The following is a 286,813-nucleotide window of genomic DNA, read 5'->3' as shown; positions in this document are numbered from 1 at the left end:
CCTTGGACTGCAAGGAGATCCAACCAGTCCATCCTAAAGGAAATCAGTCCTGAATATTCACTGGAAGGACTGATGCTGAAGCTGAAGCTCCAACACTTTGGCCACCTGATGCAAAGAACTAACTCATTGGAAAAGACCCTGATGTTGGGAAAGACTGAAGGCAAGAGGAGAAGGGGACGACAGAGGATGAGATGGTTGGATGGCATCACCAACTCGATGGACACGAGTTTGAGCAGGCTCTGGGAGTTGGTGATGGACAGGAAGGCCTGGCGTGCAGCAGTCCATAGGATCGCAAAGAGTTGGACATGACTGAGCAACTGAACTGAACTGAACAATGTACTATCAGAAAGAGAAATCAAGAAAATAATCCTATTTACAGTTTCATAAAAAGAATAAAATATCTAGGAAGAAATTTAACCAAGGAGGTGAAAGACCTGTACATTGAAATTTGTCTGATATTGATGAAAGAAATTGAAGATGACACAAATAAATGGAGCAGTATCCTATGTTCACGGATTGGAGATATTAATATTATTAAACTGTCTATACTGCCCAAAGCCATCTATAGATTCAGTGCAATCCCTATCAAAATTCTAATGGCATTTTTCACGAAAGTAGAAAAAACAATTCTAAAATTTGTAGGAAACCACAAAAGATCCCAAATAGCTAAAACAATACTGAAAATGAATGAAGAGGCATCACATTTCCTGATTTCAAGCTGTACGACAAAACTGTGGTTATCAGAACAGTACGATACCGGCATAAAAATAGACACGTAGACCCACAGAAGATAATACACAGCCTAGAAATAAAGTCCTGTGTATATGGTCAAGGAATATTTGACAAGAGCACTAAGAATATTCAGTGGTCAAAGGATAGTCTCTTCAATACATAGATTTGGAAAACCTGGCCAGCCACATGTGAAAGAAATTACTATCTTACTCCACTCACAAAAATCAACTCAAAATGGGTTAAAGACTTGACTGTAAGATCCAAAACCATAAAACTCCTAGAAGTAAAAATGAGGCAAACTCCCTGATGTGGGTCTTGGCAATGATTTTTTGGATTTGACTCCAAAATCAAAGGCAACAGAAGCAAAAATAAACAAGTGGGTTTACATCAAACTAAAAATCTGTGCAGCAAAGGAAACCATCAACAAAATTAAAAAGCAAATTACTGAATAAGAAAAAAATTTGCAAATCATATATCTGATAAGGAGTTGATATCCAAAATATATAAAGAACACATACCACTCAATATCAAATAATAATATGATTAAAAAATGGACAGAGGAGCTGAATAGACATTTGTCCAAAGAAGACACACAGGTGGCCAACAAGTACACGAAAAGATGCTCAACACCACTAATCACCAGGGAAACGCAGATCAGAACCACAGTGAGAGACGAACTCATGTCTGTTAGGATGGTTGTCGTCAAAAAGACAAGAGACCACAAGAGTTGGAGAGGACGTGGAGAAAAGGGAGCCCTGGTACACTGTTGGGGAGAATGGAAATTGGTACAGCCACTATAGAAAACAGTGTGGAGGTTCCTCAAAAAAAAAAAATAGAACTGCCATTTGATCAAGCAATTCTATTTCTGGGTATTTATCGGAGGAAAAATCAGCATCGTAAAAAGATATCTGAATCCCCATGTTTGTTGAAGCATTATTTATAGTAGCAGAGACATGGAAAGAACCCAGGTGTCCGCTGACAGAGGAGTGGATAAAGAAAAACGGCCTATATCCACGCATGATAGTTTCACATTACACTCAGCAGTGGTAGGTTATTCAGCCATAAAAAGAAGGAAATCCCGCCATTTGCAACAACACAGATGGAGCTTGAGGGCATTTTGCTAAGGTAAATAAGTCAGACAGAGCAAGACCAACCCTGTACAATCTGACATGCCTTCTCTAAACACACACACTCCAAACTCATAAAGGCAGAGAACAGACTGGTGGCGACCAGAGGCAGGGACGGGGAAGGGGGACGAAACAGGTGAAGGTGAGCAAAAGGTGCAAACTCGCAGCCACAGAATAAACGAGCCCTGGGCACGTCATCTACAACGCGATGGGGGCAGCTGACAACACGATTCTGCATATCTGGGGCAGGGGGAGATGAAAGAAGGGATAAACAAACATGCCCTTTTCATACAAGGACATATATTTCTACTATTAGAAAAAGGCGTGACGCACGGACACAGGCTACAACACGGATGAACCTTGGAAACGTCACGCTGTGCGGAAAAGCCAGTCACGGAAGGCCACGCGTCCTGTCGCCCTGAACGTCCAGCACAGGGACCGTGATAGAGCAGAGAGCAGGTCGGCCTTGGGCCGGGCTGAGGGGACGGGCAGTGAAGAGGCAGGAGAGCTGTAACTAAAGGCTGCCTTTGAAGGTCGTGAAAATGTTCTAAACTGGGGTGATGGCTGCACATATCTTTGATTATTCTAGAAACCACTGAATCACACTTTAAACAGATGAGTTGTAGGGTCTGTGAATTCCATCTCTACAAAGTCAAAGTTAGTCACTTAGTCGTGTCCGACTCTTTGTGACCCCACGGACTGTAGCCCGCCAGTCTCCTCTGTCCATGAAATTCTCCAGGCAAAAATACTGGAGCAGGTTGCCATTTCCCCAGGGGATCTTCCCAACCCAGGGATTGAACCCAGGTCTCTGGCATTGCAGGCAGATTCTTTACCATTTGAGCCACCAGGGAAGCTTGACAAAGCAGTTTAAAAACCAGCCTCCTAGAGTGAGAAAAGCTCCAGTCAGTTCCTGCCGTGGGCTTGAGGACGGCCCCGCCACCACCGCCACCAGTCCTAGGGAACAGACACACTGTCCCCACCCCCAACAGCAAAGCTCCTGCCCGGCTCAGGCTGCCACCATCTCCAGAGTGGAGGTCAATCTCCAACCTGTCCCCACTGGCCCGAGGGCAGCCAAGTTCCCAAGGGTGGGGGGGGTCACCACTCAGCTGAGACGCAAGTGCCCACCCTCCCAGGGGGCAGCCTTCCAGGAATCCAGGGCTAACTGTCATCCCAGTTAGCCTGCTCTTCACATTGGACTAGAATGTCTCTGGAGAAATGTTGCACCATCTCTCCACTTTATTAAACTTCAAACCGAACAAAATCCACCTGCTCCATGAGCTTGAGTTACTGCCTTCTGCAGAAGTTGAACCCTGCCCAGTGCTTCCGGCTGCCAGCTCCCCCAGGCACCCGGCCACTGGCTCCTGGAGCCCCTGAGCCTGGCCCAGGGTAGTTCATTTTCCTGTCTCTTCCCTCATTTCATCTGGGCTCTAGTGATGCCAACCTGTAGGAAGCTCTCTTCTGTCTTGGATGTTTTATTTCTAAAAATGCCGGATGCTCATAACCAGAAAACCAAGTTATAAATTTCTCAAGAGCATGAAGACTGCAGGTGAGGGTCTGGACGGGATGGGTATGGACCTAGTACATCTATCTGGGCATCCAGAGTCCTTTTTAGTGGTAAAGAGCTCACCTGCCAATGCAGGAGACCCGAGAGATGCAGGTTCGATCCCTGGGTCAGGAAGATCCCCTGGTGGAGGGCATGGCAACCCACTCCAGTATTCTCGCCTGGAGAATCCCATATACAGAGGAGCCTGGTGGGCTACAGTCTTGGGGTCATTAAGAGTTGGACACAGCTGAGTGATGGAGCACACACAGGGGCCTTTTCACTCTTCTTCTGGTTACTGGGTGTGTTCTGAATAAGTGAAGCTGCCATGTAAGATGGGTTCCGTCTAGGTGTCTGTTTGCAGGAGTCCTCCCTACAGTTAGTGCATTTGTGAAAGGCCTTGCTGGGTTGTTCCCTGGTGTCCCTGGCCGTGGGTTATGAGAGCTACAAGGGAGGGGCCTGGAGGCCTTCTAATTCCTTGGAGGAATAGTGAAGAGCGCTTTGACAACTGTCCTGTCTTCCTGACAGTGGGCGTCTGTGAGGTTTCAGGCTGCGGGGTGGGGCCCTGTGAGGTCTCTTGGAGGCTCAGGGGTTGCAAGGCTAGGGACCATGCCAGCGTGCAGAGCGACACCCGCTCCACGCCTGGAAGGACACCCCCGCCACAGACAAACACCTCCCGACCCGGTGTGCCGTCCTAGAGGGCTGAGTTTGCTCCTCTGTAACATGGGACTGTTGGTGTGTGTGCGTTCGTCGCTCAGTCGTGTCCAACTCTCTGCAACCCCGTGGATGCTGCCTGCCGGGCTCCTCTGTCCATGGGATTCTCCAGGCAAGAACACGGAAGTGGGTTGCCAATCCCTTCTCCAAGGGGTCTTCCCAACTCAGGGATTGAACCCAGGTCTCCTGCATTGCAGGCGGATTCTTTACAGTCTGAGCCCCAAGGGAAGCCCCCAGGACTGTCAGTGCCTCCCCTATAGATTGCTGGGAAGGTTCCATCAAAGAGAGGAGGAGCTCTGAGAAGCTGGGGGCCCGTGTCCTCTAGAGCACGGATGCCCTCGCCCCTGCACACCGGGCACTTGCTATCTGGGTGCTGCTTCCGCAGTGACTCAGGGCAGTCTCCAGGGAAGGCCTGGGGGCCTGGGCCAAGCCTCCTCTCCTCCCCCGCCCCTTCCTGCCTGGAACCCAAAAGGCACTTGAAAAAGAAGACGTTAAATCCAGCCCTGTTTAGACACCGTCCTCCCCGCGGCTCCTGGCTCCCGGGGAGCCCCTGACCCCGTTTCCTGTGCACGTGCACCCACAGGAGCTCCCCTCCCCCCAGGGTCCCAGAGTAGCGGAGCCCCCTGCCCCGGGGTCATGCAGCTCAGAGGCCCCCTCTCTCGAGCCCCCTGCTTTTTCAGGCCCTCCCCTCGGCCTCACTGCAGAGCTGCGTCTCACTCGTGGAATCCCCGGCCTTACGTGATGAACACGGGCCCCCTCAGTTCCCCCACCGCCCAACCTGGTCTAGAAGCGCATTCACAGCGGCACAGGGGGAGCCTGCGGAGAACGCTGAACGACAGAACCATGGACAGCGACCCTGGCCCCGCACGCAGGACTGGGCGGGACCCTCATCCGCAGCCGGACGACCTCCCTCCCTCCGGCCGGCGGTGCCCTCCCCTCCCCTCCGCACGCCCGGCCGGAGGGGCGGGGCGGGCCAGGCTGAGCCGGGCCCTCTCCTGGGGGGCGTTTCTCCCCGTCACGCTGTCATCGGTCCTTCCCAGTGATGAGCGCCCAGGAGGGAGGCCAGAGGCTACCGCGGACCGGCACCGGGGCTCCCCGACTGCCGATGCCCTTCGGGGGTCGTGGCCCGGCCCCCTCTCGCACCTCTCCGCCCTGCTCCGGCCCTGCCCGGGCCACTGCCTCAAAGGAAGGCAGCAGACGGACGGGGACCCAGGCTGGACCCCTTCGCATCCTGGAGGAGACGAGGCATCCGGCAGCCGAGGTGAGCACTTTCCAGGCACCCGCCACACGCCCCACAAGCCGGAGGTCACCAGGTGACACCCTCCCCGGGAGTCCAGACAGCCTCGACCGAGAAGACCAAACGGAAGAGGCGCCGTCGCCACCCACATCACCGAGGCCCCTCCAGCTGTGAGGGCCGTCCTCAGCCTCACGCCCACCGGGCGAGGCTGTCAATCAAAGGGCTCCCCGCCCCCCACCCGCCACGAGCGGCCCGCGCAGCCTGCGGATCCAGACAGCCTGCACCTGCACACAGCCAGCGCCCGGCGCGGGGGAGGGGCGGGCGGCGAGCCAGGAAAGCAGGGGCTGCTAGGAGCTGCCGCCGCTCGCAGAGCTGCCTGGCGAGGAAGTGGGCAGGGTCTTGCCAGCACCTCGGACTGAGCCAGGCTGGGGCCTCAGGACCTGCGACAAGCACACCGCGCACGTGCTGAGCAACATCCCCGTTGGAAGGTGCTGAAACATACCTGGAAAGAGGAATTTTCCAGCAGCTACAGAGCAAACGCTAAGATCCTTACTCTTAGAAACCGACGTTGCCACAGCCCTAGGGGGGCAGTCAGACCTGCTGTGGACCCTGGGAGCTGGCTTTAGTGGCCCCTGTGATAGACAGGAGAGCCACGCGCAAGGGCCTCTCCTGCAGGGAAGAAACTGGGAGGCAGCTGCGGAAACCCTACCCCTCAATTTGGAGAAGTAAAGAAACTCTAGCCAGGATTTGGTGTCAGGAACTGAACCCCACCCCCACCGCCCCAAGGGAAAAGGGAGACACCCCCCCCAGCCCAGCCATAGATGGACGGATGTGGTCTCCAAACTGACACTACCAGGAGGCCCCTGCCTGAGAAATTAATGCCAACCCCAGGGGCAGAAGCAGGTGTGAAACCCCAGGGCTTCATTTCCAGGGGTAGCAGCCCTTGCCCTTGACTCTGGGACGAGCCTTAGCAGTTTCCACGATCACATCTCTTCCGCAGACTGAACGTGATGTCAGCAGATGGTTCCTGAGTTTGTAGGAAAGGACTTCTGAGCCCGTGTTAGCACCTCCTAGGAGTCAAGTGCATGTCAGTGAAATGAATGACTAAGCAGAAGTGTGGATACACGGTAGGAGATGAACCGGTGAACAAGCTTTTTCCAGTGTCTCCTACACCTGAAGAATAAGATGTGTGGTTCTTGGGCTCCAAGGGCTGGTTCACAGGCTGGACTCTGAATCTCTGGGATGAGACGGACATGAAAGCGGGGCCTGATCTAAGGGTGGGAAGGGCCTGCTCTAGCCCTGGCTTTGTAAACTCTCCACCCTTTGACAGGAGCAAGGGACTTGAGTTCGATGAACCTCAGTTTCCCCATCTATAATGTCAGGGGTTGAATCAGATTTCCCATTTTCCTGCTAGAGTCCTTAAACTTCAGTGATGCTCTCCAAAGATGACATCACACAAGCTTTTTTTTTTTTTTTGATGAGTCAGAAACTCAAAGATTTCCTGGGATGTCTGTGCACCGTGCATGGATCAGAAACGAGGGTAATTTTCTAGACCGCATTCCGAGCCTTCTTTTATGGCAGCCGTCTGAGCACTCTGTGTGTGTTTTGATTTTTCATCTTCACTCTCTGAATGATGATTTATCTGGCTTTCAGAATAGAAGGTTGAAAGGCTTAATTGTGTGTGTGGCTTCTGGGGTTGTTTAGATTTATAAATATTTTAATAGGGTTTTTATTTCTTTATAACATATATTTTGGAAAACTTTGCACTAGGAGCAAATTCCGTGTTTCTCTCCTACAAAACCTACACTAGAGAGAGAGAAAAAAAAACTCAAGAAAATGGTCACAGTTTTTAAAGTCCCTGAGGAGTAGGTGGCAGTTACAGCTGGTTTAAGCCCACTCTGCTCATCTGCAAGCTCCACCCCCACCAACACCCCAAGAGGGCAGTCAGGACCAGGTACGCCCCCTTTTAACTCAACTTCGCAAGGACTATATTATTGAGTAAATAAGACATACTGGATATTTAAACCTCCAGTTGGGGAAATTATAAAGCCAAGTTGTGAAAGTGACTGAGTCGTGTCCGACTCTTTGCAACCCCGTGGACTGTACAGTCCATGGAATTCTCCAGGCCAGAATACTTGAGTGGGTAGCCGTTCCCTTCTCCAGGGGAATCTTCCCAACCCAGGTCTCCCACATTTCAGGCAGATTCTTTACCAGCTGAGCCACAAGGGAAGCCCAAAAGTACTGAAGTAGGTAGCCTATCCCCTCTCCAGGGGATCTTCCTGATCCAGGGATCAAACCAGGGTTTCCTGCATTGCAGGCAGATACTTTACCAACTGAGCTATCAGGGAAGCCCAAGTTAGACCACAGAAAATCCCATAACTGAGTCATCTAACAGCCCAAACTTATTAGTAAGACTCACCTAGACCGGGGAAGGGAGGGGGCCCAGCTCTGGGAGGATGTGGAAACAGAAGTTCTGGGGATGGGTCACAGAGGCGGGGACCGAGGTCCTCAAGTTGCTGCCCATGGCCAAACCTGCCAGCACTGGCTTCTACCCTTCCAGCATGACTCAGCCACAGGGATATGGGTCGGGGTTTGAAAACTGTTTGCATGAGATTCTTGGTTCACCTCTGACTTAACGCCGTTCCCTCCTCCTGTGCTGAATCTAAGACCTTATAAAAGCTTCCCCAGAAAATCCACTTCAATAATCCCGGGTTGTGCTCACCTGGCACCAAATCTTTCTCCAAAAACTAAGAAAAGATGACCTCTCCCAGAGACTCAGATGTTTGACATTCTGAAGACACAGACTCCTACGCACATCTCTGCCCGGTGGAAGTGGAGAATAAAGTGTGGACACAGGCACTGCATACCAACCTAATAGTTACGCACAGGAATAAATGCTGTCTGGCCTTGAACACCGTCATCGTGAAATGTGTTCTTGCCCTTAGAGTTACTCGGATGATGCTGTGATGCCATGAGCCAAAAGATGACAGCAGAATTGAACTACTGCCCAAAAGCAATTACTGATTAGAATTGATTATTTCTACAGAGAAAGGTGACCGATAGATTAGTTGTCCTGTTATAGCAGATTTGGGCAAAACTGTGTAATTGTTAAAGGGGTGGAGCTACCTGACATTCAGTGGGAAGAGAGACCGTTAAGACTCAGGGATTCCTCTGGACGCAGGTCTGTGGACTTAAAGCTAACAGAATTCCAGGCTTGTCCTTGAAAGATCCCACCCTCCTCACCCGGAAGAAACCACGCTGTGCCTGTCTGAACACTCTGAGTTAGAGATTTAAAAATGAATCGTGCTTCTGCCGTGGCTTTTAACAGGAAATTATAAAAAGACGGACCTCGTTGAAACACAGTGAATTACAGAGGTGATATGCGGCTGGATGGCTGAAAGCTGCCGCCACGCCTTACTGGATTTGCCTAATGACACGTTTTACTGCCTCCTTTGAACAACTGTTGCCTGAGGTGTCCATGGCCTTTTTACCTACTTCTTCCTTAATAGCGGAATCAGGATGCCACGTGATCACACTGGCGTGAGGTGCTACGTCGCTCCGAGCGCATCGAGAGCTGCGTCCTGCGGAACACTGGCTCGCCCAGCGTCTTGGCGGTGGCCTTTCAAGAACCCAAGGGACACACATTCTTGGCCAATCTGATACAAAAGATTCCCCTGGCCACTCCACAGCCTCCCACCCCACCCATCCTCCCCCAAACAAAGCACGAGAAAATTAGGGCATAAATACATCAGGGCAAGAAAGAACACACGTGCACAACAGCCAGTGCCATCCGCTGACGGGGAAGAAGCAAGGGAATCCAGGGCAGTCGGGCACATACTTGGCCGGTTCCCAGGGCCAGGGAGTCAGCGGTTACCATGGCGGACGGGGCCGGCCCGAGGGAGGGCTCGGAGGGCAGGCTTTGTCTGGGCGCTGCTCAAACAGGGAGAGCTGGGATGCAGTCTGTCGGTTTGTGTACTCTGGGGTGAGCCGTCCTCACACTGAAAAGGCCCGGAGGAGCGGTGTCGGGTTTGACTTGATCCCGTGCCCTCAGGTTTCTCTTGGCATCCCACCCTCTCCGCACCACCCCCCGCCCCTGGCCCACCTCCCCCAGGCTGTCCCCACCTTCCCCTCCATGGAAAGAAGCATAGAGCGCTCAAGGGGACACGCCAATCGGGAGTCTCCCTTCCCTGTGGATAAGACGCTGGTAGGGACATCCCAGATCCTGCGGGAGGGAGTCAGCGCAGAAAACGAGGGAAAGCTCCCTACATGGAAAAGGAAGTCGTTCAGAGCTCAGCAGGCCCCAGGCACACCAGCCACTCAAGCTTCACGGTGGAAAAGGTAGCATCCAGGGCCACCAAGTGCAAGCTCATTCCACGCCTGAGCAGAAGAGCCGGGGCCAAGCCAGAGGCTGAGCGAGTCACTCTGGGGTCCTGTCTGGTGTTCACCCTGATCTCAGAGCTTCACTGTGGGGCTCACACATCCTCGCCTGGGACGGCCCTCTGAGGCCCCTTTGGGCCCCTGCCAGACACCCTTCATGGATGCAACCGGGGCCCAGGTGGTGTTGAGACAGGGGAACCTGCAGGGTGAGGAAAAGGAGCCACGAAGGCAAGAATATGATCTAAATTCTCAGTTGGGTCCAGTGTCCTTTTCATCGGACTGAAGAAGCCACCTGGCGTAGACCCACTCTGGTGAGAAAAGGTGGCATTGCTTGACGCCCAGTTCCCCGCAACGAGAATCGAGTGGCCGTGTCCACCAGTCTACGCAAAACCACGTTTGTTCAGCTCATCGCCCACGCGGGGCCAGGCACTGCCAGGCACCGGTCACCTGCCCAGTGAGCCCTGCCACCCGGGCATTCATCTCGTTTCACAGACGGGGATCCCGCCCCGGCTCAAGTCCTGCGGGCCGCAGAGACCGGGCCTGACTCGGGCTGCACTCTGAGGCCCTGCGGCTGCTGTGGTCAGCGCCCGGGGTGCTATGTGTGGGAACAGGAGGAGACCCGCCGCCCCGCAGCCCCTCTGCGATCACAGCGAAGCAAGACCGAGGCCTTGGAAGTACCCAGACTCTGACCTGACGTGGAGATTTCCGTTGTTGCTCTTTGCTCGCTTTGCCTTCTTGGGTTACTTTTTAAGCAGCGTCCACCAGAGTGCATCTCACAGCACGTCACCAGTCGAACTGGCTAATTAATAAGAAACATCTGTCAATTGACAAATATTTATTGAGCATCTTCTGAGCAGGAGCTGCTCGACTTAAACAGAGATGAATAAGACTCACACCCTGAAGGCTCTTCTGGAAATTAGCAAACGTGTTGAGGATACAAATAGCTCCCCAGTGACTCAAGGCAAACCACCACCCCTGAAGCCAAAGCTGCTGTGAGCAGCAACACAGGGGCCATCAGCTCAACGCTGAGGGTGGAATGTGGCGAGCTCTGGGGTCCACAAGTCGCGGTGGGGATACTGGGAGATAGACAGACTCCATGGAGGGCGAGAGGCCACAGCTGGCCCCAAAGATGGACGTGAGGCACAGAGGGCAAGTGATGGAGGCATTCCTGGGCCCGGTCACGGGCTGACTGCGGGTCTTGCAAGGATGCCATGCAAGACCCAAGGGCGGCGGACGGAAATGCGGGAGAGCAAGAAACTTGGAATCAGCCCATCTAAGTTAATCGAAAGAGATGTTTGTGACTAAAGACCCTGGTACCATGGGCTGCAGCTTTTCTTTGGGGGGGCTGGAATGGCCAGATCAGGTGCCAGCTCTCCGGACGGATTCTGACCTGTGACAGCAGCTGCCGGGGCTCCAGCGAGATCTGCAAACACGTGCATACACATGAGGAGCTGGGGGATACTGCAGACACAGGCAGAGCGCCGTCTGTGACGCGGCCTCCGCCCCACAAACGGAGGCAGCAACGAGCTGCGGTGGCCCAACTTGCAGTTCCAGGGTCCTGACTGCCTCCGCTCACCCCAGCAGGAAACAGGGTCCCAGGCGGTCCTGACCAGGAGTTCACCTGCGGGGCGGAGAGAATCTGGCCTCTCACTGAAGAGCCAACACTTAATCCATCTTTGGTGGGCTCAGCGGGGGCCAAAAGTCATGTCCAAGAGGAGAAGGGACGACAGAGGATGAGATGGATGGCGTCACCGACTCCATGGACATGAGTTTGAGTAAACTCCAGGAGATGGTGATGGACAGGGAGGCCTGGTGTGCTGCAGTCCATGGGGTGGCAAAGAGTTGGACACGACTGAGTGGCTGAACAACAAGACCAGCCCAGTACCTGCGAATGGGGCCTTAGTGGGAGTTAGGTTCTCTGCAGGTGGAATTAGGGAAGATGAGGCCACACTGGCATGGGGTGAGCCCTAAGCCAGAGACTGGCGTGGTTCTAAGAGGAGAGACGCACAGACGCGTGGGGAGGAGCTGGCCAGGTGTGAAGCGTCAACAACCCATAAGATACAACGCCGGAGGCTGAGAGGATGCTGGGAGACTGCCCTCCCTGGCATCTCGCGGGACATGGCCCTGCAAACATCTGACCTCCAGACTATGAAATAACGTACTCCGTTGTCTTAAGCCTTTCGTGGCGCTTGGTCACTGCAGCCCGGGGGAGCTAGCCCACAACAAGACAACCAAGACGGAGAGCAGAATGGTGTGAAAATGAACACACTCAGGGACCAAGAGGCAAGAGGCAGTCAGTGAGACTTCCAGACGGTCTATCCTGCCCAACCCTGTGGAGACAGGGACACGAGAGGACCCAGCTCACTCAGCTGCAGGGAATCTCGTCGTCTGCCTGGATCTGAGTATCCCATAAGCCGCTTTAAACCAATCATCTGTTGGAAAAATAAAATTGGAATGAGCAAACGCTGAGATCTGGCAAGGAGGAAAGAAAGGCTCAGCATCCCAGCGGGGGATGGTGGGCGTGCATCCGATCACCTCCGCTCTCCATCCTGCAGATGGATAACACACAACGTGGGTGCTGCCCCCTCTCTGACTGGCCCGGTCAAAGGCCCTGGAGACCCACACGTTGTCACATGGTAAGCAGAACGCTGAGTAACAATAACAGAGGACCCGTAGGTAAGGGAAGTCCTACATCTGAAAATCTCTGTCATTCCCAACTAGCAGCTGTCCCCTCCAAGTGAAGGTCCCAGGTTCTAAAACAGAGACATCTCTTGGAGAGGCTGGCCAGGGAAGACTGCTCTTATTTTTAAAGGTTTCTTTCATGCTGTTCTGTGTTCTTTTCCACAGTCACCTGAGCGGTCAATAATTCAAGGATTCATAGAAGCAGCGTCCTTGAGCACACCTAACCTGGAACCCCCGCTTCTGTCCACACCTCAGGGGCCAGTCTCATGGTCACCCAGGAAATGCAGCCTTGCTGGCTGTCTCTCCTGGGCCTCAGGAGTGCAGAACCCAGAGCTTGGAGATGGAGGTCAGTCTGGTCCACGCTGACCTCTCACTGCCAAGTGGCCTTGGGCAGAGCTGCCTGCAGCTCATGCATGCGGCCCCAGCCCAGCAGAGGCTGCGAGCATGCCTCCAGGGCAGGGCCACCCTCTGCCACCCTTCTGCCTCATCTTCCGCAGGTGCCTGGGCAAGAGGTCTCCCCTCTCTGCGTCTCATTTTACTCAGCTGCAAGTGGTGCCTGCTTGATAGGGTCCTGCGCCTTGATTAACTGAATATCATCCAAGCACAATGAAAATGTATCATAAACAATGAATGAGCAAATATGAATACCCAAAGCTACAGGTGAGATTTAACTTCTTGCCACGCGGCACTCTCTGGGTGAGATGCTGGGCAAACACACAGGAGGGCACCACTGTGAGCAAGGGCCCTGTGCCATATTCCCCACCAGGCGAGGGGCCACGGGCCCCCAGGGAAAGTGCCTCCTGCATCCACCGCGTGCCTCCCCTCTGGACCTCCCCCCACAGGGCCTCCCCCTGGAGTGCAGCTTCAGTCTCCCCAGGAAACTCCTCACCCCCCTGCCAGAGGCACCGACAACCCTCCCAGGCAGTCTTGTCAACACTGCCTCCCAAGTGCTGGGGTAGATGAGCTGCTGAGGTTCCAGGGACTTGTTCTAATGGTGCGAAGCCCAAGAGTGTGCGTTCACTCCTCAGTTTCCCCTTCTGTTCCGTCTCCCACCTCCTGCCACTCCGGCTGCCACCTCTCAGCCCCCTCCTCCCGATTCCTCTGTGTTTCTGGGTCTTGCCTGGGCACCTTAAGAGGGATGAGGCAGGACGTCCCCAGCAGTCCAAGGGTTAAGACTTCCCCTTCCAATGCAGGTGGTACAAGTTCAATCCCCAGTCAGGGAGCTAAGATCCACATACCTCGGGGCCAAAAAAAAACAAAACAGAAGACAGAAACGGTACTGCAAGAGATTCAATAAAGACTTTAAAAGTGGTCCATGTCAAAAAGCATCTTTAGAAAAGGAGGAAGCGCATGACCCCCTTTCAAGGCAGCAAAGGAAGGGGATACTCTGTTGGGGGGTGGAGTTGAGGGTCCAGGAGGAGCGGCTGGCCAAGCAGGACCCCGAGGGCCCCCACCCCAGCTCCACACAGGACTGGTGCCTGGCAGAGCCAGAAGGCTCCTGGGAGGCCAGCCCAAACCACCAGTGCCTCCCTGCAGGAGGGCAGGATTGGGCCAAGGTGTCAAATCTGCACACCTAGGGGGCCAGCGGGGGTAGGGGGCTCAGAGTAGCAGAAGGGGCTGGCTCCCAGGCTCCACCCTAGACCAACTGCTGGCCAAGGTCAACACGGAATCACAGGCTCGAAGACCACCATTCACTGGGGGTCACAAGCGGTCAGGTGACCGGTCAAGAGGGAGAGGGTGGAGGAGGGCAGACCTGGAGCAGCAGAGCTGCCAGCAAACGCCATGCCCCCCACCCCAGCCCACCCCGAGGTCTCCGCGCTCCCTCCTCTCTGGGAGGGGGTGACAGCCTCAGTGTTCCTGCATGTCAGCACTGCATCATTTTCCATCTAAAATAAAACCTTTGGGCAGAAGTTGCCCAGATGACGCAAGCGCCCTGCTAGCTGCCAAGAAGGGTCGCAGCCATCCTCCTCCAACGCAGCAGTGCCAGCGGCGGTGGCCAGAGTCCCCCACCCCCAGCCAGGAGATGGCAGGCGCAGCCGGATGTGGCCCCGAGTCTCCACTCCCCAGACAGGTGCCCTTGTCCAGGGTGCCCACTCCCAGAGGCAGGGCTGAGTCTGACCCGGGCCGCTCCAAACCCTGCTCCAGGACCCGTGGCCAGTCGGCTCTGGTTCTGGGCTCATCCTGTCCCTGGGAGAGACGCACGGCCCTCCAGGAGCAGATCACAGGTCCTCCGGGGCGGGGGGAAGGGGAGCTCACTGTCCCCTCCGCTCCTACTTCAGAGACCGACTGAGGCCTGGAAAACCCTGGGTCTGCCCCCCAGGCCCGTGCCCATCCCTGGGCAGGGCCCTCTCTTGGCTCTGAACGCTGAGAGACATGGCCATGCAGGCGCCAGCCCGTGCAGACAGCATTGCCCTGCTGGCCCTTCATGCCAGCGTGCCAGGGCTGGGGGCCTCCTCCTCAGTTCCTCCCAGCCCTGCCCGCCTCTCAGCCACAGCGTGATGGGGATACGGATGAAGGGCGGCCGGCAGCTGCCGTTGACCCGCGGAGGGGCGGGGGGGCTCCCGCTGGGGCCAGCAGGGCCCTGCCTGGACACCCCAGGAGGCCGGGGACCCTTGGCCCAGGGCCAAGTCCGTCGGGCAGGGAACATGGGGCGAGGCCTGCAGTGGAGAAGGGTGCATCCCTCCAGCATCCCAAGCGGGGCCTGGCTGGCAATCCCTAGGAGAACTGGAACAGCAGAGAGTCAATTTGCCAAAGCTGGAACAAAAATGTGAAAGCAATTGAAACTGGATGATTGGATAGCAAGAGACTGAGTACAGTGTGATCGGGGAAAAGAAGTCAGAGCTGGGGACACATGGAGGAGGGAGGTAGGATCCGCGGTCCAGGCAACCCTGCAGCGGTGTGGCCATGCCGCTCTGATGGGGAGGCCAGCGCTCCCGCGGCAGGGCCCAGCCAAACCGGAAAAGGGAAGGGGCGATCGTGTAAACTAAAGACGGGGCCGCGGACGAGGAGCACGCCGTCTAGCCCCGCTTGCGGGGCCTCCCGACCCGGGCGGCACGCGGCTCCCACACGGGCAGAGCGGAGCCTGTAGGCAGACTGACGGGGCCATCTAGCGGCGGGGGCCGGCGGGGCGGCGGGGGCCGGCCTGGAGGCGCCTCCTGGGAGCGGGGGCAGGAACCGGGCAGCCACCTGTCCTCAGCAAGGATGCTGGCGAGGGATGGGAGGATGGGAGCCTGCGGGGAGTGGGGCGGGGTGGAGGGAGGAAGGAGATGACCGCGGGAAAGGCCGGCAGGGCCCAGACGGGTCAGCAAGGGACCCTCGGGGTTACATGGGAGGCCGGGTCAGCGCGGGCAGAGGCTGGGGCTTGGAACCTCGGACCCGCAAGGGGAGGGGCCCGGACCGTCTGGAGGGTAAAGGCAAAGAGAGGGAGCCATCTGGCGTCTGGAGGTGGAAGACAACCGTGTCTGGTGTCTGGGAGGTGGGAGGGGTGGGCTGAAAGGAAGGGGACGTGGGGGGAGGGCGAGACCTCAGCTTCTCAGGGGCGCGGCAGATGCCCTCATTTCTAGGGCAAGAGATGCAAACTGCAGTTGACTTGTCTTGATTCCCCAACCCCTGCCCCAACGACAGGGAGCAGGTCCTTGGAATTCAGGCATCAGTGGTGGGTGGACGGCCTATTGCTTTTTCATTACTGAGGATCCGCCAGTCTCTGAGCAGGCGGCCCTGGCAGGCTCTCAGGGTGTCCTGGGCTGGGGGGCACGGAGGGCCTCAGCCCATCCCCCGCCCCCCACCGCTGGGGCAGAAGAAGGGACCTCCCACCTCCTGGGAGTGACGGGCCAAGTGCCCGCTCCCCGAGGCCCCAGGTCTCCAAGCCCTCTGCAGCTGAGGAACTCAGGCTTTGGTTCCCCAAGTGCCAGCCTCGCTCTGGTGCCTGGCCGGTCTGGGGTCCTGGCGGGATTCTGGGGGAGCATTCCTGCTCGCATGGTGGCTACATGGGTCCTGGGTTTCCGGCTGCGGGTCCGAGACCCAGTGCTGCAGGCCTTTTGCCTTTCTAAGAGAGGAAAAGGCGAGGGGAGGGAAGGGGCTGGAGGGAGGGAGACGCCACTCAGTGTCCGGGGGAGGGCGGTCAAGAGGCTGGGTGTCCCCAGGGCCCAGGGGCTTGAGGACAAGCCCCCACCTCCATCTGTGTCACGACCACACTGAGCTGCACGAGGCCACCGCCCCAAGCAGACTGACCTCCGGGGTCCAGGCCTGTGTGACCCTTCGCTTCTGTCCCACTGGGAGGCCTTGAGGAAGTTGGGTTGATGCCCCACGAATCATAGACCAGCATGGAGAGGGGAGGGGCTCCTGGACGGCAGAGCCTCGGTGATGCTGGGTGTCTGTGAGGGCCGCATTGCAGACTCTGACGACTCCCCCCTTCCATGCCACCCCCAGCAAAGCGTGTCTGCGTGGAGCTCGCCCGGACTGTGGCTGGGGCCCAGCGACAGCTCTTAACTGCAGAGTGAGTCCCAGGCCTCGCTCAGTCCTCTCCACGTGGAGAGCCCCGCCCCCTACCCCACTCCCAGCAGTTACTGTGTCTGAGCAATAGGGCAGGGCCCAGAAGGAGGGCATATTCTACAAAAGGGTGGGGGGGTGGATCTTTGCTTTTCTTTTTCTGGTTGAAATAAGACTTTGAGTTTGTTCCTTAAAGGCAGGACCTGAGAGCTCCAGCTTTGCCGGCCCTGAGCGCTGAGCTCGCTCCTGGACGCCCCTCTCTGACCAGGACGGTGTGCCCCCAGCGCCCTGCCCCACCCCAGGCTGCAGCCCCCAGGGCACGATGACTGGCTTGCCCAGCTCCAGGGAAAGCCAGCTCGGCGTGATGTGCAAGGAGCCTGAATTCCACATTCACCTCATCCCTGGCCTGCACTTTGCTCCGATCGATGCAATCGTGGGGGCGGTGTGTGCACAGCCTTGTCCACTCACCGCTGCCCCCCTCCGTCCCCAGCACAGTGGGCCTCCGCCCACCACACGCACCAGCACTGTCCTCTGCTCTGAGCTGGGGTGCAGCCCCCCAGACTCACTCGGGCCCAGCCGGCCGGCCCATCCCCTCGGCTCACTCTGCACCAGCCCCTGAGTTCATCTCCATTCTACTTTCAGGGCATTAAAAATAATGCATTAAGCGAAGCACAATAAAGAGCAGCAGGTTCGCGTTGTTTTAAGGTGTCAGAAGCTCCTCAAACAGCACCACATGGTGTGTGATGTGCGTCCTGACCAGTTGTAGCGACTGGAACCTTCAGGAGCAGAGGACGCCCCCCCACCCCTGTCTTTCAACTGCAGGGAGACCTGGCCTGCATGATAAAGTCCCTGGGAAAACATTTAAATAAGACCTGGGCAGCTCTGCCCAACAATTTGTGAGACTATTTGTTTGGTGATGGAAGCTTGAGGGTGGGGGACACTGAGTCTAGATTGTCCTTTAAAAACTTAAGTTGGTTTTAACTGAAGCATCTACCATTCTGGAGGAAGGGAAGGGGGAATGGGAGGTGTGTGCAGGGCAGGGGTAACTGAGGTTATCCTCATCCGCCTGTCTCCTCCCTCCCTCTCACCTTTGTTTCGGTGAAGATGTTTTCCTCTCTTAACTAGAAGCCTTCAGGTAAAAATAAAGCCACAGCAGCAACAGAGGGGGAAAAAAATGAGTCTTTTTTAGGGTTAAACATCAGAAGACAAGCTTGTGCGGCTTCGGCCAATCAGATCCGCCCTGCCAGCTATAATATAGTACTGAAGACAGCCTCTCGCACAAGCTCTCAGGCTTGCTACCATTTAAAATCAGACTCTTTTTGTCTTCTGCCGGCTGTCTTGAGCCCCAACTCCGATGCGTTCCGTTATCAGCGGCCAGCAGCCTGCCGTCCCAGCCCCCGTCTGGGTGCGGATCGGTGGCGAGTCCCCCGCAGCGGCGGCGGCGGGCAAGGTTATATAGGAAAAGAAAGAGCGAGGCAGGGCGCGCGGGCGCCAGCAGCCAGCCGGAGCGAGGGAGGCAGAGCGCGCACACTCGCACACCCGCACCCTCGCGCACTCGGACCTGCGCCGGCCGGCCGCCAGGTCCCCGGGCTCCATGGACGAGATGCTGCTGCTGGCGAGATGTCTGCTGGTGCTGCTTGTCTCCTCGCTGTTGATGTGCTCGGGGCTGGCGTGCGGACCCGGCAGGGGATTTGGCAAGAGGCGGAACCCCAAAAAGCTGACCCCTTTAGCCTACAAGCAGTTTATCCCCAACGTGGCGGAGAAGACCCTAGGGGCCAGTGGAAGATATGAGGGGAAGATCACCAGAAACTCAGAGCGATTTAAGGAACTCACCCCCAATTACAACCCCGACATCATATTTAAGGATGAAGAAAACACTGGAGCGGACCGGCTGATGACTCAGGTAGAAACCCAGCGCGGGGCGTGGAGTGTGTTGCTTTCAAGGGGTTATGTGTAACCATGCAGTTCGGTCTGTTTGCTCTTCAGGCAGGTAGAAAGGCGATTTTGCCCGCTCCTTCCCCACCCACCTGCGGGCCTCCGGGTGCCTTCCTCTTCCTGGAGGGGAATGGAGGTGAAGGGTCCAGATGGACAAGTTGTGGGTGGGGGTGGGGGGTAAGGACGCCAGGACATGCGGTCCACGGGAGCCCCTGACCGCATGCATCCTGCTGGGATGGCCTTTCCATCCTGCCTGGCTCTGGCTGGAAACTTGGGGAGACCTTCCTTTTGGGGTCATCTGTCCTTTCCAAGTTGGGAGGAGGCAAGGAGGCAGCGTCAAGGGGTGTCGGGGTCACCGGGCAGGTGTAGCCTCTGCGCTTACCCTCTCCTTTCTCCTCGGTGCTTTGCTTTTCCCACCGCTACCCCCGCTCTGTCGCCCCCACCCCACCGAAGCCCCTCCACAGGCAGTGCTGACAAAGGGTCGGGGTTCCAGAAGCAGCCGGGCTGGCCCCTGCCCGGATCACAGAGCTTCCACCGCCACTCGGTCGCGGGCGGTTGTGCCCATCCGAGTGTGAATGTATCGATATTTCTTTAAGGATGCCCTCTGATTCTCCCGAGCCCGCGGTACTTGAGGGGAGGGACTTAGAACTTACTGGCATTGCATCACGCTAGTTTTCAACCTGCTTGCCTAGGAATTAGGAGAGACTCGGTATCAGCGGGAGGGGGCTGGAGAGACGAACCAAAGCGAAACACACATTCCTCTCGCCCTCCCTACCTCCGCTGAAGACTCCTGACTGCCCATCTCCCCGCCAGTGGGAGACTTTCCGCCAACTCCACGCACGTAGAACTGAAGCTAGAAATGGATTTCCTGAGGAATATAGGTCAACATCCTTTTTATTGCCCTATTAAAATATTCGAGTCCTACCTTTAGGGCCAGGAGCGCACCGCCGCTGACGGAGCGGCGCTGGCGGGGCGCTGGTGCGGGGGAGGCTGGGGGCGGGAGCGACCCGGGAGCCACCTCCGGGGCCGCGGCGCTCCCCGGCCCGCTGCCCGGCCTTGCGGCGGAGCCGAGAAGGGCGAGGGCCCGGCGGGGCAGCGGGCTTCCGCGGACGGGCAGAGGGCGGCGAGGGAGCGGGGGAGGAGAAGGTCCTTCTCCCCGGCTCGCTGGCATCTGCTCCCGACCACCTTAAATCTGGCCCGCGAGTGCGGACGCGCGCGCCGGTGCCGGGAGCGGCGAGAGCCGCAGTTAACTCTGCGCAGGCCGCGGGGGGCCCGGCGCGTGCGGGGTTCCTACCCCCGGCTCACGCTCGACCCCCGCGGGACGGAAGGGGCCTTCCCAGGACCCCTCGGAGCCAGGCGAGAGGGGCGCGATCCCGGAGAAAGCGGCGGGGGCGGGGGCGCCGGTGGTCCCCGAGCCAGAGGGCTCGGCGTGCGCCGCGCTCCTCTCGGGGCCGGCGCGGGAGGGCGCGGGGTCCCCGGCCCGCACCCTGCCGGGGCCGCGGGCCTCGCAGCCCCGCCACCCGGGCCGAGCGCGCGGAGCCGCGCACCCGGGCGGACGCATCCCGGCTCCACTTACTCCCGGGTTATCGATCCCGCGGCTCGGGTTTCAGTGCGCGCGGGGCTGGACCGCGGCCTCCCGCCGGCCCCTCCACGCGCCCGAGCGCGGGCTCGGCCAAGGGCTCCCGGCGGCGCTCCGACGGCCAGGCTGGCAGGGGCGGCACCGGGCGGCACCGGGCGGGAGGGGGCAGGCCGGTTCCCGGGCGGGGGCGCCTCCCGGGCCAGGGCGCCCGGCCGAGCCCCCCGCCGGGCCCCTAGTCGCCCCCGCCGGGACCCACGGCCGCGCGGCCCGACGCCGGGCCGCTCCGGCCGCCGTGTGCGCTGGCAGCATTTGAACTTCTGACCTTCTGTCAACTTCCCTCAGACGAACGAAACGAAAACAAATACTTTTTTTCCTTGGGCAGTGGCTATTCCCGTTCCCAACACAAAAGGAGGGGGGAGGGGCAGCCGGCGAGGGGGCGGGGTGGGGCAGGGCGGGCCAGGATCGAAGCCGGGACCCCCCCCAACGCCCCCTGAAAATGGGGAGGCTGGCCGGGGGGCGGCCTGAGAGGTGCCCCCTTGCTCTCCGCCACCGCGTCCTTCCCGCGCCCCCGACCTAAGAGTTAAAGCGCGGAAGGCGGGAGACCTGGGCGGGGAGGGCAGGGCCGGCGAAGGGGGGGGAGCGGGCACCTGCGCCCCGCGGGCCCCCCACTTAAGATAACCGCCCAGACTGTTCTCAGGTGCGTGTCCCTCCTCCCCTGTCTCTGTGCGTCCCTGTCTCTCTAATGGGACTGCCGCCCAAGTCCCTCAACCATGGCGAGATCGTCCCCAGTGGAACTTTGAGAGCAGTTCAGGAACGCAGGCGCTCCTGTTAATATTAACTCGGGGCGGGGAAGGGGGAGCGCAGACCGACGCGCTCTCCCCGCAGGCCGGCCATGGGTGCCTGGGGGCTCCGAGGGGGCAGGGGGCCGCCGGGGGCCGGTCGGGGGAGGCGGTGGGGACCGCCAGATTTCCGGGGGGTGGGTGGCGGTTCCCGGGGAGCGGCGCTCCGCGATGGGTTCCACGGGAGGGGCCTGGTTTTCTGCAGTGGGGGCGGAGGCGTGGAGAGAGGCGCGTGCGGGACGGGGGGGGGGGACCCTTGTGAAGTTGGGGCACCCCTCCCCCGCGCCGGGGAAGCCCGTCGGCGGCGACAGCCCCCGCTTGGCTGCCCGGGGCGCGGAGCGGCTGCGCAGACGGGGGAGGCGGCGGGAGCCCAGGCGTGGGGAACAGCTCGGCCTTCCGCCGACACAAAGCCGGGCCCGCCGGCCCCGCCGGGCTTCACGGTGGCTGCACAGAGGCGGGCTTGATTCGCGGCACACGACCCAGTGAATTGATCACCGGCTCAGCCTTCCCGGCTCTGCCTGCGACGACCCCGCCCGGCCGGGGCGCGGAGCGTCCTGCAGCCGCGGGGCCGAGGCCCCCCCGCCCCCGGCGCCCGGCCGAGCGGGGGGAGCACGCGTGGGGCGCGGGGCGCCGACTCGGGCCTGCCTTGGCGCGGCCCGGGGGCTCCTCGCCCGGCTTCTCCATCGCCTGCGCGGGTGGCGCAGCTCAGAAGGCGGGGGGCCGGTACAGGTGCTCCTCAGCCCGCCCTCCCCCTCGCCAGCGGCCCCCGAGGAAGCCATCAAAAAGCTCCGCCTGCCCCCCGAAAGCAGGGAGCAGGGGTGCCATGGGGGCTCGGGAGGCGAGTGTCTGCGTGTGCGCGTCGTGGTGTGCGCCTGCGCAGCGCCTTCCACATCCCGGCTCGAAACTGCCCCTGGTTTACTGATTGATTTTCATGTAAAACGCATTCAGTCCTCGAGATGACCTCACTCAAACTCTGTCCTTCCGACTTTTTTTTTTTTTAAGAAAACTGTTGGCGGGCCCAGAAACCTGCAAGCGCTGACCTGTTACCAGAGCCGCCCCCTAGTCCTCTGCCCGCATCCCCCCCCCCAACACACACATTTGTTGTATGTTTAACCCTACAACCATAGACTGGTATTTATTGCTGCCAAATACACAAGACTATTCCTGTTGCGCAATCGGTCACGTCCCCTTAAAATGCGGCAGCAGCCCTTGTCAGAGCCCTCGGCACCCCCCACCCCCACTCCGTAGGACGGGCCCCACCCCCAGCCATAATCAGGGTCCCGGCGGGGGGCGTCGTGTCATCTCGGGATCCGGGGTCCCCGCTGGAGGTCAGCCCCACCCTCTGCACAAGTCAGCTTGGAGTTGTCACCTACCTCCCCCTCGAGTCTGCCTCTTTGGGGGATGCCCCCGTCCTGACTTGGTCACCACTCCCGCATTTTGCAATCCCGCACCCACCACCCGCGGTGCAACAGTCCAGTGAGCTGCTGTCCACAGCAACGCACACGTGATCCAAGGCTCTCTCGCATCCTTATCTGAATGGGACCCAAGAATCCTGCAGGAACTCCCACATCTTTGCCTTGGCTCGAGTCCCGCCTATCCACTGCTTCTTTACCCCACAGGGAAGGCAGCTTCCTTGTGGGGAGGAGGGGGAACCCCAAGGACAGTTTCCAGAAGGAGGCTCCCCAAGACAAGGGCTCAGAGGGCCCCCCCACCTCCAGCCTCCAGTTCACCCTCCCCCCTCCCCATCCCCCATCCCCCCCTACCCCACCCCACTGCACCCCACCCCTCCCCTCCCCACCCCTCCCCACCCCTCCTCCAGCTCTTAAGTTTGCTCTTCAAACTTGCAGGACACCATTCTGAGCCGGCCAAGAAAACAAGAGGGGGGAAGGGAACAGGTTAAGGAAAACAAGAGTCACAATCAGACCGCAGAAAAGCTGGGGAAAAAAAGAGTTCCACGGGGAAAAGGAATGCGGCTGTCCAGATAAAGAATGTTTGCCATCCGGCCCTGGCCTTATAGAAAATTATAACTCACCTGGTTGCCTTTCACTCCCGGCTCCCCCGCCCCTCGAGTCGCTATCAGCGTCCCACCTGCCTCTCTACCTTTGGCTTAAGTCTTGCCCCAGATAGGCACAGGGCAGGCGGGAGGGCACAGAGATAAGGCAAGGCTTTTAATTCTTTGAGAAGCAGTGTATTTTTCTTTTTGCGGCAACGTTGCGCCCCGGCGTCTCTGCGGCCTCCAGACGAGGGGTTTGTCCAGGGAGAGGGGTGGAGCCTCGCACAGGTGCTGGGCGATGGGGCCAAGCAGGAGAGGGCAGGGCTGGAGGGCACCCTGGCCGAGGGTGCAGGCCTGCCGCCATCATCCAGAAACGCACAGTTGACTTGTTGCAGAGAAATTTCATCTGCTTCTCGGGCCACGATCCAGCCTCTGCTGTTTCAGATGCAGAGAAAGTCCCCAGGTCGTCTCCGAGGGAACTGACTCATCCCCCAGATGCCAGGACCCCTCCTACCCAAGTGCCCGGTCCAGGCCTTGTCTCCTTCCTTCTCTGGACAGTCTGCATCTTGGGGGGCTGGGCTGAACAGCCCACAGGGACGGGGGTGGCATAGGGTGGGGAGGCATAGGGTGGCCCGTGGTAGGGGTGGCTGGCAGGCCTGGATGCTAACATCTCTGGGGTGTCCTCTTCTCCTCACAGAGGTGCAAGGACAAGCTGAACGCCTTAGCCATCTCCGTGATGAACCAGTGGCCGGGCGTGAAGCTGCGGGTGACCGAGGGCTGGGACGAGGACGGCCACCACTCGGAAGAGTCGCTGCACTACGAGGGCCGCGCAGTGGACATCACCACCTCGGACCGCGACCGCAGCAAGTACGGCATGCTGGCGCGCCTGGCCGTGGAGGCCGGCTTCGACTGGGTCTACTACGAGTCCAAGGCGCACATCCACTGCTCCGTGAAAGCAGGTGAGGGGCCGGGCCCGCCCCTGCCGGCAGCACGCCCCCCTCCCGCCCCCCTCCAGCTCTGCACCCCACAGGCTGACGCCAGGCCCGGAGGAAGATAGGTGGGGGACGGGCAGGGAGGGCCCTGGAGGCCGACTGCTGTTTGCGGGGGGGGCGGGGAGGGGGGACAGCCGTGCTCTCTGAGGCCCTTCGCCATGCCCCACCTTGGAGGCTGCAGAGGCCCACGTCCTCGGAGTCCAGATGCAGAGCGTATCTGGCTTCCCGAGCCTTCCTCCAGCCCGGTTTCCGGAGCTCCCAGTGCAGGTGGCAGGAGACTGGGAGATTGGGGGTGGCGGGGCGGGGTTGGGGGTACTTTCCGGGTGAAAGAGGGCAGCCCAGCCCAGACAGCCAGCTCTGGCCCGGAGCCTTTGTCTCCGGAGGGCTTAAGAAGGAACCACTCCCCACTCCGCCCCCGCCCCCCTGCGCGGGAGGAGCCGCCCCGGGTGGAAACCCCGGCCCCTCCCCGCCCCGCCGGAGCCTAGGCTAACCCGGCTCACCCGGCCCGGGGGACGAAGCCCGGCGGCCGGCCACAAAGCCAGTAGTTACGGCTTCCAACATCTGGAGGGCGCCAGCCCGGAGCGCCCGTCCTCCCCGGGAACCAGCCTAGCCGCCCTGCGCCGCTAGGCCGCTTCCCTGGGCCTGCAACGCCACTCGCTGTTGCGGGCGAGGAACAGCTCCGGGAGTCAGGCGCGCGCGCGAGCGCAGGCCCCGACTCGGCCGGGCGGTCCCGCCACCCCGCTGCAGAAGCTGCGCCTTCAGCAGAGCAGTCCACAGGGGATGTCGGAGGAGCTGCGTCTCCCTCACCCCTGGGTTTGCCTGTTTGTCTCCTAACCTGTGTTTTACTAGCACATGTTAGGAGGAAAAACACTTGCGAAGTGTCGTCACACTTTGGAGGAAAGGAAAATAATGGCTTCTTGGCACACAAGGTGTGGACGGTGGGCAGAAGGTCTGGGTTTATAGCCCGAAAAAGGGTCTCAGCCGCTGGAGGGCGCGGAGGCGCGCCCCCCACCCCCGCCCCTGCGCGGGGCTCCCAAACGGAGGCGCGCCCCTCACCCCCGGCCCTGCGCAGGGCTCCCAAACGGAGGCGCGGCGCGCGGCCCCCTCCCGGCCGCCCCGGTCCGCGGGGTCCCCCCCTGGCGGGGCTGGCGTGGGTGGGGGTGGTCCCAGGAGGTCTCCGCGCAAATGAGCAACGGTCGTCCGGCCCGGGACCCCGGCGGGGGCGCGGGGCCGGGCGTGCAGCAGAGCCGCTCATTGGCATTCCGCTCACGCGGGCCGGGCGCGGGGCGGTGCGTGTCAGGCAGGGTCGTGCGACTCGACGACTCGGGCTCGCCTGAGTCCCGGGCGCATTGCGGGCGGCTGCGGCGGGCCTCCAAAGGCCGGCCCCTGCACTTCATGCCCGAGAAAACGATGAGAAGATTAAATACCCTCAGTAATTCCAGCAGGAAGATTCTTTCTGGCGATCTCTATTTGCCAAAAGCCTGATCCCGGAGATTGGAATGCAAAGAAGACGGGGGGCCGTCCCGCCCCTCCTCCCCGGCCCCCCGCGCGCCGCCCGACTCCTCGGGATTATTGTCCCGGGGACAGTGAGCCTCAGAGAGCGACGGAGGCCGGAGAAAGCCGGTAGTCAAGGGGCCTTGAGAACCCGGGGCTTCCCGAGCGCGGAGCAGGCCCCGCCATTTAAAATTCAAATACACCTCTTGAGTGCTTGCAAGAGAGGCCTGGCTGTGCAAATAGTGCTTGTGAGGCCCGGGCCTCTGGAGGGCCCGCGTGTGAATCGCTGCGGGGCGGGGGGAGGGGCGTTGCACCTGAGCAAACAGGGAGGGGGGCGGCCGCGCGGAGAAAGTAGGGGGGCGGGGGGGAAGGGTCCCCTCTTCCAAGAGCGCCTCCTGTTTGGTGCAGAAATCACAATGACAATGGCGAGCCCTTTATTGGATTTTAATTAGAAAATCCACACAGCCCCGGGTTTTCACACCTCAGGAAAAGCTCTGGAATGTTTGTCCAGTTGCTACAACTACTACAGCTATTTTTCACCGCACTCCCCCCGACACACACACACACACACCAGCCGGCCGACCCCCAAGCCCCCCCACTCCAACCCCGCTGGGCGCTGGGGGTGGGCGGCCCAGGGTGCCAGCCGCGCGGCCTGGGTGCGGAGAGCACGAAGGCAGGGGCGTCGCGCCCCCCGCCGAGGCGGGAGGGAAGGAGGGTGCGCCCCGGCGCGCGGGTAAGCTCGAGGAGGCTTCCTGAGGACTCCAAGTGGAGAGCAAATACCCTGTGAATTCGCGGCGAGGTTGGGTGTGTGCGAAGCCGGCGGTGGGGGTGAGGGAGGCGGAAGGGAAGGAGGGGAACCGGCCTCCCGCCGGAGACGCCAGCCGACCTTTGGCACCGCCGGTCCAGCCCTAAGAGAGTCGTTAAGGAATGCGTCTGCATCTGAAATCGGCCTCCGGGGCGGGGATGAGGGAGGGAGGTCTGCGCGCGCCCAGGCCGGACTGTCTCCCCCGCGCCCCGGAGCCGCAGGTATCCCCAGCCTGGGCGCGCGGGACGCAAGCGTGCGCCCCCGCCCTTTCCACCGGCGCCTCCTTCTCGGACTCACCGCCACCCCCTCCCCCCCCCCCCGTCTCCCCTTGTCTCGCCTCTCCCTCCCCGCAGAGAACTCGGTGGCGGCCAAGTCGGGCGGCTGCTTCCCGGGCTCGGCCACGGTGCACTTGGAGCAGGGCGGAACCAAGCTGGTGAAGGACCTGCGGCCCGGGGACCGCGTGCTGGCGGCCGACGACGAGGGCCGGCTGCTCTACAGCGACTTCCTCACCTTCCTGGACCGCGACCGCGGCGCCAAGAAGGTCTTCTACGCCATCGAGACGCGGGAGCCTCGCGAGCGCCTGCTGCTCACCGCCGCGCACCTGCTCTTCGTGGCGCCGCACAACGGCTCGGCCGCGGGGGCGCCCGAGGGGGCGGCGGCGGCGGCCGCGGCGGCGGCGGCGGGCGGGGGCGCGCCCGGGCGCCGGGCGCTCTTCGCCAGCCGCGTGCGGCCGGGCCAGCACGTGTACGTGGTGGCCGAGCGCGGCGGGGCCCGGCGGCTGCTGCCCGCCGCGGTGCACAGCGTGACGCTGCGCGAGGAGACGGCGGGCGCCTACGCGCCGCTGACGGCGCACGGGACCATCCTCATCAACCGGGTGCTGGCCTCGTGCTACGCGGTCATCGAGGAGCACAGCTGGGCGCACGGGGCCTTCGCGCCCTACCGCCTGGCGCACGCGCTCCTGGCCGCGCTGGCGCCCGGGCGCACGGACCGCGGCGGAGCCGGCGACGGCGGGGGCGGCGGCCGCGTCCCCCCGCCCGCGCCGGGGGCGCCGGGGTCGGCCGACGCGCCGGGCGCCGCGGGCATCCACTGGTACTCGGAGCTGCTCTACCAAATAGGCACCTGGCTGTTGGACAGCGAGGCTTTGCATCCGCTGGGCATGGCGGTCAAGTCCAGCTGAAGGCCACGGGGGCCGGGGAGGGCACCGGAGGGGGGCGGGGCGGGCGGGGTGGGGGGGCCGGACGCCGCAAAGGACACACGGCAACAGCGCACGCAATGAGACTTTAATTATAATAAGAGTAAGAATAAGAATAAAGTAGGACAGTCCAAAGTAGACTATAAGGAATCAAAGACCCCGAGAAATTCTGTCGTCGTCTTTAGTTTATATATATATATATATTTTTGACTTTTTGATTCTTGTTTTAATTTTGGTTATTTTTTTTTTCACCTCTCCTGGCTATTTATTTGTTTGGTATGAATAGATGTTTTAAAATAATATGAACCGGACCTTCAAGAGCCTTAAATAGTTTGTTTCTTGGATAATTTATTATTATCATGTGAACTGTACTCACAGGGGAAAAGATTATTTTGTGAGGCCAAGCCACCCGCTCAGAGTCTATTTTTCTACATGCCCCTCGACCTGACTTTCAGAAAGCAGAATTCTGTCCTCTCCACTCCTCCTTTGCAACGCTCCTGCTTTTCGGCAAGTGTAAACTAAAACAAGCTTCATGGGGGTCCACAAATTATATTTTTATACACAGAATTGTAAATTAGATTTTTGAGAGATCAATACTTAACTGAATTACATTTCATTTTTGAAATAGTGTAAAATATGAAAATATATTATTTTAATTTAACTACCTTCCAATGTCACAGCCATCGCCTGTATTGTCTTCTGGGTTTAATATTTGCTTTGTCATCACCATTTTGGCCACATTCTTGGAAGTCAAGACTGTTACACACTCACTCACTCACTCACACATAACTTTTTTTTTTCTTGGACAAACTGGAAGAACTCTTATTTTTAACGTCAAAGAATTTATTAGAAAATAATATTTTTTAAAAGCGCACATAGTGATGAGCCCACAAGGATGGAGCCTGTAGTTTGTACAGAGAAAAACAAAGGATGTTTTTGCATTAATAAGTTGAGAAATAACTGCTGTAAATTTACTAAAATGTATTTTTGAATATTTTGTAATAGTTTTATAGAAATAAAATGTGCCGCGCACAGACTGGTTAGTGTATAATCACTAAGAATTCCTGTTGCTTCGCTTTTTTGGCTTCTTTGTTTGGGAAACCTAGTGCTAACAGGAGTTCCCAGTATTGTGTTTAGATGTTTTGCTCAAACTGTGAGTTCAGATCAGCTTGCTTAGGGAACCAAAGCAGGTAACCAAACTGACTTGTTTGTTTTGGTCACTGGAGAAACCTCAGCTCTGTATTTATTGTGTGAAAGTTGCTCTACTCCAAGGATGGCGGTGCCGAGCTGGGTACCCGCCAACCCTTGCCTCCTCATAGGTTAACCCGTCCGGAGGGGCTCGGTCACCCAGAACTTCCTCCCCAGGCTCCGTGTCGTCGTGGCTGACTCTGCTCCCCCAGCTTGGTGGCCCCAGGTGGGGGTGCACCGCCCCGGCCTTGCAGGGAGACAGTCCTTCACTGCTTTCTGAAGTCCTGGGGTGCCCTTTTCAGAAGGGTCCCCAAGGAGAGGGCCACGCACTGCCCACATGCTCCCCGCCTGCTCAGTGTGGCCGTTGGCCTTCGCGCCTTGCCCACAGACGCCTAGAGCCTGGGGGTGCTGGGGTCCTCGGGCCACGCCGGGTCTCCAAGCTGTCTTGAGTGGCGCCAGGCAAGGACCTTTGTCCCCAGGTCACACCCCTCCTTCCATGAGCTGCTGGTGCCCCACGCCTGCTGCTTGGCCGCCTCAGCGGGTCGCTCTGGGGGCTTCCGTCCAGTGAAGACCATGCTCACACTGGGCACTTCGAGCCCCGGTGTGAGCCTGTGCTTTGGGCAGGTGGGCCGTGTAGGTCCCAGGGCTTCTCAGCGGATGAAGCCTGTCTGGAGGCCGGCCTGGGGCGAGGGCACAGGACTGAAGCCGATGGCCTGGGCCCCCCTCCTTCCCACCGGGGCAGGGTCTGGGGAAGCCACTCCTGAGGCCCCTGGGGGCCTCTGTGCTCCAGGTCTGGTGAGACGTGGCTTTTCCACGAGGCCAGGGCCCTGATGGACAGGGCTGGGGGCCGGAGCTTGCCGTCCAGGCAGGAGTGGTCCCTGATTCTCCTTGGTCTCCTAGGGGGTCAGCCAGGTTACAAGCCCTGCTGAGTCTGGGGGTTTCTGCTCTGGTGACTGTTCAAGTCTCAAGTCTGAGTGTTCAGTTAACCGGGCACACCGTGGGCTCAGGCCTGGGTGACCCCCTGACTCATTAGCGGTCAGAGAGAGGCCAGGCCCCCTCCTGGCCGGGCGAGGTGGTCCCGCCCCTCGGGGATCCCACCTTTCAAGGCCCTTCCCAGCTTCCTGGTGAGAATTCTCTTTTCCACCTCCACCATGTAGACAGACCAAGCACCTGGCAAGGATCAGTGCAGGCTGACGCCGGCCCAGGGCCCACTTCTCCGTGGTCGGAGGTGTCAGGACCAACCGACCGTTGGTGCCAGGCGTGCGTGTGGTCTTGCTGCCGCCTCCCTCGTGGCTAAATGCACGTCTGTTTGTCAAACACGCATATCCGAATGTACTTGAACCTGTTGTCTTTGTGCTCTATTGTTTGAAAAATTAAAGAAGTCACAGAGACGCTGTGCTGTGTCTGTTCTGTGGGAGGACCGCTGTCCCCTCCCGTCATCCGCGGCTCACGCGTTCTTCCACCACGGTGTCCCCAAAACGTGAAAGAAAACACTTCATGCAGAGCGTGCACGCTGCAGACCCATCGGGGAGGGGAGGGCCGGGCCCTGGGGCCCAGCCGGAGCCCATCCATCTGAGCAAGCTGCCAGCGGGGGCCTGGGAGAGACAGACCCCTCCTCCCCTGGTGGAGACCCCTGGCTGTCAGCATCACCTCCGCATGGAGTGGGCTGACATGCAAAGAATGCTGGCCGGCCGCAAGATGTGGCAAGAAATCAACACAGTGCCTGCCCGTGAGCCAGCTCCAGGCCCGGGGCGGGGGTGGCGGGAAGGAGCTGGGTTCCCCAGTGACGCAGAGAAGTGGCCAGTCCATCCTTGTGAAAGAACAGTCCACTCGAGGGGTGGAGAGGCCCAGGGAAGTGACCTTCACAGGATTTCTTATCGGCCATCCTCGGCCCAGGGACAGATCTGGCCAGCGGCCTGTGTTCGTGCAGCCCGGGAGCTGAGATGGGGTTTTCCACGTTAAGTAGTTGAAAACAAAACAGCTAAAGAAGAAGGATATTTTATGTGTGAAAATTCTATCAAATTCATAACTCAGTTTCCAACCAGTAAGTTCCCCTTGGACCCTCAGGCCCCTGCATCTGCCCCGCGTGGCTCATTCCTCTGCCCACTACTGCCTTCTCCCACCCAGGGCTCTCATGGCTGAGAAGCTGCACTGGAGGCCACATGGCCCGCAGAGCCTGAAATGTGTACTCTCTGGGTCTTTGCAAATCTCACATGGAAACCCTGGTGGCTCAGACACTAAAGAATCTGCCTGCAAATGCAGGAGACCCGGGTTCAATCCCTGGGCTGGGAAGATCCCCTGGAGGAGGGCACGGCAACCCACTCCAGTACTCTTGCCTACAGAATCCCATGGACAGAGGAGCCTGGTGGGCTACAGTCCATGGGGTCACAAAGAGTCAGACACGACTGAGTGACTGTCACTTACGCGATGGAGGTGGGGGGGCTGCAGTGGGGTACCCTGGGACGTTCTGGGGTGTGGCCAGCACACTGCATCTTCTACTGGGGTTCAAAGGCTGCCATGCTCCTCACTGTGTAACAAATCCAGGAAGACCTGCTGCTGTAACAGGCGAACTTGATGCCAGTCTGGAGACAAACTGGAGACAGACCCACAGGCAGACGCTGGAAGCCACGCGGGCTTCACCTCACCCGGTGAAAACCGCCCCCGCTGAGAAACTAGGGAGCCTGCATTTGGAGGTAGCCCTCCTGGCTTTTCCTGGCTGAGCTTTGATTTTCTAAGATGAACGAGAATCTGACAGTGATCCGCGACTCTGTACACAGGCTCCGGGCCCCAGGGAGGAGACAGGGGAACAGTGTGAAGGTTTGGGTTTCCAGTGGGATCTTTGGTTTCCAGGATGAGGGCGGCTATGTTCCCAGAAGGGGGAGACTGGTTTAGATAAGAGGACCCAGAAATCCCAAAAGATAAATTCGAAGAAATATGATGCCAAAAATCCAAGGGCTCCCCCATCCGACCGAGCTGCTTGGTGGACAGAACCTTCTGCTCTGGGTCCCGGGGCCTGTGTGTCTGCCTCCAGGGGAGGGGGACACCTTTTCTGCTGGATGCCCCTTTTCCATACCCCAGGAGGGCTCAAGGCTTCCCTCTCTGAGCCAGGCAACCAGAAGGCAGGGAAACCAGCCCTCCTTTGAAAGGAGCTTTGGGCTCTGGGTCCCTGTGTCTGTCACCCAGCTGGTCCATGTCATCAGCATCCCAGCTGAAACCCTCGAGCCAGACCCAACAGACAAGAACCCAGAAAACAGGATCTACAGCAGAGGCGGGCTGAGGGGCTGGGGTGGGGGGTGCCGTGTCAGAGCCCTGAAGTGCAGGCCTCAGCTTGGGGTGACCGAGTGGAGACTGGCCTGGCCGCTCCCTTGCAACTTGTGGCTGCGGGTGCTGTTATTCCGTGGCCTCTGTAGGAGAAGACAGCATCCTTCTGAGGGTCAGCGCCCGTCGCTTCCAGCGCTGGGCGGCCACTGCCCTTCCCGTGGACGCCTCCCGAGGGTGCTGGCCCCTCCACTTAGCGCCAGGACTCCCGGGCGGCCTCTCGTCTCCCCGGCCACTGCCCCGGGCAGCGGAGCAGCGGCCGTGCTGGGTCAGGCGGCACCCTCCGTCGTCGGGAGCAGCCTCCTCTCCGCCCAAGCTTCCCCGGGGTCCAGCATCCGCAGGGCCGGGCGGGCGGGACTGAGGCCCTGCGTGGAGTCCGAGCGCCCTCTGCTGGTCACGGCGCGGAACTCGGGCCGGTGGCCAGGAGGGGCCAGCAGGGCTGTGCCGACCGGCTGGGGCGTGAGCATCCCGAACGTCGGAACCCACCTTCAGGGAGAGGGCGGCGGCGGCCAGGCAGGCCCGGGGAGACCTGCCGTATCGGGGTGAAGCCGGAAGCACCCGTGCCCCACCCCACACTCTCAGTGGCCCCAGCTGAAGCCCAACCGTTCACGCCGCCCCAGAGCCCCGGGCCAGGGCAAGGTGCTCTGAAGGATATCAGGGGTCACAAAAGGGAAGAAAGTGACCGTGTTGGAAAAAGCAGAGGCTGGAAACGCGGGCGGCGGGGCAGGGTGGGGCCCTTGGGGCCGTGCCAGGCTCAGACCCTTCGTCTCCCTTCACTGGGGCCTAGGGTTCCCAGGCTGGAGGGCCCCCCGTCCAGCCAGGCTGCAGCACCTTCAGAGCAAGGCACGGGCCGGGGGTGTGGCCCACCGGGCCCTGCCCCTGAGGGTCCGGGTTCCTGGGCATGTGGACCCTTGCAGGGGTTCCAGGGCCTGGAAAGGAGTCCCCATGACCATGGGCTGAGCAGATGGCCTGTGCGAAGCTGGTAGGAAGCAAGAGCCACAGACTCTGCTCCCACCAGGATGGGGGTTGCTGGGCTCTGCCCTGCCGTGGCCCTTTGGCCAGGGGCATTAAGCCCCCTCTCTGGTCCATCCCCAGGGAGACGGGGTGGGGGACACTGGGGCCCTTCCAACTCAGAAACGTCTGCTCTGAGGCTGGACCGCGCCTCCCAGGCACAGGCCTCACCTGGACTCGGCCACACTGTCTTCACACAAGAAAAAGGATGACCTTGTGATCTTGGAAAATTACAGATGAAGGCATCTGAATCTCTGTGAACCAGCCTTCGGGGTCGGCTCCGTGGAGATCCTGAGCTATCACCAGCTGTCTCCTGAGTGACAGACACCCCCAGAACCCTTCCCTTGGGTGGTCTCCCCAGGGACCATCCCTCCATGGATGACATTCTCAGTGGAAAGGGACTGAGCCATCTGCCCTGCACCAGTGTCCCCTGTGGCTACATGTAGGGGCCAGAGGCACTAAGAGAACCCCTCTCCCACTGAACCCAGGGCTGGCTGGTGCACAACCAGGGTGGGAGGAGCCCGCTGGTCTTCATCCACGGCCGGTCCCTCCCGCAAAGAGCCCAGCGCGGACACTGCTGTCGGGAACACATCTTTTCAGCCCTTTCTCTTCTCCAAGGAAGATGTTCAAGAAGAAAGAAAAAGCCTGGCAGACTGACACTGACCACGCGCCCAGAACTCCTTCCCTGCTGGTGCATGCTGAGCATCACGACTGACTAGCCCGTGGTGCGTCCACACAAGAAGCCCACTCCCCCCCACACCCGCCACATGGTCACCATCGCCACCGCCACCCACCCCACCCCACCCGCCCCCCCACCGCCAGCCTGCAGTACACACCGCCTTCGCCCTCCTGTTTATCCGCGCCCAGGGAGCCACTTTAAGGATTTTCCAGAGTGTGTTATGATCCATACAGTTGAAGGCTTTGGCATAGTCAATAAAGCAGATGTAGCTGTTTTTCTGGAACTCTCTCCCTTTTTCTATGATCCAACAGATGTTGGCAATTTGATCTCTGGTTCCTCTGTCTTTTCTAAATCCAGCTTAAACGTCTGGAAGTTCATGATTCACGTACTGTTGAAGCCTAGCTTGGAGAATTTTGAGCATTACTTTGCTAGCATGTGAGATGAGCAATTGTGCAATAGTTTGAACATTCTTTGGCATTGCCTTTCTTTGGGATTGGAATGAAAACTGACCTTTTCCAGTCCTGTGGCCACTGCTGAGTTTCCCAAATTTGCTGGCATATTGAGTGCAGCACTTTCACAGCATCATCTTTTAGGATTTGAAATAGCTCAACTGAAATGCCATCACCTCCACTAGCTTTGTTCGTAGTGATGCTTCCCACTTGACTTCACATTCCAGGATGTCTGGCTCTAGGTGAGTGATCACACCATCATGGTTATCTGGGTCATAGATATCTTTTTTGTACAGTTCTTCTGTGTATTTTTGCACCTCTTCTTAATATCTTCTGCTTCTGTTAGGTCCATACTATTTCTGTCCTTTATTGAGCCCAACTTTGCATGAAATGTTCCCTTGGTGTCTCTAATTTTCTTGAAGTGATCTCTAGTCTTTCCTATTCTATTGTTTTCCTCTGTTTTGCCTTGATCACTGAGAAAGGCTTTCTTATCTCTTCTTTCTTTTCTTTAGAACTCTGAATTCAAATAGGTATATCTTTCCTCTTCTCCTTTGCCTTTAGTTTCTCTTTTCTCAGCTATTTGTAAGACCCCCTCAGACAACTGTTTTGCCTTTTTGCATTTCTTTTTCTTGGGGTTGGTCTTGATCATTGCCTCCTGTGCAATGTCATGAACCTCCATCCATAGTTCTTCAGGCACTCTGCCTATCAGATCTAATCCCTTGAATCTATTTGTCACTTCCACTGTATAATCATAAGGATCCCAAATTGGGAAAGGAGCACATCAAGGCTGTATGTTGTTGTCACCCTGCTTATTTAACATAGATACAGATTAGATCATGCAAAATGCCAGGCTGGATAAAGCACAGGCTGGAATCAAGATTGCCGGGAGAAATATCAATAACCTCAGATACGCAGATGACACCACCATAATGGCAGAGAGCGAAGAGCTAAAGAGCCTCTTGATGAAAGTGAAAGAGGAGAGTGAAAAAGTTGGCTTAAAATTCAACATCCAAAAAACGAAGATCATGGCATCCGGTCCCATCACTTCATGGCGAATAGATGGGGAAACAGTGGAAACAGTGACAGACTTTCTCTTGGGCTCCAAAATCACTGCAGACGATGATTGCGGCCATGAAATTAAAAGACTCTTGCTCCTTGGAAGAAAATCTATGACCAACCTAGACAGCATATTAAAATGCAGAGACATTACTTTGCCAGCAAAGGTCCATGTAATCAAAGCTATGGTTTTTCCAGTAGTCATGGATATGAGAATTAGACCATAAAGAAAGCTGAGCGCCGAAGAATTGATTCCTTTGAAGTGTGGTGTTGGAGAAGACTCTTGAGAGTCCCTTGGACTGCAAGGAGATCCAACCAGTCCATCCTAAAGGAAGTCAGTCCTAAATATTCATTGGAAGGACAGATGCTGAAGCTGAAACTCCAATACTTTGGCCACCTGATGCGAAGAACTGACACTTTGGAAAAGACCCTGATGCTGGGAAAGATTGAAGGTGGGAGGAGAAGGGGATGACAGAGGATGAGATGGTTGGATGGCATCACCAACTTGATGGTCATGAGTTTGAGTAAGCTCTGGGAGTTGGTGAAGGACAGGAAACCCTGGCATGCTGCAGACCATGGAGTCGCAAAGGGTCAGACACAACTGACCAGTTGAACTGAACTGAGGGAGCCACTGACCTCAGGACAGCCTGTGGGCTGCAGGAGAAGCTTTCAAGTGACTGCCCTGCACCCTAGGAGCAAAGGGTGCCTCCTCCAGGCAGCCCCAAGCTCGATCCAACCCCTCACGGGCCAGCTCTCACTGCAGCCCCATATCCTCACGTCCCCTCCTGGCCACCACCCCGTGCACAAGGAAGCAGGAAAGATGGGAGTCAGGAAGGTGAGCACTGAGCGTGAGAAGGGAAACTGAGGCAGCCAGTGTGAGCTCAGATGCATCTGAGGAATAACACGGCCCACCCTCAGCCAAGAAGCCCAGATGCCCCAAAGTGGGCAGGTGGCCAAGATGGGCAGGGGAAGCCCCGGGGTGGGGGGTTTAGGGCGCCACTGGCACAGGGACTCCGGAACACAGCCGGCACAGGCCAGGGCGTAAGGAGCTCTGTGGATATATGTAGATGTGTTCCTTTCTCCTAGTTCAGTGTAAGGAGCACACTTCCATCGCGTGTTTGTAAATTCCAGGAACTCAGGTCCCACCAGTGCGGCCAGGCCGCCCTCTGCCCTACAGCCCTTCGTCCCACCCTGGGATGCCCTCGCGGGCCTGGCTGGCCCCGTTTCGTCTCTTCCAGCCTGTGCGATTCAAAACAGCCTGTGGATTTCATTAGCGGTCCAACGCCGGGGACGCAGGTTCGGTCCGCGGTCCGGGAGGATCGCTCAAGCCGCGGAGCCGCCCACTGGTCACCATGCGCATGCGCTTGGAGCCCGCGCTCCACAACGGGAAGGCTGTGTGCCGCTCCTGGAGAGAGCGCACGTGTGAGCCGCAAGGAAGGCCCAGCACAGCCAGAGACAAGGGAATAAATGAAGTGCAACAGTGGAAAAATAAAGGAAATCTACCCGGGCACCCCCGTGGGGTACCCCACACCGGGCCTCCTGGACGCCATCACCGCCTCCCTGGGTGTTTCAAGCTATTCATAGGCGGTGTCGGGGTCTGTCCCAAAGACTAGGTGTTCAGTCCAAAAAGAGCCTTTTTAGGTCATGGAAATGAGTTTAAAAATACCTTGTCTGCAAGTGTGCCAGGCAGGGCACAGCCTCCCCGGCCTCAGCCTCTTCCAGATGGACCCCCTGACCCCAGGCCGGGGGCCAGCCTCCCCACTGAACCCAGGGAGGTGGGGGGACACGCCTGGGCCCTTGCTCCTCAAGGGTACAGGCCAAGGGGCCTCCTGGCCCTCCTACCAGCTGTGACTTCAGTCCCCAGGTTCGCAGAAGATCCCCCCAGGGCAGACAGACTTGCCCCAGGGCAGGCACACATCCCAGGGTGGACAGACACCCCCAGGGCAGACAGACACTCTTCAGGGCAGACAGACACCCCTCAGGGCAGACAGACACGCCTCAGGGCAGACAGACACGCCCAGGGCAGACACAACCCCCCAGGGCAGACAGACACCCCCAGGGCAAGGCCCTGCTGTTTGCCCTGACCCTAGTAAGATGCAGATACACAGCTCAACACACTGGCATCATGATAGTGTTTGAGGGTGTGGCTGCACACAGGAGCATATGTGTGTACTCATGAGTGTGCATATGTGTGAGAGTCTGAGCATGTGAGTGTACTTGCGAGTGTGCACATGTGTGAGCATGTGGGTCTGAGCATGTAAGTGTACTCATGAGTGTGCGAGCATGTGGGTCTGAATACACATTCAGAGTGTACTCATGAGTGTGCTTATGTGTGAGTATGTGGGTCTGAGCGTATGTGTGTGTACTCGTGAGTGTGCATATATGGGAGTGTGTGGGTCCTCAGACCACACACACACAAGTGTGTGTGTCTTCGTGTGTGTTCCTGTGAGCGTGAATGTACATACTTATGAGCATGTGGGTCTGAGCATGTGAGTGTACTCGTGTGTGTACGTGTGAGTGTGTGGGTTTGAGCGTGTGCCCTGTGTGACTGGAGTGTGGGCATGTCTGCAAGTATGCTGCCTGAGTTGTGTGTGTACACACGTGTGTCTGCGCGAGCGGCGGGGTGGGGGAGGAGCCTGCTGGCGCTGTCTGGGGGCGCAGAGCGAGGCCCATCCTCCTTCCGCAGAGGGGAGGGAACAGCGCTCCAGACTCGGGGCAGGTGGGGGGAGCAGCCAGATTCCAGATTCTGCCCGCAGTGCGGAAGTCAGCCGTCCCCCTGCAGAGAAACGCCGCGCCTCGGGGGAGTGCAGGCTGTCCTGTCCTCACTTCTTCAGGATCAGCTCTTCTGAGGACCGGTCTGGAGAGGAACGGAGCAGGGAGGGGACTGATGCCGGGACACGTCGGGGCCCCGGCCCGGCAGAGCGGAGGGGAGGAGCCTCAGGGGGGCCGGGAGACCCCGCCCAGCCCTGCACTTCCATCCGCTCCTGGGCCCCCGCTTAGAAAGATTCTGTATCTTCAACCCCAAAGCGGGATTTCCAAAGCTCCGAATTCCCCATGAGCTTCTTGTGTGTCTTAAGACTCTTCACGGCATTAACCTGACAACTGAGCCACACTGCGTGGCTTCCACTCGGACGCAGCAGTCGCTGACACAAGTTCACAACGCACCTTGGACACTGTGTGTGCGTGTGCTATAGATTATAAGTAACACGGCACACGTTGCAGGTGCCCAGCACTTACAAGTATCCGGTAGACAGCAGCTGTTACACGTGCTATCCGTTCGAAGCTGCCTAACTTATCTGTGAGGGCGCAGGCCGGAGTTTCCACCCACCTTGGAAGGAAAGCTATGAACAACCTAGAAAGCATATTGAAAAGCAGAGACTTCACTTTGCTGACAAAGGTCTGCGTAGTCAAAGCTGTGGTTTTTCCAGTAGTCATGTGTGGGTGTGAGAGCTGGATATTAAGAAGGCTGTTTAGGGAAGAATTGATGCTTTCAAATTGTGGTGTTGGAGAAGACCCTTGACAGTCCCTCGAACTGCAAGGAGATGAAATCAGACAATTCTAAAGGAAATCAACACCAAATATTCATTGGAAGGACTGATGCTGAAGCTGAAGCTCCAGTATTCTAGCCACCTGAAGCAAAGGGCCAGCTCATTGGAAAAGACTCTGATGCTGAGAAAGATTGAGGAGAAGGGGACGACAGAGGATGAGATGGGTGGATGGCATCACTGACTCAATGGACATGAGTTTGAGCAAACTTTGGGAGATGGTGAGAGACAGGGAAGGCTGGCGTGCTGCAGTCCATGGGGCGCAAAAAGTCAGACACGACTTAGCAGTTGAACAACACGGTCCTTCCTCGGTGGTTGCTTTCTGAAATGTCAAGGCCGCCGCTGTCTGATGACGCCTTCGAGATTAACAATGTGTGCAACTGTGCCCTGAGTGCTTCCATGGCAAGTGTCAGACACACCCATCTCAGAGACGTCGAGGGTGAGAGAAGTATCTTACGATCAGTGTACTCGATACGCTGTAGACGTTGTCTCCTTTTCTTTTCTTGTAGGTTGTGCTGGGTTTTCGCTGCTATGTGAGGGGCAGGGACTGCTCTTCGTTGCAAGACACAGGACTCTCGTTGCAGTGGCTTCTCTTATTGCAGAGTAGTTGGGGCTCCCAGACTCTAGAGCACAGGCTCAGTAGTTGCGGCACGGCTTAATTGACCAGCAGCACGTGGGATCCTCCTGGACCAGGGATTGAACCCATGTCCCCTGCTTTGGCAGGCAGAGTCTTAAGCACTGGGCCACCAAGGAAGCCCATAGATGTCTTCTCTAGAGAACTCGAAATTTGTTTTACGAAGGACAAGAAACATAAGGCCATGTTTTATAAAAATCAGTATGGAAATTTACATACATATATTAAAAATGCTTTTTTAACCTGGAACCTGGGGCTTACAAGTCACCATGAAATCCAGGAGGAGGAGTGTGGAAGGTGAGGCCCAGAAGTCACTGATGTCCAGTGTGACCTGAGGGCCCTTCATACGTCAAGATTCCCCACCGGGCATCTCAGAAAGCACCTGCTCTCTACTGAAGGGCTGACAGCTTTGCTTGGTCCCTGGGCCTCAGGCCACGTCGGTTTCTGGGCCCCGAACACAGGAAGACATGGCTGTGGGTGGTGGGGCCCCAGCTCAGGCTCCACCACTCCTGCCCAGGTCGGGACCCCTGAATTCCAAGGTGCCGCTGGGGCACCACCTGGGGATAAGTCCTGCCTGCTCACTCCCTCCAGATACATCAGGAAAAACCCAGAAAACACGTCCTTCCTTTCTAGAACGTGCTTAAAGAGTGAAGATGGGCATGTGATCAACAAAATAAACAGAAGGTAACGTGTTACTGTGTGTGTGTTAGTCGCTCACTCACGTGTGACTCTGCGACCCCGTGGACCGTAGCCCGCCAGGCTCCTCTCTGTCCATGGGATTCTCCAGGCAGGAATACTGGAGTGGGTTGCCATGCCCTTTTTCAGGGGATCTTCCTGACCTGGGGATTGAGCCTGGGTCTCCTGGTAATAAAGTCTACAGAGATAAGCCAACAGGATAGGAGCTCTGCTTCTAACCCCAAGCAGACAACCACAGACCGCCTGGCTGTGCCCCTTGACAGGTGTGAGGTAGGGGAAAATGTACGTGGCGTCTCTTCCAGGCCCTGGACACGGGTACCCGGGCTGTCACCATACAGGGTCGGCTCCAGGACCCCCAGGGCAGACTGGGATTTGTGGGACAGGATTCTGGGGAGGACAAAGCTACCCAGAGGAGGAACTCCAGACCTGTGCAGAGGGTCCCCATGAGCTTTCAGAGGGTTCAGAGCCGACCCAGCGGAAATGTCGCAGAACGTCCTGGTGGCCCGTGCGAGACCCCGGCCACAGGCACCCTGAACAAGGGCCATCCGAGATGGGCCAAACCAAGCTGGAAACCAGGTCTCAAGAGGCTCATGGCAGCCCTCCCTAAGGCTGGCTGCCTCCAGAATAAAAATGAACATTCTTTACATGTCAGGACAACAAAATTCAGGCTCCCAAAAATGTGTGCAAAGTGCCCCACATACAATACAAAATTGCTGGACATTGTAAGAAAGAAGAAAGCGGGGCAAAAGCCCCCAGGAGAATAACATATAAGGAGACAGAAAATGACGGAAGCGAGGGAAGGGGAGATCATTTAGAGACAGCGATCGGAAGGGGGCCGCCTCCACAGAGGCCTGAGCGTGGAGAGGCCAGGACAACGTCCGTGGGCAGAAGGCAGAACGTCGCAGGGCCAGGACGAGGGAGCGCAGTCCCGCGGGGAACCTGCGGACCGAGGCCTGGAGGCCATGGTCGGGGTCGGGGGTTCAGCCTGGGTGAGATGAGAATGCCTGGTGCGCCCCCACAGAGGAGTGGGGTCATCTGACCTGCACCTTGAAGACATTTCCAGCTGACGTCTGCTCACGGCCGGTGGGTGGAAGGGAAGAGTGAGTGCAGGGAAACTGTTGGAGCCCAGGCTGTGGGAGGTTGCGGGCGTCACTGGGGTGGCGGCTGCGGGCCAGAAGAGGTGTGATTCCAGGGGCGTTGGAGGGTGCGGTCGCTGGATGCGCCGTGGTCCGAGAGGAGGGGGAGGCAGAGAGGGCGCCGGAGTTTGGGGTCTGGGCACCCCCAAGAAATGAGCTGCCATGTCCCGAGATGGGGCTGAAGGTCAGAGTTCAGCTGGACCAAGTGTGAGCTGGATATCTGGGTGTCTCAGCAGGGACACAGGTTCGAGTCTGGAGTTCAGGATAGAGTCCATGGGAGGATGGGGGTGCTCAGGGGCCTCCGGCTGACCTTTCAGGCCACTGAATGGCCTGAGGTCATGGGGAGTGCTCGGAGACTGAGGCAGGAGAGACCCAAGGGCTCCGGCCTTTAGCTGGAGGTGAGGCCCCACCGGGAGCCCAAGCAGCAGCTCCGGGGACGACCTAGAGGGGGCAGTGAGTGAAGTGAGAGTCGCTCAGTTGTGTCCGACTCTTTGTGACCCCTTGGACTGTACAGTCCATGGAATTCTCCAGGCCAGATACTGACATGGGCAGCCTTTCCCTTCTCCCGGGGATCTCTCCGACCCAGGGATCGAACCCAGGTCTCCTGAATTGCAGGCGGTTTCTTTACCCGCTGAACCACCAGGCAAGCCCAGAGTGGTGGGATGGGGTAGGAGAAAGATGGAAGAGAAGGCGGCACCCTGGACACCAGGGACATCAACCACTTTACATGCTCCGATGGCCTGAGATGAGTCCTGAGGCTCTATCCTTGAACTTGGTGACACGGGTACCAGAAACATTTTTAGCAAGAGAAGTCTTGGGGAAATGCAGGGGTCGAAAGCCACATTATTGTGGATTCAAGAGAATTTTCAAAAGAGAAAATGAAGGCGGCAAAAAGAGACAACTCTCAGTGACAGCGTCACGCTTCCCCACAGACCTGAGGCCCCCAGGCACCTCTGTCCTGGGGACTGTCCAGGCAAGAGGACCACAGTGGGCTGCCATTCCCTCCTCCAGGGGATCGTCCCGACCCAGGGATCGAACCCAGGTCTCCTGTACTAGAGACAGATTCTTTACTGCCTGAGCCACCAGAGCTTTACAAAAACGGGGAAAGAATTGTGCATCGGCTGCTGAAAGTGGTTACGAGGTCAAGGAAGACATTTTCTTTTTTCCACTGGAGGCTGTTTCCTGCATGTCTGCTGCTGAAAGGAAAGGTCCAGGGCAGAAGGGAAAGTCCCGGAGGGGAAGAGACCCACCCAGGCCCCGGGTCTTTGTGTGGCGGCCACGCCGACAGGGCGCTGGCCTTGGACAGGAGCACCGCGGGGCAGGCTGAGAGGCTGGGTGGTGAGGGAGCAGGTGAATTTATGCTGAAAGGGGAGGCCAAGAGGCCATGGACACCGAGGGGAGGAGGCGGGAGGGATCCCCCTGAGAGTGACCCTGGCTTGACCGGGAGATGCAGCTGGGCCTCCCAGGGCACCTGGGCTCCTCCCTGAGGTCCGCGGCTGCCAATTCAAAGCAGGCTCGCCAGCCTGGCTGCCCACCGTCGGGATGCCAGGCAAGTGTCCTGAGGAGCGGGGTGTGGCTCCGTGAGCACGAGGGCAGGGAGTGGACTGGGAGGGTGCCCAAAGAGCCGGCTCCCCAGCGGGAGGCAGCCAGGGGAGGCGGGGCTGAGGACTGGGGGTCCCGGTCCCCTAACAACCTGCTAGTCGAGCTCAGCAGGTCAGGGTCCAGGAGGGGTCCACACAGGCCGTGGCCCAGGCCTGCGTAAGGGGCGGCCGAGGAAGAGAGGGAGTCACGGGACTGAGTCTCCATCTCAGATCATGTTGTTCAGTTCAGTTCAGTTGCTCAGTCGTGTCCAACTCCCATGGACTGCAGCACGCCAAGTCTCCCTGTCCATCACCAACTCCCAGAGTTCACTCAAATTCATGTCCATCGAGTCGGTGATGCCATCCAGCCATCTCATCCTCTGTCGCCCCCTTCTCCTGCCTTCAATCTTTCCCAGCATCAGAGTCTTTTCCAATGAGTCAGCTCTTCGCATCAGGTGGCCAAAGTATTGGAGTTTCAGCTTCAGTGTCAGTCCTTCCAGAGAACACCCAGGACTGATGTCCTTTAGGATTGACTGGCTGGATCTCCTTGCCGATCATGTTGGGGAAAGACATTTCCTAATGTCCAGAGTGATGGTGGAGAGACAGGAGTCAGGTCAGCCAACTGGGAGGGTGTGACCCGGGGGTGTGACCCTAGGGGACGTTGTGACTCAGGGCTGTGGCCATCGGGGAAGCCTTGACCTTGGGAGAAGGATGGGATTCTGGGGGTCTGACCCTAGAGAAGGGGGCAGCCCTGGGGGAGGGTGTGACCCCAAGGGGTGTGACCCTGTGGCAGGAGGGACTGGGTTGGGGGTGGCTGGTGGCCCTGGGAGGGATGACCCTTGGGGGTGTGGCCCTAAGGGAGGGCGTGACCCTGGGTGGGAGCTGACCATGGGATGGGCGGTGCCCTAGAGGTGTGATCCCGGTAGCTCCTCCAAGGGTTCGGGCCTCAGGCAAGTAGCCCTGAGAAAGGAGGGGGTCCTGGTCTCGCAGACCAAGAACCAGGGCTGCGGCGCTGAAACGCAGTCCCCTTTCCAGGTCTGCCTGATGGAGGGCTGGGAACTGGACGTCCTGGGGGACTCAGGTGGGCAGGTGCCGGGCAGGTCCCATGGTTTCGCCCTCCCAGCTGCCCAGTGACCAAGGCCGGAGCAGCCCAGGAGGCCTGCACCCTCAGGCAGGGCTCGAAGCTGGAAGCCGCAGGGGCAGGGCCTCGCCCTGGTCAGGTAGGCCCCCACGTGACCCCGAGGGCCCTGCCCCACCAGGCCACCAGCACGGGACCTAAGCCGGGCATCAGGCCCAGGTGGGCTGTTCTCCGTCCAAACCGCTGCCCTCCTCGCCCACCTGCACCCTCGCCCACCTGCGCCCCCACCGGGATCTTGGACTTTGTTCAGGTGGACTCTTTCCTCTTCATCTGTGTTCCCGCAAACCAGCCTCTTCTCCCACCTTTCTTCCTTACCTGAAACCTGGGCGCGTTCTCACCCGTACCTTGGGGAGAACGGCGCTGAGATTCAGGCTACCTTTAGGGACAGGTCTCCCTTCTGTCCTTAGTGAGGCAGGTAGGTGCGGCTGCAGCCCAGTCCCAGCCTGTACAGCGCGGGGGGAGCGACGGTGTTGGGCGGGGGGACCTCTGGGTTTTTTTCCTCAAGCTTTTCCTTTAGCGATGTTTTTTGAGGGGCGCTTTATTTTTAAAGTATTTAAAGACCATGGGTTATGAGCAGTTTGCAGCAACTTGGGAAGGGCCATGGGCGCCTGAACTGGAGGGCGGGCACGCAGCGCAGGCACATGGGCGCGTGCCGCTTCTCGTGAAAGAAGCAGGGAGTCAGCGGGCGACGGCCACGCAGCGCAGGCACATGGGCGCATGCCGCTTCTCGTGACAGAAGCAGGGAGTCAGCGGGCGACGGCAAGTGACCTTCCCCACTCTCGGTGTCACGATCACCGACTTCCTCTGAAAAACGCTACAGATTAGCTCTGATGCTCCACAACATTTAAAAGGAGGATGGACGTCTCCCACTTCCGGCTGACGAAACGCAGTGACCTGCCTGCTTGGTCACTGTCGCCTCATGAGACCTGGACTGGGAGCAAGTCGGTCGCCTGACCTTCCGTTGGCCACTGGCTGGACACCTGTTCAGGGCAAGAGCTGACCACAGCGGGTGGGCCTGGGGGGCCTCAGGACAACCCCCGTCCACTGAGGGATGGTCCCGGTGGGGAAGACGTGGGACGGACCGAACCCGAGTGGGAGAGGGAATAAAAGCTACGGACAAAAGCAGAAAGTGCAAGGTATTTATTAACACATCTCTCGAATTACAATACAGTTCAAAACACATTTCTTGGCATGGAATCACATAGATGACACACACAGAATACATTTTTTCCAACTATGTCACAACGGTTCTTCACACATATTCCTGATAAAGCTGTCACAGCGATTAGCGCAAAGTGGAAAACGGGGTAAAACAAGGCACCATCCCCGCCCGCAAACGTGCGAGTGGTGCGCTGGGTGGAGACACGGAGCAGATCACCCAGAAGAAAGCAACTCGCTTAGCTCTTGATTCCTCAATCCCAGTGTGCGCCCCACAAACACAGCTGCAGACGCCGTGCCGAGCCGGCCCAGGCCAGCTCGCAGCACTTAGCAATACGCTTAGGAAGGGTCACAGCCAGCCAGAGCGCGACAGAGCCCGACGGGCCGTCGCCTCCCAGCGGAAGAAGAGCGCGCTACCACTAACACTGACCCACGCAAGAGAGGTCCTGCAAAAGGAGAGGGAGGAACAGAGGGCTGGTGAGTGCCCGGGCGCGGGCCGGCCTCCGCGCAGCGCCTGCAAACAACAGAACCCAGAGGTTACTCTGCCAGCCGGAGACCTGCGGGAACAAATGGGGAGTCAGACCTGTCAAAGCAAAGGGTGAGACGACGCAGCACAGGGGACTCGCGACAGCTGAGTGGAATTCTCAACGCCAACACGGGACACAGCGGCCAGGACAGAGTCACCGGAGGCGGCAGCAGGAGGAGAGAACGGTCAGCCAGCAACGCAAGTGAGAGAAGGGCATGCTTGTGGGGACGGTGGGGGTGGGCTTAGCAGGGAACCCCGAGGGGAGGAAGGGGTGTGCAGGAGGCCTGGCTGATGGGGCCCAGACTCTCAGCAGCAGGAGTGAGACCAGACAGGAAGTCCAGCAAAGAGAACCAGCTCAGAAATGAAAAGGAAAAAAAACAAATCAGATTTCAGGCTGTGTTGCTGGTGAACCTGAAAATTAAACAGCAGAATTAAAGCCTTAGAGTTAAAATCCTCACAGAGGAAAAAACAATTCTGGATCCCACGCCTGTGAAAAGCAAAGCTGAGTTATCAAAACAAGTGGTTATTTGCTCTTCCGTCAATAGCTATAAATGTGTGTCATATAAATGTTGCTTTAAAAACATAAATTATATATCCTGAGACAATACTGCAGAGAGCACAGAACTTAAACAGTCCTTTAAAAATCAGGTTCCATTACGTGCCCTTAAAATGAAAAACAGTTTAAAAGAAAATCATGCTAGAAGAATGTCAAGAGGTCTACTTTCTAGAGTATATTAAATTACTAAATACAGAATATATTAAAACAGTACATCTGTTTGTCCATTCTGTGGAAAGTATTAAAATTCAAAGACTACAATCATGTTTCTTTTCAAAGGCCTGTATTCTTCTACATACCTTTCAAAATCAGTAAACTAAAGCGCCGACATGAAGGCCTTTTTACATTTTAGTTGGTGAGAAGTGAGAGCAAGAAGCAAGTTCTCACTAGAAACGCCTGTACTGCCTCCTCATCTTAATGAAAGACTTCCTACCAAAATACAGCACAGAAAAGAGACGTAAGATTTTTTGCACATTTTCTAAAAAGAGCAGGTTTTTCACACGTGTAAAACCAAAGACCCTTCCCCACCAAACGCTACCAGCAGGTATACCCGGGATCCAATATGAATCAGAGGGTTGCTTGGTTCCAGGACACAGAACCATGGGCCCTTTAAATGAGGAAAATTAAACAGGTTGCAAAAAAACCTTACACAAAATCCTTAGGATTTAATAATAAGTCAAGGCTCACTGCCTTTGCAGAGTTCATATTTACTGATGTCCAAAACAACACATCATTCACATGATTTAAAAAGAGGTGAAAAGGCTAATTTAAATGCTCATTAAGTACAGGAGAACATCTACATTCTCCCTGTAACGGATGTAATTCCTATGGCTTCCTCCAAGAGGACAGGGGTGTCTCCTGGTCCCATTTTGTATCATCCACCCCTTCAGTTAGTTAATCCCCTTTCAGAATACCGTCACTTAGAAAAACCTGTAAAAAAGTCAACCATGCCTTTCAAGCACCCCACCCACTCAGAGACAAAGGAGCTGGGCTGCGGTGGGGGGCTGGGATGGGGTCCAGGCTGGGGCATGGTCTGCAGAAGGCGGCAGTGTGGTCTGCAGAAGCAGGGCTCCCGGTGGGGTGCGGCCGGGGGGCACGCTGCCACTCCAGGGACTGGGGGCCAGAAGCTAGGGGGCTCGGGGGCTCCACACCCCATGCGTGGCTCTAGGCGCTCTGCACACAGACCTCAACCAAAACCTGACTGTCCTCATCAGGGTCCCTGGCAGTCAATGGTCCATAAGCACACTGAGCTTACCTTCAATTAAACAACAGAGAAATTAAAAAATAAAAAGCAGAAAACAAACAACAAAAACTACAAAAGAGTCAAAAAAAAAAAAAAGGAAAGAAGTGACAGGCTCTCAGAACAACCTGGCCCTAAGTCTCGTCTACCATCAGATCCGCCAGCCGGGCCTCCTCTCGTCCACCAGCTCGGCGGTCCGCTGCACGCAAAGCGCGCGGCCCTGGCGGGGCGTCGCTGTGACCACCACCCGCCCGCCCACCCCAGCTGCCTCCTCCTCAGCGCCGGGCGTCAGGACCAGGCTCCTGGCCAGCCCTGCATGCTCTACCTCCCTGCACTCCGTCCTGTCCTTCTTCACCCTGGTCACCTCTCCCAGCCTCCCTCCAGCAACAAAGTCTGCTTGCATCATTTAGCAAAACGCCCTTAAAAAAAAAAAAGATCCCCGAGTGCAGGATCTAAAGCTCTGTCACAATTCAGAAACTCTACAGAACTAAGCACAAACAATTGTTCATCTAGGACCTTTTACAAATCATGAGAAGACCCCAGTCAGAAATAGTTACGATGAAGTCCCCCCGCCCCCCTCCCCGCCCCACCCCCCACCCCCGGTGCAGAGAGGGCACAGGCCCTGCTGAGGGTGCTGCCCGGCCAGAAAGGGCGGAACCCTCAACATTGCTTTCGGAAAAAAGAGCTGGTATTTCTCCCTTAGAAGGATATCACGTAAGACTTAACAGATATGGACAGACCAACGGAAATGCAAGGTTAGCTCAGTAAGTAGCTAAGTGAACTTATATTACAGCATTAAAATCAAAACAAGATAATACGAAAAGAAAGGGTACCTGAGCTCCACATAATCGCTAAAGTCTTTACCTTATGAGATATAATGATATTTACTGGCTTCTTGAATTTGTGAACAAATAATACACAGATCAGGATAAATGTATTGACTTACTACCATCTTTATAAAAATCGAATATACACACAAACACATCAACATTATGGAACTGTATCCATTAAACTTTGATAAGACAACACAAAAGAACTAACAAATAGCTACGATGTTGCTGAACTGAAAGCATTTCCCATAACGATTTAATTTTAAAACGTCCATATTTACATAGTGTGTTAACTGCTTCTGCATCTCACTTTAAATGCATGATAAATAAAGAACAAAGATAATGGTTGCAACAGATCTTCCCAGGGGGTTCATCGTGCGGTGGTCTGGTTGCACTGCACTGCGCGAGGCGGGAATAGTGCTCCTTTCTAATTCTGCTTCCTTCCTTTCCCAGTTTCCTCAAGGAAACCGAGGCTGCGTCCCCAGGCCTGGCCGGCACTGACAGCCCGTGCCCACGGGCCCAGCGTGTCAGGAGGCGACCACGGGGAGCCTCTCTAACCAGGCCTTGACGGAAGGCCTGGCGGACTTGGCCGATGGCCGTTCAAGAATGTTCTATCCAGAGAAAGCATGTTCCGGGTGTGTGCAGACAGTTACAGACGCACACGTGTCCCGGGGCACCATATTGGGCTCAGACAACACAAAAGCAGCCCTTAGGGTAGCCGTGAACAAGGTGCCCAAATAGGATTCGTTTATTATCACTAACTAGAAAAAAGGGTGCCTAGCTACGTTATGGAGACAACGGGCAGATTTTTAGCTTCAAAGTCATAGCACACTTAGACTATTTCAAAAAGCGGTAAAATCGGCAGGCTCATTTCACTGCGTCATCAAGCCCTGAACAAGTCCCTTAACTGTGAGCCTCCTGCCGCCTGAGGGGGAGGTGGCCTGGACCCCGCTGCATGGCGCCTGCAGTACCCCACTTGCCCCTTCAACCCAGCTCGCTGTGGTTGAGCCACACGAGCCATGCTCGTGTGAACACACCTGCATCTACTCGTGAAGACGGGCGGGGAGGGGGGGTGGGGGCACGCGCCAGGCGCCCCCAGCGACAGGTGATCGAGGGTGTTCTACCAGTGCCTACCGCTTCCTGGAATTGCAGCCTCTGAGCAGCGGCCATGAGCACCCACCTTCACGTTGCAGGCTCCCTCCTAGCACGTGGCGCACTGTGGAGTCAGCGCTACAGAGGCTCGCGGGTCTCAACACTCCCCTGCAGTTCTGGTGACTTAATTTGAAAAAGATAAAATTTCAACTGTGAAAACAAGAAGATACAAGATCACATGACCTGTGTCTCAGCTCCCCACGAGAAAGCTGAGAAAGGGGTGCCCTGCTGAGGGTCCTCGCTGCGCTAACCAGCACAGGCGTCTGTTTCCCTTAATTCTACTAATAAACGTGACAGGAAATCTTACGTATAAAATTCAGCTAAAAAGTCTGAGTACGCCCCAGTTATCACCTGCCCCAGTAGTTCAGGCCCATGTTAGAAAATCCCAACAGTGAGACTCCTTCACGAGCACAAATACAGTAAGGACTTCTGCCATCGTCTGCCCACAACGGATTTCACTGAAGATGACTTTACGGGGTGCAAGCGTCTCACCTGCATGAAGCTACCCCAAGTTCTGCAGCCGCCCGCCCACACGCCCGAGCAAGCAGCCCCCTGCTCCGGGCTCCGCTCAAGGACAGTGCAGCCCCTGCTCAAAGGCCCCTGCTCAAAGGGCCTTCAGAAAAGAAAACGCTCGTCACAGCAATGATAACCAGGCTTCCCAACAGTCACATATGTATCACAGAGCTGGTGACATGACTATGCCTCTTGGGGCTGTGTCTAAAAAGAGGAAAAAACCAAACAGGTCCTTTCAAGCTTCCAGCTGGCCTACCCTCACCTAGCGGGGCCCCAAAACCTGCGCTTAGTCCGGGGGCTCACGCCAGTGCCCACCAGCTTCTCCATGGTGTTTGGGCAGAGTGTAGAAAGGGGCATTCCCTCTGGAACTGGGCTGGCGCTCTGGGAATATTTACAAGAAGCAGAATCTGCTGCACAATTGGCACCACTCCCAGCCACCCGCACACCCTGCTTCCCAGGATATCGCCACCCGAATTTGCCTCTACGTTTTCACAAATGCCCTGGAGGGCCTTCTGAGAAAGGAACGCAAGTGAAGCTGGGTGAGAAACACACTCGTCTAGCCTGCACTGAAGATAAGTGCAACCATTATCAAATATTCTTTGCTGTGAAAAATACTGAGCATCTGTGACGGTGATGGTCTCTCCTGACTAAGTCACTGGGATCGGTCATACAGTGAGATCACAAACAACAACGTCTACATGCATTGTAAGCACTTGGAAAACGAAAGAAAACGGAACTGCAGTTCTCTGTGGTGGCAACAGAGCCTGAGCGCTCTAACGGCGACGCGAGTCTGCCACGTCCCTCAAGTCCAGCTCTTCTGGAATCGACCCCGGGCCGTAGGGCGTCTCGGACAACGGCCTGGCAGGGCTGTGGATGGAGAGACTCGGCTCGTGGGGCCTCTGCGCGCAGCTCCGGAGGAGTTCCACAGTGTGTGTGCGGCGTCCCGGTCAGCCCGTCCGCGGAGGTCACTCGACAATCAGGGCCACGTTGATGTGGGACAGGTCTATCATGTGCCTGCGGGAGGGCACACGGCACACACGTGAAGCCCCCTGCCCCGTGGGACCGCCCACGGCACGCTCCGCACCGCGTCCTGCAGCCGACCCACCCTCGTCTGGCCCCAGGGACTCCACGCTACCTGTGGAACTTCTGCTGGAACGCCAACGCATGGGCTGGCTCCTTGAACTTGGCTATGGCTTTCCGCTGCTGGGGGAGCATCTGCAAGCTCTGCAGGAAGAGGACAGAAGCGTGTCAGAGCGGGGCTGTGCATCACGCGACACCGCGGCATAGGGTGTGACGCGCACGCTGGTCCGTCGGGGTTAACACGAGGTTCCAGTCCAGGCGGACCGCAGGTCCCTGACACAAACTAGTACTTCAAGCTCCCCGTCGAAACAGCCCCACGCCCCGGCCCTAAGCAGCACTCAGCACCCTCCAGGCCAGGTGTAAAGACCCTCCTTCATTTGCTCGCCAGCTGCCCTCCTTCCCTCCACTTGCTCACGCAGGCCTAAGGCAGGCGCCCACCCTCGGAGACTTCCTTCCCCTTAGGCGACGTTCCCCGGGCCCCACTCACACAGGAGGGACGAGGTGGGCCAGGGGCTCAGGGCGGAGGGGCGGCGCTCCCCCGAGGACCGCTGGGGCAGACCCAGGTCCTCACGCAGAGCGGGGCTGCCAGGGGGCGCGGCTGGGACCGGGGCAGCCCTCAGCTCTGTCTGCTCACACTCTGCACTTTAAAATGTCGGGGAGCATGAAGCGGCACCTTAAATTAAATCCTAGGATGTGAAACACCATTTCCGAGGCTACTCTCCCAAGTGAAGACCAGAGGCGTGCGTGGAGTGGACAGATCTGTCTAGCGAGACCACCAGTGCCAGGACCGTGAACGGACAGATGGTCCTCACACCTGCCCCAAGGATGAGAGGAGCTCTGTGCTCCAACAGAGCACTCTAGGATTTGGGAGGGACACGCCGAAGGAGGACTCGGATTTCTCAGCCAGCCCACTCTCCAGAGTCTGACCCTTCTCAAGCATTTTCGTGACTGGCCACATGTCTCTGGGGCAGTGAGCAAAGTGCCCAGTGGGGTGGGGGGTGGCAGAGACCTTGCTCCCTGGAGGACCCGACCCGAGGAAGCAGCAAGGACTCAGCAACTGAGAGCCATCTGCTGTGTCTGGGCTTCTGCCCAGTGAAGTGCAGCAGCCAGAAACATAACCAGCAGCAAGACACCACCCTTGACAAGAGTTTACACATGTGGCGGTTTCGTTTTAGAGCACTTGTTCAAAGACCTCCAACAGAAGTACCTAGCCAAAACATCAATTCTCTGAAACACATTGAGAAAGCCACGTTGTGTAACAGAACAGGCGCCCCCAACTCTCATAAACACAGCACCCCACGAGTAAGCACGGTGAGCAGAGTACTAAGGAAACGCTTTCCCAAAAGCTGCTCTCCGGCACTTACACAGAAACAGTCTCCAGTGCCCAGCTGGCGTGGCGCTGAGCTTCATACCGGCCGCGCGGAGGGCAGTCAGGTCGCCCGGCACGCCGCCAGGCAACCCTGACTGGCAGCAGGCCCAGGACGCCGGGTGCAGGGCAGCCACCGGCAGGCCCTCTTGACGCCAGCTCAGCAAACAGCAGATTCACCTCTTCTGTCAGATACAAAACCCAGAAGCACAAGAATTTTCTTGATAATTTCACTGATCACTAAGTTCACTGGACAAAGTGAAGTCGCTCAGTCGTGTCCGACTCTTTGCGACCCCATGGACTGTAGCCCGCCAGGCTCCTTTGTCCATGGGATTCTCCAGACAAGAGTACTGGAGCGGGTTGCCATTTCCTTCTCCAAGTAAAGCTGGACAAGAAAAGCTCAATATTAGTTTCTCTGGGACACACCGGCAGCACACAGCTTTCCTGGCCTCTGAAATCCCACTTGCATTACTTGACAGACACCTGCCGGCCCCAGCTTTCAGCACACACCCGCTCTCTGTCTTTTCCTCCAACCATCTCCAACTGCTGACACTCTAGAGCTGCCCCCGAAGGGAAGAGGCAAGAGGAAACGCCGGGCTGTCCCGTGACCCGCGGAGCCCTGAGGGGAGCGTGGTAGGAGCTATCCTCCGGTCATGAGAACAGCCCCGCATTGCAGCAGACACCCCGCCAGGCCCGCCTCCTGACCCAGGTCCCCACTCCCGCCATGCGGCTGCAGCACTCAAGGATGCCGAGCACAGCTTCGTGCCAACTGCTGCCAACATCACGGCAGTTCTCAACACAAGAACCACAGCTTACTAGACTTATTCTGTCGAAAGCTACAAAAATCACTCAACTAGGAACAGACAAGGAAGACTAATTTGTTACGATGGCACAGATAATTATCCGCACTCTACGACTCACAGATGCAATCTAGATTTTGAAAACACCATGCTCTTCTTCTGAGAAAAAGAATGTTGAGGCTGTATTTCCTCTGGGTGACTTCACAATGTGGAGTGAAACATGACGCTTCCTGTTTACCACTTATCATATAAAATGGCATCTGAGGTAAGATTTGTTTATCTGTATCTACCTGGTTTAAAGCTCAATTTAATTGAAAAAGTATCAATCAAAAGAGCGTAAACTTTCAATGAAATTCTTAAATCACCGGCGTGAGCTGCTTCTCAACAGTCAACATAAGCAGTAAGAACACCGTCTTAAAATCTGTTTTTCCTCCCCTTATTGACATTTCTGCACCTTTTCTTTTTTTTTCAAAATACAGAGGCTATTTTCAGATAAAACATTAATACACTGCCAAAACTGAATATTTAACCATTTCTGACCTACCAAAGTGACAAATACTAGCGATCCCTCTATTGGGAAGATACAAGAAGATCCCGTAGACTATAAACTAAAGGGCATGCATGATAATCACCAGCTTCCACTCTGAAAATACATCCTGCAAATCAGCAGCCCATTTCCAAATAAGTAAGCACTTTAGTTTACCCAGAACAAACTGAGAGGTAAACTCTGTCTCCTCTCTACACTCTCTGACTGGCCCATGGGGACAGGCTCACTTGCCCACCTCACCCAGATATACTTGTCATTTCTCAGAGACAAGACACCTGCAGACGATTCCCGAGAACACCTGCGCTACTGTGAACAGCAGAACACAAGCCACGACGCCCTCCCGGGGCGGCTTCCTGCACGTGGGCTCAGTGGCCCCGCTCAGGCCCCTGGACGAGCTGCCATAAGCACTGCAGGGGCAGCGGGCAGTTAAAGTCCAGAAAACTGTCCTCACCGTTCTGGGTCTCTTTTCCCTGTTCAGGGAAAGCTCCCCCTCTTTCTAGGAAGAGCCTGCGTTGGTGTCTGTGTGCTTGAATAAACGACCACGCTGGGGGGACTCTGCAGTGAACCCGCAGTCCTGAAAATCACCTACACTACTCTCCCTACTCTGGCCAACGGTTCCCAGTGCCTTCGGGAACCGACTGAAGCCAAAACTGACGCTGATATTCGGTGTTTTAGACACACACAAAAATGCTCAAACAGAGCCCCAGGTATAAGCCATCAGATTTATAGTGACAGCGGCCCCTGGGCGGCCAGGCCCCAGGGGCACCTGGGGAACCCCCTTCTCACACGGCAGGCCTGGGGCGTGCCAGGCGGCGGGCCTGCCCCGACTCCAGCTCTCTTCCCCAGGGCCCGCGGCTGGGCTGGAGTGCAGGGGCACCGCCCTCTTCATTCTGGACGCAGGTCACCCGACCCTCTTGCTGGTGATGGGGTGTTTGCAACAGCGACTCTGGCGTCTCAGACCACTCCATCACACGCTGCTTCCTCTTCACGTTTACACGAGATGTGGTCTTTTTTGACGCCGAGTCTGTGTCTTTTCCTCAATTCCAATGTCTGGGCTTCCTCTCACCCACAGCGTAAGTGCTGTCCCTTCTGCTCTGACACAGTTAAGAGACACTCTGAGGCTCCCCTTCCACTCTCATCTTGTACAAACTTACCCTACAGATAACAGCCCTTGGGTTACCATGCACTCTGCCTGGAATCCTCTTTTTCGGGAGAATTATTTACAACAGTGTTTTCAGAACTGTGCGTGTCAGCCTCCGGTTAACAATCTTCAGATCATGTGGCCACGCCTGTCTTCTTTAAAGCTCAAAACATCAGTTTTGGGAATATCTACATTTCTCTTAAATAGTCACTGGAAGGACTGATGCTGAGGCTGAAGCGCCAATACTCTGGCCACCTGATGTGAAGAACTGACTCACTAGAAAAGACCCTGATGCTGAGAAAGACTGAAGGCAGGAGGAGAAGGGGACGACAGAGGATGAGATGTTTGGATGGCATCACTGACTCAATGGACATGAGTCTGAGCAAGCTCCGGGAGTCGGTGAGGGACAGCGAGGCCTGGCGTGCTGCAGTCCATGTGTCACAAAGAGTCGGACACGACTGGGCGACTGAACAGCAACATTTAACTACACCTAGCGTTTTCTTCCCCAAACGTCCTCAACTCCAAAATAACTGAACTGCTTCCACTGAGATCCCGACTTCCTCCAGGTCACCCCAGACGCTCCTGATCCGTCAAAACCAGACAAGGCAGGCAGGAGGGCTCCTCACAGGAGGTGAGATGCTTCAGCACAATCCTACCTCACACGATGGCTCTAAGGGGCTCCTCCTCACCAGGTAACCCAAGATACCCCCAGAACAAGGGCTTCCCCTGTGCCTGTGCCCCGTAACAGCCGCACTGGCGGCCTGAAGTGACCCCAGAGACCTCACGCAGGGAAGACAGGCCTCCTTCTGAGGGCACACGCTTTCCCTCTGCAGCGCCCGGGGACCCGTGTCTCTTTCACCCCACCTCCGCGGTAACTCCAGAGCAGAGGCAGAGGCGGAGACGAAATGTGCACTACTGTGCGGTGCCTGGGGGAAGTCCTCGGCTGGGAAGCTGCACTCCAGGAAATAGCAAACTCGGGACCGAGACGGAAGCCTTCTCGACGCCCGACGCCCGCGGCCCCACCACATCCTAGAAGGCCCGGCAGCTGACGAGGCTCACCTGTCCACGGAGCCCCCAACCACGACCCCCAACGTTAAGCCAGCCACCGCAGTCTCACTCCACCCCAGACTGCCTGTCCCTTCCCTACGAGCAGGACCCCTGGCGTGGTGGACAGGCAGACAGGCCCTTCTTTCCGGTTCCTCCCACAGCCCTGCTGGTGGGCACCGGGCAGGGCCTTCTGGGTGCAGACACCGCCTGCTCTCAGGGCACGCGGGCGCCAGGTGGCGCCACAGCCCAGCCCACCAGAGGCCTCACGTCTGCCTCTCCCGCAGCCAGGAGGCCTGGACCTCCTCACCACCCGCCTTGAAGGGTATTTACAGTTAAACCACATGCAAGTCTTGTTATAAGCATCTTCTCACAATTTAAACTTACCAACATTGGTCTTCAGCTATCTAATGCTGGCAACCTTTGTTACGTCAGCACTGTGTGATCTCAGTGCTTACAGACCTGTGGACGCCCCTCAACACCATCCCTCGGGACTAAGACTGGCAAGGACAGAGGGGTGCTGGCTCCTTGGGACCCTGGGGATGGCCCACAGGCCCTCCTGGGCAGCTGCTGAATTCCTCACCCTTGGGGACTCCTTCCAGCAGCATTCTAAGGGCACCTGATGTAACCACTCTTATCTTCCCGTCTTCTTCTCTAATAAAAAGAAGCCTTTAAATACCCAGTATTAGTTTTGCTCTGCTTTAACAAAGTGGCCTCCATTAAACTTTAACACAATGATCTCTAATCCTTCTTTCCAGAACAGGAGAAAGAAAAAAAGGCAAATGGGAAAATGGCCCCCAGAACGCAGCACTCAAACTCCGACTTCTGCAGGTTAGTCGCGCAGCGCTGAGCAGCAACGGCTCTGCCATCACGCGCTGACCCTGAGCGCAGGCTCACTCTCAAGGACGCACAGGAGAATCATCGGGACCGCGGGGCAGGAGCACAGCCCAGACCGACTGGGGTCACACGTGGAGAGCAAGAGCACCACCACCTCCCGCCCCGACCCGGGCTGGGAGCCAGCCAGGAGCAGGGCCCAGGGCAAGCCTGGACTCGCCACCCACCCCACTCCACCCCAGCCCAGCCTGGGGTCCCAGGCTCACTCCTCAACTGTGATCTGATCCCAGGTTTTCAACTACCATAGGTTGGAGAATCTCCAACTCAGGAGACCTGTATTTTTAAAAGCATCGTAAGCTCTCTGACGCCAGCTGTGTTCCTGCAGGTTAACCCGTTCTATGACAGGCTGTCCAAGAAGAGCTCTCTGTGGATACAAGCTTAACGTGTCTGATAACAGACAAGCCACTCCTCAAGAATTCAAGGATAATTTCAGGATTTCAAAGGATAATTTGTTCAGCTGGAATAAACAGTTCATGAAGTTTCTGAGCACCTGAAAAACTCCAAACACTCTAACCCTCAGGCAAAAAGTTCTGGTACCAAGCGTGCACAATGGTAAAACATTCAGCTTTCTTCTCAGGGGCTTTAAAGAACTGAGTCTTGGGAGGGCAAGACAGAGGGCACAGACCGAAGGCACAGGGTGGCCCACCTGGATGGGCCCCACCGACGTCAGCAGGCTCTTCAGCTGGGCGTCGGTGGTGGACGAGGAGAGCCCCTCCACAGACACAACGCAGGGCTGAGGCTTGCATTCCACCACCCGCAGGTTCTGCTTGTTGGGCATCAGGCGGCCCCGGCCCATGGCTCCCGCCAGGCCCCGGCCTCTCCCATGCACGAGCACCTGGTAACGAGAGAAGAACCATTCAGGGTCAGGCTGCATGTCTGACATAGCGTGAGTGCGTCCGCCAGAGTCCACCAAAATACACCACGGGCTGCAGGGTCCTCTGCAGCTGCTCCCCACTGTCAGAAAGGGCCAGCACACTCGCATGAGGAGGAGAGGAAGCGGTGCAGTCTCGGTCAGCCTGGGCAGCACGCACGGTGCCAGGGGGCACTGTGTGCCACAGTCGACCTGCTCACACGGTCGTCCTGTGCATGCAGCAGCAGGACCACAGGCTCCAGAAAGGCGCTCGGCTGACACCAAGACACGGGTCCTCACGGGCCCCAGAGCCCCAAGTTCCCCACTGTGGCTCAGGCCCGCGCGGGGGGTGGGAGGCAGTGCCAGTGAAGTTGCGCGGCACTGCCCCCAGCCACTCCCCATCACTGCGGGCCACGGCAGTATCCGTCCTGAAAGGCAGATTCTGCAGCAGGGGTCCCCCACCCCCACCACACAACACTCCTTGGCACCCCAACTACAGCGACTAGAGAACCCTGAGGGCAGTATCTGTGCTCACAGCTATGGTGGGGCCCTTCCTAAGGCCCTTCTCATCACTCATCCAGGGACAACACCCGACTCAAGGGAACTCAGACTGGAACATTCTTTAAAGCTCTGACCCGAAGGTACGATGAATGTGACTGTGGGGGTGCCTCTCGCAGCACAAACGGACAGTCTGTTTGCTCCTGCGTCAGAAGGTATTTATGAGATAACACACACGAAGTGATTTAAACATTTCAAAGACCTAGGTTGGTCTTCACACTAACACTACTCCTCAGTATCAGCAGCAAGACCAGCAGAGGAGGGACTGGCAGGGTCCAAGCGCTTCCAGGAGAACTCAGAGCAGGCGTCTGCCATCCTCCTCACACGTGTGCAGCTGTCGGGCAGAGAGCAGGGGCCTTGGGAGGGCCATGAAGATGCCCCTCACTAGAAGCTGTGGGGAGGGGTGCCCCCACGGGACATGATGGGACATGGCGCACACTCCTCTCCTGGAAAGGTGGCCACGGCTCTCATCTCACACACGGAGCTCAGACAAGGCATCCCTCGGTGCAGAAAGAACCAGGGCCAGAAGCACTTCCTCGGACAGGGGACTTCACCCAAAGGCTTCCCATCTGTGAACGAGGCGCTGAGGAGGAGACTTTAGAGGAGCCTCTGAGCAGCAGCTGGGAGGGCAGGGGCCGCACAGAGCCGCGCCCGTAGTGCACTCTGAGCTGCAGGAGACAACCGCTCCCTGGGCCCCGGTGAGTTTCCAGAGTCACACCGTGAAGCCGAGGGAGGGAAGCACGCCTGTGAGCACATCAGCTTTCAACCCAGGGGCGGAGGTGCTCTAGCTCCTTTCCCAGCACTCCCGAGGACGGGGCTGGGCCGCACCTTCTTGGCTGGGTGGATCCCCTGGATGCTCTTGATGCCTGGCGGGCCGGCCGCGTGCATGTGGGCCCCCAATGCAGGGTGCTGGGGCTGCTGGAGGGCCCCCTTGGTCAGTGTCACCTTGCGGGCGGGCTGCTGCCTCACCTCTGGGGGCTGAGGGATCCGCTGAGGCTGGCCCTCTGGGTGAAAAAAGCCGTCGCTCTCTCCTCCCTGCTGAAACAGACAAGGCAGCGCGCTGGTCAGTGTCTGCACTAGCAAGCCTCCCTCCCCAGCACCGGGGTCCACCTCGATCACTGCTCAACCAAGGGCGGGCCCACCCACCGGCCATCTCATGAGGGCCACTACGGAAAGGACATGCTCACCTGACAGGCGTTAAGGTTAAAGAGCCTTTATCAAATTTAAATCTAAGACCTTTAATTACTGGATCCACTCAAGAGATCTGTAATTATTAAAGTAGGTCCTCTTTAGTTCAATGAAATACTGCTTAACTTTAAAAATAGTTCACGCTTGACATGCCTTTTCCATTGTTAGGAGCATCCTTTTGAAAATCTGATAGTATGCATCAGCAGTTGCTTTGAACTTTTAACTCCCTTTCAAACCTCATGAAAGTGGGTCATCTTCCCGACAGCCCCTGGGCACATCCTAGCACGTCCTCCCTACAGATACAACCCTCAACAGTGGGGCTCCCCGCAGCACCCACAGGCTGACAGCACCCAGTCACCCCTCCCCTCTTGAGTCACAAGTCCCCACATGCACGCTGGCTGTTTGGGACAAAAACAGACGAGCTGGGAATCCACAAAATGGTGTGAAGAAACTCTAGAAATCAGTTACTGGAGGCCTAGACAAGCCCCCCAGGGCAGACAGGGAACCGCGGGGGACAGCAGGGAGAAGAGCTGAGTGGAGCGGGGACCGCAGGGCCGAGGCCAGGCACTGGGCGGCGCTGCCTCCTGAGCACCGGCCGGCCCCTGAGCGCGGGGGCACCACGGCCGCCAGCCAGGAGACCGGGCTTGGAGGTGGAAAGAGGACAGACACCGAGCAGAAGGCATTCTGAATGAAAATAAAAATACAACACATCAGAATCGAGGGGCTGCAACTAAAGCAGTGACATCAGGAAGGAAAACAGATCTAAAATCAAGAACCTGACCTGTTATCACAAGAAACTAGGAAACAAATAGGAAACCAAATCCAAAACTGAAGGAAATAAGAGCACAGAGAAAAGCCAGGGCATGGTAAACAGAGAAACAACAGGGAAAAGTCAAGCACTGACTTTCCTGAGACCAGTAAAGCTTCACTAAACTAAGGAAAAGAGAAGAAGGACACAAATTACCGAAATCAGAAATAAAAGTGGCACTGCTGAGTCGCTTCAGTCGTGTCCGACTCTGTGCGACCCCACAGACGGCAGCCCACCAGGCTTCCCGTCCCTGGCATTCTCCAGGCAAGAGCACTGGAGTGGGTTGCCATTGCCTTCTCCAATGCATGAAAAGTGGCATTACCGAAATGTAAAAGAATATTTTGAACAACTTTATACCAACAGAATCAGGGAACTTAAGACGAAATGGACAAATTCCATAAAAGATGTGCTGTGTGCTCCGTCACTCAGTCGCGTCCAACTCTTTGAGACCCCATGAACTGCAGTCCGCCAGGCTCCTCTGTCCATGGGATTTTCCAGGCAAGATGCAAGATACCAAAACTGATTCAAGAAGAAAGAGAAAATCTGGAAATCTAAGAAGACACCGAATCGATCATTAAAAACCTTCCACAAAGAAAAACCCGGGCCCAAATGGATTCTCTGCTGAATTCCATCAAATATTTAAGACAGAGAGACCACCAGTTCTGCAGAGTCTTGTTCAGAAGGCGGAAGGGGAGGAACAACTTCCCGACTCGTATTTGAAGCCTGTTTTTCTGGGATACAAAAATCAAAGACAAAAAAGAAACAAAAGCCACAGCAGACTATCCCTCATAAATAAATAAATATGTGTGTATATATATATGAAAAAAATTCTCATTAAAATGTCAGCAAGCTAAATTCAGAGGATCATACACCATACCCATGTAAGATTTATCCCAGGAATGCAAGGTTGGTTTAACATTCAAAAATCAATTTACAGACCACATTAGTGGAGGAAAAGACCACATGACCATCTGCACTGATACAAGAAAGGCATTCATAATGAAAATCCTTGATGAACTAGGAACAGAAGGGTCTTTTGTCAACCTGATAAAGGACATCTGCCAAAGCCGAGAGCTCACGTCACACTTGGCCTGAGACAAGCCAAGGGTCTCAACCTACACGTCGGTCACCTGGGCAGCTTTCAGATGTTACTGTTCCTGGGCTTTAGTCGAGAGCCACTCAGTCACACTGTCCTGAGTGGGAGCCCAGACGCGAGCGTATCTTAAGGCTCTTCCAGTGACGTCCAGCCAGGGCTGAGGACAGCTGAAGCGGAGGGTACCCCTACATTCTGTCATCAGGAACTGCCTAAAATGTGATCCTGCGGCGAGTTACTCCAGCCTGATGGAGAAGCACCCCCAAAGGAAAATGGAAGCCCTACGGAAAGGCAGGCCAGGCCGTTCTGTGGGACCACAATTCACATAAAGTTAATGAGAAGTCTGGAAAAGCTATGTGAACTCTCTCCAGTTCTGTATATGCTTGAAATTTTTCTATAGTAAAAAGCTGAACATTTTTAGGATATACACACATATTCCTAATTGTTAAGAGCCAGTAATCTATTATTGATTAATCTACCTAAAATCACATTGAAATTATGTTAGTATATGGTTCATAAATTCACTCTGCAAGGGTTAAGTTTTGCTGTTCTTTAAAACATCTTTTTTTTTTTTCTACAGGGGCAGACACATCACACTAGACCCCAGGTCCCACCAGAGGCTGTGTCTTACACGCAGGAAGCACTGGGTCACTAAATTCTCCACACAGCTCAGCTCCCCAACAGTCTATTGACTGATTCTCCTCCAACGTCTGCCTTTCTCACAAATGTGGATAAATGAACCCGCTGTGTATGGTTACCTCTATGGGAAAGTCCTCCATTTATGGACTCACTGGAAGCTCCCGAGAGGAGGATGAAGTCTGAGGACAACTAAAGCATGTGCCATTTTTAAGTGTCTAGAGAAACCAGTGATTTGCACTTTGGTGAATCTGTTTTTATTCACCAAGCCAAAATTTCTGGTGCATGCAGATGGCACTGAGATATTTACTGAATAAAACAATAAACAGTAGACCAGGCATCTAAAAACTAAGTCGTCTGAAAGTGCTATGAAGGAAGCCTGTGCTATCAGGATCCTGGGGCAGTGCCCGTCAGTGCGATGATGTGGGCCTCAGCAAACATTCCACCACGCTGCAGGAATCAGCAGTTAGCTACTACAAGTGCCCTAAAAGGAATGATGTCTATATATACGACGGACAATGAGCAGTACTGTCATAAAATTTTTCTTTAGCAACCCAAAACTAAAAACGTAGACAATCCAGACAGTCACTTTTATTTAAAATGAAGAGCTTGTACCAAAAGTAGGGTGTGCCTGTTTTAAGGTATACACTATATGTATTTGGACGATATATATACTATACTGTGGTGATCTGATGATTTTTAAACTAGGAATTGAGAACATAAACATTTAGTCAATAAACACTGGCAAGTAATAAAAATTCTCTTTACTGCCATTTTGAGTAAGAGACTGATAATTCACACCTGACAATGTTAGGTCACGTAAAAACCCTGAAAACCCAAGTTCTAAACTTTTATTGTCCTTTCAAGAAAGAGTTTAAAGTAGGCTTTTTTTCCATCTACAGCTCAGAAACACAGGTAACAAGTGTCACAGGCGCCTCTCTGTCTAGGACTCTCTGAGACCACCTGAGATGACACAGGAGCCGTGTCTGGGCCGCACCATGCTCCTTCCTCCACACGGGCCTCCTCGCCCGGCCTGCATCTCCCCAGCGCAGTGAGCACCCCGACTCCGCCCTCGTGGGGAGCCACAGCAGCGCCTCCAGTCCTCAGGCTGCCCAGGCCGTGGAGCTGCACTCTTTTTCTTCAATGCTCACGAGAAGGGGAGCCCACAGGGACACCGGTCACCACGCAGCCTCAGGACCGAAGAGGAACAGAAGACGATCGGCACAGAGCAGGCAGACGACGAGCACTTAACGAGTCAGCGAGGAGCAAGATACAGGGATGTTTCAGGCAGGGGTTATGACAAAAGCCCAACTTTTAGGAAAAACAGCTATCATCTGCTCACACGAGTGGGGGGAGGCCTGAGCAAGCTCTAGAGTTACTCACATTCACAACAGGACAGTGCTTTACATCCCCTGTAGCTACAGATGACGGAAGAAACTTCAAAACAGCAATGCCCACGGCCCCCTAGGCTCTTAGTCACCAGAGTCTTGGTATCATTCCCCATGCTCTGCCCAGGGAGGATGCACAGAGCTGCTTTCTGAATGTCTCCCAGTTGACAAGAAGTACATTTGGGTCTGTTTCCCTCGATCTCCTTCAAAGTAAACACCACTGTTCTCACTGGTCACACACTGAGTGCTACCGGGACTTCCTGTCCTGGTGGGTCCAAAGCATGGACTTCAGACGACCTCGTAGGCAGGAGCTTATTCTTAACATCCAACATAACGATTTTTAGCAGGGCTGGAAACAAAGGGACTGACCATCACTCAGTCACATCATTTTAAGGAAATGAAGGCTTACTGTAATACGCTGCTTTGACTTTTTTCTGAAAATCATGCTGAGGACTCAAGCCTTAAATATAAGTAACAAGTTTTTTTATTTTGTAAGAAAGACAGTGCTGCTTTTCTTCCAACTGAGAGAACAATTATTTTCTTTCAAAACAGCACTACGAAAAGCTAGTTCTCAGGGGAATTTCTAAATCCCAGAGTCACTCCCGTTAACACTAGCAAACAGTCAACCTGCGAATTTCTAGGCTGCGGCCAGAAACATGTTTTCACACCTATTCTCACACAGAGACACAGAAGAAAAACGGTGACTGTTTAGAACCAACCCAAACGGAACCCACCCATTGACTTACAAGTCTTCTACAACTCACACATAATAGTTAACAGCACTGAAAAGACATCCCAAAATTGTTAGTGTTCAGTTATGTAAATTTAAAGATACTGTCAATTCAAACGAGGACTTTTAGAAACATACTGTCTTAATGTAAGGAAATTACTAGTCGTCTGTGCATGGCAGATTCCAGCCACTCAAAGAAAGGAAATTCACCTTGCAAGTGAATTTCTCTAGGGCAGCACGGTTCCACTTTAAATTCCTTACACACTAGTGTGTTTAGACATGACCTTAAACTTCTTTTACTTCCTCCAGAACAGATGAAGAGAAAAGAAGTGGCCCGTCTTAGACCAAACTGGAAATATTTTGCTGGCTTTTTTCCACAAATGATTTATCTTTTAATGAATACTGTAAAAAGTGCCTTTTGAGAGTAGTTTTTCTTAAATATAAGAGGCACTTCCTGAATTAAGTAAGCTTAAGGAATACTTTTTATCAGCTTCATCGTTACCCAAAAATGAGGTTTGCAGCCACCAACATTAGCAGGACAAATTTACTTATAACAAATGGCTTAAATGTATAGATAAAAATGCCGACTGATACTGTCAGGGCGTCCTGCAGTTTGACAGATCAAATCTTATTTTCATTCTTAAATCCCATGAAGAAGTGATATCACTGACTTGCATTCACTGGTGAGCAAATTGATTAATCCCTCTCTATAGAAATCTCAACTCTTGATTACACCTATCAGACGTTAAGCAGCATTATTCGAGAGTGACAACACTTGACAAATTCCCCAACCATTTTTCTCAGCTTTTGTGGCCCTGCTAGCTTGTATTAACCCTGATGAAAAATTAATTTTCCTTATCTTCTTCTAAACCCTAAAATCCAAATCCGCCAAACTGGCAACTCTTTCTGTAAAGGTATTATGAAAACCTCTAAAAGATTAATTGCATGTCTTCAGGTGACATTAAATTAATTTCTGTACTCATGACAGACACGTGATACTCCGCGCTGAGAGGACAGATAACATTGTCGGGACACACGGCAGGACAGTGGCTGGGGTCCCAGGGCAGCCTCTTATGAATTCTCCTGCCGATAAGGCCTGCTTCACTGTCAGCGCAGCGCTGCTCATCTGCAGCCCACAGACCTCACGAGCGGCTCCTATTAGCTGCAACAATACTGGGTCTAGCCTGTGCTCTTTAGAGAGCTCACTCGGAATCTGGACAATAAATGATCTACATGCTACGCAAAGTTTCTCAACACCAATGCATTTAAGGCTCTATTTTGTCTTTGAGACTGCTGTTTAAAGGAGAAGTGAATAGAAATAACGTTGTTCTCCAGGCTCCTGGGTCAATCCCCTACTTAAACTGCTACAGTATGATTCAAGGTGAGAACAATTCGCACGTGCAGTGTTCACCTAGTCTCTACAATAAATTATCCTTATATATGGCAAGCATGCAAAACGTGTAACCAACAACTTAAACCTAAAACGCTTCCTAATCAGTAATAGGTCTACATTGGCTGAACTGAAACAAAATCCGCTGAGACTAAAGGCACCGCCCCAGGGCTTGGCTTCCTGGAGAAAGGAAAAGGACCCACCAGCAGGCACACCGACCTCTCTGCAGGGCTCTACCACTGCGCAGTGACGCAAGTGCTCTCACTCTCAACATTCTACTTTCTGAGACTAGGCAGGTTTGGGGAAATCGTTTAAAAGCAAAATTGACTGGCCTTTGGAGAAACAAAGCAAGGTGCCGGGCCAACGAGGCGTCTCCAGTTTCCCAGGACGGGCAGTGGAGAAGGACCTCCTTCAGAGCACGAGGCGACATCCCTGTGCAGAAGACCCGTCTCCCGCTCTTGCCAGCTGCTAGGTGTGAGGACAGGGAAGGCACCCAGGTCACTGGAGGAAGCAGATTTCTTTCTGCTGAAGAAGGTGGGTGAGCAAATCCTGATTTCTAATTACAGATGAACTCTTTCTGATTTAACCACTCATCTCACTCGGAAACAGCATATGCATAAAAACACCCATAAATGAACGTGCAGACATTCTGATTCATTAAGACTGACTTCTGTCCTCTAATGAACTACAGTCCACTTTGCCCAAATGAAGAGGTCACGTGTTTAAGAATGATTAAAAGGTCATGTCTCTAGAAGTTATCAGTTCTTCCCACTAAAGTATTTTAAAGTTCTTAAAAATAAGTATTACCATACAGCGGCTTCTCCTCCAAGAAAAGTCTAGAATACACATCTTACCGAACAAGTGACTGTTCAAGACACATGACCCATTCTTCCTCGGGCCTGTGTTTCTGCTTTCCCACCATCTGAACTCACCAGCACCTCTAACAGGGAAATGATCAGGAGACAGAAGAGACCACTCTGCCTACCGGAGAGGGATGGACAGCAGGGAAAGGGGAACTGCAGTCAGCAAGCCGGGAGTCGGGCCGTTCCCCCGGCCCCGTCTGCCCAGGCAGGGCATCTCCTGGCTCTCTTCCCTGTGTCAGCACGGTTTCCCCAACTCGGCCTCCCAGAAGGGCTTCCTCCCAGAAGGGCTTCCCTGTCACAGGCCCGCTGCAGGCCTGTCCTTGACTGTCTCGTTTCTGACTCACTTCCACCAGACCTGCTTTACCCTGGTCCTCTAGAATGTTCTCGGCTCCCAGGTGCTGTGCAAAACCATGGCATCAAGTCGGCTTCTGCCAGAAACCAGTGAGGTGGTCAGCTGAGCCCTCCTCCTGGTCGGGCAGCTGGCTGCGTGATGCAGTGACACCCGTAAGCTCAGCCTTGCCCTGCCTTGGCCTGGGGCTCCCTGAGAACGTGTCAGCACCGCCAACTCACCAAACAGATGCGTGACACGATCCCATCTTGTAAACGGAGTAGAGGAATATGGGAGCAGACTGTAAATTTCAGCATGAAAAGGCAGCCAGAAGAACTAACAGGGATTCATGGTACTTCTGGCGTTACTTTTGCTTACTAGAGAGGGCTTCCTTGGTGGCTCCACCTGTCAAGCAGACTGCATTTGATCCCTGGGTGGGAAGATCCCCTGGAGGAGGAAATGGCAAGCTACTCTGGCATTCTTGCCTGAGAATCCCATGGACAGAGGAAGGAGCCTGCTACAGTCCATGGGTCACAGAGAGCCGGGACTCCACTGAGCGCGCCCACACGCTCGCACACACACGCACGCACGCACACACACACACACAGAGCAACCTTACTTACTAGTGTCATCAACAGCTGCTTCTTAAATGAACCAAGGAGGAAACCCAGCCTCAGTTAGGAGCACTGACTGGGACACAGCTCTGAGAGAGGGCAGAGGCTGCACCGGGAGCCCAGGCATGTGCATGTGGGCGGGGCCGAGAGAGAGACGGCACTGCGGGAGCAGCGGCTGGACCGCGGGACCACAGGGACGACGGGGCAGCGAGCGGGGCCGCTTCCACCTCTGCCGGTGACTCCTCCTCAGACCAGAGTCCCCAAGCGTGGACCAATGCTGCTCTCTCTAGTAAATCCGGCAGATGTTTTACTAATCTTGCAACGCCTCTTAAATTGAGATTGTATTTTATCAAAAAATGCCTCTACTCCACAAAAGAGGACCAGGACTGTACACATTTTACCTCCTCTACCACCTCTAAAGAAAACCTGACAATAACTTTCGAGGAAGAAGAAATCTACAAATGCAGGGCAACCCCCTGAAGCAAGAGCCCCACACAAGCTGGGACCGTAGGCATGGAGCTCTGAGTCTCCCGCCCGGACGGCGGGCTCCCCTGCTCAGGCGCTCGGTGCCCCTCTCCTCCTGAGTGGTCGGCACAACTAAGGGCTCCTCCCTTAATCTGCTGGCAAATTCTTAACATTTCATTACCTCAATCAGAATAAAGCAGCTGAATTCCACTTTCACTTTCTTAAAGAACAGCCATGTCTTGATTCTTTGCGACCCCATGGACTGTAGCCCACCGGGCTCCTCTGTCCGTGGGATTTTCCAGGCAAGAAGATGCAGCGGGTCGCCATTTCTTCCTCCAGTAAAGCACAGTGGAAGAAGGCATTCTTCCTGCCCTTAACTAAAGGAACGGTAGTAATACTGAGCATCCCTGAGTAACACAGGTAAGTAGCTCAGCACCGGTGCCACCGAGACCCCGGGTCACAGAAGGAACGCAGGTACTGAGCTGGCACCCTGGGCTGGGCACGGGCACTCGCCTCCCGGTGACACCGAGACCCCGGGTCATAGAAGGAACACAGGCACTGACCAGCACCCTGGGCTGGGCACGGGCACTCGCCTCCCAGTGACACCGAGACCCCGGGTCACAGAAGGAACGCAGGTACTGAGCTGGCACCCTGGGCTGGGCACAGGCACTCGCCTCCCCATGACACTGAGACCCCGGGTCACACTGGTGCTCACGCAGGCCAGGTGGCCCGATACACACACCTCACAGGTTCCCTGTTTCCCCTAAACTGAAAGACAGAGCTGCAGGCCCAATTAAACTCCTGAATTTCTCCTGGCACATGCTCTTCTTTTTTCTGGTGTTTAATCACAAATCATGGCCGGGGAAGACTACAGTAAGTCACACTGATCAGTTTGTATTTTTACGTATGCTCAGTTAGAACCTGAAGAGCTTTTCTGGACTATGCGCTGGTCATGAACAGTTGTGACGCTCGGAGGAGGGGCATGCCACGGGGCTTACAGGATCAGCTCCCCGCCCAGGGACTGAAGCCAGTCCCTGGGCAGCAAGGGTGCAGTCCTCACCACTGGTCCACCAGGGGACGTCAGCAGCTATGATTTAACAAGATTGCTCTCTCTTGCTTTCTGAGAATTAAATACTTAAAAGTAGCTTTCTGAGAAGTGAGCAAATGGAGAATATTCCTATGTTTTAAGTAATAAAAATAGAACCATTCCATCACATGAAATTCTTTAAGGTGATTACAATATTCGGGGAGGCACACTAAATTTTACAAGCAATAGTTGATGATATGTAATACTCTTTAAAAGCAGTGTTAATGTGTTCCTTTTTAAGTCTCACCTAATAAATCCAGACAATAAAATACAAGTGGGGGAAAACGAAAATTCACAGAGAGATTTCGTGTGCCTCATAACAAAAGGTCTCTCTAAATTTCAAGTTCCCATTATGATTTCAACCCAAAGTTTTAAATAAAAATCTGACCCACTCTGATTTATACAGAAACGTTCTAAGACACATTTATAGCACAGAGCACGTCCCAGCGCCCTCCACCGGGCACCGTCACCCACTTCAATTCACCGTACCAGGCTAGTGGCCAGGTGATCACCCAAATGTACCAGGCCACTCCACACTCACCACTCAGGGTACTCTGCTGTACCTCCAAACACTTCCCAAAATTCTCAGGGCTGGTCGCCACCAACCAGGGTTGGCAAGCGACATGAAACATGATCCCTCCCTTACTCTAGAAAGCCCCCTGAAGATGTTCTGAATCAACCCTGATTACCATACACTCACTGGAAACAGCAGACTATTCTCCCTAACTTAGAACTAAGGAACACAAGGGGAAGAGGAGCAGCAAAACAACTACTATAAATAACAGTAGAAAGCACAAGACTCAGAGGCCTCACTCTACCAGTTAGTGGCTGAGTGGCCCTGGGCAACTAATACAACCTCTCCGACACGCGATTTACTTAACTGTAAAAGGGAAATAATAGAGCTAACCTGTAAGGCTGCTGTGAATACATGCTAAGCAGCGACTGTACTTGGTAAGCAGTATGCTTGATAATACTTGATAAGCAGTAGCCACCACTTTTTATACGGCATAAAATCATGAAATGTGTTTCTAGACAGGGCCTTAGGAGCATTCTGAAAAGAAAATGGACATTTATAAAGTACCTTCTCTGTGTTGGAAAGGTCCCAAAGAAATACATAAGAGACCAGCATCCAGCCACGGGCCTCTCTCATCCACAGCTCTGTCATTCTCACCTCGCCCCGCCCTCAGGTACACATGTGTGCACTCTGCCCTGGTGACAAGGGCCTCAATCCCCACGCTCCACACACATAACCTCAGGACGGCCAACAACACACACAATGCCCAAGACCGCCCTCGAAGAACGTGAGGGCCGGCTCGGTGAGCTTTCAACCCAGACCACGACCCTGCTCACCTGACTGCAAGAGCCAACATCAAAAAAGACTCTCTGTTACGTCCTTCCTGAAAACGCTTCCCATGTCCATAATGCATTAACTAACAAAGAGGAACAATACAAAAAGACCAGAGAGTCTCCCTGGGTGATCAGTATGAATTAAAATCACTTTAAAGACAATATGATTAATGAAAGGGCAGACTGAAAATCCTAGTCTTAAGACTCAGGCTCTTTCACCTTTTAAAAAACCCAATTTAATAAAATCCAAAGAAAAATTATTTAATTAGAGATAATAAAATATGGAAAATGACAAAAAGAGAAGTTCTCGTTGATTCACCATTGCCTCACAGGTAAAAGCTCACCTAGAGAAACCTAATTTAAGTTGTAATATATTTTCAATTTGTATATCAGAATAAGACTGCCAAGAAAATTCTGTCTTCTTTAAAAATTCTGTAGATGCATATTTTGACTCTGATCACCACCAACGCATAATTTCTAAACAGCTTTACGTACCATGATAATTCAGTGTCCTGTACAGAGACCAATGAATGCAAAGAATAATTTAATTAATACATTAGATGCCAGTTTAGGTTAAAAAAAAAAGTGAAGGAAATAAAACTCTCTGAAGAGTAAATTTCTGTAGGAAATCTTATAAACAAAACATACACTCTGGTACTAACAGAAGGTGAAGAAGGCCTGGAATCATAGCAAAATACAAGAACATGGACTGGCTGACAATGAGATGCTTTTATTAAACGAGTAATTATAAACCTGAAATGCATAAATAACATTCTCCACAGATGCAGCACACAAGTCAATCCTCCCAGAGAGGAAGCCCCTGCCAGACCCTCACCGGGGTGGCCAGTTCAGCTCCAGGTGTGCGACACAACACAGTCCTGGGCATCAACACCTCAGTCCCTGCGAAGGGACAAAGACCAGCAGGGGCAGGAGGAAGAGGGAAAATGAGAGGGTACTTAGTTTAGCACTTAAACAGTCTCCTTTTTGCACAACGGGTATGTTCTCTTACAAACAGTTCCTACCCACGAAAACACAAACACACACACACACACACACACACACACCACAACAACAACAACCACCCAGGACATGAGGGAAACACTATTCTACTCCAGAGATACAAACAAGAGACCACTATCCTCTGAAAAGGCGGAAGCTGCCAATATGGAGGCATTACTGGAATAGAAGCACAAGCTGGAATCAAGATTGCCGGGAGAAATATCAATAACCTCAGATATGAAGATGACACCACCCATATGAAAGAAGTGAAGAGGAACTAAAAAGCCTCTTGATGAAAGTGAAAGTGGAGAGTGAAAAAGTTGGCTTAAAGCTCAACATTCAGAAAACGAGGACCATGGCATCTGGTCCCATCATGGGAAATAGATGGGGAAACAGTGGAAAACAGTGTCAGACTTTATTTTTTTGGGCGCCAAAATCACTGCAGATGGGGACTGCAGCCATGAAATTAAAAGATGCTTACTCCTTGGAAGGAAAGTTATGTCCAACCTAGACAGCATATTCAAAAGCAGAGACATTACTTTGCCAACAAAGATCCGTCTAGTCAAGGCTACGGTTTTTCCTGTGGTCATGTATGGATATGAGAGTTGGACTGTGAAAAAGGCTGAGCGCCAAAGAATTGATGCTTTTGAACTGTGGTGTTGGAGAAGACTCTTGAGAGTCCCTTGGACTGCAAGGAAATCCAACCAGTCCGTTCTGAAGGAGATCAGCCCTGGGATTTCTTTGGAAGGAATGATGCTAAAGCTGAAACTCCAGTACTTTGGCCACCTCCTGTGAAGAGTTGACTCACTGGAAAAGACTCTGATGCTGGGAGGGATTGGGGGCAGGAGGAGAAGGGGACGACAGAGGATGAGATGGCTGGATGGCATCACTGACTCGATGGATGTGAGTCTGAGTGAACTCTGGGACTTGGTGATGGACAGGGAGGCCTGGCGTGCTGCGATTCATGGGGTCGCAAAGAGTCAGACACGACTGAGCGACTGAAATGAACTGGAATAAAAAAAAATCTTAATTCACAGAACACGTTGGGTAGTTAACTTAAAACTTAAGGATTAAGAAGAGCTAAAAAACCACTTCAACGTTTGGCAGATAACTACTTACACGTAAAATTCCTCTGTTGTTTTCCTGTGTATTGTAAAATCATACAGCATGATTTCAGAATATGATCTGATATAAAAAACATATTGTCTTCCATTAGCACAAGAGAGCAAAAATTGAAGCAAATAAATTCTTCTGAAGACCAGGCGTTCATCAGTTGAAGACTGCCCGTAACAGCAGAGCCGCGCCCTGCACCTCCTAGTCCCCCAGAGCCCAGAGTGCACTGGCCCACAGGGCACCACCTGACTGCCTGGGCAAAAGGCCTACTCCCAACCTCGGCCCCAGGGCCCATGCTCTGAGTTTATAACTCCAGTAAAAACATGACAAAGACTATGACTAAAACAAGGTCAAAAGCAAGGAGCCACAAGGGCGCTAGAAACTGATGAACACTTGGGTTTTCACCTAGAGATCAAACCATCTGATACAACACAGGCCAGTTACTTATCAACATTCTGAATCACAATGAATGGAGGTGAGAAAAAATAGATTTGGTTTATCAAAAATTTTCTTACGGCATTTGAAATACTTCACATCTTTAGCATACAAACTGAGAAACAAAAGCAATGGAAACTCATCTAATTAAAGGGCTAAGGACGAGTTGCCCTTGATTCAGCACAGCAAATGGCTCCACACTCCTTCCACTTGTAGTGGTTCTGCCGTCCCCGGAGGGACTGAGAATTTGAGGTCCTTTACTTTTCCTCCAGGATTCCCAGGTGGCACTGGAGGTAAAGAACTCGCCTGCCAACGCAGGAGACGTAAGAGACATGGGTTTGATCCCTGGGTTGGAAAGATCCTCTAGAGGAGGGCATAGCAACCCACTCCGGTATTCTTGTTTGGAGAGTATCATAGACAGAGGAGCCTGGCGGGCTACAGTCCATGGGGTCACAGAGTTGGACATGACTGAAGCGACTAAGCACGCATTTTCCCTACTGTAAATATTTTGTGGTTAACTGATGACAAAGCAAGAGATGGGCGTACCTTCTACAGTAAGTAGAGACTGCACGGCAGGGTTAGGAAAGCACTAGGTGGCTCAGTGGTAAAGAACCTGCCTGCAATGAAGAAGACGCAGGTTCGATCCCTGGGTCAGGAAGATCCACTGGAGAAGGAAATGACAACCCACTCCAGTACTCTTGCCTGGGAAATTTCATGGACAAAAGAGCCTGGCCAGCTATACAGTCCATGGGTTCGCAGAGTCAGACACGACTGAGCGACTGAAAAACAACAGCATTCCACGCGGGTTGACAGGAGGGTCTCCTACAGCAGGGTCTGTCTGCAGCCAGTCTGCTCGGTTTAAGCGCTGGGTTTACCCAGACTGCAGAGGCAGGCTGCTTCACTACAGACGCTCTAAGACGGGTTCCGAGCTAAGGTGAGGCGAGGAGCAACGTGCGCCCCACTTCCGAAGGACACTGCGGGAAGACCCCCGTGATTACATGCCAGGATCTGGTCGATCCCCTTTCTCCTCAAATGGGGATGGAGGGGTGGGGCAACCAGCCTGAACTGGAAGACAGGAAATGGTGTCTGGGACAAAGCTGCTTAAAAGCAACACACACTGTCCCCTCCCCACCCGTAGGCACCGCTAAATCTAAAGCTACACGCAATAGATTACCTCTTTTGTGGTAAAGGAAATCTAATTTTTAAAACAAAACTGAAGAGTCTATTATAAATTATCTACAAAAAGAAGTTAAAAATTCTACAAAACTCCTAAAACGGGACTTTAGGAATTGTCACACTGGTTTTCCACTAACACTCAAAGAGACCTGAAGCAGGGGTCCCAGCACTTCGGGGGACAGGGGCTGCCCACGGGACTGCAGAGGGTGACCTGACCCCACCTTCACAGACTCTCTGGGAGCTGGGACACACTCGGAGAAACACAGAGTCCAAGAGGCCCTGGTGACCTCGTCAACTTACCCCGCCTGACAACTTAATCACCCTGACCTTGGAGCTGACGTGCGGCCCGTCTCCACCGCCGCTGCTGGCCCGGTGCATGACAGTCCTCTTGGCGCCGGGCTTGGCCTCCGGGGGCCGGCCTTGGAGGGATGCGGCTCGAGCGGCCTGCGAGGGCGGCGGCGGCCCCTCCGCATCGGCGGGCTTTGCCTGCAGGGCTTTGTGCTGAGCTGGACTCTGAGGTATGGTTCTGGCCTGTCTCAAGTGTCTCAGTGGTTTCATCTGCTGCCCTGGATACTGTGTGTGAGCACCAGACGGCACAAAACCCGATGTTTTTGGTGGAACGTTTGCAACGGCCGCATCCTGGTTTTTGACGAGGAGTCTGTTTTTCACATTGGGTCTGACCGGAGGCCCCGGGAAGGGGAGCAGCGGGTTACCGTTGGCGGGCGGCGGGGTGGGCGTCGGCTCGCCGGGCGCGGCGGGGGCAGGCGGGGCGCAGAGCTGCTGCTGCTGCTGCTGCTGCTGCTGGGCCAGCCTCTCGAGCAGCTCCTTCTTCCGGGCGCCCGCCTGCTGCTGCCGCCGCAGCTCCTTCTGCTTCAGGATCTCTTCTCGCAGGCGCTTCTGCTCCTCTATCTTCAGGCGGTACAACCTCGTTTCTTCGTCTTCATCAGGAAACTGAAACCAGAAACACAAGTGCTTTACTCTGGAGTACGAGGCGAGCTACGGTTCTAGTCTGTCTCAACAAACTTAAGAAAAGGCACTTTCTAAAAACCCTTTAATTCAGGATCTGAAAGAAACCATTCAAATCTGCCTATACACTTTAAGTGGAACTCCTTCCCCGGGGGAGGGAAAAAAATTTACACAGCTAAAGCTAATTTGGAAAATCTTATCAGAATATTAAAAATTAAATAATGTAAATTTCCACTCATTTACAACTTTAAATCAATTAAACTATTCATTTACGATATCAAAATATGTTTGAAATGGAAACTGCAGCAGCAGGGAGGCCCTGCTGTCACAGGTTTTATCTGGCTCTTCTCTGACGAACCAACAAAAGGTGGGTGTAAATGACCTGAAAGGGCCTGATTAGAACTATTGATTTTTCGTACAGAATTTTCAGTCTGATCTCAAACTCATTTGTCACAGAATAATTGCTTATAATGAACAGCCAAGTCAATCTCTCTGACCTTGAACTCATGCACTCTCCTCAGAATCAAAATGCTGCCAATTGCAGTATTGGAATATTAATGGTATATAAGGGATGCCTTTAATATGCCAGCCTCAAACCACTCTAAGTCTATCAAAATAATCTTTATAAAGTCCAATAATTTTCAAAAAAAAAAGCATTCAGAGAGGAAACTTTATTAGAAGTTAAGCATGTTTAAAATTGTAATAATTTTATTTCTAAAAAATCATAGATGTCATCACACACAGACCCTTTACAAGAGAATATAACAGGGTTGAATCTGCCCAGAACCCACTGCTAACAGATAAACCTTACAAGTTTGGGATTAAAGACCAAATTTGTCTGCAGCGCAGGAGACCCGAGTTCGATCCCTGGGCTGGGAAGATCCCCTGGAAAAGGCAATAGCAACCCACTCTAGCATTCTTGCTTGGAGAATCCGAGGGACAGAGGAGCCTGGCGGGCTACAGTTCCATGGGGCTGCAAGAATCAGACACGACTGAGCGACTAAACCACCAGCATAAGGCTAAAATACCGCTGAAGAGTTGCTGGTGCCCCCAGGGCCCGTGCACTGGACCTACAAGGCACAGAGCCAAAGCCTCATTACCTGCATCTCAGAAGCAATTCTGACCAACTCAGCCATCTAACTTCAAACAGCAAATCTGAAGCTAGATGAGGGCTACACAGAGCTGGAAGGGACATTAGGGGAAGACAGGAAAACAGATGTTCAAAAAGCCCAAGAGCCAGGTCATCCTGGGGCAGCAGTAACAGGTCCGGAAGGTGCACTGTTTGAAAGGCAGGACAGTTACCACCTACTCGGATTTTTCCCCAAGGAATCAAAAAACAGTTACAGTATGTTCAAAAATATAGGTAGAAATATTTCAAAACAGACTTGTCCTTTATTATATCTTTATCAACTGGGTGAATACAAGAGAAATCACATTTCACGTTTACCTAAGCAAAACAAATAGAAGACTTTAAAAAGCAAAAGAAACAAAAAAACAACCCCCACAAAAAACCGCACTCCTGGTTCCACCCCACTTGCACTGTGGCCACCCGCAAGTCCACGTCACGCACGGAGTGCCCGTCTTCCTCTAGGGAAGGCGTCCGCAGAAGCCTGCTGAACCAGCCACTACGGACGGGACGGGCAGACTGCCCAACAGCAAGCCTCAAAAGCCACCTTGCTCATTTTACTTAGCCACTGTCATCATACAACTGTGTGTGACCTCACTTTTCTGAGCCAAATCCATTTATACGTGAGTTAGGAACTACCTACATAAAATAAAAGCAAGATAAAACTGTTAGCAAAGATTTCTAAATTATCTCAGTCCACTTTGTAAATCTACATTATTTTTTCATATATTGATTTTAAAACCATAATGTCATCCTTCTTCTAATAATATGTTTTTAAATGTTAGCTCAATATTTTTACTTTATATTTACACCTCTGATTTGGAAGCATTACCCTAACAGCTGCTACAATAATTTATTAGAAGACAATCTAATAAGAAAACACGACTTGCCTGTATTCTTACCTGAAGAAAGTCTTTGTGCCATTACTCTTTTATACATGAAGTCGATTAACATTAAGTGAATACACAATACTTATTTCTTACACTCTATACACTACTATAGATTAGCATAACTTTCACATACAGGTCTCTGGCACGTCTCTGACACACACACCCAGGAGCATGCGTGAAGTCACAGGCTCAGAGCCGCTCTGCTGGCGATGGCAGTCGGCTGCTCGGGGGTGTGCCCCGGCCTGCACTACACCAGACACCCCGGCTTTGTGAAAGCTGCGTCACACGAGACCCTGCCCAGCCTCCGTGTCTGTAATTCTAGGGGAGCCCAGAGGGAAGCTGCAGGGAAGTGCTAGATAAGCACACTCATTACTTGGACAGGAGACCAATGGACGGAAGAGGCTTGTCCCAGGAGTGAGCTAATACATGTTACTAATGGAAAGAAATACCCTAAAAGTTTTAAGCTTCATGACTAACACTGCATTAACACTGAGCCACCTCTAAGCAAAACACAACCAAGCAACCAGAACTGTATCAAATAACATCTCAATTGGAAATCACGTAGAACACGGACGTGCATTTTTATTTATTCTTACCTATTTATACCTGCTTAGAAATCAGCAATAATTACACAATTCAAAACAAAATACGCCCACCCTGTCTTATTTAAAGGTCCACAGTAAAGCTGGTCCTCTTCTGGTAGTTCACAGTGTAAAACCAGAACAAGTCTCAGGAACGTAAGCGTGTATGTCAGGGGTCAGCTAACCAAGGCCCATGAGCCAAATTCGGCCCAGCACCGACTCTTCACACAAAGTGCTCACCGCGCACAGCCACGCCCATCCATGCAGGGCCGTCTATAACTGCTTCTGCGCTAAACCTGCAGAGCTGAGTCATTCTGAGAGACCATCCAGACTATAAAACCTGAAATATTTATCATCTGGGCCTTTTAGAGAAGTAGTCCGCTAAGATTCCTGATATACACAGATTGTGCAACATGTAACTGCAACTGTATAAATACATAAACACAGTCTAAGACAGGGCCAGTGAGAATGAAACTGCCTTCTCTGAATATGGTGGTTAGGCTGCAAGGAGAAACCAGTGAAAAGAACGTGGGAAGGTTCTGGGAAGAACACACTGGATGCTAAGTGTGTTCTAAGCAGGAAGAAGTGCTTACCTCTTACCTAAGAGGTACAGGTTGATTGTAAGATCTCCTTGTCTGAGACCAAGTATTATTTTTTAATTAAAAAGAAAAAGAAGCCCCACCTCTGCTCCGGTCTTGGCTTCCTCTTTAGGCTGACCCACAGGGCTAAGCGGCTTGGCTCTCCCTTCGGCCTTCCCCTGTGTGTTCCTGGGCCCCACCCCGGGCCTCGGGGCGGGAGACGTGCTCATGATGGGTTTCACTTGAGCCGCGGGTGTGGAGGAGCATCGACTGGTACTCATCTCTATAACGTGAGACGGCGCGATCGGTAATTCACGCAAATTACTGTTTCTCGGAGCAGTTGGCTGCATTTGCTGCATTGGTCGCTTGGTCACATTCTGAGAAGTAGTGTTCTGTCACAGGAAGAAAGAAATTCTAATCACAACTGGAGACTCGGGAGAAGAAACTGGGCACATGAGATTAATCTGACTGAGTGAGTGACTTCTCTTTTGGGAGGCGGACACTGTCCCACTGGTAAACCTTTTCTTCCTACATAAATGTCTCTTGTTCTATGTAGCAGCATAGCCTACAGCTAAGCCCTGGGACTGGGAAAGGCACCATATCAGCCTTCGAACAGCCTCCTCTTTATGCGTATTACACCAGATGACTGCAGTGGCTGCCTTACAGGACTGGGACATTTTTTAACAGAATCAACAGAGCAATCAACTCCTGCATGAGGAGTCAGCTGGGTTACTGGCACCCCCATGGTCAACGGGCCCCTAAATTCCAGTTAGAACAAAGAACGAAGCATTAAGTTAGTGCCCTAAAAAAACTACACTCTGGAGGAGAAAGATGCCCCAAGGTTTCATCGGAGAGGACACCTGTCAGTCATGTTCGTTCTCAGGATTCTCAACAGACCGCACACCTAGAGGAGCGTGCAGATCTGTGAGAAGCCAGCGAGGGAGCACCCAAGGCAGTTCAGCGCAAGGCTGAGGGCATCGTCTGCCGCTCTGCTTATAAGTCCAGGTTACAAAGCACCTCCTTTCCAAATCTGGAAATTCTTTCCAATTTTTTGTATCATTTTAGTCTCAACGTTACTTAGAGAAAAACACAGGTTTGCTTCCCTGGTGGTTCAGACAAGAATCCACCTGCAATGGACATGACCCGGGTTCGATCCCTGGGTGGAGAAGATCCCCTGGAGAGGGAAATGGCAACCCACGCCAGTACTCTTGCCCGGAAAATCTCATGGACAGAGGAGCCTGGTGGGCTATAGTCCATGGGGTCACAAAGAGTCGGACACCAATGAGATGACTTAGCATGCGTCCATCTAATGGGGGACAAGACAGTAATGATGACTAATCTTTGAATTTCAGAGCAACACGCATTTTCTAGTCTCTTTCGACGCCTGACAAGCCACACATCTGCTGACAGCACTTGAATCAATGCGGCTCTCCCCAATGATTAAGCTCCATGAAGGCAGGAAATGCATCTCTTCTGTGCACTGGTCTATTGCCAGGAACTAGAGTAGCGCCTGACAACAAAGGATATTCAATAAATTCTTCCTGAATTCACTTACATATGCACTAGTTGCCTGAGGAGTTAGAGATAATCTCAGTAGCAAGTAATAAGCCACTGGCAAAGGTAGCATGACTATCACCCAAAAATATTCTCTAAAGTTATCCATCAATCAATAACCTCATCATCTATCACTACAGAAACAGGCAGATACACCAAAGTCCTGCGCCAGAACAGGCATCCCCGGAGCTGGCTGAGGACACGGGACACTCACGTGCCGCAGCCCCGGGCGCTGGGGGCACTGCATCCGGCTGCTGCTGGGCTGAGGCTGGGCCGCCGGCATGTGAGGCCTGAACTGGGGCTGAGCCACAGGCATCAGCGGAGGGGGCGGCACGGAGAGGTGGTGGTGGTGCTGCTGCGGCTGGTGCGGAGGCTGGTGCGGTGGGGGCGGCTGCAGCGGGGGCTGGAGCGGGGGCTGGAGCGGGGGCTGCGGCTGCGGCTGCGGCTGCGGCTGGTGTGGCGGGGGCAGCGGGGGGTGCAGCGGCCCCTTCCAGGCCAAAAGAGAGAGAGATGACAGTTTACCACGTGTGAACCAGTCACGCTCCAGTGCAGCCACTTCCCTGAAGACCCAACACCAGAAGGAACTTCAAGTGGCACCAATTTCATTTCAGATTGGTTGATGAAGGTGAATAATACCTTAAAGGCAGTAATTTGCCAAAAGCTACTATCTGGCATTTTCCATCTGCTCTAAACCGTCAAATACTGAACTTCCAGGAATGCATCCTGAGGAAATAACTGAGGAGGAAGGAGACACAACCTCAGGGACGCTCTCTGCAACACTGTCTAATCCCCACGCACTGAAAGAGCCAGCGCGTGCCTGAGCTGGGGAGCCAGATAATGCCAACGTCTGCCTGGTGAAAGATACTCACCACCATGAGAGATGGCAACAAGCTCACTGGGGAAAGAAAGCATCATGGGGACGCAAGCACTGAAAAGACTGAACAATGTGTCACCCCAGCTGGGCTAACTGTTTCTAGATGGTGGAACCAAAGTGAACCCATGCCTGCAGCACTGAAATAGAGGAGTCCTAATCACTGGTTCACCAGGGAATTCCAAAATTATAGTTTTTTAATAAAATAATTTAGGAAGAAAATGTTTATCTTACTTTAACATCTTAAGAAATAACCGTTTACCTGTTTTTATTTCAGGTATATATTCTATGTGGTTTCTAAACAATTAGTTCAAGCACATCATCGTTACACACCTCAAGAGGAAACTTAAAATACAGGACGAAACGCTCTGATGAGAGCACACTCCAGCAGCTGATGAAAAAACCACCAGCAGAGGGCACACTAATCTCTCAAATAAGGAGGCAGCAGCAACCCCTTTTTCCCCACTACACACTGCAGGAATGTGATCTGACAAAGAACCCAACTTCCTGTTAACCTTCTGAGAATCTTGCAGTGATAAGCGAAGGTATTATCAAAATATGCCGTAATTTTATTAGCAGTATATAGAACATCCTTCACAAAATCTTAATACTGAATTTTTTCATTTCCCCAAAAAATGACAATCACTATCTCCATTTTTCCTATGGTTAAGAAGCAATATTAAGAAAATTGTCTTTAATCAAGAGTACATTAAGGTTAACGCCCCTGTTCTCTAAACACTCTCCACATCTCAAAAGACTAGAATGAAAAGGTGGAGCTTGTCCTTTGGATTCTGAACCACAAGCCACTCACCTGCAGACTGGGCTGCGTGTGGGTGGGCAGGAAGGGCTGTCCCGGGCCTGGCAGGAAGGGCTGGCGAGGAGGGATGAAGGGCCTCGTAGCTGCAGACCCCGGCTGGCTGAAGTGCAGGAGCCCCACAGGCCCTGGCGGCTGGAGGGCTGGCCTCACGGGCCTCTCTCTGGGGAACACAGGCTGCTGCCCCTGCTGACTGAACGCTGGGCCGGGCTGGGTGAACGGCAACGGGCTGGGCGTGGGCACAGGGTGACCACTGCTGAGGAGCGTGGGAGGAGGTGGCGGTGGCGGGGGACTTCGCTGCTCCAGGAAGAGATGGCTTGGGAACCTCGGCTCACCTGAAACTGAGGGGAGTTGCAACATTACTTACCTCTAGTTAGAACACTCCGTAGCAATCAGCTTTATGTACTGTCCTACTAAGGACAAAAGTTACAAGTGGTGGCTGGGGGTGAGTATCTGAAAAGAACTCTAGGTTTTGCCTGTTTCTAGATCGCTTCCTTCGTTATTTTCTATAGATGATGGCCCCCTTCCTGTGAGGTCTTCACATTTCAGATGCCACTAGTGGCCAATCACAGCATCTGAAATGACAGGCAGGCTATGGCACAGAAACCGGACACTCTTCACAGAAGCTCCGGCTGGGGGCTGAGCGCGGATGAAGCATAAACGTGGCCAGGCACAGGGCCCCACACAGCTCTCTTCCCGTCCTCCGCACCCCCTTTTACCTCCCAAGAAGAAAGGGTCTCGCTCCTGGGGCGGGGGCGGGGCCCTCCACTGGTCCTGAAGAGGAAGCCGAGGGGGCTGGCTGAAGCTGTTGGGGACGGGGCCAGGCGTGTGCTGCGGGAACTCTGGAGGGCCCTAAAGAACAGCAGGAAAACAGGATGGAAGGCGGGAAAATAAGCGGCAATGTTCAGAAAGGTGTATCTGTTTTAAGTTTTCCTCTGAAAACATCAAGTAACTGATCTCCTGCAGCCCCACCCCCATCTATATACAACCTCATGTTACAAAACAGGTGTATTTTGTATATCTCTCCCATAATTAAACAGTCAGCCATCAAAATGCAACACCTAAAAATTAATTCAATGTTTGCACAGTACTACAGAACCAGCAGAATATTTTAAGCTTACTGAAATCCACGCAATTATTGACCTTCTTGCCCATTAATCTGAAAGACTAAATGTCTACTTCCAGCGTTCCTGACATTTATCTTCTCAAACATGCTATTCTTTGCTACCTTTCTGAAAGGACCATAAGCCACAGCTATGAAGCTGCTTTACTTCAAAAGAAGAAAAAGAAATTGAATGTGTACTGTAACAAAAATCAGCCACGTCTGATGAAATAGGAAAATGTGAAAATGCTGATGAAAATGTTTAAGAAACCACATTACTACAAAAGAAATACCACAGTCAGACTCTACTGGCTAAAAAATTTTGAACTCTTACAGATTACCATTTTTCAAGAACACATTACCAGTAAAAATTTACAAAAGAAAAAAAAAAACAACCTAAAATTACTTACTTCTTTTTCAGGCAGTATTTTATAATAATTTTCAGCCAGTATTTTACAATAACTTTAAGTGAAATATCATCTATAAAAATTTTAAATCACTATATTATACACCCAGAACTAATATTGTAAATCAACTGTATCTTGATTCTTAAAAAGTCATTTTTCAGTTGGTTTTCCAAGTATTTATGGAGAATTTTTAAAAATACATTTACTTTAAAAAAAATATATATTTACTTAAGAAAGCCCCATTTTTTCCTACTTATTTTTCCAGAAATTCATTAACTATATATCCTATCATTTAATAACACTTCATTAAGAATTTCTCAACTTTAAAAAAAAATCACATTTCCCACAAACTTGAAATTCTAATGATTCTCCTGTCCTTTTATTACTAATACAACTAGCGAGTCTCTCTAACTGTGGCATTTTATTACAATGTTGAAAACACTTTTGCAAACTACATTTGCTTTCCTTCTCTCTTTAAACAGCTGCTCTATCCACAGTGTTTTAAGGATAATGCAAAATGAACACCAGAATAAACATCACAAACCTGTAAGACCGTTGGCTATACGACATCAACAAAACTATACTTAGACACAAACATGACTTCTTCACGGACAGACACAGAGCTACGTGGTCAGAAAGCCGCAAGGATGGGATTCTTGAAGTCTGTGTCTATGTGGGTGAAACCGAGGACACTCTCACCTCAGAATGTTTGGCATCTGACGTAAGGGAACATCACCTCTCATTCTAGATAAAGGCACCAATTAAGATACAACTGAAGCATTAAATACTGGGAACTGACAAATGTCGGATTTATAACTGAGAATACATGACCGTATACTCTCAGACTAAATCATCACATTTTTGTACCCCTAATAAATGTACATATTTTTATCACAATGTTAATTTGAAACTTCGAATATGATGCTGTGATATGGATGCTCTTCCATATTTACTCTTCTGCACTAACCCAATACAATGCTGGAAAAGCCTATTTCTACCAGCAGCAGCTATCCTACATGGACACCGACTGGTCAAACCACACTAGGAATCCCCACGGACTCGCCTTCTGCCTTCCACTGCCACTCTTCCCCCCGTTTTAAAACGACTCGTATTTTTGTGTGCAGTCAATGAATATGTAGTGTGCATTTACATGGGTATTTTGTCAAGTAACTTAGAAAGAACAATTATTAATAAAGTATTTATGAAATACAGCACTAGTATCCTGTCTGTAGTTTTACAGACCTTCTTCCTCACATGTAAATGTATTTCAAAACTTTCTGGATGATAACATATTAGCAATCAAGGTCCAATCATTTTTTTTTAATGCTTAAATCATTTTTCTTGGAGTGGCCCAGATAATAAAATTTAAAATTGTCTGCCCTCTGTTTTACGACAAGATTTGACTGGTCATGCTGCCTCCCATCTGTGCAATGTGATACACAAATTAGCAACGCTCACCTAAGTAAAACCGGGGTCCAGCTGCACAGCCTGCTCCTCAGCCTACTATGGAGTATACTTGCCTGTCCCTCCTCCGGAAGAGGAGCACCAAGAGACAGTTTCAAAGAGACCAACACAGAAGGGACAGGTAAGAGACATTAACTACATACACCACAGCCTCAAACAAGGCACTGGGTGTAAAAGGTAAAAGAAACCACTAAATTTAAAGCCTTATAAAAATAAAACACATGAACTTTTCATGAGGTTTTAGCTTACAAATAGTAAAACATTAACACATACCTGAAGACAAGTAAAAAAACCTTTTCAACCTTTACAGCATCCTAAGAAATGTTAGCTCCCTTCAGATAACTGCACAGGGATCACGTGTAAGCCAGTGTGTATGGCCTGCGTCAGGCCACCAGGGCAGGGTCTGCCTGGGTGCAGGCTTGGAGGGGCAGACAGCACCCCGAGAGGCCTCAGGAAAGCCCCGTGGTTGTGGAAGTGCCCGTCGATGGCAGGAGGACGGCTGTGCCAGGAAAGGCCCTCACTCTGGCCGGCCCACCCGTGTGCTGAGGTGGGCGTGAGACGCCTGGGCTGGACCTGGGGGGGCTTACCGGCACTGTCACCGGGACCTGGGGTCGATGCCCTGCCTCCCTGGCTAGTCTGACAGCCCCAAGGGCACGTGGTGGGAGACCCGGGGACGAGTCAGGCCCAGCCGGAGTCGGCACCGAGGCTCGCGTCTGGGCACCGTCACAAGAGGGAGAGAGAACCCTCCCTCCTTCCCAGGACTCAGTCTCCACGCGAGAGCCCCTGCTTCCAGTGCACTCCCGCGGGGCAGCAGCAGTGGCCGCAGCCATCGGCACGGGAGTCAAGTCACTCTGTGAAGCTGGCGCGAGCACCTGTGTCGCAGGCAGGACGGGCGGAGACCAGACGTGACGGCCACAGCCTCCACCGCCCCAGCTCCCACTCCCCGACTCACGGTGAGGGCAGAGGGACGTGCCCCGCTTCACAGCCAAGGGAATCCAATCACGTGACACTATTATATATTTTATTTTTTAATCACAGATTTTAGTACCCAAGAAAAACAAGTGAAAATACAGTAGGGGAAGTTTCAGTGCATATAAGTCATCAAAATGACTAAATCTGGGGATTCTAAAAATGACACTTTCCCGACTCAGATGTGAAAATCACAGTTTATAACTATTATGCAAAACATGAATTCTGGAAACCATCGCATTTTGTACAAATGTCCACATCCTGACTTCTTCAGGATGTTCACTCTGTGCTTCTGTTTCAACCAAAATGTGAGCCCTCTCATAAGCCCCTGGTTCAGAAACTTCCTTTCCCTGTCCCTCCTTCACTCTCCTGCCAGTGGCCTGTCCTGGGAGACACTGTGTGCGCCCGGGCCAAGGTTGGCCCCCAAGCCCGCATCCCCACAGAACCCGGCACTGCTGGGTGGAGCTCTACACACGCCACGTCAGACCCCTGCCAAGCTTCCCCTTCCTCTTGATGGGCCCAGCAGCGTCCCTTGAGGCTCCCTGGCTGCCTGCGACCCTCTCCCACGCTCCTGCCCCTCGAGCTTCCTCCCCAGGTGCACCTCCATCCACAGAGAACTTTCTGCCATGAATCATGTGCTCTAGGCTAATGTTAGCAGTACTCTAGAAATTTTCATTCACATTCTGATACTGCATTTGGCCAGCTTTCACGTAAAAAACACGAACAAGATGCTGAATTACAATAGCAGTTGGAACTATTACACTACTGATTTGCTAACAAGCTTTCAATCTGAACTACGGTTAGCACACTTCAGGACTCACAGCTCATTAGCTGTATCAGTCACTGCTATGCTAGCGAGTTGACAAAAGAGGACAGACATAGAGAAACGGTATCAGAAAGAAGGATGGGAAGAGTAAAAGCGTTTTCTGAGAAAGAGAGAAAGTCCTGTACGGCTATTTCCACTCAGCCCTCAGTGCTGATCCGGATGAACCACGGGAAGGCAGCGGCGCTCACCGGAACGTTTACTGACTTAAAGACTCTCACCGGTCCCCCAAGAAGTAAGACAAAGCTTAACTTCCACTGTTCAGAAGCAATGCTCTCAGAGTCCCTCGTCCAGGGCCTCCTGCACCCCGCCCAGCCCAGCCCACTTCCGCTTCAGTCCTGAGTGGCCACTGAAGGACACACGAGGTCTGCAGTGTTGCTGGCTGTACCGTCAACACCTGGAAGGCGGAACTCAGCCCCAGGTGCCAAAGAATCCTCCAGAGCTGCCGCCTCCGCTCAGCTCCCCAGAAGCCAGCAGTGGCGGATTCTGTCTTGCTTCCCTGATTCTGCTCACAGTTCAGAGAAGCTTGAAGCACTTCCTAACCTTTCTGTCCTGCCTACAAACACAGCTTTCTTCATTACTTAACATGTGAAGTCACAATACTTCACAGCATTTCTCCTATCAGGCTCACATCATGCTGGGAAAACACTCAGGCTTCCTCTGCCATCTGTGGTTATTTATAAACTCTGCCTTTTGTTTATAAATGCACCTTAGAGCCACAAGTCTCACCCCCGCAGATGAAGCTCTGAATGGCACTGGTCATGTGGCTGCTGCAATGGGGCTCTTTACAACCTTCTCTCTCCTTCTGTCACACAAGTGATTTCAAGTCCGCCCAAACCCAGGTTCTCTCATGATAAATTAGGCAAAGTATCCGTGGAGAAACACACTGGCTTTCCCCACTGTGTTAGTAGGAAGCTTGCTACTTTTTGACTTTCACTTTGCAGAGGAGGAGATCAGGGCACACATCCTCTCCTTAACCCCTTCAGCCTTTCCTAAAAGGAAGCAGTCACAGAGTTACAAGAATGAGCTCGAAGGAGACTGATGGAGCTAGTTTTCAGGAAAAATTTCAAGCTGCCTGAGGGTCTCTAAGCACTTTCAGATTTCCTGGGAGATTATTTTGAATATTTCTAACTTCTAAGGACAATTTTCAGAGAAGGCAATGGCACCCCACTCCAGTACTCTTGCCTGGAAAATCCCATGGATAGAGGAGCCTGGTAGGCTGCAGTCCATGGGGTCGCTAAGAGTCAGACACGACTACGAGACTTCACTTTCACTTTTCACTTTCACGCATTGGAGGAGGAAATGGCAACCCACTCCAGTGTTCTTGCCTGGAGAATCCCAGGGACGGGGGAGCCTGGTGGGCTGCCGTCTATGGGGTCGCACAGAGTCGGACACGACTGAAGCGACTTAGCAGCAGCAAGGACGATTTTTGATATTAAACTGAACATATACGGGATCATGAATCTTGCCCCTCTTGGAATCTTCAGACTGTGATTTTCAACTCCCCCCCAAACCTTCTCTTTTCCTGATCAGCCCTGTGCTAACAGCACGTACACATGCATTCAGCTGTCCTTTAGCAATACACAGCAAAGCCGCAGAATTCTTTCTGCATCAGTAATATTACCTGGAACTGGAACTTCCAAACGATCCTCCAGCCTAAAGCATAAGTGACTGAGAAAGTGGACTCCAGGGCTGGACTGACAGTCTCGGCCCGTGTCTCCCAGCCCTCCCATTACAATCACACTCACAGCCCAACACACACCATCAAATCGCTCTGGGCCTCGGTTTCCTGCTCCATAGGACAGGGGAGACGGGTAGGACCCACCTCACAGGGGAAGACGAAGCACACGCAAGCACTGAGGAGCACCCAGCAAGCAGCAGCGGCTCATCATGCCTGTCACTGTCACCCTCCATGGTACTCCTACAGACGGCACTCCCCACACACACACACGTTACAGCTGTGTTAGCTTAGTATTCACATAATTAATGATTATGTTGGGCTTGTGCTTAGTTGCTCAGTCACGTCAGACTCTTTGTGACCCCAGGGACTGTAGCCCACCTGGTCCTCTGTCTATGGGGTTTCCACTTCCTACTCCAGGGACTCTCTCCGACCCAGGGATCGAACCTCCGTCTCCTGCACTGACACTCAGGCTCTTCCCAGGTGCTGACGCCCGAGGGACGAGCGTCCCAGGCCCACACCCATCGAGGACACCACAGCACACCCAGTGCCCGGTGCCGGGAAGCACAGTCGGGGCGGCCGGGAGCCTCAGGGAGGAGAGGGAAGGAGGCAGGCCGTGCTGGCCGAGGAGCCGGCGACCGGCCCCCGGTTCCTGACCCTGGTAGGTTCGGAGCACAGACAGGGCAGTCAGAACAGAGAGCAGCCAAGACCGACAGCCCCTGCCCCCCAACCTAACTTCAGAAGAGCAACATGCTGTAACCTGCACGTAATGATGTCATACAGTTAGAGAGAAGGTAACACGAACCTGGAGACTCGCGTCCGCACCCTGCAACCATGTCCCTATGGTTAGAGAAGAGGGACCTTCCCTGCAGAACAGACGGAAGTGGGAGGTGGGTGGGTACTCTCCAACACGGCTGTGAAGGAGTACAGCCCAGGCCAGTGTCCTCCTCCTCCTGTCTGCAGAGCCTACTGGAGAACCATGCCTCTGGAAAACACATGACGATCCTAAAGCCACATGGCCCCGCGACCACCTTCTGGCAGACGGCGCTCGAGCACAGGTGATGGGGGCCGGCTACAGGCCCACTCAGTCCAAGACAACTTCCAGCGGATAGCCCTCCGTCTCTCCCCACCTGCCAGGGCTGGAGAGAGACCCGGGGGCCAGAGGAAGATGCCCAGAGCGGGACCTGAGTGAGAAATAAGCTTCCTAAGGTGAGCCACCGAGGGCTCAGGGCTGTGGAGTCAGTCCACTCCACTGACGCTCCCATGCTGGGCACTCCGGGGCCGTCGCCATGCCACCTTCACTGGCCAGGGCCAGACATCCCAGCAACGCACGTGCCACCCTGGCAGACGGTGGCGGATTCACCGAGGACTCCCTGCCATAGCCACACATTCTACCCAGGAAGGACAACTCAGGTGGGACTCACACTGCGGAGCCCCGCCCCCGCCCCCGGAGGTCAGGCCAGGGCGGGGGCCTCTGACCGGAAACTCGATGCCAGCCCGGCTCCACCACTCCTGTGCTGCACCCCCCGTGCCCTTCCTAGCCATGCACCCCCACCCTCCAGGCTCTGCTGCCCACACTACAGAGAGCTGCGCTTGGGCAGCTCCTGCTCGTGACACTCTTCTGAGCACTCACCCGCCCTGCACAAAGCACGAGGCGGGAACGCACCGGAGCCAGGCCTCACCCCAAGGACAGACAGGGACGCCCAGCCACAACGCTGCCGACTGCGGGCTGTGAACAGCAAGGGCAGGGGCTTCCGTTCGTACCCCCTTTTCCGTCTCAGTGTCTGACTTGAGGGAGAGCGTGTGCATGCTTTAGAGTCAAGAAAAACAGTAAATTCTAAAGGCAAAAGTCAGACGGCCGTGGAGATTCCACAGCTGGCCTGAACGGGCAAAACAAATTAGGGGTGCTTATCTGATCAACCTGAGACACTGATAAAAGGAGGGAAGGCCACAGATGCGATCTACAGCTTAGAAAGAAACAGCTGACTCAAGCTGAGTAAACAAGGAAATCTCTGCCTTTGGAAGAGGCTCAACAGAGTAACAATGGAGACAGGGGTTTTGTGGGCTTAACCTTGAAACTAAGGGACACTGGCAAGGTGCGGGAGCCTAGGACAGCCAGGTGGGGGCAGCGGGTGCCAGGGAAGGTCGTGGCAGGTCACACACGGGCCCCAAAGGAGAGGAAAGCCACCCTGAGGAGGACAAACGAGGGAGGCCAAAACCGGGACAGAGCCAGCTTAACGATCAACGAATCCTGTCCAACTGGGAAGAAGCCCATTTCCAGGACGACAAACACCTGCAGGAGAGCCAGGTGGAAGCAGAATTGGGAAGAGGGCAGGTAAAACAACAGATGGTTCAGACAGACAGACAGACAGTGGCTGATACTCAACATACACAGTGACAAGGGCTCCCTCTCTGGCGATGTCAGCCAGTGCTGGACGCGAGGGAGACCATCTGGGAAGACGCACAGGCCCCTAACTGCCTCCATTCGCCTCGATGGGCGACAGAACTGGAGTGTGGATATCTAAACAGAAAAATTTTCAGCTCGAAGGTCCCCAAAGCTGCCGACTGTTACCAGTAAGTACTGGCTGTATAAAATACTTTAACAAATAGGTATCGTTAAGCTCACAACACCATTTTTCCCTCACCATTTTCTGTTCTGTTTTGAATACACATGTCACTTTCTTTTTCTCTATTTATACAACTTAACCTCGGACCACGTATTTTGTCCGTGTGGAAAAGCCTGCGCGTTGCTTCCCTAGTATAAACTCTCACCTCTCGCTCAGTAATGGAAGGACAACAGGGTGCCCAGCTGTGAGATCAGCAGGCCCGCCTTGAGACGAGACGAGCTGGCTGCTGGGTGGGGCGGCCTCAGCGGCACATGCCTTTGCCTCCTGCTCCTTCTCCTCTTCCAGCCCGAAACGTGGGAAAAAATGACAACACAGAACCGGCAACAACAGAGCAAACAATACAGAACTGCTACACCAACCCGGAAGAACTTTCTCTTTTATGCAAAAAATATGACAGCAGGTTTCTAAATCACTGTTACCCGAGCTGTCCGTTACATGCAGCCTCATTCGCATCCTGGCTGATAACCCTAGTAGCAACTGTGTTTTTCATACACAGCAGAACCAATCGCTTTTCCCCTAAGGGATGAAGAAGCTCAGGTTTACAGGGTTAAACTGAATTAGCCAAAGTCACACTGTCAATGGCAGAAAGCGAAGAGGAACGAAAGAACATTCTGATGAAGGTGAAGAGGAGAGTGAAAAAGCTGGTTTAAAACTCAGCATTCAAAAAATGAAGACCATGGTCATGGCATCCAGTCCCATCACTTCATGGCAAACAGATGGGGAAACAATGGAAGCAGTGATAGACTTCATTCTCTTGGGCTCCAAAATCACTGGACAGTGACGGCAGCCACAAAAGTAAAAAGACGCTTACTTCTTGGAAGAAAAGCTATGACCAACCTAGACAGCATATTAAAAAGCAGAGACATTACTTTGCCAACAAAGGTCTGCACAGTTAAAGCTATGGTTTTTCCAGTGGTCCTGTACGGATGTGAGAGTTGGACTATCTGCTGAGTGCTGAAGAACTGATGCCTTTGAACTGTGGTGCTGGAGTAGACTCTTGAGAGTCCCCTGGACAGCACGGAGATTAAACTAGTCAATCTCTAAAGGAAATCAACTCTGAATATTCGCTGGAAGGACTAATACTGAAGCTGAAGCTCCAATACTTTGGCCACCTGATGCCAAGAGCCGGCTCACTAGAAAAGACCCTGATGCTGGCAAAGACTGAGGGCAAGAGAAAGGGACGACAGGATGAGATGATTGGATGGCATCACCAACTCGACGGACATGAGTTTGACCAAGCTCCAGGAGACGGTGAAGGACAGGGAAGCCTGGCTTGCTGCAGTCCACGGGCTCACAAAGAGTCAGACACAACTGAGCAAGTGAATACCACCACCAGTGGCAATAAATAGGGCATGAACTCACACTGTCAGACTCCTGGCTTAAAAGTGCTTTCTCCTCTCACACACTGCTTCTCCCGGACCGATCTGTCCTCAGGTACCAAGGTTCCCAAGTCGGGCGCTCTCTTGATGTGAACAGTCATTCAATGATGTCTATCATTTCACAAGTAAAAGGGTAATAAATTACCTCTAGCCATTTTAATAGACTATCAGGGAGCTGGAACCTCGCTCAACAGAGTTTCTAGCACTGCTGCCATTCGGCCTTGATCTTTTCACGTAACTGCTCTGCTTTGCTTTCCTTTAATCCCTTTAAAAGTCCAAGGTAAGAAATTATCATCCTCCTCATATAATTCTTATACAAATTGTACTTCCTTTTTGCATCTCTTGTTAATTATATGATGTTATCTATGTTAATCCTATTCAGGAAGAACTGATAACTTTGGTTACAAAAAAAAAAAGATGAAAACTTTGCATAAATTGCTTAGCACAAAGTTAATCGTATAATGCAAAGAATAAAGAGGTTCTAATAGCTATTATGTGACTTATCAGCTTCCCTGAAAGGGTCAGTTGGTATATTTTAGTAAGACTAATTGAATACCTTAACAATGTCATTGAAACTTCGTGAATCTTTCAATAAATTACAGCCTGCTGCTTCAACGTGTTTTCATTTATTAATCTCACTTAAAATGCAAAGAACTATATAAGAAACCAAAAGACACTAAATAATGCCTCTCAGTTAATTCTGATTAAATGGGTTAAATGCAAGGAATAAAGACCACTGGTGACCCCCAACACAATTAAAATTAGAGCCCACTGTCACAATGTTAATCCTCTTATTTCAGTGTTTCCCATAGATTTCTTTTTTCTTTCAGGTTATGCCTTGTTTAAATGTCTACATTCATTTTCCTAGAAGGTACTCGCTTATTTGCAGATGCATTCTAAACATTCCGAAGCACCATATTCCTAGCAGCCAGCCCTAGGTTTCCTACTGGGGTGGGGGCCAGAACTTTATATGCGCCATGGTAACATTATTGGTTCAAGGAGGAGCAGGCACCGCAAGTTGTAACACTTCAGTACAAAATACTGCTTCTGAGGAACCTACTAAAGACTATTTGCTACTTTTTTTCATAAAATGAAAAACTCTTTATCCCTGCCTCTCACCCCTCCTTTACCCTTTCTTAACAAGCTCACCCAATGACAGGCCCTACCATACACAGGACTCTCTCCACTGCAGCACTCCTGACAAGCACAATCTTATATGTTATGGTTATGAGTCAACTTACCAGATGCAATTATCTTTCTCCAGTTTACTGAGGTGTGTTTTAATATTTTCAGAAAAAAGGAGAAGGTTCAGCACGATCAAGAGACTCAGACTGACCTGGTTCCAATCCTACCTCCTGCACCAGTTATGTGAACTTGAACCTTTTACCCTTTCCAAGACTCAGTTTCTCTATCTGTAAAGTGGAGAAAATGATACCCTCTTAAGGTTGTGGAATGCAAGCTTTGCACAAAATCTGGAATACTGTAATTACTCAATGATACTCTTCATTTTCCACTGACCAATCAGTCACTAGTACGTGCTCCAGAAAGACGGTATTTCCTCACTGAATCAAGGACTGACACAGCAGCAGGACCAGCTCCATGGACTGAAAGCATGCAGCCTGTTTCAAAACTCTCATCTGAACGTATCTGCCATGTGGCTCACAACCCGCCCTCCTAACTACCCACTCTGACCACAGAGAATTCTGGCCAAACAGCAACTGGGGAGACTAACGGGGGCACACTGCACAAGGAGTACTGCTGGTCCGTGCGGGAGGACAGCCCCTGGCTGCTGTGACGAGGGGTACACGTGTCTCCAACGCACTGCGCTGCGTGCAGGAAGCAGGACCCACAACGAAGCCCGGCACGCGATTCCCTTCACCCACATTTTCAGGAGCAGAAGCCAGATGAGGGTCTGCCAGGGGCTGGGCTGGGAGAGGGCTGCCTACAAGAGGCGGCACACAATGTCGTCTGGGGAGACAGAACTCCTGTCTACGGCAGTGGTGACGCTCCTGTGTGTAGCTGTGAAAGATCAGACTGTGCATCAAAAGGACTAAATTTCACAAGTTAAAAAAAAAAAACAAAACAAAACCTCTAGTCTTTTGTAAGAAGCGCTTTCAGGGACTTTAAAATAAGGTCACTTTCGAAATTTATCTGAAAAGAACTATGGCTCTTCAAGGACTCCAGGAAAAACAACATTAATTTAAAAAATGGTATGTTTTGCAGGAGAAATCAGTAAAAATAGGACAGAGATTTTCTTTGCACAGAAGTCATTCTAAGACTTTGAAAATGTGTGCTATTGTATTTCATTGGCTGAATTATTCAATTACAGATGGGCAAGTCCTACTCAAAGTTTAAGTCTACTCTACAATGGAACTATGTATCTCGGGATTTATGAAAGGTATTCAACTCAATTTGACGTTCTTACTTAGCCCAAAATTAAATAAAATAGTATATCACACTTTAACAGTGCAGTTTTTACACTGAGACTTAATGGCTTGACTTGATCTCTTGAGTATTCCTGTGGGATCCCAGGTTTGTTAAGAATCCACCTGCCAATGCAGGAGGTGCAAGAGATCCTCTGGAGAAGGAAATGGCAACCCACTGCGGTATTCTTGCCTGGGAAATCCCATGGACAGAGGAGCCTGGTGGGCTACAGTCCATGGGATCACAAGGAGTTCAGACTGAGCACACCTGCGTACTCCCTGCCTTCGCGCTACGGGTGTGGACTCCCACCACCGTCTCTCCACTCAGCACACACAATGCACGCTGACAGGGCACGCAGTCAAGTCCACGGGGCGCTCAGCTTTATAGCCACCATATTTAATAGCTGTTACCACAGTGCTAAGCTGCTCCTGTTACTGCTGCAGATGGGAATTCACTGATATGATTAAATTTGATGGTATGATAATGTATGGTAATCATGATTAATCAGAAACCCACTAGCAAATGGAGGATGTTGGGTATTATGTCACCTGCATTTTAAAATGCATTCTCGTGCTGCAAGCCTGACAATGTCTGACAGCGGGAAGAGTCTCCTCCCACAGCTGCCTGCTACTACTCACAGATCTGATCAGAGAAAATGCCCATCATGACTTCCCCATCTTAAGTGCTAATAATTACAGAGCATTGAAGGCAAGTTGTAAAAACAGTGAGGGTTCAAAAGAAAGACTTCTTTTTCCTAGATGGAATAAAGTCTGGATTCACATCTGCAAGGGCTGTAATCAGAAAGAAATGTAATTTGATGCAGCAGTCTCATCAAACATGATTTGCATGAAACGCCATATAAAACACATCCAGAAGTGTCAATCACCACCACCTGATACCAGGCCCCCTGCTCCATGGAAGCACAGCGCAATCAGACCCACCTGAGAGGCGCTGGAATCACACGGGAGACACAAATCTCAGCCCCAGGTATCGGGGTCTACCTCACAAAGGCATCACTAAGAAGACTAATTCAAGCTCGGCATGCTAGTCCTTTCTGAACTTAACTTAGTTTTAATTTAAACAAAGATCACTAGGAAATTATTCAGCAGCCAAATTACTGAGTATTTAACTAGCTACCCTGAAATACCAGCCTTGGCAGAAACACCAATGCAAAATGAATGAATAGGTTTTAAAATACCCTAAGTCAAGAAGCTTCACAATGGGAGTTAAAATTTATCCATACGCTTTATCTGACACTGAAAACAAATTACATTAGCAAAATCTCAAAGCAACACTTCTGAAAATATCATTAGTCAACACTCCAGTGTTACTTTAAGTGGACAAACTTTTAAAAACAACAAATCTGAGGACAAATACATAAATGAATAACCATACTTACAGATAAGGAAAGGACTTAAAACTTTAATGACAAAAACATCAGAGACAGCCTCTGTGGAAAGAGAAACCTATGAAACTAACGTGTAAAACACAGATGTTGGAACTCAGAACAGAATTCTAACAGACACAGAAACACAAGCCTACTTGCAGAAAGGTGAACAGTCTCCCCAGCCCCACTCCCCTGCAAAAACAAAACAAAAGAGAAAACCACACTGTCCTGCAAAATCCCACTCAAAGGTCCTGGCAGGAACGGAAACACTTCAGGAGCAGACTGGGGCACGGTAGGTGGCTAGATGCCAGGACTGGACAGGACAGAAGGAGCTGAAAGGGAGGAGGGACCGACAGGCACTCTGAATTCCTGAGCACACGCTCTCTTCCTGTGTCTGTGCGCGATTGTAAGCAGTCACTACTTCCAAGGCACATTTTACATTCAGCAGATTAATATTCTGATATGAAAGTAAGCATGAAAAGGATTCATTCTCTGATATGTGTGCTATCAACTGAGACATATTATAGTTTAAAAAAAGATTCACAATTCTGACCTGAAAAAATAAAATAGTCCTGGGAATAAAAGCTTAAGTGAGAAGAAAGCACTAATGGCTATATCTGTAACTAAAATTAAATACGTGAATCTAATTTTTAGACAGAAACCTAAATGACAAAGCACTTCACTAAATCCCATGCACGAAGGAATGAAGGAAAAACACCGTCTGGACAGAGGCTGACTTGACACAAGGCGCGCTGGCTCGCTGCTGAGAGCTTCAGCGGGAGTTTCCAAAACGGTCAAAAGGAAGGCATCCCTTTCTTAGGATATTACTTTGACATTCAAATCTTTGTTTTTAGAAAATGTTTATTCAATTCTGTAAATAAAATTCATTAACAGGAAATTAAAATATTAGTGTTGCTACACTAAGCATAGCTTGTGTGTGCTCACTCACTCAGGCATGTCCGACTCCTTGACCTCACGGGCTGTAGCCCGCCAGGCCCCTAGAGTTCTCTCTAATTGTTTAATTCTAAGACTGCAGGTATTATCACTTAGTACAGTTTCTAGGCACACTAGTGCTAAATTGAGAATTCTCAAGTTTTTACAAAACTGTCCAACAAAATAGACTATTAAGAAAGTAAAATTGAGGACTTCCCTGGTGACCCAGGAGTTAAAACTCCCCCTGCCAATGTAGGGGACACGGGCTCGATCCCCGGTCTGGGAAGACCCCACATGCCGCAGGGAAGCCCATGTGCCACAACGAGTGAGCCCCTGCTCAGAGCCTGAGGCCGCACTACTGAGCCTGCATGCCCAGAGCCCGCACTACCAAACGAGAGGAGCCACTGCAACGAGAAGCCTCCACTCACCGCGTGCCCAGAGCCCGTGCTACCAAACAAGAGGAGCCACTGCAACGAGAAGCCTCCACTCACCGCAACTAGAGAAAGCCTATGCGTATCATCAGAGACACAGCACAGCCCGAAACAAAGTTTTAAGAACAAGAGAAAGTAAAGTTTACTAGTGTTGAGAGAGGAGAAGGAATACCTTCACATTTATACCAACTGTATCCTAATCCCGTTAAAATCTGAAAACCTAGAGCTACTTCCAACTACTGTCTGCCTTTTTTACTCTCTAGTCAACTGATACACCTGAATTCTTGTACAGTTAAATGTGGATTATGGAATTCTACTGTGCAAAAGATATACCCCTTCTCTATACTGTTTCACACAGGTGCCTAATAAACAGCAAGGCAGCACACAGTCACATCCCTGCGCACACACACTGAACAACTATTCATCTGGACTTGTGCACACGAGGTCCGGGGTCAGACTGGTTCCACTGAGCACAGGATGACTGGGACTCTATAGAGACATGAACCTGCTTCTCACACAAGACGAGTAAGCGTATGAAGCTGTCCAGGAGCAGAGCAATGGAAATTCATTAAAGGGGTTTAGGCAGGGGAAAGACAAAGTCAAAATGCACTTTGCTTTGCTTGACACAATCTGTAATTCAAATCTTTATCCTGTGTAGCAAGAAAGCACACTGATTCACACAGACCCTATGATGAAACTGAAGCTAGCCTTCCTAACATATGTTTTATCAATTGGTGTGTGTGTGGTCACTTTACAAAGCAAAATTCAGTTTAACAAATAAAGACTAAACTCCTCTATCGAAAAGAACCAAGAAAGAGCCCGCAGGGTACACTGCCATCAGTAGGAAATCCCCAAGGGGCTTTCTCAAGCCCCAACAGTATTCTCTCTTCAGGAGGAAACTAGGCTTCGTGGGCCTGTGCTCATACGCTTTATGGTTTAAGGACCAGCACTATCCAGAACACTCAGCACATGAGAGACGAAGTGGTCACGAAACCACATCTACATTGACTAAAAAACCAAGCAGAATCGATGAGTAGAAAAGGAAAGAAATAATGTTACTCAAAAAAGATAAACGCACCCCAATGTTCACAGCAGCAGTATTTACAGCCGCCAAGACTGGAAGCAACCTAAATGTGCACCAACAGATGAATGGATAAGGAAGACGTATATACATGTACACACACAATGGAACAGTACTTTGCCATAAAAAAGAACATTTTGCCATCTGCAGCAATGTAGGCGGATGTGGAGGATATTAAGCTAAGTGAAATAAATCAGACAGAGAAAGACAAATACTGTACGAAATCACATATATGTGGAATCTAAAAAATAGAACTAGTGAATGTAACAGAAAAGCAGCAGACTCACAAATATGGAGAATAAGCCAGTGCTTACAAGGCAGAGGGTGGCAGGGATGGAATAAGGGTGGGAGAGTGGGGGATACAAACCGCTGGGTATAACATAGGTTCAGGGATATATTGGACAACAAGGGGAATATATCCAAAACTTGGAAATAACTGTAAAAGAAAAATAACTTTTAAAATTATGCATTAAGATGTTTTAAAACTAAAAAAAAATCTGGTGTATGTAAAACAACAGGAGCCAGCCTAGAGTTAGCCTCCTTCCCAGTAATAATTTGAAGCACTTCAGAAAAAACCCTCTGTTGTAACTTAATCTGCCTGCCAGTGCAGGAGATGCAGGTTCAATCCCTGAATTGGGACGATCCCCTGGAGAAGGGGACTGCTACTCATTCAAGTTTTCTGGCCTGGAGAATCCCATGGACAGAGGGGCCTGGCAGGCTACAGTCCACAGGGTGCAAAGAGTCAGACACAACTGAGCACACAGTTTAAGAACCAGCACTGGGGCTTAAAGACACATGTTAAATGGCAGTAACTATTTCTCAAATTATATCACACATATGACTAATCTCTAGCCTGTTTCGCATCATCTGTACACATAACCCACCTTAAAAATAACAAAACATTACACCTCGCAAAAACTGCTCCAAGGGCAGTTCAGTAATATTTACCACCCTCAGAGTATTACATAACTTTTAGTTTAATTTCTCACAAACAAATTATTTTATTATCCTCTTTGTAATGACTTCAAGTAATACAAGGTTTCTTTTAGTATCAGATACAAATGTTTGCACAACTGAAATTATAAGTAGCTGAAAACTGCAAATGATTATTCTAATTTTATATTTACACACAAGCTTGCTTTATAATTTTAAACCACATTTGCTTTCATCAAATTTTATCTCGGCATTTCTAATAAACTATAAACACAAAATCAATTATGATTCTAATGCAAAAGCTCACAACCCTGAAAATAAGAAAAAGTACATTTTAAAAAATGTTAGTGCTTTATAATAACTAGCAGTTAAATTATTCACCAAACACACATATTTACCCTTGAGTAATGAAATTAAATACATCCTAACTATTTAGACACCTGTTTCAAGCAAGGATCTGTGCTCAATAAATGTCACCTAATTTTTAAAATAACTAGATTTTAGAACTTATCAGGTAATTTTTTAAAATTAGCTAATAAAGCATATGAAACCAGTAAGAATCAGTTCTAGAAATAATATGATGTCATAAAGATTAACTACAAATCAAGAAAGTTCCTAAAAAATATTCTGAACCTTTAAATCCAATACTGTCTTTTTGAATAATCATCTGACTACACATTGAGATCTTTCATTTATGACCCACATAAACATGGTAGCTGCTGCTGCTGCTAAGTCGCTTCAGTCGTGTCCGACTCTGTGCGACCCCAGAGACGGCAGCCCACCAGGCTTCCCGTCCCTGGGATTCTCCAGGCAAAGACACTGGAGTGGGTTAACATGGTAGCTACTACTGAGGATCAAAGCTAGGGTCAAACAGGTCATTTAGGTATTTCCAGGAAATCAGATTATTTAGCATCAACAAAACAACATCTGTTTTATATACAAACTAAAATGTTATGGTCTGGTCCTTTTTTTTTTCTCAAATTGTTCTTAGAACACATTCTCACTGATTTAATAAAACTATGAACTAACTACAAATCAAACCAAAAAGTCAAATAAAATGAAATTTATTTATTTAAATGGATAACTATTTAATGGACATTTTTCTTCTAATTAAAACATTATCAGAAGAATGGATAAAATTATGGGAACACAGGAAAGTGGGGCGAGGGTGTCTTAAAGATACTTTAAAAAGAAAACCTGCATTTTTAAAATATAAAACCAATGGCTCATGAAGACCTTTGCGCTTGTTTTTTTAAACAAGTAGACATCTCATTATTACTCCCTAAAATGGCATACACACACTCACACTTCCCCAAGTGCACAAATGGCTCCACACACAAGATAATAAAGGCCCTTCCTCACCTAACATAAGGCAACAATAAAATCAAAATTCATATTCTTTAAGACAAAAGGCATTCTACTGATGATCCTGATTCAACAATTTTACAGTTAAACAAAATTAATTCCATTCTCAAAAATCCATTGACCTTAAGCTTTTAACAAACATTTTCCACTGCAAAAATTATTGTCAATATTTACAAATCCTTAAACTTATATTTGGCTGGCACCACTTGTATTTGCCGTATTAATATTTCCTGGTAAATGTGTGCTCATCCCTACGAGAGCAGAAGGAGCAGCTGCTACTCACTGGGAATCTCTGGGGTCCCACCGCAGGTCTCGGCTGGCTCGGGACTGGCAGCAAGGGCACTGTGAGGAAAACAGCACTCGTTACACTTGGCTTCACCTGAACCCGCCAGGAGAGGAGCACGGCACACCGAGCGCCACACGGAACACACACGTGCACAACACGCTAGGTTTACACTTAAGCAAAGGCTGCATGTTTGTAATGATACGATTCCATAAAGGGACGGGGAGAGAACTTTTGTCTTCAGTGTACAACAGCACAAGCAGAAGCTTCCATTTCAACGGTGAATTCTTACTTAGAATTAAAATACTTCGCACCAAAGAAGATATTATTCCTCTACAGTAAGAAATCTCCTTTGTTTCCGACATCCATATGCAGGTGATCCAGGGTATCTAATCCGAGTTACATTTTCCGACGCCCATTGAACACAAATTTATATCCCAATCCTCCAGGCTCATAAGGGAGGGAGGTGGGAGACGAGTGAAGCGGGCAGAGAAGAAAACGCACACGCACAGTGTGGCTATCTGTGCCGGCTGCTGTGACGCAGGACAACCGACCCGACAGCCTGCCACGCCGAGACCTGTCGTCTGTGTGTTTCAAGAGGCACAGTTCCAGCAATTTGCCAGAACAGTGTCAAATAGTTTCAAAAACAGGGAAAAAGCCAGATGCTAGTTCCACACCCTGCATGTTTAAGCTGTTTCATACACGAGCCTTATACTGATTTTGATTTGGGAGGTAAAAAAATCCCCTCGCAAGAGGTGCCCACTCTATGGTAGCATGCTAACCCCTCCATTAAAATGTCCTGCCAGACGCGTCCAGGAAGATTTCGGATGGCCAGGTGCAAGGGCTGAAGGGCAGCCCCTTCTCAGCTTCACACCCCGGAATCTTCCTCACAAGGACTTCGGAAGGTCATGTGGAAATGCACCTTTAAAGAAGTGATGGAGGGAAAATGAGGTCACGGGGGCGGGGCAGGGGCCCTGATCCAACATGACCAATGTGCTTATAAGAGAAGATCAAACACAGACAGACACAAAGGGATACCATGGAGAACTCAGCAAGAACAATGTAACAGCATTTAGTTTTAATTTGAAAAAGTTCTGGTAAATCAGCACCACAGAAGTAATACAGCTTAAAAGTCAATCAACATTATTTTTAAAATAGAGCACTAAGATAAACTATTTTTTGCTTATTATGATTAAGCAAAGAAATCGGTACATTAGACTTCTAATTAAGATCACACTTCTCCCTACCTGCTTCCTCCTCCGCTGTGAACAGGAGACAATTTACAACCTGTAATGCTAAGAGACCGTTCCAGCTGAACCTTGAACTCTTTACATTTGGCATTTAATAGTTATATCTCACACTGTCCCATGAATTAATGGACTAGGTCTTCAATTTTAATACTGAAAATCTCAAAAACATGTTAAATTTCCAACAAAACTGGTTGATTACAATATGATAAAACACTCTTCATCCTTGAAACGAAAGTAGGTGCTATCAAAGGTATGCACACATCTTTTTAATTTTTTAAAACACCTTTTGACTGTGTGAGGCTGACAATCACTGGGTTACTCTATCTTTTGCGTACAGGAGACAACTAGACAACCAGTCTCTCTCAAGAGCAACAGTGGCTTTCTATTTAACTAAGCACAGTCAAGCTGCTGTTTCCAGAGCTGCCCCAGCCCTGAGACCTGCACGTTCTCCATGACCTTACACCACCTCAACCTTCCCGCCTCACTCCCTCCATGACCCTAACCTCCCGACTGCAGGACCCCACAAACATCTCCTGGCCCCTTATCATCATACACTCCATGGCCTTCACTGTGAGCAAGACGCCTCCTCTACTGCTTCGTCAACAGCCTAACTCCAGCAACTCCAATGCTGTCTAGGCTACACCTGACGCAGAAAGGGGAGTGTGGTTGGAGAGAACCATGCAGGTGGCCAGGTCTATCCAAGCTCATGGCCGACAGCTCCAGGGGGTGCTAGGGCTGCCCAGTACTCCCACTCTCAGGCTCCCCAACGTCCATCTTGGCAAGACACTCTTCATCCCTGTCGATACAATGGTCTCCCACGCTTGCACCCCGTTCCCGCTCAAGCCCACCTCAATGAGGCGTGTACCGCCACCATGTCACCAAAAGCACCCTGCCTGAACCCCACAGACCCGGCGACTGTGGGCCCAGCACCCAGCCTGCAGCCCGCCCCCAGCCGCCCGAGCACTGGGCTCCCCCTCCCTGCAGACCCCCACCCTGGCATGTCACGTGCCCCAGGTTCCAGGCCCCAGGTCCATCGAGATGCACAGAGCCCCACTCCAGCTCCGCACCCAGACCTCGTCTGCACGCTTCCTGGTCACCTCACCCCGACACGCGCGCCTGCGTGTCTAGGTGCCTCCAGCACAGCGCTCGCGGTCTCCCCTGAAGACCTGCTGGGCCTCCAGCGCGCTCCGTGACAGCAACCCCGCCCTCCAGCGCTCGGGCCCCTTCAGCGTCGCTGCGTCTTCTCTCCCGTCCACACTCAGCCCATCCATCAGTCCTGCCCTGAGGCACGCCCGGCTCCTGACCCGGGCCACTGCACTCACCTCCCCACTCAACACCTGGTTTCCACCCCTGCCGCTCACGAGCCCACTCTCAACACAGCAGCAAGAACAACCCTTGTCAAACACACAGCGACGATGCTATTCCTGTGCTCAGACTCCTCTAATCACGGCCCACTTCATTCGGAACAAAAGCAAAGCTCTCAGGAGGCTCCCAGGTCTCACACGACAAGGCTCCGCATTTCTCTCCACCGCTGCACTCCACTAATTGTCACCTGGTCTCTCTTTAGTTACCTGAACACAAAAGGCACAGCCTCGTCAGAAAGAGGCGCCTCTGCGCCGGCCGGCCCCTCTGCCTGGAAGACCCCTCCGCTGACAGGCACGGCAGCAGCCCCCGCCCCTTCGGGTCTTCCCTTCTCAGCGCAGTCGGCCCCGCCACCACAGGGCTCCCCTGCTCTCCTCAGCACTGCGCTTCCGTTCTCCAACACGCCACACGGGGCCTTCATTCACCGTCTTCATGGCTCACTGTCGCTGCTAAGGTGCTAGACGACACCCACAGCAAGCGCTGACCGCTGTGTTCACCGGCAGATCTCCAACCCCACGGAGAACGGCGTCTGCCTCAACGCTGCGCTGAGCGGGTGCGTGAAGATACGCTCCGTGTCCACTGCTCAGAACTAGTCTCCTCGCTTGAGGAACGTGCGTCTGTGATCATACTATCAGAACTGACCATGAACAGACGGGTGTGCACCTCTGGAACTCAAAAAAGCAGCACGAGTGGCACCTGAGGGGACAGGCCCTTGGCACTCAGCCCCACCAGGAAGTGACGAGGAGGGCCACCCAGAGCCCTCCACAGTGGCCTCTAAGGCCCTGCGCCTTTGCCGCACGCTCGCAATGCCCTCCCCGGAGCACCGTGACAGGAGACACACAAGCTGAGAGGAGCCTGACCCGGCAGCCGGCATGCATGTGAGCAGCGGGAAGGACTCGGGGAGCCCCAGGAGTCCTTATGGACCTGGAAGTGACGACGGACTAGCCAGTCACCTGGAACTTGACCACAGCAAAGGAGACACGTACCTTGAACGGGCGTCACCACGGCCCCTTTGAAGTGGGGGTTGATGTGTATGTTCTTGGGCTGCTGTGGGGTCACGGGAGGAGGGGTCATCATCACCCGGGGGGCCTCGATCTGGGGCGGCATGTGCATCCCCTGCGGAGGGGACGGGTGGTGCGGGTGCTGCAGGGGCAGCAGGGGCTGGAGCTGCTGCTGCTGGAACAGACTGCGGATCGGCTGCTGCGGAGGCGGTGGCGGTGGTGGCGGGGGCGGTGGCTGAGGCTGTGGAGGAGGAATTAATCTTGGAGAGTACGTCTAAAACCACCAAAAGAGACAAAGTCACAACAATCAACACTTACAAGGAAAAATGCCAGTGCCTTACAGATTTCACACTGACTGCACTGTAAGAGTTGACTCAGAAGTAAGTTTATTAGTAACAAACGTATAGAACAGCAGGATAAATGAGCTGCTCCACCTGCTCACAGTTATGGCTACCGTCTGACGACAAGAGCCAAAATCAGGACAAAGAGGGAAGACCGCAGCCCCCGAACATAACGCATGGATTCCAAAAGGGAAAAACTGCAGCTCAACCATCAGAACTGCCTGCCACAAGCCACGCATTGTGGGCGGAGCACAAGCTGCCTGGGCGGGCCCACTCCTCCTCCAGAAAGCCTAAGAGACGGGCGGGCAGTGCAGGGGCAGCCCCGCTAGAAAGCAGGCGGCAGAGAGGGCCAAGGGCTCCCAGAGGGGAGGGACGGTTCCTGAGAAGGTGGCCTCTGAACCAGGAAGGAGGGGAAGGAGCCAGGCAAGCGGTGGAATGGCATCACCTGAGAGCAGCGGAGGCGGAACACACGCCCGGAGGCGCACTTGTGGGCCAGCGTGGCTGCAGCCACATTCGAAGATCGGAGGGTGCTAGAGTGGGAACACACACCCTCTGTGTGGTCAAGGATCTCGGGGTTACTTAGCGCAACAGTCTTGAGAGAGGAGGAGACCCCCACCACAGCCTCAAGAGCACTGGGCCTCCTCCCCTCCGCCGGTGTCTTAAGCACGCGCTGACAGGTCTGTATGTGGAGTAACTCACCGCCAACAAGCCTACGAAGCCGGCCCGTCGTGATCCTCCTCGCGGCTGGCAAGCAGAGGAGCAGAGAACCTGGTCCCACAAGCCCTGCCTATGAGCACTCATCCAACCGGCCGCACAGGGCGGCAGAGGCAACAGGCTGCCACCGGCCAGGGCACCCTGCACACTGGTCGCCTGGGATGACGCCAGACTTCAGAGGCTTCTGAATTCCATTCCGGAGCCTCTACAGTGTCTGATGACGATGACTAACAGTGTGTGACAGACGAGGGGAAAGGGGACAGAAGAAGACGGACCATTTAACAGGCTACAGACGCTGGGAGCTAAAGGAAAGAAACAGCCGTGGTCTGAGAATTTTGAAACCCAAGTGTACACGACCTTGTCGAACCTGTCCTTCCTCGGGGAGGGCTTTCCTGAAGATGCAGAGCTAGCATAAATCCATGGGCACACATGCTCCCAGAGACTGATCCGTTCCCTCCTCTGAGGCACGGCATCTGTACCGTGCACAGCTGTGTGTGAAGCAGCCTCTTCCATCCCATCAGCACTGAATCCGCATGGGCAGCGCGCTGACAGAGGGGCAGCTAAACTAAACCTGAACTCAACCGGGAAAGCACACAGGGCAGGGCCCCGCACTCGACCACGCGAAGGACTTTTAAGGAGATCACATGTTCTAAACAAGGGGAATTTAGGGCCTGGGCAACAGCCATGCAGAGAAGCCCAGGGCAGCTAGGAAATGAAGAAACTGAGCTGGCAAGAGGTGCAGGCTAGAGACCCAGACTCATGTGGAGAGAGCAGATGGCAGGAAGGACAATGTTGCCGAGTGAGAGCTCTGATCAGAAACTGGCCTGAGGACAATGCAGCCAAAGAAACAGGAGAGAGAGAAGGGGCCCCGTTGGAAGAGATGAGACTACACCCCAATCTCAAGACACTCCAAGTAAGAGAGGCTCAAGAAAGGAGCTCACAGGTGACGCCCAAGGGCCCAGAGAGCAGTCTACTAGGACAGACTGCAAAGCTGAGGAGGCGATCCTCAGAGCACGCTCGGGAGTGGCAGGAGCAAAGTGCCAGCGCCAACAGATGGACCAAGGAGATAACAGACACAAGCAGAGCCACGGCAGAAAAGGAGCCGGAGACACAGACGGCTCTGGGCTGGGGTGCGGCCGGGACCAAGGTGGACATGAGCAGAGCAAGGTTAAGGCCATGCCAGAAAGCTGTGACTGCTTCAGCAACCTGCAGCTCTAAAATACCACTGCTAGCAAAGACGCGCGTACAGCTCACAGGCCAAGGCTCCGGCAGGCGGAGTCGGGCCGGCAGCAGGTTGAGCCCGCTGGCACCTAGGGAGTTCCAGACACGATGCTGCTGTCAGGAGGGACTTGGGCCAACTGACACTTGGGTAACACTTCTAAAGCACTCAGGGCTCCCAGTTGAGCCTCTCTATCTGGGTAAGAAAGTAGGGAGTTCAGTTATTTTTCCAGGATCATGGAGGAACAGCTATGTAAAAACTCGTCACCTACTGGCTGTTTCCCCGCTTCGGAGGCCAAAATCATGGAGCTGGCAGTTCAACACACGCAATGCAAGTTGGGGGCGAGGACGCAAGATGGGGAAGAAAAGGAAAAAACTGAAGGGCCAATCTTCCTGTTATCAGAGAAGCTTAAAAACAAATGGGTATGAGCAGAGAGCAGCTATCAGTATCATCAATCTCTTTATGCCGTGATCAACCCACCGGCCTTTCTTCCCTGTTCACTGAAATTAGAATTCTCATGCAAAAACAGTATATCACCTTTTCTACTTTGTTATTTCACAAATGAATGCCTACTAAAACACAATTTTCTACTCCGAGGTCAGGTGTGATTTTCCCCTGCACACACGTAATAATGTAGGAGGGTAGATAGTGCAAACACATATTTACATTAAATAAATCTGTCCTTGAAGACTAACTTCTGAAGGAAAAATTGTAAAATACTACAGTTAACTGAAAGAACAACCCCAAAAAAACCACTACACTTCCTGTCTTTGTTCCTGAGAAATTCAAACGAAGCTGAAATTACAATTACATGATTTAGTCCTAAATTATGAAAATTTTTAATGGATATGACAATCTCCATTTCTATGGAGAGGAGATGACAGTTATTTGTAAGAGAAACTGCTACATTTAAGGAAAAACCTATGGTAAGCAGATTATAAGAAAAAATATTTTATAAAATACACCATTATGGCTAGATTCTCAATGTAACACAGTCTGTGTTTTCAGGATGGTGTTCACAGGAGCAGCGCCCCTCCACCAGCAGAAGAGACGAGCAAGGTTCCTGTGTGGTTTGACCCGTGGAAGACATCAGCTCTCTCACTGATTCTTCCTCAGTACTGGCAAAGAATCAGTCTTCACCACCTCAATACTAGAAGACTGGATTTTTAAGACCATATACTGGATGAGTTACAAGCTGGAATCAAGATTGCCAGAAGAAAAACCTCGGATATGCGGATGATACCACTCTAATTGAAGAAAGTGAAGTGGAACTAAAGAGTCTCTTGATGAGAATGAAGGAGAGTGAAAAAAAGCTGACTTAATACTCAATATTAAAAAACTAGGATTTTTTTGGCATCTGCTCCCATCACTTCATGGCAAATAGAAAGGGAGAAAGTGGAAGCAGTGACAGATTTCCTCTGCTTAGGCTCTAAAGTCACTGCGGATGGTGACTGCAGCCATGAAATTAGAAGACGATTGCTTCTTGGCAGGAAAGCTATGACAAACCCAGACTTAAAAGCAAAGACCACCTTGCTGACAAAAGGTCTGTATAGCCAAGGCTTCTGTAAAGTCAAGGCTATGGTCTTTCCAGTAGTCATGAACAGATGTGAGAGCTGGACAATAAGGAAGGCTGAGTGCCAAAGAACAAGTGCTTTCGAATTATGGTGCTGAAGAAGACTCTTAAGAGTCCCTTCGACTGTAAGGAGATCAAACCAGTCAATCTAAAAGGAAACCAACCCTAAATACTCATTGGAGGGACTGATGCTGAAGCTCCAATACTCTGGCCACGTGATACAAAGAGCAGACTCAGCGGAAAAGACCCTGATGCTGGGAAAGATTGAAGAAGGCAGGAGGAGAAAGGGAGCACAGAGGAGGAGACGGTTGGATGGTATCACCGATTCAATGGACATGAACCCGGGTAAACTGCGTGAGATGGTTGAGGGACAGCGAAGCCTGGAGCGCTGCGGTCAGTGGGGTCACAAAGAATCAGGCACCACTTCGCAACTGAACAACGAAATCATATCACAGGCTATAAAGAAACTTTAGCTGTGACGCCTTTTACTAAATTTTCATCTCAGACTAAGGCAAATGCAAAATACGAAACCCATACCAGAGAGAACTTTCCCTTGTTCTCAGCGTGCAGGCTCCCAGGACGGAGCTGAGCAACTCACCACCACAGGGGGCTGCGTGGGCAGCAGAGCGGGCCTGTGGTCCTTGGCGCGCCCCCGCTCGCTGCTCTCTCTCCTCTGGTCTCCGACGCCACGGCACAGGGACGCACCTCCTCTCCTTCCTCCCCGCCTGGAGCCGTAGCGGCCCTGCTTGTGCTGTCGCTCCCTCTCTTCAAATTCAAGCAACGCAGCTTTGGCTTCTGCTGAAAGCTCTATTTGAAAAGATGCATATGTGTTAGATACCTTCAAAGAGGCGAAATCAGATCTATAGGGAGACACAAAATAAAACAAGTATGTGACAAGGAAACTCAGGATCAGCGGGTGCTTCACCAACAGCAAACAACTCCACTTCAGCAGTAAGCAGCCGGGGGTAGGGTACAGAGACACCCGGACGCCATGAACGAGGCCTGTTACATGAAGACATGCTTCTTCTTTAACATACGAGGACCTCCTGTAAATCTGAATCTTCATTTGAGACCACTAAAATGTGCTGAGGAAAGCTAAAAAGGAGGAGCTGAAGAAGTTCAACCCAACCACCACTCCTCATCTGCTAGGCATCACGTTCTTTCACTGATGGCAGATGATGTTGGTCAAGACCTGGCTACCCCAGTAACCAGGACACTCGTCTATGCGAATCCAGTGTAAGTATTAATTCACAGTGGCACAGAGACTCAAAAATTAGAAATCACTGATTGTTCTGCTTTAAAAGCAAAACTACTAATAAAATCACTCTCAAGCCAAGTACTTAAATTTCATAAAGAACGGAAACTCATTTAGTACTACACCAAGCCAGATTTTCTGATTTATTTAAAAACAACACCAACTTTACTCTGTGCAGACAGACCTCCATCCATACCACCTGACAGGGAAGCTACAGCAAATGCGAGCAAAGCCACAGAACATGCCCTCCTCTCTGATCAATGCTATGGGGCGACAATCAAAGTTTCTGGCCCTACTCAGTAGGCACATTATTCTGAATTCTTAGAAGAAAAAGTAACTTATTCAAATACAGTTCTAAGCTATGATAATATATGCTCTATTAGTAAACACCTTTCAAAGATTTCACTGAATTCTACTAAGAAGCATTCCCATGCCTTCTTCCCGGAGAAGGCAATGGCACCCCACTCCAGTACTCTTGCCTGGAAAATTCCGTGGACGGAGGAGCCTGGTAGGCTGCTGTCTATGGGGTCGCATAGAGTCGGACACGACTGAGCGACTTCACTTTCACTTTTCACTTTCATGCATTGGAGAAGGAAATGGCAACCCGCTCCAGTGTTCTTGCCTGGAGAATCCCAGGGACGGAAGAGCCTGGTGGGCTGCCGTCTATAGTGTCGCACAGTCGGACACAACTGAAGCGCCTGAGCAGCATGCCTTCTTCCACAGCAAAGGGTACATTTTAAATATTACCAGTTTTTCTCCTACCTTGGATTCCATAATCATCTCCAAACTCTTCCAAAATCTCTAAGCCACATTTCATTTTCTGGAAATTGTTTCTAAGGTAACCCCCTTCCCTTCAAATGGATCTAGACTCCATTCCAAAGAAAATTTAATCTCCTCTTAACAAGCACAGACTTTTATTCTAATCTTGACTACATGATAGGTTCACATACACATTTTATGTGGTGAATCAGCAATTATTTTTCTAGTGGTTCTAAGTGTCAAGATTAATTTCACTATCCCCAGTAATAAAATGGTTTCAAATGACATCTTTAATCAGCAAGTAAAAATGCATTCCTCCAATTGAGACAAGCTGTCACAAAAGGTCACCAAAATATGACAGGATGGAAATTACATTTGTAACTTCAACTGAAATGTTAATTTCTGCTTAAGTGTTTTCTGAACTTGGTCCATATTCCAAAGGAAAGAGATAAGAGTGTAATGGAGATAAGAGTGTAATGTAACAAAGTTTTACATTGTGTTGTCCCCTTCTAAAATGTGCTTAAGAAAAACATATGTACCTAAAAATACTTTAATACATAATGAATGTCTACAAAATACAGTTTATTTGGCAAAACAGAAACAACAAATGACAGTCTGAGGTTTTTATTTTTGGTTGTGGCTTTTTTTTAAATAAGATAATTGAATCAAGAAATTTTTGAAAACCTTGCAAATGCAAGGACCATTGTGTAAACTGAAGGTAGTTATCTTACTGCTGGCACTAGTGATCTTAAATTGTTATTAATATATGAAAAAATTGTATGTTATTGCAGATGTTTATTTCTTTTCTCTATCGGAGTATTCTGCTGTATAAACACACAATTTGTATATCAATTAAAAAAAACTGTTTTCCCCAAAGATCATTTGCCTTAAGCAAAAGTAAACAAGGATATTATTTCAAGAGAACATTATGTGGGCCTAACAACAATGTTCTTCAGGCTAAAGCAATGAAACATAATTTAACGTATTACCTGTGCCCAGTGAAACTTGGAATACAGCAAAACCCAGCAGGGTACTTACAGATCACAAATTATAAAAGCCTAACTAAAATAAGCACAGCCTTTCGTTTTCCACTGGTACTGCTTCCAGAGAGAATCTGAGGTCCACCTCCTAGGGCAAAAGAACTGGCCCCTCTGAACCTCTGTGCTGACACTTCAGGGTAACTGGTCAGTGACACCCATGTTTTAGAGATGGCTTTTGACTTTGCCATTCAAAATAAATCTTTCTCTTACACATGCATGTTCTAGAAACCCTTTTCAACTGCATTCTGTGAGAGAATTAAGCCCTCATATCCTATGGGATCCTTTTTATATAATGAAAAACTTGTCTCTTAAGTATATAGTTTTGTATCCTTGGGAAAACTGATGATGTCACATTTTCTCTAAGGTATTTAATTCCCAGAATCCTGGTTGAGGACAGAAGCTCAGTACTTAAGATCATAACTCAGGTAAAAGCCCAAAATTCTATGCCTAATCCAATATGAACTGAAAATACAGATCAACATCTGTGTCTCAGGCTCCATAATGGTCAAGACTGTCACAAATATGAATTACTTAAGGATGACATCATACATTTGAATGTGAAGAAGACTAAAAGTGACTGAATGCCCTTCCAGATTCTGAAGAGAACTCACTATTCCCAGGCCAGAGCATTATTTCATTCTTCTTTGTAGAGCAGAATGTTCTCAAAAGTAATCAATGGTATCACAAAATAACTGCCTTTATTTGTATTCAGAATGTTAAAAGAGATCAATTGTCAAGAAAAATCCATCACAGGAGATATACATACTCCGGTAGCAAGATATTTTAATCCCATTACAAAGAGTATATGAGCAGCTTTACAGTCAAATCAATGCAAGCATCTGTATACAAAACCTGAAACTGGTGTTTCTATCACCAGGAGTACACAAAGTGATGAGTAAAAATTCATGGGAATATCTAGTATACCAAATACTATAGGAGCTTCTCTCAATGAATATTTTTCTTCTGTATAAAATTAACTTTTTGTTGGGGTGAGAGGTGTTAAGGAAACAAAGGAGCTCACTGCTTTAGGAAACCAAACTCTAAAATAGATAGAAAAATCATTTCTATACTGGGAATAATCCTAATTTTTCTAGAAAAATGAAAACCTGTTTTTAAACACGGAGCTTTCCTACTGCAGCTTTCCTACACTGGGCTTACAAATAGGGAACAGAGAAAGATACTTCTTAGCGTCAATTTTATTTGCCCTATTATCTAGCCAAAGAATCACATTCTGCACAAATACATTTAAAGGCTTTTTCCTAACGTTTAAAAGAATGGTAAATGGTCGAACTGTTACTGCTTCAGCCACTCTTGCCTCTCCGCCCATATTTAAAGGGCCAACCTGCCCATCAATAACCCTTTCCAGCCTCTTGTCTCAGAATGACATGACTATAGAACTAAGAAATGACTTAAAAAAAAAAAAGCAACACAAATTATTTAATAAAAGAAGTACAAATGACCCTGTGAAGAACCAAATGAGGCAAAGATCCTGAAAAGAAAGGGACGCAGGGATAACACAAGTACAAATTATCAACACAGGCAATTCAGACACTTCAGAACTTGTCAGTGCTTGGGTCAAGTTCAAGTGAACAGAGGCGAGATAACCGTAGCTGAGGATCAGGGGACAGGAGGAGCAGGGGCTCTGGGGGTGCAGAGAGGGTGATGTATAAAGTGTACCAGAGCCCATAAGCAGCTGGCTGCAGAGAGCAAAGGCCACCATTCCTAATGGTGTCCGAGAGCTGACTTCACACACTTAGAACATGCAGCTAACACTTACTAAGACATAACGTACAGCTCCCAGATTTATGTAATAAAGCCACAGCCCAGCTACACAGAAGCAGAAGGGACGCTCACCGCACCCCGCCCCTCGACGGCACTCTCCTTCCCTAACAAGCCGCAGCCACCGCTGTCTGTGAGCAGCGAGGGCGCCATCTTTCCCTTGCCCGTCTTACCCCAGTCCAAGACTGAGATGTCTGTTTCAATATGCTTGCTGTGTGACGCTGCCAATCACTCCTGATGACAACACTTTTCATTTTTTCCCATCCCCCTGTTTTAAGACCTAAGCTGGCTCCATCTCCTTTTACCCAAGGCCAACTTCTCAGCTCTTTCTTAGAAGCCTATGCTGTACTGGTTCAAACCAACAAGCAAGTTAATACCATAACCTGAGCAAAGTCCAGGGAAGAGCCTGGGCCAAAAGCTAGAAGCAGGAAACCAGAAGGGAAAGACAGAGAACACTAAGACTCCAGATCAATCTCTCCACAAACCTCACCTAGGGATGTAACATGGTAAGATGGGCTCACTACTATTACGATGTGCACCTTGAAAGCTTGGTGTTCTCACAGAGAATTCATTTCTGCCACTGCGAGACACATGCTCAGGCCTCCAACAGTAAGTGGCTACAAATAACGGTTTTACAAAGTAATAAAGGTAGTAACTGATTTTACTTTGACCAAGACCAGAGAACAGGTATAATTCTCTGTTCTTCCACCCACCCACCCTACTCCTTGGAATACAGGACAGTAGCCCAGTGGTTCTGAAAGCATGGACTTTGGAGCAACAGGATCAACAATACCTGCAAACTCGTCAGAAATTCAACTTTCTTGGGCACTATCCTAAACCTACTGAATCGGAGCAGCTGAGAGTGCACCCAGAAGTATGCGTTTTAACAAGTCTTCTGGGGGATTCTGTTGCTCAAATTTGAGAACCACTGCTTTATTCCTTGCAGTGGGCACTGGAAAGAACTCCAGAAGAATGTGGGCACGGTGAACACTGGAAAAGGCTCTGTTCAGCAGCAGCAGCCTGCTGTGGGTCTGCAACAGAACGACGTGCAACTGATGGTGCGACAGACAAGCCCTTTCCCTGAGCACTGAGCAGGGCGGCGCAGAGGAAAACACACACCGCAGACACGGTTGTAATGACACTAAAAGGCACAGAATGAAGCCCATCTGGCCCAAAAGGAGCCCTGGCAACCTGGGAAAGGCGAGACGCCCCTGCACCACCCGACATCATGTTCCCAGAGCCAGCCAGGAACCACGCGGCATGCAGGAGAGCAAGTCTAAGTCACAGACTACAAAAGGAAAACTATTTCAAAACAACAGATATTTTATTCAAACATTTTTTTAATCCAGAAGACAAGTCATTTTTATAGAGCGACTTTTACAGCACTATTAACTCAGCTCTCACCTCATACAGACCATCCACCTTCTGAACACCATGCATAACAATCTATAAAGTCAACTGTTTTTTATCTACTTCATTAATCGTAACAGTACTATACAGGAAGTTGAAATGGGAATGCAAGAGAATGTGAGACAGGTAAAAAATGTTACCCAAAGTTTCTGGAATGTTCCTTCTCTCTCTAGTTACATCTGAGAGCCTAATAATTGTTCCTTCTTTCCTTTCAGTTTTGAAACGTAATCGTCCAGATTCTTCATCATCATCATCTTCCTCATCTGACTCTTCTTTGATGTCCTTCTGCAGCTCCAAAGTCTCCATGCCTCCCTACATGGCAGACAGACAAAAGAGCAAGGAGGGAAAGTGAGCTCATACTCTTCTGAATTAAATACTGAACAACGGTTACGCATACACGTATGTGTACACACACATAAAAGCTGTTTATAATTAAGACGTAAAAATACAGCACAATGTCCCATTTATAAAGCCATGAGAAACATTAAACTGATCCTAGGAGAAAAAACCTCTAATATTAAAAATTAACGACGTTAGAAAAAACTCAAATTCCTACTCCTAGTTAATACACACAGTCTTATACACTGTAACCACTCATAAGAGAACAAACATGATTTCCAAACACCCGTGCTGGCCTAGACTCTAATTCAGATCTAAACAAAGTTCAGTATGTTAATTAAACTGACCCTAGAGTCCCTGAGCCTGATTTCAGCATAGAAGCCACCTGTGGCTCCCGTTAGATGACAGCACACTCCTTCCCACCAATAGGCCCCACATTTCCTGGCACTCCTGACCCCATCTACTCTGACTTTCAAGGCAGCCAAGTGCTCCGAATCCACTGTTGGGTCGCCTGGCTTCTCTGGTTCTCTCAGCCTGTACAATCTTTCCTGCATCATTTCTCACCCCTTTCTACTTCCTCCCACTGTCCAGGGTTTGTGAGTTACTACCTCTGGTTCAGACTATTAACCACTATTAACCAGAAGACTATTTTTTTTTTCATTCGCTTCACACCAAAACCAGTTTTCGGTTTGTTTGGTTTTTTTAAATTCATTTATTTATGGCTGTGCTGGGTCATCGTTGCCCTGCACAGGCCTTCTCTAGCTGTGGAGAGCAGGGGCGACCCTTCTGTTGCAGTACACACACTCGTCCTGTTACGGACGTGGGCTCTGGGGCACACGGGCTTCGGCAGTTGCGGCTCGCAGGTCCTGCAGCACAGGCTCAGCAGTTGTGGTACGTGGGCTTAACCGACCAGTAGCAAGTGCTTTGCAATTTGTGTGCCCTGCGTTGGCAGGCGGGTTCTTATCCACTGTGCCACCAGCCGAGTCCTTAAAACCAGTTTTTATCTTATATTTCATTATGTCAGGATTCCTACAAAAATTTTATTTAATCTAGTCCCAAACTAAAATAATTTATCAACAATTCTTACTGTATTAACTCATGTTCCGTCTGACACTGATCACTTTCATCTCATGTTAGATCTTAGTGCCCTATTGTCAGGTAATAAGACAGGTACCTACTGACGGCTAGATTCATTTATGCTTTTTGCAAACTTAAAAACTGCTCCTTTAGTCTCATCGCTCATAATTCTTACATGTCCTTTACTCTTAACAGAAACAAAAATGAACCACTTTACTAGAAAATGTGCAAGGGAAAGAAAATGATACAATCATTTTGGACTCTTTCCCCAACATTTTCTGCATAAAAAATGCACACATTCATTGCTATAAACCCTACAGTAGAGAATCAATGCCTGAAAATAAAATACTGAATATAAACTATAACTTTTAGCCTAATGATTGCAAAACCACCTTTCAGTATTCTGATACTCAGTATACTGTAGAATTTTAAAGCACCAGAACCTTGGCATTTTGTTGTTTTGCTGGTTTGATACCATTACTTCTATCTGACTGAACATCTGAAACCACAGGAATGACGTGTGAGATGGACCCAGCTATGTGTGTGCTGCACTACACTCACACCGAGCAAAAAGTCAACTCATTTACAAAATACTCTTCTCCACCTCTTAATGCTCCAGAGCAGTGCTTCTCAAATTGAAGGTTTATATTCATCACTGGGAATCCTGCCAAAATGCAGATTCTGATTCTGCAGGTGGGGGTCTAACATTCTGCATTTCCAACAAGCTCCAGGTGAAGCCAACATGCAGGTCCACAGACCACACTTTAAGCAGCAAGGCGAGAGGAGGAAAAGAAATCACTACCGATAAAGCAAAGATTTTATTACAGTAGTCATTTTTAATTCAATCATTAACAATAATTACAGTTCAAACACTTTACAAGCAAGTTTAATGTAAAACATGACAGTACTGAAACTAATAACAGTTTATTCTACACACAGTCTCCATCTAAGAAATCCAAATATAACAAAGACAAGCTGAAAACTGTTTCTCTGAAACAAATACTACAGGCTACCAGAAACACATCAGCAAACAATTCTAGTCTATGACCCAGCATTACCACTGCCAGACACTTACTCAGGGGAAATAAAAACTTATGTTCGTGTAAAAACCTGCAGGGAAAGTATTACAGTTCTATTTTGGATGACCAAAAATAGAAAAACAGTGAATGGATACACAAACTGCTGTACATCCAAACTATGGCATGCTCTTTCAGCAATAAAAGAGGAAGCAACTACACAAAAACTGAGGTGAAGCCACAGAGGCACCATGCCGCAAGTCAAAGGTGCAGTGAGTCACTCCAAGGAGACACACCGCCACACCGCCACACAAAGGGGACACACCACCACACCACCACACAAAGAGGACACACCGCCACACCTCCACACAAAGGGGACACACCGCCACACCTCCACACAAAGGGGACACACCGCCACACCTCCACACAAAGGGGACACACCGCCAAAGGGGACACACCGCCACACCGCCACACAAAGAGGACACACCACCACACTGCCACACAAAGGGGACACACCGCCACACAAAGGGGACACACTGCCACACCTCCACACAAAGGGGACACACCGCCACACCTCCACACAAAGGGGACACACCGCCATACCTCCACACACACGACACTTGCCAAGAGGCCGAGGATGAGCAATGGAGGGAGGGCCTGACTACAAAAAGGGTGGCACAAGTTCAACTTTTGGAGAGACAGAATATCCTAGGACGCAAACTTCTGGTTCACACTCAGGGTCCAGTTCCACTTGAACTTCATCAAGGATTACACGAGCCCTGAGCTGAACCTGAAACACTGCTGGCTTCAGCTGCCTCAAGTATAGGTCACCTGGCAACAATGACCAAGTTAGACTCACTCTTTCAGCCACTGGTCACTACCTCTTACTCTAAATACTAGGCTCAAAAAAAGGGCATCTTCTTTGGCCATGGACTTAGGATTAACTTACCTATCTGCCATAATGTTGACTTTCTCTGCAGAGAAATACTTATGAATGGAATATTCACATATATTCACAATATTTCATTCACAAGTAAAATTCCACTGAAGGGCAGTGTTGGATACCAATATAAAGATCAAGTTACCCTGATTATATTTTCTAAGAATTTAAATTGTATGTAAATATCTGACTTCATTATATAGACACTGCCAAAAATATTCAAAGGTTTGATTTTTAGCTAATTATCTTAAAAACCTGAAAGATGCATTTGTAATGCTTAACAGAGGATGCATATGAAAATCATCATGAAAGTTCTTTACAAAATAGACAAGTCCACCAAAGTCTTAACATACATACATAATTAGAAACTCTAAGAGGCAGCAAGACCCAGTTTTGTTACATTCTCTAGCTAACTCTGAAATGAACTTGTGATCTCAGTTTCTAAAAGAAAATTCAATATTCCATGCCAAATCTGAAAGGGGTGGGGTGGGAAACTGGGTAGTTCTCTGAAATAGAAAGCTATAGAGAACACTGCTTCTAAAACCTTCCCAAACGTTTTTAGTGCTTACAAAATATTTGATAGAGAACAATTCTATACTATCATATCTATATCATAAATAAAAATCAATTCTAATTCCACCAAGAGCTAAAACTTACAAACTGAAAAGACTAGCAGTTATTAATAAATTGTGCAAAAATTACAAGAGAAGAAAATTACAGACCCATCTCCTTCATGAACACAGGCACAAAATCGCTTATGTTGCCCCATCACTAAGTAGCATCCAACTGTTTGTGACCCATGGACTCTAGCACCCCAGGCTTCTCTGTCCACATGGAATCCCACAAAAAAGGAAAATATGTCATGACCAAGTGAAGGTTTAGACAGAAGCATACGATTGATTTAACATTCAAAAACCAGTCAACTTAACAAATCTCGTTTCAAAAATTCCAAATATATGTACACACACTCTCCTTCTCCAGAGGTGGCACCTAAGTCCCTCTCGCTCACCTTCGTGAACACAGACGGGACTTCGTGAACACAGGTGAGGACTAGACTTAGTAACTTGCTTCTAAAGAACAGAGAACAGAATGTGAAAGACAGAACTTCACGGAATGACGATCTTTACTGGCCAAGGCCACCTCGGCACTTGACCAAGGCGGACACTGCCGGGGAGTCCTGCACACAGCTGCAGGATGGGCTGAGGACGCCTCACCTCCATGGTATTCTTTCCAAAAATCCCATCGCCCCAGTCTAACCATGAGAAAAGCACCAGACAAGGATGGGTTAGAAGACATTCCACGGGACACCTGGGCAGGACACTTCTTTAGACTGTCATGGTTGTGGAACTCAAGGAAAGACCTACAAACTACCGCAGACCAGAGGAGACAGGACAGCAATGTGGTGCCCTGGATTGGGCCCCAGAATAGAAAGAGGACATTAACGGGAAAATCTGCAAAACAGAAGTTAAGTCCGCAATATAGGCAATAGTTTTTAAAGTCCATTTAATGCACGTTAAAAAAACGAGGGATGATACAAGATTATCTCATAGGAACCGAAAAAGCACTGACAAAATTCAACACTCATTTCTGATTAAAAAAAAAACCAAAACTCAGCAAACTAGACACAGAAAAGAACTGCTTCAATCTGACTGAAAAACCTCCAGGTAGCTTATATTACTTACTTGATAAAATACTGAATATTTCACCCCTAACATGAAGAATGAAGCAAAAATAAATGCCTTCAATGTTTCTTTTCTACAGAATACTGGAGGTCAACAAGGCAAAAAGAATGAAATAAAAACACAAGTGAGAACCATTAAACTGTGGTTATTAACTTTCCTATTCTAGACTAGGAAAGACTAATTTAAACAGAACTAAGGACACTGCTCGAGAGAAGTCAGGACTGACTAGAAAGAAAACAAGGGGGGATCTCTGGGGATAATGAGGGTAAGTTGGATGTGCACATGTATCAGATCCCTGAACTGTATTAAGTGGTTATAACTTTTCCAGAAAAGGGAACTAAGGCAATGGAGTATTAAGTGGCCTGCCCAATGCCAAGAATCAGTAAGTGACTGAAAGGGAAAGTCGCTCAGTCGGGCCTCTCTGTGACCCCATAGCCTACACGGTCCATGGAATCCTCCAGGCCAGAATACTGGAGTGGGCAGCCTTTCCCTTCTCCAGGGGATCTTCCCAACCCAGGAATCGAACCCACGTCTCCCTCATTGCAGGCGGATCCTTTACCAGCTGAGCCACAAGGGAAGCCTGTGGTTATTAGCAGGCAATGTGATTATTAAGATGCTAGTTTTCCCCCAACTGGACTGAAAATACAATTCAGTGTTCAAAAACAATGCCAACCAGATTTTTAATAGATGCTGACAAGTCAATTGCAGAATTTATATACAGAATTCAAAGGACTCAGACTGCCAGAACAACCCTGAAAAGGCGCCACAACTGGCGGATTGCACTGCCTGATCTCACGCCACAGCGGCCAAGACAGCGCAGCGCTGGCGACGGGGCAGAGCGGGCTCCAGAAAGAGGCTCGGACGCCACCGGCGCCTGAGCCTCACACAGCACTAAGGGCTCAACGGGGAAGGAAAGCCTTTAGACAAAAAAATGATACAAACACGAGACAGACAAGTGGGAAAACTGAGACTCTCATTCATGACTGGTGGGAGTATAAACAGTACAAACACAAGAAAGCCATTTGGCGGTTTCTTACACCATCAAACATACTTCGACCCTGTTTCAGTAGTACCACTTCTACCTAATGCTACAGGGAAAAAAGATATATCCACAAAAACATAAGTACAATAAGCTCTTTTAATTATCCATGATAACAGAAAAACTGAAAACAACCCAAATATTACCTATTATCAAGAGAAAACAAACAAGGTATGTCCATCAAATGGAATGAACTGCTGACTGTGGGCATAAATGACTATTTGGATGAACCTCAAAAACATTATGGTGGCCAAAAGAAGCTAGACACCAGCACACCATCACTGGTCTGTTCAGTTGCTAAGCTCTGTCTGGCTCTTGGCGACCCCGTGGACTGCGCTACGCCAGGCTCCTCTGTCCTCCACTGTCTCCTGATGTCTGCTCACAGTCACACCTACTGAGTCGCCAACGCTAGTTCTAGACTAGCAAAGACTAAATACACAGAACCACAGGCATGGCTCACCTCTGAGAGGAGTCAGGGCTGACTGGAAAGGAACAAGGTAGGGACCTTCAGGGATAATGAGGGTAGCTTGGCTGTACACATCTATCAAATTACTGAACTGTATCAGTCAGTTCAGTCACTCAGTCATGTCCGACTCTTTGCGACCCCATGAACTGCAGCACGCTAGGCTTCCCTGTCTATCAGCAACTCCTGGAGTTCACTCAAACTCATGTCCATTGAGTCAGTGATGCCATCCAACCATCTCATCCTCTGTCGCCCCCTTCTCCTCCCACCTTCAATCTTTCCCAGTCAGTTCTTTGCATCAGCTGGCCAAAGTATTGGAGTTTCAGCTTCAGCATCAGTCCTTCCAATGAACACCAAGGACTGATTTCCTTTAGGATGGACTGGTTGGATATCCCTGCTGTACAAGGGACTCGCAAGTCTTCTCCAGCACCACAGTTCAAAAGCATCAATTCTTCGGTGCTCAGCTTTCTTCACAGTCCAACTCTCACATCCATACATGATTACTGGAAAAACCATTGCTTTGACTAGACAGACCTTTGTTGGCAAAGTAATGTCTCTGCTTTTGAATATGCTGTCTAGGTTGGTCATAATTTTTCTTGCAAGGAGCAAGTGTCTTTTAATTTCATGGCTGCAGTCACCATCTTCAGTGATTTTGGAGCCCAAAAAAATAAAGTCTGACACTGTTTCCACTGTTTCCCCATCTATTTGCCATGACATGATGGGACCAGATGTCATGATCTTAGTTTTCTGAATGTTGAGTTTTAAGCCAACTGTTTCACTCTCATCAAGAGGCTCTTTAGTTCTTCACTTTCTGCCATAAGGGTGGTGTCATCTGCATATTTGAGGGTATTGATATTTCTCCCGGCAATCTTGATTCCAGCTTGTGCTTCATCCAGCCCAGCGTTTCTCATGATGTTCTCTGCATATAAGTTAAACAAGCAGGGTGACAATATACAGCCTTGATGTACTCCTTTCCCTATCTGGAACCAGTCTGTTCTTCCGTGTCCGGTTCTAACTGTTGCTTCCTGGCCTGCAGACAAATTTCTCAAGAGGCAGGTGAGGTGGTCTGCTATCTCCACTTCTTAAAGAATTTTCCACAGTTTGTTGTGGTCCACAACAGTCAAAGGCTTTCGCATAGTCAATAAAGCAGAAGTAGATATTTTTCGGGAACTCTTGCTTTTTCGATGATCCAACAGGTGTTCGCAATTTGATTTCTGGTTCCTCTGCCTTTTCTAAATCCAGCTTGAACATCTGGAAGCTCTCAGTTGACGTACTGTTGAAGCCTGGCTTGGAGAATTTTGAGCATTACTTTAATAGTGTGTGAGATGAGTGCAATCGTGCGGTAGTTTGAGCATTCTTTGGCATTGCCTTTCTTTGGGATTGGAATGAAAACAGACCTTTTCCAGTCCTGTGGCCACTGCTGAGTTTCCCAAATTTGCTGGCATATTGAGTGCAGCACTTTCACAGCATCATCTTTTAGGATTTGAAATAGCTCAACTGGAATTCCATCACCTCCACTAGCTTTGTTCGTAGTGATGCTTTCTAAGGCCCACTTGACTTCACATTCCAGGATGTCTGGCTCTAGGCTGGTGATCACACCATCATGGTTATCTGGGTCGTGAAGATCTTGTTTGATCTTCAAGTATACACTGAACTGTATACCTCAGATGTAAATACCACTGCATGTAAATGTTACCACAATTTCTAAAGTATTTCAAATTTAAATGGTACAAAGATGTTATTTAAACTTCTCACCTGTTCCTCTATACAAGCCAAAACTATCAAATAGCAAACCTTTGTAACCACGTTTGAAGACAGAAGCATCGCTGGCACTGACAAGACTGTATAATTAGAAAGGCTCAAGAGTTAGTTTTCATAACTAGATCTTTCTAACTTGTTCCAAGTACAGTGATTCTTTTTGTATTAACCAAGAAGGAACATTAGTTAAATAAATGGAGTCACTGAAAATAGACTTTTCAACAGAAATTTCTTTTTAGTTCCATAATTCAGAATCTAGTGTGTACTTAAACATAACTCTGAGAAAGAAGTTATCTGAAAAACTGCAATATGCTTTCCAGTCCATTTTAAGCAACCCAGAGCATGCACACTACAACACAAGGTGAGTGCAACGGTTTGGTTCCACAACACCCTGCAGCTAATCCCCAGAACATGAGTCAAAAGACTAGAAAGACACCAGAACACAGGTGTATGTGGGAAAATAAAACTGCTGTTCTCCCATGAGGACTATGTAATTTATTTATATGTCTAAAAAAGATGGGAGGACAGCCCTCCAAAAGCAAAGCCTACCAAAAGGTACCGAAATAATGTATAACACTCACTCCCAGCACCTACAAAAGTACCACGCATACAAGTTCTCAACAATGATGCTCTAACGGACATTCAGTGATCCCAGTATGAGGAAGAAAACACCACCAAAACACCTGTTGCCAGGACAAAGTCCAGCATATTACCTGCCTCCAAGAAGGACTACTAAAACCTGAGAGCAAAGAGCAATACGAAGAAGTTTCCATCAATACAAAACCAAGCAACACAAACAAGGTAAACAAACCAGCAATCAAGGACAGAGCGTAAGAAAAATGTGTAACTTTTAAAAAAATACTTTGAAATATTTTGTTTAAAACTATGGGACATACATCTTGGAAGACAAACCCAACAATATACCTCTTAAGAGACAGTATAAAAAAGATAAACTATGTAATATGGCTGAGAGTTTACTCTCTTCTCTATAAAAATGTACATACAGAAAACCACCATTAATATGTTTCAAGTTAGGGTTAATATCAACTAGAAATCACAGGAATTAAACAAATGCATCCCAGTTCTTTGCCTTCCAAATTACCAAGGGTCAAATTTTAACCGCTCAGTATTTCCCTGTTCACAAAAGTTATCTTATTCACAGCAAAGTATTTTACAGTATTTGATGTACAAAATATATAATAATCCCACCATCCAGAGGTGACCACTGTCACCATTTGTCTTGATCCTCCCAGACACGTGTTGAGACACACACACACACACACACACACACACACACAGACGTTTATACATGCACAGCATGGAGGACCTAGCAGAGGAACCCCACTAGCTTGCTCTTTTCGTGTCACACATCACAAGTCTCTTTCCATGTCCAAGAGGGCAAGGGCATCCTTTAGGAACGTGTAGCCCCCTGGCCATCATTCATCTAACCCTGCAGAAAAATCCACGCTGGGCCCACTTGTTTTCAAGGCTGCAGACAAACAGCTGGCACGGGTGTCCCTGAGCACATCTTAGGGGCTCTTGGGTAACTTCATTAACCTGGGATTACTGAGCCAAGGCACTTTCAGGCTTCTGACACTGTCACAAACAGGGAAGGGTCTGAAATTTCACCCTTCTTGCAGGCTGCTAAGGTAGGTCTGCCACTGTTTCATGGAGGCTGTGAGAAGGCACGACACTCCTAGTCACAGATGAGGACAATTTACTACTTTTAACAGCAGCAGTGCCGTGTGGGGGCCAGCTCCGTGAGCCCCAATTCCCGGCGGGCTACCAGACAAAGAGGGCAGCTGACCCTGCACAGAGGGAGCTGTGTTGTGGGGGGACCTGAGTTCAGGGCACTGTCATCATGAACAGAAAGCAGGCCCGCCCCTTGCTCCAGAGACAGACACGTCTTTCCTTGAAAAGACAGGAACAAAGGGCGGTCAGTGCTCTGCTCCCCAAACCTGCACAGACATGACAGAGTCGTGGAAGACTATCTCCCATCTCCAAGATAATCCTCCAACAGAATAAACAACACCTGACCAGTATATTTATTTTTGCCAATATTAAGACAGGTTAGAATTCACAACTGCCTCAATTTTATTAAATATATTTTATACACTTAGTAATCATCTGTCTTATTTTTGTACTACCTTCTCACATTTTTTGCCCTTCTTTTTACAAATATACAGAACGCACTGAATATGTTAACTTTACTAAATACATTAATTTCTAGTCTTATATGTATATTCTTTCCCCATACTGTCATTTCTCTGAACTTGTTTATACTGTTTTGGGGTATTTGTGTATGATCAAATCATTCTTTTCCTTTATGGCTTAAAAAGGTGTGATACCAAGAACAGTAGAGTAAAACCAAAACAACTTGGCGGGCACCTGTTCCCCGTTCCCTGTGACGTCCTTGATCATGACACTCCCCGCTTTAGCTGAACGTGCTGTGCTGTCACCTACTAAAACGCTGTATTAGCCAGCCTCCTTGGCTGGGAGGCACAGCCATGTGACTAATGCATAATTAACGAGACGTTTATCCAGTGCTGTTGAGAACTCTGGGATGTCTCCTCCAGCGGTGGGCACGGGCCTGTTCAGCCTTGCTGCGATCACTGCCTGGACATGGACCATGGCAAGCACAGAGCCCTGGAACTGCGGGGAAGTCTGAAAGAAGCCTGGGCACCTGGCTGCCTAGTGAGGCCAACACCAGATCTGAAACGCTTTTGGGAATGTTTTTACGTTAGTGAGAAATGAACTTGTACTATTTGGTGAGTTTTCTGTTTCGTAGGTGAGCCTAAAGCTAGCACACTATTATTAAAACATTTTCTTTGAGTACATATAAAATCTGGCATTAATTAATCTCAGATCAATACTGGCATTAAGGTTCAAGGAAGGGGTCTAACTTCTGTCCCAGTGATTAAGCGTTCCTAAGTATTAATATATCTGAGCTATTATCTTATTAATTCATACATGTCACGAGTTCATTTACTTTAAGGGCTGGGATTGATCATTAATGTTCCTCCAAAGACACCTCTCTCTCTCCCTAAATCTCTCTGTTCAGAAGATACTGAAAATGGAAGGAGCGATTACCATTTTTAAATAATAGCCCACTTTTGCTTCAATGTTTTAATGACTACAGCTCAAGAACAAAAGTTTGAAATATCTAAATCTATAAGTCATACCCTCTATCAGTTCCAGAAGGCATTCAAGCTAAAGTGTAACACCGATTAGAATTCTTATTAACTGCTTTACAATAATAATAGTTTATATTTCCAGAGATAATCTAAAGATTAATACCTACAAAACCTTTTCTCACTCTAAAATATACTACAAAGACAGTATGTTGTCACAGTAAGGAGAAGTACTGCCTAGAATACTGAAAGAGTAAGTTACAGGAAAAAAAAAAATCAATGGAATTAATTTTCCAACTACAAAGTATTACAAATTAATGAAGAGGACATGAACTAACTAATGGGCGCTGGATCCCTGTTTCCCTCTCAACTACTCACCCTCAGAATGACCCCCACAGCCACCTCCGTCAGCACCCCCACACACACACCATCCTTTAACGACTTTTTAGCTTGCTCTCAGACATCTTTTGCCAAAATCAGCCTTCCACAAGTCTGACCTAATCGAGGCTCATACTGGCCTTGCACTGGGCAAAGAGTACACAGGATATGGTGCTAAGCACGACACGCATAAATCCGTCTCCCTGGATCTCTGGGCGGGGGCTCATTACTCAGAACAGAGCAGTTCAGTAGGAGAACCACTTCTTAACATTTCCTTTAGCTTTGTCTCGGTTCCTTTGATTACATGTATCTGTCTAAAATTGAAGAATCTGAGCAAAGCGATCTTTCTACTACTTTTCTATCTTTTCTCTTAAGTTTCAAGTATTTCAAAGAGCAAAAGAGAAAGCACAAAAATCAAATTTAGCTTATTGGAGAAGAACAAGGCTGTGTCCCAGAAAGTGTCTGTACACGTCCACACGCTCTGTCAGCCCATGTATCAGGGAAAAGAAAGGGTGGTGCTTTGTACACTGAGTTCATAGAGCACTGCTGTAAGACCTAGTATAAATGACCTGAGCCCGTGAAGCATCATTCTTCATGACCTCTTAGGGAAAAGAGGGGGGAGGTATTAAGAAAAATAACTGAGAAAACACATTAAAAAGAAAACAAAATCTTAAACCAACAAGTTCTAAGACTACAGGATGGCTTTATAGCTTGCATGCTTGGCCCATGGGACAAGTTCTAAGGTTGGAAACAGAACTCAATGGCCTCCACCTCACAGCACACCCCAATCTGTCCCGACAACACGCAGTTCTCCAGACGTGCCTGACAGGTTACCTCTTCCATAAAGCCTCAACACCCCAACCCACCCTCAAGACACACACCCAAACAGAGAGGCCCCAGCGCGTGCTCCTGAGCAGGCCCGAGCCTCCCTCCCGGCAGGTCTTCTGCCTTTCCCTCACTGGAATGGGTGCTCGTCTTCTCTCCCCTATTTTAGACTGCAAGTTCCGTGAGCACCAGAACCAAGCTTCTCAATCATCCGCTTCTTCAATACCTAACACAGCACCTAAATCCAGGGAAGTCTGCAATATTTTCTGAATAATGGTCAAATTTAACTGATGCTAATTAACTTAAGATAATCCCAGTACTTCTTTCAAGGCACTAACATATACTACGCATTTCAAAAGATTCCTACCTACACCCCATAGAACAGCTAAGACATTCTAACACTCAAAGGGCAGACATCTATCTGGAGACCACAGCTCACCAGAAGTCACTGTCCAAAGATTCTTGCAAGCTCAGGGACTTTGGTTTCTGCTTTTTTAGCTACACTCATACTTCAAAGAGGAGCTGTATTAACTTTTCACCAACATTAAAAAGATGCTCTTTTTAAATATGGAAGAAAAAAAAAAAACCCAGCAAACTTTTGGACTCTTTTTAAAAAGATGAACAAATACCTCTTCAGTTTCAGGATCAACCTGGGAATCAGTAATCTCATCTAATTCCTCTTCAGCAACACAGTCTTCCTGCTCTTTCATCCCTTGTTGCCCACAAGCCTGCAAGTACTCTTCATCCTAACAGCCATTAAACAGAAAATAAGTTTTTCTCGTATTGCTTTGGGGCTCGTAAGCACTTTTCCTCTTCATGACTCATGCTGAGCCACGTGAGCACACTTTACTATGACGATTACCAGACCGAGCAGAAAAGCACGAAGCACAGAACTAGAACGGGACCTCCCCGAGCGTTAACGAGAGCAAAGCGCAGCGTGCCCACCTGGTCGATACAGGCAGTGACACGGACTCTGCCTCAACCTCCAAGGACCCCAACACACAGCTCTTCTCAAAATCAACACCGAGGAGATGGAATCTTAAAAAACAAAGCGTGCATGCGCTTGCACAGAGCAGCTCAGCAGCAGTACTGGGGCTGGAATCATGCCCAACTTGAACTATTTTCATAGCAGCAGAAGCCAACATAAGTATGGGCAATTCAATTCAACACAGGAGCTGTATTAAAACTGCATGTTAGTTTCTCCACCAGCCGCTCCTTTGAATTAGAAGGATGACCTCAGGTTCGCATGGAATGTAAGGAGCATGGTAGCAGGCAGACAGCTCTTAAAAGCACAGGGAAGGAAACAGGCAAACTGGCTAGAAACAACTGCAAGCAAAGAAGGGCTCCGACAGGCACGTGCAACCGCTCCCCTCCAGGGGAGTTGAACTTCCCAGTGTCCCTGGCCACCAGCTGAAGTGAGCCATCGGCAGCTGCAAGGCAGCGGGGAGAGCAGACAAACGGTGGGGCCTGCACAGCTCACCACTTGGGGCCCAGTCTCGACACAAAGCACAGCAACAGCACATAAGGCATGGACCTCCTGAGGCCCCTCAACTGTCTCTCAAGACCGCCCCTACATACTGCATTTACTTCCCCAAGGAAACTGCTGCCATTCCACCCAAAGTAGCAACCATCACTACCCAAGATTCACTGAGAGCAGGACTGTCAGAGTTCAAAGAAGGCCATAAGAGGCAAGCGAAATTTTCAGTAAACATACAAGGGAGAAGAGTCCACACCACGCAATTTTCACCAGGAAACAAAAATCTGCTATTACACAAATTACCAATCTCAAGTTGTTTTTACAGAACACTGCTTTACAAAATCTCAATCTATGTTAACTTTAAAGGCACTAGGTAAATCCAGTTATGCTTAGAAGTACAAATCACCTAACAAAGTCCAAATATCCTGTGGAATAATAAAGAATTTACATCCCTTCCTAATACAAGAATACAATTTTTTATATCAAATCTCAATTCACTCTCAGGATTAGGACAGCAAAAGTCAAAAAAACTGCTTCTGAGTATGACAGGAAAGAACACTACAGTTTACTATCAACTTTTTAGGTAAGTGTCCCTTCTGGTTGTAACATTCTGCAATATTATAATTCTACTCCCAGTTACAGAATCCCTCCGTCTGGCCTGCGTGAGCTCAAACAGATAGAACACACTCAGGATCAGTAGAGAGTTCAACTCCAGCTCCAGTGTATGAGTCAACATGGCCTAACCAGGACACAAACCACAGTTAAATAAACCATTTAATAAACTAAAACACCTCTGGGACATACAGGGACACAATCGACTCATATGTTCATTAGTCTAATAATGAATAATTAATTAATCTGTGCACCAGTGACAGCCTAAGAAAACAGGAAGAGGCCCTCACTGCAGAGCTGGAGAAGTATTTCACAGCTTAAGTGCGTTTTCCTCTCCCCATGCAAAGAAGTGGCAGTGCCCGTGTCTACCACTGTGATAACTATAAAGAAGAAACCAGTAATCTTAAACAGGGAAGAAAAGAAAGAGCATGATGATAAACCTGGATATCCTGAGGGTGGCTGACACTGCTCCAGAAAGATACTGACCTTTACCTCACCTTTAAACTTTATAATTCTCTATAAAAATATTTAGACGCATTCAGAATTCTTAAGTAAACTTCAAGATTTTTTTAAATTCTGAAAAAATTAATTTTAATGTAGAAAAGTACTGTGACTGTATTGAATTTGCATATTTTTTTTTTCAATACCTGAATCTTACACACAAGATGTCAGATGGTTTAAGCTGGATTTTATACAATGAGGAGCCTAATGTAACCCCATGTTTGGAAAACGAGAGAGAGAAATTCCTCACTTGCTAGAAATCCTCTGTACAACAAACTCTGCAAGAACACCAGAGAGAAGGGCCTCTTCTGTGACTATGTATAGGTGCTACCAAGCACTTCCCAGACGGTGACTGTTCTGCTAAATTTTAAGCTCTCAGCAGGCAGGGGCCATGCTTCATGTTTCAACAATTCTCGTGGCCACACTGCTTCCACACTGGTAAAGATCTGTTGAAATGCTGAACTTACAAGGGATACGACTGACCAAGCACCTCATTTTAGGGATGAGTAGTAGAAATAACACAACACTAACCAGCAGATACTTGGGCACAACTTTAAAAGATTTTGGCCTAATTTTTAAGGAGCATTTTAAACTACGGTGTCTCACTTTAACACAGTATATGAACACACTGTAAACCAGAGATCACCAGTCCACACTACTGTAGGATTTATTACCAAAACAAACCATTACAGAGTTATCGAAAGAACAAGGAGTCACGATGCCTTTTATACGATTCTGTTTACCAAAACTACACACATCTTTTAGTGATTAGGTCTACTAAAGAAAAACCATTCAAAAAGAATCAAACCTTAAAAATAACTATTGAGATATGGAAACACAACTGTGTCTGGGACTAAATATTCTAAGGCTCCATGTAAACAATCTCTTTCAAAACTACACACACACACACATTTTTTTCTCAAATGAAAAATCATTTACTCTGAATGAAAACATAAAAGCAGAATTCTTGCCCTAAATCTGCTGACCTCCACCCCTTCCCAGCAGCCCCCAACATGGTACCACAGGAGCCCAACATGCTGAAAACCCTAAGATTCCACTGCATCTATGGAGATCTCGCCCTTCCAACAGAAATTTCACTAAGTGCTTGTTTCATAAACAAATCTCTTCCAATAATGAATCATTAAGACAGATGATCTTTCACTACCTTTTTCTACCTTTTTCTTTTTTGACTGTTCAACCTTAAAAAAAAAAAAACCTACCCACCAAAACCTTTCTGAAATAAAAATCAGCACAATCTCTGCTTCCTGATTACAGATAACAAATTGTGTGTGACATTTCCTAAACTAACCTCCAATCTCTTTATTCATGTTTAGACAGTTCTCAGTTACAAAAAAGGATGAATGAGCAGGACATCAATCACTCTGGAATATTAGCACCTTAAAGATGTCTTTAGCAGGTCAATAATCTTTTCACCTTAGAAGGACTTTATCAGATCTTGTCTAAAGCCTGGATAAAAGCGCTGCATTAAGTACTTCTAACAATTGACAGTGTATCTCCACCACACAAAGCTGTTTTCTTCCTTAGGGTGCAATCCTCAAGGTCACAATTCTGTGCAGCCTTCCAGAATGACAAAGGAGCATTAGCTCCGGCCAAACAAGCTGTCAACACAAACTTTGTCATAGCTCAGATAAAGAAACTGGCAGACAGTGATAATAAGGTCTAATTTCCCTCCCTCCCAGGGGAGGGAAATAGATTTCAAATCAGTCTAGAAACCTATGCCCAGGCAGCCATGTTATCTTCAGCCATACAAAGGAGAAAGACTCACTGTGAATTCATCTAAAGGCTCATTGATCTCGATGTCTAGGACCTCGTCATTGTACAGCTGCTCCTCCTCGGGCTCCTCCACGTACTCAATGTGGTCTTCTGTGAGCTCAGCGTCATGGCCTTCATACTGCCCTTCTTCTGGGTACTCATGAGCATACAGTTCAGACCCATCCGATTTGTGATAAACGAGTTCGTCCTCTCCTTGCTCATACTCGGATTCCTGTTCTGCAGACTGGTCGTTAGTGTCAGACATCTCAAATGATGTGACCATGTCTGACGTGGCGGTCAGACTGATCGTGACATCCTGAGTACTACAGAGGACAAAAATACAAAGAAAAGTATGCAACTGGAGTGGAGCTCAAAACTAAATCATCACATTAAGTTAACTGTTATCAGAGACCAGTGACTGATAATGCACACAGACTACAAGAGAGACTACAAGTGAAACGCACGTGCTACACACTCAGCCAGCACCAGACTCCTGCCACCCTGAGCGCCCGAACTATCGTCACTCCAGTGACCTGAGCAGGAGAATCAGACCAACTGTGAGAGACAGGTCTGCCTGGGAGAAGTCCAGGATTGAAACAGACCACTCTTCATTCTATCTTTCAGAATAAGGGTGGTGTCCATTTTCTAAGACATCCAAGTAAAACCAGGAGTATTACTCTATAAATAGGAAATCATAGATTGAACTTTTTTTTAATTGGGAGGATAACTGCTTTACAATGTTGTGTTGGTTTCTGCCATACAACATGAATCAGCCATAAGTCTACATATATCCTCCCCACACCAATGGAATTTTAAGAGCTTTTCTGTATCTATGATGCACACTATAAACTTGTATTTTAAAAAAATAAAACATTAAAAGTTAGCATGTAAATACATTTCAATGTTTAAATCAAGTTCACACTAGCCTCAAATTTTTTTAAAAATAGCTAATCTGAAATAAACAAAGGCAATTTTAAAACTGAAAAAAAAATCATATTCCACCTGTTAAATCACAACGGCCAAATGTCAAACAATTAAGATGCATAATAACAACATTTAAAAGGCAAGGTTTTAGGGCTAAATCTAAGTTTGCACCCATTAAGCATACAATCCTAACAAAAAAACTGAACATTCCACATACACGTGAAGATACTACATGGCTAAAAACTCCAAGGGCAACGCAATTCAAAAGATCAAAATCTAATAATGATATCAAAGAATGAAACTGGGAAACAAATAACTGGTAGAATAAATAATTTAAAACTTACTGTTACCCATAAAAATTACTTTATATTAAAAAACATCTATTACATGTCTACAGCTCAATAATAAATTGCATGTATTTGTTAATTACATTTGTACACAAGAAGTGTCTTTATTTTCACAATAAATGTTTCCTCATAAAATTGAAAATATTTCACTTAACAAGAGTATAGTAAATACCTCTTCCTCTTTTTATAACAGAACTTACTATTATAAGCTCTTAGTCAAGAGAAAGATATTCTCTACTGCCATGCACTGAATATTTGTATCCCCCGCAAAATTCATGTGTTGAGTCCTAACACCCAGCGTGATGGTGTCTGGAGGTGCAGCCGTTGGGAGATGCTGAACAAGGGTGGAAGCTCATGAATGGGATCAGTGCCCTATAAAAGGGACCGCAGAGGGCTCCCACACACCCACCAGCCACATGAGCACAGTGAGAGGGCCGGGGGCCTCAATGGCCCCCAACCAGGCCGGCACTGACCCTGGACTTCCCAGCCCTCAGAACTGTAAGAAATAAGTATCTGCTGCTCACAGGCCACCAGTTTATGATATCGTGTTATGGCAGCCCAAACTGACTACATCAATTATATTCAGATAGTCAACTACAGTCTAAAGTGCAGTCCAAACGAATTTCCAAAATGACAATTTAGCTAATTGATATGCACAAGTAAAAAATGTCTAAAATGAAAACAAAAGCAGCAACATCAAACTGCAACCAACATTACTGAGTCAGAGGCCACTGCCCCATCCAAATAAAGGAATTCTCTAAAAGAGCAGTACAAACCTATCTGGAACTTCTATAACCGGCACTCAACAGAGTTCACAGGTTATTAAATGCAGGACCAGCAATGATTTTAGACAGTTGATCTATTTGTAGTAAAAGACATACGGCTTCCACATCAGTTATATTAATATAGTAACATACTTTATTAATATAATTATATTAGAATATAATCATATGGTAAAGATACAGTACAATATCATTTATATCCCACTATAACTATAAATCAGTTACTAGAAATTTAAACAAAGAACATTTTAATGAGATAATATTCAGTACCAGAAATTTTCTTCGTCTTCATTATCGCTCTGTAGGAGATCATCATTTAGCTCTTCATCTGACAAATCCGATTGATTCTAATTAAAGCAAGAAATCTAATTAATGCGTGTCACTTCTGTAAGAAAACTTGTTACAAAACTGCAAAATTACATTGACTGGATTATTTCTAACCTTGTTATTAAAACATTTGCCATTCACAAAGTTTTCTCAGTTTGATATAACCAGGGACAGTCAAGGTTCTACACATGGCATACTAGCTAACTCCCCCAGACTAACTTTCAGATGCTCAGACAAGTAAATACAGAAGGAGCAAGCATAAGAATCATATTATGACTCTAACAAAGGAGGAAAAAAACGACAAGTCCTTTGGTAGTATGATACAAACAATTTTTTCTTATCATACCAAAAAAATGGTATCCTTAAGATTTGATTAAATTTAACATAAACAAAAGAAAAAATAGTGGAATTTTAGAAAAAAACAGATTTTAGATAACTAGATTGCCCAACTGAAATGATAAGAGACTAAAATAAAACTCTGGTTTGTCCAGTAGATGGATACATGAAAATAAGTACAATTTGGATTCTCTCTCCTGTTCCTGACAGGTTTGTCTACTCATATTATGAATAAGCAGAGGCAGTCTACTGAGTGTACCAACTGGCCAAATTTCTAAAGTTACAGGTTTTGTTAAGCTAACACATACCAGTATCTTAGATTTAAGATGGGGAACTTCACACTTTCCTACCTTATTAAAATTATTTCTGTGGTATATATAAATTACTATTCCTCCACAACATGCACCCAAGGGGGGAAAAAAAGACTTGATTTTCTACCTAAGGATGAAAGAAAGAAACCAGAAATCTTTTCCTGCCATTTTATAGATTATAAACCTAGGCTTCTCAAACATATCTCTATTTACCCTTCATTAAGGTAGTTTTGATATAACCCAAAAAATATCCATCTTATTTGTAGTTTTTATTAGTTGCCCACAGAACCTGTCATCCATTAACAGGGATGAGCCAGGCCTGCTATGCATGTGTGCGTGCTAAGTCGCTTCAGTCGTGTCTAACTCTTTGCAACCCCACAGACTGTAGCCTGTCGGGCTCCTCTGTCCATGGGACTCTCCAGGTAAGAATACTGGAGTGGGTTGCCATGCCCTCCTCCAGGGGATCTTCCCGACCCAAGAATCGAACTTGAGTCTCTCATGTCTCCTGCATTAGCAGGTGGGTTCTCTACCACTAGCACCACCTGGGAAGGCCAGGCCTGCTATGGGAGAACTCAAATTTAGCTGCCCAGAATCACTAAATAAAAGCACAAGATATCTTTAAAAAATAACAATTCAATAAAGCCAAATTTCATTCAGTAATAGGCTGTTCCCTTCAGGTTTTTAGGTAAACTTCTAAATATTGGTCAAAAACCCATTAAATCACACACCAAACAAAAAAGAGTGTGTGCTGCAGTAGGCCCTGGTGGTCATCACGTCTCACTGTCTGAGCTCTGAGGATTCAACTCTCTATGTCGACTCTGAACTTGATGAGCAATGGACACAGGAGGCAGAAAATGACCAAAACACCAACGTCACTTGGAAAGCTGGAGTGGAGGGCCACACTCCGCCCTGAGGCCACAGCTGATTCCTAACTACTCTGTGCCGATGAGCTGCAGTGGCGTCTCCTCAGGCAGGAGGGAACAGCTAGGCTGGACTCTGCTCAGGGTGGTCGGCAGGAAGGCAGGGCAAGGAGAGTGAGAGACCGGCCGTGAACACTTGTGAAATCATTAGGGCCAGGTGGGCTCCCTGACAGAAACACAGGGCAAAGTACATCAGGCTTGCCCAAGAGTAGAAATCCAACCGCATGTAAAATTATTTTACTACATTTAAACATTTTAGCATCTAACTGGTATCCCTCACGAAAGCATTTTAAATACTTACAAAGGAAAACACGTGTTTACCTCAGGGAAGTGAGCTCCCAAATACAGGGAGTGCGCGTCAAGGCAGTGCAAACTAAGCCAGAGGCAGACAACCGTCCCCGCTCCTTCTGTGCCCACCCCGTAGGAGCACGAGCCCCGGGCCTGCCCCGCCCCAATCACACCACGCACGGGCACCCCGAGGCCAGCCCAAGCTCACAAACGGGCAGGCTGAGGGGCACGCTCACGGGTTCTTCCCTTGCAGTCATTCTGACCACACAGGTTTACAGGTAACAGAACGAATTCTTCTTTAGAGTTACAGGGGATGACAAAGGAAAGGCTGGGGGAAGCCAAAGCCAGGACGCGTGCAGGCCTCGGGGGCAGGACTGGAAAGGAGAGCAGCTACAGCAACTCATGTGTCAGAAAAGATGCAGACGCAGCGGAGTAAGAGACAGGAAAGGGGCGGGACTGGCACTCCTGCCAGGACTGGACCTTCATCAACCGAATTATAAATGAGATGAAAAGGAAAACCTCATCAGATCTGAGAATCAGACAACTGATCTGACCCAATCACCTAAGAGAACAATGAGCTTGAGTGTAACTGCTGACAGTAAGGAGCCATCACAGTCTGAAGACTTTAAAAAAACTAAGCATACAAGGCTAGCTTGATACTTAGTGAGAATAACAAGTGTCTTTAAATTGTTAGTAAGTTAAAAAAAATTAGTATTTCACGTTAATATCTGGCTTTTTATTTCTATTTTTAATGTATGTTTCATAATGTTCAAAATATATTGGTAGAGTTAAGTTATACATATAAACACGATACATAAATACACACATTGGCGATAACAGCTTCCAAGTTTTTACTTGATCAAAGAAGTTCATATATGAGAATAATTTTATCCTTATCTCTGAATCCCAAAAAGTAAATTTCAGATTCAGCATTCAAAATATTAACCACCAAATGTTAAGTTCCTTTAAGGCAAGTGGTAGTTTTGTTACAACTTTCATACACTCAAATGCCTTGACATGCCAGAAACTAAAACATTTGCTTCAAAGGATTCACTGCCTGAATTACAAGTTATCAGATAATTTACGGATATACAGTCAACTCTTTGTGCATATAAAAAGTAATCAATTCACAATATTTTAATCTATACCCAACTTTCCAGTAACACATCCCATGCATAAGACGTACTCCTTATTTTAAATGCAATTAAGTATCATTTAATGTCAGGAAGAACTGTATTGTTACCTTTTTGCCAGATAGCAAATCTTCTCCAAGTAAGTCATCATCAAGTTCACTGTGGGGGAAAAAAAGACATGACAATGCTTTATTCCCACTAAACACTGGAAAGTTTGCAGACCACTGGGGAAATCTACCCAGGACTTTAGGGTTTGGTACTTTCACGTTAAGTTTGCTATCTTTTCCTTTATCTCTATTAATAATGAAAATATTTTCAAATACACAGGGAACATCTAATCCTTTAAGTGTAGGAGTCTTTGCTGCAACTAGTGGCTCTCACCAGACTTCTACTCTTAGTTTTTCACCTCAATATGAGATCTTCATTTCTTTGGACTTGTTCATCAATGAGCAAAAAGAAACCATACGTAATATCTATGCTTTCTCTTACCTTTCAAAACCTATAATGAAACAGGAAAAGACACATGCCCCAATATCATTAACTAGGAAAATTAAAACCAAAACCACTGGGAGACCATTTAACACTCATCAACAGTAAAAACTTAAAAAATGAAAAATCAGTGCTTATGAGAACATTCAAGTATAGCATAATAACTAAAGGAATTATTTTTGTATAACAATGAAGTCATGTCAGTTGTCTGCAATTTCTAGTCAGCATGCTTATGTTCTGAAGTGATCAAAAGCAGATTTTCTCATAATTAAAATAGAAACCCTTAGCAGATGAGAAACCTGGAGACATTTCCCATTGCTTCCTTTTTTTTATTTTTAAACTGATGGAAGATAGCTACCACTAAATTATGTCCTTTTTTTCCTTACTTTTGTATTTATTCTTATTAAGTTATGTCTTTTTAAAGCAAATGTCTAAGGACTAACATCTAGAAGAAGAAAACAATTAGACTACAATTCAAGGTACAAACGCCAATGGAGACTCAACTGCACCAATGTTATTACAACTGTTATTTTCCATAAGGCTTCTGGGTACACACTTCTATAGATTCCATAGGCTTCGAGCACTATTTTACTCAAAACCCACGTTTACTTCCAGTGCGCTACTCTGCAGAATGACAGAATATCCTGGAAGGTACATTTGAAGTTACAAGAGAAATTCAATGTACTATCTCTTAGAACTAGAAACAAATTATCTCATTCATGCACTGAGTATCTCTTTTATTACTTTAAGTTTACCTTACATAGATCCTATACCATCATTTTATAGATAAAGAAAATAGGGACAACAGATTAAATGATTTGCCCAAGGTCACACAGCAGAGACAAATCCAGGACAAGAACTTAGCTCATGGAAAAAATCTTTCATGGACCTGCATAAATACAACAGTTATCAGAGAACAATGTATAACTTCTTTCAACATTTTCAATCCTCAAATCATTTAATCATCTTTCAGATACAATTTCTGTATCTTCATTGTTTTACATTCATTCTCCAATGGTGAGGAAATAAACGCTTGCTAGTCACAATATTTACAATAACTGCTCTTGAGAATTTGATTCTAGATGACCCAAAAAATATAAGCACCTCTTTGAGGACAAGCACCCCTCTGGAGCATCACTCTAAATAACTGAAAACAGAAGGTAATATCATTTGCCCAGGGGATACTAACTAGGAAGAACTCTTAAAAACCATAGTATGAACAGGTGCTGGTAATCACATAAGCAAAAATCTAGAAAGTGTTGGTGCCTTTTGCTGACACATAGATGGAAATAAGCAATCAGTGACTCTGATGAGTATTTTTCCTAAACAAGAGCATTTTTTAAAAGATAAATGAAAATTGTATCAGCTGTAAATGAACACAGTGCACAGAGATGAACAGTTGTTTCCTTGACTAACAAAGGTAGTAAGAAACAGCGTTAAATAAGCAAGCAAGAGGAGAGACCAACCGCACAGAGCAACACACATCAGCTGCAGCTCGAGCGATCACTGACGCCCACTCCATACACTGCTGGCGAGTCACTCTAGGCGCTGCACACACACTCGCTCTTGTGCTGACACGCTGAAACGGAGCAGGACCGTATGGCCCTCGCCCCCCACCATGCCCTCTGCCCGCCTCTTGCCTGTGCAAAACTTTAGTCAAGAGTAAGTTTAACCAGAGAAGCGAGAAACGCTGAAACAAAGGAAAACGGTCAAAGGAGACTAACAACAATGCAGTCGCTGAGCAGAGTCAGGACCTTTAGTTCCTTCCGAAGTGAAGTGAGACCACTCAGTCACGTCTCTCTGTGACCACATGGACTGTAGCCTGCCAGGCTCCTCCATCCATGGGATTTTCCAGGCGAGAATACTGGAGTGGGTTGCCAATTCCTTCTCCAGGTGATCTTCCCAATCCAGGGATTGAATCCAGGGATTGAACCCAGGTCTCCTGCACTGCAGGCATAGTCTTTACAGTCTGAGCCACCGGGGAATCTTTCTCAAGGGTTATAGATAACATTCTGAGCCATATCTTGTAAGCTGTCTTATAGATACTAAAAGCCCAGGTGGAGAAGTTAACTACACAACGACCAGACTGTACCCAGGACTTGAGCTGCCAGAATTCTGAGAACTGATTGCAAAGAAATGGGAATGAAAGATTGAGGGCAGGAGGAAAAGGGGACAACAGAGGATAAGATGGTTGGATGGCATCACCAACTCAATGCACATGGAGTTTGGGTGGACTCCGGGAGTTTGTGATGGATAGGGAGGCCTGGCGTGCTGCGGTTCATGGGGTCCCAAAAAGCCAGACATGACTGAGCGACTGAATTGAACTGACACCCCAGAACTGAAGATTAAGTGTACCTAAAACAACCAAGATGATGCTACTCAGACCACTGATGACCAACTGAAGATGACCGTTAGAGATGACTGTGCTGTTTCTGCACGCAACCCCCTCATCACCACTCTGTCTATAAACGCTTTCCTTCGCTGCTTCTTGGGCGGGGGCAGGAGTCGGCCTTTGGACAGATGTCTGCCACCCTCCCCACCCCAGCTGCCGGCACCTGAAGTAAAGCAAACTTGCCCTTCCACAAGCCTGGTTTGTTTACTGACTTCTGAGTGGCGAGCGGCCCGACCCCTCACACATCTCCGTAACTAGAACACAACCCCGTCAAGCAGACACGTCATTCTCCACTTTTTACACGTGAAAACAAGGATTCAAGATGTTAAATAACTGGCCCAAGATCACCCTGCCACCAAGTCAGAAACCAGATGAGTTGAGACAGTCTAGCGCCAGAGTCCAACTCCTACCTACTACACACAGACCACACAAAAATTAAATGTACTTCTCCACTGTTATCATAAAGCAGGATCCTTATAAAGAGGTACACAAAAGGGAAGAAATTTGTAAAATATGAAACACTACCAAAATGACACCAATGGTCACCAAAAACAATGAATTAAAGGGAGTGAGTGGCCCAAATGGCCTCTTTTCAAAGGGGGGAGCAGTAATGCTCGCAGACAGTAGAGGTACTTAGAAAGTGACAGGAGCACCGCAAGGATGAGGTGGCTTTCTGCATCCCACTGCACAGCACCTGAGAGGCTTCGCCAGCGACCACTAGTTGAGGAAGACAATCAGATCCTTGGGAGCAGGTACATGTTTACTAACCGACAGAATTACACAGGAAACTTTTCAGGAAACAGGTATTTTGCAGGTAGTCATGGCTCAGATGGTAAAAATCTGCCTGCAGTGCAGGAAACCAGGGCTTGATCCCTGGGTCGGTACTCTTGCCTGGAGAATCCCACGCACGGAGAAGCCTGGTGGGCTACAGTCCATGGGGTGGCAAAGAGTCAGGCATGACTGAGTGACTGACACTTTCACTTTTCTTCACCTGGCTGCAGCCTTTCAAAATCAGGAATGCGAGTGCCAACACTGCGCCTGAGCAGCCTCCACGCGCCTCCCCACCCCAGGCCGCCGCAGCAGCTCCCTCCCTGCCAGCTCCCAGCTCTGGCCCTTCTTCCATAGGACTGGCCCATGGAGGTCTCAACAGAATGTCCCAAGGCGGAGGAGACGGCCGCTCCCTCCCACTTGCACCGCTCCAGTACCACCCACTCTCTCCACAGCAGCTCCGGCTGGATCCTGGGACATCACTGCTCCCGTGTGAGACCGGCTGCTACATTCTGGACACCTCATCGACTCTCCCTGCTTATTTAACACTACCCCGTTTAAAAAAACCCTTCATCAAATGACCTTCAGTTAAAACCTTTTGAACATGCTCTTTCCTATGTGAATATACAGCCTGTTATACTTTCTGACTCTTTCTTCTCCCTAACTTTCAAAATTCACCCTCTATCACCCAGTACACGGAAGAGGTTATTTTATGCTTTAGCAATATCAAATAAAGAAATATACATGATACTGCACCTCCACATGCAAACATGCACTGAAGACGAGTAAAGAAAAGAAGAGACTGTTCGTAAACAACACTGGGACAAGAGCTATTCACACTGGAAAGGGCAAGGAAAATTAGAACCCTGTCTCACACTATAAACAAAACCCAGCTCCATCATAGCAGAAAGCCAACTAATGTCATGACAGCCAAAATAAATTCCCACTGAACAAATACTGGGGCAATTCAAGCATTAATAAGAAAACAATCATAATGGGTTATAAAATCGCACATGCAGTATTTAAATCTATGAATTCAAAATGGTTCAAAAACAAAACACCTCTGGAAGATGCTAAGGAATTGACCCATTATTTTGAAAACTTAAAGAATCAAGCACTTACTCTATACCTCAAAAGAACCAAGTATAATTACAGAATTATCACAACAGAAATGAGGAGGAATGACAGAATGAGAGCATCACCACCTGGACCATCTAACAGCTGGTAACAGGGCAACAAGAAGCTAACAGGACTGTTACTCCTGCTGGAGGAACAACACTGCAGAGCCCCTAACTTATGGGATTTGCATCTTTTGCACTCAAATCAAACTGTAAGAGAGAACACAGAAACATACCCACAATACACATGTGTATATACCTGTAATATATATGAAAGCGTAAAGTGTTAGTCACTCAGTCGTGTCTGACTCTTTGCGACCTTATGGCCTATAGCCCACCAGGCTCCTCTGTCCATGGGATTCTCCAGGCAAGAATACTGGAGTGGGTTGCCATTCCCTTCTCCAGGGGATCTTCCTGACCCAGGTATCGAACCCGGGTCTCCTGCATGGCAGGCAGATGCTTTACCGTCTGAGCCACCAGAAAACTATATATACATGAGACAGACAGCGAAGTGTGAACACTAATAAGACACTCATATTAAGTGACTTAGGATAGAACTCTACTATGGCTATACTTGTAAATCGTTTATTTTTTAGAGAGACACAATCTGGTATGTTTTCGGATGAAATTATGCCTGTGATCATAGATACACAACCGAGCTACATACTGATGCTGCTGAACCTGAAGGGCGGAACGCTACCTACACTGTACTAGTCTACTTCCATGTACACTTCAAATTCTAAGTTTAAAAAAAATCAATCAATCTCAGGTAGATTATATATGTAACTATTAAACACACACACACACACTTCAAAGCTTTCCTAGGAACACAGAGAATACAGAGTAGGGAAGAATTTCTTACCAACATAAGGCAGAAAGCAGCTAGACTGACATCATGTACCTCCTGCAGAGATGCCCTCAGGAAGGCCACAGGGTCACCAAAAGGCGCTCCTGACCAAAAGCACATCCTGAGTCTAGTCCCAAGGAGACACCAGCAAACCCACACTGAGGGCTGGTCCACAGGGAAATGGTGCACCCTCTTCAAAAAAGTCAGAAGTCATTAAACACAAAGGCTTTACAGAGCCTTTACAGAAGCCTTTAAAGACAGAATTCTTCCAGACGAAGAAACAAGGAGGAGAAAAAGAAACTCACTTTTACTAAAAAGGACGTTATTTGGACAACTGACAAAACCTAGGTGACCACTGCAGATTTGGAAGCGGCATGACACCTGCAAACCACTGTCAAATGGTGCAGGAAAGAACAAAGTGTTCTATGTGTGTGTGTGTGTGTGTGTGTGTGTGTGTGTGCGCGCGCCTGTGTGTGTGTGCGTGTGTGTCTGTGTGTGTGTGCGTGCCTGTGTGTGTAAAATGAGTGAGAGGAAGATAACATAAACATGACGCAAAGCAACCCTAAGTCTGATCGAGGAAGCCTTGCAAGAATTTCCGTGTTACTTTCACATCTTCCTGTAAGTTTGAAAATGATTTCCAAATATATTTTTCCATCTTTACTAGTCAGAAATATATAAAACTAAATTACAAGATACCCGGCTTCCCTGGTGGCTCAGTGGTAAAGAATCCACTAACAGGGGAACAGGTTCAATCCCTGGTCCAGGAAGATCCCACACGCTGCAGAGCAGCCAAGCCCAAGCACCACAACTACTGAGCCTGTGCCCTGGGGCCCAGGAGCAGCAACCACGAGCCCAGGTGACAGTTACTGAGGCCCACACACTGAGAGCCTGTGCTCGGCAGCCAGAGAAGCCACCACAACGAGAAACCGCACGCCGCAGCTGGAGGGCAGTCCTTGCAGCAATGCAGCATGTGGAGGAACTCTGTTGTTACTGTTGTTGCGGGCACAGAATTACTCCAAATAGCTCCGAGTGCCCACCAACTCAACATCGTCACTGGATAAACACACAGACAGCTCCACTGGCAGCCGGAGGCAGCACCGCCAGGGGAGGAGCTCCGCACAACGCCTTCCGCCTGGAACACCCACCCCTGCCCTTCTTTAGCCCAGTCAGGCAGACCTACTCAGGAAAGAGCATCGGCGGCTAACAGTGTTCTCAGGGAAGAGCTCTGCCCGGCCTAGCGGCAGAAGGAGATGAGCCAGCAAGGGCCCTGCATGTAACCAGGGGGGTCCGCACCTGTCCCAGTCCTCGTCCGCAGCTCTTCTCCTCCAGGACCGCTCCGCACCCGGCTTATCAAACTGGTCAAAGTCATCATCTGTGAGAGAGAGGCCATGAGTCAGTCTTACTCAATTTAAACAGATACATTATATATTGAAACAATGTTTCTTTGAGGGATTCCCAATAGGACATTCTAAAATATTAAGCAATTACAAATGTTGTTTGTTTGTTGTTTAGTCACTAAGCCAGGTCCATGGACTACAGCCCCCCAGTCCCCTGTCCATGTGATTTCCCAGGCAATAATATTGGAGTGAGTTGCCATTTCCTTCTCTAGGGGATCTTCCCAACCCAGAAATCAAACCCACATCTCCTGCATTGGCAGGCAGATTCTTTACCACTGAACCAACAGGGAAGCCCATAAATGCTTAATAAAAAAAAGCCCATTTTTATTAATTAAAATATTTTAAACTACACATCTACCTAAAGAAAATCAATTTATTGAACATTCTTAGGCATGAAAGCTCGCTGATAGAACAGTTAGAGGGGTGCAACTGACCCCTGCATTGCTCAAGGGTCAACTGTAATAATAAAGCTAAAAATCAATCCTAGAAAGAAAACTGAAAATGCACAAGTACATGGAAATTAAACAACACACTTCATCAACCAATAGGTCAAAGAAGAAATAAGAACCAGGGAAATAAGAATATACTTTGAGGAAAGTGAACACAAAAATACAACACACCTAAGTTTATGGGATGCAGCAAAAGCAGTACATGGAAGGAACTTTACTGCCTACGCTAACGAAGACAGACCTCAAATCAACAGCCTTACTTTAAGTCCTGAGGAACTAGACAAAGAGGAGGAAATTAAACCCAAGATTGCAAAAGAAAATAAAGATTAGAGCAGAGGTACATGAAACAGACTAGAAAAACAAAACATACATGTATAAATGATTTTTTAAAAATTAGCATATAGAACTCAACAATATATTAAAAGGATACCCTACATCACAATCACATGGATTTATCCCAGGAATGAAGGGTTCATTCAACATTCAAAAATCAGTACTTTTTAAAAATCAATGTAACAGACCATATTACAAAGTAGAAAATTACATTATCATCTCTACATAAGGAGGAAAATCAATTTAAAAGTTAATCAAAACCGAATATCCACATTCCTAAAAACTCTGAATAAATTAAGTATAGAAGGGACTTTCCCCAAGCTGATCAAAGGGCATCTGTATAGAAAAACTACAGCAACCACCCCAAGTAAAGAGTCAATGCTTTCCTCTAGAATCAGGAACAAGATGGGGCTGTGACTCCTAACACTGCAACTCAGCACTGTAATCCAAGTTCTACCTAGTGCGACCAGACAAGGAAAAACAAAAGGAGCTCAGACTGAAAAGGAAGAAGTAAAAAACCACCATTCTTCACAGCAAACATCATCAGCTATGCAGAAAATCACATGGGATCTATGGGAAAAAAGTACAAAAACTAGTAAGTGAACTGAATTAGGCTGCAAAATATGAGATCAGTTTTAAAAAGTCAACAATTTTTTTTTTACATACAAGGAATGAGCAACTGGAAATTAAAAAACAAATCCTTGCAGTAACATAAAAATAGGAAATACATACTAGAGATAACCATAATATAAAAAAACGAGAAAGACCTGTAAATTAAGGACTATGAAACACTGCTGAGAGAAACTAAATACCTAAAGTGCAAAATCACCATAATTCCCCAAAGGAGACGAGAATGATTGCAAATGTGGGCAACCTTCTGCTTGGACAAAAGTACAATAAGCAAAGAAAAAAACAAACACACACCTGATAAAGCAGAAAACAAAACATACTTTCTTTCCACTTGGATTATGGAATGCAAAACCAGATAAAAAAGAACCCTAACTCAAAATCCTAAGAAACAAACCAAGACCTTGAACTCTGTGTGCCTGTTCTTATTCCTCTCACATTTTCTGCATCATTTTCCTTCTGTTCTCATTTGGAATGTAGACAAGTCCTTTTTAAGTTTCTGTCTGTCATACTGAGTAGAACCAAGAAAACAGAATGTGCCCACACTAGTCCACAGTTTCACAGGAAGAAAGCACAGCACTGGATCCCAAGGGGAAGAGTGGTCTGCATCTTGAAATCTAGAAACCCCAAGGCCAAAGGTTACACTAGACATACATGCTACTGAGGGAATCAGTGTTCCCCATCAGCAAGACTAGAAACAGTTACTGGAATTTTTACACTTTTCAATTACACAGCAATTAGGTCTCTGTAATGAACACAAGTCTTCTACTTAGCATTCTTATTACTTCCTCATCTTTTCCAGGAACCTGGAATTTAAGATTAGAAACTTTATACAATACTTGTCTGGAACAGGGTTCCACCAACTGTCTAATCCAAGACCCAGCAAACTACAGCCCCCATACGTAGGCTCTGCTACCTGTTTTAGTCCAAATTTAGCCACTGCCCGATTTCTGTAAAAACGCTTTTATTGGAACACTATATGCTAATTCAGTTACACACTGTCTACAGCTCTCAAGCTACAAGCGAAGAGCAGAGAATTGCAACAGAAGCCCTATGACCTGCAAAATCTAAAATATTTACCATTTGGCCCTTTACAAAGTTCTCCTGTCTTTGCTCTAGTCCAAAGGTTCTCAACCTTCTTTTTTGCCTCGACACCATTCTCATGTATACACCTCATATTCTGAATCACTGACTCAAAATTCCGTATTTTATAGGTGAGGAAATCCAGACCCTTTATTTAAACAGTATTTATTTAAACTTTATAGTAATGAGAAAAAAGAATCAAACTAACATTCAAGAACTTTCCAAGTAAGCATATTTGTCTTACAAAATAACTCAAATTCTGAGTAACCACCAGGCAAATTTTCAGAAAGAGCCCATACATTATGTTGCTTGAAAAATAATTTGTAGTCTTGTTTTAAAACTCTCTTATTTGCATGGGACCCTGGACAGGTTTCCCTAAAATAAACTCTGTACTTTGCTTCCGAAGTGTGGTACACACTGACCTGTTTGCCTGTCTTACAACTCAATCTTCTCTTCCTGTGTTTGGGAATCAATCAGAGTCCTGAAAGAAGACAGGGCTCTGCCTTCTGATATGCAAGCCATAAAAGCTAGACTCTTGGGTGCTCTGTTAGCCTGAGGAACCTGGGAAAGGAAAATGGTCTGAGCTCAGCCAACTGAACGTTCCCATCATGACTGAGAATCTAGAGGAAACAATGCCCCACTTCTTTGCCCAAGAATCTAGACCCTCTTTCTAAAAGTGAAACCTTCTAAAATGCTAATGGTTAGTTGCTAACTTCGTGAAGTGTAAGGAAGAAATGTCACAAAAAGGGACAAAGTCCTTCCAGTAACTGCTGCTCTTCCTTCCACAGAGAGAAGCCACAGCTATGCTGAGACTGTGGTCCCCATCACTCTACACAACAGGGCAGACAATGCAAGAAATACACTTCCCAGAGCCTCCTTCCCTGTGCGCTTCCGAGTTAGAGAACGCAAGGCAAGGCAGTCACAGGAAGTCTGAGTCACAATTATCTCAGTTACTCTCATGAGACAGGCACAGGACGGACAGACAGACACACACACCCCCTCACAGATATGAGGTTCTCATAAGTCAGAATGGGCTACTGAAAACCATGCGTGGCTCCGGGCTGGCAGGGGCTGTGACGGTCAGAGGGGGCCTCTTGAGACTCAACACCATCAGAAGTCAGCACCCAGTGCTGCAGACTGAGACTGACCACTGACGCTTCCACAAGGGTCTTCAGTTCCAACAGCCTCCAGACGAACTCTGAACCATCAGGCTCTGGTCCTCAGACTAAGTGCTCCTGACCACCAAGGGTGGATGATGCTGTTCAGCCGCTCAGTCACGCCAGACTCTTTGCGACCCCACGGACTCCCCTGCCAGGAGTCCATGAGCACACCAGGCTCCCCTGTCCTTCACTTCCTCCAAGAGTTTGCTCTAACTTATGTCCATTGAGTCGGTGATGCTATCCAAGGGTTGTAGAAGCCTCTAACTGCTGTATTAAAAGCCTTCATACTTGGAGTGCTAAGGCATGACTTCCTTCCTAACTGAAATAAGACTAATAATAAAACTTCAAATAAGTCTAGCACTACTGAAGCACTGAAGAGAAGCTTCATTGTACTTCAACAAGTAGCTATATTCATTTTCTCATTTAATCCAGCCCCATACTCTCCTTTTACAGATGTGAAAACTAAGACTAACCAAAAATTAGTAAACAGCAAAATCAGATTTAAACTCAGGTCTACCAAACACTAAGTATAACGCTCTTGAGTTTATTTAGGAAGCAACTATAGTAACAACTGGGCTTCCCTAATAGCTCAGTTGGTAAAGAATCCGCCTGTAATGCAGGAGACCCCGGTCCAATTCCTGGGTTGGGAAGATTCTCTGGAGAAAGGATAGGCTACCCACTCCAGTATTCTTGGGCTTCCCTTGTGGCTCAGCTGGTAAAGAATCCACCTGCAATGTGGGAGACCTGGGTTTGATTCCTGGGTTGGGAAGATCCCCTGGAGAAGGGAAAGGCTACCCACTCCAATAGTCTGGCCTGGAGAATTCCATGGACTGTATAGTCCTACAGTCCATGGAGTTGTAAAGAGTCAGACACGATTAAGCGACTTTCACTTCACATAGTAACAAACCCTCTGATACATAAAAATATTAAAGGGTAGCTAGCCATAACTTCCTCAGTCTTTAGGTAGAAAGATCACTAATCCATGGAACCTACAAAATTATGAAGGCAGAATCAACTATTAACCTATTAACCTGCAGCTGGAATCCTGTGGCCTATAAGGAACATGCTATCTTTGAATTATGTTGTCTTTTTTTTTTTAATCAACTTGATTCTCAACATTTTAAAAATATAACTATATGTAACTACCAGAGTTACAGCTTCTCTCAAAAAACAAAAAAATCTTATCAAAAGATCTGGAAAGTAAACCCACACTTTGGTGTAGCTAAATCAGTGAAGATATGCGGCACCCAGCCAAACAGGAACAACATTTCTGCTTCCATAAGAAAAGGAACTGAGGAGGAAGTGGCAGCCGGAGCCTGTGCAGAAGCCCCGCCAGCAGCCGCGACCCTGCCCGGGGCCCAGACCGCCCTGACCCTGACGCCTGATATTCCACAGCCTGAGCTGCCCAGCTCTTTCTGAGTCTGTGAACTGCCAAAGCACCTATCCTTCCAAAAGATTCTCAATGAACTGCTTCATCATGCTCATGCTTTGTATATAAACAAAGCATCAAAATTCAATAACAAGGATTTCAGAAAGTGAGAACAGAGAAAAAGAGAGTAAAACAGTACCCCAAGATAATTTCCCAGAACCGAAGGACACACATTTCCAGACCAAAGTATCCACCAAGTGGAGTACAAGAAACATAATTCGACCTATGCTAATGAATTCTGTAACAATGAGGAGGAACTGTGAAAACCTTCCTGGAAGAGAAAAAAGGTCACACAACTGATGAAGAATCAGAATGTCATCAGACTTCTCAAGAGCAGACCTAGACGCCAGAAAACAACACAGCAGTACCAGCAAAACTCTGAGGAAAAGGGATCTAAGTCACAGCTAGACTTGAAGACTCGACCCTATCAGTCAAGTGTGAAAATAAGACTTCATTCAGACATGCGTGGGTTTTCAAAAAATTTACCTTCAACACACCGAGGAAGCTGAAACGTTTAACTCTATCATTTGTTATACTGAAAATATAAACATAAAGAATAATTTTTCCAGAAAAAATTATCAGAATTGACCCGTGGATTTAAAAAAGTTAAACAGACCAATAATAAAAACAAAAAAAAAACAAAAATTAAACAGGCAACAGACCCAAATGGCTTTGCAGACAAGAGTTCTTTCAACATTTAAGAGAGTTTTACAATATCCAGAAAATTTCACAACTCATTCAAGGCAGTTAGCCTATCTTACAAAAACACAGAAGAGCACAAAGAAAACTATACGCCAATCTCTCTTATGATCAGACAGTCCTAAAATGAAAAGCAACCGAACACCAAAAAGAACAAAACCTGAACAACCAGAAGACTGTGAACCCAAGAATGTGTGGCTGATTCAGCACTGGACATCTATCGATACATCACAGTAAGGTATTAAAGAGGGGCCTCACGGGACTTCCCTGTGGTCCAGTGGCTAAGACAGCCCACTGCCAGTGCACGATTAGATCCGCAGTCAGGAAACTAGGTCCCACATGTCACTGCCTTCCGACTCTCGTAATCCCACAGATCGCAGCCTGCCAGGCTCCTCTGTCTATGGATTTTCCAGGCAACAATACTGGAGTGGCCTGCCATTGCGTTCTTCAGGGGATCTTCCCAACCCAGGGATGGAACCTGCATCTCTGGCTTGGCAGGTGGATGGAGTCTTTACCACTGGCCGCCTGGGACACTAGATCCCACGCTGCAACTAAAATCCCACACGCCAGGAGGAATATCCAAAATCCACGTGCCGCAACTAAAACCTGGTGCAGCCAGGTAAAGAAACAGGAACGAATAATAAAAAGCAGGGACCTCATGATCACGGTGCAGAAAAAGCATTTGATAAAATCAAAACCCTAATTCAAAATACACACTTTTTTAGCTAAACAAACAGCAACTATCAGAAACCTACAGCAAGCACCATACGCACTGGTAAAACATTAAACGAACATTCGTTAAACTCCTAACAAGGTGGCAAGATAGAGATGCCTGTCGTCAGCCCACTACCAGACATTATATAGAAGGACTTGACAATGAAAACTTCTAGAACAAAAAGTACAAGAAGAAGAAATGAGACATAAATACTGGAACAGAGGAGACTGCAGATACAGCAGTCTGAAAATCTAAAGCATCAAATATTAAATCAAAATTCCAGTAAGCCAATTATATATAATGACCAAAAAAAGAAAATAGTTTTTCTATGGTAAACCAGCAAAAAATTCCAGAATACTGTATGATAAAAAAAATTGTACCATCCACAACAACAAATACAAAATATCTAGGAATAACACTAACAAGAAAAATAGAACTACATAAAGAAAATCTTACGAAGGTTAAGTTCCATTTGTTGTTCGGTTGTTAAGTCTCGTTCAACTCTGCGATCCCATGGACTGCAGCACACCACGTTTCCTGTTCTTCACCATCTCCCGGAGTTTATGGATACTCATGTCCATTGGATCCATGATGCCATCCAGCCATCTCATCCTCTGTCACCCTCTTCTCCTGCCCTCAATCTCTTCCAGTATCAGGGTCTTTTCCAATGAGTCGGCTCTTCGCATCAGGTGGCCAAAGTATTGGAACTTCAGCATCAGTCCTTCCAATGAATATTCAGCGTTGATTTCCTTTAGGATGGACTGGTTGGATCTCCTTGCAGTCCAAGGGACTCTCAAGAGTCTTCTCTAACACCACAGTTCAAAAGCATCAATTCTTTGACACTCAGCTTTCTTTATGGTCCAACTCTCACATCCGTACATGACTTCTGAAAAAACCATAGCTTTGACTAGACAGATGGCAGAGATCCTTTCTCCTCTGGAAGTTACCTTAGTAAAACTGTTTTCGTATCTGCAATCTCTTCTATTCCAATATTTATATAACCCAACCTCTTAGATCAGTGTTTAGCATGGAGGAAATACTCAAAAATGTGGTAGATGACTGATGGACAAAAAAGAGCTTGACAGTGAGACATTCTTATTGCTGAATGAAAAAATACATATTGTAAAAATATCCATCGTCCCCAAGTTGCATTGTGTGTGTGCTAATCGTGTCTGATTCTTGGCAACCCCATGTACTGTAGCCCACGAGGCTCCTCTATCCATGGAATTCTCCAGGCAAGAATACTGGAGGGGGGTGTCATTTCCTCCTCCAGAGGATCTTCCTGACCCAGGGATCAAACTCATGTCTTCTGCATTTCCTGCATTGGCAAGTAGATTCTTTAACACCTTGGAAACCCCAAATGCATTAATAAACTCAATGCAACGTCAAAGAATTTCAGCAGAATTCTTTATAGAATGTGACAATTCTGAAGTTTATTTTAAATGCAGAGCTAATCAAGAAATTTCTGAAAAAAATTCTATAATGTATATAGACAAACACATACTATGAAACAGTAATTTTCTAAAATTATGAGAATTTAAATACATCACAAAATGGAAAAGAAAGAATTCAATAAGGAAAGCTATGACAAACCTAGTGTATTAAAAAGCAGAGACATCATTTGGCTGACAAAGGTCCATATAGTCAGAACTATGGTTTTTCCAGTAGTCATGTACAGATGTGAGAGCTGGACCACAAAGAAGGATGATCACCAAAGAATTGATGCTTTTGAACCATGGTGCTAGAGGTGAGTCTTGAGAATCCTTTGGACTGTAAGAATATCAAACCAGTCAATCCTAAAGAAAATCAACCCTGAATATTCACTGAAGGACAGATACTGACGCTATAATACTCTGGCTATCTGAGGCGAACAGCAAACTCACTGGAAAAGACCTTGATGCTGGGAAAGAATGAAGGCAGAAGAAGGGGGCGGCAGAGGATGAGATGGTTGGATGGCATCACTGACTCAATGGACATCAATTTGCGCAAACTCCAGGAGATAGTGAAGGTCAGGGGAGCCTGATGTGCTGCAGTCCATGGGATCACAAAGAGTCGGACATGACTTGGTTACTGAACAACAAAAGAAAGAATGACAATTTAAATATATCTTAAAATAGAAAAGAAATAATTCAATAAATTGTATTAAAACTGTTAGAAGCCCTAAATTCACACAACATCCAAAATAAAATTCCATGTGGAATAAAAGCTAAACATAAAAAAGCACAGACATAAAATGTTAAAAGCACAGGGGAACTCTTGGCATGGGGATAACGTTAGGAAAAAAATTTTACAAAAACAAGTGACAAGAAAAAAAATCTGAACAAGAAGATACATATATAAATGAATCACTTTGCTATAAACCAGAAACTAACACAACTTTGTAAATCAACTAGACGTCAATATAAAAAATATTTTGGCGGGAGGGGGGAAGAGGGGGTCACCATTCCCTGGTGACCTAGTAGTTATGATTCTAGCCTTTAACTACCTTGATCTCAGGTTACCCCAGTCAGGTAACTGAGATCACACAAGCCATGAGAAGAAGCCAAAAAAAAAAATTAAAGTGACATTTTTCACAAGGTAAAATTTTAAAGCTTCCATAATCAAAAGCTTAAAAAAACAAAAGGAATTGGCAACCCACTCCAGTATTCTTGGCGGGAAAATCCCACAGGCAGAGGAACCAGGAGGTGGCAGAGAGTTGGACACAACTGAGCGACTTCACTTTCACTTTTCATAGGGCAAGCCAAATTTTAAAAAAAGTCTATAATCCTAACATAATACACAAAGAATTCTTTAAAATGATAAATCAACCACTCAATAAAAAAGACAAATTATATAAACAATTCACAGAAAAATAAATGTAATACATGAAAAGATGATTAATTTCAACAGATCTGGGAAATACAAATTACAACACTGAGGCTATTTTCCTGCCTAAACAAAGATTCTCAAAGCATGGGGCAACTGTCCTTTCATACAGTAGCATTGGAAAGATAAAGTGGTACCAGCTTTTTTGAGGATAACTTGAAAATAGCTACCAAAATTTAAAATATATGCAGCTTATTTCCACTTCGGGAGTTATCAAACCTCCAGAAATATTTGCTTCAGCACATCACGATTGTGTCTGTAGATGTTTAGTGCAGAATCTTCCACAGCAGTGAAAAAGGACATATAACTGAAATGTCCATCAATATGATATCGTTAATCAATAAATGGTGGAACCACATAACTCTCACCTACTAACACAGGAGAGATCGCCAAGACCTACTATTAAGTGAACAAAGCTAATTGGGGAACACTACATGACTCCATTCATACCATAAAAGGCAACACTGCTGTAAATGTGCAACTTAAAATGCACAGAAAAGGGTAGCTGCCAAGTATTTATTGAACATATACTACATGCCAGGAACCTGGAATACACAGCAGGTGTAACAGGCAGCATTACTTTCCTCAAGGGGCTTGCAGGCTACTGGGGAAGAGAGAGTAAAAAAAGAAGCGATCAGGTAACCAAATACAATCACAAACTCCACAAATGTTCGAGAAACAAGGTTGCCACAGAATAAGAAACAAGGTTGCCACAGAATCAAGATATCTGAGGGAGGCACATAAGCAAGAGGCGGACATACTTGAGACACAAAGAAGAACGCTCAGGGAAGCCTCCAGGAGCCTGAGACCCAGGCGATGAGGAGCTGGCTGACAGGAGTTGGCTGAGGCTGGGGGCTGAGCCATGCACGACTCAAACGAACCTTAGTAAGCAGCCTGGCTTTAGTCTAAGAACAATGGGAGAACAGATGTGCATGACAAAATGGAAGGGAAAACTCCAAATCATCAAGGATGAAGCCTAATCCTCTAAAACGGCAATTCTCAAAAACTTTCTGGATTCAAACTTATTAGAGGACATCACCCAGCTTTTATGTCAATTGCATTCATTGGTATTTGCCATTTTCAAAACATGAGAAACTTGAAAAAACATGCAAGCACACATTACATTAGCCATCAGTACGATAACGTCTTCACGTGTGATACATACAGCCTCTGGAAAACTCCTCTGCAGTCACGTGGAAGAGTGAAACATGCCAGGCTACATTAGTATTACTAATGAAAACAGTTTTGACCCAGGAGTATCCAGACTACCTACCTCTTGAAAATGATACAAAACTCCAGCAAGTAAACAATAAGTAAAGCAAATATTTTCAAACTCTAACTAGAAAGCCTCGGGGGGAACCACGTGACAGAAAAAAGGCATGCACAAATCATATTGCCTGAAGTCACATTTCAGCGCTGGTCTCTTAGGTTTTTCTATTTTGCCATAGGAACTCTTCGATACTTTGGCCAAAACTCCTAGACAGGATCGCTACAATGTAGCCTTAAATCAGCATTATTACTGAAGAGTATATAGCAGAATGGCCTAACGTTTCAATAATGAGAACTCCGCCCGAATGCAGGTGGTGTTCACCCTTTTCCACCTAAGGGTCCCCTTTATCAGTTTCCGAACAATCAGAAAACTCACTTCCAAGTGTTTTACTCATATTAAAAACAAACAAAAAACTTCAGTCAACAAAAATGTGATTTCAAGCAGAAAGTGATTTTGCCTGAAAAAATCAGGTTAAGGTGTGAGTTAGGTGCTCTGCCAAACTTATCTATGGTTGGAAGACAAGACAAAAAACTGCCGTTTCTGCCCCAGTTCCACCCTCTGCAAGACGCTGACAAGCAAGCACTAATGGGTCCGGATTCAGACAACTGAGGAGTTCAGGTAAATTACAGCAGTCGCGGGAGGTTCTTTTTTCAGACTCCTTACTCTCTGAAATGCCCCGCAAACACCTTCCCTCAGGTCCGTGCGCCTCAGCCAGGTCCAGTAAGGGGCTGGAAACCACGCCGAGCCCTCCCGAACGACCCCAGCGGGGCCGCGACCCTCCCGAGCGCGCCCGACGGCGGGCGCTGTCCCCCCGGGCAGGCCGCCCGCCGCCTCAGGACAAGGACACCAGAGACCCCGACCCCCCCGAGCCTCCCGGGGGCACTACGACGGCCGGGAGCGGCCCGCAGCCGCCGCCGCCGCCTCCCGCGCGCGGCCGTTCATTTACCTCCGGCGCCCGCTCCTCCGCCCGCTCCCAGGGCGGCCGCCATGGTGCTCGCTGGGCCCGGCCTTCAGCCTCGCCCCACCAAGCCAGCTGGGGGGGGGCCGCCGGGCCAGCCGGGGCCCGGGGACGCGCGGCGGGGGGCGGGGAGGACGGGGGACGGGGGCGGCTGGCCGGGCCTGGGTGCCGGAGGCGGCGCGGCCGGCGGGTGGGGGCCCTCCGGCCTGCTCCTCCGCAGGAAGAAAACAACAAACTATCGCAACATGGCGGACGGCTCGCCTGCCGCCGCTGTGCACGCCGGGATGATGGCGGCCGGGAGGCGCCGGCGCGGGCCCTTCCCGCCGGCCGCGGCGGCTCCTGGCCGCCCCCGGGGAAACAAAGGCCGAAGGTGGAAGGCAAACTCGCAAGCGGCCGCCTCGCTGGGCTTCCAGACAGCCCAGTGTTGAACGCGGGGGCCTGGGCGGTTGCCGGCCGTAGCGCGGCCCGAGCTCTGTCGTAAGGCGTTTTGCAGCAGTTGGCGCCGAGCTTTACGCCCGGCGGAAGTCCCGTTGGAAGTGGGAGAGGCCCAGCGCCCCGCTACGGGGCGGCAGCCGGGTTTCTGTGTTTGGACTGTGAGGCGCGGGCTGGGGGCGGAGTCACGGCGCTAGGGGCCGACGCGTGGGGCGAGGGCGGGCGGGGCGGCGCCCGGCTGGCGCTCTGCGGGCTGCGGGGCGGCGGCAGGTTCGCTGAGCGGGTGGGCCCTGAGACTGTTAGACTGCGCTGAACGAGAGCGCGAGAGGAGCGGGAAGGGTTGAGAGCGTGGTGCTAACGAGTGACAGAAAGGGCATCAGGGTGCGGAGGAGGCTGAGGGCTGCTGGGGGGAAGGCGTCTGAAGACGGCTTCTCACTCGGCGGGTGGGTGGGGTGAATGTAGCTAGGCCTTTAAGTACAGACGAGCTACTGACGTTGGTGCAAGAACAAGGAATGTGAGAAATATGGGGAAAGAAATGGGTCATTTTAGCTAGGAAGAGAAGGCCGAACATAGGCGCAGAGATGCCAAAGGACTTCATATGAATCCTCAAGCAGTACTCGTGGACGCTCTTAGGAGAAAAGAATGCTTTATGGTGGAAAAGCCTAGAAAACTCCGCCTTAACTGATGATAGTAAACGTTTTCCCGTAACGGAGTAAATCAGAATTTTGTGCCACCTGAAAGGATGCAACAGGAAGAAACAGTGTCACTCCGGTGGTAATCCAGTCGCAGATACGTAACTGAGTCTAACCTTGAAGAAATAAGGACAAAAAAAATTGAGGGACGTACCACAAAGGTCTTCCGAAGTGTTGGAAGTCACGCAAGTCAAGAAAAGACTGAGGAATTTTTTCAGATTGAAGAAAAAATAGACATGACAGCTGAATGCAATGCATGATTCTGAACTGGATCCTTCACGCTAATGAATATTATTGGAACAATTTGCAAAAATCATAGTCTGGAAATAAGATGGGAGTTACGTAGCAGACTTCACTTCCTTATTTTGATGATTGCACGTACTATGCAGGAAGAAAGTGTTTGTTGGAAATACTATTACAGAGTCCACGTTTGTGTTTCTTGCTGCCTGGCAGGCCAATAAATCAAGAGGCAAGGTGTTGGGGCAAAGACTAACACTTGATTTGGAAAGCCTACAGACCCAAGAAGATGATGGACTAGTGTCCCAAAGAAGCATGTGTTAGAATTCAGGCTTCTTTTATATTAAAGGGAAGGAAGTGATGATTACAAACTAGAATCCTTTGTTCTTGCAGCTCTCTGCAAAGGTCTGGTTACAGTGTTTCTATAAACCACCCCAGCAAGACAAATGTTACTCTCTGTTCTGCCACTTTTTTATCTCTACACAAACGGCAAAGTGCTATACTGTTAAAGGTCAGATCCTTGAGAATGGGCTGTCCTGAATAGTTCAGGCTATAGGCAACATTCTTAACTACAGCAAAAACAATAGAATACAAAGATTAACAGAAACAGACCCGACATGGACTCAAGATTTTTTCTTCCTTCTTACAAAAGTACCTGATGGCACATCAAGTCAGGAACTTATTCTCAAATGGTTCAGAATAAAAGGGTTCTACTCTATATGAAACTTCTGGAAAATTCTAATTGCTTCAAAACAGTGTAGCACAACTAACACAACACTGTGAAGCAGTTGTACTCCAAGTTAAGGTTTAATGAGAGAACCAAAGAGTAGATTGTTTGTGATGATGGTCTCACAGGTATATACACATACCCAAACATATCAAATTGTATACATTGAGTTTATGTCATTTTTTTGTATATCAATTATAACTCAATAAAACTGCAAAAAAAATTCATTGTTGAAGTAAAAAATGCAAAAGAGGAGTTAAACAGAAAAGAGACTTGAGAAAATTAAAGACAGGAAAAGATTTCCCAGAATATGCCACAAAAGTGGGGGATGGGGGTGGAGGGACAACATGAAGGAGAGGTTTGAACATTTGAAGCTTGGAATGAAAAAATCAAATTCATGAGAAATTGCATTGCAAAAAGTAGAGAAAAAAGAGAACGGAAAAGAGGCAATGTTTGACAAGAGATGGAAGATACAAACCCACAAATACAGGAGGCATAACAAATACAAGCAAGAAAAATAAAGCCACACCTAGACGTATATGATGAAACTGAACAGCATCCACAAAGGCGATCTTAACACAGACATAAAGAAACTGCTTCTGGCCATGATGGAGACATAGGGACAGACTCCCCTCACTCCATAACTTGAAAAGACGCATTTGAAAAAACAAAATTGCTTTCCGACATTGGGCCACAGGCAGCACAAGCCTGTGGGCACTGAGAGAAAGGAAACCTTATAATCGTCCAGCTTTCTGCCTGGAAACAGTTTCTGGACCATGAGGCAGGAGAGGACACTCAAATAAAACACAACTGTCTTAAAGACTTGAGGAGACAGACCAGAATTTAGAGGGGCTAACATGGGACATTGTGGGGGGTGGTAGTGCAGATGATGCAGCAATGCTTAGGAAGAGCTCCAAGAATCCACACAGGGACACCTTGAATGTGCTGCTGTGTGGAGAAATCCCATGAATATCAACAGAGGACCAGAACAACCAGAAAGCTATCAACTGAACCGTTCTTGGAGCTCAGGCAGAGCTGGGCAACGTTTAAACTTCAACCACCCAGAGGGGGTAACCCTGGCTGACCACCCAGGACCTTCAGAAAGATCCAAGAAGGGTCCATGCATTAGAACTAGGACAAAGGAGCACTAAATCTCCTAAAAAACAACTCTTGAAATGGTTTATGCTAATCAGCACATAATTTAATGGCCCACCAGAACAAACTTCAGTTTTCTTTAACAAAAAACCAACCTAGCCCTCAATAAAGTAAAATTCACAGAGGCCAGCATTTAAAGAAAAATTACTAATGAAAGGAAGAAGCAGGAATATATGACCAATACCAGGAGAAAAATTAATAAACAGAAACATACGTAACAGAGACAACAGAATTATCAGCCCAGGGATTTCTAAGACTTGATATAAATATGCTCAAGGGCTTAAGGTAAATGGGACCCTAATGAGGAAGGACAGAGAATATATGAAGTGGAACTTCTAGAGGTGAAAATGCAATATTTGAAATTAAATACTCAGTGGAGAACAACAAAAGCAGATTAGAAATTTCCAGTTTCATCTCAGATATACAGAGAGCTGCAAAGAACATCACTGCCAAGCTCATGACAATAAAAAATTACAATCAGTGGCAATTTTCTCAATCCATCAGAGAACCGAAGGGTTCCAAAGCAGCCGACGGAAAATGGAGACACAGACATCTACAAGGAAGAACAGGACCTGGGCCTTTGCTTACCTGCAGCAGACAAGTCAAGGTATCTTAGAAGCTGGAACTAAGATTCAGCTAAAAATGTTCAGTGACATCTAAAGTCCACACGTGGGCTAACATGAGAGTAGGAAGCCCCTCAGAGCTGCAGAGGCAGAAAGACCTGCACCATCCTGCAGGCTTCTTCTCCACGAACCGCATCAGGCGTTGACCAGAAAGATGGGCAGAGTCCTGGGCACAGCCCTTGTGTGGGCTGAGAAAAGGAACAGCCACCACACACACCTACACACACACCTACACACACTCCTCTTCTTCCCCCGAAAATAAACTGTAATCTTCAGGGCAGAAAAGCAACAAAAGCGTGGCCTTGAGGAAATAGGGAACCCATTTTCACTGTGGGAAGGGGACAGAGAAAGAAAAAGCCCTAGCTTTTTTGGTTGTTGTTCAATCACGCTTCAGAAACATGTTTAAAATGTCGATCTGGACAGTGCTCATGGGCATCACAGCTGGCAGTGGCTGGCCTCCCAACCTTGTTACCGTCTTCCTTTGTTGTTTTAACAGAGAATGAAACGACACTCACAGGGCTCCCCCACTACCAAGCGGTCCACCCAGGAGACCTTCCAGTCTGATCCCTCCCCCACGTTGTGGAGAGCTTTGTGCAGTTACTGTACAGTATGAATAATGAAACTGAGATCTGTGTAAAAGCAGAAAGAAAAACAGTGCTCCTGGAAATGGGAATGTTACCTTTCTAAATTAATTCTTCTAGCCGCTTATAAATCGAACTCATCTTTTCCTGCTGGTCCCTGTTACACCTTAGCTTTCAGTATGAGTTCAACTCCCATCTTTTTTCTTGCTAACATTGTTTAATCTTTCCAAGTCCAAACGATTTGTGTTGTCTGAATACCCATCATCCTTACAGTCACTGTCCCATTGTACCAACTGATAAGTAGTCACTTGGGTGTGCCCTCCTCACCTTTGGGGTTACCTTCCTGAGGGTGAAGGACCCATACATATTTCTAGCTTAGTTGCTTCCTGTTAACATTAGCTGCCCACCAGCCACCACGAGACGTGTGCAAGCATGGGGTGGGGCAGTGGAGGCACAAAAATGACCATGATGCTGCCCTGCCCCAGGGGTCCCCGTCTGGTGTCACCAACAGTTCTAGGCGGTTCACATAAGAACAGCCCAGTCCCAGAGTGAACGTACAAGACCAAATTATTAAAACACTTTCTTGTTGAAGGAAGTTAGACATCCATCCCCCTGTTGCAAAGCTGGCAATTAACTCTAATATCCTCAAGTACTGACTGCAGACTGGAAAAAGAAATATGGTCATTGTGTATTGCAACTAAAAATTGCTGTTTATCATTTTGACTAGTGACAAATCTTGTGAAGCCACGCCTGAGCCCTAAGCATTTTGAGCCCTGAGCCTTTTATGGTGTCTAACTGTGGAAAATTCTGAAAGAGATGGGAATACCAGACCACCTGACCTGCCTCTTGAGAAATCTGTATGCAGGTCAGGAAGCAACAGTTAGAACTGGACATGGAACAACAGACTGGTTCCAAATAGGAAAAGGAGTATGCCCAGGCTGTATATTGTCACCCTGCTTATTTAACTTATATGCTGAGTACATCATGAGAAATGCTGGGCTGGAAGAAGCACAAGCTTGAATCAAGATTGCCAGGAGAAATATCAATAACCTCAGATATGCAGATGACACCGTCCTGATGGCAGAAAGTGAAGAGGAACTCAAAAGCCTCTTGATGAAGGTGAAAGGGGAGAGTGAAAAAAAGTTGGCTTAAAGCTCAACATTCAGAAAACGAAGATCATGGCATCTGGTCCCATCACTTCATGGCAAATAGATGGGGAAACAGTGGAAACAGTGTCAGACTTTATTTTTGGGGGTTCCAAAATCACTGCAGATGGTGAATGCAGCCATGAAATTAAAAGACGCTTACTCCTTGGAAGGAAAGTTATGACCAACCTAGATAGCATATTCAAAAGCAGAGACATTACTTTGCCAACAAAGGTCCGTCTAGTCAAGGCTATGGTTTTTCCTGTGGTCGTGTATGGATGTGAGAGTTGGACTGTGAAGAAGGCTGAGCGCCGAAGAATTGATGCTTTTGAAGTGTGGTGTTGGAGAAGACTCTTGAGAGTCCCTTGGACTGCAAGGAGACCCAACCAGCCCATTCTGAGGGAGATCAGCCCTGGGATTTCTTTGGAAGGAATGACACTAAAGCTGAAACTCCAGTACTTTGGCCACCTCATGCGAAGAGTTGACTCATTGGAAAAGACTCTGATGCTGGGAGGGATTGGTGGCAGGAGGAGAAGGGGACGACAGAGGATGGGATGGCTGGATGGCATCACTGACTCGATGGACGTGAGTCTGAGTGAACTCCGGGAGTTGGTGATGGACAGGGAGGCCTGGCGTGCTGCGATTCACGAGGTCGCAAAGAGTCAGACACAACTGAGCGACTGAACTGAACTGAACCTGGCCGCAGGCACATGTCCGGACCTTCATTTCCTCCTTTGTGCACAAAGGGCATTGAGAGCTGTACCAGGAGCACAAAATATGTGCCACAAAATTCCTGTAGCTTCTGAAATGGGAGGAAGGGTCAGTGTCCTGCAAAGGGCTTAAAAAGGGCGGAACACTAGGCCCGTTCCAAGGCAAGGGCACCCTACTCCAGCACTCTTGCCTGGAAAAGCCCATGGACGGAGGAGCCTGGTAGGCTGCAGTCCATGCGGTCGCGAAGAGTTGGACACAACTGAGTGACTTCCCTTTCACTTTTCACTTTCATGCATTGGAGAAGGAAATGGCAACCCACTCCACTGTTCTTACCTGGAGAATCCCAGGGATGGGGGAGCCTGGTGGGCTGCCATCTGTGGGGTCGCACAGAGTCGGACACGACTGAAGCAACTTAGCAGCAGCAGCAGCAGCAGCAGAGAACAGAAGTTCACTAGCACTGTCTCCCACGCCCTCTGTCTTCCATACTGACCCCAGGGGTGGGCACTTAACCTGGGGGCATTCATCCTTCCACACAGCGAGGTTGGAACAAGGTGGCCTGAGAGATGCCAGTGACTGTGTCCTTCTGAGCCTTGGGCTCAGATGTGAAGGAAGAGGCAGGAATGACAGAGTCCAAAAATAACTACTCGCCACTTCAAAGTCAGGCTAATATAGTATGCAATGCAAAGGAAGGAATCTTCATCAGCAGAAAATGAAAGGAATGTAGATCGCTGCTTTGTGCACCATAGATAAACATTTACCAGCTATATAAAGCCTAAACAATCCTGTCCTAATGGCGTACCCCAAATGTTTGTTCAATTTTTCGTTCACCACCTGCCATTTATAAGCTACAACACTTAAGCGCTGGGAGGGAAGAGCAGTTTACGCTTCCTCTGGCCAGAAGGAGTTTTAAACAAGGCTAAACAGACCAGGGAGAAATCGATGTGAAGCAACAGAAAGCGGTGCCAGTAGCGGGGGAGGGAGAGACCTTCAGGGAACAGCAGCCTGTCTGGATCCAGGGCAACAGGTCCTGGTTTATGCTGTCACTGTATCCAAGAGCATACACTAAGCTATTGTTAATTTTCAAGCTCTCACTATTGAATTAGGTCCCTAAGCACTTCAAAGATTTTTTTTTACAATAATCACTCATATATAAGATATCTTGTTTGAACTGAAAAATGCCTATAAAAAGGTTTTGCTGCTAGAAAGAGTGTTGACATTTAGAACATTATAGGACTGACTGTGGAGATGACCGAAGTGCATCCATCGGCAAAGAGTGTACGTGAAAGTGTTAGCTGCTCAGTTGTGTCCCACTCTTTGCCACCCCGTGGACTGTAGCCCCCCAGGCTCCCTGTCCATGGAATTCTCCAGGCAGGAATACTGGAGTGGATTGACACTCCCTTCTCCAGGGGAACTTCCCAACCCAGGGATCAAATGCAGGTCTCCTGCTTTGCAGGCGAATTCTTTACTGTCTGAGCCACCAGGGAAGCCCTAAAAGCCACTAATAAATCTCTCTTATTGAACTACATTGGAAATTAGAAGGAAAAAAAATAATGCTTTGATAAATGTTTGTCTCATAGAATTATATTAATTCAGTGGGTAAATGATTTTTTTTGAAAAAGAATTAAAACAATAAAAACAAAAGCAGCTAGAGATTGGTAAACTAGAGCTCATTAAAATTTGAAACTGCTTCATTATCTAAAAATGTCACTTAAATGTGAAAAGACACTAGGAAAAATAAACTAGGAAAAAAATACTTGTGTATGACTAACAAAGTTTTAGTACCCAGAATACATACACACTAATTGGTAATAATAATAAAAACCAATAGCCCATTAGAAAAATGGGCAAAGGCTGACCTGGGTTCGATTCCTGGGTTGGGAATATACCCTGCAGGAGGGCTTGGCAACCCTCTCCAGTATTCTTGCCTGGAGAATTCCATGGACAGAGGAGCCTAGCGGGCTACAGTCCCTGGGGTTGCAAGGAGTCAGTCGGACATGACTGAGCGGCTGAGCACATAAACGCACAGACGACAGATGAGAATGCTGAAATAGCTGATGACAATACAAGAAGCTGGGGAGCCTGACTGTGCAGGAGGCATACGCACTGAAGCCAGCTCACACCCAGCAGATCGGTAGAGATTCAGAAGGTAAACAGTACCAAGTGCTGGTGGTGCTGATGGAAGAATGAAGTAGAACAACCGCTCTTTAGAATGATTTGACAGTATCTGGTAAAGTTATTAATTAGTGAATAAAAGAATATGCACTTCTACTCAGCAATATTCCCGCTGGTACACACCCGAAAGAGATGTTCACACATGTGCATTAAGAACCAGAATGTGCTTGCAGCATTGCTGATTATAGCAAAAACCAACAGAACTCCCAAAAGAATAAAAACCCAAACAAGCACAGGGTCAAATGCATGTTTTTTCTTAATATATACGTTTTATTGACGTATGGTTGGCTTATCCTGTGACAGGTGCACAGCAAGGAGATTCAGTCATACATATCCACATATGCTATTTTTGAAAGTATTTTCCATTATAGGTGATTACTCAGAGAAGGCAATGGCACCCCACTCCAGTACTCTTGCCTGGAAAATCCCATGGATGGAGGAGCCTGGTAGGCTGCAGTCCATGCGGTCGCAAAGAGTTGGACACGACTGAGTGACTTCACTTTCACTTTTCACTTTCATGCATTGGAGAAGGAAATGGCAACCCACTCCAGTGTTCTTGCCTGGAGAATCCCAGGGACGGGGAAGCCTGGTGGGCTGCCATCTATGGGTTCCCACAGAGTCGGACACGACTGAAGCGACTTAGCAGCAGCAGCAGCAGCAGCAGCAGCAGCATAGGTGATTACAAGATATTGACTATAGTTCTCTGTGAAATGCACATTTTTTAAAAAGAATGCATGAATAGATTGTGATATACTCATGAAGTGAAAGTGGTTAACCACCGCTAGACATGCCAAAATGGAAAGACCTCAGATCAGAGAGTTGGACAAAAAAAGATTAAAATGTGTATATAGAGAAGACTTTTCTATAAAGCCAGGGTATAAAGACATGCACACGCGTGGCAGATATTCTGGGCGGGGAACGGGGCACAGGCTGCACAGTCACAGTGGAATTCCATGTGTTTTGTGCTGGGCGTGTTGCAGACTTCAGTCTCTGAAATGTATTGAATATCTGAACGATCACATCATAATAAATCAGGCTTTTTTTCCACTCGTATGATAATATAATCTCCTGAATTCTCTGACTACTTTCTTCTTGCGATATTTTATTTTCCATTGAGCCGTTTTACTTGTAAACATTTGACATCATAAATATCAAAAGTCTCAGATTTACTAGTCTGAAATTTTTAACACTTGAAAATCAGGGTAATGTTCTACTAGAAATTGTTTTTTGAGTTAAATATAGAAACAGAATGAAGTCAGCTGCTGATTTTTCACCCAAATGCTGGGTTTTAAGGCTAATTTGTGATGTAACGGGTCAAAAAAGAGGTTTTATTGAATCAGAACTGCCTAAGAACATTCTCTAGGTTGGTTTGAGTTTTTTCGGATTCTTCCAGCTTATTTTTTAAACTAAAGATCTGTTCAGTGTTCTTCCAACTAAAAAGTAATCCCAAAAGAGGGCATTTAGCTTTTTCTCTAGGGAAAAATGATCAAAAAAATTAAGGTCCAAATATTTTTCCACCAGCAGAGTGTGCACCTACATACGTGCTGAGCACGTGTTTGTGTGACTAGGTGTGAAATAGGTGCACCTGCATAGGTGCTAAGTGGGAAGTGGAGTGGAAACTTGTGTTCACGTGGAGATAGACAAATAGAAGACAGATGAGGAAATAAGGAATCAGAAGTTTGAGGGGTGGTGTGCAGAGCTCTATGGGAACAGGACACTCCAACCCAAACGGGGCGGCCAGGGAGGGGGAGCCAAGCTTTGCAGAAATCCCTGAGGATGGCGGATGAGGGGTTTGGGAGGGGTGGTTTTCATGCAGGAACAGATGGGGACAACGTCCTCATTCCTTGCTTCTGCGAACCAGTTGTTTTTAGTTTCCTCACTTATTTTCTAAAAATGTATTATTATTTTTAAACCATTTTAAAATATAGTTTACAATGTTGTGTTAGTTTCAGCCGTACAGCAAAGCGATTCATTATACATACACAAATATTCTTTTTCAGGTTCTTGTCCGTTATAGGGAATACCCAAGAATACCATTATAGGGTATTGCAAGATATGGTATATGGTTCCTTGTGCTGGACAGTAGGTGTGACCCAATTTGTTTTTAATGCTTAAAAATAATGTATTGAGAGAAGGAACTGAGGTCTTTATGATGGAGATCTGAGAGCGACCACTCAGCTTCTCGACTGGGGTTTGGAGCAGCCCTAAGAGGAGATGGCTGGATGGCATCACCGACTCAGTGGAGCTGAGTCTGAGTAGACTCCGGGAGTTGGTGATGGCCAGGGAGGCCTGGCGTGCTGTGTGTGGTCCATGGGGTCTCGAAGAGTCAGACACGACTGAACGACTGAACTGAACTGAACTGAACTGAAGCTACTCTTCTCCCCCAAACCCCCACCCTACCCTTCCCCACCCCTCCCCGTCAGGGGCTGCCTTTGCCAGTCTTTGGGATTAGGGAGGGAGTGGCTTGGAGTGTATTTCTAGCCGCAAACAGTACTCTTCTTCAGCGGGATTCCAGCAAACATAACTTTTGCCCACCTCTACATTTCTAGAGGGTTTTTTTGATATGTGTGTCCCATGTAGACTGACGCCTCAGGAAACTGCCCAGCTGGTCCACCCCTAGAGGCGTCCTCCAGGCTTCTCCACTGGTTCTCCCCTCTGTAGTTGACAGCTGCCTGGAGGGGGCTACTCCGGGACTATGGACATGTACCGTCTCTATTCAAACCTTGCCTGTTCATCGATTCTTCTTGGGTGAATTCATTTTGAAGACATTGGGTGCTAAAGGATGCTTTTCTAACTCCACATTCTACATTTATCCCTTGTGACACTGCTGTAAGGAAGAGCTTTCACTACTGGCTCTTTATTTATTTATTTATTTATTTATGTCAGGACAGACTCAAGAAATCATATTCTATTCCATGGATCATAATCTATTATTATCATGACTCATCCTGCTCGAATTGTCACAGACTTGGCCATTTGAAAACCCTTCAGGTTGTACCCCGTGTCCTCTCGCCTTGAGCTTCAGAGTACATCACGCCCACCCCTGAGTCCCTGTGTTGAAACCCTACCCAGCATCATGGTGATGTTAGGAGACAAGACTTTGAGGGCCGATTGGGTTTAGGTAAGGTCGTGAGCATGGATCCCTCACGACAGGTCAGCATTCTCAGGATACTGGAGCTCAGGCCATGTACCCTCTGCCACGTGAGCACGCGGCAAGAAGGCGGCCGTCTGACCGCCAGAAGAGGGTCCTCGTCAAGAACCTGTGCGGCCAGATTTTGATCTTGGACATCCAGCCTCCAGAACCCAGAGAAATAAATGTTTTCTTCAAGCTGCCCAGTCGGGCGGTACTTTATCATAGCAGTCCACTCTGTTAAGATAGCGAGTGCTCGCTTCGGCAGCACATATACTAAAATTGGAACGATACAGAGAAGATTAGCATGGCCCCTGCGCAAGGATGACACGCAAATTCGTGAAGCGTTCCATATTTTTGGAGCACATGTATACCTGTGATGGATTCATTTTGATATTTGGCAAAACTAATACAATTATGTAAGGTTTAAAAATAAAATAAAATTAAAAAAAAAAAAAGATAGCGAGGTGAGCCAGAGAACGCTAGTCTTAGTTCTTTCCTTGTCCCACCTCTTCTGTGTTGCTTTGTTATTTGTTTGGAACACACCTTTTGGTTCTCTTGTTTGTTCGCATCTCATGGGAAGTCTCCCTCCATTCTTACTGATTGATGTGACATTAACTTGGTTCTAACCCCAAGCCTGCTAAGGGCATAATCAGCAGGGTATCGCTTTCCATCCCTGACACCCCTCCATATCCCCCATCTTTTGCACCCCATACTCACCATCCTCTGCAATGGTCTCTGACTTCCCTTTTCTGGGTTTCTACTTTGCAACAGACAACTTGCATGTTTCTTTATTCTTAGTTCTCAGATAAAAGGATCTCCACATATAGACACACACACACCATTTCCCTCTTTCTCGTGGGCTGGCGCTCTGTGTTATTTAGCATCTGGGGCTTGTCAGCAGCGCTGACACCTACCCCTTGGGTAGGTGACGGCCTGGGGTCCGCTCCTTCGGCTGTTTTCGCTGGACACTCACCTCGATCGTTGTCCCCGTCGGGTCGTGTTGGAGCACAGAGGATGCTCTGAGATGGGAAAGCTGCAGTGGGCAGTTTGCTGGCTGGACCATTAACATGTGGTTGCTCCAAACAGGGGAGTAAATGCTCCAGAAGAAATCCCTTTATCTTTGAAGTTCTCCTGTGGAATGATAGAAACAGATGGGTGCTAGTCAGTTCCACGGACGTCCTCACCCTCTGCCCGACCTGGATACGCAATTTCAGGATTCCATGCAGTTCACACAGCTCTCAGCCCACAGGCCATGAGCCCTGCTGAAATGTAAAACCCTGAGCATGGATACAAAGTCTTCAAAGGAAGGATGAAGGGAGACGGTTACTGCGGCTGCCCTAAGCACTCTGAAAGTGTCCCTCAGGGAAGTCCAAGGCCCCAGGGCTGGGGTCTGGTGAGCGGAGGGAGGCAGGAAGCCCACACCGCCTCAGGGGGCACTCCTCCATCACCCCACGTGGAGAGCTTGCCCTCAGGGAGTTTAGAATAGCTGCGCCTCGGGGGTGAGCCAATGCTGGTCTGGGCCCCCAGGTGGCCCTGAGGTGTGAAGACGGGCGGGGATGTCCAGGAAAAGTCTGTTCAGACTTGAAGCCCAGGTGTCAGCTCAGCTGGTAGCGGGAACTGAAGCGACCTGCAGTCTCCCAGGGCTTCCCTGACAGCCCAGTTGGTGAAGAATCCACCTGCAATGCAGGAGACCCTGGTTCGATTCCTGGATGGGGAAGTTCTGCTGGAGCAGGGATAGGCTACCCACTCCACTATTCTTGGGCTTCCCTGGTGGCTCAGCTGGTAAAGAATCTACCAAGGGCCCAGGCAGCCTGGCGGCAGGGCTGCTCCCCAGGCCAGAGAGCGTGGGGGGCCACCTTCCCACCCTCCTGCACATCTCGGACAAGGGAGGACAGGAGATCCAGGCCACTCTTGTGGGCTCACGGGAGTTTATAAGCACTGGCCTTCTTTGAATAGTTCCTTCTCAATTTTATTTGACCTCGTTGAAATTTTTTTTTTTTTTTTGCAAAAAATACGATTATTTGTTTTTCCCTTTTTTCTTTATTTTTTAAAAATTAATTTATTTTTTAATTGAAAGATGATTGCTTTACAGAATTTTGTTTTCTGTCAAACCTAAACATGAATCAGCCACAGGTATACACATATCCCCTCCGTTTTGAACCTCCCTCCCATCCCCCTCCCCATCCCACCCCTCTAGGTTGATACAGAGCCCCTGTTTGAGTTTCCTGAGCCAGACAGCAAATTCTCGTTGGCTATCTATGTTACATATGGTAATGTGAGTTTCCATGTTACTCTTTCCAGACATCTCACCCTCTCTTCCTCTCTCCACATTATTTTTATTTTAAAGAAGTAGCAGTTGGAATCAAATTGTACGCAGTGAAATAGTACACCCAGGAAACCAGATCAGTACACAGGGCTTCGCTTGGACTGGCCCATGGCCTTAAACAAACTGTCCCCGCTCTCTGCCCCCTTCCTCGCCTTTAGGGTGAGTGATAACATGCTGGTCTCTGGGGCTGTGGAGAGGAGTAAATGAGTTACTGCGTTAGGTGGTGCTCGGCATTGGGCGCATATTAACCAGCCTGCAGCCTGATTACTCCTCCGCCATGGCCACCACTTCGGTTGCCATCGTGACTCAGCATTGCCAGCAGCACGCGCACAGTCGGGGTTAGTCAGATGGCGTGCTGGTAACTGCAAAGTCCAAACAGCTAGTTAGTGGGGGCTGGGGCTTATCTACAGCACAAACTCCTGGCCCCGGCCCTTAGACACTCTACGTCAGCGGGTCTGGGGTGAGCCCCGGAACCTGCCTTTTTGGTGAGTGTGATGAGTGGTTCTGCTCCAGGCCCGCCCTCTGAGAAGCATCCTGTCGGCCTGAGCCTGGGGGTCGGGGGCACGGGTGGGAGCAGAGCCACGTGCCCGGCTTCTCTTCATCGACTAGATACGATGTGAAGCGTCTACCTGCCCATTCTAATCTGTAGAGAATACTCAAGAAACTCTGTCAGCGCCTGCTGAGTATCTTCCAGATGCTGCTTTATTCCAGGTGTTTGTGAAGAGACAGAAAGACCCCAGCCCTTCTGGAGTTATGGTCTAACTTGGACAAACAGACAATAAGCAACACATAAATGTACTAAATAGTGAGGGTGACATGATGGGACGTGAAGAGCAGGGCAAGCCTGACTGAGGTGTGGCTGCAGCTCTCAACCAGCGATCAGGGAGGGCCTCACTGAGGCGACACTGTGGCCGAGGCTTGGAGGAGGCGAGGGCCTAGTCACGGGACATCTGAAGGAAGATACTTCAGGCGGAAGGAAGAGCCAGTGCAAAGGCCCTGCGACACTGCGGCCAAGGCTTGGAGGAGGAGAGGGCCTAGTCAGGGGACATCTGGGGGAAGATGCTTCAGGCGGAAGGAAGAGCCGGTGCGAAGGCCCTGAGGCAGGATGGTGCATGGAGGTGTGAGGACCAGTGACATGGTCCTGTGGTTGAAGCAGCCTTGGTGCTAGTCACAGGGATAGGAAATGAGGGTCTAAGAGGTAAGGACTTTTTTTTTTTTTTAATACAGTTTTTAACTTTTAAGAAATATTCAGTTCACACACATAGTTAAAAGACCTTCAGTCTTTCCCCTACAAAAGTTGTTAATGAGACTAAAGCGTGGACTTCCCAGGTGGCTCTAGTGGTAAAGAATCTGCGTGGAACAAAAAAAATCTACCTGCAATGCAGGAGACCCAAGAGATGAGGGTTTGATCTCTGGGTCAGGAAGATCCTCTGGAGGAGGGCATGACAACTCACTCCAGAATTCTTCCCTGGAGAATCCCATGGACAGAGGAGTCTGGTGGGCTACAGTCCATGGGCTTACGAAGAGTTAGACACGACTGAAGCAACTTGGCATGCGTGCAAAGGATGGGTAGCCAAGCTCACTAGGGGTGTTTTTCAAAGCATGCTCACCTCTTAGCAGTGGGTGACGAAGTCAGCTTAGTGGGTCATGAGCAGTACTTGAAAAATGTAACCGGTCCTTTAGTATAGAACAGAATGCAAACCATCAGCGAGTGCTGAACCTAGCTAAATAGCTATTTCATGAAAGTTTTGTTTTCTGTGTCACAGAAAGTTAAGGAAACCGAGGCATTTGATACGTGAGTTTTGAATCTTATTGACTCAAATCTCTGCTCCAGCTACTGAATAAAATTAATTAGTGACCAAACTGTCCCTCTTTCCAAAAATCCATGCATAGCTTCGGGAAATACCCTTGCTGTGACTCAGCAAAGGAAAAGCAAGGAGCACTTAAGCTTTCTGGAGATGAACCGGCCAGATGGGGCGGATAGCTGGGAGGGGAAGGGCGCCACCTGCAGGCAGCGTGCCTCACCTCATCAGACTGCTAACCGGACCTGTCTTCTAAGTTAAAGGGGGTCATTCCAAGCCAAACCAAACCTGTCAGTCCTGAAGGAAATCAACCCTGAATCGTCATTGGAAGGACTGAAGCTGAAACTGAAGCTCCAATACTTTGGCTACCTGATGCAAAGAGCTGACTCACTGGAAAAGACCCTGATGTTGGGAGAGATTGAAGGCGGGGGGAGAAGGGGATGACAGAGGGTGAGATGGCTGGATAGAATCACCCACTCATTGGACATGAGTTTGAGCAAACTCTGAGGGATAGTGAAGGACAGAGGAGCCTGGCGTGCGGCAGTTCATAGCGTCACAAAGAGTCGGACATGACTTAGTGACTGAACATTTGAAGCTCAGTGGGCTTTAGTGAGATGGGGATCAGTAATATGACAGATGAATGTGCTTTAAGTACTACCAATACAAATTGGCGGCTGGGTTAAATCGTGAGGCGCTGCAGCTGCTGACCTTCAACACTCCTTGAAAGGAGTTCAGAGTGGAGATCAGGAATGAGGTGTTCTGTACTCTGGGAAAAACAGGCCGAACAGGTCTTTGGATATTTAGATACTTTCAGGAGGTTTTATGAATCCAGTTCTTGCATCTCCTCGTGTCTAGAAAAGCGCTAAAATGCTTCCTGGTGACATCTGCTGCTTATGACCAGCAGAGACTTCTTGCAAAACATCTGTGCTTCCCTGTGGGCTCTCCCGTCGCCCAAATCACGCATAAACCGGCCTCCGCCCGCCTCCGTGGAGCAGCTGCTTGGAGCTCTCTGAGGTGCTGTCTCCCAGGCCAGAGTCCTCGTTCTGCCCCAAGTAAAACTTAACACACAACTCTCATGTTATGCACTTTTTTCAGTTGACAGTACAATCGCTATTGCCAAAAGGTAAAATAGAATATTAAAAAATTAATGAAATTAGCAATTATGAAATCTTGTTTTTATAGTGGTAAAATATACAAAACATCATTTTCCATTGTAAGCATTTTCAAATGTACAGTAGCATTAAGTACATTCGTATTGTTATGCAACCATCAGCACTATCCGTGTCCAGAACCTGTCATCTTCACCCAAATGATGAAAGTTTATTCATAAGAATAAAGAGCAAAATTCACTGCTTTTAGTGTACAAGTCTCTGAGTTCTTACAAACGCATAGAATTACCTAACCACCACCTCAGTCAGATATAGAGTAGTTAAAAATCTCCCCAAATTCCTTCCTGTTCCTTTTCAGTCATGCCTTTCCCAACCACAGTCCTTGGAAACAACTGATGTGCTTTTTACATTTTATTTTGCCCTTTCTAGTTGTTGTTTTCAGTCAATAAGTTGTGTCGGACTCTGCAGCCCCATGGACGGCAGCACGTCAGGTGCCCCTGTCCTCCACTACCTCCTGAAGTTTGCTCAAATTCATGTCCATTAAGTTGGTGAAGCTATCCAATCTTCTCATCCTCTGCTGTCCCCTTCTCCTTTTGCCTTCTATCTTTCCCAGCATCAGGGTCTTTTCCAATAGATTGACTCTTCGCATCAAATGGCCAACGTACTGGAGCTTCATCTTCAGCATCAGTCCGTCCAATGAATATTCAGGGTTGATTTCCTTTAGGATTGATTCATTTGATCTGCTTACAGTCTAAGGGAAGTCTCAAGAGTCTTCTCCAGCACCACAGTTTGAAAACATCAATTCTTCGGTGCTCAGCCTTCTTTGTGACCCAACTCCCACATCTGTACATGACTACTGGAAAAGCCATAGCTTTGACTATATGGACTTTTGTTGACAAAGGTCCCAGGTCCATAACATTCCAGAATGTTATGTGAAAGGAGTCACATGCATGGCATCATGCAATGAGTAGCCTCCTCGGTCTCATCGCACACTGCAGGGAGAGTCTCATGCACAGAATGGCATCATGCAATGAGTAGCCTCCTAAGTCTCATCACACACTTCAGGGAGAGTCTCATGCACAGAATGGCATCATGCAATGAGTAGCCTCCTGGGTCTCATCGCACACTGCAGGGAGAGTCTCATGCACAGAATGGCGTCATGCAATGAGTAGCCTCCTGGGTCTCATCGCACACTGCAGGGAGAGTCTCATGCACAGAGTGGCATCATGCAATGAGTAGCCTCCCAAGTCTCATCGCACACTGCAGGGAGAGTCTCATGCACAGAATGGCATCATGCAATGAGTAGCCTCCTAAGTCTCATCGCACACTGCAGGGAGAGTCTCATGCACAGAATGGCATCATGCAATGAGTAGCCTCCTAAGTCTCATCGCACACTGCAGGGAGAGTCTCATGCACAGCTGAAAGGACCATTGTGGGCAGGATTCCACTGGAAAGATGGGCCTGGCTGCTTATGCATCCCACAGCTTATCTGAGTTGTTTTCAGTGGTGGGTGATTAGAAATAAAGCACTGTCAACATTCGCAAACAGGTTTTTGAGTGAACATAAGCTTCACTTTCCTTGAATAAATAGGAGTGACATTTCTGGATAATGTGAGGAATATACATCTACTTGTAAGACGCTGCCAAGCGGGCTTCCAAAGCAACCATGCCATTCTGCATTCACATCCGCAGGGCAAATGGTTAAAGCTTTAACCATTCCCATGAATGTGCCGTGGTGTTTCGTTCTGGTCTGTCTGAACCCCCTACTCTGACTTAGGGCACTGAACTCTTGTCCCATGCTTGAGTGCCGCCCATGTATCTTCATTCAGACTATTTCCCTGTTTTACGTTTGGGTGGTTTGTTTCTCATTGAGTTTTGAGAACTCTTTTCATGTCATGAAAGCAAATTTCTATCACATGTGTGTTTTAAAAATATTTCCTCCAAGTCAGTGGCTTGTTTTTTCATAATCATTAGTATCTTTCAAAAAGCATAGGTTTTAAAGTCTGATGAAGTCCAGTTTATCAGTCATTTCCCTTTTATGGTTATGGTTTTGGGGTTTTACATAATCTTTGCCTAGCCAAAGCTGCAAAGATTTTCTTCTGTGTTTTCATCTAGATAGATGTTTTATGATTTTAGGTCTTCCATTTAAGTCTCTGATCCATTTTGAGTTCATTTTTATTATGATGCAAGTTATGGGTCAGGGTCCATATTTCTTTTTCTCTCATGAGACTTCTATTTGTTTTTTATTGAGGTATAGTTATTTACAATATTTTATGTTTCAGATCTACAACACAGTGATTCACAATTTTTAAAGATTATATTCCATTTGCCATTATTATAAAATATCCCCTGTGCTGTACGAAACATCCTCACAGCTTATTTATTTTATCCATAGTAGTGTATCCCTCTTATCACTGAAAGGATACATAGTCAGTACACTATTGACTAAGTCTAGATAATCGTATGGCTATTTTGCAACCTAGTTATCGATTCTGTGGGTGATATTTAGAATGTGTCCTGTGTTTTTCTGGAATGAACAACTTCCTCTGTGTATCTTTGGATTTGAGAGTCTTTCCTTCAGTTAGAGTCCCAGAAAGATTGGCTCTCATACAATACTTGTGATTAATACATTTTTGTGTGTAATAATTTGACTGGTAAATCATGACATCTAGGTTTGGCTTTCATTCATATTTGATTGCTGTTGAGGTTAAGTGTATCTTCCAGTGTTCACATTCCTTCATAATGATCTCTTTCATGATTTGTCTGTTAGTCTTTTTTACCTCTAAGGCAGTATCTCTATTAGTAGGCATTCAATGGCATATTCACCTTTAGATGGGAACCATCACAAAGTCTTGACAGCCTGACACCTTTCTCCATTTAGTATAATGTGCCAAAGAGACAAGGAAAATGTATTTCTATCAATCTTTGCGTTGTTGGCCTCTTGATTTCTTGAAAAATAGGAAAAACAAAGGAGCATTTTTGACCTTTGAATTTTCAATTACTATGCCAAGCTTTCAAGACAATTAAGACATAAATATTCTTTGTACAAGATCTTGTCCTTAATCCATGATTGATACCTTGTGCTGAAATAGCATAGGTGATGTACAAAAGCATCATCTCAGAGAACACAAATGCTAATGAAAGATCGATTGTCAAATATGTTTAGAAAGAAAACAACAAAGAGAGAACATAATTTGTCTTCTCAGGCGTCCTGACGAGACCGCTGCAGCTGCCTCGCGCCGCCTGGATTTCCCTCTCGGTGACCATCACGCGGGAGCCGTGGTGCCCGCCCCCGCCAGCGGCTGTCAGAGCAGCATGTGGACAGCTCCCCAAGAAAGGACCTGTGTTTGGAACATGGGATGAAGTTGCGTTTGAAGCCTGTTTCATATGTCTGGGTAATATGTAAGACATTTGATAAACGTTAGTGGTTAAAGATAGCCAGTTAATTAACAATTGAGTAAATTCTCCAAAGCCAACCAGATCCACAGTCTGCTTCTCTTATTTCATGTCTAAACATTGTAACCACTTTGCCCATGGTGGTAGTCACAGAGGAGATCTAAGGATCTTGTTGACTTTATATAGCAGGTCCTTGAATAGTCCTTTAGAAAATGCTGAGTAATTTAGACTCCTAAAGGAGTCATCGCATTAAATGCTGTGCACTTGCTCTTTTCTATTTACTCAAAAGGAAACACGGATGGGGAGCAGGTGAGCTCAAACCAGGCCATGCAGGATATTCTGCTTTAGGGAAACAAGATTGCCCGTGCACCCCAAATCCAAGAGGTGATAGTTTAAAATTAGACCTTGACTGATTGCGTTACAAAGGAATTTTTCAGTTTGGAAAAGTATACTTTGTATTTTTTAAGTATCAGCTCTTTTTGTTCATTTAAAAATAGCTGAGTTGACACATTTTCCATATCATTCATATTTTTCCAGCCCACCACCACCAGTATCTTAAAAGGACTTAGAAACACAAAATTGTATCAACTCTGTGTTCTCTTGTATCGGTGCATAAGCTTTGCATTCGTGCCCTAGTGAGACAGTGGAGCAAATGCAACACATTGTAGCTGTCGATTCTGCCTGAAATGCCACTTCTCAGTTTATTTGCTTTGTAGTATTTGGTGATCGATGCCCATTTTTCTTTTCCTCTCCAGTCAACACAATTTTATTCATTTATTTATTGTTTTTGCTCTTAAGTTTCCTGCTGGGAGAGCATTGGGGCTGATATGCGAGAGCAAAACAAACCCGTTTAGGCCACTTAAGCAACGCATTATGCTTGTCACAGCTAAAGTCTGTGAACCAGCTAATCATCACCAGCAATTTAGAAAGATATGCCTGTTTAGACACCCAAGTTCCCAACCTAATAGCTATTTCGTCTAGAGATATCTCTCGTTAGGAGCTCCCAGTCCATCAAATGGATGTTAAAAGAAGACAGAAATGAGCCCTGGGAACCCAAGCGTCAACACAAGTCTCAGTGTTGCAGGGTTTATGCTTTTTCAGCCCAGGAGGAGCCCTGTCCACCAGTTAAGACTGGTCGCCAGTTATGCCAGCGACCCCGAGACACAGGTGTCCGCCCAGCTGCCCCATGGCAATAGGTTCCCATGGGTCCACCGTCATGGAGCTGAAAAAGCCCCGAAGCTGGATGCGTCTCGTGACTGCTCTCTGGCACGTCCACCCGAGCGAGGACCAAGAGACCAACGTGGCACAGCTGGCGTAGAGGGAGGGCTTGGCGATGCAGGGGTGCTCACGGCTGATGGTGAGTCTCGGGACTCCTGCCTGCCTGGTGTGGGGAAAGAGCGTCTCCCGCCTTCTGGAGAGGAGGCGCTGACTGGCGACTCAGCAAAGAGGAGCTGTGGTCTCATCAGGGCTTTGAGGGTAGAGGACGCACCTGTGTCTACTTGCAAAACGCGTCTGGGGGATTCCAGAAGAGTCTGGCCCCTCCCTTGCTTTTTGAAGCTCCTCCAGAAGGAAATGGCAACCCACTCCAGTATCCCTGCCTGGAAGAGTCCATGGACGGAGGAGCCATGGGGTCTCAAAGAGTCGGACACGACTGAGCAACTTCACTCTCACTTTTCCAGAAGCAGAGGCGGTTCCTTCCCTTGCAGGTGGTTGGCTCGTTGATCTTGTTGGACAAAAAGAGGAGAATTATGAAAAAGTACTCCGACGAGTGCTGCTTTCCTCTCCAGGCAGTAAAAGTAAAGCGGCTTTAAAATCTGTCAAAACACTTGACAAATAAAAGCGCTTTTGGCCGAACAGCTAGTCCTGGGTGTGGGAATCCCAGCGGAACCTCCCCTCTCCACGGTTGTCCCGTGTTTCTCAGTTCTGAGTCAGAAAACTGTGATTTCAAAATCTCAAGACTGAATTCCTGTGGCTGTTTCCTTCCCTGCCCTTTTGCAGTCTTGTGGGGTTTTGGGGGGTTGCTGTGCTGGGTCTCCGTTGCTGTGAGGACTTTCTCTGGTTGTGGTTCACGGGCTTCTCAGCAGTGGTTCTCGTTTCGGAGCACGGGCTCTAGGCGCACGGGCTTCAGTAGGTGCGGCTCACAGGCTTAGTTGCTGCACGGCTCGTGGAATCTTCCCGGGCCACGGATAGAACCTGTGTCCCCCGCCCTGGTAGGCAGATTCTTATCCACTGCACCACCAGGGAAGTTCGTAACCTTGCTTTAATGTGTGGGATTTCTTTCACATGACTGTCTCTCTTAGGTGCTATGCAATTTGGGATCTCAGGCACAGGTTGTTCCAAGGGTCCCAGCCTCCCTGTAACCTAGGAAAGGAGCTCAGATCATGCGCGCGAGCAGGGCAGAGGGGCAGGAGCCAAGGGAGCAGGGGAGGGCTGAGCGCAGAGGGGGTCCGGGCTGAGCGAAGGGAACCAGGGGCTGGTACCAAGGGTGACCAGGCCAATCTAGCCACTCCTGGGTAAGTTCTGTCCCCTGTGAGGCCATCCTGGGTGTTAACCAACCTGATGTCACCCATTTCGTTTGTTCTAAGGAGACTCATGCAGCCATGAAATTAAAAGACTCCTTGGAAGAAAAGTCATGACCAACCTAGACAGCATATTAAAAAGCAGAGACATTACTTTGCCAACAAAGGTCCATCTAATCAAGGCTATGGTTTTTCCAGTGGTCATGTATGGATGTGAGAGTTGGACTATAAAGAAAGCTGAGTGCCGAAAAATTGATGCTTTTGAACTGTGGTGCTGGAGAAGACTCTTGAGAGTCCCCTGGACAGCAAGGAGATCCAACCAGTCCATCCTAAAGGAAATCAGCCCTGAATATTCATTGGAAGGACTGATGCTAAATCTGAAACTCTGATACTTTGGCCATCTGATGCAAAGAGCTGACTCATTTGAAAAGACTCTGATGCTGGGAAAGATTGAGGGCAGGAGGAGAAGGGGACGACAGAGGATGAGATAGTTGGATGGCATCACCGACTCAATGGACATGAGTTTGAGTAAACTCCAGGAGTTGGTGATGGACGGGAAGCCTGGCGTGCTGTGGTCCACGGGGTCACAAAGAGTTGGACGCAACTGAGTGACTGAACTGAACGGAACTGAACTGAAGGAGACTTACTCAGGCCCCGGCCCTGTGACTCATCCCAGGGGTTAGAAGGCAGAGAGGCAGCCAGGGATGCCAGCCACACTTCCTGCTGGGAAACCAGTCTAAACACTTGGGCAGAGCTCTCCGCTCCAAGTTGCCTGTCTCCCTCCACTTAGAGTCGGGGGGAGGCTCCTGCATCTGGATTCTGCAAAGCCTGCAGCACCGGTCTTCAGGACCTTGGCCAGAGGGCCAGTACATCATTCTTGGGACTTACACAACTGTTTGGGCTTCCCTCGTGGCTCAGTCGGTAAAGAACCCGCCTGCAGATGCAGAACACGTGAGAGACGCAGGTTCGGGTTGAACCCCTGGGTCGGGAAGATCCCCTGGAGAAGGGCCTGGCAACTGACTCCAGTGTTCTTGCCTGGAGAGTCCCGTGGACAGAGGAGCCTGGTGGGCGACAGTCCGTGGGGTCACAGAGAGTCGGATACGACCGAGTGACCAACACACTTGGCACACACGTCTGTGGCCCCGAGCTCTCCTCACAGTGTAGAAAGAGGGATGTGCCATGGCCACAGCCAGACTCCCCCAGGCTCTTGGGGAAGCACAAGGCACATGTACAGCTGGAGTAAAACACTCCCCATGCCCAGCTCCCCTGATAAAGAGCTGAGAAGGTCATTGTGAGGGAAAGGCCAAAGAGCTGGTCAAAATACACATGGCGAGTCAAGTCTTCTACTTCCTGTACTTGAAATTTACATAGCATAAAGTGACAGATCCTGGAGCAGGGGAACTCCCCCTCACAAATCAAAGGTGATTTATTTCTCACAAAATTAGCACTTTTTCTCCTTAACTGTTGGGGTTTTGAAGTTTTTTTTTTCCCCTCCTCTGAGGTTGTTCACTGAAATATTTGGTTTTAGGAGGGGTTTGCTTTTGAACTGTGGTGTTGGAAAAGACTCTTGAGAGTCCCTTGGACTGCAAGGAGATCCAACCAGTCCATCCTAAACGAGATCAGTCCTGGGTGTTCATTGGAAGGACTGCTGCTGAAGCTGAAACTCCAATTCTTTGGCCACCTGATGTGAAGAGCTGACTCACTGGAAAAGACCCTGATGCTGGGAAAGATTGAAGACAGGAGGAGAAGGGGACGACAGAGGATGAGATGGTTGGATGGCATCACCGACTCAATGGACATGAGTTTGGGTAAACTCTGGGAGTTGGTGATGGACAGGGAGGCCTGGTGTGCTGCAGTCCATGGGGTCGCAGAGTTGGACATGACTGAGCAACTGAACTGAACTGAACTGAATTTAGGATTATGAATAATACTATTTTCTTAAAATGTTTTCAGTGGGCTACATTGTAGACCTAGTAAATTTTTACTGTAAAAATGATGACAGGATTCTGATTGATAGGGTGGGACCTGCATTTTTAAATTGTCATCGTGGACAGTGACTGAAAAAATATTCCAACCATCTACCACTTGTTTGAATATAAATTAAGGCTTCTACAGACCTGAGGGCATGCAACCAGGACACCAAAGCACGCCCTAGACATCTGAGCCCCCACAAGGGACCCGGCCACCCCTGGGGATGAGGGGATGGGCCCGTCAGCTTTGGGGAGCTCTGAGAAGTAACGCGTACACTCAGGTGAGAGACGTGACCTCAGACACACACATGGATGAGTCTGAGTTACTTGCCGTCCGGAAGTGCCAAGTTCAAAAGTAATCCTCTGAAGGTCAAGGGGTAGGTTGATTGTTTGACATGGAGGTGAGTGTTCCCAAGGAGAGCAATTCCAAACGCTGGCCAGGCCCCCAGCGGCCCTGGGAGCTGGCAACCTGCGGCCAAGACCTACCTCAGGAAAGCCACCCATGTTCTGCTTCCGGGCGGTGAGACTCTGGGGAGAGCTTGGGGGAGGGCCCGGAGGCCAGCGGTGAGGTTCAGTCCAGCGCTGTGGGGGTCACGAAGGGCCCCGATGAGCCCTCAGGGGCTGCTTCCTCGGAGCTGCCGGAGCTCCTGTGGGCTGCGGTGGGGGACAGCCTCCCCATGGGAGGGGGCCTTGGGGTGCCTGCAGGGTCTGTGGGCGCCGGGCGCTGGGGCAGGCCTGCAAGAGGGGCTCCCACTAAGGGGGATTACTTAGGCTTTCCAGAGTTGGTCCTAAATTGGAAGTGGAGGCAGCAATTAGAAAACTGTCAGAACTCACATTCTGACCCTAATCCCGGCCACACCGGCCCAACTGTTACCGGGCTTGCTGAGCTGGTGGCTGGGGAAAGAGGCTGGATCCTCCACCTGGTGCCCGTGGAGAAGGGGCTGGCTTCCCGGCCTGGCTGCCGCACGTGGGTCCGGCTCTGAGTTTACACCTGGTCTGGCTGTTGTCCGTGTGTGTGTCCCGTCTCACCACTAACTGCTTCTCTGGCCTTTCACAAGCCACATGACGCTTTGGTATATAAAGTCAGGTGTTTAGAAAGCATGGTCTCTGAGCTACTTGCCATTTCTCTATTTCTATAAAAAACGAAATTGCAAGAATGGCGACTTCATGTCCACTGAGGGCCTGCGTGGACTCCTGCCATCTGCAGGCAGACTCTCCTGTGTGTTTGGAGCCTCCTTTGATGAATTGCAGGCTGCCGGGGATGAAGAAGGTAGCCGGGAGGACATCCGCTGGGGACAGCCCCTGCTCCCAACTTCCCATGGCAGGAGACCGAGGTCCAGGGCAGAAAGGGCTTTGGGCACCCTGTGACGCCAGGCCCAGTGTCCCCAGGGTCCCCAGCACCCCCAGTGCCTCTGTGCACAGGCCCAGCCCTTCCTGGCCCAGCGTGTCTGTGTGGAAGCCCCTCCAGGAGGCGCTTGGTACTGCAGAGTGGGCTGTGCTCTTTGGACCAGCGTGGCTCTCACCACCCACAGCCCTCGGGGGACACACAGTCTACAGCTGTGAGGAGGGGGTCTGCTCTTCAGGGAGATGAATCCCCGAAGGGAACAGATCTCACTGCCCCACAGGGAAGCGCGGGGACCCTCAAGTCCTGGGTGAAGACTGTAAACGCAGGGGCAGTAGGGAGAACCAGGCCCTCCTGCACGACGTGCTCAGGGCTGCTCCCACGCCCGATGACAAGGACACATCGGGAGTAGGAGGGGAAGGCCCCCCATGTGGGGTGGGTGACCCCCACCCCATCCCTGCCGTGACACCCCCTCCCCCGCTCCATCTCCAGGCACCAGGAGTGGCCACGCCCCCTTTCTACCCCTCCCCCCCACTATGGCACCCAGGTTTCTCAGTCCCTCGAGCTCCATCACCCCACTAAGATTCATCGTGTGACCAAGTTTGGGGCCTTCTGCCCCGTAATGGGTTCCTGCTTTACCTCCGAAGTGGGTTTGCTCCCCACCCAGGCCCGCCGCGTCCAGCAGTGGCTGTGGCCAGTTTCCCTCCCACGAGTTCTGCTTCACGTCCCTGGGACCCTGACGCACAGGAGCCACTCCCAAAGCAATGAAATCCAACTCCAGCAGGCAGAGCCTGTGGCCAGTATTCTTTACTTTGAAAATGTTATTAACTCACCTGTCACAGCAGGGGTTGTTCGTAACGACAACCAAATGACATGTGGGCCACTGAGCGGCAGCATGGCCCTCGTGGGGCCGCAGTATTTGGGGCGATGTGCGCACACCCTGAGCCCCTGCGGACCCTGTCCCCCAGTCCCCTCGCTGTCCCACTTGCGGGGAGGAACCCCGGGTCTCCCCACTAGGCCAGCTGTAGTCCCGGGGTCGCCCTGACACTGCAGTTTCAGGATTTCCAGTAGACGGGGTTGATTGCAGGAGTTATCTTCACTCAGAGCCCCACTGGAACGTGCTGTGAGGACTTTAAGAAGATGTAGACACACGAAGATGTAGACAAGGAGCCATGGTGGCCGTGGACAGACTGACAAGGCAAGGATTTCACGGGGGAGGAGCTCCAGCTGTGGGTGGAGGAGGGGGAGGGAGGACAGGGAAGCCACTGGCCAAGGACAGCTCCCCGGGGCCGGGGGTCCCAAGGCCAGTCTGCCATCAGAGGGGCCCTTGTCTCCCAAGGACAATCTCCGTGGTGGGAGGAGGCCCTAGGAAGCTGAGCTGCAGACACGCGGTCACAGGCGTCCGAGCAGAGCCGCTGGGACCGGGTCACCTACGTTCCCCGTGGATGCAGCGTCAGTCCCGATGGAGGTGGGAGCGTGGGGGCTGGAGGCCTTGGGGACAGCTGAGGTCGGGGGAGGCATTCCCACGGCCTCCCAACTTTCAACAACAAAGTCAAAGGTGAAACTCAGCGAGAAAAGCCTTAGGAGGTCAGAGGGAAAAGCGACTTCGCACCCTGAACCTCAATCAAATCACCAGTTGGTTATGCGGGTGGAATAAAGAGACTTTATTTTTACATGGTCTCAAAAAGAGTCTCTGCAGTATCCTGTCCTGGGGGCTACTGGGGAGGGTGTTACACGTAGAGCAGGGTGTCCAGAGGGTGTCAGGAACCCGGGACCCCACGGACAGCGTCCCTGGCAATGGAGGGGGTGTCCACGGGGGACTCTGGGTGCGAGTTCCAGGTGGATACAGGGAGCAGCGTGACTGCAGAGCACATCAACCACCGACGACGCAGGGGGACCGGGCGGCAAGGGGAGCGATGTCTCACTCTGCTGCTCGGCTGCCAGAAGCTTCCCCGTATCAGAACGGAGCACCGATCACAGATGTAACAGAAGTGCCATCATCCTGCCCGTCACCCCGTGGGGGTCCCCGCCTTCCAGAGCCAGGCTGGGGAGCGTCACACGAACACTTCAAGTGACGATGGGACCAGCTGTTACGTAGCAGCGTGCCGTCACTGTAAACTCTCTACATGGGCTGCTTTGATCCACATTAAAAGAATATGTAATACCCCACCCCCACACACGCGTAAAATAACGAAGTGTGAACACACGCACAGCCGAGTGCAACCTGAGAGGTCAGAGAGGGCGGCAGGGAAGGCAGCCCCCGTGGGGGATGCCGTGGGCCAGCCGGGAGGAGGAGGCGGGCTGCTCCCCTCCCTGCCCAGGCGTGGTCTCGAGTCCCAGGGATGCTCGGATTAATGCTCCCCTTCTTCTCCCCCATGTGCTCAGTGACCCTGTGCTTCTGGAAAGGACGCTCCTAACACAGGGACACAGGGAAAATGTGCAAAATGCAAGCACAACATTGTTCATGACGGGCGCCCACATTAGTCCCCTAGTGTGAGGGGTTTCACACGCCCTTGGGGCCCTAGGCTGGGAAGCACGTCTGGTCCCCGACTCTGGGTACAGCTGAGGTCAGAACTGAGGTCTGAGGATCAGCGCCTGCAGCAGGGGTCGGGGGCGACGGTGCCACATGGTTCATGAATGCGGTCAGCTCCATCTTGCCGGGTCGCGATCCCGCGGTCCCGGGGCACACGGATGGTGATAAATGCCGAGCGCAGCCAGCAGTCCGTGGAAAGACCTTTTGTGTTAAGCTTCGTGTTCATAGTTTTTAGTGTGAGGACAACTGATGGAATGTTGGAGCTGAAAATGCTCTCAGAGTCCATTTAATAACGTCCCCTCCCTCCATGGCTTCCCTGGTGGCTCAGATGGTAGTCTACCTACAACGCGGGAGAGCCGGGTTCAATCCCTGGGTCGGAAAGACCCTCTAGAGAAGGAAATGGCAACCCACTCCAGTATTCCTGCCTGGAGAATCCCACGGATGGAGGAGCCTGGTGGGCTTGGCGGGCTATAGTCCATGGGGTCACAAAGAGCTGGACACGACCGAGCAACTAACACTTTCCCTTTCCTCCCTCTGTGATGGGGAAGTCGGGTCCTGTGAACTGCTTCAATTCCCAGGTATTACCTGGTTTTGTCTCTTTCCAGTGCATCTGCTCTGTGCTGGCGTTCAGACCTGGGTCACACAGAACAGGCCCGCCTCGCCCTGGGGGCTCCACTGCACACGGAGGGAGGGTGCCGCCCTGGGGGCGCCCAAGCTGGGCTCAGACCGGAGGGCAGGCGAGTGCTCAGGGAAGGCTTCCTGGAGGAGGTGACACTTGGATCAAGTCTCGAAGGCCCGGGAGCAGTTGGGTGAATGAAGAAGTGAAGGAGGGTCAGCGTCTAGGGCAGAGGGGCAGAGGTGCACAGGGCTGAAGACGCACGATGCAGTCAGGAAACCTGTGGTAGGCGCCCGGCATAAACAGCACAGAGAGAAGCAGGAGGGCCCTCTCTTGTAGGAGGCTGGGCATTATCCTCAGGGAAATGCAGACATCGCCGGGGGAATCAGGATATTTAATCTGGGAGTCACTATCAGTTTGGTGCCATCAACTGAAAAAAAACATCAACCCACTCAAAGCGCGAGTCCTGAGTTTAACTTTACCTGGGCTGTCTCACCGAGGACCATGGCCTGGGAGACAGCTTCTCAGAGAGCTCTGAGCAACGACTTGAAAGGGGTGGGGGTCAGTACATGTGTGATTTTGGAGAAGGGGTCCATGCAACTCAGCACCCATCTCACCAGAAGGTCACTGTCAGTCACAGGGAACAGAAATCTCAGTTACTGATCATGGTGCTTTTCTAAGCGTGGGACGACGCAAGAACCTTGCTTCATAAACTTTTCTCCTGAAAACACCCAACGCTCTGAAGGCCTGCTCTGCCGGTTCTCCCGGAGCACAGAGGGCCTCGTCCTGATCTTGGCCCTGAATCCCATGCGTGGTGTTCTGTAAGTTGGCTGTCACGGTGGCTAATGACTTGATTTTTGTCGAACTGGGTAGCAGACAACAGTCTTTCTTTCTTTCTTTTTGCTGTGCGGGCTTTTCTCTAGCTGTGGGGAGTGGGGCCTACTCCCTAGCTGTGGTCCACGGGCTTCTCACCGTTGTAGTTCCTCTTGTTGCAGAGTCCGCCTCCAGGCACGTGGGCTCAGTAGCTGCAGCCCCTGGGCTCTGGAGCTCAGGCTCAGTACTTGTGGCATCTGGGCTTAGTTGCCCTGCAGCACGAGGGATCTTCCCGGATGAGGGATTGAACCTTCGTATCCTGCATTGGCAGGTGGATTCTTTACCACTGAGATACTTTACCAAGATACTTTAACTTTACATGATCTCAAGAAGAGACTCCATAGCATCCAGTCCTGGGGGCTACTGGGGAGGGTGTTACACGTAAAGTAGGCTGTCCAGAGGGTGCCAGGAGCCTGGGACCCCACGGACAGGTTCCCTGGCGATGGTGTGACTGTGCCGGGGAGCGGGGTTCCCTGGGGGACCCTGGGTGCCCCAGACAACGTTCTTTAGCTGGTGGTGTCCTCCGTCCATGGGATTCTCCAGGCAAGAACACTGGAGTGGGGTGCCATTCCCTTCTCCAGGGGACCTTCCCAACCCAGGGCTTGAACCCACAAGGGAGACCCCTCTCTCCTGTCAAAACAGTAGCGTGGATTCCTGCTTTTCTTAGGTTTGGGTCATTTCCTCAAAGTTCTACACAGAAGAACTCTCTCTGTGTTCTGTCTCTGTTCTTCTGGAAACCACCTGTAACCCTAAAGGAGGCTGACTGTCCTTCATCAATGTAGGAATTGCTTAAACACTTGGCCATTCAAACCAGATTGCTTTCTCTCTGGACCCCATGCTGAGTGTGGATGAAACCTTCTAAAATGTAGGCCCCATAAGGGAGGGACTTTGTCAGTTTTGTTCACTGCCAAATCTTCAGAACCTAGAACAGTGCCTGGCATGTGTGAAGCACTCAACTGTTTTAACTGAAAGAACATTTTAAGAGGTCAAGAAGCAACAGTTAGAACTGGACACGGAACAACAGACTGGTTCCAAATAGGAAAAGGAGTATGTCAAGGCCATATATTGTCACCCTGCTTATTTAACTTATAGGCAGAGTATATCATGAAAAATGCTGGGCTGGAAGAAGCACAAGCTGGAATCAAGATTGCTGGGAGAAATATCAATCACCTCAGATATGCAAATGACACCACCCTTATGGCAGAAAGTGAAGAGAAACTAAGGAGTATCTTAATGAAAGTGAAAGAGGAGAGTGAAAAAGTTGGCTTAAAGCTCAACATTCAGAAAACGAAGATCATGGCATCTGGTCCCATCACTTCATGGCAAATAGATGGGGAAACAATAGAAAGAGTGAGAGACGTCATTTTTTGGGGTCCAAAATCACTGCAGGTGGTGACTGCAGCCACGAAATTAAAAGACACTTGCTCCTTGGAAGAAAAGCTAGATGGCGAATTAAAAAGCAGAGATAATACTTTGCTGACAAAGGTCCGTCTAGTCAAAACTATAGTTTTTCCAGTGGTCATGTATGGATGTGAGAGTTGGACTATAAAGAAAGCTCACAGGGAATAGAGCTAATATTCATGATAACTTTAAATGGAATATAATCTGTAAAAATATTAAATCACTACAATGTGCACCTGAAATTCTATAATATAATAAATTAACTATATTCCAATAAAAAAAAAGAAAGAAAGCTGAGCACCGAAGAATTGATGCTTTTGAACTGTGGTGTTGGAGAAGACTCTTGAGAGTCCCTTGGACTGCAAGGAGATCAAACCAGTCCATCCTAAAGGAGATCAGGCCTGAGTGCTCATTGGAAGGACTGATGCTGAAGCTGAAACTCCAATAATTGACCAACTGATGTGAAGAGCTGACTCATTTGAAAAGACCCTGATGCTGGGAAAGGTTGAAGACACAAGGAGAAGGGGACGACAGAGGATGAGATGGCTGGATGGCATCACCGACTCAATGGACATGAGTCTGAGTAAACTCTGGGAGTTGGTGATGGACAGGGAGTCCTGGTGTGCTGCAGTCCATGGGGTCGCAGAGTTGGACACGACTGAGCGACCCAACTGAACTGACTGATGAACTGTCAGCGGCAGCTTCTCGGCCTCACGTGTGGCGCCCTCTACTGGACGGCGGCCGTCACGGCGTGGGTGCTTGCCCTGCCCCCTCCCTGAGGCTGGTACAGGTCGCAGGCGGCCCTCCGCTGCGACCTTGTTGAGGTCTTGTTGAAGGTCACTTTCAACAGCTGTATTCCCTACAAATGTCCTCCCGAGTTCCAGTTGCCCGATTTGGGCTCAGGGCTGGTCACGGCCCTGGGGCTACAACGTCCCCCTGCCCTCTTGGCCTAAGCTCTGCCCCAGCCATTCATCACCTCTCGAGACACCCCGTTTCTCCCCGCTGTGTGTTTTCCGCGGGGGCCCTGAGGAGCCTGGGTCCGGCACTCGTGCCAGGGGACAGGAACTCAGCCCTGGAGTGGCTGCCCCCCACCGTGCCCCAGGACCCTCAGCTCCTCTGGGACCCCTCGCTTGGCCCCTGGGCACTGCTCCCAAGAGGCCCGCGTTTCCAGCTGCATCTCCAGTTCCTAGCTCACCTGCTCTGTTGCGACAGGTTCCAGAGTCAGCAGGATTTCTCCCAGAAAATACAGCCCCGATCTGACCCAATCCTCAGCCTCTCTGGTGAATGTATCTTAGAAACAAAGGAGACAGGAGCTAGAGAGAAAGCCCCTTCCTGCCACCTCTCCTGCCCAAAGAGGAAAGCGCACTCCTCGGCGTCTCAGCTGAGTCCTTTCTCCAGGACTGTGTCTCCATGGCTTCCTGCCAAGCTTAAGGACAGTGCTTTCTAGAAGCTGAAGCTTGTGCAGGTGAGGGTGCAGATGAGGGGTCCCCAGGACACCCCGAGGTGTCTGCACAGGGCAGGGGTCCTGCCGGGGGCTGCCCAAGCTGTCTCCTACCTCCATCAGGCTGCCCCATGGCTCACATATGTTTCTTTCAAGCTGGTGGTGGTTGTTGCTCTGCTTGGGGGCAGGGGTCACGCAGGCCGGCCCAGGAGGTTTCCAGTCTAAGTAAAAGAGACGAGGCAATTCAGTGGAAGAGAAATATCTGTCCCAGGAAATGAGATGGTCCCTTAAACCTCAGAGCAAGGGAGACCACTGGCTTTTTCTCTTATTCATTCTTTTTTTTGCCCTGAGGGTCAACTCTCAATGCAATCTTGCCACAGAAACCCTTTAAATGTGAAATGCTATCTTGATACTAGTTGAAGGGTTCCAGTTAAAATGGAACATACCGATTTTAAATGGAAATGGCTGCTTGGCATTGACCCCGCTTTGGAAGCAGAACTGCAAGCTCACAGCAGCTTTCAGGGTGGGAGGAGGCAGGCAGGGAAGGCCCCGTCTGGTCCCTGCCAGCTTTTCCAGCACTGGCCATCGCCTTTGCTGCCCAGAGCTGGGGGAGGCCGTGAACTCGGCCAGTGGGACCTAAGACGTTATGCTCCATGCCTTGGAAAATTCCACTGTTCCCCCTGTTGCCTCCTCCAGCAGCACTTACACAGATGCCATGAGTAGGTTTTACCCCCAGCATAGGTGACACCTATGAGGATGAGGATGAGATGGTGGGATGGCATCACCAACTCAATGGCCATGAAAGAAACTCCAGGAGATGGTGAAGGACAGGGAAGCCTGGCGTGCTGCAGTCCACAGGGCCGCAGAGAGTTGGACACAACTGAGCTGAACAAGGTGACACCTCCAGGGTGACGCGTGAGGTCCTCTTCCCGGCACGAGGGGGCAGGGAGGACAGCCTGTCTAGCTCTGGACGTGCCCAGGCGCAGAAGCCTGTCCCCTTCCAGCACTCTCTGCGGACCAGGGAGCCTCCTCCTCCACCTTGCTCACCCACAGAGGTGTGAGTTCGTTCTTCTTGGCAGGTGATGATGGACCGAGTCAGGGGTTCAGGGCTCAAGGAGAGGTCAGTGGCTGAGCTGCCTGTGAGCTGTGCCTTTTCGTGCAGGCCTCCCCAGGACCCAGCGCACGGAACGGCTCCTTCGCTTCCTCTGGAAAGGTAGAAGCGTCTTGGATAGACGCCCCACCCTGCGATACAAGGACAGGGTCACATCTCCGAAGGCTCCAGATGAGGCCCTCGCATCCTGTAAAGTTGATCAAGTCCAGAAGAAGGAGGGGCTCAACTCACAGCTCAGCTGAAGACCCTGCTGTTTAAACCAGAACAGTCCCCAGGGACCGTCTCCCGGGATTCAGTCCCCACCCAGCCCCGCGAACTCAGCGATCAGGTCGCTACAGGGGGAAACGGAAGGGCCGGCGGCTGTTTGAATGCCAGGAATATGTCCCTGAAGTGATGCCAGGAGAATCTCGAGGAATGAATCCCTGAAGAAGTGATGCTCTGGTGTCCAGGTAGACAGTCTGAGATGGAGAGACGACGTCAGCCTCTCCTCTGCTCCTCAGAACTGTCCCTTGCCTGGAGCGGAAGGCAGCTCGGAGCTCCCAGGACAGGTATGTCCTCCTGTGGAGGCCGCTGGGGCCTTCCTGCTGTGGCTCCGGAAACCTGCCGGAGCAGCTGAAGTAGGAAACGACCACAGTGGGCCCTGCCTAGGACGGCAGGCAAGGTTCTCTCTGTGATGGACAGCGGACGGGGTTGGGGGAGTGGGGTGCAGCAGGTGGGGGGGGAGCAGAAGTCCACCAGCAGGGGGGCAGCCTCCCCTACAGGAAAGGATGACTCCGACGTCCAGCCGACACAGGTGATGGGCTCAGAGAACACGCCGGGCACGAGCCCAGCCCAGCATGGTCATCACCGGGCGGGTCTGCGGTCTTCCCCAAGCGAGTGCACGTCCTGGGCCCCGTCTCCTGTGACAACCTGTGATGACGGCCACAGAGAAACAACCTGCTAAGCACTTTCCTTTTCTGCTTTGTGTGGGAGAAGGGCCCAGAGGAGAAAGAAGGACACGGAGAGAAGAAAATACCCCAGGAGCAGGACAATCCAGGAGGAGGGCTGCCCAGGACAGGTGGGGAGGGTGTTCGATGGCCTGCCTGTGTTCCGCTTGCTTCTCCAGCTCCCGTGTTGCTTCTGAACGGGGCTTTTCTTTCTGAGGTAAGACCAAACACACCACAGGCTGGAGTCTGCAGGCTGGGAACGCAGCTTCTGAAAGGTGGGAAGCGCTTCCCCACCTCAGCACCTCCACCTGGACACCTGCGTTCCTGACACAGTGTTCCTGACTTTGGGGGCGGGAGGTGTGAGTGCTCCAGGCGAGGCAGTGAAGATAGACGCAGGATGAAAGAAAGAGGCTGTCAAGGAAACAGGCTGGAGTACCACCAGCCCGTCTCCTCTCCCCAGGGACCAGTCGGCCACGAATCGATGGTAAGAGGGCTTTTCCCATTTACCAGTTCAATCCCGTGCTCAAAGTTCGGCCTCATTTTCGTTTGTTTCAGGTTTAGACTGGGCTTTCAGGTACAACCATTTTTTCTTTTTCCTCCTAGAGTTAAAAATATCTTTTTTTTTTATCTTACATATTTGGTTATAAATACAAAACATACTTTTAAAAAAGGTACAAATGGTCACAGCAAAAACTCAGCCCTGCTCTTCTTTCCCAATTAAGACCCCCAACATGAACTGTGACACCAGCCACGGGGTCAAGGCTCCATTCCCCCTAGGACGCCAGTGGAGACCTCAGGCCACCCACACTTCTGACAATCTGTCCACAACCGTGGGGATTCCCATGACCCTCCTCAGGTTGGACGATCCCCTCGAATGATCCAGAGAACTCAGGAAAGTGCTGAGCTTACGATTACCTAAGTTTTATTATAACAGACACAAGCTTGGACCAGCCGAGTACAGACACACAGGGTGAGGTCTGTATGGGTCTCGAAGACAGAGCTCTGGGCCCTTTCCTGGTGGAGCCGGGGCATCACCGCTCTCCTGCATCGGCCGGGAAGCACCACTGAGCCTCGGCGTCCAAAGTTATCCTTGGCCTCTCAATGCGCAGCGGGACTGATGACACGCTGGCTCCACCCTGAGCTTCGCCTCCAGCCCCCTCCCCTCCCCCAGGACGGAGGAGGAGCACCTAGCTCCAAGCCCCACCCTCTACTCAGTCTAACCAATCGGGTGGCTGGTCTTCGAAACACCAGCCCCCAACCCGAAACTCTGAGTCACGTGATTGGCATACCCTCTCAGGGCCCGCCTAGTATCTCAAACACACTCCTGTCACTCAGGAAATCCTGGTCTTTATTACTTCATTCTCCAGCCACCAGTTCTCCAACCCAGAGGAGGAGGATATTCAGAGTTATCTTAGATTCCACCCAGAAATACTGCATTTTTTCCCAAGGGTAGCTTACTACCTTACATACATGGTTTGGAATGTTTTTGTAAATGTAATGACTTCATACGTGAGTCGTTTTGCATCTGTGCATGTGCAGCGTGGCCCAAACTCCTGGACTTGGAATCACTGGGCTCCCACCACGTGTGTGCACTTGTGATCTGTGTCACTGTTCTGACACTAGCGGATGCCCTCTGTTGCGTCCTATATGCTTCTTCTCCACCAGCACAAGGTCTCATCTCACCAGTACCAACTCAGCCTTTTTACTCTGCTCATCTTCTTTTTTTAAATGAGATGTTTATTTACCTATTTGGCTGCACAGGAGTCTCAGTTGTGGCCTGGCGGATCTTCACTGCGGCGTGTGGGACCTGGTTCCCTGACCAGGGACTGAACCGGGGCCCCCTGCTTCGTGAGGGTGGCGTCTTAGCCCCGGGACCACCAGGGAAGTCCCTGTTTTGCTCATCTTTTGTTCAAATTCTTACTCAGTTTTCAATTAGGTGGTTAGATTTAATTTTCTGGTTTTGCTTTTAATAGCCTTTATTTTTCAGAGCGATTTTAGGTTCAAAGCAAAACCGAGCATCATGACAAAGATTTCCTGTATTCCCTCTGCCCCCAGATGCAGTCACCCTCCTCTATCAGCACCCACATTCACTATCTCGTGTGTCTGGTTTACCATTACGGCTGATGAACATACATCACATGTGATCACGGTCCAGAGTCCACCGCTCCCATTGAGGTTCACTCCTGCTCGGTACACGCCACGGGTTTGGACAGGTGTGCAGTGACATCATTACAGCATCACCCAGAACCATTTTGTGGCCCTAAAAATCTTCTGCTTTCTGCCGATTGATTTTATTTTATTCTTTTTTGGCTGCACCATGTGACTTTTGGGCCTTCGTTGCCCATCAGGAAAGAAACCCACACCCCCTGCAGTGGAAGGACAGAGTCTCAACCTTTGGGCGGCCAGAGAAGTCCTGATTTCAATTTTTCCATGGTTACAGGGGTGCTTGCTCTCTTCTATGATTTGAGGTGCAGTAATGGTTAGAAAGGCTTGCCTCACTCTACAAGTGTATAATAAATACTCTCCTGTAATTTATTCTAGTATTTTTATGGTTTCTTTTTTTTTTGCTATTTATTTATTTAGCTGTGCCGGGTCTTTGTTGTGGGATGTGGGATCTAACTCCCTGACCAGGGAATCAAACCCAGGCCCCTTGCATTGGGAGTGTGGCGTCTTAGCCACCGGACCGCGCCAGGGAAGCCCCTGTGGTTTCCTTTCTTAATCCGTCAGGACCAGCCCCTCTGTGATGTACATCCCAAGACGGTTCACTGGACCGTCTCTGACTGGAAACACCACCTTCCTGGGCCCCTCAGGCTGGCCTGTGGAACGCTCCCCCTGGCCACGTGCGAAGCACAGGCAGTGGTCCGAGGGGCGCAGGCGACCCTGCAGGGCTCTGTGCAGCTGGGCGGCCGGAAGGCTGCACCTCAGAGTGCGGGGGCAAGGTGGCAAGGAGCAGCCTGATCCAGAAATATTTGGGAGACAAAATCAAGGGAGTTAATAACAAATCAGATCTGTGGCCTAGGGGAGCGGTGGGGGTGAGGGACGACTCCCTGGGGCCTAGGGGAGCGGTGGGGGTGAGGGACGACTCCCTGGGGCTGGAGCGGTGGGGGTGAGGGACGACTGCCTGGGGCCTAGGGGAGCGGTGGGGGTGAGGGACGACTGCCTGGGGCTGGAGCGGTGGGGGTGAGGGACGACTCCCTGGGGCCGGGCTGTGTGGGCTGGGATGCAGGTACGGGGAAGCTGGGTCTCCACTACAGATCCAGGCCCCTGCGGCTGAGGCCGGGCCGCACAGGGCCTGGGGGCTCTCTCCCCTTCTCTGGCTCCTCTGCCCTCCACGGGCTTATGCAGGGCCCGGCCCCAGACCCTGTCCTCCTCTCTTCCTACAGGCTCCCCAGCCTCAGCTCTCCCTCCCAAGACTGCATGGACCCCGTCCAGCTTACTGACAGGTTGTTCGAGGATGGGGTGCCCCCCTTTTCCGAACAGCTGGGCCCAGGGGCCCGGGGTCCTTGGAGTTGCCACTTCTGCATGGGGGACCAAGGAGCTTCCCTAGAGGGAGGGGGGAAATCACCTCTCTGCTCTTTCAGTTACGGATTTCATTCGGCTTTCTACCAACTTATGCTAAAAGTTACAATGGCTTAAACCTTCTGGAAATGAACTTTTCTCTTATATTAAGAGAAGGCCCAAAGTCAGCAGTTATGGGCTGGTGTGGAAGCTGCACAAGGGCGTCAGGATCCAAACTCCTGGGGTCTTGGTCTGCCTCTGCTCTCTGCTTCTCCACCTCGAGCCTGCCTCAGGGTCCAGGAAGCCTGCAGGAGTTCCCGCCATCAGATCCACACTCCAAAGAAGAAGCAAGAAGAACAAAGGAAAGGCCACGGGTGCTGTCTTCCTGCTTTTGAGTTTTTCAGGAGTCCTGCTTCTCCCCAAGTCCTGCTTACGTCTCACTGGCCAGAAATCAGTCCAGCGTCCATACCTAGGACCAGTGGAGCTGGGAACTGGAATCTAAGCTGGGCACACTGCTGCTCCGTTTAAAGGTTAAGTCAACGTCCTATGAATGCAAACAACGCGTGTGAGCAAATGGCTGAATCTCCCTTAGGTGATACCGTGGGAGGGAAAGGTGATTATCAGTTCAGTTCAGTTGCTCAGTCATGTCTGACTCTGTGACCCCATGGAGTGCAGCATACCAGGCTTCCCTGTCCATCACCAACTCCAGGGGCTTGCTCAAACTCATGTCCATTGAGTCGATGATGCCATCCAACCATCTCATCCTGTCAACCCCTTTTCCTCCCGCCTTCAATCATTCCCAGCATCAGGGTCTTTTCAAATAAGTCAGCTTTTCACATCAGGTGGCCAAAGTATTGGAGTTTCAGCTTCAGCATCAGTCCTTCCAATGAATATTCAGGACTGATTTCCTTTAGGATGGACTGGTTGGATCTCCTTGCAGTTCAAGGGACTCTCAAGAGACTTCTCCAACACCACCATTCAGAAGCATGAATTCCTTGGTGCTCCTCCGAAGGTGAATATAATACGAGGCTATTGTTTATCGGAACCAAGGCCCATTCCTTGGACCTAGATGACCTGGCACAGCTGGGGGCCAAGTGATGGGCAGCAGGGTCACAAGGTGACTGGATCCTTTGGGGGACAGGCAGGAAGCTGAGCCACAAAGACACCCTGTGAGGGAAACGGAAGCCGGGGTTCTTGCTATCAGAGAAGGGGTTTACTAATGCTGCAAAGGGAGAAGGTTACAAAGAACCTGAGGGGCTGGACTGGGTTGGAGATATGGGATCAACTCATCCATCTTGATGTAGCCATGGAGATGTGTGTGCGTTGGGGTGAGTGTGTCTGTACGTGTGCATGCTAAGTCGCTTCAATCGTGTCTGATTCTTTGCTACCCCATGGACTGTAGCCCACCAGGCTTCTCTACCCTTGGGATTCTCCAGGCAAGAATACTGGAGTGGGTTGCTGCCCTGCTCCAGGGGATCTTCCCAACCCAGGGATTGAACCCGTGTCTCTTACGTCTCCTCTATTGGCAGGCAGGTTCTTTACCACTAACACCACTTGGGTGTATAGCGGTGTGTACATAAATCTCATCTTTGTCCCAGAGAGCCTGGGGGCAGTGACACCCCAGTAGCAATAAACAGTGAGTACCTCGAACTTGGTCTCCAAAAACATCTTCTCCACTAAGGGGTGCCAGGCTCCCTAGAGGAATGGCGGATCCGCGAGGGGACAGTGTAGCTCCTCCCCCGCCCCTTCCCTTTGCCCTTCTTTTTTCTTTCTTTCCTCTTTCCCACTCCCCCCATTCCCCTGAAATAGCCCCCAACTTCACCTTCAATGGCCCAGCATCCTAGAGACCAGGTGCTCAGAAGTGCACTACAGAGCTGGCATTTTCTGCTCGCTCAGAGAAAGCAGGAATCTGGGGAATATGGAGGAAATTATTCAGATTACTTGGAGGAAATTAAAAAAAGCATTTCCCTCATTGAACCAAGGCATCATCCTTCTTTCTCCGCCACAGTCTGCCCGAAGCCTGCAGCTGGGTGTTGGGTGACTGACGGCAGGGTGTGTCTGGGGCCCGGTTCCCGCGGGCCCACACCTGGCCACTTTTCCTATGGGGTTTGCATGAGACTCATTTGCAAAAAAAAAAGGATTCCCTGCTGATGTTTAAGGCAGTTCCTGTTTAAATGTAAATGTGATGCTTAATTCATCCGTCCCTTTCAGGCTTGTGGGATGAGTGGGGACAAGGTGGGAAGAAAAGGGATTGATGGAGGGGACCAGGGGGAGAGGGCTGGGGGGGGGGTAGGACCAGTGTTCCCATCTGGGAAGGGCTGGGACACTCCCAGGGAATGCCCAGGAGGACATTCCTTTCGCCCGTTGGAGCAGTGTTGGGAGCAAGGCCCTCAGGGGGCAATTGACCCGGGGCACCTCACATCTTCGCTGCAGGGTGAGGGTCTGCACGCACGGGGTTTGAGCGCAGGTGGCCTGGCTCACGGGGCCTCCTGACCAGGGCTGGGGTGAGGGGACCTGGAGAGGGCGTGGGGACCCAGGGCTGGGACACAGGCACGCAGGTGTGGGGGGAATCTGGGAAGGAGGTGGGACTCCTGGGCCGGGACAGGGACTGGGGTGGGGTTGGAGGCTAGGGCAGGGCTGGGGTGGGGCGGGGTGGTGGCCCGCCCGGCAGAGGAGACGGCTGTGCGCACCGGAATGCGGGCACAGGTGCGGCGCCCAGGGCAGGGCTGGTCTCCCGAGCGACCAGGGCGGCCAGGCATCTGCTGGGTCTCCCGGCGGGACACCCACAGGCTGGCCGGTGCGGAGAGGAGGTGGCGCAGGCATGGCGCGCTCACTGCGGCCCGTGGTCCTGCTGGCCCTGCTGGCCCTGCTGGCGGGGCTGCCGGCGGCCAGGGACCCCCGGGAACCGGACGTGTTCTGTGGAGGTGAGTGTAGGGGTGTGGCGCAGGCTGGGCGTCCCCGCGGCTGGACAGCCCGCCCTCCCTGTCCCCCGGCACCCCAACAGGAAGCTCTCTGAGGTTCCCGCTGAGCCCCGCTCTGGGCCCGGGTCAGAGGTTATGGCAGCAGCTATGGGGCCTCTTCCAGCTCCGCCCTGAGCCTGGGTGCCCAGTTCCCGTCTCTGGGCTTCATTTGGGGGCGGTCTGGGGTGTCTGCAAAGAGATCCAACCACTCCATCCTAAAGGAAATCAGTCCTGAATATTCATTGGAGGGACTGATGCTGAAGCTGAAACTCCAATACTTTGGCCACCTGATACGAAGAACTGACTTATTTGAAAAGACCCTGATGCTGGGAAAGATTGAAGGCGGGAAGAGAAGGGGACAACGGAGGACGAAATGGTTGGATGGCATCACCGACTTGACGGACATGAGTTTGAGTAAGCTCTGGGAGTGGTGATGGGCAGGGAGGCCTGGCGTGCTGCGGTTCATGGGGTCGCAGTCAGACATGACTGAGCGACTTTACTGAACTTGGGGTGTCGGCTCAGCTGTGGGGTCACGCTGGCACATGGGACCTGGGGCACTTTAGTGACATCTCTCCTGGGGTGACGAGTTAGTTACAGCTGATGTGAATACTTGCGCACCCAGGCTTTTGGCTGTAAGCTTGCGCTTTGGACTGTAGAACCTGCAGGTGGGTTTTAGTCTTTTTAGGGCGGTCCTTCAGTCACAGCGAGGGGCGGGGCGTCGTTTAGGGCGGTCCTTCAGTCTCAGCGAGGGGCGGGGCGTCATTAATGAGAATCGGGGATCTGGGGAGGAGCATGTAGGCTTTGACTGGCCATCTCAGTGGGGACGAGACTGTGGAACCGGGAGGCCACTTGTGCCTGCAGAAACGTCTGTTGGCTCTGGTCAAGCCAGAGCCCCTCTCTGCTGTTTGCTTCTGCGCAGACCCATCACATGGGTCCTGGTCTCTGGGTGGAGGAGGCAGCCACGCCTGTCCCGGCAGTTAGAATGCAGTCACTGACCTGTGCCGGCTTCCCTGGCTGGGCTCCTGGATGGGGTCGGGGTGGGGGACGGGAGGAGGGAGTCCCTTAGGGCCAGGGCCTGGGGACAGGGTGCAGAGAGACAGGTGGGGTGGAGCCGTAGAGCCCACGGTGGAGAAGGGACCTCAAGCTGGGGGCCAAGGAGGGAGATGGGAGAGGGCGGTGCCCCCGAGGCCTGGGGGCAGGGGATCTGCTGAGAATCCCCAAGGACTCACTGAGGTCCCCGGATCCTCAGAGCTGGGCCCCACCCACCTCCGGCTCTCATTGCATGCTGAGTTCTTTCAGTAGTGTCCAACTCTTTGTGACTCCATGGACTGTAGCCCGCCAGACCCCTCCGTCCATGGGATTCTCCAGGCAAGAATACTGGAGTGGGCTACCATTTCCTTCTCCAGGAGATCTTCCCAACCCAGGGATTGAACCCACGTTTCTTACGTCTCCTGCATTGGCAGGTGGGTTCTTTACTACTAGCACCACCTGGGAAACCCTAATGTAGAGAACATGCAGACAATTGGGTGTGCCTGTGTTCCAATAAAGCTTTATTTATAACACCAAGCAGAGGGCCAGGTCTGGCCCATGGGCTCCAGTCACCCAGCCCTGCTCAGGACAGGCTCCAGGCCCACAAAGGACTGAATCTCACGGCCGCCTCCACGCAGCCTCTCTGTTCACCTCTTCAGGTCCCTCCCACTCCTTTGTTTTGGTGGGAACTCAACCTAAGACAGGTAGATCGAATTATCGCCCACATTTGACAGACGAGGCAACTAGCAAAGCTGAAGTTCTTCCGAGGTCATTCAGCCGGTGAGGGGCAGTGCCAGGCCCATCCACGGAGCTGGGTTCTGCAGTCTGGATCCCCCTGTGCTGTCTTGCGTCTCTGAATGATTCCAGAACCAGTGAACACTTGTACCTGTGAGCATCTCCAGGGGCCATGGAGAGAGGTTGTGAACCCTTAGAGGAGAACCTGTAGAAAAAACAAGGCCAAGTATGAGGAGAGGGGAAGGGATGCCCACGACGGAATTCAGAAGACGATTCACGCCCCATCCCCGACTCCCATGGCAGCGTGGGCCCTTCTGCCCTCTGCCCCCCTGCCCTCTGTCCTCCTGGCTTTCTCCCCGCTCCTCTTGGGCTCCTCTGTGGCCCCCCTCCCATGTCTGAATGCTGGAGCTCAGGCCTGCCCCGCGGTAACCCCTTGGTTCCCCACCACCCTCGTCCAGGACCTTAGTTACATACTCCCCTCCCGGTGTCCCCGGAAGCACAAGCCCGGCCCCTCTTTACCCCCGAAAGCATCTGAAGCCTCGGCTGTGGCTCTGAGATTGGCTGATGTGAGTTTACTGCACTGGACAGCGAGGCTCATGTGTGTGTGTGTGTGTGTGTGTGTGTGTGTCTGTATGTGTCTGTGTGTCTCTGTGTATATGGTGTATGTGTATGTATGTGTATATATGTCTGTGTGTGTATGTGTGTATATGTGTCTCTCTCTATGTGAGTTTGTGTATGTATGTGTGTATTTGTCTGTATACGTGTTTATGTGTGTGTATGTGTGCATGCAAAGAGCTGACACATTGGAAAAGACTCTGATGCTGGGAGGGATTGGGGGCAGGAGGAGAAGGGGACAACCGAGGATGCGATGGCTGGATGGCATCATGGACTCGATGGACGTGAGTCTGAGTGAACTCCGGGAGTTGGTGATGGACAGGGAGGCCTGGCGTGCTGCGATTCATGGGGTCGCAAAGAGTCAGACACGACTGAGCGACTGATCTGATCTGATCTGATGTGTGCATCTGTGTCTGTGTATATGTGTGTATACATACATGTGTCTGTGTATGTGTTTGTGTATATGTGTCTATGTGTCTGTGTGTGTATATGTGCTTGTGTGTATGTGTCTGTGTGTGTGTTTAAATATTTGATGCTTAAGTTTGGCTGCAAAGTCCTAACCCCTGAATGTCAGGCCACTTCTGTGAGCTTGGGGAGCTTGATCCAAACATCTGTCCACCCTGGATGGTTAGGCGGCCACTTTTGAAGTCTGGCCCTTAGGACAAAAGGCAAACACCCAGCTGGCCCCAGGGTTGGTGGGGGTCAGGCGCTGAGGGCCTCTGTCTGTGGCAGCCTGAGTTGCAGGACTCAAGACCACCCTGCTGAGCGGACCCTACCAGGGCGTTGCCTCCGAAACGGACCTCACCCTGCGCAGCCACGCCTGCCCAACCCCCTGAGTGTCTCCACCTTCCACTTGGCTGAGGAGCAGAGGACCAGGCTCCACCTTTGACTCCTTCCTCTGCTGCCCGCCCGAGGCTTGCCTGACAATTCTCCTCCAAGGCCGTGCGGAGCTGTCCACTCCTTGCAGGCCAGGGAAGCCACCGGCACCTAGGCCTCATTTATTGCCAACTGGCCCCCACTTCTCCGCACAAAGCCAGGGTCTATTCTGTTTTAGTACCGTTTCCCCCCAGTTTTTGGCCATGCCTCGAGGCATGTGGGACGGAAGCTGTGCTCCTTGCACTGGAAACTCAGCCTCCTAGCCTCTGTACCCCCAGCGCAGTCTCTCCTGTTGTAGGAGTTGTCCCGTCCTCCACTCTCACCGACGCTTTGATCTGTTGGGCTCATTTGGAGAGGAGATAAAGATGGAGCAGGTGGGGAGACCCCTGGCGGGTGTGGGGCTGCCCTGGCCCAGCTGTGCAAGCGTTGGTGTGGAGTGTCTGGTCCTGACCCCCTCCCCCATCACCCGCTATTCTTGGGGCACCTGTAACATGGAGACGATCTCCAGTTCCCCTCCTCTTGTGCTTCGACCTGCGGACTGAGCCGGTTTCCCTCTCCTGGCCCTCCTCCTCTGCGCCCCCTCGCTTTCCGGGGGGGAGGCCCTCTGTCCTCCGCAGCTCTTCGCAGACCTTCATGCGTGGGTGTCAGCCGTCAGCGGGCAGCGCCACACAGGCTATTGATTTAGTGACAAGCATTGCTCCTCGGGATTGATCTAATGTTTCCATTACAGTAAAAATGCTTTAACAAGTTCATTGGGAATTAGGTGCTGGCAAAGAGCTGCTCGGTTCCTGGCATGTCCCCTGGAGGAGGGGGCTTGTAGGGGACCTTGGGGGGCGAAAGCCACCACCCTCTGGTCAGCCTGGTGCAGCCCTCGGGGTCCCCACAGGCCTGCTGGGAAAGGCTCAGTGTGGCTCGCTCGGGGCTTCCCCGAGACCGTGTCCCCGGGGCCCTGATTCTTTCTCCATCACCACCCCACCCTACCCCACTCCCCGGGCCCTGATGGTCCGCGTCTTTGAGAGGCCTCAGCTCCTCTGAGAGGGGAGGTCTGCGTGTTCCACCAGGCTTCCTGTCCTTCCTGCTTATGTTTTCCCCGTTGCTGGCCTCAGTTTGACCCCTGGCTGCTTCCTCGTCCCAAGGCCACATGCCTCGGGCGCCCACAGGCAGCTGGGTGACACCACTGGCTCTCAGGGAGGTGGGGGGTGTTCAGAGCAGTGACGGGGCCGAGTGTCCGAGCGGGCAGTGCTCAGAGCCACCGTCTCTGGTGGGGGTGCTGTCCAGGGTGCTGAGACTGCGCCCTGGCCGTGGGGTCCTGCTCCCCGATGGCAGAGCCGCCCCCACCTGCGCCCAGCCTCGGTGCCCACCTCCTCCCGAGCCCAGGTCCCCAGCCTGGCACGGAGGGCTGGCCTGTTCTGGACCCCGTTCCGAGGCAGCGGTCAGCTCCTTGGTCACTCAGGGCCCCGGGCCAGGACTGCTGCGTAATTCACAAGGTGTGGGAGAAAGGCTGATGCAGAGCCACTGTTCACAAGCAGGGCTTCAAGGCAGCCGCAGAGCCGACAGCGTGGGCAGCCCCGCCCCGTCCGTCTGTCTCAGGAGACCTGCAGAGTCTCACACAGGGACGGCCTGTGCGTCTGGACTCTCAGGGACCACCTGCCCCCAGGCCCTACTGATACGCTGCTTCTCACGTCCCTTATGATTTGCACTGGGGTCCCCTCTAGTGGGCATCCCGAAACCAGCCCCAGAGGCCCATGCCGGCCGAACCCCAGGGAGCCCGGGTGTGGGTGAGGTCCCTTTCCCGGGGGGGATGGGTGGGTGATGTCCCGTGTGGCAGGCAGTCAGGACAGGACAGGCCGTGCTGGGTAACAACCACTCCCAGTGCTTCCCATCGTGAGGCGCTTCTCCCTGCACTGTGGGCTGCCTGGCCGTCTGGCAGTTGTCACAGGTGAGGGCGGAGAGCCCCGGAGGGCCCTGGCCAGCATGCAGATGCCGCAATTCAGCCGTGACTCACACTTGGCTCCACCCGAAGCCAGGGTAGGAAGCCAGGGGAGGCTGAGCCCCACTTGCAGCGTGCCTGGGAAAGGAGCAGCCAGAACTGTTCACTGAGCGCTGTTGCTAATGCCGTGTTTCTGAAACTGAGCCAGGCCTGAGCACAGCTCCCTGATGCCACAGTGGTTCACAACAGTGCCATGGACATCACCCCGGGCCCACCCTCCTTTATTTAAAGCATCTGACACCACCGTGGGGTCTTTCTTCATGTGCACTTTCCCTGTGCTGTTATATAACTTACTTGATCTGGAAAACAAAACACCCACGCCAGCATCTAGCATCCACCCCCAGCGTCCAAATTCTAAATTCTTCTTTGATTTGTGTGTACACTGTCAGCCAGCTACTGCTGCGTAACAGACAAGTCTTAGTGGCGTTTTTCCCTCTAAGTCTGCTGGTTGATGGGGGCCAACTGCCTAGTCCTTTGTAGTTCAGATGGTAAAGAATCTGCCTGCAGGGCAAGAGACCCAGATTTGATCCCTGGATTGGGAAGATCCCCTGGGGAAGGGAATGGCTACCCACTCCAGTATTTTTGCCTGGAGAGTTCCATGGACAGAGGAGCCTGCTGGGCTACAGTCCGTGGGGCGCAAAGAGTCAGACACGACTGAGCGACTAACTCAGGTGTGTGGGCTCGGCAGGCAGCTTTCCCGGGTAATGTCAGTCCAGGTCTGATCCATATGTGACTCCTCCTCCTCCGACCTGGGGCTGGGAGGGACGTGCTCTTCTCTGGCCAGTTTATGGCGGCAAGAGGACTAGTGGAGCTGTGAGATGCCCCCGGAAGCCTGGGCTGGACCTGGCAGGTTGTCACTTCCACCTCAGTCCCCTGGAGTCAGATGGCTGACCCAATGCCCCACGTGGGCAGAGAAGAACTGCAAGGTTATGTTGCAGAGCCAGGGTCCCCGTCAGAGTGGGGTCTTCTCCCCCATCCTTCTGTAGATGGGTGTGCGTCTGCAGAGGGAGTCAAGCCTCTGCTTGCTCAGGGTGGTTTATATCGCTGCTCCAGAAACAACGGCTTCTTAACCAGCCAGGTAACTGTGGCTTCACCACCGAGTGGGATTACCTGATGAGATCCACCCCCCACACCCACCTCCCTCTGGGAGCCAGCCCTCCCCCACCCACAGGCAGGAGAACTGTGGTCTTGTTGGAATCGACCTGAGTGTCCTTGGGTGCTTTATCGGGAAGTCAGTTTCCTTCTGGGGAGAGCAGGTGTCTGCATCCTCTGCAGGAGGCAGGCGTCCTTCTGGCAGGAACCGAGGAGCCCCTGGTGATGGGAGCACATCCACCCAGGCTGGGCTCTCGAGCACCCAGGATGACCCAGCCGGGGCCGTGTCTTCATCAGCTCATTAGAACTCAGGAGAGTTTTGCATTTGAACTTCTTTCTACAACCAAACCTTTTATGATGGAGATTTCAGGGGCCGCGGCAGTCTCTACGGAGCCCTCCCAGATGACCTGGCTCGTGTGAGCCCTCTTGCACTGTACTTGGATGGCCCCACCTGCCCGCTCTTGCCCTCGCTGGCTTGGTTTACCATCTCTCCACACAGAGGGCATTTGGGTGGGACCATGGTGGGTTCTGGAGATGCAACTGCTTTTGAATCTCTGCCCTGTGGTCCGGTGTGTGACCCGAAGTAAATTGCTTACTTGCTCAAGCCTCAGTTTTCTCATCTGTAAAATGGGACGATGACACAGGAGCTGCTCTAGTTTCTGTGGGTTTTCATTGTGATGGTGGGCAGAGGCCTCAGCACAGAGCCTGCATGCAGCGGGCCCCCCCAGTGGAAGCCAACACACCTGCGTGTGGTCCCCAGCTCCCCAGACAGGGCTGGATTCAATGCCCCGACGGTCTTTTTTGCTACTGAAGTATCGCTATTGAAGTATCGTTGACTCACTATCCTTAGTTTCTGCTGTACAGCGAAGTGACTCAGTGATACACGTGTGTACATTTTTCGTATTCTTTTCCACTATCACAGGATACTAAGTAGAGTTTCCTGTGTTGTACTGCAGGACCTTGTTGTTTATCCATCCTAGATATAATAGCCTGGGCATGAGCTCGAGCAAGCTCCGGGAGCTGGTGATGGACAGGGAGCCTGGCGTGCTGCGGTCCATGGGGTCACAAAGAGTAGGACACGACTGAGCGACTGAACTGATATCATAGCTTGCATCCCTCACGACCTTTAATCACATCAGGGTGTTTTTAACTGACAGGGACTAGAGGGCCGGAAGTCCCACTCAAATGGCTCTGACTATGCCTTGTGAAAATAGTGACCCACAGCCTGTTTTATGCTTCGCCCAGACTTTTCTTAACATTCCCAAGTCTCAGAGAAATTTTGTTCTCAAGACGCGCAGAATAAAAACTTTCAGAGTAATCAGGTGAGAAGGACCTGAACCAAAGAAAGAGATTATAAGCGAGATTTAAGAGGCATTTGGGTCGGTGACACTTCCGGTCACCTGAACGCTGACCCTCGCATTGTTAGCCCCGGAAGTCTTCCAGCGGTGTACCTGCCCACATTTCTCCCAGAGTAAACAGCACCTGCCGGCTGTAATTATCTCTTCCCCTGGTGACTGAAGCCTGCTGTCCTGAACGTCGGGGAAGATGGAGTGAGATGAGAGGCAAATAGAATTACAGTGAGGCCGGAATGTTCCCTGGAAAACAAGCACTGCCACTGAAAACCCTAAGATTGCTTCTTTCTCTAAAAGGAGTGTGGGAGGAAAAGGCCTGTCCGTTTGGGCTGTGAACAACCAGGGTTTGCCTGTTCAACTAGAAAATACCGTGGGTCAGGTCTGCCTATTCCGCCGTCATCTTTGCGCAGCTTCAGGTTGTTAACATGAATCCTCGCAGCGCCTCTGATTTTAGATCTGGAAAATGTAATTTGGGTTAAAACTCGATGGGGAGTCGCTGGGGTGCTGGGTTGCCGTGGTGACGTGCTGGGGCGGGGAGATGCGTGCAGGAGCCTTTGGGTTGGGCTCTGTCTTTGCACCAGCTGGTGGGCCTCCTCTTTCCAGGCCCCGCCCCCACCTGCTGCCTCCCTGAATCACTGCCCACTACAGAGATGTTCCTGGGGTCCCCGGGCCTGGTGCAGGCTTGCTGGCAGAACTCTGATTTTCTCTACCTACAGAGGGACCGAGAACCTCTGAGGAGCTAACCCTTTCTAGCTCCAGGGGGTAGATCTCAGTTGGTCTGAGCTAAACATCATCATTTTCGTTCCATGCCAGTGACTGAGTTGGGCCAGGTCGCAGGACAGTTCTGGATAATGACAGCGGGAGTCTGCCAGGGGCATCTGGAACTTTCCTTGCAAACAGGAGTTTACAGGCGAGGAAATACTTGTTCGGACTCTAGGTGTCGCATCTGAGGATTGGAAGCTGAGAACCACAGGTGACATCGGATACTTGTGCAGGAAAGTCAAGAGGATGGCAGAGAAGCTGAACCAGAGTCGGGGTATCACCGAGACGCTGAGCTAACCAATCTGGGCATGTCTTTTTATTGGGAGACAAACTTTATTTCTGAATTGCGCTCCCCTAAATTCGTATGTTGAAGCCCTCCCCCTTGTACCTATGAATGTCATTGTATTTGGAAGTAAGGTCTTTTTTAAAATTTTGCTTATTTATTTTGGCTGTGCTGGGTCTCCGTTGCTATGAGGAATTTCTCTAGCTGTGGCGAGTGGAGGCTACTCTCTAGCTGTGTGTGGGGCTTCTCACTGCCGTGGCTTCTCTCGTTGCGGAGCAAGGGCTCTAGGCGCTCAGGCTCCAGGAGTTGCAGCGGGCGGGCTCAGTAGTTGTGGCACTTGGGCTTCATCGCTCCGCGGCATATAGGTCCTTCCTGGACCTGGGATTGAACTGGTGTCCCCTGCACTGCAAGACGGACTCTTCACCACTGGACCACCAGGGAAGCCCGAAGTTCCTCTTATAAGAGACTGGTCAAGTTGGATTATGAGTTACTGCACGGCTGTTAGCATAGCAGACGCCGTCTTGGGCCCATACGCTCCCACGTCCTTCTGCTGACCCCACCAGGACTGTACTCTGCAGTACAGCTCCTCTCTGTCATCAGGGGCTTTGTGGTGGACAGGGACTGTGTAGCCATCATCAGGTCCAGGTGGCCTCAGGCTCTCTTAGCCTCCAGACAATCATGTAGACCGATGACGCGTTCCGGCAGCACCAAGACTAGTGACCCATTCACAGACCTGCCCAGCCTGTGGCCTCCTCACAAGCCCCACTCCTCTCATGCGCTCCTGCTCAGGCATGTAGACGGGCTTCTTTTTCCACTGTCCCTCAGACGCACTGTGACCTCACGCTGGCGTTTAGCATCTGCTAGTCCCTCTCCCAAGGAGTCTGGACACGCCTCACCTGCACCCAGCCGCCTGCACCCGCCCATGCGCAGCCCTCCCACCCTCAGAGGCCTGCCTGTGAACCGACCATCCTCCTGGGGTGGGCAGGAGTGGGTTGGCGGCCTTCAGGTTCCCTGTGCTCGCTTGTGCGCCTGAGTCCTGCAGTGGCCCCCCAGGGAGGGTCTGGGGCCTGGGTGCTGGCTCTTGGCTTCCGCCCATCCCCATGTGACCTCTCGGTCAGCAGTCCTTCTGGGCTCTGAACAGGACGATCAGACATTCCAAGAGGGCAAAGGTGAACGTTTCCATGCCCCTTGAGGCCTGGCCCTGCACACATCACTCCCTTCATTGCTATTGGGCAGCCCAGCAGTGTGGGAAGATGGAAAGACATCAAAATTCATCCTTTCCTAATCTCGGAACATCTCAGAGCACGTGAGGCTCTCCTTTCTGGAGCTGACCCACACTCCTCTGTCCTCTGCAAACCCTGAGTGGTTGTGGTCAGGACGGTGGTCTTCTCTTATCTTCCATTGTAACTCCTGCATTGGTACAGTGCCCAGAAGAGGGAAAGGGCTTTAATATTTCTTGAATGATCAGATGAATGAGACACAATGATGTCTCCAGGTTCATCTAAAAAGCAGCTATTTTGCTAATGAGGATCCTTTGTGAGGCTAAATCATCCCCCCTTTAAACACCTGAAACGACTTGACAGGAGCGGGTGGAAGAGTTAAGGAGATTCCGGTGCATCTTCTCCGTGGGATATTATACGCAGCTTTTATAAGTCACCGCTGCGCAGCACGTGGAGAATATACTGATGGTAGAGAACCGATTGAGAAAAGTGGGCCATGGAAGACACGACTGTTGCGTCATTCCATTGCTCAAATGCTGACACATCGTTCCCCGTCGACACAGCTGCTCCCGCCGGGGGAAACGCCCGCTCCTGGGAGCTGGTGGTCTCTGTCGGTCCCGCCTGGCCGCTCCTGCTTGTCCTCAGAGCCTGGCTCAAGCGTCGGCGCTCGGGAAGCTCTGAGGTCCAGCCACACGCGTGCTGTGACTCTCCCTGCCCTCGCCCATGCCTTCCTCACGCCGTGTCTCTGCACCTGGCACAGCTGAGATGTTGTGCCCAGGGGTGCCAGGGGGCTTAACAGAAGTGCATTTCCTCATGGTTCTGGACACCAGAGGTCTGAAGTCGAGGTGTCGGCAAGGCCGCATTCCTCCCGAAACCTCTGAGGAGGGCCTTTCCCGCCTCTACTGACATAGAGCTGAGGCTGATGACCATCAGCTTACAGTCACATAGCCTCAGCCTCTGCGCCTGCCACCCCGAGGCTCTCCGTCCGTGTCTTCCTCTGGGCGACGGTCTCTCCTCTCCTTCCCGGACCCCAGTCACCCTAATGACCTCTTCTGAGCTTGACCATCTGCCAAGACCCGGTCTCTAGATAAGGTCACCTCCACTGGTGCTGGGGCCGGGCACAAATCCTGGCAGACACAGCTCTGCCCATGACAGTGGGAGAGGGAGGGGAGGAGGAAGGTGGCTGCAAGATGCAGGCGCCTGAAGCTGAGACTCGCTCCCAAGCCCAGCCAGCTTTCCACGCACCTGGCTGGCACTCACACCTCCCCTGGGGGCTCTGGGCTGCCGGGGTCTCCAGCCTTAGAGGACTCCCGGGGGGCTGTGCTCCTCCAGGCCCCAGCTTAGGGTCACCGGGGCGGCTCGTCTCTGGCCTCTCAGCTCGTTTCCCAACCACCCCTCGAGGAACAGCACCACTCCCCAGCCCGGCACCCACATTTCTGGGGTCTTGTGGACAAAACTTTCAAGAAAGACTTAAGCAACGGCCACCACTTCCACCTGCAGGAGACTGAGCTTTCCTTGACGGGTGGGGTGGGGCGCCACCCTCTTCAGGACAGCCTCGCACCCAGGGGTAAGGGCTCGACTCCCCGGATCAGCTGGGGCTCCGCTTAAAGGAGACAGGTAGCTTGGTGGTGGGATGCAGGCAGACCCTGGGCCCCTCTCGGCTCTGTGTCTCAGTATCTGCCCAGGAGAATCTGCTGGTCGCCCACGCTGACACCCGGGACCAAGTGCTGGGGGTGGCTCTGGGGGTTCAGGCGGCCTCGCTCACCCCACTGGTCCAGGCGGGGTGTCTGCAGCCCCCACCCTGCACCGCTGGTTTCTGTGCCCCTTGCTGAGCTCGCTGCCCTCCAGGAAAACGCAAGCACCTTGAGGGCCTGGCTGGGATCTACTCCCGAGACTCCCCTGTCCCTCTCGTCACCTTGCAGACTGCGAGTCCTCGAACGCGGGTGACTCCTGAGCCTTCAGGGCGTGTGCCCAGCACGGTGCAGGAGTGGGCCGTGGGGAGAGGGGTCTGGACTCCCAGGTCACGCGTGCTCTTTTGCTGGAGTGGTGTCAGCACGGGGGCCAGCAGGCTGCGGGCTTCCCGGGCACTGTCCCCACCCACAGGGCTGGGAGGGGGGTGCCCCCAGCCTGCCCTCTGCAGCCCCCAGGGACCATCCCAGCGACTCCGACACCTGCCTCATCTCCTCCCCATTTCCAAATCTCACTCCCAGCAAGAGAGAGAGAAGAGGCCAGGAGAGAGGAGGAGGCAGGCGGAGGGAGGAGACAGGCGGGCCCAGCGGAGGGGAGGGCTCGCCCTCTGGCAGGCAACGTGACCCGCCAACCCCCCCAGGAGGCTCCAGGCCCGCCGCCTGCTCTAATAAACTCGAAACTCCAGTGACTTAAGTGAAGATTTCAGATTAACATTTAAATTAATGCCGGACTAGAAATCTGGAGACCCAGGTCGCTGATGTGACTGTGTTAACTTGTTCTGTGACCTGGGGCGAAAATGTGAAATGATCTGTTCTGCTCGAGCCACCCCTTCCCTGCACAGCGTCGGGACGCAGGCCTGGACGACCTCACGCCCTCCAGGGCTGTCCGGGAAGCCTGGCCTTCTGCGTGGGTGCGGCTTACCTCTTCCCCAAGCTGCTCTGCTTGACCGGTGAGTGTGGTCTCTGGAGGCTGGAACTCCAGGCCGCTGGTGCCACAGAAGAGAAGGCAGGGCCAGGGGCGTGGGGACCACAGCAACCCCGCCATCAACTCTTTCCTCTCCCCACCTGCCCCGGCGCTTTCCAGACTAGGCCCGAGCTGAAAGGAGCAGGACATTAACAGGACCAATTGCCCAGGGGTAGGCACAGCGGCCAGGTTCACCCCATGGGCTCCCCAGAGCCTGGGGCACCCTAGACCTGCCAGATCCTGGAACATCCTGGAACCCGAGTCTGCAGACACAGAGCAGAGAGCCGTGCAGGCCTGGGGTCCCAGGAGGGCTGCCAGGTCCAGCTGGGGAGGGGTGTTTGGTCTGCTGAGTGGATGTGGATGCTAGGTGGCTTCTAGGTTATCCACTCCTCTGATGAAGAGAGAGCTAAGTGAGGCAGAGTGGGCGAAGCAGGCACCCCAGGGCAGGCTCAGAAGCCCCGGGCTGTGAACAGGGACTCCGCTGCCCTCCAAGCGGGCAGCTGTATGAGGAAGGGCTGGGGGCATTGCTGGAGCACGGAGGCCCCCAGTCCCCCGGGCCCTGCTCTGTGGGGCTCCTCAGGCTGGCCTGCTGCGGCCCTCTTGGTGGGGGGACCCATATCGCCCCCTGGAAGCCACCTCCTGGCCCCACGGCCACACCAGCCACTGCCCCTTCGCACTGACCGTTCCCTTCCCTGCGGCCGAGAGACTGGTTCCCACTCCCTTCCCCCTCCTGGGAGCAAGGAGTGAAGGGGGTCGGGAGCCTCGAGGACACCCTTCCTCACACCTGTCCGTCCCCAGGGACCCTGAGCCGTCCTCAGCCGCAACGGGCACCTGTGCTTTCTTCCTGAGAGGCCTCCTGGCCAAGGTGCTGGGCCAGCCGCCAGCTGCAAGGCCGGGGGTGTGTGGTCCCCACCCCCGCCGGTGGGCTCGGCGGGTCAGGGACCCCCTGGAGACTCTTTTTTGGGACTGTAATGGACCCAGAAGGGCAGCACTGAGGCCCCTCACAAAGGAAGGAAGTTGCCGTCCAGGGGGCCAGGGGAGCTGCCCTGAGCGCCCAGGGCGCTGGTCCAGGGCCACAGGAGGGCATCACGGGGCCAGGGGCCTTCAGGAAGTGCTGGGATGCCAGTTACAGGGCCCCGGAAGCTGGGAAGGAGACATGCGGCTGCAGGCTGGGCTTGGAGGAGCAGGCCGTGCCAGGCTCTCCAGGCTTTGGGCATCCACCCGCTGCCCTTCCAGCTCCTGCTGGCTCCATGTACCAACGAGCTGTTCTCAGAGGCCTGGGGATGGAGAAAGAGGGGGTGCTGCTCAGGAGGCCGGCACCTCCATAGTAGGTAATCCTAACGATCAAGGACGGCTCCCACTGCCCGAGGGTCACCGGGTCTGCAGCTGGGCCGGGTGACCCATGGCCTGCCTGCGCACCCCCGCAGACGTGCTGGGCGGCCTGCGGAGAGGGACTGGGGAATGTCGTCCAGTCTCTGTAAGCCTCACCGTGACACAGGGTCACTCTCCAGGCTCCGAGGAGTGTCGAAAGCGTGGCTCACGGCCCAGCACGGGGCAGGCAGGACGTGTCTGTAGCGTCGGTGTTGGTGAGACTGTGGTTGGTTCTTGCTGCCATTGAACCGGGCTGAGCCCACGCCATCCCACTCAGGTGTTACGACCGGGTTGTCGTTCAGTCGCTCAGTCGGGCCCCACTCTTTGTGACCCCATGGATGGCAGCACACAAGGCTTCCCTGTCCTTCACCATCTCCCAAAGTTTGCTCAAACTCAAGTCCATTGAGTCGGTGATGCTAACCAGGAAACAGTGCTAAAACCAGGGTTGGTCATGCTGGTGTTCAAATTTGGGAATTTAAAGGTTATGCTGTTCGCCCCCGAAATGCAGTGCTCAAAACAGACAGAAAATGTGCGCGCGCCTCGTTTAACACCAGGCGAGGGGCTGTGAGCAGCCCAGGCTTTGCTGGGCTCCTGCAACATCCATGTCAGAATGGGGGCAAAGACAGCAAGTTCAGAACCAGAGTCCTGTTGAGCAAACGAGGCTGATGTTGGAGGCATCATCACTTCGTTTACTTTTTCTCAGTGAGAATTCTCAGCTGGGCAGCCCTGCCTGAGAAGAGGAGCAGAATCAGCTCTAGAGCCGGGTAGAAAGGTCAGTTTCAGAGGTTCCCTGAGATTTTAAATTCAGCCAAAGCATGTCTTTGGGAGCAGGGCCCCGTTTCGGACAAAATGTTTCCCTTTGCTGAGGCTCCAAGGGTGTAATGACTGTGACCCAGTGGGGCTTAGGGAACTCTGAAGGACTCGGAGCGGAGGTCTCTCTATTCTTTAAAAAAAAAAAGTGTGTTTTACATGAAAACGTAAAACGTATGTGGTTTACGAAAAACACAGGGGGCAAAAGGACAAGCAAAGGGAGCCTCAGTCTGGCTGTCTGAAAACTCTGCGCGTCTCAGCCTGTGCAGAGGCAACCAGAGGACAGGAGCTCGTCCCAGCCCCGGGGACCGTGGGCTCGCATCTCTGCAGCTGGACTGAGGCTCGGGGTGGGGGGCCCTTCCAGGAGTAACACGCGCTCCTTGCCTTGTTTAGCATGCAGGGCCCTGATGGACGAAGTGGAGCACGACGTCACCAAGGCTCGGCAGGAGAAGACCAAGGTGGGCTCCTTCCGAATAAATCCTGATGGGACGCAGGAGAGGAGAAAGGTAGCGGAAAAGAAATTATGTCCCCGTGTATAATTGCGGGTGCGGGCAATTACCAGCCATTTATCCAAACAGCAGTTGGTCTTAATCTTCTAACCTTTCTCTTGTTCAGGGTATCAGCTCTAAATTGCTTCTGAGTCCTGGGGGACCCAAAGTAATCTTTAAGCTTGAAATTGAAGTCTCTCTCCCAGCACCTAAATTTTGTGTCTTGTCAAGTCGGAAGGCGTTTCGGCACTATTGTGCATCAGGATAAAAATAGCGCTTGCACGGTTCTTGGGCGAGGCCTGCAGGGGACCCAGAGTGGCTGCCGGGGCTGCCTAGGGACCTCAGAGGCTGAGCGCCTCCCCCGGCTCCCCACCCCTGCCGCCAAGATCCGCAGAGGATTCTCCTGGGGGTAAGGATGCGAGACCCGTCTCTGAGACAGACTCAGTCACTTGTCTGAGTGGAAAGATGGATATGCTTCCTTCATGGAGCCCACCTGGGAGGGCCCCCACCCCGGCCCGCCCTGCCCCACCCCGCCCCGCCCTGAGTGTCTGATGGCAGGGGTCTGAGGATCCAGGAGGGAGGGGCTAGGTGGGCCCAGGGCAAACCTGGGCTCCTGTCTTCTCCCCCCACCCAGCGCTCAGGTGGTAAGTGCTCGGAAGAGTAAGCGATTTCATAGTCATCCTAAGCAAAACAAGGGCTTCCCTGGTGGCTTAGCTGGTAAAGAATCTGCCTGCAATGCAGGCGACCTAGGTTCAATCCCTGGGTCGGGAAGATCCCCTGGAGGAGGGCGTGGGAACCCAGCTCAGTATTCTTGCCCGTGGACAGGGGAGCCTGGTGGGCTACGGTTCACGGGGTCGCAAAGAGTCGGACATGACAGAGCGACTAACACACACAAGTGAAACAAGTCTGGAAAAGGTGTTGCACAATGTCACCCAACGCGCTCAGGGCTGAACGGAAGCTGGGTTTGGATTTCCTGATGGTTTGGTGCAGGACTTGAACAAATGACCGAGTTGGGCCGTTGGCTTTTTCCACCTCTTTCTGGAGCACTTGCCCATCAGAGAGCATGAGAGTGGGCTGGTCAAGGCCCAGCAGGGCACTCTGAAGGTTGTCTTTAAGAGACATGTTGGGTCAGGAGCCACCCCAAGAAGGGCAGGGCCTTCCTTCCCGCATCAACCCTTCTCCCATAATTTCACCAAGTAATTCACCAGAATTATTGGATAATTCTGATAACTCAGGTGCTTCCCCAGGAAGGACCATGATGACTTGCATTACCGTGCACCCACGGCAGCTCCATTCAGGCCGATTCCCTGTGACAAGGTGGCCCCGGCGGTCACAGTGCCTGCAGGGGCAGAGCAGCCCTGGCCCCTCCCACCGTCCAGCAGGGCAGGGAAGGTGTGTGTGCAGAGGCCAGTTCGGCCTCTAAAGTAAAGGGAGGGTCACTACGGCAAGAGGTTAGACTGTGGGCTACAGGACCCGTTGCTGGTGCATCTGGGCCAGGACAGAGGAAGGAGTCTTTCTCTCAAGAGCGACCCAGGGGACCTGGAAGGTCCCGGAGGAGGTGGCGGGGTGGGGATCTTGGGGAGCTGGCAGCTGTTGATCGAGAACCCCGCCATGCCAGCCTTTCAGTGACTTCCTGTCCTGACAGCGACCTGCAGAATAAACCTGCTTTCTGATGAGAACACGCAAAGCAGCTCAGCGGTGTCCCAGGGTCCCGCAGGACAGTGGGCCCTGCTCCCTACAAGCTCTCCCACTGCATCCCTGGGGGTTTTCCCTGGGGTCCGTGCGGAGTGCCCCGAGCTCCCACGTGGACTCACCTCCAGCAGCAACAGGCCTGCTCGCCCCACTTGGTTCTGCTCTGAAACGATCCACTTGAAACCACATTTTCAAAGTCGCCACAAACTGTCTGCTGAGCCCTGAGAGCCGCCATTCTGCCGCGTCCATCCCTCGGGTCAGGGTGAGCTCAGAGTCCCGGCAACTGCGAGCCCGGCTGTCCTGGGGCATGTTCAGTGGTCGTGGGGAGAGGTCCCCCTCAACTCCGGCCCTTGGCGTTGGAGCCGGACGCTCTGGGCCGGCATGGGGAGGCTCCACGGTGCCTGGAGAAGCTGGGTCTCCAGCCACGTGTCCTGGAACCATGCGGCTTTGGGGTCAGGGCTGGAGGTCAGTCTCCCGGCCTCTGGCCAACACAAGTCTGGTGACCGCGGTGGCGTCTACGCTTCACAGAACCCAGCGGCCTTCCCTCCCACCCACTCAGGAAACGCTCCTCGGCTTCAAAGCCCCATGGCCATTTTCTTGGCCAGCCGGACTTGAAACGCAGGGGCCTTGTGCAGCATGAAGTCAGGGCTTCACCCGCTGCCTTGGATGTGGGCCTGCCGGCAGGGATGGTGTACAGGTCCTTCTGCTGCAAGCAAGCAGTGTATGCTCAGCTTGGTGTTTGAGAAGCACACATGCGCGCGCACGCGCGCGCGCACACACACACACACACACACACAAGAAGCGCCCGGCAGGACTTGGCCTGTGCTCCGGCTGGGAGAGGCCTAGACTCAAGGTGCGTCCCAACATGCCGGCCAAAGGCAGCGAGACCCCCCCGCCTGCCCTATCCTGCTTTCTCGTTTCCTTTTTCGGTCCTGTTTCTCCAAGGATGCGGGGAAGCACTGACCGGCATGCTGCGCCCTCCAAGCTGAGGGTCTGGGTGTGGCGGGGGGTGGAGAGACAGGCCTTCCTTGGAGGGAGGGGAGGGCCCTGCTGAGAGGCCCGAGCTGGCCTTTCCAGCGTGGTGTGGACGATTCACGCCCAAAGCGGCTGGTGTCCGTGCAGGCTGCTCGCCTGTGTGCAGCCCGGAGCTGGGGAGGGTGGCGTGGCGGCAGGGACGTGGACAGCTGCTCTGGGCTAGGTTGCGCTTGGTGAGTGGGCTGCAGCCGGCCCTGCCCAGCGTGCTCCATCCCCCGTGAAGTTGGGCTCGGAAGATGAGGCGCAGGCGGGGGCAGGCCCCGAGGGGCCATGTGTCCCCAGACGGCAGCTCCTGATGCCCCATCGCTGCCGTAGCCCGAGGGACAGGGTGCCCTGTGTGCCTCCCTGCAACCTTTTCTCCACCCTCCACGCTCCGCAGGGGCAGCACTGGGGCCTGTGCAGAAATCCACCCGCCCTGTCTGTTCCCTGACTCCTTCCGTGGGCATCCCGGCTGGGAAGCCACAGCCTCTGGTCCAGGAGCCGGGGGAGCCCGGGAGACGCCCTCAGGGAGCTCCAGAGCCTGTCCTCAGGCCACACCTGCTACAGGAGGCAGGCCCGGCTCTGCAGGGTTAGGACCTGCCAGGCCCCGCCACCGGCCGGCTTCACCCTGCTTTGGCTCAGCCAAGCAGCCTCGGGTGCCCCGTCGCCCTGGGCTAGCCTGGCCTTGAGCCCTCCGCCCCTCTTTCCTCTCTCAGCTCCGTACACACCTGTGCAGGGTGGCCTGCTTGGGAGGCTGCTCACGGGACCACAGGCACCAGGACACGCCCCCCGCGGCCACCTGTAGGATGCTGGGAGATGGGGACGTCCGGAGGGCTGGCCCTAGGAGGATGGGGTGGGATTCGGGTGGGGTCAGGTCAGGGTTGAAGTCAGGTTTGGGGTTGCGGTTGGAGGTCAGGGTTGGGGTGGGAGGTCGGGGTTGGGGTTGGAGGTCGGGGTTGGGGTGAGAGTCGGCGTTGGGGTGAGAAGTCGGGGTTGGGGTGGGAGGTTGGCATTGGTGTGGGAGGTCGGGGTTGGGGTAGGAGGTCAGGGTTGGGGGTGGGAGGTCGGGGTTGGGGTGAGAGGTCAAGGGATGGGAGATTGGGGTTGGGGTGGGAGGTCAGGGTTGGGGTGGGAGGTCGGAGATGGGGTGAGAGGTCAAGGGATGGGAGATCGGGGTTGGGGTGGGAGGTCGGGGTTGGGGTGACAGGTCAAGGGGTGGGAGATCAGGGTTGGAGTGGGAGGTTGGGGTTGGGGTGTGACGTCAGGGTTGGGGTGGGGGAGTTGTGGCAGATGTGGCTTCTCCCGTATCCCCAGGGGTTCCCACTGACTCCGGGAGCCCTGCTCTCTCCTAGAGTTTTCTCCAATGAGCAGAAAGGGCCAGACCGGGGGTGGGGCAGCACAGGGAAGGGGGTCCAGTACTCCCGGGTGCGAAACCCCTCAGGAGCGCTCCCCCAGCTCTGGCCCATCCCCAGTGGGCTCGGGCCCCAGCCGCCCCCAGAAGATCCACCTTTACCTTCTGCCCCCACTTCTGCAGGCACTGCCCCCTCCCCGCCCGTGTTTGGAGAAGGGAGGGGAGGGGGTAATGAGCCTCCAGTGAAACACAGACCCAGAGAGTTACTGTGAGGCCCTCTCAGGCAAAGTGCCCCTCTGGTCCCCCCTGCCCAGGAGGGCCACTAGGCCCCCATCAACTCCCCACCCGGCGTAGTGGGCCGGGAGACCCTTGGGGAGAGGCCCCATTTTCTCTGAGTGGTAACCAAGCCAAGGCCTGAGACGGGTGCTTCACAGACTCAGTGGACAGGGGAGCTTGGGGCTCCCGCCTGGTTCCGGGCCCCAGACCCGGGCAGGCCTGAAGGGAGGGGCGCACAGTGCTGAGGTGAAGAGAAGTCTCATTTGCTTGAACTGACCCCATCCTCATGGCGGCACGGAGGCCTGTTTCCCAGCGAGATGAGAGGGTGAGTGTTGGACAGTCACAGGCCGCCTGGGGGGCAGAGGGGAACTCAGTCCCGTAGTGATGGTCAGACTGCAGGGCCCCCCAGCCAGCGGGCCATCAGTCAGCGTCCAGGGGTGAAACGGCGTGGAAGCATGTACATGAAGTGTCAGAGTGCATCTTGACGACGGAAACTATTGTCTCCTGACGCTTTATGTAATGAGTTGCATCTGAAAAAGTGGGTCATGGCCCAAACATTGAGAGCCACGGCAGCAGATGGCCCTTCTCAGCATGGGACAGCAGTCTAAAGATATTTCATTCGGGAGGACTATTCGTACCCAAACAATGCCACAGGAGTTGCTATTCCCCAAGCGGAAACCAACAGAACCTCTCCTCCAGGGGTTAATGGCAGAAAGCAGGCTGGGTGTTGGTGGTCTGCGCAGTTGGTGGACCCAGGAACCAAGGCTCCCTGGGCGTCATGGGTGTCTCCCCAGCCCACGGGGGCCCTGGCGGCCTGGCTCCTGGTTCCCTGGCTCCCGGCTCCCAGTCGCTGTAGCTCAGAGGTTATGCTCTGGACCCAGGCCACCCTGAGCCAGGACGCCTGGTGTGTGTTGAGCCCATGCTGGGTGTGGTGGAGAGAAGTTCTCAGAGTTCAGAGGGGAGCAGCGTGAGCACTGCATGTGACAGCAGTGAGAGACAGATCTGGCCTTCATCCCCACTCCCGGCATCAGAGCTTGATGGTGTGACCACTGCTCGTTTCAAAAAGGCGGCCCTGGGAAGCTCTCACTGTCTAACAATGGGCCAGCCGGCTAAAGCAGCATCTCCTGCCCTACACAGGAGACAGTCTGTGTGCCGGTGGCTCTGGGGGTGAGTTCAGAGGCCCAGCGACCCCAGGGATGACTGAGCCCCTTTCTGTCTTTCCTGTCTGCCGATCTTGGCAGAAAGAGAGCTCGTCCTGGTGGGCGGATTCTCCCCGTGGTCCCCGATGAGCCACCCGTCTCCTGGTGTCACGTGTAGACAACATTCAGAACAGAAAAATGGAAAAGTGTTGCCTTACGCTCCTTTTCAACAAGTGGGGAATTTGTCCAAAAGACCCCGACACCCCAGCCCCCAGACACTCCGGATGGTATCTTACGGTCAGGATACCACAAGGGAGTGTGCCCGCCCCGGGAGTCCCCGTGAGGTGAGGCCCGCCCGGGGGTGGGGGCTCCTGCCTGAGCAGAGGAGGGGCGACAGGGGCGGGTCTGTCAGCCTGAGGGTTGGGGGGTGGTGGTCTTGTGGCAGGTGGCCACCCGGCGGTCCACACTTCCGCCCTGTGCTGTGAGCGTGAGGGCCCAGAAGACAGTGCGGAGACCCTAGTGCGACGATGGGACTGAAGCGGGATGGGGGACAGTCCTGAGCTCTCTCTCGAATTTTCCTGCAAGCAATAGAAAGAGATGGTGTGCGGATGGGTGCAGGGCCGGAAGCCTCACCGGCAAGCGGGAGTCGGGGGACCACCCCTGACGTTTTATGGACGTCGTCAGCCCATGGTTGTGTGTGTGTTCAGCGGCTCAGTCATGTCCGACTCTTTGTGACCCCATGGACTGCAGCACGCCAGGCTTCCCTGTCCTTCACCATCTCCCAGAGCTTTGCTCAAACCCACGTCCATTGAGTCAGTGATGCCATCCAACCATCTCATCCTCTGTCGTCCCCTTCTCCTCCTGCCCTCAATCTTCCCCAGCTTCAGGGTCTTTTCCAATGTGTCAGCTCTTCGCATCCGGTGGCCAAAATATTGGAGCTTCAGCATCAGTCCTTGTAATGAATAATCAGGTGTTGCCTAACACCTTAATCGATATATTACTTTGACAATTGTAGATAAAATTAAGTTCACATGAACCTGTGAATCAGCATGTAAAAAATCAGAAAGGTGTAGTGCAGTTTTTAAGTACAAAAAGGAAGTGACTACTCAGTGTATACAGACACTCCCCATGAGTGAGCATCTGGTCTTGGAGGATGGGGACACAGGATATATGCCTCAATGGTGGTGGGGTCATCCTGGCATTGCCATGAGGCTTTGGTTTTTTTTTGGCTCATCTTTCTAATGTTTTCCCATCGTGGACAGATTATTACTGTGTAATTAAATTAAGTTTGGGTTGTTTGTTTTTTTTTTTCCGAGAAATCAAAAGAATTCCATGTCATTTCAGGAATTCCAATTCTCAAAAGTAGCCTTTCTCTCAGTGAGGTGGCAGGCACACATGGCTATCTGCTACACAGAACACATGCCAGAAGCAGGCAGGTGGCCACCGCCTGGTCCATGCGGCCTCTGCCCCCGGTTCCTGGTGGCCCCCCGGGTCAGCGGCGGGGGCCACCTTCCATCCCCGCCCTTGGGAGGTTTGGGCAGTCCCGGGAAGGCAGCGCTGGAGTCAGGGGGCTGTTGTCTCTGTTGCTGATTCTTCTCTCTGTGAGCCGCGGGGGCCCCGGACCCTGTCTCTGAGACGAGCGGATCTCCTACCTCAGACATCCAGAGGACGCGCGCAGAATCCGTGTGTTCCATCCTCAGCAGCCTGGCTGCTCTCCTTCTAGGCCCCCTTTTCCTTCTCTCCCAGAGAAGAGTGAGAAGGAGCGGCCTTTTCGGCTTTCAGGCCTGTGCGCTTGGGGCTCTCTGCCCCTCCGTCGTTCGCTTGGTTGGCGGCTCTGACTGTGTGTCGTCTTCTCTTTTCTCTCTCCTTTTCTTTCTTTTCTTTAAACAAGTTACATTTGAACTTGTTTCTATGAAGAATCCTTTTTAAAAAAATCTATTTATTTATTTTCAGCTGTGCCGGGTCTTCGTTGCTGCACGCGGGCTTTCTCTAGTTGCAGCCAGCAGGGGCTACCCTCCGCTGGGGGCGCACAGACTTCTCACGGCGGCCCCTTCTCTTTGCAGAGCACAGGCTCCAGGCACATGGGCTTCAGTAGCTGTGGCTCGCAGGCTTTAGTTGCCCCGTGGCATCTGAATTGGCAGGTGGATTCTAACCCACTGAACTGCCAGAGAAGTTCCTCTTTCATTTTTTTAAAAAGAGAAACCCTCTGGCTGTTGTTCTGATTTGTTGATACAGTGCCTCGGGCATCTTTCCTGTGTGAGTCCAGGGAAGGCTTCCACGACGAGAGCTGCCCCCCTGCCCACCGGCGCAGGAGGGCGGGGGAGGCCGCTGCCGTGGTCATCCGGGGACCAAGTCCTCGGGGTCCCGTGCATGGTCCGAGGGAGGGCGTGGACTTCAGGGCAGGAGGCTCTTGGGGAAGGTCCGGGGGGCAGATTGAGAGTGGAACGTCTCCCTTCTGCCCGGAAGGCTGGGGGGCAGATTGAGAATGGAGCGTCTCCCTTCTGCCCGGACGCCCTGGCTCGGGCTCTGGCACCCATGCGCTCCTGGTTGATTGCCAGGGAGCTGCGCCCAGGTGACCGCAGGAGGTTCCGCCCTGTGGCTGCTGGGGACAGGCTGTGCCGCGGTGGTCACCAGGCATCTACGGCGTCACCCAAGTGAGGGCTCCTAAACCGATGACCTGCAGCCCCAGCGCAGAGCAGCTTGAAGCCCATCTCCCCTGCACTGGGGCTACTCGCCTACCTGGGGTTTGTCGAAGCCCAGCCTCGCTCCACAGACACTGAGGTCCCGGGAGGCCCCAGACGGACGCCACTGCAGGCCTGAGACTGGCAGGGTCCCATTTTACACGTGACCCGGTCTCAGCGCCTCTAACTGGGTGAGGCCGGCCAGCTCAGGTCTGCAGACGGTCCTTGCACCCATCACGTCTCAGTCAGGGGTCTGCCGAGTGTAAGAATCTCTGCGGTGATTTTAAACAGAGAGAAATTGAATCCAGGGTTTCAGGGTTTAGATGCTGCCACGCAGCCACCAGAAGGAGGGTTGGGGACCGAGGCTGGGTGGCCAGAAGGTTCAGGAAGGTTGGCGCCGAGCGGGCGCAGCTGTGGCTGCTCCAGCCTTGGGGCCAGGACCCTGGGGCGAGGGCGGGAGTTTGGATTCCTCAGCCCTGTGTCAGCGGAGGGTGCTGCCTGACCAGCTCGCCGCCCCCTGCCCAGCTGGTGGACGTCTGGGCCCTGCAGGACTGTCAGTTTCTTTCTCCCCCGGGGCTGACAGGCTGACGGCCCCTGCACTCTGCAGACTCCACGCCAGCCTCCCGCCCCTGCCAGACGGCCCCGAGCTATCTGAGTCGCCCTGGGCCTATCCCCGGGGCAGCGTTGCCACTGGCCGGACCACCAGGTTGGAACTGCCCTCGGTGGCCAAACCCTCTTCCTCCTCAGACTCAGCCGCCCCCCGAGAGGCCAGGGAGCAAATGCAAACCTGGGGGGCAGGAGCAAGTGTATGCAGGTGTGTGTGATGTGCGTGTGCACAGACGTGTGAGCATGTGTGCACGCATGTGTGCGTACTGCATGTGCACGGGTGTGAGCGTACACACACACACACACACACACACACACACGAATCCGCGAGGGCGCAGTTGCCCGTCTCAGAGCAGAGAGGGAGACTGGGTCACCCGAGTGTGGTGGGGGCGGTGGGAGGTACCAGGGTGGGCAGGCCTGGCTGGGACCCACTCAGAGAGGGACCCTGGGGGCCCCGAGCACCGCAAAGACACAGCTCTGCCCACGAACCTCGAGCCCTCGGCCGGGTGCTCAGTGCTCTTCCGGGCAGGGCCACCAGGGGGCCCTTTCCCCCAGGGCTTCCTGTCCAGCTGGCTCCTCAACAAGGGTTAACCTTCCCCCAGCCCCAAACCACGGGGATTAAACTTCCACAGCGTCCCCAGGGCATGCAGGGTAGAGGGGTGACGCAAAATTAAAAGGGAAGGAGATTATTTTTAATCCTCTTGGTAGGTGCTGAAACAATGCAGGAAGGGCCAAGCCGCCGAGTCGGTCGCCTTAGACTGAGGCTGGAAGGACCGCCGTTGCCACTGGGAGCAGGTAATTACAGACCGCCTATTTTCCTTTCCTAAGGAAGAGAATTGCTTTAATCCCATAGAGATTGCTTCTCCGGTCAAAGGTGCTCAGATTTTCACTCCGCTTGACGCTGTTGGTGAGTGGAATTCAGAGTTGAGGTCGACCTCTGCCTCTGGGGTGGACTGTGGAAGGCGAGTGTCCCGCGCGTCCTAAAGAACACCCTGCGGGTCGCCTGGTCTTCTCTGGGCCTTGTTCCGGGAACTCTCTCTTCCCAGCTGTCAGCTGAGTGATCTGCAGCCTCTGCCGCCTGGGCGTGTACTTAAAAATTCAGGGAACAAGCATTCACTTTGCTTTGAGAGTCTTTTCGGGGATGGCATGAGCTTTCCTTTTTTTTTTAATCCAAATTTTACACTTTTTATTTTGTATTGGGGTATAGCCAATTAACAACATTGTGGTAGTTTCAAGCGAACAGCCAAGGGACTCAGCCATACATACACACGTATCTATTCTCCCCAAACCTCACAAACTTTCCTTTCTCCCTTCTCTCTTTCTGACTGATTGGCACGTTCCAGGATTGAATATAGAGCAGTTCCTTTTTATGTATTTATTTTACTGAAGTAGAGTTGATTTACAATGTTGGGTTGATTTCTGCTGGACACCAAAGTGACTGAGTTATGCACACAGATGCATTCTCTTCTGTCTTCTTTTCCATTGCGGTTTATCACAGGATGGTGACTGTGGCTCCCTGCGCTACACGGCAGGACCTCGCTTGTCCATCCCATGTACCCCAGTGTGTGTCTGTTCACCCCAAACTCCCAATCCCACCCTCCTGCACCCCCACCCCTGGCAACCCCAGTCTGCTCTCGAGGTCTGTGAGTCCACAGCAGTTCCACTTGCTGGCCAACTGAAGTCGTGTCAAGGTTCTGAGCTGCCAGCCCTGGCCTGTTCCTTCCTCCCGCCTTCCGAGCTGAGGACGGGACAGGAGGCTGCGATAGAGAGGCACAGACACGTGTTGTCCGGGGTTCAGCCCGTGCGGGGGTGACCGTGGCGGGTGCGACCCTGGGACGCCTGACTCTGTAGTTATCTGTATGTGGTCACACCGAGGCCCAGGTTATCTGTAGGTGGTCACACCGAGGCCGAGGAAATCTGTTATCTGTAGGTGGTCACACCGAGGCCCAGGTTATCTGTTATCCGTTTGTGGTCACACCGAGGCCCAGGTTATCTCTACGTGGTCACACCGAGGCCCAGGTCACCACTCACGTGATCTGCGTGTGGTTTATTCTTAGCTCCTCTATGGCATGGGCAATCCCCCAGAGATGTCCTGCTGTCTTTGATCTGTATGTCAGCAGGCTTGAATGGATATCCATTGCAGATCTTTTTGGTTTTACTGAGTGATAAAGGAGAAATTAGTGTATTTTGTTTTCTGACTATAGTGTGAGGAAGAAATGGTTGGTAATATAACATAAAGCCATGGCAGAAAAAGGTGTCCTGCTCCCCAAATAGTCAAAGAACCATTTAATAGGACAATGACCCAGAGAAAGAAACAGCCCTCAGGGCCGAGCATGAATTGGCAGGCAGAGCAGATGGAACTGTCTTTGTTACAAAGCCGCTATTAGAGAATATCAGGTGAACTTTCAGAACCAATTTTTTTCCCCTTTTCTAAATTTCAGCATCATTTTCACTTACAGAGGGTCCTACCAGACACTGATCTGATTGAAGTAAACTCCTATTTATGATGTTGAACAGATGTTGACACGCATTCTGGTTGATTCGCTCAAGCTGTCATTGAGATCCAAGCTGACTTGGGTCTCACACTTTCATACAAGGTTCTCCAGGGAGTTGGGTGATTTACAGCGCGTGAGCAGCTCTCATTCTCCCAGGTCTGTCTGATATATCCTGGGACATGCGGGGCTCAGGGCTCAGCCCTCCAGGGACCTGACGGGCAGTGTCCCCCTTCCCTGACGACCGGGCATTTCCCCGGATCTCTGCCCCTCTAGCCACCAGCCACGTGGCCCTGCATCTTGCTTGGATTCCCGGCTGTGTCTGCCTGATGGACTGTGAGGCGCTGAGAGCAGCCAGAGCTCCTGAAGGCTCAGCTGAGGAGTGATTAGGAAACAGACAAATCAGGGACCAGCGCCCCTGGGAGTGCAGACTGCGCATCACCAGCCACCACCCCTGACAAGGGAGAGCTGGAGTCCCAGTGCAGAGGGAGAGGACGAGGACGGCAGGGTGGATCGGCTGATGAAATCACAGGCTCCCAGCCGAAGGCGCGCACACACACCACCACCTGGCCGTGGGCTCAGTGCACCCTCAGTCTAAGGTTTGAGGAGCCCTCCTGCCTCGAAACACATTTTTAACCTTCTAAGTCCAATCTGAACCTCCCTAGTTCAAATGTCGTGGCTAGTCTAATGACGTACATGCTAAGTTCACACGATCTTGAGGGAAAGAAATTCTTTAATTTAGCTTCATGTTAAGCAATAGTGGCAAGTGAAAGTGAGAGTGGCTCAGTCATGTCCCATTCTTTATGACCCTATGGACTATATAGTCCATGGAATTCTGCAGGCCAGAATACTGGAGTGGGTAGCCTTTCCCTTCTCCTGGGGATCTTCCCAACCCAGGGATCGAACCTAGGTCTCCTGCATTGCAGGCAGATTCTTTACCAGCTGAGCCACAAGGGAAGCCGAAGAATACTGGAGTGGGTAGCCTATTCCTTCCCCAGGGGATCTTCCTGACCCAGGAATTGAACCTGGGTTTCCTGCATTGCAGGCAGATTCTTTACCAACTGAGCTAGCAGGGAAGCTGTTGCTAATGTCCTCCACAAAAGAAGTGCATGCGTGCTCAGTCGTGTTCAACTTTTTACAACTCCGTGGACTGTAGCCCACCAGGCTCTGTGCATGGGATTCTCCAGACAAGAATACTGGAGCAAGTTGCCATTTCCTCCTCCAGGGGATCTTCCAGACCCAGGGATTGAACCCACGTGTCTTGCATCTCCTCACTGGCAGCAGGTTCTTTACCACTAGCGCCACCTGGGGAGCCCTGACATGGACCCTATTCCTTGAATTTCAATTTAAAAACATAAACGTGAAGGAGAAGGCAGCAAAGACTGATGGTCAGGATTTAGGTCTAGTATGACCCAGTTTTTTTAAAGAGTCTATCTATGATGAGAAGCCTATTCACAAATAAAATGGGGGTGGGCACCAGCGTTCAGTGCCTGCGGTCAGCAGAGGCCTGGAGCTGCTGTGCATCTGCCGGCGAGGCAGGGGGTGGGCTGGGCTCGGCTGCTGATGATGCTACCACGTGCTGCCCCGGGGTCGGCCCGGACGCAGCCGCCAGCAAGCCCAGGGCGGCCAGACGGCCTCCTTCCCCATCACGGTGACTCAGAAGAGGCTTCCGCTCAGAACCTGGTCTGCGGCCGTGGGTCTCCGCTGGGGGTGACCTGGAGCAACACTGGAGACACGGCTGGCGGGCAAGTGGGGGGCCAGGGAGCTACCCGGCCTCGCGGGGAGAGGCGGGCGCTGTGGGCACAGGACAGCCACCACAAAGGATTTGCTGGTCTTCATTGTCCACAGCACCGAGCTCAAGAAGCCCTGTTCAACAGGAGTCGACTTTTCTCTTTAGTCGGTGCTTTCTGTTTGTGCCGGGTCTTGGCTGCTGCTCGGGCTTCCCTCCGCTTGGGGCCAGCCGGGGCTGCTCTCCCGTGGCGGTGCGCGGGCCTCTCACTGCGGAGGCGTCTCTTGTTGCAGGGCACGGGCTCCAGCGTGCATGGGCTTCAGGAGCGTGGCTCCTGGGCCCTAGAGCACAGGCCCAGTAGTTGGAGTGCCCCGGCCTAGTTGTGGGATCTTCCTGAACCAGGGATCGATCCCGAGTCTCCTGCATTGGTAGGTGGATACTTTACCACTGAGCCACCAGGGGAACCCAGGAGTTTTAGTTACTTAGACTTGGAATTCCAGTGTTTAGAGAAAGCTGTGGCTGTCACTTTACAAAGGATGGCCACCTGGAGTTGCATGGCTCTCTTACGATTGAAACCCTGGCTGCAGCGGTTGGCCCTCGGCTGTGGTCAGGTCCACTTTGGAAGGTGTAACACCCCTGCAGAACATGCAGGGAGGAAGGTGCATGGAAGAAAATCACATGCGAATCTGGTGATTCGCTCTGTGTTGAATAGCACCCACCCCCCATTCACATCCACACAGAGCCTCAGAATGTGACCTTATTTGACAACAGGACCTTAGGAGATGTTTGTAGTTAAGATGAGGTCATGCTGGACTGAGATGGGCCCTGATCCGGTGACTGGAGTGCTTATAGGAGGGCCAGCAGGACTGGAGATGCTCAGAGGGAGACGCAGGCAAGACGCCCGGGACGGCCAAGGGCGCGGAGGCTGGAGCAGGGGAGCAGGGACCCTGCTTGGAGACACGGTGTCCTCCGTCTCCCAGGCTCGGGGGCCAGTATCCCCTGCTGGGGGCAGTAGTTTTCCTAGCAGGTGCAGAATCTTTGCCTGTAACCGGGTCTCTGACGAAGGAGAGACGCCTGGAGGATGCAGAGGACCGTGCTTGGAGGGCGGAGGGCTGCGGGGGGCTCTCGGTGGGCGTGAAGACCACCTCCTCTCCTGCGGGGTTCAGCTCTGGATGCAGAAACCGCCTCAGCTTGCACAGCCTTCTGGGGGGATGGATGGGGGGCTCTGATGCTTGGTTTTCAAGGGCTGGACCCAAACGCCCCTCCTTTCTGCTCCCATGTGACTTCCACGGTGGGGACAGGCCCTGAGTCCCCCTGTCGAGTTTGACGTGGGACAGAAGGAAAAGTCGGGGCCCTGCTCACAATAAGAGAGGCCGAACGGAAGGGCTGGGGTGGGCACAGCACCAACCAAGAGGCTTTAAGATTTATATGAAGAGAGAATATACTCTCCTGTCCACTGTTGAAGTTCGGTTAAAAAAAAATAATTAGGCTCTTTGGGCTCTTCTCACGCTCTTCTCCTGAACTTTCTGGAACATCAGAGGGAAGAAGGCGTCTCTGGCCCCTCGACTGGTCAGAGTTCAGTCCGTCTGGAGAGCTCTACAGAAAATGTGGGGTGAAGAGTTGCCTCTCATAGTCCAGAGGCCGCTGGGTCCACTAATAAGCTCCTCTGTGAGCAGCTCTCCCTGTGTTTCAGGGGAGGAGTCGAGTTCTCGATGGAGGGTCAGGCGATGCTGCCCAGAGGCTGGGTCTCTGGGGCCTCCTGGGGTTGGGGTCCCCCAGACAGGTGGGCTGGGAGCCCCTGATGGGTGTTCAGCGGTTTCCAGGTGGTCTGGGATGCACCTGTGTCTGCTGACTATTTGAACTGAAGTGGGGTCGCAAAGAGTTGGACACAACTGAGCGACTGAACTGAACTGAACTGAAGTAAAGTTGCTCAGTCGTGTCTGACTCTTTGCAACCCCATGGACTGTAGCCTACAAGGCTCCTCTGTCCATGGAATTTTCCAGGCAAGACTAGTGGAGTGGGTTGCCATTTCCTTCTCCAGGGGATCTTCCCAACCCAGGGATTGAACCCAGGTCCCCCACATTGCAGGCAGATGCTTTACCATCTGAGCCACCAGGGAAGCCCGCTGACTATTTGGGGTTTTCAACTTTTTTTTCTTCATTAGAAAACTTAAATTATAGAAGTAACATGGTAATTTTAACTTGAGATCCACACCAAAAAGTTTGTCAGTGACCCTTCCACCCTCCCCTGCTGGCTTCCCACTCCCTCAAATAATCCAGGATGAGGGCACTTCCTTTTTTCAGCATCCTCCTCAAACCTGAACAAACACACAAATCTGATACGTATTCATTTTTCTCTTTTTATCATTTAAAAATAATAGTAAAATCAGGCTATATATATATTCCCCTGAAGGCCATGGAAATGTTAAACCGATTTAAATGTTAAGTTTAAATGCGTTCCTCGCCCTGTAGACCAGATGGTTGTCCACCCCCTCCCCCGATTCACATGTCGAACCCTAACCTCCCCACCGTGTGCCTGTGTTGAGGTCTTCGAGGAGGGGATTCAGGGTAAGTGAGGTCATGGGGTGGGGCTCAACTGCATGGGACTGGTGTCCCTGTAAGAAGAGTCGGAGATGCCAGCCCTCTCTCTTGGCCGTGTGAGGTCACCAAGAGGAGTGGCCGTGGGCCAAGCAGGAGGGGAGTCGTCAGACTCAGCTGCGCCCTGGATCTCGGATGTCCAGCCTCCGGGACTGTGCGAAAATACTTCTACTGTGTAATCCACCCAACGGGTGGTGTTTGGTAAAGGCGGCCCACGCCAAGACACTCCCTTAATGAGCACACATCATGGATGGCCCCCAGGTCAGTGGACAGAGACCCAGCCCGGTTACTGGGACTGTTCTACAAGGGCACACACAGGCTGCTTCCAATTGTTGCCACTACAGCAACACTGCAACCAGCCTCCTGATTATGTGTGTCTGTGTGTTAATCGCCTAGTCGGGTCTGACTCTTTGTGACCCCATGGACTATGTCCTCCAGGCTCCTCCATCCATGGGATTCTCCAGGCAAGAATACTGGGGTGGGTTGCCGTTTCCTCCTCCAGGGGATCCTCCCAACCCAGGGATCGAAGCTGGGTCTCCTGCATTGCAGGCGGATTCTTTACTGTCTGAGCCCCCAGGGAAACCTGATTATATATGTGTGGTTCCCGTGATTTCTGCAGACAGACTCTCCATGGCCTAGGGCTCCCAGGGCAGGCATGTCTTGACTCGAATCCTTGCCACCAGCTTTTCTCCCCACAGGTTATTGCCACATTGTATCTGCTGGCCGCATGTGGGCTCTCCTGTGCTCTTGCCAGGACTGGGTGATGTCATTGTTTAATTCCTGGTAATACATGAAAAATGGTGTCTCACTCCCGTCTCAGTTTCCCCTTCACTGGCTCCCAGGATGTTAAGCAGATTCCTGGTGCTTCGAGTTGCTTATTGTGACCTTGCCCGTGTTCTGTGAGGCTGTTTGCCTTGTGTGTTGTTATTTCCCGGGTACTGTGTGGGGCGGCTGGCTCCATGCCACCCACGCGAGTTCTGGGTGGCATCTGTCCGAGGCCTTGGCGCCTCTGCCCCACACATGGCGATGCCTTTGGGTGTCTCACCTCGTTCAAGGCTGCATGTCCATCTTTGTGCTGATTGTTTCTGAGTTTTCTTCCGACAGTTTGTGCTTTCACGTGTCAACGTTGAGTCTATACAGAACTCGGTTTTTGGATGTGGTGTGAGGTGTGGTCCGGCTTTCTTTGCTCTGGCAAGCTATTTGTGTTAGCTCTGTTCACTTAACAAACCACACTCCCCCTCCCTGTTGCATTAGAATGACATGTTGTCAGCTGTTCAAGGATGCATTTGTCAGGAATTGAAATACAGACATTCCCTCGCAAGATCCGAACATCCGAAGTATCTTTGTAGCTTTTTCAGAGTGTTTGTTCAAAACCGTGATTTATCCTGGTTGCTTGTGTTCTGTCGTACTTCTCTTCCTGAAGGACATGCTTTATCCTGAACTCATGCTCCCTACACCTCACAGCATAATATTTGGCTCACAGTGTGTTCATTCTCAATTTCTGTGAAATAAAAGAATAACTGTTTGCTTGACAGATATGTCACTTCTCCTTTAGTTCTGCGAGGTGTTTGGGGACTGTTTCCACTGTTTTGTGAAGAGCCTGGGAAGATGATGGAATGTCAAGGAAACAAAGTATTCGGGGACTTCCCTGGCGGTCCAGCGGTCAAGACTCCCTGCTTCCACTTCAGGGAACGCGGGATTAATCCCCGGTCAGGAAACTAAGATCCCACATGCTGCACGATGCGGCCAAAGAGTTAAAAAGTGAATAAATAAAAACGTAATAAAAGAGGGCCGGCACCGCTGAGCGTCCTGGGCGTTTGATCTGACGATGTTGTGAGTGTGGTGTCAGGCGTGTGCTGAGCAGGCGCAAGGGGGCCTGAAAGGAGCCTGTGACGCCAGCATCCGCGTCTGCAGACCTGGGAGGGCTGCCCTGCGCCCTCAGCCCTGCGCACCCCGGGGCAGCCAGGCACACGGCCAGCCCCCGGCCCCGTGGCTCCCACGTCCTCTGCCATCATGGTGCTGCTGGACGGTATATACGAGCCAGACAGAGGCACCGTGGTCCGGTTAGTCAAGAGAAAACACTGACGTTAGCATCTGGGCGTATAGAACGATTCAGTGCCACGCTATCCTCGGGGAGAGGAGATAAAACAGATGATTCAGTAACCATGGACAGATAAAAATAATAATTATCAGAGGGCAGAAAGTGATGGGAGAGAGTTAAAGATTACAGTAGCTTAGCACAGAATTAAGGTTAATTAACCAAACTCTGGCCACGCGTGCGTTTCAATTGATCGCTACAAACAAAAGGAGTGATGCCGACTCACGATACCGGCTAGCGGCCTGGTGGCTGCTCCCTCTCCCCTGGCCTGAGTCCTCCCCGGACCCTGAAGACCATGGGAACGCCCCCCTTTCCCACTCAGATCCCCGAGGGAAGTCGGTCTTCCTCTCAGGACGAGATGGGAGTGTGGCTTCCGCAGCGCCTCCGTCCACAGCTCGCCTCCTGCTCTGGGGCGTCTGGACTCACTCAGTAGCTCTTCATTTCCTAGACGTGTCACAAAGCACTACAGACCGGGCCTCAGGGACGGGCTGGCTCCCAGTTCAGGAGGCCAGAGTCCAAAACCAAGGTGTCAGCGGTTGGTTCTTTCTCGGGGACTCAGGGAAAAATGGATTTCCTACCTCTCGTCGCTGCAGTCCTTGGCGTTCCTTGGCTTGGAGATGTGTCCCCCCGGGTCTCTGCCTCGGTCAGCACGTGGCCTTCTCCTGTCTTACTGTCTGTTAAGATCAGTTCAATTCACTCGCTCAGTCGTATCCAACTCTTTGCGACCCCATGAATCGCAGCATGCCAGGCCTCCCTGTCCATCACCAACTCCCAGAGTTCACCCAGACTCACGTCCATCGAGTCAGTGATGCCATCCAGCCATCTCATCCTCTGTCGTCCCCTTCTCCTCCTGCCCCCAATCCCTCCCAGCATCAGAGTCTTTTCCAATGAGTCAACTCTTCCATGAGGTGGCCAAAGTACTGGAGTTTCAGCTTTAGCATCATTCCTTCCAAGGAAATCCCAGGGCTGACCTCCTTCAGAATGGACTGGTTGGATCTCCTTGCAGTCCAAGGGACCCTCAAGGGGCTTCTCCAGCACCACAGTTCAAAAGCATCAATTCTTCGGCGCTCAGCCTTCTTCACAGTCCAACTCTCACATCCATACATGACCACAGGAAAAACCATAGCCTTGACTAGACGGACCTTTGTTGTCTGTGCTCTCCTCCAGTTCCTAGCAGGACATCAGCCACACTGCATCAGGGCCCACCCGAACTGAATATGCCCTCATCGTAGCTCCTTACCTCTGCAAAGACGCTCCTGCGCTCACGGTGCCAGGTGTGTGGATGTGAGCTGATCTTTCCAGAGACAGGTTTAGACTTGGCGACCCCGGGGTCTTCCAGCTCTGTCTTTCTGATTCCACCAGGCTGAGTGGGTTTGCCTTCCCACCCTGCCCTTCTGCTGAGGGTCCTCAGTGACAAGCGTGCCACAGGGCGGGTGGGACCCTCACGTTCGTTCAGAGGCTGCTAAGGCCGCGGGCAGCGGGGCTGGGGCTGGGACGTCCCACCCCATGTAGGGTGGTGGGCAGAACCACACTAAAGACTTTAGGGAAACAAACCCTGGCCCTGACCCTGACCCCCACCACCCTCAGGAAGCTTGGCCCCCTTCCTGGCCTCCGTCTGGGCCTGCATGCAGCTGAGGGCCCTGTACCTTTTGTCTTTGATCTTTGCGTTCATTTCCAGTACGTGAGACTGTTCTCCTCCTGGCTGGTTCAGACCATTTGGCAAGAATAACTCCACGAGCCTGGAATTAGACGCTGCACAAAAGTCTAAATACATAATGCATTTTGTAATTCTGTCACACTAAAAACAAGCTGTCAAAACTGTCTGGCATGACTTATCCTTAATAAATCCCTCGCCCCGTTAATTGCTCCTTATTCCACTGAATCAGAATTGTTCAACTCCACAATCGGGGAGGGATAAAGGGATGCATTTAGAGGATTGTGCCGTTTTCCCAGCGCAACAGGAGCCAGGACTGGCAGTGGGTGCCGTGCAGCCCTTGGCAAGGGAGCTGGGTGGAACGCACTACAGCTTTGCATCTGCGGTTTCAAACAGTTCTCTCCTTGGAAACTGGAGGGAAAGCAACATGCTGAGTCTTGAGAAAGACGGCTGAGGTGTGAGGCTGAGTCCCCTGACACTGGTTATTCGCTACCATCAGTAGCTTCGGGGCCCCCCCTCGGTGCCAGTGGTCACAGGTGTCTGCCCAGGGCAGTGTGCACCCCACAAAGGCTCGGGAGGGGTCATGCCCTCTGGCTTCCCGCGCTCAGGCTTTAGCCTCAAACAGACCTGACTAGCTTCTGACTTCAGCATGTACCCAAGTTCCGTGACCTGGAGCAAGAGACCAACCTCTCGGTGGTGCACCTGGAGAAGTGGGATAGGGCCCCCAGCCGTGGTGGAAGGAGACAGGAGAGGCACAGCCTCGCAGGTGGAGAGAAGGGCATCTCACTGGGAGAGGCCCCGGGCAGCAGGCCCTGGGAGCCACAGACATCTGCTGTGTCCGCTGTGGGGCCGGCTGTGTGGCACCAGGGGCAGAGGCAGGCCTAGCCCCCTGAAATCACTGAGTACATGTCTCGAGGCCTCCGTTTCCTGGCCTGCAATACGAAACAGCAATACCCACCCCAGCGGTGTGTGTGGGGGGTGGCTCCTAGACCAAAGCGTGCGGGAAGCTCCACGACTGTGGTGAGTGTGGCACCACTGCGGGCGGGGGGAGAGCAGGCCCGGGTAGAAGCCGCCCTAGGCTCCCTGGGGGCCATGAGGCTCCCTCAGTATCTGCATGTGTGTCCATGTGTGTGTGCACATGCTTGTGTGCACGCGTGTGTATGTAAACACGTCTGGGACACCTGTTGTTGGGTCCTCCGGGAGAGAGGCACTGTGGGCCGCCAGAGCAGGGAGGACGCTGGGGTGGTGGGAGCTGTGGAACCTGGACCACATCACTCAGAGGGTGGGGCCGGGTGGGGGATGGGGCAGCGGTCAGGAGCCCACCCAGGCACCGGGGCTCAGCTCGTCAGAGGAGGGCTGGGCAAGAGTCTTCTGGAAAGAACCAGACAGATTTACCATGGAGACTGAAATTCGAATTGCATTTAATTTTCATGTGTCACAAGATATTCTTTTGATTTTTTTTCAAGCCATTTGTAAATGTAAAAACTGGTCTTGGCTCATGGATACAAACCTCGAGGCCAACATGGCCCTGTGTGATTTCCGGTGGGGGCCAGACCACAGGTTCTGGGAGGGCAGGGGCCACCTTAATTTTGCTCACTGCTGTCTCTTCACGTCTAACCCAGTGTCTGGACCCCAGCAGGTGCTCAGTAAAGCGGTGATAGCCTTCACCGCTTGGGTCTGTGGGCCCTAACCCTAATCGTTCTTCCGGCTGCCACGCGTGTGGGGAACTTGCCCTGCCCTCAGAGCAGTCCACTCATCCGGCTTCCCAGCACTGCGCTCGCTGAGTGGAGCCTAGCCATGCCCGTGGCCTCTGCGATCCAGGAGCCCAGTGGAGAGGTCCCAAAACGCTCACTCCACCCCCGGCCCAGGCCCCACCCACAGCTCAGGCCCCACCCACGGCCCAGGCCCCACCCACGGCCCAGGCCCCACCCACGGCTCAGGCCCCACCCACAACCCAGGCCCCACCCACAGCTCAGGCCCCACCCACAACCCAGACCCCACCTATGGTCCAGGCCCCATCCACAGATCGGCCCCACCTACGGCCCAGGTCCCACCCACAGCTTCCCTTTGGCAGCGATCAGATCAGATCAGATCAGTCGCTCAGTAGTGTCCGACTCTTTGCGACCCCATGAGTCGCAGCACGCCAGGCCTCCCTGTCGAACACCAACTCCCGGAGTTCACTGAGACTCATGAACATTTCTTACTCCCAATTTAGAAATATAGAATATATTTAGAAATATAACCCTCCTCCAAGATCTGGGTGTTAAAGAGCAGAAAGATAACAGTTATCCAAACGCACAGAAATCAGGGAGAAAGAGCTTTCGCATTACCTCTTGAAATTGTTCATTTTTATCCAATAGTGAAAAAGAAAGCTTGGCTCAAATGGAACAAAGCGACCTCAGGCCCAGCTCCTTTTGGAAGCATTAGTAAGGGCCAAAGTGGAGACACTGCTGTGAGCGAGCAGAGCCCCGTGGACGCTGAGCGGTGCCACAGGCCCTGTGATAAACCCCAGCTGTTCCTCCTCTCACCGCCCCCCTGGAGCAGGCTTCCTAGGGACTTGGCACACAGGCCTGGAGGGAGCCACTCCTCTTTAGGGAAACCGCTGAGGCACTTTGCCCGGACTGGGTTCGTCGTTTATTTTCACAGGTGTCTCTCTGTTACGCAGACTGGGGTTCGTGGTCTGACGAGAAGCATCAGTAGATAAAAACAAATAGGACTTAGTTATGGAGAAGGAAATGGCACCCCACTCCAGTACTCTTGCCTGGAGAATCCCAGGGACAGGGGAGCCTGGTGGGCTGCCGTCTATGGGGTCGCACAGAGTCGGACACGACTGAAGCGACTTAGCAGCAGCAGCAGCAGCCTACATTAAGGAACACGACCTGAGAAAATAATCCAACAGGAGAAAAAGTATCTCATGTGCAGACATGCTCGGAGCAGAATCATTCATCTCGTTTTAAATGTGGGCAACTCCCTACATGTCCGAAGTGAAGGGGCTTCGAGGAGGCTGTGGATTCTCATGGGCGCCCACCACTCGGACAATCGGACGATCGTGGAGCCGGGGGCTCCCGGAAAGGCCTGTGATGGGGTAAGGGGGCAGCGGGGACGCAGGAGGGGCCCGGCCAGGGCCGGGCGTAGTACTGAGATGACGGGCGTCTCCCCCTTTGCATGTGAGCCCGGTTGCTTGAGTGAAACAGCACCTCCTTGCACACTTGGCTTGTGAAGGCGTTGATTTGGGAAGACTCGAGTTTACTGGCGGCCCTCAAGGAGGAAAACCAAACCAAACAAGCCAAACGTTCTTTGGGACAAAACAAAGCTGACTTATGAACCGTCTCTCTTTTTTTAATTAAAAACATTTTCTTGGCGGTGCTGGGTGGTTTGTTACCGCGGGGGCTTTCCTCTGGTTGTGGCAAGCGGACACTAGTCTAGTTGTGGTGTGCAGCCTTCTCATTGCGGTGGCTTCTTTTGTTGCAGAGCACAGGCTCAGCAGTTGTGGCTCACGGGCCCAGCTGCTCTGCGGCTGGTGCGATCCTCCCAGAACAGGGATGGAGCCTGTGTCCCCCGCAGTGGCAGGTGGACTCCCAGCCACTAGACCCCCAGAGAAGTCCCTTCTCTGTCCTTCTGTGGAGAGAGGTTGGGGATCTCAATCAGGCCCATGTTTGTATCCATTCTTTTGAGGCTTTAAGAGATGCTGTGACTTGGAACCCAAGAATTAGCAGGAAAGCAGGAGCACCGATAACCCTCCCCCCGGGCAGGGGGTGGTGGCTCCCTACACAGTTCAGCGGTTTACTGATCTCTGGCCCCCATTGCACCTGAAGCTACAAGACACCTGGTCACCACCCCGGGACTGACTGGCTCAGAACTGGGTGCCTCTTTTTTCTGTTTTTGACATTACTGTGCAGCATGTGGGATCTTACTTCCCAATCAGAGACCAAACCCGTTCCCCCTGCACTGACAGCTTGGAGTCTTAATCACTAGAATGCCAGCTCAGTTCAGTAGCTCAGTCCTGGCTGACACTGGGACCCCATGGACGCCAGGCCTCCCTGTTCATCACCAACTCCCGGAGTTTACCCAAACTCATGTCCATCAAGTTGGTGATACCATCCAACCATCTCATCCTCTGTCGTCCCCTTCTCCTCCTGTCTTCAATCTTTCCCAGCATCAGGGTCTTTTCCAATGAGTCAGTTCTTCACATCAGGTGGCCAAAGGATTGGAGTTCCAACTTTAGCATCAGTCCTTCCAATGAATATTTAGGACTAATTTCCTTTATGATTGACTGGTTTGATCTTGCAGTTCAAAGGACTCTCAAGTCTTCTCCAACACCACAGTTCAAAAGCATCAATTCTCTGGCACTCAGCTTTCTTTAGGTCCAACTCTCACATCCATACTCGACTACTGGAAAAACCACAGCCTTGACTAGAAGGACCTTTGTCGGCAAAGTGATGTCTCTGTTTTTAATGTGCTGTCTAGGTTTGTCCTAGCTTTTCTTCCAAGGAGCAAGCGTCTTTTAATTGCATGGCTGCAGTGATTTTGGAGTCCAAGAAAATAAAGTCTCTCACTGTTTCCATTGTTTCCCCATCTATTTGCCATGAAATTATGGGACTGGATGCCATAGTCTTCATTTTTTGAATGTTGAGTTTTAAACCAGCTTTTTCACTCTTCTCTTTCACTTTCATTAAGAGGCTCTTTAGTTCTTCTTCGCTTCCTGCCATAAGGGTGGTGTCATCTGCATATCTGAGGTTATTGATATTTCTCCCGGCAATCTTGATTCCAGCTTATGCTTCATGCAGTCCAGATTACTCTGCATATAAGTTAAATAAATAGGGTGACAATAAACAGCCTTGATGTACTCCTTTCCCAATTTGGAACCAGTCTGTTGTTCCATGTCTGTTTCTAACTGTTGCTTCCTGACCTGCATACAGATTTCTCAGGAGGCAGGTAATATGGTCTGGTATTCCCATCTGTTTAAGAATTTCCCACAATTTGTTGTGATCCACACAGTCAAAGGCTTTGACATAGTAAATAAAGCAGATGTTTTTCTGGAATTCTCTTGCTTTTAATATGATCCAATGGATGTTGGCAATTTGATTTCTGGTTCCTCTGCCTTTTCTAAATCCAGCTTGAACATCTGGAAGTTCTCGGGTCATGTACTGTTGAAGCCTAGCTTACAGAATTTTGAGCATTAGTTTGCTAGTGTGTACAATGAGTGCGATTGTGCGGTAGTTTGAGCATTCTTTGGCATCGCCTTTCTTTGGGATTGGAATGAAACTGACCTTTTCCAGTCCTGTGGCCACTGCTGAGTTTTCCAGATTTGCTGGCGTATTGAGTGCAGCACTTTCACAGCATCATCTTTTAGGACTTGAAATAGCTCAGCAGGAAGCTAGGGAAGTCCCCAAGCTTTTTTTTTTTTTGGTTTCTGAGACAAAGGCACTTCCGAGCCAGGAGGAGATGCAGGATCTCAAATGTCGTGTTAAAGCTGTTTTAACGCTGCTAGCGTTGGGTGACCTGAGTTTGGCGCATCAGAAAAAACATGACCCTTTTCTGTTCTACTGTTTTTTACTCCACGGCCTGGGCGCCCGGCTGGGGCAGGAGGGTGTGCCCTAACATGGACTCCCAGCTTGGGATGCTCCTCCCGGCACCAGGACCTCCCAGCAAAGTCACACCGGGGACCACACCCCCGCCTGGTGTGGGTTTGCAGAACAGAGGGAAGGCCAGAACCACAGGAGAGAAAACTAACGCCACAGAGAATGAGCTCAGTTTTGTTTTCAGTGTTCAGCCTTGTAATCGCCCCTCAAGACAGGTGTCCAGGAAGGCTGTGCCCCTCACCGTCACCTCCTTGGCCCCTTCAGTTTTCTCTGCTTGTGGATGAAAGATCAGGGCCCTGGGTCTGGGTCTGCTCACTTGTCACCTGCTGTCTCACTCAGCTCAGCGCTCATCATGGTAATGGGGTAATGAGGTCCACCCAGAGGTGCTGTCCGGGCTGAGGACCCAGGCCTCTTTGCAGGTCACCCCACACGCATTTCTAAGGACAAGCCTTTGACTCAGTCTCTCTGTACAAATGGCCCTTCCTCCAGTCTCTGCTCTTTCTTAGGCAGAGCACAGAAGCAGAAAATAGAAAATCAGAGCGGGCAGCCCCCTCTTGCCGCCACCGTCCCGAGCATCAGCAGGATCCTAGGCTGTGAGGCCCCTCCCTGTGCACGCAGCACCTGAGGAGCCCGGGGATGGGGAGAGTGGCGGCAGGTCTGAGGTAGGGGCACGGGGTCCTGAGGCCAAGACTGCTGGGCCTCGGTCCACGCTTTGCGTGCCATGGGTTTGGATGCCCGTGGCTGGCAGCTCTCTGATTCTGAGAGGACGGGAAGGGGTGAGAACGGTGAGACGTCCTCAGGCTGGCTTTTCAAGGCGCTGCGTCAGAGTCCCAGCACTGTCTACTAGCCCACCGGTAGGGAGGCTGCCGAGATCGGTCTGCGTTCCTTCAGTCCGCTTCACTTGTGAGGTAATCCACATGCTAAAACAGTCGGCGTCCATCAGAGGGAAAGACATCATGTCCTTTTACATCTATGTGTCGAGCCGAATTCTCGAAGTGTCTTCCTACCAGTTGCTTGCCCTGGTCAGACACACGAGAGCAGCTGGGGCTTTCCTCCCAGGTTTATAGGCCAGGCCTCTGGCGAGCGAGGGGGCCAGCGTGTGGTCCGGCCTCCGTAGGCTGTAGGCAGTGCCGACCAGGGTGGAGGTGTTTGAGGGTGCCTGTGCAGGGTCGCCCTGGCTCGGACGGGATCACAGCACACGTGCACCAAGGCGCCAGCCTGCGTCTCGTGTTGCTCTGTGTCCCCTCGTGACAGCAGGCCCTTGAGCAGCCCGGGTCACCTCTTGGGCGTGGGCTGCACTCGCAAGACTTCAGGCCGGGGCTGAATACGGTCTGGGACTGTGTTAGGAGCTTGGCAGCCAAAGTCCCACGGACCAGGCGGCTTAAACAGCAGAAAGATATTGTCTGCAGTCCGGGGCTGGGACTCCCCACCCAGGTGTGGGCAGGGCCGGCTCCTCCCGAGGCCTCTCTCCTGTCTGGTCGATGCCATCTCCCCCACCCCCGCCCCGCCGTGCCCTCACAAGCTGTCCCTCTGCGCGTGTCTGTGTCCTGAACCCGTCTCAGAAGGACGCTGGTCAGATCAGGTCAGGGCCCTCGGAACTGGTGACCTTAGCTTAGCTGTGTTGTTGTTCAGTCGCTCAGTCATGTCTGACTCTTTGTGACCCCATGGAGCAGCACTCCAGGCTTCCCTGCCCTCCACCATCTCCTAGAGTTTGTTCGAACTCATTCACGTCCCCCACATCGGTGATGCCAGCCAACCAGCTCATCCTCTGCTGCCCACTTCTCCTCCTGTCCTCAATCCTTCCCAGCATCAGGGTTTTACCTTAATTACCTCTTTACCGGCTCCACCACCTGAGGTCTAGGGGAGCTGGGGGATGGCCCTGCTGCCCGCTTCGTGGGCCGCAGAACGGTGTGCCAACTGAAACGGCTCTGCCCGTGGGGCCCTGGCAAGTCGCCCCTGTCGGAGCCTCAGTCTCCCCACCTGGGAGGGAGTCTCCAAGGCCTTCCTGCCCCAGTGTCTGCATGGCTGAGTCCTCAGCGTGATGGCCTGGCCGCATCACGGCCGTGGAAGGAAGTCTCCGGGCCAGGGCTACTCAGCCAGGAAAGGGGGCGAAACACTCACCTCACCCCCTCAAAACTATTGTTTCAAGATAAAATAAGGTAAGACGTGTCCCCAGACTGATGTTTAACAAACAATCCAGAGGGATTCTGCCGTAGCTCACACTGGCCAGGAGCTCCCTTTGAACCGGTCCTCAGGACATGGGGCATCTTTGAATCTGCATGGATTTAAGTTTAGCCGCCTCGCCGTGAGTGTCCTTTATCCAAGGTCCAAGGGGAGACCGTCCTCAGCCTTCTGGATGTGCCCAAGCCCTTTAATCCCCAAGTGAGAAAGACAGGGGCTGTGCTGGGCTTGGGCCTTGTACAAAGAGGAAGACGCTCAGAAGTGCACACATGGACACTCACATATACACACATGCACTTGGACACACACTGAGACACTCATGCACACACAGACCCACATGCACACACACACATGCACACACAGATACACTCGGACACACAGACACATACAGACCCACACGCACATATACACGTGCACACATGGACACACACAGACACATACAGACCCACATGCACACACACACATGCACACACAGATACACTCGGACACACAGACACATACAGACCCACATGCACACACACACATGCACACACACATACACTCGGACATACAGACACATACAGACCCACACGCACACACACACATGCACACATAGACACACATGGACACACAGACACATACACACAGGCACACAGACACATATAGATACACAGGGACACACAGGCACATGTGCACATGCACACATAGACATGTGTAGACACAGGCACCCAAGGACACACACAGACACACATACGTACAGACCTGCATGCACATATGCGTATAGACACATACACACATGCACACATATGCACACATATTCACTCACATATACACACATGCACATGGACACACACAGAGACACTCATGCACACATACACATGCACACACAGATATACTCGGACACACAGACACATGCACATAAGACCCACACGCACATACATACAAGCACACATAGACACACGGGGACACACAGGCACACAGACATACAGACCTGCACACACATACATACACACATGCACACGCATTCACTCACATACACGCAGCCGCGCACCAAGACTGTTTCTGGAGGATGGAGAGCTGGGCTTTAGGGTCTTGGGGAGGCGTTCTGGGGGAGGTGTCAGTCTTACTTTTTACTCTATGCTTTTGTTCCTCTCCGATTAAAAAAAAATCAGGTGAATATGTTACTTTTTCTATTTAAAACTATTTTTAAAGAAAGGGATTCCCTTGTGGCCAGCGGGACATCTGTGTGCGCGTGTCTCTGCAGTGAGGGAGACGAAACACCTCGAGTTTCTGCACTGACCCTAGTCTCTGTCCTTTGCCTCTGAGAGCTGAGACTTTCAGACGAGATCTCACAGGGTGACGCAACCGGCAAGTGCCACAGCAGAGTTCCCGTGGGTGACTTTTCGCTTCTATTCCAGGAAAGCAGTTTGCAGAAATGGTTAGAAATGGATACCTATTGTGTTTTCAGAAGCAAGACAGTGAAAGACTGGCAGATTTGGGAGGTGAGGGGCGGAAAATTGTAACATAAGGACGCGGATATGTATTTATGTGATCTTTAGCTAAGTTGATAGACAAGGAGTCATATTATCATCACTGGGATTTACTGGCTCTCTTCCAGGCAGTCTTTTTCAAGTATTTCTTTGAATTTTTATTCAGAATCACAAGAAAGTCCCCTTTAAAAAGCCTGAATTAGAGAGGTAAGTTTGCCTGATACGGACATGGAGTTGAATAAATACTGTTGGCTGAGTGAACACATTCCCATCACCTCCATCCACTGCGGTTCTTACTGCCTTTGCCCTTTTAAGCACTGCCACTGTCTTCTCTTCCTTTTTTTCTAATCTGCAAAATCCTTCCGGGGTAAGCCGGCAGAGGTCAAAGCTCAGAAGCAGCGTGAAAAGGTCGCCCTAAATCCTCTCTCAGAGTGATTTTTAACAACGATTGAAAAATTGTAACATTTTTCACATGGATAGTTGTATTTCAGTTCACCTAAAAATGTTTGAAAAGTAAACTTTCTTACAAGACTAATAGAATACTTTTTAAGATGAGAAATCAAGTGGCAGTGCCAATTTTCTATTTAATAATGAAAAGAAAGTATGTATTTTTTAACTTTAGGAAGGCAAATTAGGTTCAATGACCCCCATTTGGAGTTCATTAACAGTGATCCATTATGCAATTTTTCTATACTTTCAAGTTGTCTACATCGTTTAGCTGAAAACAGGCTCCAGAATTTTTTTAAAATGTGATTGAAATTTTAATAGTTTTGAATTCTAGGAAAAATTTCCCCCAAAATCACATTATTATTTTATTATTTCTATTCTTCTCACAATCTGAGGATATACTTTATGTTGACATAATACGTCCAGGAATAAAAATAGGAAACACTTGCAAAATATTTATTTCAAATAATGACTTTTTCTCAGTATTCAGATTAAAGGAGGCAAAATTTTGATGTTGTTTTCATAAATTTATTGTGTCATTTGTGGTAAATTGTGCTGCAGTCTTTGTATTTTTGCCCCCAAGGTTTTATTGATTGCACAAATTCACCTGTTTTAACATCAAATTTATGTAGCTGAAAAAGCTAATATTAATTCTGTTATATGTTGCTTGGCTTTGGCTCTCTGAACAAAGGCTGCTTAAAATCTCTCTTATTGATTAAGTCCAGATGGGATTCATTTTTTTCTGATATACAGAACACTGGAAAATTTATCAACCTTTGTTATTCTTCATCGAAATGAGCTTCTTTAGATTTCTAATTATATTGTCCAATAAAACTAAACCGTCAATGCTATTTGCATATTATATGAAGAAGTGTCACACAACAAACTCATAGCAGTCAATTAACATAAAAGCTAATTATATATCTCATCAACTTATAAGAGTTTCTGAATTCATGGTCTCCCTGTTGTAGCCTAAAGCAAAGGGGGTTTGAATTTTCACTTCTAAATATTGACTTTTAACTAATATCAGAAGTGATTTCAGTATTTTTATGGATGAAAAGTTAGTGATTAAAGTAGATGTAATATTTGCTATAATGCAATTAAATTTTTTACATTAACGACACCTCCAGAAAGAAACCTTTGCAACAATGTGAAACTAAGCAGGTTAAGTGCTGGTTTCCTATCTCAGGGACATTCCGAAATAAGCATCCAGATAAGTAAGATTTATCTGAGATTGTCAGGCTGTTATGAAGGAGACGGCATGCCACAAGGACAGTGTTCACGTCCGACTGTGGACTGTAACGTAGTCGTATCGCTGCCTGATTGTGATAGCTACCAAGCAAGACATTTGCTACAAGATTAGCAGGGACATAGCAATGGACCAACACAGAGAGCACCCTGGAATTGACTGTTATTAAAGTGCTGTCATAACGGGCTGGAGTAATTCCCGAACTCCAGCTTTCTAGAGAAACTGAAGCCCAAACTTTCAGCTACCCTTTTCTGTTTTCAAGTTGGAATATGAGTACCTCCTCCCATCCCCATGTCATTGCTCACAGAACAAGCGCATGGTCAGAAGAGGCCTAAAGGTAAAAAAAAAAAAAAAAAGAGTCAGAGCTAGGTTTCAGAAAGAGAAAAGTTAGAATTTTACTCTGAGAGTGCACTGAGACAGCAAGGAAATCATAACGGATTGTTTTTGTATTCGTAACTTACACCAAACGAATCCATGTGTAAAAGTAATGGCTGGTGAATCAGTTTTCTCCCGATACAATGATGGCGGCCTTTTTCATTCATATTTTAATGAGGTTAGTATCTCTGAGACCCTCCTTCCAGGACGGAGGCAACGCTCCCCTAAGACTACAATAGGAGTTGCTTTATTGACAAGTACTATTCAAAATCTTCATAGTATAGAAAGAAAGCCTCGGTTTTATTCCACTTGTCTCAATACTTATTGCACTCTTAAAATCAAAACACTTTGAGGGGAGAAAAAGCCTCAATTATTCCCCGAACAGTCTTTAAATTTAGTGAAAGTAGTTCAGCTAAGTGGAATCATTTAAAACCCTAATTGTGTGCATTTTAAAAGTGGAATCATGTTAAACCCTAATTGTGTGCATTTTAATAAACGTATAAAGAGTTGCCATGCATAAGCATCTTTTTCTTTAAAATTTTCTTGCAAAATCGGATGCTTTGATTGGGATTTTAGGTCAATTTTTTAAAAAATATTCCTGTGGAACGAACTCTACTAGTCTCCTGCTGTGTGTGTTTTTCTTTCTTACTCTCAGTGAAGACTGTAAAACGGCATTTTCTGAGCTCTCTGCCAGCAACATGTCCTGCTCTTTCTATTAAAGAACGTTTACTAGAAAGAGCCAGCTAATTACATCAAAAAGCCAGTTAGCCTTCAAAGGCGTATGAAATCCACAAAACTCACGTGTTGATCCCTGCATATCACATATTTGTGTTAAAATTGGTGCAATACTACTCTATTCAGACATACAAAATCCCACTTTCAAAACAAGAAAAACAATCCTGTTTCGTAGAAAGTTATCACGTGGCGATGGTTTTTTGTTTTGTTTTGTTTTAAAAAGCGCCAACCGGGAAATAAAATGGCTCTCAAAAGTAAGTTGTGGAAGGTCTCACGTTATTAACGTTCTGATTTGTTCAGATCTTATATACCCAGGGTTTTCGTACGCCGCTCAGAACATCAGGTCTGTTGTACAAAAGGATTTCGAAAGTGGTCTCGGCGCCACGGGAACTAGTGTGGCGTATTCGTCCGGGGTTCCAGCAGCACCCTCCAGCACGCAGAACCTCTCTCTCAGTGACAGCGTCTCCCCAACGCTTACTCTGAGACTGGGGACTGGGGAGAGGGCTAGGGAGGGGCAGAGAGAAGGCATTCCCGATGACAGGTTTCTAAACGAAAGCGCCAGCTCTTCACTTGGAGGTTAAAGCGCCGCTTTGTTGACATCCAGGAAGTGCTAGGAGCCTCTTCATATGGACCAGACCAGGAGAGACACAGCATCACTCGCCTGGCAGAGTGAAGACCATACTCATTCTGTTCACGATCTGCTTGACTAATTGTAATTTAAGAACTGACTTCTCTTTTCTAGCTTTTAAGTCCCAACACGTATAATCTTTCGTCTCCGTAAGTCCATAAAATAGATTTGGTTGGTTAACCTATGTTTTTGGTTGTGTTTACAACTTATGAGGCTTACATGGCACAATTAGAAGTGTGATTCCATTGTATTTATTGTGTTTTTATTGTGCACTTTCAGCTACTTTTTAAAGGGTCTTCTGATCGTAGACATGAAAAAAAATCACTCCTTTAAAAAAAACCGATATTTTAGCGAATAAAGGATGTTGCAGTAGACTCCAGTTTAACAAACGACTTAATTGCCAAGTTGACCGCAGGGGCCTTGAAAGCAGCTCGGAGTCGGTCTCCAGGTTCGCGGGGAGAAGGTGGGAAATTTCACCCCCACGCCCGTGCTGGGGGCGGTGGAACGTTCCCGCGGTGCCCTGTCCCTGCGCACAGAGTTGGCTCCTTGCTGGGACCGGGGGTGAGCGCAGGGCCGCCGGCGCGGTCGGGGCTGCAAGCAGGTTTGCGCTCAGGGGCGCGGGGCGCGGGCGGCGGGCGGGGCGCGGGGCCTTTGTGCGCCCGGAGCGCGCCCGTGAGCGCCGCGCGGTCGCCGGCACCGGAAGGGTTCACACTGCGTCTGAAAGGGGGACAATGGAGGCGCGGTATATGCACAGCGCCGAAATCGAGTTCATTTGTGATCCGGCCCCTTTCACCCCGGTTGTCAGGCAAACTTCCTGCTTTGATCAGCAGAGGGTGGAGAGGCAGAAAGGCCCGCGGAGGCCGGGGCCGCGGCGCGCCCGCGGCGCCCTTGGCAGGTCCCCGCCCCCTTCCGGAAGGAGCCGCGGGGACGCGGCCTCCTGCACCTTGACCTGTCTGGACGGCCCCCGAGTAGGGTTTTTTCCTTTTTTTGTCCCTGTTACCAAGGGCGCGGGTGCTCTTTGACCCCCGCGCGGGGCGGACGTGGTGGTCACAGGGTCCCCTGAATCCTCGCCGAGGGAGAGGGGCGCGCGGAACCCCACACCGGCTGCTCCAAAGACGACGCGCCCGCGGCCGCGCCCCGCGAGCGGCGACACGCCGTCCGCCCGGCTTCTCCCCGCCACGCGGCCCCCGGCCCTGCCCAGGACCCCGGCGGCCGCCGAGGGGCCAGGCGGCTGCGGAGCGCGAGCCCGGGCCTGGGCCCAGCTCGAGGGGTGCGCGGCGTAGAGACCGCCCGCGCTCCGGCTCCTGTCTGTCGGTTTCTCGCAAGTAAATAGATAATAACAGCCCTTCTCTGTGGCTCAGAGCCTTCTTCTGCATGTTCCGTGATTTTCAGAAATTATCTCCTGTGGAAGGATAGTTGCTAGTTTGAAGAGAAGTTTTTCTTCTGATCACTTCCAAACATAGGCACCTGTTAAAAACAGGAATTTAAGCTAACCTCTTAAATGCTGTAAATAATATAACTGGCAGTTATCGGACAGGAAGACTTTTGCACGCGTGAGGGGTGGGGGTGGGGTGCTGCCACGTGCATTCAGGGCAATGGCTCTTAAGTAACACTAAGTCAAGTTTCCTGCCTTTTTTGTTTTTGTTTTTTTCTTCATAGATTCCCTTAGCCCAGTCGGAGGCATTCCTCACAGACCTCCTGGACAAAGTGTGCGAGCGGATGAATGACTACAGACTCGAAGAAGACCCCGTGACGAAGGAGAAGACTTTCAAGAGATTTGCTCCGAGGAAAGGAGACAAAATATACAAAGAATTTAAAAAATTCTATTTTTATTCAGATGCTTACAGACCGTTGAAATTCGCGGTAAGCTCTTTTTCCGCAGAGGAATTCTATGCTCCGTGAACGTGTTTTTGGTACTTTAAAGGAATTTCTTGCTGTTTGGGATTTTGTTGAGTTTCCAGACAGGCCCATTAAAATGTTGTCTGTTAGCGTTGCTGTTCTGCTGCTTTCTCGGTGTTAACCAGGCGCTCAGTGACTTGCCTTTCGCACACTGTATGGCCGTGGTATTTTCATCTCGTGGAGACCCTTAAGTGATATTTTCCAGAAAGTGTGTTACAAGTCCTGGTGACTTGCAGGCACCGTTTGCAGGTCGCTTTGCTCCCGGGGACGGTGGGGAAGGCGACTCAGTCGGTCCCATGGGCGGGCAGCTCTCATACAGGCTCCCGTGTCAGGCATCAGGGGCTGTGGTTCTGAGATTAAAACCTAAATGAAATGAGTGCTGTTTTCAAATACGGATAGCCACTCGATGGAGGGAGAGTGACGCACATCACTTTTTTCTCCTCGGGCTTCACAGAAGAGGGAGAATTCTTTCTCCTCCGGAGTTAATTCAACTACTTTAGCACAGACTCGGTTAAACAAAGGCTTAGGTATGATCGTGGGCCTTGTGGCACATTTCCTCCCTTCATGATGTTTATTTTACTTTAACGGTGGCCTCTGACTCGGAATGTGCCTACCAAATATATGGCAAGAGATTTCACTTGACTTATGCTGTTGAGTCAGACCCAGTGATGGGAAAGCCTGTTTAAGAAATGTCTGTGATTCACGCGGTGGCCAAAATGTCAGACATGCCGACCCCCTGATAGAAGGGCTGCAGCTGACTTTGGAAGATTTCGTTTTAATTAAAAAGCCAAGGCAATAATTCAGGGCTGAAGATACTGTAGCAGGGGGACTGCAGAGAGGAAGTGTGCTTATATTTCACAGGCCTTCCATAAGCACGTGATAGTGGAAGGTAAATATTTTTAAATGCCATTTAAAATTTTTTTGAGTCTCACTTAATGAACTTGGAAAATGAGTTCCAAGTCTCCAGTGAACACCGTTTAGCATTACGGTTCCTAAGAGTGTAAGCTTGTGTTTCCCCAAGGCAGACACATACTCCAGTCAGAATTTAAGGGTTTCAGAAGCATGGGTACATTTGAGCACCCTCTTTTCAGAAATGTCAGATTTGGGGGCAGAGGGTGGGGGGAGCGAAGTGAATTTATAGATGGATCTCTAACTGTTAGAAAAGAAAGTTTCCTGAGTGACTGACAAGCCGTTATCCGGAGTGCAAAGGAAGATGCGTTTGCGTTTTCATTGCTGAGAAAGCTTAATTGTTTTCACATTTCAGATCCTGCTTTAGAACCGCAAAATGGATTGTTATGTTAAATATAAAGGAAACTGGTTTAACCATTTAAAGGAGCCATGTTCTTTAAAGTTTCCAAAAAAAACCAAAATAACAACAACAAAAACCCACCAAAAAAGTGAACACTTTTCAGCTCCATAAGTAGGAGCGCCCGCAATCCTGTTCCTTGAATTCCATTCCAGTTTGAGGAAGAGGAACAAATAAGAAGAACCATTTTCCTGCCTTACCCTCGTCTTTCAACATGACTAATCAGCCAGCTGCAATTAGCATTCTAGGGAGAGGGTTAATCCGATGCAATGATGTCTTAAACCAAAGGGCTAATAAAAATGGCCCACCTTGGTAACATGATGTTTTTAGCTAATAAAACGATGACAAGCCCTTCCTAGCAAGGTGTCCTGTGAGCGCACATCTACCCACGTCTGTTGTTGTTCTGTTCCTGCAGTGTGAGACTATAATAGAAGAGTTCGAAGATGAAATACTTTCACTTATCACCCAGGAGGCACACCAGCTCGCTGACACGCTGTGCGGTGAAAAGTCAGGTACTGTGTCTGATGTGGCATGTGCCCTCTCCCAGGCCCACCCCTCTCCCACTCAGCAGCTTTTTTTTATTTTTTTCAAACCGAGCCTCTGTCTCCCTGCCACCGGCCAGCCTCTGCTGAATCAGAGAGGACTCCGTGTGAGTGGAAGCAGACAAGCAAACTGCAGGGCTGCGAGGCCTTGTTGCTTGCACTTCTGCGCCTCGACGTTTTTAAGTGAATTCAAACATGCTTGACTTCCAGCCGGGAAGGAGCAGAGGCTTGGTCAGCCCTGCCGGGATCTGGAGCACTTCTCCTTTTAAACTTGTAGAGCTGGGTTCTCCACCCTGGACCAGGGAAGGATTTCTTAATGACTTGTCTGCTCACCTGCCCCAACAGAGAGTGGGGTCTCTTTAATAAGAAATTTGTAATGTTTTCCTGTTGGTTTATTTGGTGCTGGAATTTTTTTTTTCAAGTTCCTTTCCCCAAATATCTACTTCTTAAAACATTTTTTTTTTCTGGTGTGGAAAATAATATTTGATTCGTATGTGTGTACACATACATACACACGACCAGAAGCTAGAAAACAGTACCCAAACATTATTTCCTATATACAGAGTTGAAACACAGGATCACCCTGACCCCTCCTGCTTAAACACAAGCCTTTAGCCTGTGTCATTTTGATACTTTAAAATAGGTTTATAAGGTTGTAGGACAGGTTGCACATTGTTTTCAGATATCTTTGAAAAAGTGAGCGTCATATATGGAGACGATTGAAAGCTGGGGAAATACTTTTATGCAATTATGGAAGCTTCAGATGTTTAGCAGCAATTGTTTATAATAAAATATAATATACCTGCATCCATAGGATCAAATTTAGTGCCAAAGTCCTTAAAATAATAGTTACTGCGATCTGAAGATAAATATTTGTCATTCGAAGTTATTGAAGAAGAAAGTAGTAGATTTCCATTAACATGGCCAAGTTTTCTTACTGAGTAGCTGATGGGATTGCTCTCTGTTTAAAATCCAGTTTGGTTGGGAGTTTGCAGAGCATGGTGAAATGATATACTCAGGATATGGCCAGGAATTGCAGAGCTTTTCCCACTGATTTTGGATATGTACTGTTGTAAATGGTGAACATCACATAATTGAAGTGAACTTCACATCATCACAGTTTCCCAAAGAAATTGCTTTTGAAGGTTTTCAAGCAATTCAGAGATGAATGTGTCTGTTAGGATGTAAACAAAAACGTGATGAACGAGATTGGGAATGTTTGTTTCTCTGTTTTCCCTCAAAGGGTTTGGGCTTGTCATAATCGTCTTTGCTATGTGAATACCCGCTCAGATATTATGGAAGTCTCTAGAAAGTTTTGCCAACTCTTTATGGCAGGAGTTGCTTCAAATAATAAGATTCTGAGAAACACTGTTTCCAAGTGCAGCAGTTTGGCTTAATTTCAATTATAGTAACTATCTCTTTTCATTCCTTCCGTATGATTATAATTGGAAATAAAAATTGATATTATCCTAAAGAAAATACAGTATAAAGCGTAAACTTAAGATATGTGCAGTATTACTAGTGTAGAATAAAACACGATCAAGTCATTCTTAACAGTGTCGATTTTTAAAAGACTGATGAAGTGTTTACATTGTAAACGTAAGTATCAGCGCTCCAGACCTATTGCCAAGGCGAGGGAGCCACTCCAGAGGCTTCCCCGCCACATGGCCGCTTCCTAGTGAAGTGGGTGAGCGTCTTCGGGCTGTTTCTCTGTGAGACATACTTACGGGTACTCTAAACAATTTATGGATAAAAACTAGGAATCCATTAATTCTAAAAAGAGGCAAGAGTCCCCGCCCCTCCTAACTGCCCCCCACCCCCCCGCATCATTGAAGTAAGTAAACCACATAACAAGGTCAGGGGTTTTCCAAACTTAAAAATTATTGTCAGGAAAAAGCTGAAGTGACACAGTAATGAGAATAATCCTAATTCATGATGCAGCCAACAAAGAAATAGTATGTTTTAACATATCGGGATGGTTTTAGAAATCTGTGTAAAAGGTGAGGCTCTCGTATCATAGAGAAACTCCAGATGCTTTTAATGTATTCTGAAATACAAGTACAGTAAGTTTCCTATGACAGCATGAGGGTCAGCCTATGTTCTGGAAAGATGAGACTTTGTTTTATCCTGTTCTGCCACAGCTTCACTGCGATCCGTCTGCACGTTTAAATGATGCTTTAAAGAGATGACCGTGTGTGTGTGTGCATGTGTGTGTGTACCGGAGGTTATGAAACTACATTGACCAATACTTTACCTGTATACTATGAACAAACACTACACTGAGGGCTCGTAAATTGTCTACATTGCTTTTAGGGAGATTAATAATCTTTTCAAAGATAGATATTTTTAGAACTAGAAGTTTGGTTGGAAGGTTAATATCCTTTATATACACCTTATATATTTGTGTGTGAGAGAGAGAATTTTGCTTTTTTTCTAGGTAAGGTAGACCTTTTCACTTTATTTTTAATAGTTAGCACGGGAGCAGATCAGTGCACATTCACAGACTTCAGCATTTCAGCTTTAGAGGTGTAAATGACCTGGGAAATTTCTGTAAGGCATTTAGAGTGTACATCATGGTGATTTGATATGTGCATCCATCTAGTTAATTAACACACGTATGATTGTTTAAAATATAGGAGTCTAAGGCCCACCCCTGTACACAAATAAATGGGGAATAATGGAGAAAACATATGTTAAAGTTAAGATGACTATGTTTGGCTTTAAAAATAATACTTCTGTGAGATTTTCATAAATGTGTTACCTTTTCGATGAGTGGGAAGCACGTCAGTGAAGTGCTGTGGGTTTGCAGGTGGGCCTGCAGACACCACTGTAGCCTTATTCAGTGGCGAGAAGAAAAATTATCAAGTGCACTCTGTTTTAGGGGCGTGAGACAGCAGTAGTGGTAATAGGTTATTTCTTACGTATCTCCTTTCTTTCCTAGGCAGAAAATAAGAGTTCATTAGACTTTCCTAGTTGAATGTTTTGTAGCACATGACCCAGGCTTCTCCAGATTGTCATTTTAATGTCTTGAAGTAAAAATGGTATTTTAAAATCTTAATAAGATACAAGGTCATGATTAAAAAGATGGCTATATTTCACTCAAGGTTAGACATGTCACTCTAGATTATGGATGAATGGATTCTTTGGTTTGTGGAGGTATTCATTAGGAAGAGTGAGTTTATAAATATAAATACATAAATATGTTTTATATACACATCACTTCTGCTTTGGTATCAAATCTTAACATTTAAAAAAATGAGACCAATAAGAATTTGTGACATGAACATTTTGAATGGCTGCCTAAGGAATAAGGTCTCAAGTGTTCTGAAATGGTTAGCCTGCATTTAAAGTAAAAGCATTTTGACCTTTCTGTATAGACTTTCAAGCATTAAAGAGGGTAGTAAATTCTGATATTAAAAATAATTACTTTCAAGGGTAATACATGATACAAACCAACACAAAGGCTAGCCTATTTCCTATTTTAAATAGATTATGTAGCTAGAATAATCCATAACCGAGTCTAGAGAGCTGGCATTCATTGCTTCCAGTGGGAGATGTGCTAGGGATCCAAGCTTCTCCGCACCTTGGGTTAAGTGCCCAGCGCACTGATTCCCTGTCTCAAGTTTTCCTTAAATACTCCCATGGCCACAGGCAGGAGGACACAACCCATGGGCTTTGTTTCAAAATGCTCCAGGAAAAAAGGCTGGCAGTGCCATTGGAATAGCAGTGGTTGAGCAGTCTGCAGCAGAATAAACTGCCTTCTTCCCTCTGCAGAATAAACTGCCTTCTTCCCTCTGCAGAATAAACTGCCTTCTTCCCTCTACTTGTCTGTGTTTGAAAATGTCCGTAAGAAAGTTTTTTTTCAATGTGCTTCCACAAGAATGTGCTTTTGCAGAAAGTACGCGACCTATGGGCTGATGTTAAATGTGAGAGTGATGCCATCTAATTTTTTCCCCCAGGTCTGTGTGAAACTCCCACTAACCACACTGAACTCTAGGAACACCCGCCCTGCTAGCAGAGAGGAGTCACGTCACAGCCCCAAGGTCAATGTCCGCGTTTCTGTCTTCATGTTTCTTCACGAGAAGAAGCGCTGTGTCTCTTTTTCATACTGCAGGGCCTTGTGTTTGATACTTTATTGAATATCTCTTCTTTGGCATCTTGCAAGCCCCACTTCCTTCTCCAGGCATAGTACATGAAACAGTTACCTTTGTGGATTTTGGTATTTACAAACAGGCTTGGCAGGAAAGCATCTAGTTTAGTAATAGGACAAACGTGAAGACATTTCATAAATGAAATAAGGATTTAGTAACATGTGCTGCATAGTCCATGCACATATAGATAGAAGTATAGTGTCCTGTTTGATAAGGACTTGGTTTGATTTCACAAGTACTTGATTAGTCATGAAATTAAGAAAATGCATTGCCAAGTTCCAGGCTAATTTTCCTGGGCTGTATGGCTATCACCGAAAGAAACGAATTCACTTTATGTCAGGAATGAAATTTAAATTTCTAGAAACCTTAAGTTTAAATACTTTCTAATTCCTAAAATTTAACCAAATGCATAAAAAGCAGTGAACACTTTTATAGTGAACAATTATATTGGCCTTTCTAACGCACGCCTTCTGAATTGAAATGATTTAGAAAGTTGATTTATTATTCATGTATTTATTATCATGTATTCTTAAAGGCTGACACCAATAGACACGTTTATTTTGCTGCAGACTCTCCTGTCATGCTTTGTTTTTTAAAGATTTTCACCTAACATTTAGCATGTAGATTTTACTGCTGCTGCTGCTGCTGAGTTGCTTACAGTTGTGTCCGACTCTGTGCGACCCCATAGACGGCAGCCCACCAGGCTCCCCTGTCCCTGGGATTCTCTAGGCAAGAATACTGGAGTGGGTTGCCATTTCCTTCTCCAATGAATGAAAGTGAAAAGTCAAAGTGAAGTCGCTCAGTCGTGTCGGATTCTTCGCGACCCCATGGACTGCAGCCTACCAGGCTCCTATGTCCATGGGGTTTTCCAGGCAAGAGTACTGAAATGGGATGCCATTGCCTTCACCAACTATTGTTCTGTCTATGGATGTTTTTGTAGGTGTGGAGATGGAAGGAAGGGTGGAAACTTACAGAAAATTGCCTTTTGACCACCTTAATAATGGAGTGTAGTAATCTCACTCTTAGAGATTTCATTGTCTTTGGGAATCTAATTTCTTGGAGATTTCACTGTCTCTGTTAAATTTACATTTAGTGGAATAAAACTTTAATTGTTTAAAATGTCAGGGCATGCTTCACACACACGTTTTAAAGAAGAAATTCTCGTTATTGCTGATAAATTTACGAAGTGGGTTGATGTTCCGCCTCCCAAAGCAGAAACTGTTTGCCACGTGTTCCATGGTTACCTAGAAAGCACATTACTTAAACCGTTCAGCTGACGCTTCGGGAGAAAACAATTTGTAAGTTTAGAAAAATTGGCCAACCTGAAGAGAAGGAGGTTTCCTTTCTCCCTTTCCCACCTCAACTTGTGTTAAAAGTCAGGCTTCTGTGTTAACGTCATTCATTCACTGAGAAAGTTTCTGATTTCTTAGCGGATTCAGTAGTGTGTGGAGCCTACATATTATAACCCGATGCGTCTGTACCGCCTGCAGCTGACAACAAATGGAAATGGGATTTAAGAATCATTCGCGTCATTTTTCAGGATGATGGGAAAGCTGCCTTAAAACATGGTGCCTAAAACTTTAGTAAACTCACCTATTCAAGTTTCGTTCACGTATCAGATAATAAGCCATAAATGTTTTCCTACCTTTGACTTCCTTGGTAAACACACTAAACTGTTTCTTCACGGGAACATGACAGAGACACTGGCAGGAAGTCCCTGTTGAAACCGTAACACTTGTGTGTGTGTGTGGGGGGGGTGTTGCTGGCAAACCCTCACACACAGACAGTGCCCGTGCCAGTCATAGAATTTAAGAGAGTGTGGGCTTTGGTTTCCACCCTGAGCGGCCGTGGGGAGGCCTGCCTTCCCTCCACTGATGGTGTTTCTCGTGGATGTTGATGCTTCTGCTGTGACGAGAACCACACGCTTCGCCTCTGATGGTGAATATCTCAGGTTTTGCTCAATATGGCTATTCAGTTTTTTTCTTATTTCCTAGTAAAAATAATCTTGTCTCTTAACAAGATTTTCAGTATCTCATGACTTAGATATTTTTCTTTCCAGATCAAACTTGTTAAACTCATGTAAACATTTGTGATTGCTGATTAAAACTACATTTGAGTCCTGGATATGAGTCACTGCGTTTCTTACGGCTGTGATGACTCTTAGGTTTCCCTCTGGGTCGTGGTGAGGCTGTGCCGCTTTTGCTAATGAAAAATAATGAGAGAGGAGCCGCTGGCTCCGTCTTCCCTCCAACCACGTTTCTGCCTTTTAATGACTTTTATTGACCAAAAACCAAAACAAAAGCAAAAAGCCAGAAAAAAAGGAAAAAGCAAACAACACCTAGGGTGTAACAGAAAAGTTTCTCAGAGCCCCTGAAAAGCAACCAAATACTGAGAAGAAATTCCCAGAGAAAATGTTGGGGGAGGTTTACATTACTTATTAAAATAATGAGGAGAGAAGATGTGTTTGAGGTGGATGGTTTCAAATTGCACTTGTATGAGATGGTTTCTTTGGGTCTCCGTGGAAGACGTCTGTGAGCCTCTTCTCATAAGAGAAGGACCACATGGGCTGAGATGCACAGCTTATATTTTGGTACATGGATTACTATTTGCAAAGAATAAGCCAAGACCAATGAATCTATTTCACTGAGGAGTGGAGAGTGGAATAGAGCAGAGTCCCAAATGGGAGCAATCGATACTTGATTTACTAAGACAAGCCCTAAAAAAAGAGAGTCAATAGCTGGTTATATTTTTTATACCTCTTTCTCTGCTTGGTTGACATTTATTCACATATGTAATAGTATGATCTAAATAAATATTTTAAACTGTATATCAATCTATCTTAAAATTCATGTTGTAATGAATATGAGAAAAAGCCAGCCTTTGATGTGATTGTGTATCCTGTGTTAAACTCTAAGGCAAATCTTTGAGGTAATCTTTAATCTTGACACCCAGTCCATAGCATATTCCATGGGTTTATACCAGAATGCAATTAACAATATTATATAGTCATGATAAAAAGGATACCCATTAGATATGTGCATTTTTTATTGTGGTCTTTAGCCTACAATTTAATCCCCCTTTATAAGTTTCTTAAATTCCTCAGATTATTTGCTTTTAGAGCAAGGACTTAAATAAATGAAAGGTCAAACGCAACAAATGAAATTGAAATATGAAAGTCATAGAAACTCGTTGCCCATGAATTACCCAGAAAAAGAGGCAGGAGATGACATGCTTCTCTGGGGGTCCTGCTTGGCACCTCCTGCCTGAAACATGTATTTGCTGGGGAGGAAGGAGCCACCCTTTTCATCTGTTTTCAGGACTTGCCCTGCTCAAACAGATGATGATTACACTGAATAGAATGTTGGCTCGTTTGTCTGTAGGACCATCATCTGAAAGACCAAGCTTTGCTTCATAAGGACAGTTTGTGGAAGTGGAGTCTAAAGCATCAGATACAGCTCTCTGCCCTTGCCAGTCCTGGGGGGACTCGGAAGGTGGCTGGGTGGGTAGAAACCTAGGCTCGTAGATGCAGCCTACAAACCCACGTACATAGATAGGAACCAAGTCAGGGCTCAGAGAGGCCAGCTACAGCTTGGACTGCACCCGGGTGATCCCAGAGAAAAAGTGTCCAGAAATGTCTTTAATTCCTTAAAGAAAAAAAAAATCATTCCTATACGCCCATCTTGATTTTCAAGAAAGAAAAAAGGTAGCCTGTACTATAACACACATAGAAAATGTTCTGCCCCACAACAGCAAAGTGTTCGTGAGACACGTTTGATCTGTTACAAGGTTAGCGGGAGGCGTGCAGTGCCGAAAGAGGACAGACTGTATGGTTTCAGTACCTGGAGACCATCGGATTTTTGCACCACGGTTTATGTCCCTGGATATGTTTCAGTGCCTCCTAGTTTACAGTCTATGAGAACTGGAATAGAGTTCATGTCCTAGTGTGTGAAAATTATATAAATCTTAATTATGTTGAATTGGCTCATGGTGCTTTTCAGGTCTACTCTATCCTCCTACTTTTCTGCGTATTCATTCTGTTACTTTCTGAGAGTTTGATACTGAAACTCCAGCTAAAAATCTTCATTTATTAAATAACAGTAATACATAGTGGAACTATGCGTGAAGGACTGGGAGCCTGGTGTGCTGCAGTCCGTGAGGTCGCAAAGAGTCAGACATAACTTAGCGACTGAACAGTGAGCCACAATACGTAACTTGGTTCTTATTTCCTAAGCCTCTTGTAAGTGTGTTATTATACTTTCATAATTTAAAAAATAAAAAGGAGGAAAAAGTTACTAAGAAACAAAATAAGCCACAATGTTACATGGAAAATGTATTTGAATCTTACTATAATATGGCTTAGTATCATGGAACAAAATTTCAAGGAACCTTGGGTCAAAATTGTATACCGTCCCCCAAACACAATAGCCCAAAGCAGAAGCCTGACCCAGCAGGGTAAGCCATTCGATTAGACGGAGTCGTGTTCTGTTGAACTACAGTGTAGGTCCAAGTTTCCGTAACTGCAGACTTGGTCGATCTGTGATGTACCTCGGAGGCACACAGATCTTTCCTTAGAGCAGAGATTCTAGCGACTTCTTTCTCCTTTAGGGATTGTTACTAAACCAATATCTAAGGAATGCAGGGTATGTAATGAAACATTGGAAGCCCAATGTCAGCTAATTAAGGGCCTGCCTGGGAGTCAGAAAGATCCTCTAAGCGATAAGTAAAAATGTTAATACCGGTCTCAAACTTTGTGAGCAGAGAAGTTGGCACCTGAAGAGTGCCGACGTCCTCCCGACATTCCGTGTTAGGGGTTTGCCCCACACTGCTCTCTGACCAGTGGGGATTTCTCTGCTGTGTGATCTGATAGAGCCGATAACGCTGGGGGGACACCGCTGTCCACAGAGAGAGAAGACTTGAGTCAGGTGAGCTCCACTGTCTGGTAGAAATGATCTTTATGGCTTTGTTGTTCTTCATCAAAGGACGTTGATTAAGCACCTTCATGCCCTGTGGTTTGTAGAAGAAAGCAGAGAACCAAAAAATAGACTATTTGGTCCCCATTAAAAATAGACTATTTGGACCCCACTTAAAGCAACATGGTATTAAAACACAGCGAGATCTCATACAAATGCAGCTTCAATAAGTGTTATTAAATTATTAGACCTTTAGGTGAAAATATACCCGCGAACTGCCTTTATATGCAATCAAAGCTGTGATTAAATATTAATGCCCTAAGATTAAAGGGTCACTTGAGTAGGTTTTCTTAAGCAATACCCCCAAATGGTGAATAGGAGATGTTGCAAATTAGCTGCCTTTTGTACACTTTGTGGGCGCTAAAACCTGGACCAGTTCTGAGGGTGAAAACCGCCAGGGTGTGGGCCAGCCGTGCACGGGCTGAGGCCCTGTGTGCTGGACGTGCGTTCTTTCCTGTCAAACCACAGGAGGCTCATCCGGCCTCGCACCTCCTCCCAGTGCCACGCAAGGTCCTTTCACAGGAAGAGAAGCGTCTGAAGCAGCGTTTGTGTTTTATAAAACCCAAGGACGAGCTGCTGCCGACTGTCCGTATGAACTAAGGGTGTGTGAGACCTTCAGCCTTGAGAAAGGAATACTTGCTGCTCGCTCAGAAATCCTTTTCCTTCTCCTCGGCCTCGGGTCAGGTCCAAGGGAGCCTTGGTGCCCGACGACATACCCAGTGGTGGAAGCTCTCTCCTGCGTTCCCACGATTGCTGAGGGCCCGCAGTCACCCTGTAGCTCAGGGGACGGCAGTGGGACCAGAGACCCCCTTCCCTCCGGGCAAGGTCATCACGTGGCCCAGGTAGGGCCCCCCCCAGGCCCTGGCACTGAGGGGGCGCCCAGGCAGGCGAGGGGAGCAGGACCAGGGGGAGCGGTCCCTCTGGGGGCTCATGCGTCCTTGCCCTGAGCAGCCCTAGCCCCTAAGCCCAACTGTCCTCGACCCGAGGCCCCGGGGAGCAGGCTCCTCGGCTGGCCAGCCCGTGATGCTGCGGGAAAGCCGTGGGAGTGTAGGGGGGCCCACCAGCTTCTTCAGCTCGTTCTCATTGGTCTGAACCTGGGAGCCATCCTGGCTCGCGGCCCTGCTCTTGCTTGGCTGAGAAATGGAGCTTCCTGGTCAGATCCTGAGTGAGCAATGCCCCAGCCCGTCCTGGATGTCCCCTTGTCCGCCCGCAGACCCGGGCCCTCACTCCAGGTGGCTTCGTCAGCTGGCACCGCACCAGACGCCTGGCGCCCTGTCCCGCGTGGGGTCCCTGTGCGGCAGCCGGCCCCATCACGACCCCTACCCGCTCTCCGCACACCTGGCCTTGCCCTGCTCGTCACTGTCCTGGGTCCAGCGGGCCCCTGAGTGGAGTGGGCACCTAGAGGAGTCCAGGGAAACGCATCCGTGACCGTGGGCACTGCGCCCTCCACGCCCTGTGGAACCAGAACCTGACATGGGAGGAGGGGCATGTGTGGAGGGAAACCATGCCGGGGTCTTCAGCGTGAGAGCTGATGTCCCCTCGGGTGGACCTGGGTTGGGCTCTGTGGTCCCCCCGCGAGGACCACCTCTTCCGGGGTGACCAGCCCCTTGGAGGGGGTCAGAGGGTGCAGAGAGGGTGAAGACTTGGCTGGAGGCTGGGGAACGCCTGCGGTAAACACGGCCAAGGACAGCTTTCGGACTTGGAAGGTATGTTCCCTGGCCCGTGGCCTTTGCTAGGGTTGAGAGAAGGGGTCTGGTATGAGAGCATGTGAGGCTGAAGAAGCAGAGCCGTGAAGGAGGAAGCTGGAGCCCGCCCGGTGCCAGATGCCGAGGATGAAGGTGTTCTTGCCCCGCCCCCTCGGGGACACCTTGGTACAGGGGCTCCGCGATCCTCAGCTAAGGGACAGAGGCCAGCCCCACCTCAGTCTGCTCTTGGTTTTGCAGGGGGACTGGCAGGAAGCGTGGGGCCCCATTCTGGCCCCAGGGCCCCCGCTGTGCACCCCAGGGCCATGTGGGGCTGGGCAGCTTCAGGAACCTGCCCTCCGGGCTTTCATAGAACTGCGACCTCCTGGGGTATGCCAGGGCTGTGGGCACTGCTTGAGTGTCATGCCATGCTCTGATGGTGGAGCTGCTTCATCTAGTTTGGGTAAATTTCAGTAAGGGAGAGGGCACTCTGTTTTATTTATTACCTTAGGTTCTTGCAGAGCAGAAGGTGTCCGGGAGGAGATGGGCACTCGCGGATCCCCTTAGAGTCTGTGTCAGGTGACACCCCTGGGCCAGCCTGCATCCTGGCGACCGCCCCCCCCCCCCGCCCCGGCCAGGAACCCTCCCTTATCCGGAGGTGGCAGGGTGGACCTCCAGCCTTGCTCAGCTGCTCTATCTGCTGGCCCCATCTCCGTGCTCCTGAGCCCCCGAGTGGACGTTGCTGGTCTTCTGCTCATCTGGGAGACCACATTCAAGACCACCTAAGCCTCCTGCCCCGCACTGGGTCTCCCTTTCTGGGGTCCACAGGGCGCACGCTGTGGGAGTCCTCGGTCCTCTGAAGGTTCAGAAAGTATGGTTCAGACCAGAGCAGGCAGGGCTGGGGCAGGTGGGTGCCCAGGGCCGCCTCCGTCTGCCCCGACCAGGGAAACTGCAGAGAAGGGCATTTCTGCCTCTTTAACTTAGCTTTCCTTTTTTTAAACCAGACAAAACAGGGACTTCCCTGGCGGTCCGGCAGTTCGGACACCATCCTTCCCCAGAAAGGGGTGCAGGTTCGATCCCTGAATGAGGGAACTAAGATCCCTCATGCCATGTGGCCAAGAAAAAAAAATCCAGACAAAACAAAATGAATTACACACAAAAAAACCCCTATGTTCTTTCTTATAAGTAAAAAGAAATACATGTATTTAGAAAATATAGATTTAAAAAATAAGAAAATAAAACTTTTCTCAGCTTCATCAGCTAGTTGTTCATCTCACACATGTATGTCTTTGCACACGTGTGTGTACACATGTGTGAATTAGACATCGTCCCTCCTGCTTGTGAGTAGCCTTTGTCCTCAACGTGCGGTGAGCTCCTTCCCTGTCGTCTCATCCCCTTTAACACCATGACTCTGATGGCTGCCAAGTGTTACCTCGTGTTATCACACACGACACATTCGTTTAGTCTGTATTGGGTTATTTAGATTATTTTTAGTATTTTTATCATCATGAAAAAGATGGAGGTGAGTTTTGGTAGCTGCGTGTGTCTGACTCTATGACCCTGTGGACTGTAGCCTGCCAGGCTCTCCTGTCCATGGAATTCTCCAGGCAAGAATACTGGAGTGGGGTGCCATGTCCCTCTCCAGGGAATCTGACCAACTCAGAGGTCGAACCCACATCTCCTGCCTCTCCTGCATTGGCAGGTTGATGCTTTACCACTGAGCCACCTGGTAGCTGCGTCTTTAGCATATTCAAGGAAATTTCCTGTGGATGAATTTCTGGAAGCAGGATTTCCGGCATTAGCACATGTGAATCACCGGGGTCTCTGTGTGTCCCTTGCGAGGTGGGCACGTCCCCATCAGCCTGGACCAGGTTCCTCGTGGTCCAGGGAGGCCTTACGGAGCCTTGAGTCTCTGGTATCCACGATGCCTTTGGAGTCCAGGACGGTGCTGCCCTCCTGGGGAGATCTGGCATCTAGAAGGGCCGTGACCTGCTTGGCAAATTCCTGCATCTTCACTCCAAAGACAACGGAGCCTGGACCAACCCAGGCCCGCCTGGCGAGGTTCCCAAGCTGTGCGCTGGAGCCAGTCACCCAGGGTTCAGATGAGCCCGGCCACACCCCACCCCGTCTGGCCCCGGGAGCTCTCCGCTGCTCTGATAACTGCAGTCCTGGTGATGCTTCCAGACCCTTCCATGGGCACTGGTGGTTCAGAAATACAGTTACCACCTTCACTTGAAGCTGAAACAACCAGGATCTAGGACCTCCTTGGTGGTCCAGTGGTTAAGACTCTGAGCTTCCACTGCAGGAGGCATGGGTTCAGTCCCTGGTCAGGGAAGTGATATCCCACGGGTCGAACAGAGCAGCCAAGAAATAAGGCAAGTAAACCAGTGTCTGGAGAGACATGTGACCGGGTCAAAGGCCCAGCTGTCCCTACCGCAGGGCCAGCGTGCCTCCCTGGAGTGCCCCAGTGTCAGACCCGGGAAGCAGGTCCGGGGCCCCTGGGCGGCCCCGCCGGGTCATCGGCACAAGCAGCACCGTGGGGGCAGCCCCGCCGGCTTGTCCTCGGGCGACATCTCTCCTCAGGACCACAGCAGGGACGTGGTGCCAGTGAGAGGTGGGTGGGTGGCGGCGTGGGTGGCGAGCAGGGCCGTGCCATCCTGTTCAGGTTGCCGACCTGGCTGGGTACTGCTGGATGATGTGGTGCTCACCAGTGCCAGATCAGCCAGACCCGGGAGGAGTGGCCCAGACACCGCCCTGCAGGAACCCGCTTCTCTGAACACAGGCAGGTCACAAAGTCACCCCAGGTCAGCCCTTCACCCCTCGGAGTCCCTTCCTTGAGTTCACCGCTGCAATAGGAACACTGCCGGTGAACTCAACTTTCCCCTCTTCTGCCCTAAAGAGCTGCTTCTCATGTAGCCAACATTCAACCCCCTCAGTACCCCTCTAGGCAGAGCTTATTAACCTTTTTTTAAATGCCATGGGAGCCCTGGGAACCCTCATTAGGCAAAGATGTTTAAATGCATAAAGCGAAATACACAAGACCTCTAGGAAACCAATTAGATTTAAAATAGTTTTAAAATACACTTGTGATGTATGTTTCTTTACTGATAGGTTAACTAACGAGGTCTCATCACCGGTTTTGAAGCAGCAGACACAGAGCAGAAACTGTATTGTTACCTGTAACAACTGTAGCACAGTACCGCAGTATCTGTGGTTTATACCCCAGTGTCACAGGTGACGCAGTCCTTGCCATAGCATCACTATGCCTATTTCATGATGAAACGAACTGGCCCGTTTTAGTTGACAGATGAGAACAAGGATGGGTTTTTCCCACCCAAATTCACAGAACCCAGGTGAGTAACTCCTGCCCTAAAGGAAACAGAAGTAAGCAATCTTGTTGAGAGGACAGATGAGGAATGAAGTGGCTAACTGTTTGGTCCAAGGCCACACAGCAAGTTAGAGCCCCACCCTTGGGCTCCTGCCAGAGGTGCTGACCTGCTGGTCTGGCTCAGCCTCTCCCCTTCTTACCCGCCAGTCCTAAAGTGACCCCAGGTTTCATCCTGGAATGCTCTCCCAAAGACCAGTCAGCTGCATTTACTACTATTAGTAAAGGCACAAAATGGTCTCAAAAGCACTTTATTGTTCAGTCACTCAGTCGTGTCTGACTCTCTGTGAACCCACGAACCGCAGTACATCAGGCCTCCCTGTCCTTCACCATCTCCTGGAGTTTGCTCAGACTCACGTCTGTTGAGTCGGTGAAGCCAACCATCTCATCTCATACGAAAAATTTTATGGACGATACAAAACCTGAATCCGAACCCCGTAAAGAGACTTGTTCCATCCAGGGGGGATTAGAAGATTCATTTCACGTGAGAAACATCGCACAAAAGCCAACCACCTGTGCTTTCTTTCGGGAGCACTCAAATCAGTAACGAGGCTGCTTGAAGAAATCCTTCAGACCAGCGTTCAGACTTAACGGAAGTATTTACAAATAAGTCAATGGTAAGCTCCACTTATACTTTGGTGGCAAAGGGAGATGTGACTGTAAGGTCTTTGGGTCTTGTGTTGCCAGAATTCTTTACAAAATGAAGTGCTCTGGGGGAAAGCGGGCCCCTCAAATAGACTAATCTCATACATTTCCAGTAATAAATACCAGAAAGAATGGGGGCCTTTCTGGTGGTGCAGTGGATGAGAATCCACCTGCCAAGGCAGAGGACCTGGGTTCCATCCCTGGTCCGGGACGATCCCCCATGCCACTCAACTAAGCGCCAGCACCACGACTACTGAGTCTGTGCTCCAGAGCCTGGGAGCCGGAACCACTAAGCCCAGGAGCTACAACTCCGGAAGCTCCCACGCACGAGAGTCCGTGCTCCACAACGAGAAGCCACCAGAATGAGAGCCCTGTGCACCGCAACGGGAATAGTAGCTCCCACTCGCCACAGCTCGAGAAAAGCCTGCAGCAGTCATGAACACCCAGCACAGCCCCAAATTTAAAAACGGGGGAAAAGAAGAGTGGGATAGTACATGGTATTTCTTCACCTAACTGATCATCTGAAAGGAAAGCGGGCAATTGGATGTTCTCTCTTTTCATCTGTCAATAGTGGGACTCCCCCCCCTCACCCCGAGTGTCCCTTCCAGTCACATGTTCCTACTTCCCAGGGCTGCAGAGTTACTGACTGATGGATGGTCTCACCTCCATTGCCCGGGATGCTCTGAGCATCCCAGCGAGCTCTCAGGGAGGGAGCTGACGCCCGTCTGCCACTTCCTTGGGGGCATCCTCCCCTGTGCTGCCTGGCCCTGGCAGGCATCTCTGCTGCTTCAGCTGTCGCCATACTGCCCCTGCCCCAAACCTACCACCTCCCGCCCAACTCCTGCCCCGGGGTCCTCCAGGCTTCATGGACCAGGAAGGCTCCTAGCCTGCCTCCAGCTGCCCCCCATCCTCCTCTCTCAGCCCAAGTTCGGCCCCTTCTTGCTTCTCGGGTGTTTCTCTCCAGTGTTGACTCCTCTCGCTCTCTCGACGTTCTTCCTGCCTCTCTGGGGTGTCTGGATGCCCGTATTCGGGTGTGACTGTCTGAATAGCAGCCTGACTATACTGTGAAATGCTCGCCATGATAAGTCTAGTAAACCCACCGCCTCCCGTTGTTGCCACGTTTTTTTCCCATCGTGATGAGGATTCTTAGGCTTGTTCTCTCAGTCGATTCCCCCTAGGCAGCGTTGTTCGCTCTGGTCATGAAGGCAAGCACCACGCTCTTTTGCGATGTGCGTGAATATCGAGTCTTTACACTGTACACCCGAGATGAGCATAACGTTACCTGCCAATTCCCTCTCGGTCAAAACAAACACATAATAAACAAGAGGCAGGTTAGGGGTGTTGGGGAGAGAGCTTGCAACACAGGGTGGAACCCAGGGGACCTCGGCCTGCGAGTCGCCTTATGCTGTCCGGTCCCGGGGCGCAAAGGCCCGGCTGGACGGTGGCTCCGCCCCGCGGTTCTGTGAATTTCCGGACGCCTCCGCCCACGGTGATGCACGGAAGTACTTGCCGTCGCAGCAGTTTGCAGTCCTCTTCCTGGCCTCTTTGGCCTGCTCGTCTCAGCCGTGTTTCTGTCCCCACGTTCCCACATCGGGCGACCCGTCCTCGGTCCAGGGTCTACCCCCACGTCCCGGGAGCCCCCAGGCCTAGCAAGGCCTCCCCCGCCCGGCCCTCGCCTCCGGCTCAGATGCTAATCGGCGGCGCGCTCCTCTCCCTGCGCCCCCTCTCAGCCCCCTCTGCCCTTCCAGGCTTTGTTGGGTTGTCTCCTCTTTTTTCCCTTTGTTGCTGTGGGTTCCCCAGACTGTTTGCACATTAAAAAAAAAAAAAAAAATTTCCGTCTTCCATGTCAGCGCGTTCTCTCCTGCCCTATAGAAGCCACAGCCCCATTTCCTGCAAGCCTGTGGATGCCTGAGGCCCACCATGGCAACGTCGGAAGGGACCGGAAAGCGACGCCGCGGATCAGCCCCCGGCCAAGACCTCCCCTCCTTGTTAGAGGAGGGGCCAGAACGAGCAGCCAGTCTCCGGGGTGGCGGGAGGAAGAAGGTTGTGGACACCCAACCCTGAGTCCAGGTGCTTAGGTGGCCCTCCCCCGGCGTGCTGGGCTCTGGGGCCTGCCCGTGGAGAAACAGCTCTTTGCTCTCTGTGTACTGAGTCGATTAGGTCGTGTCCGACTCTGTGACTCTAGCCCACCAGGCTCCTCTGTCCATGGGATTCTCCGGGCAAGAACACTGGAGTGGGTTGCCATTTCCTCCTCCAGGGGATCTTCAGGAGCCAGGGATCAAACCCGCATCTTTTATGTCTCCTGCATTGGCAGGCGGGCTCTTTACCTCCAGTGCCACCCTCTAGTGTTGCTAAAAAAAAAAAAAAAAATAGCAGGCAACTGGAAATACCTCCTTCATGCCACGGAGCCGTCCTGATGCCACAGTTTCAGGCCTGGCTCGGGCCGGCTGCCCTTCCCACTAACACTCCTGACAGTCCCCCTTCCGGGGACGTCAGCCTCCTGATGCGTGAGCCCCCTGTAGCCTCCGGTCCCCGCTGAGCCCTGTGGGCCGGGGCAGGGTGCATCCTGGCTCCGGGTCCTGATTAGAAATGTAAAGGAGCAGCTGCCCATCTCTCCCCAGGGTGCGCCCCTCCATCCCTCCGCGGGCCAGCCCTTCCCACCGCGCACACAGAGCGAGGCAGCCAGGCGTGCCGGGGGCGGGGGCCGCTAGTGGCCCCTTCGCCCTTTGCCTTCTGGTGGCTTCTGAACCATGAAGTCCTGGTCAGCGGTGCTCAGGACCATTCCTGGAGTGGGAGTGGGGGCAGGGAGGCAGGGAAGGACCCTGGGGGAGCGGTGGGGGGCGGGTGTCCTGAGCTCATGTTTCCCGTTTGGAAGCATCCCTCCTTCCCAGGACTTGGCGGCTGACCCAGGCTGAGGATACAAGGGCTGGCTGAGAACACAGCGACACTCAGCCAGAGAGCGTGGTCCTTGCCCTGCGGCGATGCCTGCCTGGAACCTCGGTCCTCCTGGCCTGTGCTGGGTGGGGGAAGGGGAGGGCTGCTGGGTGGGGGCCCTCTGCCCGCTCCAGGGAGGACACTCCGGGTCCTGGGCGGGGTGGCAGTGGAGAGATAAAGGCCCAAACAGGAGCCAGGCTGCCCCCAGCACCACTGTGCCCGCTGACCCTGCTTCCTCTTGGGCTCCTCTCTTGGCATTCGCCCCCTGACACCTGGGTTCAGGCCTCATCTCTTCTCTCCCGGCCCCTTGGAGGCCACCCCCCTGCAGCCCACCCTTTATCTGCTCCAGGGACCTCTCACCACTGTCCCTGACACCGCCCCCGCCATCAGGCCCTGCCACCACCTTCAGCATCACTTTCTGTGGCCGACCTCTTGGCCCTGCAGGCAGTTCCAACTTCCCCTGAGCACGCCTGCCTCCCCCGCCCCCCCACATCTCTGACCCCACTTCCATGCGCACGAGTTCCCACATGGCTTCCCTGCCCAGGATCCCAGCAGTGGGGTGGTCTCTGGGGGCAGGACAGAAACACAAAGGGACAGGGGACTGTGGGCTGGGGTTGCACGCCCGAGTCCCAGGCAACTTCCATTGCAGGAACGCATGCCTGTGCGTTCTGACCCCGTAGGGGCTGTCTGTCCGTCCAGCGGCCCTCCCCGTCCTGCCCAGGGCTTTGCGCATCAGGCCGGGGTCGGGGTGGGGCTGTACCCCTCCTCAGTGTCCCCTCAGGCCAGCAGGGAGGCCCCTTTGTCCCTCTCAGGGATGCCGGGGAGGTGAAGTGAGGCCAGAATCATCAGAGTGCCCCTGGATGATGGACGCACCATCAGATGGGAGCGTCATGCTGCTGGGCAGAGTGTGACCTGCGGCTGCAGCAGCCAGGGCAGCTGGACCCCGGGGAGCAGGGAGCCCAGCTGAGGAGGTCGTGGACAGGCCAGTGACGGGCAGGCCGGGACCCCAGCCTGGCTCAGAGCTCAGGCTGGCTGCATCATGTGGGCAGGGAAGGACCTGAGCTGGGGGCTGAGCCAGGTCGCCGAACCACCCAGGGGGTGACGTGACTGCAAGGGGCCTCCAACCCGTCCTTCGCCAGTTAGTTCTACGACAAAATACACGCTACGGATCCAGATCCGGTGTTAGTAGCACAGCGAGACCCACAACCGTCCCTGGAATTCCTTCTCCCTTCACAGCCCCACCTCCGACCCCAGCGAGTGGCTGCCCCGCCCTCCCCCCACCCCCCAACCCCCGTGAGAGGAAATCCTCTGAGGGACTGTGAGCTGGAAGCCTCCGGCCACCTCCTGCAGGCTGTCCCGCCACCTCCAGCATCGTTGCGCAGTCTGGACCAGGTGGATAGCGGGGAGGCGCCCCGGCGAGGGCAGTGCCCAGTACAGAGGGTACTGCCCAGCGCAGCAGCCAAGAGCCCTGGGGAGAGTTCCCTTAAATTAATTACAATTAAATAAAATTAAAATTCAGGTCTTCCACTGCCCTGGCCACTCTTCAAAGGCTGGACAGACATGTGGGCGAGTGGCTTCCACGTCAGCCGGCATGGAAAGCCCTCCTGGACTGCGCTGGGAAGCGCCTAGGTCTCTGCACGGCCCCTGGGGACAGAGCTGCCCGGGGATCTAGGCCCTGCTGGCAGCAGAAGGGTCTCCAGAGAAGTGCCTTCAGCGTCCTGTGCAGAATACCCTGTGCTTGGGGGCCTCCTTGTAACGCTCTGTTCTCACAGGGTGGATACGCTTGGGGGAGTGTATACACGTAATGGATGTATTTTTGAGCGGATACATATGTACACATATATAAATTATGCCTGAGATACATGCGGCTGCTGACATGGTTGATAAAATGTCATTTAAAAGCCCCATGGAGGGCTTCCCTGGTGGGTTGGTGGTGAAGAATCCGCTTGCTAGTGCAGAGGACATGGGTTCGATCCCTGGTCCAGGAAGATCCCACATGCCTCGGAACAACTAAGCCCGTGACCCGCATCTACTGAGCGGAGCTCTAGAACCCTGGAGCCATGACCACCGAAGCCCATGCGCCCTGGAGCCTGAACTCTGCGCCAGGAGAAGCCCTCACAATGAGAAGCCCGCGGACGGCAACTAGAGAAAAGCTCACACGGCAGCGAAGGCCCAGGACAACCAGACATAAATAAACATAAAATTGGTTTTAAAAAAGCCCATGGAGCTGAAAGGTGTTTTTCTGTCTACGTTTTCTCAGAAAGCACCACCACCGTAACAACCCTTAGGCTGCGGATCTAATCTTCGGATGTTAAAAAGAGATCTTTTTGCCTGAAAAGGCCGGGAATCACTGACCCAGATGAAAGGGATGGGTCGGGCTGGAAAGGAGGAAGAGGGGTGTGAGTTCCTTCGAGCCGGCGTGAAGAGCTATGTGGGCACAACAGGCAGGCCCAGACTGCCTCTCAGGGCAGAGGTTCCGGGCACAGCAGGCACGCAGGGCGTCGGGCCTGGGCATGCAGTCGCCATCCCAGAACGGATGAAGAGAGCACCATCAATGGGGAAACCGAGGCACAGACCCGAAGACCACCGGCTCCCGTACTGGGCAGTGGCGGGGCCCTGCCTGCGGCCTCCCCAGAGCCCGCCTTGGGGGGAGAGGACAGCACCGTCCCCCCAAGGGGAGACCTCCCGTTGCCGGGTCTCCCCGTCCGCCCTGGCCCCCGTTCAGCCTGTCAGATTACAGGCAGCTGTGCTCCGAGTTCTCTCAGATGTGCAGACACACCCCCGGGAATTCACAGTGGCAGCCAAGAAATTAATTTGCAGAGGTCACCCAGCACCCTCTGCTGAGGGCTGAAAGCTCCCGGGTCTGCCCCGGCCTCAGTGACGGGGACCCATGGAGCAGCACGCTCCCCCTCGCAGGCCTGGGACCCCAGGAGCAGGGTCTCTGGGTCACAGCACCTGGCTTGTGACAGATAGCCTCAGAAGACCCCTCCTTGACCCCCATCTAGGGCTCCACCCGACATGCCTGGAGCAGACAGCAGCCTGGGAAGGCGTCTCGGAGAGACGGGAGTGGTGCCCTGATGAGTGTGGTGGACACCAGTCAGGTCAGGGTTCCGGGGAGTCCCTGAACTTCTCAGAGTAATTGTGACCTTAGAAGACAGACAACCCAGCAGAGGGGTAGGGGTGATGGAGGGGGCAGGGAAGGGGCTTGCCAAGAGGTAGACCAGCCCATGGGGAAAGTGCCAGCCCCAGGGCAGGAGGGGACTTTGCAGGCAGCCCCACTGTGCTGCCGGAAAGGGACAGCTGGCCGCAGGGACAGCTAAGGAGCCACCGGCTTACTGAAGCCGAGGACACCCCAGAGGTCACGGCGGAGCGGCTCCGGGTGGCTGGCTCTCACAGGTGGGCTGGTCTCCATCACACCTGTGCTCAGAGGCCGGTGTTGGCCCTGGTGGCCGGGGTCCAGACGGCAAAGGGGCTGTGCTCCCCTGAAAGGAGAAGGGGGCCCCAAGGGACCCACAACAAGGCAAGTGACCCCCTGGGTCGCAGCTAAAGAAGGACCTGGTGGCTGAAGCAAGGAATACGGGAGACCCTGAAAGTTACCGTCGGGCCAGCAGAGTTGAGTGAACGGAGCCCAGGGCACAGCTCAGTCTGTGTCGTAGCAGGAGGCATCATGCTTTGCAGTGTAAAGAGGGGGTCCTGACCTCGAGTGGGGGTCACAATGGACATGGTGTGGGGGCTGGCCAGGTGGAGACCAGAAACCCTGCAGGAGTTATCTGGACACTGTGCTAAGTGGCTTCAATCATGTCTGACTCTTTGTGACCCCGTGGACTATAGTCCGCCAGGCTCCTCTGTCCCTGGATTCTTCAGGCAAGAATACTGGAGTGGGTTGCCATGCCCTCCTCCAGGGGATCTTCCCGACCCGGGGATCGAACCCATGTCTCTTACGTCTCCTGCATTGGCAGGCGGGTTCTTTTACCACTTGAGCCAGCTGGGAAGCTCCTATCTGGACATGAGCATGTCCCAAGAGGAACAGCTGACAAGCTCTAATTCAGCACTAACCTGGCTGGTCTGAGCCAGGTCTGCGGTGGAGGGGGGGATGGGGACAAAACGGCTTGGAAGAACCGGGACAGTGGCCTGCCTGCAGCCTCACCTCAGATCCTCAGATGGGCCCCTCCTGCATCCGCTGCCCACACACTTCCTTCCACCCAGGACCCTGGGTTTCCGTGGGTGCCTCCTGGAAGGGGCTGGCCCACCCCCAGCTCCAGGGTGATTGAGCAGGTCAGTCACCTGGAGCCCACCCCCAGCTCCAGGGAGGGCTCTGACGGAGCAGGTCAGTCACCACGTCACCTGGTCATTGGCTCAGGAAAAGCACAGACCCTGATGTGAGCCAGTGGGGCATCAGGACATGCTCACTGGGAGCCTCTGGGAAGGACCTTCCCTCTCTCTAAGTGTGGGACCCAGGGGCGGGAGTCCTCTGGGTGTGAGCCAGGAAGCTTGAGACCCCCATTTTGGCCAGAAGTCAAATCGTATCCATGCAGAAAGGAAGCATTAGGATGAAGCCAACAACCTGGAAGTCAAAGGGCTAGACAAAGAAAGCCAGCCCTGGTGACATTGGTGAGTCTTGCTCAAGTCTTACCTGAAGCCATCTTACTGTTGGACTTTGGGGCTTGTTTAAGCCAATTTTTTTTTTTCCTGTTTTTGTGACTGAAAGCATCATGACACAGCTATAAATCCATTTTACATTAAACAATGCTGACAGGCTGTTCAAAAAATTAAGACCATCGCATCCTTTTTAATCACTTCATGGCAAATAGGTGGGGAAACAGTGACAGACTTTCTTTCTTGGGCTCCAAAATCACTGCAGATGGTGACTGCAGCCATGGAGTTAAAAGACGCTTGCTCTTTGGAAGAAAAGCTATGACCAACCTAGACAGCATATTAAAAAGCAGAGACATTACTTTGCCGACAAAGGTTTGGTTTTTCCAGTAATCATGTACAGATGTGAGAGTTGGACCATCAAGAAAACTGAGTGCTGAAGAATTGATGCTTTTGAACTGTGGTGTCAGAGAAGACTCTTGAGAGTCCCTTGGACAGCAAAGAGATCCAACCAGTCAATCCTAAATGAAATCAACCTTGAATATTCATTGGAAGGACTGATGCTAAAGCTGAAGCTCCAATACTTTGGCCACCTGATGCAAATAGCTGACTCATTAGAAAAGACCCTGATGCTGGGAAAGATCGAAGGCAGGAGGAGAAGGGGAAGACAGAGGATGAGATGGTTGGATGACATCACCAACTTGATGGACACGAGTTTGAGCAAGTTCCGGGAGTTGGTGATGGACAGGGAAGCCTGGCATGCTGCAGTCCATAGGGTTGCAAAGTTGGATACAACTGAGTGACTGAACTGAACTGACAGGCTAGGTGAATGAGGGTCTCATGTTTATAACGATATCTGAGATGCTGTTGTGATCAGTGCATTTAAAAACCTTACTTTATTCATCATCTTATTTTCCCCTTGTGGGCTATCTCAGTGAACAAATAGTAAAGGTCAGTGACCATCACGCTATGGCCCTCACATCTGGATGTTTAAAAGGCCTCCTGTTGGTCTTGAGAGTAGCTAGACCAACAAGGACACTCAGAATTTTCATAGGAGAGGGAAAAAAAAGTGATAGTCTTTGGAATTGTATCCTGATTTGGTTCCTTCTCTTTCCCGGAATTGGAGGCCCAGAGCTGGAAGCAAGACTGCTTATCTTACTGCAGAGTCTGGACTCTCTTCCCAGGCCCATGGCAGGGGCACCAGACTGGTCAGAGGGTCCCAGGTGTCCCCATGACCCCGTTCTGCCTAGGAAGCCTGGTTCCTGTCCACAGGCCTGACACCCCCAGCCCCAGCCATGCCTCTGATGACAATCTGGCCCTGATTTGAGTCCTGGAAGCAGGGAGCTCCCCACATCCTGCTGACAGCGAGGCTCTAACCTCTAATGCTCTGAGCAGATGCCCAGTCAGTCCTCAAAAGCCAGCAGGAAAAGACTCTGACCTCCAATTCACTCCATCACGGCTTGATTTCAGGCCTGCAAGCAATTAGCAGTTGGCATCAAACCCAGTAACAGACAGAGGCTGCCCCCCACATACACACGACTCACATAACACACACACAGTCAGGTATACGTGTGAGTGTGCACAAGTGGGTGTGCACCCACAAGCACCTGCATCCACACGTGGGTGGGCACACACAGGTTCACATGTGCACAAAGTGTCACATCCGTTGCATGGGCTGCATGCAGGTGTGCACACACACGGGGCTCCCTTGTAGGCTGCACACTCACACACACATGCGTGTGCATCTCAGTCACAAGCATGTGCAGGCACCATACCAATGTGGGTGTGCAGACTCGCACGTGCACACCTGGGTCAGCCCCTCCACATACGTGGGATGCAGGACGCTTCTCCGCTCACCCCTCAAGATGCCTGCGGCCACCCCCGCCCACCGCTCAGCTCACATGCCAGACAGAAGGCTATCAGGCCCCCGGTGAAAACGCTGGTGTTTCCTCTGTCTCTAGGGTATTTTTAAGTTTTCCGAGAGACTGTATTCTTGTATTGGAGAGAGGCTTGAATTAGGAAGCGGAAAACCCAATCATCCTTGAAGGCTGCCACAGGTGGGGCTCCCCAGGCAGCACCGCTGAGCCAGGTGAGAGTCTTCCAGCTCCAGGGTTTAAATGGCACGAGGCTGGGGAGCGGCTGGGCTGTGGGGCAGCCGCCACAGTGAGCCAGACGACCCCGGGGAGCTCTGGAGCCCGGCTGGCCCTTTGGAAGGGCCCACACTGAGGAGAGGGTGTGCGGATGCTCCAAAGCAGCTACGACCTGGGGCAACCATTGGCTCCCACCTTAGGAAGCAGCACCCGCAGAGCGCAGCTGAGGCTGAGACAGATAACAAGGGTCACAGCAAAGTGTCACCACCAAAACACAAGGGGCTTTCACAGAGTGGGTTCCTCTGCCGGGGGCTCACCCTTAGGACATGGGAGTCGCTGCTGTGACTGTGGGAGTCGCGTCTTGACAGATGTTCTTAGAGACCACATCGGCTTTAGCCAGCCCACAGAGAACATGCTAAACAGAACGGATGGACTTTGTAGTGGGTGAGGGGTGGTGAGATGCCTGGTGACTCTGAGTGGCAGAATGTAAACGTTCAGTTCAGTTCAGTAGCTCAGTCATGTCCAACTCTTTGCGACCCCATGGACTGCAGCACGCCAGGCCTCCCTGTCCATCACCAACTCCCGGAGTTTACTCAAACTCATGTCCTTCGAGTCGGTGATGCCATCCAGCCATCTCATCCTTTGTCGTCTCCTTCTCCTCCTGCCCTCAATCTTTGCCAGCATCAGGGTCTTTTCAAATGAGTCAGATCTTTGCATCAGGTGGTCAAAGGATTGGAGCTTCACATTCAGCATCAGTCCTTCCAATGATGTTAGGAAGACTGACGCTGGAAGGACTGATGGTCTAACCAAGGGCCAAGAATTTAAGTACAGCTCAGGCACGCGCCTTGCATGGAATATGAAATAAACACCGGAACAGGGAGATCAGTGAAAACCCTCCAGAAATGGTCCCCAAATCTCAGATGTGGGCAAGGAAGGGACTTGAAAGGGGCTGTTTTCATGGGCTATTTTCTGTGCAGTTCTCACAGCACCCCAGAACTCTGCAGGACTCAGCAGCTCACAGGAGAAAGCGTGTATCCTTCTGCTCCTCGACCTGTGACTCAGCAGCAGTTCAGCTGCCCAGGGATGGGCTCAGCTGGGCGGCTGTGTGTGGGTGGGTGGGTCCAGGTCCGCGTCACACGGGTTCATCTGGAGTCCAGGCCCCCTGAGATTCCAGGAGCTGAAGTAAGCCAGCACTCTGCAAACAGTTCACATCCAAAGCTCAACATCGAAGCAGTGGGCATGCGTTCAATGCAAAGAGGAAGGGGAGGAGAGGTGAGTATTTACTGAGAAGCAGTCCTAACTGCCGACAGACCTAGCCAGTGCTTCCTGTTGCTACCGTTTTGTCTCTGAGTCTTGCCTTGTTTGTGCTGAGATAAACTTAAGGTGCTGGCACTCCTGTCTTGACCTGCAGGATGATGTTTCCTTTACCTCTTCTTTTTCTACCCGGGTGCCACTGCTGTTTGCAAAGATCAGAGAAAATTTCCCCCACTGAGTAGAAGCCTTGATGAGTGGGTGGCACCTTTTTGCAATTTAGAAAAAGGCACCCCTTTCTTGAGGTGGATGCAGCTCTATGCTAGGACAGAGAGCTTGGCAAACAGAATACAGGTTGAGTTTTAACCCCACCGCCTCAGAGTCTGTCCTTGTGTAGTGAGCAACCTACTCAACTGTACATGGCACCCTGTGTCTGTACCACTCTTCTAGCTCTGCGCTAGCAAATAACACGAAATTACACATGTAGGTCAATGGATGCCCTCTGAAAAACAAGAAGGAAATGACTCCCATTGCTTTCCATATTCAGTAGGGTGTACACACTTTATATTTCAGAGTGGGGGGCTCATACAAGTTCACTCAAACTTTCTCTTCCTGAGATAGTAGAGATGAGAATGCAAATTTACTTGAGTTGGACAGTGTGACCCAGAGTGATCACAAAAGAGGGTTGGGAATAGCGATACTGACATTAGCCTTGAATATTCACTATACGAAGATTATAAGAATAGTCCTGATATCAATACATCTGAACGGTGCTACATGAGAACGTCCGACGGGGAGTGTGGCATGGCTCAGCAGCTTTGAACCTAGTAGTAGATAAGCCTCTGCACCAGAGACGTTACATCACAGTATCTTTAGCCTCATTCTTAGCTTTGCCTTCTCAGCTCTCCAAGTAGATGTCCATGTGGGCCCTCCTGCCCTTTCAGATCCTCCAAGGGATTTTCCTAACCCAGGGGTTGGACCCAGGTCTCCTGCATTGCAGGCAGATTCTTTACGGCTTGAGCCACCAGGGAAGCCCAAACTGTAGCTATTAAACAGTTAAAATGATGGACACGCATCCTTTAGCATCCCAGGGGCTGGCAAGGTTTGCACTTGAAAGGAGCGGGAAAGGGTGAGGACCCAGAGGTGAAGGGTCACAGGCAGCGGGGCCGCCCCTGTTCTCAGCACTGGCCAGCCCCAGGGTCGGGAAGGATGGGCTGCCGTCGCTGATCAGACACACAGGGTTTCCGTTCGGCCGCTGGCCTGTGCTGCTCTGACAAATTAGCTGCATGCCTCACTGTCCTGTTGGCCTAACTCTCTGGGTCCCAGGTGAGTAGGTGAGCTGTGATCCACGGTCATTCAGGGGTCCGGGTGGATGTGGGCTCGCTGCCCTGTGAGCTCACTGTCTATCCTGAGGTATCGAGAGCTGCAGAGATGGGAAACGAAGGATGCGGGGGTCACAAGCCTTGGACCTGAAGTCCAAGTGGGTCACTTTGCCCCAGGACCATTGGCCAGAGCTGCTCCACTGTCCCTGACCTGCCCACCAAGAGGCTGGGAGATGCGTGGGTGTGCACAGAGTGTTTGGGGAGCCGTCGCCCCACAGCCCCACCCCCGACAATCATCCTGTGCCCTGGTGCCAGGCATCCACCACCAAGGCTCCCTCCTTGGGAGCAGCCAGCCGTGCCTCTGCCTGCCCGGGACCCGCCTGAAAAACGCGATCACTGCTGGACCCAAAGCCTCAGCTCTGCTGTTGCCAACGTGGCGGCTTTGGGAGCATGACCTATGCCCTCCGGGCCTCACGGATGCTTTCCCAGGAACAGGACTGTGCTCCCGGGGCTGTGGGACAGGACCACAGAGAGCTCCCAGGAGTGTTCGTGCTGAGATAGACGGGTGGTCAGGCTCAGGGCTTGGCAGGTCCCGGGGCGGCCAGAGGGTGGACCTGGGTGAGCCGTGCCCAGGGAGGGCGCTCTGCCTGCCTTCATGGCTTCACGTTGCACGGCCAGTCCTCCAAGAAAGTGCAGGACGAGGGGCCTCCATCTAAAGCTTCCCTCAAGGGTTCCCATCAAACAGGTGTCTATTCTCCGCTGGAAGCAGAATCTAGAGCACAGGGTGCTGGGCTGGTCACATGACGGCAATGTGCCCCCTCCTTTCCTGTCCCAGCGCTGGCGTTCTGCAGCCTCACCAACAGTGCCCGTGCTTCCGGTTTGAGAAGCTCAGTCCTGACCCCGTGGACCCACTGCAGTGAACTAGACTCACTCCCCAGGAGTCAGCAAGATGGTAGAAACATCAGCCGTGATAACAGCTCCATGTTAACCGGGGTCCTGGGCACCCAGCAAGACTCAGTGCCCGTGGATGCCCAGCAGGACCCAACACCTCAGGGCCCCCTGCAGGACCCCCTCGACATCTCCATCAGGACCCTGCATGTCATGCCCTCGCTCCAGGCAGCATCCTGAAGGCCTCCCAGGGCGGCTCAGGGGGGGCCTCCCGAAAGCCCGCAGGCAGCTTCTCTGCTTCCTTCCCTCCAGGTTTCAGAGGAGGAGACGGAGGCTGAGAGGGGAAAGGAACACTCTCAGCAGGATAACTGCATGCTACGCCCTGGAGAAGGGGATGGAAACTCACTCCTGTGTTCCTGCCTGGAGAATCCCCTGGGCAGAGGAGCCCACAGTCTATGGGGTCGCAGAGAGTCAGACGTGACTGGGTGACTCAACAGCAGCGCAGTGCAGCGCCCACAGGGGACTGAGAACCTCTGCATGGATGGTTCTACAGGAGGGACAGCGTCTCGCTGGGTCACACGGATTCTAAAGTCGGGGGGCTATGTCACGGATGCCACGGGCCAGCAGAGGAAGCTGAGGACCAGTGACTGGAGGACGAGGACTCACCCAGACCCACCTCGCGCTCGCCGCCAGGGAGAGCTCCACGACTCAGTCTCCTGGCCTTTCCATGGTGGGAAAAGCGGAGTCCACTGCAGGGCTTTACTGGGAGATGGTTTAAGAGAATCCATGTTACTTGAGGAGTACTGGCTGGACTGGGCTGAAGAGTGTCCCCCAGAGTCACGTCCATTCATGAACCTGTGAACATGACCTTATTTGAAAGTAGCATGGTTGCAGATGGACGTGAAGGTGAAGTCATGCTGAATTCGGGTGGGCCCTCAATCTGATGTCCCTGGTGTCTTTGTAAAAGGGGGATCTGGACGCAAACTGGCACGTGGGGAGAAGGCCGCGTGAGCACAGGGGCTGGGGCGGTGCGCCCACAAGCCAAGGACACCAGGGGCTGATGTACCGAGGCTGGCAGAGGTGAGGGACACACCGTCCTGGAGCCCCAGGAGGGAGCAGCCCTGCTGGCACCTGCCACCGACTCCTGACTTCCATTCTCCAGGACTGAGACAAAAAACCCCAGTTTGCGATGCTTGGTTGGGGCAGCCGCAGGAAGCCAGGCCCTGACAGGGACCTCAGTAAGCACAAGGGCTTCCCTGGTGGCTCAGACGGTAAAGAACCCGCCTGTAATGCGGGAGATCCGGGTTGAATCCCTGGGTTGGGAAGATCCCCTGGAGGAGGGCCCAGCAACCCACTCCAGTATTCTTGCCTTAAGAATCCCATGGACAGAGGAGCCTGGCAGGTTACAGTCCATGCGGTCGCAAGAGTTGGACATGACTGAGCAACTAACACTTTCTTTCCAGCAACACTAGGTACAGTCATGATTTAAGACAGAAAGACACAATGGGCCAAAAGTCTAGGTCACCTGTCTGCTGGGATAGGAAACCCTGAGGAAGAGCTGGGATGTCTCCTAAGGAAGCCACCGGCCGAAGGACATGCACACAGGACCTGAGAGAGCCGGTGGGGGAGATGCTTGGCAGGGTCTCCGAGGGAGCCCTGGCTGCTGGCTGTACATGTGGTGCTGTTCCCACCACATGCCAGCAGTGGGCTTATAGTAGCTGCAGTGCAGGCTACTAGCCTCCTAACCTGAAGGGGCCTTGAGAGAATCACTGCGGAAAGGGACATTCCTTAGTCCTGGAAACCAGGGGGCAGTTTGGGGGGTGGAGGCTGCCCATCCCCTAGTTGGCGGCCAGCCATCTCCGCTGGGGTCCGGAGGGCCGAGGAGGGTCTTCCGAATACAGGGCTGCAAGGCCAGCTCTGAGGCAGAGGGGATTCTAACACACACTGGAGCAGAAAGACTGAGAGAGCCTTGCAGATGGCTGCCACAGGCAATACCTGGCAGGCAGACTCCTTGGGGGAGTTCAACCTTCTGCGACCTTGTGGTGGGCTCGCCGGCGAGCGCTCAAGCTCTGTCTGTCTCATGCATGCAGTCAGAGGCACAGATACGCCTGCGATAATCTCCAAGTTTTGCCAGGACAGTTTTATTTGACGCGGCCCTACAGGCTGACACCCCTCCTTCTCACCCCACCGAACATCTTACACACGCACGCCTGCACAGCTCAGACGTGGAGCAGAAACTGGAACTTAGGCAGTCAGGAACCTGCAGCCTTGCTGCTAACCAGGGCAGTAGCCAATGTACAGTCGGAGCTCGGCAAATAATTAATAGTAATGAAAACTGATGTTGTAAAAATTAAAGGGAGAGGGCTGATGGAAAGGAATTGGTTTGGTTGTCAGACCCCAGGCCTAAAGGGAAGCACATTGCTTTGGAGAATCTTTTAATTAATTCCAGAGTCTCCCCGTTCCTTCTCCGTCAAATGAGCTGAGTTCCTTTCCTGGGCAGGAGGCTCTGGTGTGGACGCAGGGAGGGATGGGAGAGAGCCGAATGGTTATCAGGGATCATCCCACCTCCATCCGGGAGCCTCCGGAATTTCCCCGCCCTCCCGGCAAAGAAAGCTCAAGGTGGGGGTGACCACGCAGTCTCGCAGTCTCGCCCGAAGAGGGGTTCGTTTTGTAAATGTACTTTTTACTACCTATGAATAAACCAGGAGGTCTACCTCATTCATAGCTAAAATAAAAATGGATCTCTACAGTCTGACCAAGTTCAGCCACTGAGCTGCAGCATTAACTTGTATTCTAACAAGATTAAAATATATTTGTCCTGGGGATTAGCATACTTAAGTCCCCTTTCCCCTTTGGAGCGGTGGCAGGGTACTTTGATCTGCCTTGCGTGGCGAGAGCGCGGCTTGGGCCCAGCTATCCGACTGCCAAGTGTGAAATCGGCCTGATGTCATCCTCAGTCTTCATCTTTTACATCTTCCACCAGTTTAATTATATTTCCGCCACAAAGCTCCGGCGCCTCATTGCATATTCAAGTTTGACTAGGAAGCATTTTTTTTTTTTTAAAAAAAAGGTGCAAATGAAACGCCCATGTAGGGGGAAGGGAGGGAGCCGCACCTCGCGGTGCGGAGGCAGCCACCCGGCCCGGCCTGGGCTTGTCCCGGCGCCCTCACCTGCGTGGAAATGTGCATCCACCCAGCCAGCTCTGAGCTGGGCTGGGCGCCTCGCGGGGTTCCAGGCACAAGAGCCGTTGTTACCCCCACGTGTGGCGTCCGGGGCTGTGGGCTTGTGGCTCTGTGGGTCTGTATTACATTCATTCTCCCCTGGGGCTCGAAATCCACTGGGGCACTCCCTTTGCTGCATAAAAGCCGCCTTCTTCTCGGCGAGCTGACATGTCACCCAGGAATCGCCCACTTTGAGGCCCTGTGCAACCACCAAAAAGAAAAAAAAATTCGAGGGCACTCTCAGTGCCCCAAAGGGCCGTGTCTGGCTGACCTCTGACCACCTCGAAGGAATCAGAGTTGAACTCTGCATGCAGATGCCAAGTTCTGGCCCTCCAGCCCTTGGCGAATTCCCCGGAACTGCGGGGAAGGCCAGCCTGACCGCAGGACAGGCCTTGAGGCCCCAGGGGGGCACTTCCTAATACCTCCACCCCTGGGCCACAAGGGCCTCCCAGGAGGCTTGTGCGGGGGGGCGGGCAGGGGGAGGGGACCCTGGCCAGGCTTTGGTCCGGGGCACCCCTGCAGGCACTCGTGTTGGGAGAGGAAGTAAACCCCCTGCAGGCATGGCTGGCTTTTGACCTTCACCCCAGGCTGCCAGGCTCTGTTGACACCCCACTGGACAGTGTCTCTGAGACCCTGCACTCTCCGGGGTCGCCAGTCTTTGGGTGTTTCTTCCCCAAGCCAGCCGGACAGAATAGAAATGCAGATGGGCTTCCTGAGCCTTTGAGAGCAGATGGGCCCTAGGCCACCTCGCCTCCTTGGACAGCCCCCTTTGTCCAGGTCTCCCAGGGTTCCCCTCCCGCCCCCCCCCCCCCGCCGCCCTGGGTGGGGGTGCACGCAGGTGCAAACCCTAGGTAGACTGAGTTGAAACTCACTTTGTCCATGTGCGAAAACCAAGAGGCAGCCCTGATACTTTTTTTTAAAGGTCCAAATTTAGGACCATCTTTATTTTAAATCATCAGTCTTGTTGAAATGGGAGGTTAACAACATATCACTTCTTCAACTGAATGATATAATTATAAAATTATCTCCACATAATTAGCTCAGGATTATGCTTCATTCTGGTTAGCATGTAATCAAAGCCTGTTATGCTTTTAGCTATAGGAACAGCAATTAATTTCAAAGGGGGCACTTAGACCCTTCACTATTTAGACAAAACAGCTCATTGCACCAGGAGCAGGCGGCTGGCTCTGGGAGGAAGAGTGGTCGTTGTGGTGGCTGTGATGCGCGGGTGGGGTGGGGTGCAGGGGGGACTCCCAGGCCTCCTCCCAGCCCCTGCCGTCTCACTGGGTGCCCACCTCCTAGGCACCGCGTCCACCCATGTCTCCTGGTGACTGAGGCTCACTGCTCCGTGTGGTGATTATCAATTGGAATGGAGAAGGGAGTGGTATGTGAAGTTGCTGAGCCTCCGTAGGAACCCAAGGCACAGTATCTTGCTCATTTTGTGGGGAAAGCCTGGGGGAAAGAGCCTGATACGGATGGGACTGCCTATGCTTTTGAGCCCTGTGATCACAAAGGGCACACCTAGCCGTGTTTGGAAGGAGAAGGGGCTCCTGATTCTAGAAAGTGCTGACGGGACTCCTGCGGCTCTCTGGTAGGAGTGCTCCCATCTCTGTTCCGCTTTTCACAGCCACGTGAATATTTCATCATCTCCCCCTTCCCCTCAGCCGTTATGTAGAGGCCGCCTGGCATGGCAGAAGTGCCGGTGGCGTTACCAAAGTCAGGCCCAGGGAGCTGAGTACAAGTTTCCCCTAAAGGAGGAGAGTGTGACTGCCCACCTAGCAAGCGCTGTTCTGTGCCACAGGCTTCTGTTCTTTTCCTCATAAACACCCCCTTGCAGGGAGCCTGTTAGGTAGCAATTCTTTCTGCCTGAGACATGAATGATTGGGCTTCAGGGCACAGGACTGCCTGTTCACAAAACTCAGCCCTTCCCTTGCCCCAAGTTTCTTTCAGTGAGAAGAAGTGCTGTTGTATAAGTATTTGCATGAAAAAATATGGAACTTCATATGCTGAGCCTGCACATGTCGGGAAACTCAGCCTAATGCTTTCTTAGCGGGCTTCAGTCTTGAGCCAAACAAATTTGCTGTTGCTCAGTAGCTAAGTCGTGTCCGACTCTTTGCCACCCCGTGGACTGTAGCCCACCAGGCTCCTCTGTCCCTGGGATTCTCCAGGCAAGAATACTGGAGTGGGCTGCCATTTCCTTCTCCAGGAGATCTTCCTGACCCAGGGATCAAACCTGTGTCTATTGTAACTTCTGCACTGGCAGGCAGATTCTTTACCACTGAGCCACCAGGGAAGCCCTAAGAAACAGGTGTTTGGAAATCAACATGTCAGTCGTTCCTCCTAGAGACTGAAATCTGCCCAATTTAACCCAGAAGTTTTGGCACTGGGGGCGGGGCACAATCTGAGACTTAAAACTGACAGCCTCTGAGTTACTTATCCAGGTACCTTTCTCATAGTAGCAGAGGCATGGAACCGGCCTCCACAGGAGTAAATTCTGCAAAAGGCTGCTGACCCTGCCGTGTCCCCCCACTTTCTGAACCCAAAGAAACGCAGCTTTCCGGATTCACATTTTGTTGGGGGGAAGTGTGAATCAAAATCCTCGGGAGAAAGTTGTGGCCTAAAGGGGAAACTCGGACGGACCCATCACGGCGGCTCCATGAGGCCGGAGAGCCCGGGCCGGAGTCCTGGCGAAGTTAGAGGGAGCTGCGAGGGGCGGCAGACCCCCGAACCGGGCAGCAACTCCTCGAGGCGCGCCTGGCAGCTGGAGCCTGTGATTACCCATCCAGAGAGGAGAGAAAAGCAGGGAGGGGGGAGAAAGGGCAGTTAGCGGAGGGGGTAGGCCGGGGGAGGCGGAGGGCAAAGCCCGGCGCAGAGCCTGACAGTCCTCTCGCAGACAAAGGACTTGGCGGGAGGAGCGAACCCCGAACGCGCCGGCTGAAAGGCTCAGGCCGCGCGCTCGGACCGCGCGGCCAAGTTTCTCAGCGCGACAGATGGGGCCGCGCGCCCGCCCGGCCCAGCCCTCCAGACGGTCCGCGCCCGCGGTGACCCCCACCCGCCCTCTGCCCCACGGAGGACCCCCGGGCGGGGGCTGGGGCGGGCCCCTCCCGGCCGCGCTCCCCACTCGGGCCCCCTCTGCGGACGCGGTCCACTGAGGCCCCGTGCTCTTCTTCCCTCCCCGGGTGTCTCCGGGGAGACTGGGCTGGGGGTGGGGGCTCTCTGGGACGCTTTCCAGCCTGAGGGGGCGAAAAGGCGGCCGAGGAGGCAGGTCTCCGCCACTCTTTGTTCTGGGCAAAGCTCTAGGCTCGGCCCTGGAAGGAGGGTTGGGGAGGGACCGCCAATGGGGCGAGGCTGGGGCTCTGGTCCTAGCGTTCCCTGGGATGCGGGGCGCCTAGGGGGTCTGGGGACTCCCTCCCTCCGCCCAGAGGCGCTGCCGCGGCCTGGCGAGGGCTGGGGCCTGGCGAGGGCTGGGGCCCGGCTCGGCAGGGCAGCAAGCTGGGCCACACCTGTTCCACAGACTCTTGGGGCTCCCCACTGCCCCTGGGCTGGCCTAAGATGACGAGGTAGTCAGTCACCCCGATAGCTAAGCAGGAGGCTAACAACAACAATAACAACAATAATAATAACGCGGTCCTCGTCAGCCTCAGCAGCCAGGCCAGGCGTGCAGCGGACCACTCGATTAAATCTCACAATGAGGAGTCACTTTAATGACTATTATTACATTTCAGGCGATTTCAGGAATGGCTTTTTATTTGCTCTGAGCGGAGAGCATAAACAGAATGAACTATCTGAGATTAATAATGAAAGTATGAATGACCTACTCGGGCTTGCGCAGCCCCGCTCCCGTCGTGCGCCCTGGAGCTCAAGGCGCAGGCACCGCGCGCGCGCGCGCGGGTCTCCCCCCAGCAAAGGGCGGCCTACGGGGTCGCGGGACTCAGCGCAAAGCTAGGCCTGCCTTCGGCTGCCCCTCGCCCACCACCCAGCCCACCCCGCCCGCCTGCTCTTGAAGCCAGAGGCCTCGCCCTCGGCCCTGATAGGAGAGAGAAGCTAGCAGAAATGGGGTTCCCACCCCGAGGCCCGGCTCAGGGCTGCAGTGGGTGCCTGGAGGCGGCGCGGGGTGCCGGTTGGGGGTCAGACTCCCCGGAGGCCTTGGGCGCCAGTCGCTATTAATCTCCCGGGGCATGGCAGCCCGGCCTGGCGAGCGGCAGGTTTTGGCAAAGCCGGGCCCTTCCTGGGGGCTCTTGGGGAGCTTCCCCGGGCCGGCAGAGACCGGAGAGGTCGGATATTAAACCAGCGGGAGACAGAATGACTTTTAGCCGAGACGGAGCGAGCAAACACGGCCTCGCATCCGGCCCCGCGCGGCCGGCAGGCGTATTTGCATATATAGTGTGTGATGTTTGCCGTATGCGTCACATGCCAGGGCACACTTGTGCCAAGCGGTCCAGAAACCCCAGCAATTTGCCCTTTTCAACAAAGGGAAAACAGGAACGATGAACCTTCTCGGAGATCAGACTGGTGGCGCACACTTTTGCCCCCTAAAGAAAGCCCTTGGCAGTCCACTTCCTGCGACCTTCGCTGGGCGCGTGTTGACCCTCAGATTCTGACTCCATCCTGAGGGTGGAGGCTCACTTATTCGACCCCACTGGGCAGCTGGAGGAAGGGCTGTCTAAACACCAAGGAATCCCGCTGGGTGTCTGGTCCTGCACCTTTGGGGGAGAATGTTCCACTGGCCTGGGGGGCTGTGACCGTCCATGCTCAGCTCTCAGGCCTCAGCCTAGTCTCCGCGCAGCTAAGGAGGCCTGGGGACACAGCCAACCGGAGGGTGGGGGCCATGCAGCTGCAAGCCGCAAGGACTTCCTTCCTAAAGGAACCCTGCCTGCTGCGGGGGTGACAGTCTGGTGGGGTCCAGGTGGGGCGTCACCGGTACTGCAGTCTGGATCCAGATCCGAGCTGGGCAGAGCTGTGGGGGCCCAGGGGGAACTCAGTGGTGGCTGGACTTCACAAAGGGGCATCGCCTGCCCTGCAGCCTGACTCTGGTCTCCACTGTCTGTGCTCAGTCGCTTTGTTGTGTCCAACTCTCTGCGACCCCACGGACTGTAGCCCGCCAGGCTCCTCTGTCCATGGGATTCTCCAGGCAAGAATACTGGAGTGGGTAGCCATTCCCTTCTCCACGGGATCTTCCCCACCCAGGGATGGAACCTGTGTCTCTTGTCTTGCATTGGCAGGCAGATTGTTTACCACTGCGCAACCAGGGAAGCCCAGCTCCTAGTGAAAGTGGCTGGTGTGCACCGAAGTGGCTCTCCATGAGTTATGAGAGAATTTAAAAACATGTAATAAACATAGGAGCAAAACCAGAATCTCAGCGTTTGGAAGGTCTGAGAGTTCATTTAGTCCAATTTCCTACTGGAAGAGGGGAAAAAAGCAAAAGCAAAACTTATGCCACTGTAGGCCTAGTGTCTGCTTGCACACCTCTGAGGATGGGGAGCTCATTACCTTACAAAACCATACATTGCCCCTTAACAGCCCTATGATTTGCCAGTGGGATGAAAGACAAAAACTAAAAATGATTGCTGCATGTGGCTATGTGACCTTTTTATTAAAAGGAAGGAGAGGCCAATCAGGTAACAGAAGTTGGGCTAGTGTGGTTTTGTCTTTAGGAACCCCCAGCTCTGCACAGGGACACAGTGGTGGCTAAGGAAGACGTGGTCCTGCCCCATTAATGCTCCTGGGACCAGGCAGTGGGACCAGGCTCCGGAGCCTCTGCAGCAAGACCCCAGAACGTGTCTTTGCAGAACCCGGGAGCAGCTCAGCTCCTGCCTGGAGGCCCAGCGTCCTTCCCCTTGGGAATCCTGTGTGGAACGGAAATGCCTAAAAGGTCGGTCGCCTTGGGAACAGACGACCCTCTCTAGTCTCTGAGCTCCTTTTACTGGGAGAAGAAAACTGTAGCCAAGAGAGTTTGGAAATAGAGCAGTGGGGTTCACAGGGCCACGTCGGCTGTCCTCTGAGGCCAGGTGAGTTGCAGGTCCCAAGGTCAAAACTCCCATCCACTTCCGGTCCTTTCCCTGCATCCGCCTTGGGATGCCGTCAGTCCGTGCTCTGGGGAAAAGACAACAACCCAACATACAGGAGAAGAGCCTCTTTGCCACAGGTCAAGTGAGAGCTCCTCTCCCCAGGGGCTGAGTGCCTCTGTCCGGGAGCAGCCAGGGCCAGAGACGTGTTGTGTTCTGCAGGATTTTAAATATTTATTCAAAGAAAAAGCGCCGGACTTTGGAACACTTCCTTCTGGTAAAGAAACGTGTATTTAAATTCCTTTGGTTGTTCTGTACTCATACAGGAGACATCCAAAGTGTCTTCATTATTTAAAAAAAAATTATGCCTCTGGCTACAAAGGTAGGCGTGTGCACACCCGCCGTGGAGGGAAAGATCTGAGCATCTGAGCACCACGGCAGGTCAGCTGGGCTCAGAAACACACTTAAAAAAAAAAAAACCTACTCATTCCATCTTGGACAACTGATATTTTACAATAAAGTGGTTTTTTTTTATTTAATGTAACTTTCAAGAATTTCAACACACAAAAATGCAGGGGAAATGTTCACAATTTTGATAACCACAGTCGTAAATAGAAACATTCATTTCTTATAAGATTATAAATATTTGCTACTGGGACTGTAAAATGCACATGTGTAATAAACTAAAAAATAAAAATAAAAAAATAAAAACCCCAAAACTTTGCTTCCTGCTAAAAAGGCATATCATTTCATTGAGTTTCCTAAGCAGCAGATGGTTATTCACAGAATTTTAAATTACAACTTTTGCTTTTATAGTTTTTTTTTTCTTAAAAAAAAAAAAAACAGGTTTACGCTAGTATGTACAAAGTGAAACTATTATCGCAGTGAAATAAAGAGGTTTAAGGCAAAGAGAGAAGTTCACCCTCAGTCCTCAGGGCAGGGCCCGAGGGACCCCCCTAGGCTGTCCCGGCACAGACGGACATTTGGACACAATTCTTTTTCCATACAATAAACAGAAGACAGTGTGGAGCTACAGATAAAGATATAGATAATGTGTTCGTTTATATATATGTACTTGGTGGGGATATATTGAATATATTTCATTTACACTGTACCACACTTCAAAAAATAAAATGTATATTTAAAAAAAAAAACAAGACAAAAAGAGATAAGAAATGATTATTTACACATTTTCTTCTTTCCTCTAGATCCTGGAGAATTCTGAGTTCCTTTAAAAGTCAAGGTAGCCACATGTTCTAGAACTGTGGACTCTTACACGTCTGTGTGTATGTAAGCACACACACAGATATATGTACACATGCGCACACATATTTACCATGAAAGAATGCTCTCTATAGCAGAAGCGGCCACTTTAAAAACAGAAAAAAAGAAAAGAAAGTGAAGAAAAAGGAAAGAGGGGAACCGCCAGCTCCTTCTCCAGGACTCCACAGCCCCGGAGGCAAGCCCAGCAGACCTTGGCTGCGTTTCTGGGGCCCCCTGGGCATTGCCTGGGCAGCTGATGGAGCCGCAGGAGAGCTTCTGGGCCCAGGTCTGGAGGGACAGGGCGGCCCCGAAGCCTGTGGGCCTCCAGCCACGGGCGCCCTGAGCCTCGGAGGAGCGGAGCCGGAGGTGGGACAGTCTGGCGCTGGAGGCAGGCGGCTGGACAGGGGACAACGACGCAGATGCAGACGGAAGGATGCAGGGAGGCACGGGCCAGGCCTCAGCGAGGAGGAGACAGGGAGGGAAGGCAGGAAGAGGGGAGGAGGGGAGCTGGCGCGCCCGGCCCAGGCAGCCCCGGGGAGCAGGGCACC

General features: G+C 51.0%; 4 protein-coding genes, 1 long non-coding RNA gene and 1 other non-coding gene across 21 annotated transcripts in view; 4 read left to right on the top strand and 2 right to left on the bottom strand.

The window, feature by feature from the left end:
* Window positions 1-18,164: 18,164 nt before the first annotated feature.
* On the top strand, window positions 18,165-27,711 carry SHH (sonic hedgehog signaling molecule). The gene is made up of 3 exons (XM_070788484.1): window positions 18,165-18,800; window positions 23,941-24,202; window positions 26,888-27,711. The coding sequence occupies exons 1-3, from the start codon at window positions 18,492-18,494 to the stop codon at window positions 27,709-27,711; spliced, it is 1,395 nt and encodes a 464-aa protein (XP_070644585.1). The 5' UTR covers window positions 18,165-18,491.
* Window positions 27,712-45,281: 17,570 nt separating this feature from the next.
* On the bottom strand, window positions 45,282-155,923 carry RBM33 (RNA binding motif protein 33). 15 transcript variants are annotated; one of them, XM_070788472.1, is made up of 20 exons: window positions 155,407-155,923; window positions 152,209-152,395; window positions 143,727-143,805; window positions 136,930-136,978; window positions 133,775-133,851; window positions 131,465-131,774; window positions 127,718-127,834; window positions 114,581-114,752; window positions 108,796-109,004; window positions 104,336-104,624; window positions 100,738-100,796; window positions 82,171-82,303; window positions 81,449-81,792; window positions 79,981-80,253; window positions 78,317-78,604; window positions 74,372-75,022; window positions 59,240-59,449; window positions 57,650-57,838; window positions 51,267-51,355; window positions 45,282-51,145 (listed from the first exon to the last, which is right to left on the bottom strand). In XM_070788472.1, the coding sequence occupies exons 2-20, from the start codon at window positions 152,300-152,302 to the stop codon at window positions 51,097-51,099; spliced, it is 3,681 nt and encodes a 1,226-aa protein (XP_070644573.1). In that variant the 5' UTR covers window positions 152,303-152,395; window positions 155,407-155,923; the 3' UTR covers window positions 45,282-51,096. The 15 variants fall into 15 exon arrangements, with proteins under 15 accessions (XP_070644573.1, XP_070644574.1, XP_070644575.1 ...); XM_070788473.1 differs by lacking the exon at window positions 155,407-155,923 and adding an exon at window positions 153,952-153,975; XM_070788474.1 differs by lacking the exon at window positions 155,407-155,923 and adding an exon at window positions 151,919-152,095 and having other exon boundaries at window positions 152,209-152,337.
* LOC139182816 (uncharacterized) lies at window positions 154,476-175,741 on the top strand. The gene is made up of 2 exons (XR_011566388.1): window positions 154,476-155,078; window positions 175,469-175,741. It is a non-coding gene; the product is annotated as an uncharacterized lncRNA (long non-coding RNA).
* Window positions 167,276-167,382, top strand: LOC139182867 (U6 spliceosomal RNA). Its single transcript, XR_011566428.1, has one exon. It is a non-coding gene; the product is annotated as a U6 spliceosomal RNA (small nuclear RNA).
* Window positions 175,742-209,075: 33,334 nt separating the features above from the next.
* On the top strand, window positions 209,076-254,140 carry CNPY1 (canopy FGF signaling regulator 1). Of its 2 annotated transcripts, XM_070788468.1 has the most exons (5): window positions 209,076-209,440; window positions 212,029-212,141; window positions 245,778-245,981; window positions 247,739-247,835; window positions 251,825-254,140. In XM_070788468.1, exons 2-5 carry the CDS (start codon window positions 212,043-212,045, stop codon window positions 251,860-251,862), a joined length of 438 nt encoding a protein of 145 aa, XP_070644569.1. In that variant the 5' UTR covers window positions 209,076-209,440; window positions 212,029-212,042; the 3' UTR covers window positions 251,863-254,140. The 2 variants fall into 2 exon arrangements, with proteins under 2 accessions (XP_070644569.1, XP_070644570.1); XM_070788469.1 differs by lacking the exon at window positions 251,825-254,140 and having other exon boundaries at window positions 209,322-209,440; window positions 247,739-248,674.
* A 31,251-nt stretch (window positions 254,141-285,391) lies between these two features.
* Window positions 285,392-286,813, bottom strand: part of EN2 (engrailed homeobox 2) — a 6,448-nt gene continuing 5,026 nt past the window's right edge. Inside the window, exon 2 of the mRNA XM_070788467.1 lies at window positions 285,392-286,813. This exon is cut by the window's right edge and continues 867 nt beyond it. The gene's annotated coding sequence lies outside the window, so the exon portion shown is untranslated.

Source organism: Bos indicus, chromosome 4 (assembly GCF_029378745.1).
Source record: "Bos indicus isolate NIAB-ARS_2022 breed Sahiwal x Tharparkar chromosome 4, NIAB-ARS_B.indTharparkar_mat_pri_1.0, whole genome shotgun sequence".
NCBI classification, from domain to species: Eukaryota; Metazoa; Chordata; class Mammalia; order Artiodactyla; family Bovidae; genus Bos; species Bos indicus.
The sequence above is the reverse complement of the archived record's forward strand: the minus strand, read 5'-3'. Positions and strand labels throughout refer to the sequence as shown.

Excerpts from the sequence above, each read along its gene's own strand:
- SHH (XM_070788484.1), top strand. The coding sequence starts at position 18,492 with ATGGACGAGATGCTGCTGCTGGCGAGATGTCTGCTGGTGCTGCTTGTC. Across the intron at positions 18,801-23,940 it reads CGGACCGGCTGATGACTCAG|AGGTGCAAGGACAAGCTGAA; the intron begins GTAGAAACCCAG and ends TTCTCCTCACAG. Across the intron at positions 24,203-26,887 it reads CCACTGCTCCGTGAAAGCAG|AGAACTCGGTGGCGGCCAAG; the intron begins GTGAGGGGCCGG and ends CCCTCCCCGCAG.
- RBM33 (XM_070788470.1), bottom strand. The coding sequence starts at position 154,054 with ATGGCTCAGCCCCCAGCCTCAGCCAACTCCTGTCAGCCAGCTCCTCAT. Across the intron at positions 136,979-143,726 it reads GCGGACGAGGACTGGGACAG|TGAACTTGATGATGACTTAC; the intron begins GTGCGGACCCCC and ends TTTCCCCCACAG. Across the intron at positions 51,146-51,266 it reads TTCCAGCAGAAGTTCCACAG|GCACATGATAGACCTGTCCC; the intron begins GTAGCGTGGAGT and ends GCCCTCCCGCAG.
- CNPY1 (XM_070788469.1), top strand. The coding sequence starts at position 212,043 with ATGGACGAAGTGGAGCACGACGTCACCAAGGCTCGGCAGGAGAAGACC. Across the intron at positions 212,142-245,777 it reads GGACGCAGGAGAGGAGAAAG|ATTCCCTTAGCCCAGTCGGA; the intron begins GTAGCGGAAAAG and ends TTTTCTTCATAG. Across the intron at positions 245,982-247,738 it reads ACAGACCGTTGAAATTCGCG|TGTGAGACTATAATAGAAGA; the intron begins GTAAGCTCTTTT and ends CTGTTCCTGCAG.